Source organism: Rutidosis leptorrhynchoides, chromosome 1 (assembly GCF_046630445.1).
Source record: "Rutidosis leptorrhynchoides isolate AG116_Rl617_1_P2 chromosome 1, CSIRO_AGI_Rlap_v1, whole genome shotgun sequence".
Lineage (NCBI taxonomy): Eukaryota > Viridiplantae > Streptophyta > Magnoliopsida > Asterales > Asteraceae > Rutidosis > Rutidosis leptorrhynchoides.
In genome coordinates this window covers 365929873-366218230 of record NC_092333.1, presented here as the reverse complement: position 1 = coordinate 366218230, position 288358 = coordinate 365929873, and the positions used below count along the sequence as shown (strand labels likewise).

The following is a 288358-nucleotide window of genomic DNA, read 5'->3' as shown; positions in this document are numbered from 1 at the left end:
TATTTTGTCCAATGTTTTCTTCATTATGTCACTTGTTGGATTCTGATAGGTAAAAATCCCAATATGAAATTGAATGGAAATGGTTATTCTGCGGTGAACGGATACGTATATTGATGGTTGTAAATAGGATAGTAATTAATTGTTGAATCAGATTTGAAGAATGTACAGTGTAACTTATTAATGTGAAATCTAAATATTCCTCGGGTATTACCTACCCGTTAAAATATTTTCACCATTAACAGTTTGTACAAAAGAATTTTTAATTACAATCTTTATGAAAATATATATACATATATATTTTCTTCAGTCTATAATCATGGATTTAATGAGTTAATATGATATTAAATTCATCTGGTTTACGGCTTGAACTATAGTACATAATCTCTAAAACATTAGAGATTACATATTTGCCATGTCGAACAAGATAAATGAGGTAGAACGATGATTATACTCGAGGTATAGAATGAGATGTTGAGACATGGATTGTTGATGGTACTGGTGATGTTATTGATGGTACTGTTGGTGCCGGTGATGTTGCTGAAGCTGGTAAATTTTGCACCATATTCTCCAAATTGATTACTCGAGCGCGAAGTTCGCTAACTTCTTCTATTATTCCGGGATGATTATCGGTCGGAACGAGTGGATGAATAAGGTTTAGAATTGTGAATAGAATATAATCGTGTCGAACTACTCGGGAAATGAGGCTGAAAATGGTGTTTCGGATAGATTCTCCGGTAAGTGCTTCAGGTTCTTCTCCAAGAGGGCAATTTGGTTGGTGGAAAGGATCGCCATCTTCGCGTCTCCATTGATTAAGTCGACTACGAACCCATCAGATGAATTGGGGATGGATGATTGATTGATTCATTCTGGTGACACCGCTTTCGGAGCTTAGGTGAATATCCATGTCGGAATAGTTGTCGGAATAACTATCGGAATAGCTATCGAAATCTGAGGGACTCGAACTGGTTGAGGGATTCATCTCGTACGATCAGATGAAGTATTTTCGATAAGAAATAGATTATAGGATGTAGATTAGTACCCTGCAATACATAATTTACATATGCATATATAATACTAAAATCCCATAAGTTACGGAGGAATCTACGGAAGCTGTCAGGCAAAGGTAATAATAGCAGATACGCTAAGATATGAATTTATCTATACACTGTCTATGCAATAGAGGCAGTAAGACGTGTCTAGACTTTAAGCATGATAAGCAAATAATTTTAGACACTTAAATGATAAGCAAAACTTTTGACATGCAGACACGGTCGAAGTCCAGACTCACTAATGCATCTAAACAACTATCAGTTAGACACACTAATGCAAGACCTGGTTCGCTAAGACCACCGCTCTGATACCAACTGAAAGGACCCGTTCATATACATTATAAACGATTCACAATAGTTGATTTCATCGCGAGGTACTCGACCTCTATATGATACATTTTACAAACATGCATTCGTTTTTAAAGACAAACTTTCATTTCATCGAAAGTTGACAGGCATGCATACCATTTCATAATATCCAAACTATAAATGACTTAATAGTAATTTTGTTGAACTCAACGACTCGAATGCAACGTCTTTTGAAATATGTCATGAATGACTCCAAGTAATATCTCTAATATGAGCAAATGCACAGCGGAAGATTTCTTTAATACCTGAGAATAAACATGCTCTAAAGTGTCAACCAAAAGGTTGGTGAGTTCATTAGTTTATCATAAACATTTATTTCCATCATTTTAATAGACCACAAGATTTTCATTTTCATTTCTCATAAATATACGTCCCATGAATAGAGACAAAAATAATCATTCATATGGTGAACACCTGGTAACCGACATTAACAAGATGCATATAAGAATATCCCCTATCATTCCGGGAAATCCTTCGGACATGATAAAAACGAATTCGAAGTACTAAAGCATCCGGTACTTTGGATGGGGTTCGTTAGGCCCAATAGATCTATCTTTAGGATTCGCGTCAATTAGTAGATCGATTTACTAATTCTTAGGTTACCAAGCAAAAGGGGCATATTCGGCTTCGATCATTCACCCATATAATGTAGTTTCAATTACTTGTGTCTATTTCGTAAAACATTTATAAAAATTGCGCATGTATTCTCAGCCCAAAAATATAAAGGGTAAAAAGGCAAATGAAACTCACCATACTGTATTTTGTAGTGAAAATACATATGACGTCATTGAACAAGTGTAGGGTTGGTCTCGGATTCACGAACCTATATTATTCATATATTTATTAAAACATATACTTCTAATCGAACAAATTCATATATTATATCTTAAATTATATATCTTATATATTTAATGTGTACATATTTAAAATAGTTAATATTTATATAGTTTAATGTTATATTAAAAATCAATAATTTTTTATATGTAAATATTTATATAAATAATCTTTATATATAAATATATATAATATTATGGTAGTTGGAATATATATACACTTATATAAAAATACTTATTTGTTATAATAATATTGTTAATGTAAAAGTAGTAATCATAACAATAACAATAATAATAATAATAATAATAATAATAATAATAATAATAATAATAATAATAATAATAATAATAATAATAATAATAATAATAATAATAATAATAATAATAATAATAATAATAATAATACTACTACTACTACTAATAATAATAATAATAATAATAATAATAATAATAATAATAATAATAATAATAATAATAATAATAATAGTAATAGTAATAGTAAAAAAAATAATATTAATAATAATGAAATAATAATATTAGTGATAATAATACTACTAATAATAATAATTATAAAAAAAATAATGGTTTTACTAATAATAATATTACTATCATTTATTTTAATAACTATAATGATATTAATGATAAGTAAAAAAATAAAAAATAAATAACTACCTCAAAGAAGTAATCCTTAAAAAAAATGCCCAAGTCCGGGTTTGAACCCGCGACATCTCGCTAACCCGATAACTCCCTTAACCATTTATTCTTTTGATCCATTATTAGCATATCATAATATCTTCATCATTATCTTAACTTAAACATCACCATACTTATTATCACCATCATCTCATCAAATACGTAGTCATCATCATCGTCTTTCATTATCATTATTATCATAGAATTATATCATCTTTATGATCATAATTCATGTATCCTTTTTTATTATCATCATAAAATCAATATCTATATAACCTAATCATTATCATATATCATATATCATATGTCATCATATGTAGCACCACCACAACCTCATAATGCTCACCATAACATAACCCGTTCATCATCATTTTCGTTATCACATTTATCGTCATCATTATTATTATCATTTATCATTTTAATTATCATCATCATAATCTTATCATAATCATCATCTAGCTTCATCGTGTACATCATCATTAACCATCGAATTCATCATCTCAATCTACTTTAATTAGTCATTCGATGATGGCCCAATATTAAAACCAAAACGCTGTGACCCAAAAACAATCCTCATGACCCAAGCAAGTTACTAAGTTCTCGGCCCAACATAACTTAAGCTGGATTGTGGCCCAATATAGGAAAATCAACCCTCAACGGTTCAACAGATAAGTTTTAAGGAAAAAAAATAAAAATAAAATAAAAGTGTCGGTGTTTGTCTTTGGTAACAGGAATAGATCAATCAAGTTGCTTCTATCCTTTATGTTCCTAGTTTCGATCACAGCTGGCACCACCCTAACAAAATAACATTGCACGTCACTTTATGAAGTCCACTATGGTCGACTAGCTATGCTAATTTGTTCCACAACTTTATTTGATAATGCGTATATACACATATATTTTACTTCCAAGTTGTTAAAACTTTAATAAAGTGTACATACCCCATCGTCATATGCTTCCGTACAGGAACCAGAAAATAGCAGCTAGTAGCTGCAGTAATACTAAGTGATAAGGTATGTGGGTTGTGGTTTATTCGACGGTAGCAGAAAGAAAGAAAAAAAATAAATAAAAGAAACATATTGAAGTAGCTGCATCGAGTTGCTTTAAGGGTTTGAATTTCGAAGATAGCAGTAGAAAGAAACAACAACTTAACAGCTGCTGTAGCAGTAATTGTTGTGGTGTTTTGAGGTTCGAATATAAACGGAAATAAAGGAAAAAAAAACACAACAGTAGGAATGGCTCACGATGAATTTGATTTGTCGAAGGTGATCTAGTGGTGTCGGTTTGAATGTGTTAAAGTGGCTAAGATGGTAGTAGTGGTGGATATGGCGTATGCTTTGTCGATGATTGTTTAAACAGAAAAGAAAAACGAGTATAGACATTGTGGTTATGGTGTTGTAGTGGTGGTGATTGGTGGCTAAAGAGGTGTTCAACCAATGGTGTTAATTTGGGTCTCGGTCAAAAGTAAATAGAAGACATAAGTAGCATACTAGTGATTGGTGACGTCAATGGTTAATTTTGGTTTCAAAACAGAAAAAGAAGAGGGAGGAAAGGAGAGGTGTGGTGATTGTAGGTTAGTTCACGATTAAACAAAATAGAGAGGAGAGAAGAGAGATGATAGCAAGGTTGTAGGTTGTGGCATTCGAAGGTGATTGAGGTTGTGAACAAGTAAACAAGAAACATAAATTTCACATGGTGGCGGCTATAGGTGAGGGTGGAGATCGAGCAAGAAAGAATGAAGGTGGTGGTTTGACTCTTGGTTATCGAGGGTGGTGTATGATCATGTATGTATATGAATATAGAAAAGATAGGTGGTTCGGAGGTGGTGAAATGGGTGGTGACATGATGGCGGTGTCAAGTGGTGATGATGAAGAAGGTGATTGATGGTGGTAGTTCTTGATGAAAATAAAAAGAAGAAGAAATGTGTCAAGTTGTTTTTCAACATATGCATAACACTAGTATAAATAAATATATTTAATCCGTATGATGTTGTGAAGATGTAAATGGTGGGGGTGTGAATGTACTAGTAAACAAAATTAGAAATAGAAAAGGAGATAGTGGGTTGTGAGATTGATGAGACAGAAAACAGAAACTATACCAAATCCTTTGTTGTGGGTCATCGAATTTTAAATAGAAAGAAGGAAACAATTTTTACAAAAGTGGGCGTACATGAGGGATTTGGACATAAAACATAATTTAACAAATGGTGAAAGAAAGGAACAAAAAGGAAACAGTAAATGCAAAGAAAACATCTCAAATTACATACAGTGAAGCCATCGATATATTTGGTTTATCCTACCGACAGTTTTATTATGATTATTATATTGGGGTCCGTTGAAAATCAGTGGCGGATAAAAGTCTTCGGAAAAATTCCAAATTTTTAAATTAACCATATTTATTCATTTTGGTCATTATGGTATAAAATTCGAGCATTAACTTGTTAAATAAAAATTACCTCAACTGTCCCTCTCATTTATGGGTGAAAAAATAAAAAGTGTTGAAATTTAATAGCTAGGTCCTAAATATAATTTTAGTAAGCCTAAAATTTATGGAACTTTTTTTCGTATCACCGTTTATTTTAAAATTACAATAGTTTGAATTTAACTTGCTTAATATCAATCGAAACATCAAATGAGTATTACAATTATTTAATATTTATTTTTAATATACTTTATTTATATATAGAGATATATTTTAAATAATAATTATTATTTTTACATAATTATTTTCTAACAATTACATCATAAATTATATTTCAAATCATATATATATATTTATTTAAATATATACATACCTATTTACAAATAGTTGTTCGTGAATCGTCGGAAATAGTCAAAAGGGTAATTTGAATATGTGAACATAGTTTCCAAAATTTTCGAGACTCAACATAACAGACTTTGCTTATCGTGTCAAAGATATTAAATCATATCAAGAGTTTGGTTTAAAATTAGTCGAAATTTTCCGGGTCTTCACATTTTCATAAGTATTCGAGTGTTTTTCGGGTATATGAGCCGGTTAATCGGGTATACGGGCCTCGTAATCAGCATTACAAGCCGGGTTATCGGGTTTACAGGCCTAGCGTATAGACTTGGGTCCTTTTTCATCAGGATGGATAATCGAGTTTGTGTCTAAAACCATAGCCAGACCTGGACCCTGAAAAAATTAACTCATACTCGGCCCTAGACCCATTCATCCAGCCCGAACCCGACCCAAAAATATAGGCTTTTGAGTTCCTTCATCGGAAACGAGTTTTTAACTTTTTTCATCCCTAGATATTTGCATGTGTCAACATCTTATATTGTACGACATAATATCATTACCGTATCTAACATTACCTAGCCTTGTATTTGACTATTGGCACTATTGGTGACAACGGTTTAGAGTTATGGTTGGGTAGGGTTGGGTTGGGTTGTAGGTGATTATAGATAGAAATAAAGATTGAAAAATGTGAGACTTAAGATATATATATATATACACAGTTACGGTTATCTCGGACTGCGTTCCGGAAAAAGTAGCCTACTTGAGTAAGAAGGGGCGGGCACTCTTGTCTTTCAACCCCACTATACTATTCATAGTTGTGGGGCATTGTGTACTTACAGCTTCTACGATAAGCAAGTGAATGGGGCCAGTGCGTGGCGAACGGAACGGTTCATCAAGCCATTTTTAGCCTTCACTCCCTAAAGAGGAATAGAGCTACTTTACAAATAGGGCTAATTACTTCGCACCTGACTGTGATAGCCCCCTCGATACCTTATTGGAGCTTTGTAACTAGTGGCCGGTTTCCCGTCGCTAGAGCCTTTTCCCAGTGCACGGAGCCCCAACGAGGAAGGCGTTAGTGGTTTATGGTCCATAATGCTAATCCCTCAACTCTGCCAAACTCGACCGACGCGGCTCCATACCCTGAACAAGGAAACGGGGACTTCAATCAAGGCATCAGCTAAAAAGAAGTCTCCTTTCCTATACCAGGGGAGGTGAGCAGAGTGAGAGGCGGCCCTCGTTAAGCGATAGGTGTATTTTCATGAATGGGTTTTGTGGTCCGCGATACCTATGTTATGTAGATGATATTATATTATGCTGATAATGTTCTGTTCTAAAGCTAGTATGCTGCTAGAGCTAGTGTTCTAAAGCTGGTATGCTGCTAGTGTCAAAAACGGATATGTGAGGGCTCATGTCTGTAGCCTGTTTTCTCGGCTTTCTTCTGCCGAACCGAACGAAGACAGCAGCATTCTACTGATTTGATTATCTTCGTCCCTTCCTTATAGTAGGAATTTCTCTCTCGAACCCGCAAACCGGAACCCGATAAAGGATAAAGCCATCTGTCCGGAGCATAGACGGTGTCCGGCCGGAAGCTGCAGTTGCTATCTTTGTTGTTGCTGTCTGTGCAGTTGTTGTTGTTGTTGTTGCTGCTGTCTTTGCAGTTGCTGTCTTTGTCTTTCTTGCTTGTTGCTGTTGGTATGAAGCAATGATTATAACATGCAGGGGTTGTCTTGTCTTCCTGTCTTACTGTCTTCCTGTCTTTGCTCGGGTTGTCTTGTCTTCCTGCCTTCCTGTCATACTGCCTTCCTGTCTTGTCCGGGTTTGTCTTCCTGTCTTGGCCGGCTTTGTCTTCCTGTCTTCCTGTCTTACTGCCTTTGTGTTCCTGTCTTAACTGGGTTTTGTTGTTGTCTTAATCCATGCTAGTTGCCCTTGTTTTTTTGTTATAAGCTTAGAAAAAAGGGCTTCAGGTATGTTATGACCTAAACACAATTTAATGATCCATGATACGAAAACCAAAATCAGAATGAGGAAGAAAAAGATATCGTGATGTAAGTCTATTATTCCTTGCATCATAGGTGTTGCTGCGTCTTGGGATCCTAATTGCCATGGTTCCGCTGCATCATAAGGAGCAATTGTGAGAAATAGCCATTCTAGAACAATCATTTGATCTGTTTCATTCTTTGACTGCTCTGCTCCCCCAAAAAATGGAGAGACTTGTTCTTGCTCTTCCAATTCAGGAAGACTGATTTGCTTGGTCCAACCAAAAAAGATATGGGATTTTTGGGCGTCAGACTTCCTGCCTTCATGTCTTACTGCCTTCTTGTCTTGTCCGGGTTTGTCTTCCTGTCTTGTCCGGGTTTGTCTTCCTGTCTTCCTGCCTTTGTGTTCCTGTCTTAGCTGGGTTTTGTTGCTGTCTTAATCCCTGCTAGTTGCCCTTGTTTTTTTGTTATAAACTTAGAAAAAAGGGCTTCAGGTATGTTATGACCTAAACACAATTTAACAGGGCTTATAGCTCGTATAATACATGTTTGACCGCGATCCACAAACTGACGCATGAGACGTAGCCTTCCTAGCCGCGTGCAGCCTACCCGCTGAAGACCGTAACGTAAGTAACTCAGTGCTCCATACGTGGGAAATGAAAGCAGAATTCGTTCGGATCCTCCCACATGTTCAATCTTTTTTTAGCGGTTTCCCCAGAGATCTTTATATTGTTCAGGTAACCGGCCATACAACCAAAAGGGCTTGTAACAAGTAACAATACACAGCCCAAGCTTTGGTTGGATCAATATTTTGGACTTCTTTCAGTAAGGTACATAGGCCCATTTCAGTAAGGAAAAATCAGATTAAATATAGTACATACTACATTTAAAAAAAATAAAAAAAAAATATACAATGTTATCTGCTGCGGTAGACAAAGAAAAAGATAGAAGGTTTTTCCAGTTCGGCTATCCAGGAGGGCAGTAATCCGACTCATACTCTAATGTACGCGGTCCAACAAGATTATCTATAACTATATACGGTAGACTATTTCAACTGAAATAAATTCAAGTTAGTGAAAATTACTCTGTACAATTTACTCACCAACACATAAAGATAGGATGCGTGCCTAAGTCTGGACCGACCTAACTGCTCGATTCATTCGAGTGGGAGGCCTCGGTACACAAACATATTTAGTTGCATAACAACGACCAACTTACAAGAATTGCATACATCATATGTACATCTTAACTTCAATCTAATTCAGTTGCTTTTGAAAATAACATTGGTGACGACCGTGGTTCGTTGTGGATTAGGTTGTTAACTGTACATTAACACGTATCGTTAAATCAAATGAACATTGGACTCGTTGTGTTGACATGAATAACAACCTATTAAATATACTAGTTAAAAGACCCGTGAATTCAAGGGTTTGGTTAAATCAAAGTTTTTAAACAATTATCAAAAAATTTGACGTTATTACATTAATTTATCCAATAACATATATGCAGTACACCTGACATAACATATCATTAGTGTAAACCAATAGAAAGATATCACTTTTCCAAAATGGATTTACATGTTCATATCAATGTAATACAAATCATTGTTATCACTTTTCCAAAAAAAAAAAAAAAATCACTTTTCCAAAAAAAAAAAAAAAAAAAAAAAATCATTGTTATCACTTTTCCAAAAAAAAAAAAAAAAAAAAAAAAAAAAAAAAAAAAAAAAAAAAAAAACCATACTTTCAATCTCTACTTATTTATACAACCTCACAGAAAATCAAGCTCAGATCAGCAGCAACCCTCTACTATTTTAGATATCAGAACCCATTTTGACACCCATCTAGCCCACTATTACCGCATGTAAACTATAGATTTAATTACAAATCACAAACATATTCAAACTCACTGTTATGAGTCTAAATTCATATACCCAAAATCAAAATCAAAATCAAATCCCCACCATTTGCCTTCCCAAAGTCTGCACATAACACAATCAAGGTAAGAAACCTTTTCACATGATTATTCAAGTTCCATAGAGACGAAGATACAAAGCAAATTTAAACATGTTTAAGTCTAGTTTATGTTTGAACGTATATGATTATAACACATGATGCTTTTGCATCTCACGAAGTGCCATTGTAGTCTACATGTTCACCATTCAATATAGCAATAACAATTTAACATTTACTTTTAAATCAACAACCAAAACAAAATCATTATCATGCTTTAAACTTCAATGAACATGTTAACTTATTAAAAACCAAACATGAGAAACAGATTACAATATTCATCTCATACAGTCTCTCATAGTATTCATTAAAATCACCATCTTCTTAAAACCTTGATCCCAAACTCTTACTTTTTCATTTCAAAATAAAAACTTAAACAATGAATTTATTCAAATGAATTTTAATGATGCAAAGTTCGAATAAAGATTTACCTTGTAAGAACCTAATAGGCTGAGAAATTTCTTTTTTATCATCATCTTTATCACCCCTTGAAAGTAAAAAATTTAACTACTGAAGTAAAATTGTTGATTTACGGATGGCTTCGAGAATATCTTTAAATTCATCGGTGTTATTGATGAAGGTTATCATGTCGGCGTGAGTGGATATGATCGAAATTCGATCTGAAGAAGAGTCCGGCTCCTCCTGATCTGGTTTGGATGGAGAATATGAGTTATCCAGAATGTCTTCATGTTGCTCTTCCTCGTCATCGTCGGTATAATGGTCGTCTGAAGATTCATCTGATGAACGGGATTCTTCAGTATTCTGGTTCTTCACTCCGACACTTGCAGGGTCAATTTTTATATCTTTAACCTCAACCTTATCAGTCTTCTTCTTGAAACATGAAACGAATGATTAAACTGTGATCTTCTGTCTCAAGCCTCATTAATTCTTCGTGACGTTCCAGGCTTCGAGAGGGTATTATCGCAGTTTATTTTACGTCTTCCATTTCCTCTTCCTCCTCAAGTTCTTCATCTTCCTCCACTTCTTCACTGGGATCCTCTTCTTTCATTTCTGGGTTGTCAGCAGACTGTGATTCGACACCCGTCTCGATATCATCGGCTGGTGGTGGAGACTCATCATCGGAAGTGATCCGTCTGGTGGAAATAGAAAACATCTCTGCATGTCCAAAAAGATCGGTAGGTCGGTCAATTTTGAAGGTAACGCTCTCCCCATGTGATCGTAAGATCAATGTTTGATTGTACACATCAATGACAGTCCTAGCCGTATTCATGAAAGTGTCTTCCCAACACTATTGGTGTGTGTAGGTCTTCCTTAATGTTCCATCACTACGAAATCCGTAGGATACAAGAATTTGTCGACATTCACCAAGACGTTCTCAACTATGCCCTTAAGATATCGAATTGTGTGATCGGCAAATTGGATTGTCATTTTAGTTGGTGACAAGTCTCCTAACTTTAATCTCTTGTAGAGAGAGTAGGGGATTGGGTTGATACTTGCTCCTAAATCTACAAGCGCATGAATGGTTCCAAATTGGTAGATTGAACACGGGAAAATGAATCGGCTCGTATCTCCTAGCTTTTGCGGTAGAGAGTTTCTGAGTAATGCCGAGCATTCTTCACTCAGTGGAATTTTGTTAGAATCTGGTATCCTTTCCTTTGTAGAGATAAGCCTTCAGATGTATCTCTTATGGTTGGGAACTTTGGACATGGTGTCCAGGAATCTTCCATCAAGTTTGAAGGAATCAAGCTTGGTTGGTTCCTCCTGTAGCCTTCCAGGGTAAGGTACACAAACCGGAGTTGTAGTAGACAGCTTCTAAGTATATGTCGATTTGTTCTTGAGCCTAGCTGACCTTCTCCGTGGTTCTTCCTCTGAGATTACAGAATCCATTTGCTTAGCTTCCTCTATGTGGGGATTTTTGGATAGTATTACTAGGTAACCTCCCTTGTGGTCGGGTTTCAAGGCGTTGTGATAACTGTTCGAGCTGCGTTTCTAGACTTTTGAGTAGAGCCAATTGGTTTGTCATTAGAATCTCTATCTAGTCTTGTTTAGATGCAGCTCTCTGATTTAGCTGTTGTCCTTGGATGAACTGAGTCGACTGATCATCAGTTCTGAGAGTAGGGTTGGTTACTTTCGTAATTTGGGTGGTTAGGGAATTTTCCTCAGCTGGTGGACCAGTGAGTGGAAGTGGTTGATCGTAGGTCAATTGAGATTGTTGGGGTGGATAAGGTGGGTAACGATAGCGAAAAGGCTGGTTGTTTCTTTGGAATTGGTTAACCCTAGGTTGTTGATTGAATCCGGGATTTAATTGGCGAGCTGGGTATTGAACGTAACAGACTAAACCGTCAGGGTTCTCGTACTCAACTTGATATTCTTCAGTGGGTTGCTGCGGTTGCGTCTTCAATTCTCCGAGTTGTTTGGCAAGAGATTTCATCTTGTCCGTGAGAGATTTGATGGCCTCCGTTTGATTATCAAGTACGGAGAGTGGTGCAGATGATGAAGTTGTTTCACCACTGTTCCAGTCATGATGATGCATTGTCATGTTCTCGAGCAACTCCCATGCTTCGTCTGCGATTTGGTTCATCAGATTTCCTTGAGCTGCGGCATCGATTGTCGTCCTATGATTTAGCGTAAGACCGTTGTAGAAGGTACAGATTTGGGCTGACCGTTCTAACTGGTGATTAAGGCATTTCTTCAGCAGGGTTTTGAATCGCTCCCATGCAGTGTAAAGAGATTCATCATAACTCTGTTTGAAGTTAATGATGTCATTCTTGAGTTTGGTTTGTATAAAAGGAGGAAAATATTTAGTTAGGAATTTAGTAGCCATCTCCGTCCATGACGTGATGGAATCTTTTTTCAATCCTTCAAACTATGCATGTGTATGATGAGTGAGAGAATAGGGGAACAAGTATAGCCGGACTATATCTTGTCCTATCCCTGGTTGTTTGTACGAGTTCGAAAGAGATATGAATTTATCAAGGTGAGAATTAGGATCGTCATTCGGTAGTCTACGAAATTGACAGCCATTTTGGATGAGTTGTATGATGTGATGCTTTAACTCGAACGAGTGTCTTTAGATCTCTGGAAATCTGATCGGTCCTCCTCGACCTTCAATCGAGGGTTTTGTGTTTTCTGCTAAAGTAACGCGTAACGTCATTCGATTTCTGATTCGTTCTTCCTTGCGTGCTTTAGAGATTATTGCGTCTGGACCATGTACGAAGAACAACTGCCCTGGTCTAGATCGGGTTTAGATCATACACTAGGTATGCCTTTTTTGTTTTCAAATTTTAAGCAGATAAGCTAAGTTCTTAATTTAGTCTAAAGCAATCTAAGGTTATTCTAATTAGTCTTAATCAAAAGTAGTCTAAGGTAATCTAATCTATAATTATAAGGTAATCTAATTATCCTAAGTTTAGATATGTTTTTGGTTCTTGCTACTGATTTCCTGGTATTTCGATAACAGAGCTTTGCACTAACTTATTCAACAAACCAAGTGGTCAGACCGACTACGGAGAGGCATGATCCTTTTGGTTCGAATATAATTGGAGAATGTTCGGAAAATAAAATTTAATCGATCTAAAAGATGAGGAAAAGCAATCGATGACCGCGTAGTTAACTGTAGCGAATAAGGCAGCGAATAGCAAATTGTTAAAAGTTCCCAAGAAATATTGATACTTTCTGATATGGCCGAGACGGACGGTTTTATTTATGCGGTGTTGTTAGGCCGCAATGCGTCAGAATCAACCACTAACAGGATGGTAATGGTTTTAAATTTATATTTAGCGGGGCCTAAATCTTACTACTCCTTATTATGAGTAAGGGAAGTATGACCTAGAGTTGTATTTTTGAGATATCAGTAGAATCGAACCTATATTTAAAGATTAAGATAATTCTAAGGTGCAGGAGTAGTGGTTTGTTACCTAATTTTTGGGTTTTCTAGTTTATAAGATAAAGTAAAGTAAATGCGATAAAATTTGTAATTCAGATAAGGTTAAAACAAGCGCATGCTATGATTTCGTCAGTTACTTTGCAGAGATTATGGAATGCTGGCTCATGAATAGGCAGTGACCTTGTATTCATTACACTAGTCCTAAACGCCCCTGTTGTAAGACACGTCACTAGGTAATGCGATAGGCTTGAAGATTCTGAATAGACAGCAACGTCCCTTACCCCCGACGCCCGTGCAGTCTGACTACAGGCATACACGTTCAGACGGCTCATCCAATTGAGCGACTCAGTTAGGTGACGTATTAACATTCCACAATGGTCTAAACTTTCTTAAGCATAATGAAATACAGGGTTTACCATATCCGAAAGACGTGATATGTTTTGATGCTTGCGTTAATGATTGGGTTTAAAAGATAGTTAGGCCCTTAAAAAGAGTTCAACCATAAAGAACACCATGGCCAAGTCAAGTTTGACTTCCAAGAACACGTTCGGTTATTCTAACGGTCCAATCCTTTATGTGTTCAAACAAATAGTTCCTTAATTAACCAAGAATCCCTCAAGCGGAGTGCAATGCTTGAGATCGCGTTATGGTGAAGTGTACTAATCAGCACTGACCGGGTTCCATGGCTTTACTTAGCAGAGGTACAACTTACAACAACCGATGTGCTTCAGCGTGCACGTACGAAGTTTATATACTTGGTGACTACACTAGAATGGTCTAGGACCGACAATGTACTAGGGGTCTAGTTAGATGTTTCACTACGAAAGAGTCCTCAGTCGGAATCCAAAGCTTGGTGGACTTACTACAACCGGTGTGCCTCAGTCAAACTTACGTTGTATCCGAGCTTCTCTTACTAAGGGGTAACACAGATAGCGTACTCTGAATCGAGGTTCGCGACTTCCCAATAACAGAGTCAATAACTACGTTCTATTAGTTGGAAAATCGATTGAGTTTAAAGCATAATCGGAAAGCATCTCGACAACATACACAAGCCATAATACTATTTCGGCATTATAACTGACTACATCTAAACATACACTAAAGATAACTACTAGCTTATCATGGTAACAATATCACAAGGCATAATAATGGAAAACATTATATATAAAGACAAAGGATAGAAGTACCAGTAGATTAAACGAGTTCCGAATATAAAAGTGACAACTTCAAACTCCAGACCGCTCCTAATACAATCTTCGGCGTTCTTCTTCGGGTACTAGGTTTCCCGCACGGAGTTGAAGACCTTGAAAGTATGACTAATATTGTACAAGAGAAAGAAAGAAGTGAATTGAAGTGTGTTGAAATGAATGACAAAGACCTTTTAAATAAGCTTGAATTTTGTCTGCAAACGACTGGCAGGCCATTTGGCAAGCCGTTTGCAGGGGCAGTTTGATCAGTCAGCCCATTTACCATGGCCGTTTGCCTTGGGCGTGTGGCAGGCCGTTTGCCATACTGGCAGGCCGTTTGGTAGCCCGTTTGGCAAGCCGTTTGGCTTGCTGAGTCGCTGGATCGTAACTTGATTTCTTGTCTTTCACCATTTTCGCTCTAGAATCTTCGTTTTAGCTCCGATTCCCTTAATTCTTTTTGCATCGTCTTCGTAATCACTTGTATTTCAATTTTAACCGACGAAGCGGGTATTTTGGCGTTAAAGTTTGGAACTTTATTGTTTTTGGAACTTAATACCGAGGTGAAAACGTGACTTTTTAGCCGATATCACTTTCCAACAATTAAGAAACAGTTTATCTTCTTCATAACCTTTAACAAAGAAAACAACAAACACGTTTTTAAAATATAGTAAGTAGATGAAAAAAACATTATATCATGAAAAGAATAACATATTATGAATCAAGAAAGAGAGAGATGTAACATAGTTTGTTAGTCACTAGCATAAGCATATTATGCACCATCGAATTGTCTGGAAACAAACTACATAAATGTCCTGTTATGATCTGTTACCTAATCCACACACTTTACTCATAGAGGTTACGTGTATTGCTCGAACGGCGAGTAGTCCCTAGTCAAGATCAAATGAGATGGGCATCAGTGCAAGCTGCAATGTATCTCTGAAAGGAGGAAATGTATATGAATGATGAAAAGAACTAAGACACCTGATTTATTATATGAATAATACTTTTACTTTTATGTTTGGTAAAAAATACATACCAATGGAAGACCCATCGACAATTGAATCATTAAATGAGATTAACCACCATGGTGCTACCTATAAGTAATGTAAACAAATAAAGAAACATAACATGTTAGTAATGTAAAGATATGAAAACATAGTCAATTCTTAATAATGTAAACATCAGTTATAATGTGAAGTCAACAAAAATAAAGTTTGACTGCTCATTTGAGCATTTCATCAAACACTTGATATTGATATTCATATAAAATCACATACATAAAAACTTGTCAAAAATAATACTGAATATGCTTGATGATTTTCAGTTTTAGGAACATTTAATGGGAATTTAACACACACAAACGACAACTTTTGAACATGAGATTCCAGAAAAGGCTCACCTGGCTTCCTAAAGATATTACATCTTGTACTCATATAGTAAAAGGTGAAGCAAGAGCAACTGACCATCCAAGTGCAAAATCATTAGCTCTTTCATCAACATCCTGCACACATGTATATATTTAAGAACTCGAAATTTTTTATCAAAAACATTAACAATAAATACTTAATATAGCATAAAAGGATTTAATATCAAAATGTTCTTAAAATTGAAAATACTCTCAAGTTTTCTGAAATAAGCTATTATAACCATCCTAACCACTGTAACATTCTATTGTTTAAATACCCATGACTAAAAGCAGAGTACTAATTCTGCAAATTTTATAAAATAAGAAACAAAAACCTGTAAATGATCATAGGCAAATTTTAACCAAGTTTTCGGACCCGTTAATTGGTTGAATCATAAAAGATGCGGAATCTGTAAAGGGTGAAAATTAGATTACCTTGTGATTGCTTTATGAAGATAGTGTCTACAAAATGAAACAAATGGTAATCCTTGAATGAGTTTATATACCTACTCATCCAAGATGATTGTATTAATTTGAAAAGCTATCTTCCAAAATCTCAATAGCCTAACCTTCAACTTCCATTAACTAGTTAGAAAACAACTACATGAATTATTAAACTGAGTATCAAACATAAAATTAAAAGCTTTTAGTAAGCATGTACACATGAAAGAAATGCAAATGCAGAATTGCACAAAGGAGCAACTCTTTTCAAATAAATATTCACCATTAACTAAAAGATAGTGAATAGAGGTCACAAAAATGATATTATAAATATTTTATTTAACTAAATTTCACACATATAATCAACGTACCAGAAGTAACAAATGGAATTAACTATCCATTTATAAATGCTTCAAGCTGAACAAAAGCCAAAAAATAGCAAGAAAAAGTGACTGCAAAAACAATACCAATCATGAGATAAGAGGTTGAATACATGTATAATCAAGAAATTTATAACATTCTATCTGCATCAAACAGCAAACCCTAATGAATGAATACAAAATTTGCATCACAGAGACGGAATATAAAATCTTTATAAAAAATCTAACAAATCAGCAACCAATTATAATCATAAACTAATAATAAATCTTAAAAACAAAAACCTTAAATTTGTAAAGCAGTTGTAATAGCCACAATGTAGAGATACCTCTTTTGCGTAGATAGATGAAGATTATGATTCAGACATTTTGAAATCTATAGAATATAAATAGAAATACGAGAACCCTAAACTGAACAGAGAGAAATTTTGAAAACAAATTGACGAAACTCAGAGAAAAAAAAAAAAAAAAGGTGAAGAGATTAATCAAGTAGCTAAGTTAGTAAATTACCTGTTACCTAATGAAACCCTAAACTGAATTAATTAATTAATCAAACTAACATAAAAAGAAGAATGATATTAGCAAAGACGGCAGATTAGAGATGATTGTGAAATACCGAGTTGAGAAGATCGAAAGGCAGATTAGAGATGATTGGGGAAGAGTCTGGATGAATCAATTGTGCCAAAACATGTATCAATATTGATATGATTAAATAAATGAAATAATCAGTGTAGAAACCTAGAAGCGTGCTCTGTAAGTTTGTGAGTCTCAAATAATTGGGCAGTATTCACGCGTGTGTTTTTTACTGATTATTGATTGATTGATTGATTACAAATGTATTTTTTTTGTTAAAAAATTAATATTTTTATGACATCATCTATATATTCTATTTTTTTTTATTTTCTTTTGTGAAGGAAAAAACTTATTTTTAATGTCATCATTTTAGAAATTTAATAGAATCTATAGATTTCTTGAATTTAACGCGATATATAATATTTGATGATAAATGATAAAAATATATAAGAATGAAAATGTATCTAATGATACCTAGACTTGTTAGAGCTATTCGGATATTAGGATCGAGCTTTATAGCGAATCTTGGATTTTCGGGTATCGATTTAGTCAAACCGATCAAGAATGATGGATTAGATCGATGCCTAGAGTACTTAATTCGACTTGTGTGGGTTTTGGGATGATTAGCAACTAAAGAAATCGGAAGGAAACATATTAGGGTGATAAACACTAACTTGTAAAGCTTAAGCTCCTTATATACTGCTTGCAGTGACAGTCAATCGACAGACTCTGTCTCGATTGTCTCACTCAATTAACTGATAGTCAACTTTCACCGACTTACTCTGTCAACCTACAGAGTCCTTCTGTCAATTGACAGTCAAGTTAGTTTAACTTCGAATCTTTCTTCAGTTGATATAACTAGGGACTTACAATGCACCAACAAACTCTCCCTAGGACCTAGTTCTATCAACATTCCTTCTTTACCCAAACTTATATTCCACCAAACTCTTTTGAGGATCAACATACTCCCCTTAGGATGTGGCGTTACCTTTAACTTCACTTAATTTTCCATTATACACCAATAAACTCCCTTGTATGGCACATATCTTGTCTCTTCATCTTTCTCGCTGTTATATTGCAATGATAATCACAAGTCGATACAATTATCAAGAAGTACAATTTGTTGAACCTTTAAGTAATATCTCTTTTGATACGAGGAGACTTATACTCAACAATCTTCGAAGTTCACCAGTCATCAGATTAACCATAACTTGTGACTGTTGTGACTTAGGTTCTTCAATCTCTTCAAATCCTTCATATACACAGCGAATTTAAGATTTGACTTTGTTGGCACATAAATAACTAGACGCTTCTGATTACCCCACGGTAATTTCTATTCTCTTCTTCAACCTCATAACATGCACATGGTAACATCACAAATTACAATGACATATATAACAATTAGTACGTTTGATAGGTCAGATCATAGTGAGATTTGAAGATGTGATTGATAGAATGAGACTCGGTTTAAAGAAGAATAGATTCGGTGTTAGAGAGTTTCAATAAATTTACATTCCACGGCTTCTTAAACTTAGTTACAATGCAATGGATATCTAATTAGGACTACTAAGGTTCCTTATATAGCCCTTTTCTAAGGAACCATCTAATAAGCTTGTTTCACATTAACACTATACACATTCCGGGGTCCTAACAATCTCCCCCTTAGTGTTAAATGTGAAAATTTCAATATAATCCTATTGTGTAACCTTGAGAGGTCCGAATGTAGCTTTCCATCTCGTACCCGTTGGATCAGAAAATTTAACTCGATTATCTGAAATCTTCTTTGAAGGTTTCCAGGCACCCCATGATTTTCTTGGATCTCCCTCATGTAATGGATATTCATCCATTTCTTTAAAATACCATCTCTTTCTTTGACCACGAAGAATCTCAAATTGTCTTGTTCGGATCCGGAGTTTTAGACGATCTCTGATGTGCTTAATGAATTCTCCAAGACCCATTTTTATGTCAATATCATCAAACTTGCTTTGATGAAACTTGAGATACTTCAGTGCAGCCTTGAGTGTTCCATCCGAATACTTGTTTAGCTCATTCGTTTTGATGAACACCTTTTCCTTTTGAAAATTAACAAACACAAACCCTTCGGGTTCAAATTGTATCTGAAAAATTCTCATGTCCTCCAGTACCTCTAGAGATTGATCCGGACATGTTATCCGAATCTTTTTCCTTTTAGCTTCGAGACTGATTTGAAAGTCCTCACATCTCATCAGTTCTATTGTCTCCATCATGTATCTCTTTACAGCTTCCAAAGCTTGAGTTTTTGCATAAGGTCGATTTGTGAGAATACTGAGGTGGTTGTAGATGTGAATGATGTCAAACATATCCATATTTTGAAAATATGCTTCTGTAAACTAGTATTCCTTCTCATCTTCTCGAATAACATGGAACTGACTGATAACATCTTTCTTCACACTGATTTCTACTCCTACTCAAGTAATATCCAACACTTCTGACAATCGATACTTACGTTGTAACCACAAATCATCTTCATTTCTGTTGATATGTTTCCTATACATAAAATGATACCAATTTCTTTCATCAGCCGGAAGTAATTGTGAACCAATATAGGTAAAACTTTCACTTCTTGGAGTTTCATTAATGCGGAAGATCTTATAAGCATTTTCCTCGATGAATGTGTTTCTTAACGTCATAAAATCATGTTCAACTTCCAATTGCAATCGATGATCCCGATTCTTGAAAAATAAGCCGTTGCTGTATTTAAACCAGGAATTCACTGTAGAACTTAATGTTGTTGCACCAGAAGTTGAACTCTCATTCACATTAGTTGGATTTGAACTTGACGACGTTGTAGTACTTTTTGATTGATCAATGGGATTTGTCAGATTTTCCCTTGGAGTATTATCGTCTTCAATATGATTAAAGATTTCATCCACGTTTGGATTTTCATATTAATCACCACCATCTTCATCAGTAGAATCCTCCTCATCATCACTTTCAATAACTGGTTCAGGATTCCCTTAATCAACAATCTTTACATCATTTGGTATAGCAGATAATGAAGACAGTGTACTAAGAATAACAAACCCATCATCATCAGTTTCTTCAAGATAGAAGTCACTTAAGTTCAAATCCTCATCAACTTGTCCGCCTTCAACCTCAGTATGAATAATCGGAATAATCAATTGCTCAAGCTCTACATTTTCAATCTCATCATCATGAGTAGAAACCATCTCTGATTCGGTATAAAAATTTGAGCTTGTGAAGTTGAAGCAGACCTCACACAACCACCCTGAGTAGAAATGTTCACCATAAGAAATTTTCCATCTACTCATATCTCCCCCTCATGGCTATTCCGAGGATTAGAATCGTCATGTTCATCATTGTGGTGAGGACTTAATGGAGAAGAACAGGAAGTAAGCGGATGTCTTATACGAGCACGAAACATAGCTTGGAGTGAAGTACGTCGAAGAACATAAATATTAACTTTAGAAAACATACGACCGAAGTATGCTTGATTTAAAGATTCATAATAATTTGGTGAACGTGGGGGTGATGGTGGAAAAGTAACATTTGGAACAGCAGCAGCAGCATCTGATGATGTCGGTGATGTCGGTGAAAGTGTTTGATTTGCCTTGAGGGCAGGTGAGGATAAGAGTGTGGTATTATTCTTGTATGTAGGTTGATACGTACTACTAGTCAGATTATCCCCTTCTGATGGAGGTCGGTTAACAACCAGAGTTGGAACCGGTGAAGACTCTTTCGGGTCGCTCGCCTCCATGATATATGTCCCATGGGACTCTGACAGAGTAGAAGAACTACCTGTCTTTAAAGTTCTCACGGGCTCATTAAGATACCCGACTCTCGAAGTCATCAATGTACTATGAGGTGGTACATCTCTTTCAGTTAAGGACTCATCACCCAGACCCTAAGTTTCAAGATCCGGATGAGAAGTGGTCTGAACCAAAGGATCAATTTCTTGAACTAAAGTAACATTCTGCTTGAAGTCTGATAAATTTCCAGAAGAAATGTCAGGTTGATTCGTTTCAATGGGATGCGGCAGATCTCCCTCATCAAGATAAGCCGGAGCTCCAGGCATTACTAGGATGAAGTATATCAAGAGGATTTTTGGCTGATATGCAGGATGCCTTTTCATGGTTTTTCGGCTCCCCTTCGGTCGTTATGGACTTCAATGATCGAGTTTCCTCAATCGATTGAGTCAACGCAGACTTTACTGCAGAGGAAGACATTACTTCCTTTTGAGATGCCGAAGCATCTTGGATGGTGGGATTTATTCTTAATCCTGTTTAGATGTGATAGGTCAAATCATTGTGAGATTAGAAGATGTGATGAGTTAGAGTGAGACTCGGTAAGTAGAACATATTCGGTATTAGAGAGAATCGGTAAAATTTACATTCCACAGCTTCTAGAACTCAGTTACAATACAATGGCTATCTAATTACGACTACATAGTTTCCTTATATAGCCCTCTTCTAAGGAACCTTCATTTAAGCATGTTTCACATTAACACTATACAATTTCGGGGTCCTAATAATCTCCCCCATAGTGTTGAATGTGAAATTTACAATATAATCCTATTTGAAACATCTAAAGGAACTTTGTTCCTCTGAAACGAATCTTTGATTTGAATCCTTTGAGTCCCTCATATCTTCTTATGTTTACTCTTGTTTTGAGACGACTCTTTAATCTTGTGATAATGTATTTGACTATCTCACTTCTTCTGTTGAGTAGCAATTGTTGATCAGTCTCCATCTCAAATATTTGAAAGCGTACATCAACGTTCCGTCTGAATATCTTTTGAAGTCTGAAACTCTGATGATGACCTTTGTGTAGTGAGAATTGACAAACACAAATCCATATGGACAGTCATTTACTTCAAGTAAGGACATATATCTTAGCTCTTCAATCACTTGATTTGGCAGTTTGATTCCGAGCTTTTTATGTCCAGATTCCAACCCCAACTGAAAGTCGTGAACAGACATCCATCTCATTGAGTCAAGAACAAATCTGTAGACTGCCTTCATCGCAGTAACATGATAAATTGTCGCAGATTCATTCAAGTGTATCAAGTAATTGTAGATGAAGATAATGTCATCCATCTTTAGACTATCAAAATCCGCTTCTGAGAACTGATAGTCCTCGTCATCCATTCTTGTCACATGAAACAATGGCATCTTCAGTCCATATTTGTTAATCATTGAAATCTTATTTATGCGTTTGATTTATGAATTCCGTTGTTCTTGAAGTTTTTCTTCATTCTTCAATTTAAATTTGTTGCGAACACTCAGATAAGCTTTGAGATATTTCGGTTTCTTATGATATTTCTATGCACCCAGAACACTCATTGATGTAGAAAGGACAAGATCAGAATCACCATAAATCTTGTAAGCTTGTTGTTCTATGAATGGTGATCGAAGAATTAGCTTCTCTTCATCCTCATCAAGTTTATAATCAGCATCACGTTCAAGAACAATCTCTGCAGTTTAAAATGGGACATTAAGATCAGGAGGAGTCGTAGTATCTTCTTTGCCATTTGAGAAAATCTCCTTCTCAAAATGTATTCGAAATTCATAGGTTGGAGATGTCATGTTGACAAATTGATGTTCATTAAATTCATTGGAGACACTAGACCGCCTCAAAATATTTTCAATATTATCAAAATTTCGATTGTCCTCTGGAGCTGACTTGTTCTCTATTTGTTCAGCTGAATCCATAATCATTAACATCCCCTGAGTCACCCTCTCTCTGAACTTCTGATTCATCTAGAAAACATTCACATTGAATCTCCTCAATTTCATCACTCTCAGAATCTGATATTTCAACGACATCGTGATCCCAATATTGACTAGACGAACCAGCTTTATAAGTTGATCTTTGAAAACCATTGGACCTATAACCACCATGTCTATTCTCCCCCTCATGGAGATTATCGGGGTCGAAATCGTCATGGTCAGGCATGTGAATTGGTCCAGGTGACTTACATGGAGATAATGGATATACTACTCTTGCTTGCTCAAGATAAATCATCATAGTCTCGCGAACTTCATCAAGATCAGTTCGTTTAGCAAACTCAGCAACATATAGCTCCTCCACCTCATTGTCAGAGAGATATTTGAATCCATATTTGTTTGAAATTCGAGAAGGTGACCCAGTTGGTGAAACAACTATTTAACCATGAGCAGCATCAGCATCAGTAGCAACTGTTGAAGGTGATGTCGGTGGAAGTGTTTGAGTTGTCGTGAGGGTAGGTAAGGATAAACATGCGGTATTATTCTTATATGTAGGGCTGTACGTACTACTAGTCAGATTCGTGATATCCCCTTCTGATGGAGGTTGTGCAACAACCGGAGTTGTCCGGCGAAGATTCTTTCGAATCACCCGCCTCCATGACTTTAGTCTCATGGGACTCTGACAAAGTAGCGAAACTACCCATCGGTTCAGCTCTCGCAGAGATATTACTATCTCCGACTCCTGAAATCATTGATATACCATGAGGTGGCACATCTCTTTCAGTTAAAGACTCATTCCGCAGACCCTGAGATTCAGAATCCGGAAAAGAAGTGGTTTGAACCAATGGATCAATTTCTTGAACCAAAGGAACAGTCTACTGGAAGTATGATAAATACCCCGAAGGATTGTCATGTTGACTCGTTTCCACAGGACGCACCAGATCTCCCTCATCAAGATAAGCCGGACCTACAGACCCTGTTGTACGTTGAGGCACGAGAGGATTTCCAGCCGATACGCAAGGTGCCTTTTTAAGATTTTTCGGCTCCCCTTCAGCCATTCTGGACTTCAATGATTGAGTTTCCTCAATTGATTGAGTCAACGCAGACTTTACTGTAGAGGAATACTTTACTTCCATAGATGCCGAAGCACCTTGCTTAGTAGGATTTATTATTAAGACATGTTTAGATTGGATGGGCTGACTGGTCTTTTTACCATCTGTGCTTTTAGCTCTCTTGCCTACCGAAGCTTGCGCTTCATTTAGTGTAGGGCTTATTGTTATTATTGGATGTGATACGGAGATGGGTGAAGGTGACCTAATAGGCTTTAGGTCTTGGTCAGTATCACCAATGGTTGGAGTAACTGTTCGGCGTACGATAGGAGTCGTAGTCCTAGATCTAGTTACTCGTTGGGTTGGCGGAGTCCGAATCATCTCATCGGGCATATACCGTGTTCTCTTAGGAGAATGTTCTGGAGATGATTCAGTTGCTGATGAATCGGTGTCACTGCTGTCCTCAGGTGTAGTTGATAGGGTAAGTTCAGTCCTAAGAGGACTAGGTTCCCTGATCCTCACGGGTTGAGCTTGTTGTGCTACCCTAGGGCGTTTGAGGTTTATCCTAAGTGGAGGATTAGCTGGCCCGGGTGGTTGTACTACAGGTTCCTCTACAACCTCTGGGGCTGGAACCACGGCTGGTTCAATTTGTTCTTGTTGTACCGGGTTCGGAAGAGGTATTCCTACAACCTCAAAATAAGAACGCATTCTAGCGTCTTGGGGTTCAGCTAGCCTCACTAACCAATCTGGAATTGGTTTAGTGAATCTATTGTCAGAAATCACTGGAGTATTCATCTTTAACTCCCCAAATCTCTTCATCTGTAATCCATGTGTACCTGGTACAAAAATATTTACATCTCTGCAAGAATTAATAGCATCATGGATAAAGATACAAAAAAACCTTTCACAAGGGATGTAGGAGCCCCTTGGCTTATCCACTTGTGATTGAACCAAATCCCACAAGAGTTCTGCATAATCCGGAGTTTCCACTCTTGTGAACGAGTAAAACAGCTTGAGCATTGGCACAGTTAAGCTGTCAGATCCACTCCTTATCATCAGCAAACATCTGTTGATGATCGAGAATATCACATACCACTGAGAGTGTAAATACTTCTTTTAAAACTTAGCTGGTGGAACATTGGTAGCTCCACTATAACCAAGCTGGAAGATTGAGCTCATCATCTGCTGAGTAGCAGGAAAAGTAGGAGCATTCTGTACAAGAGGAAGCTGAAAGATCCTCCTGAAGTCAGCTTTGGTGATACTCCTAAATCCTTGTACCCCTCTCAGCTCAAATTCAAATTTAGTTGGTTCTCCCTGTGGATTGGCAGCTGTAGATTGTGTCATACCCCGTCCAAAATCTTCCGAACGAATACAATAACATATGGTACCATCACGATGAACTGACTTCTATATGCCATGATCGACTCCATGTAATGTCTTTAAAATGAGCAAATGCACAGCAGAAGGTTTCTTTCGTACCCGAGAATAAACATGCTTTCAAGTTTCAAGTAAAAGGTTGGTGAGTTCATAGGTTTATCATAAAACAATAAAATTCATCATTTTGATAGACCACAAGATTTAAATCCTGCATGGTACAAATGGGCCCGAATCCTATACCCACCTGTAATGTACATGCGATATCTTTTAAATACAGTACCACTTTCTCGTGTACGCAACTATTTTTCATAAATCTTAGTAACCGTACACATATCTCGTGTACAAAATATCATACACATAACCTGTGTATAAAATCATTCTCTCGATATATAACATTCACTTCAATTGGTGGCAATTATCATGTCCACATAATTCAATGGTGGCAATTATCATGTCCACATAATTCAATGGTGGCAATTATCATGTCCACATAATTCAATGGTGGCAATTATCATGTCCACATAATTCAATAATAATCCGCAGAACTTCTGTCTGCATAATAATTCATTCGAGGAATGTTTTGCTTGTGTCTATCTCGTCAAACATTTATAAAAGCATTTCATGTATTCGCAGTTCAAAAATATATTTCAAAAGCATTTAATAAAGCAGTTGTAAAAACAGCGCATGTATTCTCAGTCCCAAAAATGTAAAGAGTAAAAGGGAATCAAATGAACTCACCTAATGTATTTTGTAGTAAAAATTCATAGAACGACATTGAACAAGTATAGGGTTGGCCTCGGATTCACGAACCTATATCATTTGTGTATATATTAATACATATCCTTGTAGTCGAACATATATATATATTATTATTATTATTGGTGATGTAATCTCTCTCTCTATATATATATATATATATATATATATATATATATATATATATATATATATATATATATATATATATATATATATATATATATATATATATATATATATATATATATATATATATATAGTATTAATAAGTCTCATTGTAAATATTTTCTTATATATATATATATATATATTTAGATATAGATAAGTTATGTGTATTAATATGTATTTATTTATAAAAATCTTTATTTTTATGCTAATAACTTTACTAACATCATTAAAACTCTTATTTTTATAATCGTATCTATTTTAATAATAATGATCTAGATAATACTGATAGCAATAATAATGATAGTTTTAGTAAAAATAATACTTTTAATAATAATGGTAATTTTAATAGCTTTAATAGAAATTTTCAGTACTCACATAGTATCACTAATATTAATGTTTAGTTGATAAGTCTTTTAATGGCACCTTGTTATGTTAATAATAATGATGATAATACTAATAATAATATATGTGTTAGTAATAATAATAATAATAATAATAATAATAATAATAATAATAATAATAATAATAATAATAATAATAATAATAATAATAATAATAATAATAATAATAATAATAATAATAATAATAATAATAATAATAATAATCAAATTATACCTTAGAAGCATTAAAAAAAAATAAACTGCCTGAGAGGGGACTTGAACTTGCGACCTCTAACTTAGACCAAACACACTTAACCATTGCTCCAAATCAATTTTTCCTGAATTATAACCCTTTCAAATCTTTATAACCCGTACATTCTGTTTCCTATTTCTCCTTCTCCTTCCCAAAACTTACAGCCCCTCATCATCATCTTGATTATCAAAGTAAACATTATCATACATCATTACATCATGAATCATTATCCTATTCATCATCATCGATATATATTACAGAATCATTATCATTGACATCATTTATATCAACATCATCTACATCATCACATTCCACATCATCACCGTCTTCGTTTCTTCATTTTCAATATACCCGTAAATGTTCGTAATCGTCATCAAATTATATCATACACCATCTCCTTCATGATCATCTATTGTCATCATCATCTTAGCAGCATTCCGTTCGTCCTCTTTATCTCATCACTTACGTTCTCGTTACACTAAACATCATCATCATAACCTAATCATCTACGTCGCTTATATATTGTGTAAGTGTGTGTTGTCATTGAATATAAATTTTTTTTTTTGATACATTGCACTCGTGGCCTATGTTGTCTCAAAGACTCAACAGTGGCTCGCTGCAAACCATTCTAGTTAGCCCAACAAACACATCCCATTAACAAAGTGGAGCATTTAAATCGAAGCCCATATGATCACTTGGCATACCAGTACCGAATATTTGTCCAGCTTGTTACCCATTTTTGGTGAATAAAATAAAATAAGTGGAATATAAATTGTCGGCCATAATGATCTAAAAAGAAGTTGCAATAACTGGTAATCACTGTCCCATCTTTATTGGGTTGTTATTATCATCTCAATCCCATTCTAATCATGTTATTATCCCAATCATATTCATCTTATTCTACCAACAACCTTCATCGTTATTTAAATAAAAGAAGAAACAGAAAAACGCTGCAGCAGTAGCAGTAAGTAGTCGTGATCCGTGGTGGTTGTTTGGACAAAACAGAAAAATACAGCAAGTTTTATCAACATGGTGAGACGGGTGGTGTGTTCATGGGTTCAGACAGAGAGAGAGAGAGAGAGTAATTGGTGGTTGCGATTTATTCATTGTGAGGTGAAGGTGTTTACGAAGAGAAACTGCAACAGTGATCGAGAAATTGTAGTTTGTTTTTGAGCAGAAAAATAGAAACAAAAACGAGTATCAGTCGACGGTTTTTAATGTGGTTTTGGTTTGTAGATTCCGAATAGAAACAGAAGGCTAGCAGGTTGTAGGTGTTTGTTTGTTTTGATTTGCGTCTGACCAAAAAGAGGATAATAGAAAGTAGATGTAACATGTTAATGAAGGTGAAGGTTCAATGGTTTTGGGTTTACGTTCAAGAATAAGAGAAGGAGAAAAGCATGAAAGTAATTTAATTGCCTGTGATTTAGTACATGATGTAATTAGTTTAGATTCATTCATAATTTGACGTGTGAAGTTGACCCGTAACAAACTAGAGACAGGAAGTACAAGTGGTTTCAATCAGAGAAGAAATTTGAGGAAGAAAATAAAAAGCAGATAATAATGAATCACAAATTTCGTACGATTTGTTTCCTAATAATTTATTTCCATCTTATTCTGATTTTGTTGGGTTCTATTTATTTAAATTCTTGATTGTACGATTGAATCAATTAGTTACAGTATGGAAAATGATGGAAAACAGATTTTGTAAGTTTCTTGATAATTGATTCTAATTCGTACTAGTTAATAGTATATGGACAATTTATTCACAGTAGGATGATGAAAACAAACTGATTACGTACCTAATAAATCTCCTGAATGTATATATTAATATATATATTTGTATATATACCTAAATCTGTTTAATCATAAATCTGTTTATAAATCTATATCCGTATATCTGTTTATTTATATACATATCTATATTTTTATTTATAAATCTGTATTTATATAACTGTATATATGCATTTATATATTTATCTGTAGTTATATATTTTAAATCTAATAATTATCAAGGTATTTAATGATAATAATATTATTAACATTTATATTAATAAAATACTAATATTAATAATAATAAATGATAATAATAATAATAATATCAATACTAAATATAATAGATCATGTAAAAATAAAAATAAATCTATAATTTTATTAGTAATCATATATACGTATGTAAATAATAATATCATAAATTATTTACATACTTATTTTCAAATTATTATATATGCAATTATGTTATATATAACAATTTCATTACTGAGCTATATATATATTAATTATATATATTTATACAAATAAGCTCAAAATATAACATTATACATTTAATGCTTTGCTAACGTTGATAAATTATATTCTAAATCATTTACCTTCGATATACTCTATATATATAAAGTAACAAATTTTAGTTATATTAAGTCATAATAATTAAATCACGTAATAGTTCCTTATTATATTTAATTTATTATATATAAAATTATTTACATAGATAATCAGCTATATATATATATATTTCTGTTTACAATTAAAAGTTCGTGAATCGTCGAGAGCAGTCGAAGGTCAATTGAATATATGAAACAGTTCAAAGTTTTTGAGACTCTACATTACAGACTTTGCTTATTGCGTCGGAATCATATAAAGATTAAAGTTTAAATTTGGTCAAAAATTTCCGGGTCATCACAGTACCTACCCGTTAAAGAAATTTCGTCCCGAAATTTGAGTGAGGTGGTCATGGCTAACAAAAAAAATGTTTTAATGACCAATATGAGTTGATAATTAGAGGTTTATCATCATTGAATAATAATGATAAAATAATTCGATTATTCTAAGGATACGAGTGAAGCTATCGCAACAGAGTGAATTGAAGAAAAATAAGATTTTTCTTAGCTTTTGACGTAACCAGGGTTGAATTTAGAAAATAAGGTGCGTCTTAACTTTTGACAGAGTCAGGGTTGAATTCCGGAATTCAAGGGATTAAAGAAAATCTTCGAAATCTAAAAGATTTGATTCTTCAGTGAATAAGGAAATTAAGATCTCTGTAATTAAATACGGTGATCTGCCTCGATTACTCTGTCTGATATTTCCACTATAAATTAAGCTCTTCCGTTCCATTATTCTCACCATTCCTATACTTTCTTTCTTAGTTCATACATCCAAAAGATTGTGAAAATGCTTAATCCAGTTGTAATCCTTGATATTTTTCTCATTAACATTTCTGTCATCCTTCTTTTCAATCTTCCATCAGAAGAATCTGTTTACTTATACTTCGTTCTTGGGGTGGTGGTTTTCATAATCCTTCCTTCCATCTGTCTTTCCATATTTATTGACATTCACGGTGAATGATCTCTCTATTTGCTGTGATTTCTACTCCTATTTATACTTTAAGCTCTATGTTTTTGTTTTCTCTTCCCGACCTTAAGTAAAGCGATCAAGACAACTCGGTTTGTAGGTATGAAGTTCGAAAGAACATAAATAATATTATAAGCAGAAAGTAAAGGTAATAGCACTATTTGATTTGTCAAATTATCAGAATCACTGAGAATGGAACTATCAAGAATATACTTTCTTGATATGTTCAGAGGTTAAGTAGAATGAAAGAGTTGTGTAACATGGCACATGATGACGTTATGATCTGTGAATCATCACGTTCCATTAGAAACTCAGCATGACCTAATGTAATATAATCACGTTGATCAAGTGTCATTATATTATACTAACTCATGCATCAGTTCCCAACATTACTTCAATAACATTCATATTTTAAGCTCGAAAGTTTACAGAATATAGAACTAACAGTTTCTATATGATGTAACACTGATAGCACTAATAGATTAATGATTCAGATAAGAATAGTTATGAAAATATTTTCAGAAATATGGAGGATATTTATATTGAAAGATACGATGATATCTTGGAATTTTTTAATCAAGTTGTGATGAAGAAATTCATTCATAATTCAAACTCGGATTTTAAAGAAATTTAGAAACTAAAGTAGTTTCCTTTATAATGTAATATAGATAGCGCGAAGAGATAAATAATTTCGGACCAGAATATTTATGAATATATCCTCAGAAATATCGAAGATATTTATGATGATATTTTGGAATTTCTAAGTTCGATGGTTGATGAAGAAAGATTTTCCGCAAGATTTTAACGTGACTTCGGAGCAAGATATTCTCTAAAGATTTCATCGGATCCAGAATTACCTGGTTTCTTTGAATATATGGTATGGTCCTTGTATTTGGCCTTGGTCTTCTTCATGGTTTGCTCAATCTGTTTTTTTCAGTACCAAATTTTCTATCGAGCGTTCCTAACACCCCCTTCTTTATCATCAAACTTTTGGCGGTTTAGACCATCTACGATTTTTCTGTTTCCTCTACATTTAAGGCTACCATACATGAATCATCGGTTATCAATCCGAGGTGGTTTCAAGAGAATTGTGTTTTTAGATGATTAAACGTTGATGGTAATATGGTGGAATATAAAAGGTTCCTTGGTAACAATAAAAGAGCATACATATAAATCACGGTGATAATAAGGTTGTTTCTAACGAAAAGTCGAAGTTGACTTGCTGAAGCTGTGACAAAATTGGCTAATTTGGAAAGGTATTGTAAAATTATTTTAGATAATAACGACGTCAAGGGGAACGAGCACATATATGTGTTAAACATTTACTCATGTTCTGAGTGTTTTCATGTGCATAACTATATGCATAAGTTCTTCCTTTCGTAGATGAAGTGCGGTTGGTTCATCCTCTGAATTATGAAAGGTTTGAACGCAGATTGTAATCGTCGAGATACAAATAAGATTTAAGATGAAATCAAGTGGCAAACTTGAAGAATTGTTTAGTTTCATATGTTATAATTAATATTTTAATTCATTTTAATTGTCCAATGTCGGTAGTCCTCAATTGATAGTCCACAGTTAGCAATATATAATATTCGAATTAATTAATACGTGTCGTGACCCGTATACGTCTCAGACTCAATCACAACTCAAACTATATATATTATTGTAGAATCAATCTCAACCCTGTATAGCTAACTCCCGCATTACTGCATATAGAGTGTCTATGGTTATTCCAAATAATATATATAGATGCGTCGATATGATATGTCAAAACCTTGTATACGTGTCCCGATATTTAAAGTGCGTAAAATAAATAACAGAAATTAAATGACGATAAATAAAGTGCGTAAAGTAAATAATGGAAATTAAATGACGATAAATAAAATTGCGATAATTAAATTGCAATAAATAAAATGTAATCAGTTAGCTAGGAACAGTTAGCTAGGATTTTGTTAGAGTGGATTCTTAGCAAAATTTCTCATAGTTAATTAGTCTGTTTCTAACAAATTTTATTTTATCAAATGTTTTCTTCATTATGCCACTTGTTGGATTCTGATAGGTCAAAATCCAAATTTAAAATTGAATGAAAATGGTTATTCTGTGGTGAACGGATACGGATACCGGTGGATGTAAGTAGGATAGTGAATAACTGTTGAATCAGATTCGAAGAATATACAGTGTAACTTATTAATGTGAAATTTAATTATTCCTCGGGTATTACCTACCCGTTAAAATATTTTCATCATTAATAGTTTGCACGAAAGAATTTTTAATTACAATCTTTATGAAAACATATATACACATATATTTTCTTCAGATGTAATACATATTTAATGAGTTAATATAATATTAATTCTCATTTATTTTACCGTTAGAACTAGAATACATAATCTCTAAAACATTAGAGATTACATAATCTTCAGGTCGAAAGAAGATAAATGATGTAGAACGTCATGTAGAATGATGATTATGCTCGAGGTACAGATTGTGATGTTGAAGCATGGATTGTTGATGGTACTGGTGCTGTTACTGATGGTACTGTTGGTGCCGGTGATGTTGCTGAAGCTGGTACATTTTGCACCATATTCTCCGAATTGATTATTCAAGCGCGAAGTTCGTTGACTTATTACTCCAGGATGATTGTCGGTCGGAACGAGCGGATGAATAAGGTTCAGAATTATGGATAGAATATAACTAGTGTTCGAACCCTCGCCTCGCGCCGGGGTTGGGTTTTCAATGTATTATATTGCGTTTAGTTTGTAAAATTTTTTCGTGGCTAAAGATGATATCGTTGAAGTGCAATTCGATTCGAACTAAAAGGTATAATCCGTGAAAGATTTAAATGTTATTTTAAATTAATAATATAAGTACATCTCCGCGTTTCACTATGGAATTGTCGACTTTTAAAAATTTAACGCAAAATTGACGTGTATGAAAAGTACCTCAAATATTTAGCGTTTTTTAAAAAGCGTCTGTTTTGCGTATAGTTAGTGATAGTGTGCTCCTAAAATTATTTCGAGTTTAACGATGGTGTCAGAAAAATTTAACTCGTTGCGAGCGAGAAGATATGGCCCGTTGAATATTTTGGTGGAGTTTATTTAAATTTTTTTATGAAAATGAGTATTTGACACTTTGGAGGGTCGATTTTAATATTTGAACAAACTATGGGGGCTTTTGTGAAAAAAAAAGGTGGAAAAAGGGAAAAAAGTGAAAGGACGAAAACGCCCCTGGTGACTATTAATCGTTTTTGTCTATTAGGTAGTATATAAAGTATGTGGTCGATTTATAATGAATGAGAAGTTTAATGGTTAAAGTATAAAATGTTAAAAGTTTGTGGTAAATTTATAAAAGCTATAAAGTTTATTATTATATATTGTGGGGCTAAAATGTAAATAAGTGAAAGATTGAGAGTGGTTTGTGAAACTCTTCAGGTTTACTATTCGGTGTGGCTATACCTTTTAGATATATAGATATAATCTTGTCGAGTTACCCTGGAAATGAGACTGAAAATGGTGTCTCGAACAGGTTCGCCGGTAAACGCTTCAGGTTCATTGTCAAGAGGTGAATTCGATTGGTGGAAGGGATTGCCTTCCGCGCGTCTCCATTAATTAAGTTGACTACGAACCCATCAGATGAATTGAGGATGGATGATTGGTTGATTCATTCTGGTGACACTGCTTTCGGAGCTTAGGTGAAACTCCATATTGGAATAGCTGTCAGAATCCGAGGAATTCGAATTGATTGAGGGATTCATCTCGTACGATCAGATGATGGATTTTCGATAAGAAATAGATTATAGGATATAGATTAGTACCCTGCATTACATAATTTACATATGCATGTATAATTCTAAAATCTCATAAGTTACGGAGGAATCTACGGAAGCTGTCAGACAAAGGTAACAGTAACAGATACGCTAAGATATGAATTTGTCTATACACTATTCATGCAATCAATGCAGTAAGATGTGTCCAGACTAAGAATGATAAGCAGGTAATTTCCTAAGGATGATAAGTAGATGATTTCCGACTATAAATGATAAGCAAAACTTTTGACATGCAGACACGGTCGAAGTCCAGACTCACTAATGCATCTTAACAACTATCAGTTAAACACACTAATGAAAGACCTGGTTCGCTAAGACCACCGCTCTGATACCACATGTCATACCCCGTCCAAAATCTTCCGAACGAATACAATAACATATGGTACCATCATGATGAACTGACTTCTATATGCCATGATCGACTCCATGTAATGTCTTTAAAATGAGCAAATGCACAACGGAAGGTTTCTTTCGTACCTGAGAATAAACAAGCTTTCAAGTGTCAACCAAAAGGTTGGTGAGTTCATAGGTTTATCATAAAACAATAAAATTTATCATTTTGATAGACCACAAGATTTAAATCCTGCATGGTACAAATGGGCCCGAATCCTATACCCACCTGTAATGTACATGCGATATCTTTTAAATACAGTACCACTTTCTATTGTACGCAACCATTTTTCATAAATCTTAGTAACCGTACACATATCTCGTGTACAAAATATCATACACATAACCTGTGTATAAAATCATTCTCTCGATATATAACATTCACTTCAATTAGTGGCAATTATCATGTCCACGTAATTCAATGGTGGAAATTATCATGTCCACGTAATTCAATAGTGGCAATTATCATGTCCACATAATACAGTGGTGGCAATTATCATGTCCACATAATTCAATAATAATCCGCAGAACTTCTGTCTGCATAATAATTCATTCGAGGAATGTTTTGCTTGTGTCTATCTCGTCAAATATTTATAAAAGCATTTCATGTATTCGCAGTTCAAAAATATATTTCAAAAGCATTTAATAAAGCAGTTGTAAAAACAGCGCATTTATTCTCAGTCCCAAAAATGTAAAGAGTAAAAGGGAATCAAATGAACTCACCTAATGTATTTTGTAGTAAAAATACATAGAACGGCATTGAACAGGTATAGGGTTGGCCTCAGATTCACGAACCTATATCATATGTGTATATATTAATACATATCCTTGTAATCGAACATATATATATATATATATATATATATATATATATATATATATATATATATATATATATATATATATATATATATATATATATATATATATATATATATATATATATATATATATATATATATATATATATATATATATATATATATATATTATTGGTGATGTAATCTCTATATATATATATATATATAGTGTATTAATAAGTCTCATTCTATATATTTTCTTTTATATATATATATATTTAGATATAGATAAGTTATGTGTATTAATATGTATTTATTTATAAAAATATTTATTTTTATGCTAATAACTTTACTAACATCATTAAAACTCTTATTTCTATAATCGTATCTATTTTAATAATAATGATCTAGATAATACTGATAGCAATAATAATGATAGTTTTAGTAAAAATAATACTTTTAATAATAATGGTAATTTTAATGGCTTTAATAGAAATTTTCAGTACTCACATAGTATCACTAATATTAATGTTTAGTTGATAAGTCTTTTAATGGTACCTTGTTATGTTAATAATAATGATGATAATACTAATAATAATATATGTGTTAGTAATAATAATAATAATAATTATTATTATTAATATTATAATTTAGTACTAATACCATTATTAGTGATAATAATAATAGTTGTTAACTAAGTTAATTATTATAACAATTGTATTAATAACAATAAATAATAATAATAATAATAATAATAATAATAATAATAATAATAATAATAATAATAATAATAATAATAATAATAATAATAATAATAATAATAATAATAATAATAATCAAATTATACCTTAGAAGCATTAAAAAAAAAATAAAATGCCTGAGAGGGGACTTGAACTTGCGACCTCTAACTTAGACCAAACACACTTAACCATTGCTCTAAATCAATTTTTCCTGAATTATAACCCTTTCAAATCTTTATAACCCGTACATTCTGTTTCCTATTTCTCCTTCTCCTTCCCAAAACTTACAGCCCCTCGTCATCATCTTGATTATCAAAGTAAACATTATCATACATCATTACATCATGAATCATTATCCTATTCATCATCATCGATATATATTACAGAATCATCATCATTGACATCATTTATATCAACATCATCTACATCATCACATTCCACATCATCATCGTCTTCGTTTCTTCATTTTCAATATACCCGTCAACGTTCGTAATCATCATCAAATTATATCATACACCATCGCCTTCATGATCATCTATTGTCATCATCATCTTAGCAGCATTCCGTTCGTCCTCTTCATCTCATCACTTACGTTCTCGTTACACTAAACATCATCATCATAACCTAATCATCTACGTCGCTTATATATTGTGTAAGTGTGTGTTGTCGTTGAATATAAATTTTTTTTTTTGATACATTGCACTCGTGGCCTATGTTGTCTCAAAGACTCAACAGTGGCTCGCTGCAAACCAGTCTAGTTAGCCCAACAAACACAGCCCATTAACAAAGTGGAGCATTTAAATCGAAGCCCATATGATCACTTGGCATACCAGTACCGAATATTTGTCCAGCTTGTTACCCATTTTTGGTGAATAAAATAAAATAAGTGGAATATAAATTGTCGGTCATAATGATCTAAAAAGAAGTTGTAATAACCGGTAATCACGGTCCCATCTTTATTGGGTTGTTATTATCATCTCAATCCCATTCTAATCATGTTATTATCCCAATCATATTCATCTTATTCTACCAACAACCTTCATCGTTATTTAAATAAAAGAAGAAACAGAAAAATGCTGCAGCAGTAGCAGTAAGTAGTCGTGATCCGTGGTAGTTGTTTGGACAAAACAGAAAAATACAGCAAGTTTTATCAACATGGTGAGACGGGTGGTGTGTTCATGGGTTCGGACAGAGAGAGAGAGAGAGAGAGAGAGAGTAATTGGTGGTTGCAGTTTATTCATTGTGAGGTGAAGGTGTTTACGAAGAGAAACTGCAACAGTGATCGAGAAATTGTAGTTTGTTTTTGAGCAGAAAAATAGAAGCAAAAACGAGTATCAGTTGACGGTTTTTAATGTGGTTTTGGTTTGTGGTTTCCGAACAGAAACAGAAGGCTAGCAGGTTGTAGGTGTTTGTTTATTTTGATTTGTGTCTGACCAAAAAGAGGATAATAGAAAGTAGATGTAACAGGTTAATGAAGGTGAAGGTTCAATGGTTTTGGGTTTACGTTCAAGAATAAGAAAAGGAGAAAAGCATGAAAGTAATTTAATTGCCTGTGATTTAGTACACGATGTAATTAGTTTAGATTCGTTCATAATTTGACGTGTGAAGTTGACCCGTAACAAACTAGAGACAGGAAGTACATGTGGTTTCAATCAGAGAAGAAATTTGAGGAAGAAAATAAAAAGCAGATAATAATGAATCACAAATTTCGTACGATTTATTTCCTAATAATTTATTTTCATCTTATTCTGCTTTTGTTGGGTTCTATTTGTTTAAATTCTTGATTGTACGATTGAATCAATTAGTTACAGTATGGAAAATGATGGAAAACAGATTTTGTAAGTTTCTTGATAATTGATTCTAATTCGTACTAGTTTAATAGTATATGGACAATTTATTCACAGTAGGATGATGAAAACAAACTGATTACGTACCTAATAAATCTCCTGAATGTATATATTAATATATATATTTGTATATATACCTAAATCTGTTTAATCATAAATCTGTTTATAAATCTATATCCGTATATCTGTTTATTTATATACATATCTATATTTTTATTTATAAATCTGTATTTATATAACTGTATATATGCATTTATATATTTATCTGTAGTTATATATTTTAAATCTAATAATTATCAAGGTATTTAATGATAATAATATTATTAACATTTATATTAATAAAATACTAATATTAATAATAATAAATGATAATAATAATAATAATATCAATACTAAATATAATAGATCATGTAAAAATAAAAATAAATCTATAATTTTATTAGTAATCATATATACGTATGTAAATAATAATATCATAAATTATTTACATACTTATTTTCAAATTATTATATATGCAATTATGTTATATATAACAATTTCATTACTGAGCTATATATATATTAATTATATATATTTATACAAATAAGCTCAAAATATAACATTATACATTTAATGCTTTGCTAACGTTGATAAATTATATTCTAAATCATTTACCTTCGATATACTCTATATATATAAAGTAACAAATTTTAGTTATATTAAGTCATAATAATTAAATCACATAATAGTTCCTTATTATATTTAATTTATTATATATAAAATTATTTACATAGATAATCAGCTATATATATATATTTCTGTTTACAATTAAAAGTTCATGAATCGTTGAGAGCAGTCGAAGGTCAATTGAATATATGAAACAGTTCAAAGTTTTTGAGACTCTACATTACAGACTTTGCTTATTGCGTTGGAATCATATAAAGATTAAAGTTTAAATTTGGTCGAAAATTTCCGGGTCATCACAGATTGTGTAGCCTCCACAAACCTTATTGTTCTATTAAGAAGCTCCAAGTCTGTGACTGGCACACTAACTGTTGAACTTAGAGCAGGCCATAAAGTATGCCTCTCTAGAATAGCAGTCCAGTAATTGCAAGGGATGTTGGTTTCAGAATTGATGAAGTGATTGTTCGCCATTTAGCTGTATAAATAAGAAATAGAGGACCACAACATGTTATCATAAAGCACATATCTCTATTCTTATTTCCTTTGAAAACCTTTGTATTTTTCAGATTTTATAATTTTTATGGTTTTTCTAAGTTATAAAAATCATTTATTCCAAATATGAACCAACATTTGACAAACATGATATTCATACGATATTATTCATAATACACCCTATCATGTAATATCAAATATATACCATAAGGAATCAGAACAACACTTTGTCAATTATTTAACACAGTCCAAGCAGATTTCGGTATTCATGAAAAATTTAGATTCGGTAACCAAATAAGCTTGAGTTTTCAATTCAAAGACTTAGAATAAACATGTTAAGTGTTTTTAATCAAAAATCAAATTATTTTAAAGTACCAAATAGCAGACTCGGTATCAAGCCAAGAACAGATTCGGTAAACTTCAAAATTCACAGATAATCACTCAATCATGCATATTCAGTCTCATAACATGCAAAATCATAAACATAATTGATATGCCACTAACGGACGGTTTTATTTGTACGGTGTTGTTAGGTCGCAGGATGTCCGATACGGTAGCACACAGTGTCTTCGTTTATTTATATTTTGCGGGGCCTAAATTTACTTTTACTTTCTAAGGTGTAGAAGGTGTAAGTTAACCTTATGTCATTTTTTTATGCTGATTAATGAATTGAAGATCAAGTGGATAATTGTTGTTTAGTTAAATTACCTGGATAAAAGATAGTAGTTGATTTTAGCTAAAGGTGCTAAATGCAAAAAAGTAAATAAAGTGAAAGGATATCCGGAGTATGCAGATCAGGGAAATGTTGACCAAGATATCAGTATTGGGTTAGGGAAAGGTAATTATGCTTATGTTAAGACTATGCTTGGAATGATGTAGATCTGGTTGGATGAGCCAATTACACAGACCTACTTGTCTCTGAACTCTCGGAGTTCTCTTTGAGCAGTGAGAAGTATGTCACTTGGTCGTATAACTGAAGTGTAACAATACCTCAGAGGTTATCCTCAGTAGAGAACTAGGTTTATTAGTGAGTTAAGCTCTAATCCTAACCCTCGTTATCAGTTTAGGTAACTGAATAACAACCTGCCGTGTTAATTGAACACTGATCACAAACGGAAGGGATCCGTCGGTTTAAGTTGGCAAAACCTTAAATGAAAACTAACAACCATTCCATCATACTAATGAGATCACAACAATTCAAATATTATACAGCATTACAGTTAATATACTGATAGTAAAGCAAATAGAAACCTAATGAATACCTAAACAGTTGATATGACTAAGACCTAGGAAAACAATCAAACAAGAACATGCAATAGGCTTGGGTCATACAGTAAAGGAACTAACTAGATCTTAACAGCTCCTAAGAGGTATCAATAGGCATACTAGGTCATTCATGTCTCAATTCCTAAGTTCCGTATCCTAAAAGTGCATTAGATGCCTCTCGGGAACTCCGGCCATACCGAGTTCATAGAATCTTCAGATACAATATAACTAGGGGTCTTAATCCTATGAAGTAGCTAATTTCATATAGGTGGACAAGTCCTGATCACAACCTAGGTTGGTGATGTGCGTAGAGGTGTAAATAAAATAGTTATAATTTTTACAAGAAAATACTATTAAATATGATACAATTTTACACAAGATATTAATTTATTTATAGAATGGATATACCCAAACCTTGCTACAACACTTATAGGAAGTGTACCTAATCGTACAGTAGTGTAGTTTTTAGTAAGTCCGGTTCGTTCCATAGGGAAAATTAAACAAGCTTAACGCTATATTAGTTTTAATCTTATAAAAATACAAATATATATATAAGTAATATTATTATTATAAAAAGGGAGTTTTTACCATTTAATGACCGGTTTGTCGATTTTAAAACTTTAGTCGCAGTTAAAACCTAATGTAAAATATATAAATATAACTTAATTTTAAGCGTAAAGTAAATAACGATAATTAAATTGCGATAAAATAAAATTGCGATAATTAAAGAGTACGATAATTAAAAGTGCAATTAAATACAATGACAATAAATAAAAGTGCGATAATTAAAAGTGCAATTAAATATGAAATAAAAGAATTATGCTTATTTAAACTTCCGTAATCATGATGTTCGACGTGTTGATTTTTAGTTTATTCCCATGGGTTAATTGTCCTTTGTCTTGGATTATTTAATATGTCCATCTGGTTTTTGTCCATAACAGTCCATCAGTCATAAATATAAAGTGTGAGTGTCCTCATCAAATTATCCTTATATCCGAAGTCAAATATTCTAACTAATTGGGGACTTAAACTGTAACAAGGTCTTAATACTTTGTTTAATAATTACACCAGGATATCGACTACGTGTAACCCAAGGTTTTAATACTTTGTTAACAATTACGCCAAGTGTCATTGTACATAATTTCACCCCTATTTTAATAAATCTATTAACTATTAATCCATTCCCGTGTCCGGTTAAATGAACGATTATTCGTACATATAAATATCCCGCCCATCGTGTCCGATCGAGTGTATATGGTTATTTATAGGTACGTCCAATTGTAAATATTTATATTAAAATTAACAAACTATCATTTAGTTAAACAAATATAAAGCCCATTAATAGCCCATCGTCTAATTTCCACAAGTGTCGTTCTTTTGTCCAAACCCCAATTATGGTACAAAGCCCAATTACCTAATTTTAAATATTTTAGCCCAACATCATGATTACTTCATCTTAAATAAGCATAATAATAACTTAGCTACGAGACATTAATTTAAAAATAACAATAACCATAACTTACAGTGATTAAAAATAGCGTAGCGTTACACGGATAGAATTTCGACTTACACCCTTACAACATTTGCTTACATACCCTTATTATTGGAATTTAAAATTAAAATTAAAATTAAAATTAAAATATAATATATATATATTTACGTATATAGATAGAGCGATGGATGGATATCTATATTTATTTTGTTCGACAAACTGCCTTTTTATAGCAATGTGGCCTGGATTTCAGGGCCATGCGATCGCATGGCTTTTGTGCCTCCAGGCCATGCGATCGCATGGTGGTAGGTAACAGCTCACAATTCTTTGTTTTCTTGTTTGTCGACGTTTTAATAAATAAATATAATATATAAATAATTATAAGAATTATTTAAATATTATATTATATTTATATTCATAGTTGACTTGTAATTTTTAGTCCGTTGCGTCGAGCGTTGAGAGTTGACTCTGGTCCCGGTTCCGAATTTTCAAACATCCTTGCGTACAATTTAATATCTTGTACTTTGCGTTTCGCGTCTTGTACTTTTGTAATTTTAAGACGTTTCTTATCAATAATTGGAACCACTTTGATTGTACTTTGTACTTTTGAGTTTTTTTGGTCGTTTGCGTCTTTAATTTGTCGAATCTGTCTTTTGTCTTCACCTTTTATTATTTAAACGAATATCACTTGTAAATAGAATAATTGCAACTAAAAGCTTGTCTTTCTTGAGGGATAATGCTATAAAATATATGTTCGTTTTTAGCATTATCAAATATTCCCACACTTGAGCGTTGCTTGTCCTCAAGCAATATAATCTTGAAATACAAATACTAGAATCACTTCTTTATTCTTCACACTTTGTACATCAGTGATTTCTATAAGGCGGTATAAACAATGATAGTAACGATGTGGTTTACAGTCCCACATGACTATAAAAATTTAGATCTTTAAGGAAATTGGATCTTTATGAAAACATTTGATCTTTTGAAATTTAAATCTAGCTTTCATCCTAGATAAGTTTTCCGGAATAACCATTCACCGGTATTTGCAAATTATTTTTGTGGGTTTGGTGGGTTTCAGATTTGAAAATTTTAGCTCAAAACTTGTGGTTTTGTGTCACCCATTTGCTAACCTTGTATTGGAAAAGCAACACGTCCAGTATACTTGCTCCGTATATTACCTTTAAGTAAACTACCGTCCGGTTGTAAAGGAAAGCGTTGAACAAGCAACTTTTAAGGCAATGTCCCCTGACATGCTTTTAATTATGGTCTATAACGTGTCGGATGCAATTACTATCCTTGGTAGGAGCAATAGTAAAGCTCACCCTTATAATTTTTCGGTCTGGCACAAGGTCCTGTCTTTGACCATATTATGCAACCACCGTTCTTACGGTTGATACCCGATTTGGTTCAGGTGACCTAATGAACTCCAGGTGAATTCCTAGGATTTTACATTCAATGGTAATGAACGCATTGAAAATGGATTTTCAGAAAACAAATCGGTTTGTATTTTGATCAAAATATTTTCTCGTTCAAGCTCGAGTTTAGATATCATCGAATTTCATGAGTTTGAATTCTCAATCTTTTAGGTCAATCTCAAGGATTGAGTAATATCAGTCTTAAAAGCTGATTTTTGATCTTTAAGGAGATTATCCTTTCCGGGGATCTGATTCATTAGTCTTATCCAGCTAATTTGCACGGCGTCCTCCCCATTTTACAAGACAGATCCTCTCATGGTTAGGATAAGTCTGACCACTTGGCGACGCTGTTTGATGCTGAGGTCCGTGGATTTCCTGCTGATTTTAGAGATGACTTTTCTAAATTTTTCGTCAACCTACAGCTGGTCTGGACGACAACTTCATGACCTAAATCAAGAAGCGCGTTTCTTTTTCGGAAGACTTTACTTCCTTTTAATGATGGAATTGATTCATCGTGTAGCTCCATCTTTCTTTCAAATATATTACAGTAAATCAGGTAAAACTAATTAGATTAGTCCAAAGCAAAAGTATCTTCAGTTATTTGTTACAAAAATATGTGACATATGTTTTAAATAACTTGGTAAATTTTCTCACACTTGGCTTTTATTTTCCTTTTTATTGTCCTCTATTCCATTTTAAATGAATTCTAATATTTTGGTTTGTTTCTCAATTTATGTCCTTTCCGAGGTAACAATAATTTCGGTGTTAACACCTAGTTTTATCGTTCATAAATATGTATAAACATGATTTTGAGTTCATTTAATTGAAAATTTTGAAAAATTTTACTAGAATTGGGTAGTCAGTATATAAGACTAGGGCTATTCTTTATTATCAGAGAGCACTAGATTCTAATACAACTACTGTGTTACTAGTATTTCTAATGGTAATCACGTGTATAAGTCAAAAATTTTAAAAATCCGAAAGAATTTAACCCCTTCCCACACTTAAGATCTTGCAATGCCCTCATTTGCAAGAAATCAGTAACAATTTAAATTATTTCTGGTGTTTAGCGTAGAAAAATAATTAAATTTTACCAAATTTTCCAAACATATTGGCATTTGTTTGCTGAATGATAAATGGTGCACATCATTTATTCATTCCGTCTTGTTGTTACATCACATTTGTTTTTCGTTTTGTCGTCAAAAGTACTAGCTTTTGCTGAACTTAATGCCAGTCTTTGAAAATGCGCTGTTTTACCCTGTTTTGTACAATTGACAATATACATACTTACAAATATAAACAAGCATGGCAATTTGAAATGGGACTTAAAATCCCACTTTCAAATCCAATATGAAACATTAGTACAACAAATAAAAATATTAAACATTACAATAAAAGTATCATAATATAATGTGTTTAAACATAAATAAACAGAAATAATAAAAATTAAAAGTCATAAAAATTACCAACAGGAACTAAATCAATCTGGATAAGGGTTCCAGTTCATGTCGTCGTCCGGGTTCCATGGTTGGTGATAGGTGTACTGGTATGCCTGGTTAGGGTCGTAGAGAGTGAATGGCGGTCTCATCTCGGGCTGGTGTAGAGGATAGTAAGCGGGTCGGGTCGGAGTGTAGTGATCCTGAGGTGACAGCTGGCTCATAATCTGATGCTGATGATAGTCCCATCTATCATGCTGTCGTTGCCTGGAATGTTCGTAATCATTCCGGGCTTGCCACTGCTCCATCCGACGAAATCTCTCCGCGTTTGTCATATCTACCTCATCTATATGCTGGTAGACATCAGTCATAGCCTCCCGAATGACATCCCTAATGTCATCCGCTTCCTCCATCTCCTCGTCTGATCCTCTCTCTACCTGCGGATGACTACCTTCATAGGGTATTGCCTGGTTGCGTCTACTCTTCAATACCTTAGCACCCGCATAAACTCTCAATCCTAAAAGCTCAACCTGTTCCCTACATTCCAAAAGTGGACCCCCTTGGTCCTTATCTACACCTAAATACTCTCCAATGAGAGTAACAAAAATACCTCCTCCAATTATCCCCTCTTCCTGTATTCCTTCAACCATCTTAGATAAATAAAAATCAACACAGTAAGGGATATTGACAAAGCCTCTTGGGTGTCGAATACACTTTAGTTAAAATAAATCATGTAAGGTCAATTTTTCCTTGTTGTGACCTCTCTGTGTAATCGAGTTAGCCAAAAATCTATGAATTATACGAAGCTCACCTCTGTTAATATGTAAGTAGGTATGTGTTCCTCCCCGCCCAAAAACATTATAATCAGACATACGCCTCCAGACGGCGTTCGCATCAAAATTCCTATCTACCCTTTCACCACGATAAATTAAATTCATACAATCGGGTAGTAGTAATTCAGCGGGCGTATATATCTGCAAAGCCCTGGCCATGTCCAGCATGGACATCCTGTACATCCTACGACCAAGTATAAACCTAAGAAAACTTCTATCATCTAATCTATCTACATCTACATTTAACGCTATAGTACTCATCAGCTCAACACACCATTCCTTATATACAGGTCTACGAATGGTGAATAAACGTTCCCAATCAGTAAAAGAAGAACTGCCATACCTTTGAATCAGATGCTCCCTAACACGGTCAGCTAGTTGGACCCTTTCCAAAGGATTCCAATCAATTACCCTAGGCACCTCTACATCTTTCGTTATTAATTTGAATTTATTACTTTGATATGCCGGGTAATCTCTCCAGCTTCTATCGAATCTCAGATTAGGATGCAATGTATGTTCAGGAATCGTTGGGTATTCTAATGGCTGATGCATCAGAATTACTATGAATTCATTAGCAAACTGTAGCGGATCATAATAAGGTACATGTTGATCAAGCTGATGTTGTTGTTCCTGTTGTGGTTCTTGTTCGGGTTCTGGCTCGTATTGCGGTTCATATTCTGGTTCAGGTTCTTGTTGTGGTTGTTTAGATGATGATGAAGCACCAGCAGTATCGGTTTTCTGCAAAACACATTAAACACAAAATTTGTTCATCCAAATATGCATTAGTGTTAGTAAAATAATAATTTAAATTAACCACAATAACATGTTCAATCAAAATTAAACTTATACATATTTTCACATTTTTTTTTTAATTCTACACTTTTTTAAATAAGCACATATGAAAATGTATACAAAGTTCATAAGCATTTTACTTAAATAACATGTTAAAACAACCTTTACTAGCAATTAAACAAGTCTCAAATGGCAATTATATCAAATTATTCCAGTTCATGAATTTTAGGCTTAAAAAGTCCACTTTAATCTCCAAAAATCATGTTTAGGATCAATGTTTGGATCATTTAACTACCTAAACATGTTACACTACTTAATTTAGCAACAATTCATGACAAAAATTGGCCATAACCTGTTTATATCAAAAAGCCCCAAATTGCTCAAAAACACAAACCCCAGATTTCTAAAAATTTTGAAGTTTTTGGCTTTAAATCATGTTAAATAGCATCAATCTTGGTTATACATGCATAAAATACTAACAATTTAACACTAATTACACTAGAAATTAACAAAATTGTATTAGGTAAAATATTGGTAATTATCACAAAAACTAGGAAATTTTAGAGTTTAGGGGTGTAATTTTTTAACTTTTTATTGAAGAATTCGAACCTAGGCATGATTAGAGCAAGAAATTTGACGAATTATGGTGAAATTTGGTGATTTTTGGTGAGGATTTGAGTGTGTTTTCGTATATGTTGTGTGTGTGTTTGTGTAGTGCATCAGACTGCTCGCTGGTTACTTGTATCTGGCCTGTTTTCCAGCTCCATGCGATCGCATGGAGTTGAAGTTCAAAACCCATGCGATCGCATGGGTGTCCGAGTACAGTACTTTTTGGGTTTTTTTTTATTTTTTTTATAAAAACCTTATAATTTCTAAAACATAAATTAATAATATTTTTAAAATTTGTCTCTTTTTAGCAGTGAGGGTGTTTTGGATCATTGTCCTAGTCCGTCCCTCGACAAAATTTTAAAATTTGCCAATTCAAAGCTAAGTTTTAAAAGCAAAGATTTTTGGATTTTTTAAATGTTTTTGGCATACTTTAATTCAATAAGGCTAAAAATAATGATAATAAAAGTTCTCGTCCCTCCCTTGGGTAGAGCAATTTCGGTTCAACGACCTAGTCTTCAACTCACGACGAATTTTAAAAATCAAATTTTTAACTTATCGAAATAAAGTAAATTTTGGTTTTTAAATTCACACCAAACTTAAATTTAAGATGCATAAAATTAAAAATTCATATTAAAAATTCACACCAAACTTAAATTATATTTTTGTTTTTATACATACAAACTTATATTAAAAATATTAATTTTTCAAATATTTACAAACTTAAATATATATTTTTTTAAAAAGGTTTAAAATATCAATTTAATATTAATTTTAAAAACAAAGTAAAAATAAAAATAAAAATCATTTTGGTCTTTTATCCCACTTTAATCAATCAAATAATATCAAAAACATACGCCTCTCTTTTCGGTAAAGTAATTTCGGTTTCATAACCTAGTTTAACTCATGACGAATTTTTGAAATATTTTGGGTTGATTGATTAAAGATATTTATACCTTAAGAATAAACGGTAAATTTCGCAGTGATGTAGTAAATTTTTGTATGATATCAATAATTTCGGTCGCAAAACTAATTTTATTGAGTACCAATTTAATACTTTATAGCGAATTATCAAAAGGTTAAAAATAGAAATAAAAATAAAAACTGAAAACTATACAAACTTACCTGTGAAATAGAATTCTTAGTGACCTGCTTTAGCCCACTCATAAGATAGTCGGACTAATTGGTTTTCCATAGCTACATATGTGACAACCCGGAAATTTCCAACCAAATTTAAACTTTAATCTTTATATGTTTCCGACACGATAAGCAATATTTGTTAAGTTAAATTTCAAGAATTTTAAACTATGTTCATACATTCATTCAACCTCGACCAAGTTCCAACGATTCACGAACCATTAAATGAATATGATTATATATGTATATGTGTATATATATTATAACTTGAAACGTAAACAAAATATTAGATTAAATACTTTATATGATTGTATCTGTTTCAAAATGTTTATCAATGGAATTAGAAGATAAGATCAAATGATTGAATTATCAGATATATTGAATTATGATTACAAAAGGCCCACGTTGATTTGAGAAATCTTTCCATTTTAACAATATTCGGAAAATGGTAAAGTGATTTATAAATAAGAACAAATTGTCAATCATTGAGAACTAGACAAAGGATAGTGGAAGATTGATCTCATAAAGACTCGATTGATCTATTTAGTTTCAAACGTACAAAAACATTTTCAGTTTAAAAAGAACTTTATTATTAAAACGTATATAACTTTTATAAATATCTAGAACCACTTTTGACAACTCATTACTTAACTAGTATGATAAAGATAACGATATTTATATTTTATTTTATTAAATATATATAACGATTTCAATTAATATTATATATATTTATACGCGTATTATACGTACATAGTTTTATACTTTTACTATACTTAAACTTTACCTTTACTTTACTTTTACTTTACTTTAACTTTAATAATTCACTTTAATAATTCATACTTTAATAATTCACTTTAATAATTCACACTTTAATAATTCACTTTAATAATTTATACTTTAATAATTCACACTTTAATAATTCACTTTAATAATTCATACTTTAATAATTCAAAAATCTATTATAAATAGAATTCAATATGTTTCATTATTTCATAGAAACTTGAAAATATTTTTCTATAAACTCTCTCAATCGATTTACATACATACATATATATACATATATATATATATATATATATATATATATATATATATATATATATATATATATATATATATATATATATATATATATATATATATACTCCGTAATATTTCAAGATATTATTAGTATACATAAAATATTACGACAGAGTGCTGTCCGAGTGATTTCAAAATTGTGTTTTCGAGTAGGATAGGATTAAGGAAATTATGGGTTATAGCTATGGAGGTGATTGAGTATGGTTCATGGGTATGCTCGTGAGGTCAACATAGTGTTTATCATTTCCGTTACGTCTACGTACCTTTCCTGCAATATTGAATCTCAATATTGATACGTGAGTACTCATAATTTAACTTTTACATACTAATAGTGTATCCCTGACTAGTGCTCGAGTATTTAGGATTATGCATGCTTGTACTTTTGATATTGCCCTTAGACAGGTTAGCTTGAATCTTGAATTAGTTACACTTGCGGTTGAGATAAGGTATAAGATATGCATGTCCTTGGAAAGCTAGCGAAAAATTAAGAACTTTTCCTTTAGATATCGAATGGTTTCGATGAATGGATTAGAAGTTATAATCAATTGAATTTTCGATATTTTTATTAAAAATGATTATTATTATCGTCGTTTTTATCGTCGTTCTAGTTTTATCTTATTATTATCATTATTATTATCTTTATCAATAAAAGGGATTTATCATTAAAAATTGTTATTTTTTTTATTATTACTATCGTTATTATCGTTAAAGTTATAATTAGTATTATTATTATTATCCAATTATTATTATTATTAGTATTATTATTATTATTATCATTATTAATATATATATCATTATTTAAAAATGGTTATTGTTATTGTTATTATTATTATTACTATATTATCATTAAGATAATTATTAGTATTATCGTTAATAATGTTATAGTAACTATCATTATTAATATTAGTGTAATTAAAACAAATATTTGTAACACCTAATTATTTTGATTACTATTATTATCATTATTATGAACACGATATAAAAGACGATTAAAAGCTATTAAACGAAACGATTAGGAAATAATGAGTAAGAGTATCATGATGAAATTAAAATATTATAAGATATTGATTTAGATAAAATTATCGTTCTTATTATTTTTATCATTACTATTATTATTAAAAGTATCATTAGTATTAAAACTATCATTTTAACAAAAATTATCATTTTAATAGAAATGTCATTGTTACTATAAAATATCATTATTATTATTATTTTAAATAGAATTATTATTTTAAAGATAATAATAAAAATTATCGTAAATATTAAAGTTATCATAATTAGAATTATCGTTTTATCATAATGTCATTTTAGTAATTATAAATATTGATATTTTTATAATAATAATTATTATTACAAAATAATACAACTTTTACTTACTATCATTATAGATATTATTTTATCAAATAAATATGTGATACAAACATATTTTACTACGTGTAATAACTTACTTTATTAATACCTATCATATTATCTTTATGATATTAAATGAACCCTATAAATTTTATTACTTAATATATATAAAAGTATATTTTATTATATAAATTTAATATAAAATTTTATTTATTAATAAATAAATTATATTATTTACTCTAATAAATCTTTTAAAAATATTTAAAAATTTAAAACGACGATATTTAAACTATATATTAATCATGTATAGATTTTTAGAAATTATTTTGAGTCAAATTTACTTTTGTTGACTTTTGTTGACTTTTGCATATTAGTCTCGAGCATTAGGATTGTGGTACACTATGACTTGACCTAATTTGTTAGACAAATATTGACCAACACATAAATATATATAATTAATTTAGGTTCGTGAATCCGAGGCCAACCTTGCACTTGTTCAATGACGTTATATGTATTTTTACTACGAAATACAGTATGGTGAGTTTCATTTGCCTTTTTACCCTTTATATTTTTGGGACTGAGAATACATGCGCTTTTATAAATGTTTGACGAAATAGACACAAGTAATTGAAACTACATTCTATGGTTGAATTATCGAAATCAAATATGCCCCTTTTTATTAAAGTCTGGTAATCTAAGAATTAGGAAACAGACACCCTAATTGACGCGAATCCTAAAGATAGATCTATTGGGCCTAATAAACCCCATCCAAAGTACCGGATGCTTTAGTACTTCGAAATTTATATCATGCCCGAAGGAGGATCCTGGAATGATAGGGGATATTCTTATATGTATCTAGTTAATGTCGGTTACCAGGTGTTCACCATATGAATGATTATTTTTGTCTCTATGCATGGGATGTATATTTATGAGAACTGGAAATGAAATTCTTTTGGTCTATTAAAATGATGGAAATAAATGATTATAATAAACTAATGAACTCACCAACCTTTTGGTTGACACTTTAAAGCATGTTTATTCTCAGGTGTTAAAGAAATCTTCCGCTGTGCATTTGCTCATTTTAAAGATATTACTTGGAGTCTTTCATAGCATATTTCGAAGAACGTTGCATTCGAGTCATTGAGTTCATTAAAGATTATTATTAAATCAATTTATAGTTGGATAGTGGATATTATGAAATGATATGCATACCTGTCAATTTTTGATGTAAAGAAAGTTTGTCTTTTAAAAACGAATGTAATGTTTGTAAAATGTATCATATAGAGGTCAAATACCTCGCAATGTAATCAACTATTGTGAATCGTTTATAATGTATATGAACGGGTCCTTTCAACATAGGCGTAACCTTGAGCATTTAATGTTTTTTCTTCGAAACATATGAACGGTCCATCTCTGCATAAAGTAACAAATTCAGTATTGGAATATGTCTGGTTCGTCGAGCATTTTCCTTCATGTGACCATTTTCCGCATTTGTGACATCTTTCAAGGTGTCGTGCTCTTCTTTTCGCTGCGGATTTTAATTTTTCTTTACCAAACTGTAACTTATTATTTTCGTTTCTGGATTCTTTTCTTACTCCGTCCAATTTACCTCTGATTAATGATACTATTTCACTTGGAAGGGTGTCATTATTACGTTTAGTGATTAAAGCGTGTAGCATTAGACCATGGTTTAGTTCACAGGAAGTCTTCATCTCGTAAAACCTAAAAAATAAAAATTCAGAATGGGGGGAGAAGACTAGTTCTTTAGGGTCTGCTAGGGAAAGACCATTCGGGTTCCATTCTCGGAAACTACATGAAAACAGAACATCTAACTCTAACAAAAATACATATTATCCTTTAAAGACTTGATTCTCCCCACACTTAGTTAGCTGTGGTGTCGAAATTGTGATTAACTTCGTTGTCAACTTCCATTGGACTATCTATGTAATGTTTAACTCTGTGACCATTAACCTTAAATTCAATTCCATTTGAATATATTAATTCTACTGTTCCGTACGGGAAAACTCTTTTGACTATGAATGGTCCAGACCATCTTGATTTCAATTTTCCAGGAAATAGCTTGAATCGTGAATTGAAAAGAAGAACTCTGTCTCCTTCCTTAAATTCTTTTGAACTTCTGATTCTTTTATCATGCCATTTCTTCGTTCTTTCCTTATAGATTAACGAATTTTCGTATGCTTCACGTCTTAATTCTTCTAATTCGTTTAGTTGACTTAATCGTAAACGTCCAGCTTCATGTAAATCAAGATTACATGTCTTCAAAGCCCAAAATGCTTTGTGTTCAATTTCTACTGGAAGATGACATGCTTTTCCGTAAACGAGTCTAAAAGGTGTGGTACCAATTGGAGTTTTGTAGGCTGTTCTAAAAGCCCAGAGTGCATCCTCCAATTTAATGGACCATTCCTTCGAATTTGATCCTACGGTTTTTTCTAGAATACGTTTTAAAGCTCGGTTGGTATTTTTAACTTGTCCACTTGTTTGTGGATGATAAGCGGTGGAGATTTTATGAGTTACTCCATATCTTTTAAGAACTTTCTCAAGTTGATTATTACAAAAATGAGTACCCCGATCACTTATAAAAGCTTTCGGTGTTCCAAACCTTGCAAAAAGACGTTTTAAAAAATTGACTACAACTCGTGCATCGTTAGTTGGGAGAGCTTGTGCTTCCGCCCATTTAGATACATAATCAATGGCCACGAGAATGTAGAGATTATTATGAGATTTTGGAAATGGACCCATAAAGTCAATACCCCAAATATCAAAGACTTCACATACTTGAATGACATTTTATGGCATTTCATCACGTTGACTTATTTTTCCGGCCCTTGGACAACCATCACAGGATTTGCAAAGAAGGTGTGCATCTTTAAAAATTGTAGGCCAATAGAATCCAGCATCGTAAACTTTTCTTGCTGTGAGTTGGGGCCCATAATGCCCTCTTGTTGGTCCTGTGTGACAATGGTTTAATATTTTACTAGCTTCATATCCGAATACACATCGGCGTATTACTCCATCGGGACAACTTTTAAACAAATGTGGATCTTCCCAGAAATAGTGTTTTATATTACTAAAGAATTTCTTTCGTTTTTGGTACGACAACCCCTTTTCAAGGAATCCACATACTAAGTAGTTTGCATAGTCTGCAAACCATGGAATTTCATTATAATCTATCTTCAATAGATATTCATCAGGAAAGTTGTCTTGTATGGCCGATTCATTTAGAACTTCTAATTCGGGATTTTCAAGACGAGAAAGATGATCAGCGACGAGATTTTCTGCTCCCTTTTTGTCTCGGATTTCAATATCGAACTCTTATAAGAGTAAGATCCAACGGATTAATCGTGGTTTGGCATCTTGTTTCGAAAATAGGTATCTAAGAGCAGAATGGTCGGTATAGACCACCGTTTTAGCTAGAACGAGATATGATCGAAATTTGTCAAAAGCAAAGACAATAGCAAGGAGTTCTTTTTTCAGTAGTTGTATAATTCGTTTGTGCTCCTTGTAACGTCTTACTAGCATAATAAATAGGTTGAAATCGTTTTTCAATCCTATGTCCTAAAACGGCTCCCATTGCAAAATCACTTGCATCGCACATAAGTTCAAATGGTAGATTCCAATTTGGAGTTATCATGATCGGCGCATTAGTGAGTTTTTCTTTAAGAATATTAAAAAATTTGATGCATTCATCTGAAAAGATGAATGGAGCATCCTTTTCTAGGAGTTTATTCACAGGAGTGGCAATTTTAGAAAAATCTTTTATGAAACGTCGGTAAAAACCGGCATGCCCTAGAAAACTCCTAACTCCTCTAACATTGGTGGGATGCGGAAGTTTATCAATTACATCTACTTTAGCTCTATCCACTTCAATTCCTTCCTTTGAGATTTTATGTCCAAGAACGATGCCTTCTTTAACCATGAAATGGCATTTCTCCCAATTAAGTACTAGATTTGATTGTTCGCATCTAATAAGCATTCATTCAAGATTAACTAGACATGTTTCAAAAGTATCACCGAAGACTGAAAAGTCATCCATGAAAACTTCCATGCATTCTTCTATCATGTCGTGAAAAATCGCCATCATGCACCTTTGAAAGGTTGCAGGGGCATTGCAAAGTCCAAATGGCATGCGTTTGTAAGCAAAAGTACCATAAGGGCACGTGAATGTGGTTTTCTCTTGGTCCTCGGGTGCTATTGGTATTTGAAAATATCCGGAAAAACCATCAAGAAAACAATAGTAACTATTTCCGGCTAATCTTTCCAACATTTGATCAATGAAAGGTAAGGGAAAGTGATCTTTTCTGGTGGCGTCATTTAATTTTCTATAATCAATACAAACACGCCATCCTGTTACAGTCCTAGTAGGAATAAGCTCATTTTTCTCATTTGTGATGACAGTCATGCCACCCTTCTTAGGTACGCATTGAACTGGGCTTACCCGTGGACTATCAGAGATTGGATAAATTAAATCTGCATCAAGCAGTTTAATAATTTCTTTCTTAACAACATCTTGCATATTAGGATTTAGTCTTCGTTGGCGTTGCACATACATTTTATGACCTTCTTCCATAAGGATTTTATGTGTGCAATACGAAGGAATTATTCCTTTAATATCATGAATTTTCCATGCAATAGCTGGTTTATGAGCTTTTAACACAGAAATGAGTTGAGATTTTTCATTTTCAGTAAGAGAAGACGATATTATTACAGGTAATTCAGATTCACCATGTAAATAAGCATATTCCAAATGGTTTGGAAGTGGCTTTAACTCTAATGTCGGTAGTTCTTCTATCGATGATTTATATCGATATCTGTCTTCCTCTTTTAGCATTTGAATTTCTTCTGTTATTGGTTCATATCCATTAGCCATAAGTGTAGCTAATATTTCAGTTTCATCAATTGGTTCAGTACTTTCTCCTAAAGAACATTCTCCTGTTCCTTGTAATTCTGGAAATTCTTCTAACAATTCTGCATGTGATTCTATAGTTTGAATATAATAACATGTATCATCTGCAGATTACGGTTGTTGCATTGCTCTATCAACTGAAAAGGTAACACTCTCGTCCTCTATACTTAGGGTCAGTTTCTTACCAAACACGTCTATTATTGCTTTGGCCGTATTTAAGAATGGTCTTCCTAATATGAGAGGTACTCGAGAATCTTCTTCCATGTCCAGAATAACAAAATCTACTGGAAATACTAAAGTACCAACTTTAACTAGCATGTTTTCCATTATCCCTCTAGGATATTTTACTGATCGATCGGCTAGTTGTATGCTTATTTGTGTTGGTTTCAATTCTCCAAAGTCTAGTTTAACGTATAGTGAATACGGCATTAAATTTATACTAGCACCTAAGTCTGCCAATGCTTCTATTGAACTAAGACTACCTAGAAAACATGGAATTGTGAAACTTCCTGGATCAGATAGTTTTTCTGGTATCTTATTCAACAGTACTGCAGAACAATTAGCATTCATAGTAATAGCCGAGAGTTCTTACATTTTCTTTCTATTTGTGATTAGATCTTTCAGAAATTTAGCATATCTAGGCATTCTTGAAATCACATCAATGAAAGGAAGATTGACATTTATCTGTTTAAACATATCCAAGAATTTGGATTGCTCAGCTTCAAGTCTCTCTTTTCTCATTTTACTCGGGTAAGGAAGTGGTGGTTGGTATGGTTTAACATAAGGTTTAGCCTTAACTGTGTTATCTTCATTAATCTTTTCAACTACCGGTTCTTTTTCCTTATCTTGATCAGATTGTGGTTCTTGTGGAGTAGGAATAGCTTCATCAGAAATTACAGGTATTTCAGGTGGTTTAAGTGTAATACCACTTCTTGTGGTAATGGCTTTAGCTGTTTCATTCCGAGGGTTAGCATTTGTATCACTAGGTAGACTTCCTGGTTTTCTTTCACCTATTAACCTTGCTAGGTTACTTACTTCTTATTCCCGATTTTGAATAGAAGCTTGTTGATTTCTAAATGCTTGAGCATTTTGTTCATTGGTTTGTTTCTGAGATGTGAAAAACTGCGTTTGAGAATCAACTAGCTTCGACATCATGTCTTCTAAATTTGGCTTTTTATCATCGGTTTGTGGTGGTTTGTTTTGAAAAATAGGTCTTTGCTGGTTGTAAGTATTGTTAGATACTTGTTGATTGCTAGGACCTTGTTGGTTGTTGTATGGAACAAATCGGTTATAGTTCTGGTTTTAATTGTAGATCGGTCTTGGCGGTTGATAATTATTCTGATAATTATTTCCAGGCCTTTGGTTTATGTGTGGCGGTTGATAATTATTCTGATAATTATTTCCAGGCCTTTGGTTTATGTATGAAACATTCTCCCTTTGTTCCATTGTTAATTCAATACTGAGACAATCTTTTGTCAAATGTGGTCCTCCACACTGCTCACAACTAATTCGTATTGAGTGGATATCTTTAGTCATCTTTTCCATTCATCTCTCGACAACATCTATCTTTGCGGAAATGGAATCTAAATCATGGCTAGAATCGGCTCTAGCTGCTTTAGACGATCTAACGATATCTTTTTCTTGGTGCCACTCATGTGAGTGGGAAGCAGTGTTATCAATAATTTTGTAAGCGTCAGTTGCGGTTTTCTTCATAATTGAACCACCAGCTGCTATATCGATGTCTTTTCTTGTAGTGATGTCGCATCCTTGGTAGAATATTTGTACTATTTGACAGGTGTCTAAAGCATGTTGCGGACATCCTCTTAATAACTTTCCAAATCTTGTCCACGCCTCATAAAGAGTTTCATTTGGCTTTTGTGTGAATGTAACAATTTCCCCTTGAAGTCTCACGGCTTTAGATGTCGGAAAGAATTGTTTAAGAAATTTTTCAACTAAAACGTCCCATGTATCAATCGCCCCTTCAGGTAATGATTCTAACCAATCTTTGGCTTCTCCCTTTAAAGTCCAGGGAAATAACATGAGATATATCTGTTCATCCTCAACTTCTCGAATTTTAAATAGTGTGCAGATCCTATTAAAGGTACGAAGATGTTCATTTGGATCTTCCTTCGGCGCACCACTAAATTGGCATTGATTAGTTACCATATGTAGGATTTGTCCCTTGATTTCATAATCTGGCACATTAATGTCAGGTTGAGTAATTGCGTGACCTTGGCCAGTGTGTTTAGCTCGCATTCGGTCTTCCATACTTAGAGGTTCCAGATTCTCCATAATTGAATTTGTGGAATCTGAATCACTATAGGATTCTGATTTAATGGTTGGTTCCTCAACAATCTCTGTTTGAATGATTGGTGGTTCCGGAGGAAAGATTAATGGTTCAGGATCTATGAATTGTCCCTGAATATTCTCCGAATTCTCAATTGTGAGGTCGGGTTCAAAGAATGGATTATCAGAAACTTGAATTGGAGTACTTGGTTGACGGGATGACGATTCTAAAGAAAAATCAACGGCGACAATATTTGCTAGATGTCTTTATCTGGTTACAGGTGGTGAACGTACAAAAGGTGGTGAACGTTTTGCTCGGTGCATTCACTGAATATCCTATTAGTTATAAAAATAAAAAATTATATAAGTTATCAAATTAATAGACTTTTCTAATTTTGCCCACGTTTCGAATAGCCAAAAGATGCAGCAGAGGGGCAGGATTCGTTTGGTCTCAATATAATTGAGTACTGTTTGTCTCCAATAACCCAGTCCACGTACAAATCCAACTATTACTACGAACCAGAAAATTTTGATGTCTATCAATTTAACCACTTAAAAATAATTTTTCGTTAAATTTTAAAGAAATTTAGAAAAAAATAGAAAATAAATCTAAGTCCTAAAAACTAGATCGGCGAGAAATAAGAAAGAAAAAGAGCGCGTCGAAAAACGTCGAAAAATAAAAGGCGTCGAAAAATAAAAATTAAGAAAGTAGCGCGTCGAAACTTAAAAAGTCTAAAAACTAAGAATTAAAAGTTGCGTCTAAAAAATATTAAAACTTAAAAAGAATACTATATCCCAAATGGCAATAACTTAAAAAGGTACTAAAATATATAAAACGGCGTCGCAAAATTCTAAAGCACTTAAATCTTAGTCTAAAGAAAAAGCACTTAAGGGATTTTAAGGCAAATCTTAAAAATCTAGAAATAAAATTAACTATGGCAAAAACTATATCTTAAAACTAAATACGAGCGATTACGCTAAAACGAATAAGAAGATACAAAAATATAAAACAATTAATTTTATAATTTATTAAAACTAAATAAACTAAATAAAAAAAATTAATTAAAAACTAAACTAAATTAATTAAATAAACAACCCTAATTAGGGTTATAATAATAATAATTATAATATACTCCGTAATTAATGCTATTTAGGGTTTACTGTGGCGTGTCAGACAGCTTCATGCGATCGCATGAAGTTTTGCCTTCGGGCTCATGCGATCGCATGAGCTATGGTTTTGGGCCACGGTTTGGGCTGCTACAGTACCAGGCCGAAGGATTTTTTTTTTCTGTTTTTCTGTTTTATATTAATACAAAATATTTAAATAAAATTTATATTTTTACAAACTAAAAATAAAAATAAAGAAACTTTATAAAACTTAAATATTTAACAAACTCTTTAAAAATATATAATTTTTGTTTTTCTTTTTATATTTTCGTATATTTAAAACGTATTTTTACAAAATAAAAACTTAATAAAACTTTTAATAATTTTTTTATTTTTTTATATATATATAGCGTTGCGCTTCCGGCGTTTAAGCAAGAATGTCCCCGGCAGCGGCGCCAAAAATACTTGATGTGCGTAGAGGTGTAAATAAAATAGTTATAATTTTTACAAGAAAATACTATTAAATATGATACAATTTTATACAAGATATTTATTTATTTATAGAATGGATATACCTAAACCTTGCTACAACACTTATAGGCAGTGTACCTAATCGTATAGTAGTGTAGTTTTAGTAAGTCCGGTTCGTTCCACAGGGAAAATTAAACAAGCTTAACACTTTATTAGTTTTAATCTTATAAAAATACAAATATATATATAAGTAATATTATTATTATAAAAAGGGAGTTTTTACCGTTTAATGACCGGTTTGTCGATTTTAAAACTTTAGTCGCAGTTAAAACCTAATGTAAAATATATAAATATAACTTAATTTTAAGCGTAAAGTAAATAACGATAATGAAATTGCGATAAAATAAAATTGCGATAATTAAAGAGTACGATAATTAAAAGTGCAATTAAATACAATGACAATAAATAAAAGTGCGATAATTAAAAGTGCAATTAAATATGAAATAAAAGAATTATGCTTATTTAAACTTCCGTAATCATGATGTTCGACGTGTTGATTTTTAGTTTATTCCCATGGGTTAATTGTCCTTTTTCCTGGATTATTTAATATGTCCGTCTGGTTTTTGTCCATAACAGTCCATCAGTCATAAATATAAAGTGCGAGTGTCCTCGTCAAATTATCCTTATATCCGAAGTCAAATATTCCAACTAATTGGGGACTTAAACTGTAACAAGGTCTTAATACTTTGTTTAATAATTACACCAGGATATCGACTACGTGTAACCCAAGGTTTTAATACTTTGTTAACAATTACGCCAAGTGTCCTTGTACATAATTTCACCCCTGTTTTAATAAATCTATTAACTATTAATCCATTCCCGTGTCCGGTTAAATGAACGATTATTCGTACATATAAATATCCCGCCCATCGTGTCCGATCGAGTGTATATGGTTATTTATAGGTACGTTCAATTGTAAATCTTTATATTAAAATTAACAAACTATCATTTAGTTAAACAAATATAAAGCCCATTAATAGCCCATAGTCTAATTTCCACAAGTGTCGTTCTTTTGTCCAAACCCCAAATATGGTACAAAGCCCAATTACCCAATTTTAAATATTTTAGCCCAACATCATGATTACTTCGTCTTAAATAAGCATAATAATAACTTAGCTACGAGACATTAATTTAAAAATAACAATAAACATAACTTACAGTGATTAAAAATAGCGTAGCGTTACACGGACAGAATTTCGACTTACACCCTTACAACATTCGATAACATACCCTTATTATTGGAATTTAAAATTAAAATTAAAATTAAAATTAAAATATAATATATATATATATATATTTACGTATATAGATAGAGAGATGGATGGATATCTATATTTATTTCGTTCGACAAACTGCCTTTTTATAGCAATGTGGCCTGGATTTCAGGGCCATACGATCGCATGGCTTTTGTGCCTCTCGGCCATGCGATCGCATGGTGGTAGGTAACAGCTCACAATTCTTTGTTTTCTTGTTTGTCGACGTTTTAATAAATAAATATAATATATAAATAATTATAAGAATTATTTAAATATTATATTATATTTATGTGCATAGTTGACTTGTAATTTTTAGTCCGTTGCGTCGAGCATTGAGAGTTGACTCTGGTCCCGGTTCCGGATTTTCGAACGTCCTTGCGTACAATTTAATATCTTGTACTTTGCGTTTCGCGTCTTGTACTTTTGTAATTTTAAGACATTTCTTATCAATAATTGGAACCACTTTGATTGTACTTTGTACTTTTGAGCTTTTTTGGTCGTTTGCGTCTTCAATTTGTCGAATCTGTCTTTTGTCTTCACCTTTTATTATTTAAACGAATATCACTTGTAAATAGAACAATTGAAACTAAAAGCTTGTCTTTCTTGAGGGATAATGCTATGAAATATATGTTCGTTTTTAGCATTATCAGTTGGTCAATCCTTAAGATGCTAGCATACAAATCTATCAGACTTCCTAGTTCAGTATTATAACAGTAATCGTACTAAATTAACATAATTACGCTAACTCAAACTTCTATCATGGCAACAGACAGATTAATTAAGCTATCATGGCAATATCGGAACGCATTATTAAACATAAAAAGTAAGAACACATGTTTAATACAAAAGACAAGCGTTTCGGATAAAAACCTGAAAAGGCCAGAAAAATCTGCCCGAGATTGCAAGGACTCGCCGGGATATCCTCCGGAAAATAAAAGCTAAGCTAACTACTACTAAAAACTAACTAAAAGATTGAAAATATGAAATGAATTGCAAATTGAGTGTGTGTTGGAATGGACGGAGAGAGCCCTTTAAATAGACCTCATTTTTGCCTACAAACGGCTGGCAAGCCGTATGGCAGGCCATATTTGGCAAGCCGTTTGCAAGTCAAGCCGTTTCTTGGGGCCGTTTGCTGGACCGTTTGGCAGGCCGTTTGCCATACTGGCAAGCCGTTTAGCAAGCCGTATGGCAGGCCGTTATTGGTGCCTGGTCAGTCTTGATTCACTGGATCGTAACTTGATTTCTTGTCTTTCACCGTTTTCGCTCTAGAATCTTCGTTTTAGCTCCGTTTTACTTGATTCTTTTTGCATCACCTTCGTAATTACTTAATCTACAAAATCAACCGAAAACGCAATAATTTTGCCGACAAAGTTTTAATCTTTATTGTTTTAGGGCTTAATAATGGGGATAAAAATGTGACTTTTTGCTCGATATCAAATACCCCACACTTGGCTTTGCTTGTCCTCAAGCAAAAAGCGGGAATATAAGGATCTTTCTAATAGATTCTCCCTTGCCCCACCCGTAGATCTTTTTATTATGCCTTCATCAGAAGTCGGCACATCTTTTGAAAGTATTAGAAAGAGTTTTGAGCTTCGATGATTTAGTCACTAGATTTCAATTGCGTCCATAGTGGAAAAGGCGTACTTTCCAACTCTCAGATGTAGAGTATACATGATCAGGCTCCTCACTAGCGGATCACTCATATCACTCAAGTGTTTAGGGTATCCTATTCTAATTGTATTGTCGCTCAGAAGCCAGTCGTGTAACAGTTCTCATCATAGGCTTGGTAAAGCATCGATATCTCCATCGGTTAAGTAAGGATGGCACTGATCTTCTTCCTAAGCATTCTTTCAAGAGGAAGACGGGTTATAGGGTTTGTTTGGAAATTTATGGTTCGGTGAAAGGTATCCAGATCTTTTGATTTTTTTGAGAGAATTAATAGACTTTGATTCTTCAGAGTATCCATTTTGGATAGAGAACGGCTTAGAATTCCGTAAAAGTTTTCTTCGGAAGAGGCGAATTTTGCTAAGACTTTGTCTAGAATTTTCTTTTGCTCTTCCAACTTTCTTCTTCAGGGCATCTTCTCGGGTTTCTTTTTGCCTTTATTAAAGACTTTGCTCTTTCAAAATCATTTTTTTTCGGCGTACCCTTTCTTCATAACTTTTGTCTTTCGTTCCTAGTGCCCAGAGAGGAAGTGATAATCCACTGAAAATAGGTCTTTGACCTATCAAAAACAATCAGGGGTTCGGAATCTTTCAACTAGTGCTTTTGAAGCGAAATTTGATCGATCTATCTCTTTATTAATCTCTGGATCTTTTGATGAATGGAAAGGGAAATGAATGTTGTATTTTGGGAGTGAATTTGGGGTGAATATTTCTGATTCATCAACTCTTTATGTGAGTTGGTCGGTTTAAATTGCGTGGAGTGGAAACGGAAACGGATGGCTTTTTGTCTTCTCTATTCAGAATGATTTCGGAAGGAGTATCGCACCTGCAGCACGTATGGCGCTCACTAACCATTGGTCTTGAAACGTATGTCTGAACCAAGTTCTAACTTGAACCGTACACCGGCACTCTCATCAATTGAAATAACAAAGTACTGTAGATTTGATGGGTCATACAGATACTTTGGGTCCAAGATTCCTTACCTTTTGGGAGTAGGGGTCGTGTTTGATCATGCGTAGCCTTTTACATATTTTCTTAAAAGAAATCTTTTGACACAAAACATAAGTTTCAGCTTAATCATTCTGTTCTAATAAATGTTCCGAAAACCGATTTCTAGCAATTTTATTAGATCTTTTGGGCAAAATCAAGGTAAGAATTTTTCAAAATTACCCAATATCCATTGCTTAATCACCTTTGGACAAAAGAATTTTTCAAAGCTTGGTGTTTTATGGTTACTTGACTATTAAAACTTCGACCTTTAAAAACCTTACCCATTACCCCACACTTAGAAGAACATTATCCCTAATGTTCTCTAGAAAGAATATCTTGATACTATATAAATTAAGGACATTGACTTCTAAAATTCTAAGTTAGTTGCGGGAGTTACCCCACACTTAGAGATTTTAGTGCATTATAATCGAATTTGAGGAAGGATTACTTCCCTATGGTCGTGTTACTTTCCTAGTGATGAGCCTTCCTACGGTCAATCTCCTAGGGACCAGTCTCTTTTGATAATATTTCTGCATGAAGAACAAAAAGGAGAAAGGCAGCATTTTCACTATATATAACTTTTTAGTACAATGCTTCAAAAAGATAAAACTAAAAGATAAAATAAAGATAAAGTAGTCTATGGGATACTATCCTGGTCAATGTGCTGAGTCGGCTCTGCGAAGTATCCAAAGATCTCATCATCATCCTCTAGTGTCGGCAAGTACTCGAGAGGTTACCCTATATCCAACTCAGGGCCTAGTAGTGAATCCAGGCATAAGTCTGACGGTAACTCCAGGTGGGATAAGCTTGGGAAAGGCTCCTCGTCAGGTATGCTCCCAGTGATCTCAAATGCCTAGGCCGTTGGTGGCTTAACAGAAATGGGAATAGTGACTAGGTGACAATCCTCAGGTAACTCAGTGACTGGAACTGGCTCTGTGACTAGAGCAGGCAGCCTGATGGGAGTAGGAGTAGCATGTGCAGGAATGGCAGCTGAGGCAACTGAGTGAACTGAGGCCGGTGTGGAACGCCTGGGCGTAGCTTGTCATGTCAGCTGAACACGGCGTGCTAGTCTAAATGAAGATGGGCCCAGAGTACTGCGCGACATCCCCTAGCACTGGAGGTATGCTCTCAGAGCTCTGTAGAGTCTCTGCTGATCTCTGAGTAGTGCCCATGCAACATCAGGGTCACTCAAAGTGGCTCTGTAATGTATCACCATATGTGGCTCATGCGTATCTGGCAACTGTGTGTGCTCGGCTAGTTTCTTGGCTAAACGTCTAGATCGTCGAACGGGAGGAGTTGGCGGTGCTGTGCTGATATCCTCCTCAACGCTCTCCAATATCAACCGCCTTGGGCCTAATTGCCCTGTTGATGGCTTGTTCTGATCAACACTGCTTTCGGATGAGTAAACTCTAGGAGTTCTCCTCCTGCTAACTGGAATGTAAGCTGAAGCTCCTGAACTTGGCATTTTGCCTGAACACATTCAACAAACTTGTGAGTACTAAGCGCAAGTATGGCGCTTAGTTGTTAGTACACAGAGATAATATCTTAAGACTGAAAATAATTGAAATAAAAATAATAATAAGTAAAAAGGATAAGCAAGGGGTGCCTCCCAAGAGCGCTTTGTTTATCAAGTCATTACAGCTCTACTTTTCTTTGTCAGATCTTCAGAATGGATTAAAGGAGAAGAGATGATCCTCCTTATCGTGGTATTCTAGATAGGCTTTCAACCAGTGGCCATTGACTTTGAAGTTACCAGTAGGTCCTTCCAATTCCACGGCTCCATGTGGAAAAGCATGTACAACTTTGTATGGGCCACTCCATCTTGATCTAAATTTTCCTGCGAACTTCTTGAATCGAGAATTGAAGAGAAGAACTTTATCTCCAGGGGCGAACTTTGTAGGGATCAATTTTGCATCATGCCTAAGCTTTGTTCGTTCCTTGTAGATGTATGATGTTTCATATGAATGGTCTCTCAATTCAGCGAGTTCGTTCATTTGCATTTTCCTATGTCTTCTAGTAACTGAGGGATTGAGGTTGTGGGTCATCAGCGTCCAGAGAGCTTTATATTCAAGTTCCAGTGGAAGGTGACAAGCTTTTCCATAGATCATGCGGTAGGGTGTAGTTCCTAGAGGATTCTTGTAAGCAGTCTGGAATGCCCACAGAGCATCATCTAGTTTCTTGGCCCGTTTATTTCCATGATGGCCGACAGTTCATTCTAAGATTCTTTTAAGTGCTCTGTTTGTGACCTCTGCTTGTCCGTTGGTCTGCGGATGATAGGCAGTGGACATTTTGTGGGTAACTCTGTAGTGTTGCATCACCTTCATAAATTGAGTATTACAGAAGTGTGTGCCTCTATCACTTATTATAGCACGGGGAGCTCCAAATCTCCAGAAGAGTCTCTTCAGGAAGTTGGTGACGACTTTGGCATCATTAGTCAGAAATGCTTGGGCTTCGACCCATCTGTAGACGTAATCTACTGCTACGAGGACATATTCTTTCCCGTTAGACTTTGGGAATGGGCCCATGAAGTCTAATCCCCATATATTGAAGATCTCGCAAGCTTGGATATTAGTCCGAGGCATCTCATTCTTCATAGAGATAATACCTTGCCTTTGGCATGCGTCGCAATGCTTTACAAGCTCTTGCGCATCTAGGAATATAGACGGCCAATAGAATCCTGATTCGTAGACTTTTCTCGCAGTTAAGTTTGCTCCATGATGACCTCCAGTTGGTCCATGGTGACATTGGTGAAGAATCCCTAATGTTTGCTTTTCATCTACGCACCTCCTGATTATCTGATCAGGGCAAATTCTAAACAGGTAAGGATCTTCCCAGTAGTAATACTTGGCATCCCTGAAGAACTTCCTTCTTCGGGAGGTACTCATCCCCTTTTGTACAACTCCGGAAACTAACTAGTTAGCCATGTCGGCATACCAAGGAGTGTCAGTAAACTGTGATCCTATGTGAGTTTGTCCTAAACTCATAAGCTGTTCTTTTGGAAATTTATCTCTAATATCTTGTTCTGCAAGTTTTTCCATCGTTGGGTTCTCCAAACAAATAAGATGATCTGCTACGACGTTCTCTACTCCTTTCTTATCTTTAATCTCGATATCGAATTCTTGAAGGAGTAAGATCCACCGTAGGAGTCTTGGTTTCGCGTCTTGCTTAGTGAATACATATTTAAGGGCTGAATGATCTGTATAGACTTTAGTTTTGGACAGGATGAGATAGGAACGGAATTTGTCGAAGGCGAATACTACGGCTAGCAGTTCCTTCTCTGTGGTAGTGTAATTCTCTTGAGCTCCGGTTATGGTTTTGCTTGCGTAATAGATTGGATGAAAGTGTTTATCTACCCGTTGTCCTAGCACAGATCCAACTGCGAAATCACTCACATCACACATGATTTCAAAGGGTAGACTCCAATCAGGAGCTATCATGATGGGCGTATATATATATATATATATATATATATATATATATATATATATATAGTTGAATGCTTTTCGACATTCTTCATCGAAGACAAACGGGACTTCCTTTCCTAGGAGATGAGTGAGAGGTCGTGTGACCTTTGAAAAATCCTTAATGAAACGTCGGTAGAAACCGGCGTGTCCTAGGAAACTCCTTACCGCTCTTACTGTGGTAGGTTCTGAAAGTTTAGTAATGGTCTCAATCTTAGCCTTATCAACTTCTATTCCTGCTTTTGAAATCTTATGTCCTAAAACTATCCCTTCTTTTACCATGAAGTGACATTTTTCCCAATTCAGAACTAAATTTGACTCTTCACACCGGGTGAGCATCTTGTCAAGGTTTGAAAGGCACGAATCAAAGGTACTACCAAAGACTATGAAGTCGTCCATGTAGACTTCCATACAACGTTTAATCATGTCGTGGAATATTGCTACCATGCATCACTGGAATGTAGCTGGTGCATTGCATAACCCAAAGGGCATATGTCGATACGCAAATGTTCTATAAGGACATGTAAAGGTGTCTAGGAAACAGTAGTATTCATTTCCTGATAGAGGTTCCAACATTTGATCGATGAAAGGTAATGGAAAATGATCCTTCCAGGTTGCATCATTTAGTTTACGATAATCTATGCAAATCCTCCAACCGGTGACTTCCCGATTTGGAATAAGCTCATTATTCTCATTTTGAATTACGGTTGTCCCTCCCTTTTTGGGTACCACTTGAACAGGACTAACCCATGGTGAATCGGAGATGGGATAGATCAGACCGGCGTCCAGAAGTTTGATTACTTCTTTCTTGATGACTTCTTGAATCATAGGGTTGACCCTTCTTTGCCTCTGAACTGAAGGTTTGAAATCGTCTTCCATGAGGATCTTGTGGGTGCAATAGTTGGGGCTGATCCCTTTGATGTCGGAGATCTTCCAAGCAATTGCCTTCTTATGTGATTTCAAAAATTGAATCAATTTCGCCTTCTCTTATGATGTGAGGTCTTTCGATATGATCACAGGGAATTGCGATTCTCCTTCTAAGAATGCATACTCCAGATTGTCGGGTAACTTCTTCAATTCCAATTCCGGAGGTTCCTTAATAGATGGCTTCATCCTAGCTATCTCCTTTCAGTCTAACGAGTTGTACTTCTCTTGGAATTCTAATTCTTCAGTAACGGTCACTGATGCTATCTGTTCTTCATTTCTGGAAATCGTCCTTCTTAATGCTTCCTCTTCAGAAATGTCTTCCTTAGTTTCGAAGGTAGGTTCAGGAAACTCCTTACAGTCCTCTTTTGACTGGGGTTTCTGATATACCGGAATGAAATATGTTTCTTCATTCGATCTTCTCCTTAATAGAGGTAAAGGAATGCCTTGTCCCAGTGGTGCTATTTGAATAGTATTGCCAAGAAAGTTACTTTCAGAGAGGGGAGATATGTGTTGACTAAGGTCTATAGCTGAATGGTTGTCGAGATTTCCTTTAGGAGGTGTAAAGAACAGATCCTTAGAAATTTGATCTTGACTGCATATAGCCATAGTCTCTTCCAGGTATTCGTTGACGAGTTCTTGAAAAGAATCAGAGAGATTCACATCTTCTTCCTTAGGATGGTTCATGAGGCGATCAACATTGAATGCGATTTCTTCTCCTCCAACCCTTAATTTCAGTGATTTCTCGTGAACATCAATTATGGCCTTGGCAGTATTTAGGAATGGTCTGCCAAGAATGAGTGAGACCTTCGTGTCTCCCTCAATGTCCATAATGACAAAATCAACGGGAAATGCGAACTTATCCACTCTAACTAGGAGATCCTCAGCTATTCCTCGAGGAATCTTAACTGATCTGTCCGCGAGTTGGATAGTCATTCTGGTGGGCATTAAGTCATTTAATCCTAGCTTCTTGAATAATGAATAGGGCATTAGGTTTACACTGGCTCCTAAGTCTGCTAACGCATTACTAATTTGGACATCTTGCAGGTAGCAAGGTACCGTAAATCTTCCTGTATCACCTAACTTAGGGGGAATTCCATGTTGTGACACTAACGAGCATTCTTCACTTAAGGGCAAGCTAACTATCTCTCTTAATCTCTCTTTATTTGAAAGCAGTTCTTTGAAAAATTTAGCGCAGTTTGGTATCTCTACTAAAGCATCTACTAATCGTATATTCAAATGCAAATTCTTAATAATATCCCAATACTTAGCGAATTGCGCTTCTTGTTTTTCCTTCCTAAGCCTACCTGGGAAAGGTATGAGGGCGCGCGGAATAATCTCCGGGGCCTTAGGAGAGATAGGTTCCGGTGGATTGACGACTGGGTCAATTGACGCAGGTTCCTTATTGGAAAAATCTTGTATGGGTATATTAACAGTTGTTTCCTTCCCTCCTCTAGTAATTACTAGGGCATCAAACTTACTACACTCTATATCAACTTTGTTGGTTAAACGTTTAAGCGTAAGCTGAAAATTAGTGATTAATTCTTCAAAAGTCTTTATCAAAGTGTCGAACTTATTTTGGCATTCTATGACTTGAAGGTTTATCATGTATTGCTTTTTCATAAATTCAACTAAAATTTCCTTAGAGTAGAGAGTAGGTTTGTGCAACGGAAAGATTATATTATGATCCGAGCTATTTTGCTGTTTGTGTGCCCATCGAGGGTAAGGATACCTTAGATTGGTTCTAGTAGCATCGGAGTTTCTAGGAATTGGTAAACTTTGAAGAGTGAGGGTAAGATCTTGTAAACTGGTTTCCAGCATTTTTATCGTATGAGCGAAGACGTCATCCTTCTTAGCAGCTTCATTGTTCCAATCTTCCTGCTGTGCAGCTATTGTGTCCAAGAGATTCCATGCTTCGTCTGCTGTTCGGGACATGAAATTGCCTTGCGAGGCCATGTCTAGGAGAGACTTATCATCCTTGGTCAAACCATTATAAAGCGTAGATTATGTCTGCCCAACTTAACAAATGATTCGGACATCTTTTAAGCATCATCTTTATTCTATTCCATGCTAGACACAATGACTCATTTTCTTTTTGAGAAAAGTTTGTGATGTCATTTCTTAAACAGGTTTGCAGGGAGGGTGGATAAAATTTGTTTAGAAATTTAGTGGCTAAATCCTCCCATGTATGGATTGAATTCGGGTTAAGTTCGTCAAACCATGCTGAAGCGTGTGCAGAAAGTGAATTTTGAAAAAGATGAAGTTTTAAAATGTTTTTCTCGTTTTCTTCCTTCTTAAAAGAGTCAACCAGACTGATAAATTTGTTTACATGAAAGTTTGGATCGTCAGTCGGTAATCGTTGAAATTTACAGATCATACTGACTAGTTTAATCATGTGTGAACTGATTTCAGGAATTCCTTCGGTTCCTAAGGTGATTGGTCCTCCTCTTTCCACTAAGCATGACTTATGCATAGAAGCAATGGTATCCTGTTGTGCCATTTTTTAGATTTTCTGTTTAAAAAGACTTAAAAATAACTTTTAGAAAATATTAATTTACTAAAAGGATCGATAATTTAATAAAAACAATTATTCTTGAAATTCGGTCGCTAACCAGATCGGATATCTTAACTGATAGGACTTCTTACAGATTACTTGTATCGAGGTGGCCAGGCCGACTACGGAGAGGCAAGATCCTTTTGGTTCCAATATAATTGGAGACTGTTCGGAAAATCCAACAACCAAGTCCGTGTATAATTGTCTTTCTTAGACACCACCAAACAATACTTTGTCAGTTTAAAATCTTTCTCGATAAAAATATTCGATCCCCGGCAGTGCGCCAAGAGAGATCACTGATATGCCACTAACGGACGATTTTATTTGTGCGGTGTCGTTAGGTCACAGGATGTTCGATTCGGTAGCACACAGTTTCTTCATTTATTTATATTTTGCGGGGCCTAAATTTACTTTTTACTTTCTAAGGTGTAGAAGGTGTAAGTTAACCTAGTGTCATTTTTTTATGCTGATTAACGAATTGAAGATCAAGTGGATAATTGTCGTTTAGTTAAATTACCTTGATAAAAGATAGTAGTTGATTTTAGCTAAATGTCCTAAATGCAGAAAAGTAAATAAAGTGGAAGGATATTCGGAGTATGCAGATCAGGGAAATGTTGACCAAGATATCAGTATTGGGTTAGGGAAAGGTAATTATGCTTATGTTAAGACTATGCTTGGAATGATGTAAATATGGTTAGATGAGCCAATTACACAGACCTACTTGTCTCTAAACTCTCGGAGTTCTCTTTGAGCATTGAGAAGTATGTCACTTTGTCATATAACTGAAGTGTAACAATACCTCGGAGGTTATCCTCAGTAGAGTACTAGGTTTATTAGTGAGTTAAACTCTAATCCTAACCCTCGTTATCAGTTTAGGTAACTGAATAACAACGTGCCGTGTTGATTGAACACTGATCACAAACAGAAGGGATCCGTCAGTTTAGGTTGGAAAAACCATAAATGAAAACTAACAACCATTCCATCATACTAATGAGATCACAACAATTCAAACATTATACAACATTACAGTTAATATACTGATAGTAAAGCAGATAGAAACCTAATGAATACCTAAACAGTTGATATGACTAAGACCTAGGGCAACAATCAAACAAGGACATGCAATAGGCTTGGGTAATACAGTAAAGGCACTAACTAGATCTTAACAGATCCTAAGAGGTCTCTTCGGAATAGTCAATAGGCATACTAGGTCATTCATGTCTCAATTCCTAAGTTTCGTGTCCTAAAAGTGCATTAGATGCCTCTCGGGAACTCCGGCCATACCGAGTTCATAGAATCTTCAGATACAGTATAACTAGGGGTCTTAATCCGATGAAGTAGCTAATTTCATATAGGTGGACAAGTCCTGATCACAACCTAGGTTGGTCATGAAGGTATTTCATATGCTCGAGAGACGTACTTAATTAATGTGGCCAATATGTTATGATCCAAGTCGGGTCATACCCAATAACAAGCCGTCAACACTTTTATGTATTTGTTTTAATGAGTGGATCTTTAAAATAAATACTTGACACTTAGACTTTAGAAATTGGTTTTCTAAAGATAAAATGCAAGAAATAATTATTTGGATAATTATAAGTGCAAGTTTAATTATTTATATGATTAAACTTACATGTGTGTTATAATTTTATATAGTGGTTTATAAAATTATATTTATATGTGCAAGTAACATATTTAACTTTATAAGTGGTTTATAAAGATAAAAATATGTGCATGTATTTAAATTAACTAGCAAGTACATGTAACATGTAAAACTAGCATGTTTTATATAAATGGAGAAAAGCAAAAAAAAAAAATATATAAATGATGATGGGGGTGGTGGTTTTAGGACTCCAAGAAAGCCACCCCATGCTTGCTTTTGTGTTTAATACACTCCACCTACATGCATGTACCTTGCACACTCTCACACACACACATTGACTTGCATTTTGAATTAGCAAAAAATTCTCTCCCACCTCCATTTTTTTTTGGCCGAAATTTTGACAAGGAAGAAGAGGTTCTTCAAGCTTGATTTTGCTAGTTGTTTAGTGTCTAAATCCTAACCATCTAAAAGGGTGTTGATTTAAAAGGCTTGTGGGTATACAAAGCTTGAGACTTCAAGTTAGAAGTTGCTTGTTCATCATCTTCATCATCTTCATCTTCATCACTTTATAACCTCCTATCTTGGAGTAGGTACATCCCTAATCTAGCTCTTTTATATTTGTAAGCATATTTTCTAGACTTGATATAATTTTTGGATTCATGTTTAAAAGGTTAAACTTTATATTAACTTTGTTTATAAAATGCTTCCGCTTAATGTTGAAATCGGTTTTGACATGCACATACTTGAAACTTGTTAATATGATGAATTCCAACAATGGTATCTAGAGCCTAGGTCATAGAAATATCCTTCTTGTATTTGGCTTGAAAACCCATTTAGATTACAATCTAGTAACATGCATGAAACTAGAATGTAAAAATTATTGGGTTTTGGGTGGGATCCATGTTGGCCGAAATTTTGGGGTTCCAAAATGGGTTTGGAACTTCAAGTTTGGTCAAGTTTTGTTGTTAGTTGTTGTTCACAATCAAGCCTTGGCCTTGTGGTTGCATGTGTGTATGATTTGGTTGATTTATTCATTCATTTGGTTTGTAATAATCTTGTAATTTGACAATGTAATTTATTTTATTTTGGTATGTAAAATAGATTAGGTTGTAATTTCCTTTTCCTAAAAAAATGTATTAGGTTATATATTTTTTGTAAAAAGAAAGGAAGATTCAAGATGATGAATGAAGAACACAAGATGGATGCAAGAGCTAGTGGGAGATTTGTAAATCTCTTACTTTGTGTTTAACCCTTTACCGGTAACACTTGTTTTCGGCTAAACAAGTGTTCACCACTTTGACTTGATTGTGAACATTGTTGTTATGCATGCTTGTATGATTATTGTGTTTGTATGCTTGGTTGATACAAGAAAAATCACATGGAAACAACTTGCAAAATGACATTATAATTGGTTATATTAAAAACAACAAAAGGACACTAATAAATGGTTATTAAGGACATGATGATAAAGTATATAAAATGGTTTATATCAAGTAATTGGTTTTACTATTAAGACATGAAAATTGGTTTTTTCATAATGAACTATACACCAAATGCATGTTGGTGTATGTCAAATGTTTTCTTAAACTAGAATTTATGAAAACTTAAAATCCCTTAACTAAAACAAGGTAAACAAGTTAAACGCCATCCTTTTGTGGAACACTTGAACATAGTAGGAAACTCATAATGGAATAAAGGTCACCTAACCGTTATGAGCTAACTAATATGGTTAAGGTAAAATTCGCATGCTTGTGGGATAAAGGTCACCTAACCACTTGTATGTTAATTTTACATGTTTACACAGGTAGGACGACTTGATTTGGGAATCATGAACTTAGGGTCACCGAAGCATGATGAACAAATAGGCGTTGATGAGATAAATATGCCATGCAAAAGGATTGCATGATCCCATAATTTAGAAGTTGCAAATGGATTGCAATTGTCATATAAATGACTACCTAGCTAAATCAAATAACGGGATAAGGGTCACCTAACCGAAATTTGATTTACCGTTGAATTCTAATATTTAATAAGACAATTAATTATAAAAGGGTATTGTTCATTAAATTTAAAATCGATACTTAAATAAACTTTGTTAATTTTGTAGATGGCCGCCAATAACAACAACATGCAAAATGCACCACTTAACCTAAACAACCTATCATTAAGGTCTCTCCTCGAGAAAGACAAACTCAACCATACGAACTTTATGGATTGGTTCCGTAATCTTAGGATTGTCCTCAAACTTGAGGATAAAGCGTATGTGTTAGAGGACCCTATTCCCGATCAACCGGACGAGGAAGATTTAGAGGGCATGGCTTATTATGACAAGTATTGCGGCGATTCGGTGCAAGTCGCTTGCCTAATGCTTGGGACTATGATACCCGAACTCCAAAAGGATTTCGAGCATCATAGTGCATATGACATGATTACGCAATTGAAGGAGATGTTCCTTCAACAAGCACGTGTCGAGCGCTTCGAAACGGTTCGAGCGCTACATGCATGTCGTATGGACGACACCCAATCCGTTTCCTCTTATGTCCTCAAAATGAAAAGCCTTATTGATCGCGTAAACCGTCTTAATCTCAACATATCCAATGAGCTAGCCACCGATCTTATCCTAAACTCCTTGTCAAAGAGGTTTGACCAATTTGTAATTAATTACAATATGAATGGGATGGATAAGACCATTGGTGAACTTCATGGCATGTTAAGGACGGCCGAAACTAGCATGGGTAAAAGGGCTTCACCCGTGCTAATGATCAATGATGGTGGGTCCAAAGGTAATAACACCTCTAAGCCTAAGGCGGCTAAGAGGAAAGGACCCGCTCATCAAGGCAAGGGAAAGGGGAAGATGGTTACCCCAACCAAAAACAAGAATAAGAAGCAAAAGGTTGCCGGACAAGCAAACCCCAAGGAAGACCCATGTTTCGGTTGAGGTGAGATGGGTCACTGGAAACGAAACTGCCCGGTCTACCTTAAGGAGTTGAAGGAAAAGAGGGATGCGGGGCAATCCTCAGGTAATATATATATATGGTATATATAGAGCTTAGTATTACTTCTTCTAATACATGGGTATTAGACACTGGATGTGGAACTCACATTTGCAATTCATTGCAGGGGTTCAAAAGAAGTAGCAAGAAAATGAGAACATCAAGTCTCTACATGGGTAATGGAGCCAAAGTGCAAGTGAAGGCTCAAGGAGACTTTGTGTTAAAACTTCCAAGTGGTTTGGAACTTATTTTGAATGATGTTTTGTATGCACCCGATTTATGTCGAAACATTATTTCCGTTTCCCGTTTGAAACAATGTGGTTTTAATCTTAATTTTGTTAATGATGATATCCACGTTTATTTAGATAATGTATTCTATTTTAAGGCTACGCCTTCAAATGGAATTTATGAATTGGTTCATGATGACACATCATCTGGTAGCTCAATATACCATACAAGCACCAAGAAACTCAAAAGGGATTTGAGTGATTCCTACTTATGGCATTGTCGCCTTGGTCACATAAACAAGAACCGAATGCATATACTTCAAAAGAATGGACTTTTAAAATCAAATGAGATGGACTCGTTTGATGTTTGTGAATCTTGTTTACAAGGCAAAATGACTAAAGCACCTTTCAAAGGGACCTATGAAAAGGCTAAAGACTTATTGGGATTAATACATTCGGATGTGTGTGGACCCTTTAAACCCATGACTAGGAATGGTGAAAGATACTTTGTTATTTTCATTGATGACTTCAGTCGTTTCGAATATGTCTACTTGTTAAGACATAAGGATGAAACTTTTGAAGCATTCAAAGAATATCAAAACGAAGTACAAAATTAACTCAATAAGACAATTAAGGTACTTCGTACCGATAGAGGAGGTGAATACCTAAGCAATGCTTTCCAAGATCATCTTAGGAGTTGTGGGATTATCTCACAACTTACTCCACCCGGAACACCCCAACTTAATGGAGTTTCCGAAAGGAGGAACCGAACCCTAATGGATATGGTTCGATCTATGATGGCAAGAAGCTCGTTACCTCTATCATTTTGAGGTTATTGTCTAAGCTCTGCGGCTCGTATTTTAAATATGGCCCCAACCAAGAAAGTGGAACGAACTCCTCACGAGATGTGATTTGGTAAACCTCCTTCTCTTTCATACTTGAAAGTATGGGGATGTGAAGCTTATCCAAAGCGCTATAATGCTAATAAGTTTCATGCTCGATCCACAAAGTGTATCTTCATAGGATATCCCAAGGATGATATGGGATACTATTTCTACGATCCGACCGAGCAAAATGTATTTGTTGCTCGAAAGGCGGAATTCCTTGAAGCTAAGTTCCTAATGGAAGGAAATAGTGAAAGGAAGATAGATTTTGAAGAGGTTCAAGATCAAATAGATGATACACAATTGGTTAACACTAGCACTCAACATGAAAATGTTGAGAATGATCAAGTGGTTGATCAAAGTATACAAGACATTCGAAGATCTAGTAGGATTAGTAATCCTCCTGAGAGATATGGTTTTCTCGTGGATGGTTGCTATATGGTTGATTTGGATGAACCCACTAACTACAAAGATGCTTTATCAAGGATTGATAAAGACAAATGGCAGGAAGCTATGAATGCCGAGATGCAATCCATGTATGAAAACCAAGTTTGGGAACTTGTTGTGCAACCTCCTAGCTCTAAGCTAGTTGATTGCAAATGGCTTTTCAAGAAGAAAACCGACATACATGGAAACTTGGATACATACAAAGCTAGACTTATAGCAAAAGGTTTCACTCAAACTCAAGGGGTTGACTATGATGAAACTTTCTCGCCTGTGGCGATGCTAAAGTCTATCAGGATATTATTTGCCATTGCTGCTCATTATGACTATGAAATATGTCAAATGGATGTAAAAACCGCTTTCCTAAATGGATATCTTGAGGAAGATGTCTATATGGTACAGCCCGAAGGTTTTGTTGATCCGAAACATCCTAAAAAGGTATGCAAGTTAAAGAAATCAATCTACGGATTGAAACAAGCATCTAGAATGTGGAATCATCATTTTAATGAGGAGGCAAAGAAATTTGGCTTCATTAAAAATGGTGATGAAGCTTGTGTATACAAGAAAGCTAGTGGGAGCTCTGTTATGTTCCTTGTGCTATATGTGGATGATATATTATTATTTGGGAATGACATTACCACATTGCAAGAAGTCAAAACTTGGCTAAAGAGTTGCTTCTCCATTAAGGATCTTGGAGAAGAACAATACATATTGGGGATAGGGATCTATAGGAATAGATCCAAGAAATTGATAGGTTTAAGTCAAAGTACATACATTGATAAAGTCTTGAAAAGGTTCAAGATGTAAAACTCTAAGAAAGGTTTGGTACCTATTCAAAGAGGAACCGTTCTCAGTTCATCTCAATGTCCTACCACAAAAGATGAACAAGAGAGGATGAAAAATGTCCCATACGCATATGCTATTGGGTCAATCATGTATGCAATGATATGTACTAGACCGGATGTGTCATGCGCTCTAAGCTTGACAAGCAGATACCAGAATAACCCAGGAAACAGTCATTGGGTTGCTGTTAAAAGTATATTGAAATACCTTAGGAGAACTAAGGATATGTTTCTAATATATGGGTCTGGTGAGGAGGAACTAGCTGTAAAAGGTTACGTGGACGCGAGTTTCCAAACTGATCGAGATGACTCTCGATCACAATCTGGTTATGTCTTCATGTTAAATGGAGGTGCGGTCTCTTGGAAGAGTTCAAAACAGGATGTTGTTGCGTTATCCACTACAGAGTCGGAATACATTGCCGCATCATTGGAAGCTCAGGAAGCTGCATGGATGAAGAAATTCATCGACGACTTAGGAGTGGTCCCTTCCATTCAGGACCCTCTTGAGATCTTTTGTGACAACGAGGGTGCGATTGCTCAAATCAAGGAACCTCGTGCTCATTAAAAGACTCGTCACATTGAGCGGAGATTCAACTACATCAGGGATGAGGTTGAAAAGGGAAAGATATGTATTCACAAAGTTCACACAGATCATAATGTTGCGGATCCACTCACGAAGCTTTTACATGGGCCAAAACATGAGGGGCATGTTTGTGCATTAGGGCTTCGATATTCTAGTGATTGGAAATGATCTATTTTATGTATTGTATCGGAACGAATTAGTTCAAACTCATTAATATAATTATGGTATTATTTTAATTTTGAGTCATGTTCCAATTTTGCATATTTTATCCATGAATAAATAATTATTCTAAATTCCGTAGTTGATCACATTTGTAGGAACAAGTGTGAGGTCTAAACTATTATGAACTTGGATTGGTTAACATTCAAATGGTGAATGTGGGGCAAGGTTGCAACCAAGGTTCATAGATATTTGTGAGACACAAATATTGGAAGACCCGCTCTCAAGATTTACTGTATGGAGCCTTTGTGGTTGATCACATGTAATCTTGAGTAAAGGAGAATATCATTGTATCCTCTGACCTGAGATACATATTGGGTTCAGATATACACCGAATATTGTGCCTTGATTCTTTCCTACGCTATTCTGAAAATGGTGGCTCATAAGGGAGGCTTCAGGTATGGTACGAAGTGTAGTGTCTAGGACGTATGTAGTCAAGATGGAATTTGTCCCTCTTATTCGTTGAGAGTCAGATGTCTAAGGCCTGATAAAGTTAAATCTATAAGAGAGTGATCACTCCATGTCTCTTAGATTTAACATGACATCTAGGACAAAAGGATATATTGAAAGATTCACCTAAATCATATTCGAGATGGGAACTCGAAAGGGATGATGTTATTGAATGGCACTAAGTCATAACACATTGGGGGTGATGGACGGTCGTTAGGTGGTATCCGTCACTTGCATTAATTCCTTATGTTTCTCGTGCAAGTGGGAGATTGAAGGTATTTCATATGCCCGAGAGACGTAATTAATTAATGTAGCCAATATGTTATGATCCAAGTCGGGTCATACCCAATAACAAGCCGTCAACATTTTTATGTATTTTTTTTAATGAGTGGATCTTTAAAATAAATACTTGACACTTAGACTTTAGAAATTGGTTTTCTAAAGATAAAATGCAAGAAATAATTATTTGGATAATTATAAGTGCAAGTTTAATTATTTATATGATTAAACTTACATGTGTGTTATAATTTTATATAGTGGTTTATAAAATTATATTTATATGTGCAAGTAACATATTTAACTTTATAAGTGGTTTATAAAGATAAAAATATGTGCATGTATTTAAATTAACTAGCAAGTACATGTAACATGTAAAACTAGCATGTTTTATATAAATGGAGAAAAGCAAAAAAAAAAAAAAAATATAAATGATGATGGGGGTGGCGGTTTTGGGACTCCAAGAAAGCCACCCCATGCTTGATTTTGTGTTTAATACACTCCACCTACATGCATGTACCTTGCACACTCTCACACACACACACACATTGACTTGCATTTTGAATTAGCAAAAAATTCTCTCCCACCTCCATTTTTTTTGGCCGAAATTTTGACAAGGAAGAAGAGGTTCTTCAAGCTTGATTTTGCTAGTTGTTTAGTGTCTAAATCCTAACCATCTAAAAGGGTGTTGATTTAAAAGGCTTGTGGGTATACAAAGCTTGAGACTTCAAGTTAGAAGTTGCTTGTTCATCATCTTCATCATCTTCATCTTCATCACTTTATAACCTCCTATCTTGGAGTAGGTACATCCCTAATCTAGCTCTTTTATATTTGTAAGCATATTTTCTAGACTTGATATAATTTTGGGATTCATGTTTAAAAGGTTAAACTTTATAATAACTTTGTTTATAAAATGCTTCCGCTTAATGTTGAAATCAGTTTTGACATGCACATACTTGAAACTTGTTAATATGATGAATTCCAACAGGTCAATCCTTAAGATGCTAGCATACAAATCTATCAGACTTCCTAGTTCAGTATTATAACAGTAATCGTACTAAATTAACATAATTATGCTAACCCAAACTTCTATCATGGCAACATACAGATTAATTAAGCTATCATGGCAATATCGAAACACATTATTAAACATAAAAAGTAAGAACACATGTTTAATACAAAAGACAAGCGTTTCGGATAAAAACATGAAAAGGCCCGAAAAATCTGCACGAGATCGCTGGGACTCGCCGGGATATCCTCCGAAAAATAAAAGCTAAGCTAACTACTACTAAAAACTAACTAAAAGATTTAAAATATGAAATGAATTGAAAATTGAGTGTGTGTTAGAATGGATGGAGAGAGCCCTTTAAATAGACCTCATTTTTGCCTGCAAACGGCTGGCAAGCCGTATTTGGTAAGCCATTTGCAAAGCAAGCCGATTCTTGGGGCCGTTTGCTGGACTGTTTGGCAGGCCGTTTGCCATACTGGCAAGCCGTTTGGCAAGCCGTATGGCAGGCCGTTTTTGGTGCCTGGTCAGTCTTGATTCACTAGATCGTAACTTGATTTCTTGTCTTTCACCGTTTTCGCTCTAGAATCTTCGTTTTAGCTCCGTTTTACTTGATTCTTTTTGCATCGCCTTCGTAATTACTTAATCTACAAAATCAACAGAAAAAACGATAATTTTTCCGACAAAGTTTTAATTTTTATTGTTTTAGGGCTTAATAATGGGGATAAAAATGTGACTTTTTGCCCGATATCAATAATCAATTAACACCTCAATTAATACAGGAAAACATGTTAATCAATTGAACAGACTCGGTACTGTAGTAAGAACACATTTGGTATGTACAGAATCCATCAAACAATCAATTAAACATGTAATCAAACTCGGTCAATTTATAGATCAATCAATTTAACTCAGATTAGACAAGATTTCATGTTAATTATCCTAATCAATTGAGTTTAATCTAAGATTAAAGACATTCGACCTAGATTCAGTATAATCAACACTTTTTCAAAAATTGAGTGTCATAATCCTGTTGTTTGTGATATTTTCTGGTTTATAAATATTCATTTATCTCAGATCTACAAGATATTCATCTTAAACTTGATTAATACAAAGAAATACCAAAGATTTGAAGATAGAGAAGGATGAACTTGGTAGATTAGGCAGATTCGGTATGTTTAATCAGACTTGGTATGTAATTAAGAAAAGTGAGAGAGAAAGTTTGACTTTGACCCTCCTTTTATAGATACCGAAGATGTTCAATTAAAGGGCTTTACCGAATGGCCCTATTATACCGAATGCAGTCCATTTTTAAATGTTAATCAATTTGACTTCAAATTTTGACAAATCTTTAACAAGATTTTTCAAGTTTATCATATGTTTAATGAAAAACATTTCTGAGACTCTTTTGAAAGTTTTAGAACTTTTCGAATCTGCACAGTTGGTTGTCAGATTCGGTATAATGCTAAAAATAGCATTTATTCAGTAAAAATCAAATCTTTTTGGATTTTAACTTTTCCAATTTTTAAGAATTTTCTAAAAACAAGATTTGTACTTTAGAAAAGTTTGAATTATATACAAAGTACAAATCTTTAATGATACCAATTGTTAAAACGGGTTGCATACTGAGATGTATACAAGCCTTAGTGAATTATTTCAGATTTAAAGCAAAGAGTTTATGAATTCACTTTTGAAAAATCAATTTTCTTTTCATTTTCTCCCTTTCTTCCCCTCAAAATGTGATATACAGTAAAGTTTATCACCATTTTGACCTTTCGCAAGAAAATTTAATAACTCTCCCTTGAAATATGATATCAATCAGTTACCTCTCCCTTTCGTAACCATTGAAAAATAAACCCAGGAAATTATCAGAAATCTAAAGGCTCCCCCTTGAAAATTAATATCTAAAGCATAAGGTATCCGTTGCTCCCCCTAGAAAAGTATTACTCCCCCTAAACACATGATCCCAGGTATAAGGCCCAAAACAGCTAAGGAAAGTTAAGCACTATACTCTACCATGCCAATTTCTTTTATCAAGAACTTTAGCCTAAGTTCATCTAAGGTTTTAGTGAACATGTCAGCTAATTGCACTTTGGTAGGCACAAAGCATAACTCAACATCTCCTTTTTTAACATGGTCCTTAATGAAATGATAACGAATATCTATGTGTTTAGTCTTAGAATGCGGAACCGGGTTGCTAGTTATGGCGATTGCACTATGTGAATCACAGTATATCGGGGTCTTAGTTATCGTAAAGCCATAATCTAGGAGTTGAGTTTGTATCCACAAAACTTATGAACAACAATGAGCTGCAGCAACATACTCAGACTCAGTAGTTGATAGAGAAACACAGTTTTGTTTCTTGGATGACCAACCAACTAACCTAATCCCCAACATCTGAATTGATCCAGATGTGCTTTTTTTATCAACATGGCAGCCGCCATGATCCGCATCAGTATAAGCATTGAGATTGAAATCAGATCCATGTGGATACCAGATTCCAAGATTAGGAGTACGTTTTAGGTATTGAAAAATCCTAACCACCGCTTTGGAGTGAGATTTCTTAGGGTTTGACTGAAAGCGGGCACGAACAGCAGCAAGTGTAATGTCTGGTCTACTTGCAGTCAGATACATTAAAGAGCTAACCATGCTTCGGTAAAGCGTAACATCAAAGGGTTCCCCATTAGCATCAGCATCCAATAATGTCCTCATTGGGGTTGTCATTGGTTTTAAAGCAGTCATTTTAAAACATTTTAGCATATCATTGATATATTTTGTTTGACTGATAAAAATCTCGTTTGGTAATTTTTTTACTTGTAACCCTGAGAAGAAATTAAGATGGTCAAGCATGCTCATTTCGAATTTGTTGGCCATAAGGTCACCAAATTCTTTGCATAGGGCAGGGGACGTGGAACCAAAAATAATATCATCAATGTAATTTTGAACCAAGAGAATGTGATCGTGGTTTTTACGGATGAAGAGCGTTGTATCAATCGTTCCACAAGAGAAGCCATTATCCAGCAAGTACTTTGTTAAGGTCTCATACCATGCACACGATGCTTGCTTCAGACCATACAAAGCTTTCTCCAAGTAGTAGACGTGGTTTGGATGAATATGATCGACAAAGCCTTCTGGTTGATCAACATAAACCTCCTCTTAAAGATGACCATTCAGAAAAACAGTTTTGACATCCATTTGAAACACCATGAACTTCATATGAGAAGCAAATGTAAGGAAAAGACGAATAGCCTCAATCCTAACAACCAGAGCAAACGTTTCGTCATAATCAATACCCTCTTGTTGTCGGTATCGCTTGGCTACAAGACGTGCCTTGTTTCTAACCACAATTCCATCAGAATCCTTCTTGTTCTTGAAAATCCACTTAACCCCTATTGGTCGTTGACCCGTTGGTCTTGGAACTAATCGCCATACTTTCAAACAATCAAATTGATTGATCTCCTCTTGCATTGCTACCACCCAGTTCGAATCTAGTAAAGCTTGAGCAACCGTTGTTGGTTCAATCTTACTAAGAAAGGTAGTATATAAACACATATTCCGAGAAGCCCTTCGAGTTGAAATTGGAGCAGATGCATCACCAATGATAAGATCAATTGGATGACTTTTAATCCATCAGTTGTGATGTGGAAGAGGTTGTACATCAGTGGTATCCATTGAAACATCAACCGTTGTTAATGTTAAGCCTTGATCCACTTGTGCTGATGTAACACTTTCTAATGGATTCATTTGAGTATCTGGAGAAACAACTGGAGTTGTATCAACAGATAATTCTTGAATTGGTTCAAGATTATCAGTAGTAAGAGGTGGGAGGGAGGATGAAGCATCAACAGGTGAATCAATTGGTGTTGAATCTTCATCAAAGAGAATTGGTTGAGTTTCCACAGTAGTGGATTGTGATGGTGTAACTGGTACTGCTTGAACATTTGAATTTTGCGGAGGAGCATAAAGACTATCAAACAAGATATTCAGTTCCTCTCTTTTAATCGTCGGAACACCCTTCTTCAAGAAAACTGAATTGTGCGCGGAAGAAGTAGTAGCCAGGTTAGGACCGGGTTTTGAACCAAGTTGTTCAAAAGCCATTCCCGAAAATTCATCGAACTTGACATTAATGCTTTCCTTGATCGTCTTTGTTCATTTGTGATAGACACAATAAGCAACTTTGTTTGAAGAATAACTGAGAAATATGGCCTGATCGCCATGAGGATCAAACTTTCCGAGGTTGTCAAAATCGTTAAGCACAAAGCATATATAACCAAACACACGGAAATATTTGATATTCGGGCGTCTACCATATAATAACTTATAAGGAGTCTTGTCAAAACGTTTATTAATGATACAACGATTTTGGGTATAACATGCAGTTGAAATGGCCTCCCCCCACATTTTTGGAGGTAGTTTGGAGTTGGCAAGCATCGTTTGAGCTGCCTCGCTGTAACAACCCGACTTTTTCCGTTTACTATCGTTACTTGTCCGTTAAATATTTAACGGTGATTATTTAGACTTTGTGTATTTAATAGAATTAAATGCATACTTGATCCTAGTGGATTACTTGAATTAATATGGTTATATTAATTGATGAACTTGTTTCGGATAACGAAATACCTAGAAAACGACACGATTAAGATAATCGCCTAGAAAGCTTTTAAGTTTACGGAACTCAGTTAAACGATAAAATAATTATTTTTAATAATTATTAACTTCAATAAAAACATATTTAATTCATTATATATTTAATTAATTAAACTTGGTGGGATGCGTTTTAACGACCGGTTAACGTTCCGGGAACCCGGTATGGTTAACGGCAACTAGAAACGAACTACACTTAGCGTACTAGTAAGCCAAAGCATAATGTAATTTAATTTTAATAATTATATTATATAATTATTATGATTTAAAAGAACTTTTAATTTATTAAGAATTTATATAGAATAAAAATGCGAGAAATTAACGTTTATCGATCCGGTTCGCGTTTTCGGTTAACGATACTCGATGGAATGCAGAATGATTGAACTAGTTTAAAAAATAAAGCCCAAGGACCTAATTTCCAGCCCCTTGGCCGAAATCCACAAGAAGGGGGCCTCATTTGGTTTATTTTGGGCTATTACTTCTCCTAGTGTCCATTTAACCTTAATTAGGGCCCAAAAGCTAACCCTTAAAACCCCTAATTAGGGAAATACAATAATTTATCCTCTATTAACCCTAACCCACGAACTTTACAGCCACATATCATCATCTTCATCATCGATCATCATCCATATCATAACTCCATTCAATTTTGATTATTTGCTCTTGCGTTCTACACGAAAGTGATAGTTCTTGTCATTTTCTACGTGCTTGTATAAGTTAATTCATCTCTAGTAAGGTATAATCACTAACCCTAATATTTTTAGATCTTATTTTATTCAATTACATAGTGTAATCAAGTCTAGTGCTCAATTAAATGCGTCTAGAGTTGTCGTTTATCGTTTAATTGCTCGATTGTGGTTGTTTGCATGAAAAACGAATTTGTATCTTATTGATCTGATAAAATTGACTTATGAACTGATCTTTTATGATTATATAGATGGATAGAGGTCGAAAAACTATTGAGTTTGGACTTTGATTTTGCTTGATTTCGTTATCGTATGCTCAAGTTATAGTTAATCGAAGTTTTGTTAGGGTTTCACATGTAATCCGAATTTTCTGAGTTGTGTACTTTATGATTTGGCTAATTAAAAGTGTACTAATGTAATACTTGTGAAAAACCATGCACGTTAGACTTAAGATTTACGTAAAACGCTTTTGTAATGCTTCCGTTATGTCAAAACGAAGATTCGTGTTGTTAAGTGAGCTGAATTTGTTTTTAAAGTTAAACAAAAATTTCTAGAGTGAACTAGAAGTTGATTGAGGCTTTGATATTCTGGAATATGTTAATTTATACGTTACTTGATGTATTTCATTTGTGTTCTAACTTCTGAAAATGTGTTTAGCCATGAGATATAGGCTTGGTTAAATGACATGTCTGTTTGTTGAATGAAACTGGAAGGTCTGTAAAGATTGATTAAACTGTATGAATTGGCTTAAGGGATGTCTTTGATTATTTTACCACTAAGATTCTGGAATGTTTTGAGATAATTCCAATTGTCCGTTTATCAAAATCTAGTTTTTATATTTTCTGAGAAATATTTCAATACTGATGCTCGTGCAGAAACTGATTTAGAATACCGTAATTAGACCCCTTCTAATTTCTGACTTTTAATTATCGTATGAGGCTTTGGCCTGACTTTTTGGAATCTATTTTAAGTATAGATGTGATCTGGAGTTGGTCATAATTTTATGATTTATGTGCTATGAGCTATAGTTGAATCTTTCTACGATGTACGTATTTCGAAGGCATGCTTTAAACGGCGAATATGTAATTTGCTTAACTATGAGTTGCAAAGTGATACTTGACCTAGGTTTGAAATGTTGACCATGTTTGCATGACCTACTGAGATGTTTGACTTTAGTTGACCACTTTGATCGAGTTGACTTTGGTTGACTTTTGTTGAATTGCTTGGATTAGTTGACTTTTACTTGTTTGTTGAGTCAGTCTGAGCACTAGGACTTTGCGTACACTATGGGTTGACATAGTATGACTTATATATGTATACTTAAGATGACCTATTTGATTAGGTTACATTGTTGGTCGAGATTGTTCGACTACAGTACGATTTGCTAAGATATTTCAGTGCTTTTACTAAGGTGAGTCTACAGTCCCTTTTTCTTTAACATTTTTGGGATGAGATACATGCTGCTTTGAAACTATTTCTTAAACTGTTTTTACAACTATATTACATATTAGGCACGAGTAACTTACCAAGAATATACATATGACTTCAGATCAAAAATCCCTTAGCTTGATTATATTAGTTACTTTGTAAGCTCGACTTATAAGGACGATACCGTTAGGTTTGACAAACCTCACCTCAACATAACTGGTGCTTATTTTGTTGTTACTCATACACTTGATCGGTGTCGTGCCATGATAGGGTAAACTAAAGATGTTGGCTCGGCCTACGCAAAGGTTAAAGCTTTATAATTAAGTGCTCATGATAAGTGTATATTATTACGAAGCTTTTCAGAAATCTCGTGGCCTAACTTACGAAGAATGTTACTTAAACATGATGTTTACAAACTTGAAACTAGACATGGTAATGTCTACAAACAGATGAAACAAAAAGAACTTTTGATGTCACTCACAGTTGAAACTTGACATCTTACAAACAGTTTATTACTTAGCATTTGCTATACGCAAACTTTTGAGATTAAACCTTAGCGGTTTATTCAGATAAACGATTTTCAGTAATGATTTTCGACAAATGATTTATGGAAACTGTTTAATGAAACATACGAGAACTATTTACTCAAACCTGTAGATTCACTCAACTTTATGTTGATCCGTTTTGCATGTTTTATCTCAGTTATTAGTTGCTTCCGCTGTAGAACATTGCTGTTATGTAGAAGTCAAGCCAAGCATTGGGACCAAAGTTAATACGCCGTTAGTGGATTCTGATGGGGTATTACATTTGGTATCAGAACTTTGGCTATAGGGAACTAGGATACATTAGTATGTTTAACTGTAGGGCGCATTAGTGGGTCTAGTCTATAGCCGTGTCCTTAGAATGAATGTTAAACGCCATGCTTGCACTGTTTGCTCTACTATGCTACCCGTAGGGCTACATATTATATATCACATGCATATACACATCTATAACCATAATGATATGGACTTGGACTAGATATATGATATCACGAATCACATACGTACACACGACACTTAAGAGAATTAAGTTAACTACGCTATCTTGAACTTATGGAGTAATGTCGAATGGATATGTGAGATAGCATAATGTAATGACCAGGATTACATTACGGTAACTCATATAGAAGTTTCAACATCGCAAAATAAGGAATTGGGAGCGAGTCAAGTAGGTTACTAGGATAAACACCGTTTAGAACATGAACCGTATAATATTAAATAGGTGTAGAAGATTACACTGTGCGAATTAATTGCTATTATAACCTATAAGAAGTGTGTAATCACGTCACAACTCGTCACTACTTAACACTGTTTATCACCACTGAACACTACTTGACACTAAGAAGACACTGCTTGGAACATACTCATCATCTCATACCACTACTTATCATTGCTTACTACTACACAACACCGCCTCTCACTGCTAGTCTCGACCGATCACCTACTTCTCACTACTTGTAATCGCTTGTTACTACATGATGCCACCCATTGCTACTTACCATTACTAAATACTACTCATCACTACTAGCACCTCCATGGTTTACTACTAGCTACTATGCATCACGACTCATTTCTGGTATATCTTTAAAGGATGAATTCTTTGTAACAGCCTGTGAAATCCGTAGTAGATATTGTCTACTTATCATCCGACTTTCCTATCATTCAGCCACCCTCGGCTTCACGATTTTGCTTTCCAATACGAGTCTACCAGAAGAGGTATTCACACCTTCCCTCATAAAGGGTATTTCGTTCTTCTCCCCCAATGATGTAGATAAGTCTGATAACTCACCCTGCTTTCAACATCAACTTCAATAAAGTTTGTCACGAATTCGTTCCTACTTAACAATCATAATATTTATATACCCTCAAGAGCTTGGTCGCTAAAGAATTCTGTCACAACATTTAGAATCTAGTATCTGCCTTAGACAATGTAAACTCTATGGAACTATCAACTGGGAAGAAAAAGCATAAAGATTGATGTCATTTTGGTTTAAGGAGGTCCTGCTTTAAGAAGTTTGATCGTTCACTCCCATCGTAAACGTCTCTCACCCAAAACTCACCCCAAACTTTAATCTACGATTGCTCCTAATCCTTTGCAAATTTTAAACTAAGACCCATACCATTGAGCTGATAACAACCTTCTATACCGAACAGTACTCTTTCCGATGACTGGCGAGCCATTACAATAGAAATCTACTTGAGTGATGTTTGGTGTTAAATCATTTTACTTGGACCACCATATTTCTTTTATTTGACCTTGTGATTGGAATGTACTGGTTATTTGACGACACAACCGAGGCTATTGCGACCAGAAGGCCATTCGAATTCCTTTTACTGAAGACGAATCAATGATGGTGTACAGAGATAAGATCAGTATTCCGTTGCATTACATTAATTGCTCGAAGGTCCAGATGTACATGAGATAAGGATGTCTCGCAATTCTGGCACATATGAGCAAAGTTGAATCAGTAGTTAAGAGCCCGAAGATGTCCCAACCATTAGAAATTTTCCTTAAGGTCCTCCCGAGAGAATTACCATGTCTTCCACCGCATAGAGACGTAGAATTTCAGATTGACTTAATGCTGGGAGCGACGCCTGTAGCACGTGCACCGAATAGACTTGCACCTTCAGAATTGCAAGAGCCATCTAGTCAGTTACGAGAGCTTTTAGACAAAGGATTCATTCGACCGAGCTCTTCACCATGTACAGAACATGTGCTCTTTGTTAGGAAGAAGGATAGATCTATGAAACCCTGTATCAAGAATTGATATCCGTTACCGAGGATTGATGATTTGTTTGATGAATTTCAAGGATCAGCATGTTACTCTAAGATCGATCTAAGGTCAAGTTATCATCAGATGAGAGTAAAAGAGACAGATATACCGAAGACAATGTTTAGAACATGCTACAGACATCATGGATTTACCGTAATGCCATTTGGATTGACGAACGCACCGGCAGTGTTCATGAATTTCATGAACCGTGTGTGTAAGTCATATCTGGACAAGTTTGTTATTGTGTTTATTGATGATATTCTGGTATGTCCTAAAAACGAGGAAGAACATGAACAACATCTCCGTTTAATACTAGAGATGCTCAAGAAAGAGCAGATGTAAGCGAAGTTTTTGAAGTGTGACTTTTGGTTACAAGAAGTTCAATTTTTAAGTCATATCGTAGGTGTCAATGGTATTCACGTTGATACTGTGAAGATAGAAACGATCAAGAAGTGGGAGACTCCTAATTCGCCAACGCATGTTCGAAAATTCTTATGTCTTGCCGGTTATTATAGAAGATTCATTGAGGGATTTTCTACTATCGCCCGACCGTTAACAGCATTGACTCACAAGGCTAAGAAGTATGAATGGACTGAGCTGCATGAGTCCGTATTTCAGTTGTTAAAATAGAAATTAACTACTGCCCCGATTTTTTCGTTGCCAGAAGGAACCGAGGACTTCGTGATTTATTGTGATGCTTCACGACAGGGTGTTGGTTGCGTGTTGATGCAACGGAAGAAAGTGATTGCTTACGAATCACGACAACTAAAGATACACGGACAGAAATATATGACTCATGATTTGGAACTTGGTGCTGTGGTCTTAGCACTGAAGTTGTGGAGACATTACTTGTATGGTACTAAGTTTATTGTTTTCACGGATCACAAGAGTTTGCAGCATATCTTTGACCAGAAACAGCTTAATATGAGGCAGAGACGTTGGATAGAGCTATAGAATGACTACGACTGTGATATTTGCTATCATCCTAGCAAGGCTAATGTAGTGGCAGATGCCTTGAGTAGGAAGGAAAAGGTTAAGCCTATTCGAGTTAGAGCATTGAATATGACTGTTCGAAGGAACCTTACTTCTCAGATACACGATGCACAGCTAGAGGCATTGAAAGAAGAGAACATTGCTACCGAGTCACTTCGAAGAATCGATAAGAAGTTTATTACTAGAGAAGATGGAACCCGATATTTCATCGACATAATTTGGGTACTGAAGTGGTAAATTAAGGGAACTAGTGCTAGATGAGGCACACAAGACAAGGTATTCTATTCACCTTGGATCCGACAAGATGTACCAAGATCTTAAGGCACTGTACTAGTGGCCTAACATGAAAGCTGACATCGCTACTGTAGTGACCCGAACTTTTCCATGTTTATATATATTAATTGAGATTGATATTTACATGATTAAATGTTTCCAACATGTTAAGCAATCAAACTTGTTAAGACTTGATTAATTGAAATAGGTTTCATATAGACAATTGACCACCCAAGTTGACCGGTGATTCACGGACGTTAAAACTTGTAAAAACTATATGATGACATATATATGGTTATATATATAGTTAACATGATATTATGATAAGTAAACATATCATTAATTATATTAACAATGAACTACATATGTAAAAACAAGACTACTAACTTAATGATTTTGAAACGAGACATATATGTAACGATTATCGTTGTAACGACATTTAATGTATATATATCATATTAAGAGATATTCGTACATCATAATATCATGATAATATAATAATTTAAAATCTCTTTTGATATTATAAACATTGGGTTAACAACATTTAACAAGATCGTTAACCTAAAGGTTTCAAAACAACATTTACATGTAACGACTAACGATGACTTAACGACTCAGTTAAAATGTATATACATGTAGTGTTTTAATATGTATTCATACACTTTTGAAAGACTTCAAGACACTTATCAAAATACTTCTACTTAACAAAAATGCTTACAATTACATCCTCGTTCAGTTTCATCAACAATTCTACTCGTATGCACCCGTATTCGTACTCGTACAATACACAGCTTTTAGATGTATGTACTATTGGTATATACACTCCAATGATCAGCTCTTAGCAGCCCATTTGAGTCACCTAAAACATGTGGGAACCATCATTTGGAAACTAGCATGAAATATCTCATAAAATTACAAAAATATGAGTAATCATTCATGACTTATTTACATGAAAACAAAATAACATATCCTTTATATCTAATCCATACACCAACGACCAAAAACACCTACAAACACTTTCATTCTTCAATTTTCTTCATCTAATTGATCTCTCTCAAGTTCTTTCTTCAAGTTCTAAGTGTTCTTCATAAATTCCAAAAGTTCTAGTTTCATAAAATCAAGAATACTTTCAAGTTTGCTAGCTCACTTCCAATCTTGTAAGGTGATCATCCAACCTCAAGAAATCTTTATTTCTTACAGTAGGTTATCATTCTAATACAAGGTAATAATCATATTCAAACTTTGGTTCAATTTCTATAACTATAACAATCTTATTTTAAGTGATGATCTTACTTGAACTTGTTTTCGTGTCATGATTCTGCTTCAAGAACTTCGAGCCATCCAAGGATCCATTGAAGCTAGATCCATTTTTTTCTTTTCCAGTAGGTTTATCCAAGGAACTTAAGGTAGTAATGATGTTCATAACATCATTCGATTCATACATATAAAGCTATCTTATTCGAAGGTTTAAACTTGTAATCACTAGAACATAGTTTAGTTAATTCTAAACTTGTTCGCAAACAAAAGTTAATCCTTCTAAATTGACTTTTAAAATAAACTAAACACATGTTCTATATCTATATGATATGCTAACTTAATGATTTAAAACCTGGAAACACGAAAAACACCGTAAAACCGGATTTACGCCGTCGTAGTAACACCGCGGGCTGTTTTGGGTTAGTTAATTAAAAACTATGATAAACTTTGATTTAAAAGTTGTTATTCTGAGAAAATGATTTTTATTATGAACATGAAACTATATCCAAAAATTATGGTTAAACTCAAAGTGGAAGTATGTTTTCTAAAATGGTCATCTAGACGTCGTTCTTTCGACTGAAATGACTACCTTTACAAAAACGACTTGTAACTTATTTTTCCGACTATAAACCTATACTTTTTCTGTTTAGATTCATAAAATAGGGTTCAATATGAAACCATAGCAATTTGATTCACTCAAAACGGATTTAAAATGAAGAAGTTATGGGTAAAACAAGATTGGATAATTTTTCTCATTTTAGCTACGTGAAAATTGGTAACAAATCTATTCCAACCATAACTTAATCAACTTGTATTGTATATTATGTAATCTTGAGATACCATAGACACGTATACAATGTTTCGACCTATCATGTCGACACATCTATATATATTTCAGAACAACCATAGACACTCTATATGTGAATGTTGGAGTTAGCTATACAGGGTTGAGGTTGATTCCAAAATATATATAGTTTGAGTTGTGATCAATACTGAGATACGTATACACTGGGTCGTGGATTGATTCAAGATAATATTTATCGATTTATTTCTGTACATCTAACTGTGGACAACTAGTTGTAGGTTACTAACGAGGACAGCTGACTTAATAAACTTAAAACATCAAAATATATTAAAAGTGTTGTAAATATATTTTGAACATACTTTGATATATATGTATATATTGTTATAGGTTCGTGAATCAACCAGTGGCCAAGTCTTACTTCCCGACGAAGTAAAAATCTGTGAAAGTGAGTTATAGTCCCACTTTTAAAATCTAATATTTTTGGGATGAGAATACATGCAGGTTTTATAAATGATTTACAAAATAGACACAAGTACGTGAAACTACATTCTATGGTTGAATTATCGAAATCGAATATGCCCCTTTTTATTAAGTCTGGTAATCTAAGAATTAGGGAACAGACACCCTAATTGACGCGAATCCTAAAGATAGATCTATTGGGCTTAACAAACCCCATCCAAAGTACCGGATGCTTTAGTACTTCGAAATTTATATCATATCCGAAGGGTGTCCCGGAATGATGGGGATATTCTTATATATGCATCTTGTTAATGTCGGTTACCAGGTGTTCACCATATGAATGATTTTTATCTCTATGTATGGGATGTGTATTGAAATATGAAATCTTGTGGTCTATTATTATGATTTGATATATATAGGTTAAACCTATAACTCACCAACATTTTTGTTGACGTTTTAAGCATGTTTATTCTTAGGTGATTATTAAGAGCTTCCGCTTTCGCATACTTAAATAAGGACGAGATTTGGAGTCCATGCTTGTATGATATTGTGTAAAAACTGCATTCAAGAAACTTATTTTGTTGTAACATATTTGTATTGTAAACCATTATGTAATGGTCGTGTGTAAACAGGATATTTTAGATTATCATTATTTGATAATCTACGTAAAGCTTTTTAAACCTTTATTGATGAAATAAAGGTTATGGTTTGTTTTAAAATGAATGCAGTCTTTGAAAAACGTCTCATATAGAGGTCAAAACCTCGCAACGAAATCAATTAATATGGAACGTTTTTAATCAATAAGAACGGGACATTTCAGCTACCTATGTCGGAAAGTGCTTGACTTGCGCTAAGGTCAAGGTTGAGCATCAGAAACCGTCAGGATTGCTGACACAGCTAGAGATTCCCCAATGGAAGTGGGAAAATATTACTATGGATTTTATCACTAAGTTATCCAGGACTGTGGGAGGATATGATACGATTTGGGTTATCATTGATTGTCTCACAAAGTCTGCTCATTTTCTACCAATTAAGAAAAAGGATAAGATGGAGAAGTTGGCACAGATCTATATAAAGGAAGTGGTTTCTTGACATGGAGTGCCAATAACCATTATTTTCGACAGAGACAACAGATTTACCTCTAGATTCTGGTAAGCATTGCAAGATGCAATGGGAACCCATTTAGACATGAGTACAGCATATCACCCGCAAACTGATGGTCAAAGCGAGAGAACCATCCAAATGTTAGAAGACATGTTGAGAGTATGTGTTATTGATTTTGGAATTGGATGGGATAGACATCCACCGTTAGCGGAATTTTCCTATGACAATAGTTATCAAACGAACATAAAAGCTGCACCTTTCGAGATGCTGTAAGGGAAAAAGTGTATTACGTTTTAGAAATGAGGTAAGTTGAGTCCAAGGTACATTGGACCCTTTGAGATCACTGAACAGATTAGACCAATAAGCTACAGATTGAATCTACCTTAGGAACCCAGCAAAATTCATGCCACGTTTCATGTGTCGATCTTGAAGAAGAGCTTGACCGACGAGAATCTAATAATTCTTTTGGAAAAGATACAAGTTGATAGTAGACTTCATTTCGTAGAGGAACATATTGAAATTACAGACCGTAAGGTCAAACGTATGAAGCAGAGCAACATACCGATTGTAAAAGATCGGAGGAACGCCCGTAGAGAACCATAATTTACGTGGGAGCGTGAAGACCAGATGAGACTAAAGTATCCGCAACTGTTTCCCGAGGAGACGACTACAGCGGACGTGCACTAAAATTTCGAAACGAAATTTTTCATAACAGGTGGGTAATGTAACTACCCGACTTTTTCCGTTTACTATCGTTACTTGTCCGTTAAATATTTAACGGTGATTATTTAGACTTTGTGTATTTAATAGAATTAAATGCATACTTGATCCTAGTGGATTACTTGAATTAATATGGTTATATTAATTGATGAACTTGTTTCGGATAACGAAATACCTAGAAAACGACATGATTAAGATAATCTCCTAGAAAGCTTTTAAGTTTACGAAACTCAGTTAAACGATAAAATAATTATTTTTAATAATTATTAACTTTAAGAAAAACATATTTAATTCATTATATATCTAATGAATTAAACTTGGTGGGATGCATTTTAACGACCGGTTAACGTTCCGGGAACCCGGTACGGTTAACGGCAACTAGAAACGAACCACACTTAGTGTACTAGTAAGCCAAAGCATAATTTAATTTAATTTTAATAATTATATTATATAATTATTATGATTTAAAAGAACTTTCAATTTATTAAGAATTTATATAGAATAAAAATGCGAGAAATTAACGTTTATCGATCCGGTTCGCGTTTTCGGTTAACGACACTCAAGGAATGCAGAATGATTGAACTAGTTTAAAAAATAAAGCCCAAGGACCTAATTTCCAGCCCCTTGGCCGAAATCCACAAGAAGGGGGCCTCATTTGGTTTATTTTGGGCTATTACTTCTCCTAGTGTCCATTTAACCTTAATTAGGGCCCAAAAGCTAACCCTTAAAACCCCTAATTAGGGAAATACAATAATTTATCCTCTATTAACCCTAACCCACGAACTTTACAGCCACATATCATCATCTTCATCATCGATCATCATCCATATCATAACTCCATTCAATTTTGATTATTTGCTCTTGCGTTCTACACGAAAGAGATCGTTCTTGTCGTTTTCTACGTGCTTGTATAAGTTAATTGATCTCTAGTAAGGTATAATCACTAACCATAATATTTTTAGATCTTATTTTATTCAATTACATAGTGTAATCAAGTCTAGTGCTCAATTAAATGCGTCTAGAGTTGTCGTTTATCGTTTAATTGCTCGATTGTGGTTGTTTGCATGAAAAACGAATTTGTATCTTATTGATCTGATAAAATTGACTTATGAACTGATATTGTATGATTATATAGATGGATAGAAGTCAAAAAACTATTGAGTTTGGACTTTGATTTTGCTTGATTTCGTTATCGTATGCTCAAGTTATGGTTAATCGAAGTTTCGTTAGGGTTTCACATGTAATCCGAATTTTCTGAGTTGTGTGCTTTATGAGTTGGCTATCGAAAAGTATACTACTTTAATCCTTGTGAAAAACCATGCATGTTAGACTTAAGATTTACGTAAAACACATTTGTAATTCTTCCGTTATGTCAAAACGAAGATTCGTGTTGTTAAGTGAGCCAAATTTGTTTTTAAAGTTAAACAAAAAATTCTAGAGTGAACTAGAAGTTGATTGAGGCTTTGATCTTCTATAATATGTTATTTTATATGTTACTTGATGTATTTCATTTGTATGCTAACTTTTGAAAACGTGTTTTGCCATGAGATATAGGCTTGGTCAAATGACATGTCTGTTTGTTGAATGAAACTAGAAGGTCTGTAAAATTGATTAAACTATATGAATTGGCTAAGGAGATGTCTTTTATTATTTTACCACTAAGATTTTGGAATGTTTTGAGATGAGTCCAATTGGCCGTTCGTCAAAATCTATTTTCTATATTTTCTGAGAAATATTTCAAAACTGATGCGCGTGCTGAAACTGATTTAGTATACCGTAACTAGACCCCTTCTGATTTCTGACTTTTAATTATCATATGAGGCTTTGGCTGGACTTTTTGGAATCGATTTTAAGTATAGATGTGAACTGGAGTTGGTCATAATTTTATGATTTATGTGCTATGAGCTATAGTTGAATTTTTCTACGATGTAAGTATTTCGAAGGCATGCTTTAAACGGCGAATGTGTAATTTGCTTAACTATGAGTTGTAAATTGATACTTGACCTAGGTTTGACATGTTGACCATGTTTTCATGACCTACTGAGATGTTTGACTTTAGTTGACCACTTTGACTGAGTTGACTTTTGAGTTGACTTTGGTTGTCTTTTGTTGACTTGCTTTGATTAGTTGACTTTTACTTGTTTGTTGAGTCAGTCTGAGCACTAGGACTTTGCGTACACTATGGGTTGACATAGTATGACCTATATATGTATACTTAAGATGACCTATTTGATTAGGTTGCGTTGTTGGCCGAGATTGTTCGACTACAGTACGATTTGCTAAGATATTTCAGTGCTTTTACTAAGGTGAGTCTACAGTCCCTTTTTCTTTAACATTTTTGGGATGAGATACATGCTGCTTTTGAAACTATTTCTTAAACCATTTTTACAACTATATTACATATTAGGCACGAGTAACTTACCAAGAATATACATATGTGTTCAGATCAAAAATCCCTTAGCTTGATTATATTAGTTACTTTGTAAGCTCGACTTATAAGGACGGTACCGTTAGGTTTGACAAACCTCACCTCAACATAACTGGTGCTTATTTTGTTGTTACTCGTACACTTGATCGGTGTAGCACCATGATAGGGTAAACTAAAGTCGTTGGCTCGGCCTATGCAAAGGTTAAAGTTTTATAATCAAGTGCTCATCAGGGGCGGAGCTAGTAGGGGGGCGTAGGGGTGCTTCGCCTCCCCCAACTGCAGTCGTATATTTGACATCGAATCTGTATTTTAATGGATAATTTTTAAGTTGTAGACTATTAAATATAAGTTAGGGTTTATGGTTACTAACTTGCAGGTGGATTTTAGATGAATTGGGGGAGGGGACGATTTTTATGAGTTTCCTAATTTCTACCCCTCAGCTTATGTTTAACATTTCATTTTAGTCCTTTATAAATGATATTGTGTCAATTAATATATTTAAGTAAATATAATTTCTTGTGAAAGTCAACAATATTTTCAACATCTCAATATAGTTGTAAACTTCCATTTTTTAGTAATCAATCTATGTAAGTGTTTTGGTAGAGAATAATATATTTTTAATGGTTAGTAGTACAATTATATACCGTAATAGTGTAAATATGTACAAAAATATAAGTGTACAACTTGAGATGAAAATAATAATATGAAAAATCATGTATTCGAGTCCGAGTGTTAGCTATTACAAATGATTGTAAACTTGTATATGTTGTTCTTGGTATGTAAACTTGTATATAAGTGTTTCTAGGGTAAAACTTAGTTTGAAACTTGAAAGTAACTTGAATAAAAATATACTGTATATGTTGTTATTGATATGTAAACTCGTACATACGGAATCGAGTGTTTCTAGTGTTATTGTAATTAAACGTAAAAATTAAGCCACCCTTAATGCTAATTCCTGGCTCCGCCATTGGTGCTCATGATAAGTGTATATTATTACGAAGCTTTTAAGAAATCTCGTTGTTGGGATTTAACAAGTTCATATATCTTAAAACCTTTTAAGAATCATAATAAACGGAAGCGTGTAATAACCAATTCAAATTTGTTATCTTTAAACCAATTAAAGTTAAATCCCTTCTTGGATCAAGTTGTGAATATTATGCTTACAAATTAACAAGAAAAGATAGAGTTTTATACCTCCTTAAAACTAAGTTTAAGGGCTGTCCAAAATGGTAGTAGAATGATGAACAAAAGTGTAGAACTTCAAGCTTTTGATCCTCCAACACCACCCCTAAGTTAGCTAGACTTGGTAGCCTCAACACCCTTGTTAATCTAGCTTGAAACCCACTTCTTTGTGCTGAAAATTTCGGCCAGCAGCAACAATAAAAGATGATGATGAATGCTAGCTTCTAATGGTGAAACCTCAAGGGATTATACCCCAAACTTATAACCAACACCTTGTAAATTGGTTAGGATTTTGTTACACTAGAAAATGAGCTTCCAATAAACTCAAAGTCACCTCTCTATTGCTTGAAGAATTCGGCCAGAATTAAAACAAGGAAGAAAGAGAGCTTATTTTTTTTTTTTTTTTTTTTTTTTTTTTTTTTTTGGTCAAGGAACAAGTACATTAGGCTTTGTGCATTTTGAAACTTACAAAAGTAGCATGGGTGGACCTCTTGGTCCTCACAAAAACCGTCCCCCATGGGGATGTTTATAAAATTAGCCTTTTAAATTTTATAAAACAAGTTCCACCATGTATATGTTACTTGTTCCAATTTAATTACCATTTTATAAAACCTTTTATAAAATGTATCATAACACAACTATTAATCTTACAAATGATTAATACCATATCATATAAATTATCCAAATAATTTATCTCAAGTAATAATATTTTAGAAAACCGATTTTCTAAAGTCCAAGTGTCGCGTATTTATTTAACGACCCAATCGTTAAGATTAAATACATTTAAGGTGTTGGTAAGTTTGTTATTGGGTATGACCCGACTTGGATCATAACATGCTAGCCACGTTAATTTAATATGTCTCTCGGGCATACGAAATACCTTCAATCTCCCACTTGCACGAGAAACATAAGAAATTAATGCAAGTGATGGATACAGCCTAACACACCGTCCATCACCCCTAATATGTTATGACTTTGTGCCATTCAATAACATCATCCCTTTCGAGTTCCCATCTCGAATATGATTAGGTGAATCTTTCATTATATCCTTTCGTCCAAGATGTCATGTCCAATCCAAGAGATATAGAGTGATCACTCTCTTATAGATTTAACTTTATCAGGCCTTAGACATCTGACTCTCAACGAATAAGAGGGACAAATTCCATCTTGACTACATACGTCCTAGACACTACACTTCATACCATACCTGAAGCCTCCCTTATGAGCTACCATTTTCAGAATAGCGAAGGAAAGAATCAAGGCACAATATTTGGTGAATATCTGAACCCTATATGTATCTCAGGTCAGAGGATACAATGATATTCTCCTTTACTCAAGATTACATGTGATCAACCACAAAGGCTCCATACAGTAATTCTTGAGAGCGGGTCTTCCAATATTTGTTTCCCACAAATATCTATGAACCTTGGTTGCAACCTTGCCCCACATTCAACCTATGAATGTATACCAATCCGAGTTCATAATAGTCTAAACCTCACACTTGTTCCCACAAATGTGATCGACTACGGAAATTTAGAGTAATTGCTTATTCATGGATGAAATATGCAAAATAGGAACATAACTCAAATAAATTAACACCATAGTTATATTAATGAGTTTGAATAATTTCGTTCCAGTACAATACTTAAAACAGATCATGACCAATCACTAGAATATCGAAGCCCTAATGCACAAACATGTCCTGCATGTTTTGATCCATGTAAGAGCTTCGTGAGAGGATCCGATATATTAAGATCTGTGTGAACTTTGCGAATACATATCTTTCCCTTTTCAACTTCATCCCTTATGTAGTTGAATCTCCGCTCAATGTGACGGGTCTTTTGATGAGCACGAGGTTCCTTGATTTGAGCAATCGCACCCTCGTTGTCACAAAAGATCTCAAGAGGGTCCTGAATGGAAGGGACTACTCCTAAGTCGTCGATGAATTTCTTCATCCATGCAGCTTACTGAGCTGCTAATGATGCGGCGATGTACTCCGACTCTGTAGTGGATAGAGCAACAACATCCTGTTTTGAACTCTTCCAAGAGACCGCACCTCCATTTAATGTGAAGACATAACCGGATTGTGATCGAGAATCATCACGATCAGTTTGGAAAATCGCATCCACGTAACCTTTTACAGCGAGTTCCTCCTCACCAGACTCATATATCAGAAACATATCCTTAGTCCTCCTAAGGTATTTCAATATACTTTTAACAGCAATCCAATGACTGTTTCCTGGGTTATTCTGGTATCTACTTGTCAGGCTAAGAGCGCATGACACATCCGGTCTAGTGCATATCATTGCATACATGATTGACCCAATGGCAGAAGCATATGGGACTTTCTTCATTCTCTCCTGTTCATCTTTCGTGGTGGGGCACTGAGATGAACTGAGAAGTGTTCCCTTTTGAATAGGTACCAAACCTTTCTTAGAGTTCTCCATCTTGAACCTTTTCAAGATCTTTTCAATGTATGCACTTTGATTTAAACCTATCAGTTTCTTGGATCTATCCCTGTAGATCCCAATCCCCAAAACGTATTGTGCTTCTCCAAGATCCTTAATGGAGAAGCATTTGCTTAACCAAGTTTTAACACCTTGCATTGCCGGAATATCATTTCCAAATAACAATATATCATCTACATATAGCACAAGGAACATGATAGTGCTCCCACTAGCTTTCTTGTATACACAAGCTTCATCACTATTTTTAATGAAGCCAAATTTCTTGGCCTCCTCATTAAAACAATGATTCCACATTCTAGATGCTTGTTTCAATCCGTAGATTGACTTCTTTAACTTGCATACCTTTTTAGGATATTTCGGATCAACAAAACCCTCAGGCTGAACCATATAGACATCTTCCTCAAGATGTCCATTTAGGAAAGCGGTCTTGACATCCATTTGCCATATTTCATAATCATAATGAGCAGCAATGGCAAGTAATATCCTAATAGACTTTAGCATTGCCACAGGCGAAAAAGTTTCATCATAGTCAACCCCTTGAGTTTGAGTGAAACCTTTTGCTACAAGTCTAGCTTTATATGTATCCAAGTTTCCATGTATGTCGGTTTTCATTTTGAAAAGCCATTTACAATCAACTAGCCTTGAGCCAGCAGGTTGTGTAACAAGTTCCCAAACTTGGTTGTCATACATGGATTGCATCTCAGCGTTCATGGCTTCCTGCCATTTATCTTTATCAATCCTTGATAAAGCATCTTGGTAGTTTATTGGTTCATCCAAATCAACCACATAGCAACCATCCATGAGAAACCCATATCTCTCAGGAGGATTACTAATCCTACCAGATCTGCGAACGTCTTGTGTATTTTGATCATCCATTTGATCATTCTCAACATTTTCATGTTGAGTGCTAGTGTCAACCAATTGTGTATCATCTACTTGATCTTGAACCTCCTCAAGATCTATCTTCCTTTCACTATTTCCTTCCATTAGGAACTTAGTTTCAAGGAATTCCGCCTTCCGAGCAACAAATACATTCTGCTCGGATGGATCATAGAAATAATATCCCATATCATTCTTGGGATATCCTATGAAGATACACTTCTTGGATCGAGCATTCAACTTATTAGGGACGTAACGCTTAGGGTAAGCTTCACATCCCCATACCTTTAAGTATGATAGAGATGGAGGTTTTCCAAACCACATCTCATGAGGTGTTCGTTCCACTTTCTTAGTTGGGGCCATATTTAAAATACGAGCCGCGGAGCATAGACAATAACCCCAAAATGATAGAGGTAACGAGCTTCTAGCCATCATAGATCGAACCATATCCATTAGGGTTCGGTTCCTCCTTTCGGACACTCCATTAAGTTGGGGTGTTCCTGGTGGAGTAAGTTGTGAGATAATCCCACAACTCCTAAGATGATCTTGGAAAGCATCGCTTAGGTATTCACCTCCTCTATCGGTACGAAGTACCTTGATTGTCTTATTGAGTTGATTTTGTACTTCGTTTTGATATTCTTTGAATGCTTCAAAAGTTTCATCCTTATGTCTTAACAAGTAGACATATCCGAAACGACTAAAGTCATCAATGAAAGTAACAAAGTATCTTTCACCATTCCTAGTCATGGGCTTAAAGGGTCCACACACATCCGAATGTATTAATCCCAATAAATCTTTAGCCCTTTCATAGGTCCCTTTGAAAGGTGCTTTAGTCATCTTGCCTTGTAAACAAGATTCACATACATCAAACGAATCCATTTCATTTGATTTCAAAAGTCCATTCTTTTGAAGTGTATGCATACGATTCTTGTTTATGTGACCAAGGCGACAATGCCATAAGTAGGAATCACTCAAATCCCTTTTGAGTTTCTTGGTGCTAGTATGGTATATTGAGCTACTAGATGATGTGTCATCATGAACCAATTCATAAATTCCATTTGAAGGCGAAGCCTTGAAATAGAATACCTTATCTAAATAAATATGGATATCATCATTAACAAAATTAAGATTAAAACCACATTGTTTCAAACGGGAAATTGAAATAATGTTTTGACATAAGTCGGGTGCATACAAAACATTGTTCAAAATAAGTTCCAAACCACTTGGAAGTTTCAATACAAAGTCTCCTTGAGCCTTTACTTGCACCTTGGCTCCATTTCCCATAAAGAGACTTGATGTTCCCGCTTGTTTGTTACTTCGTTTGAACCCCTGCAAAGAATTGCAAATATGAGTTCCACATCCCGTGTCTAATACCTATGTATTAGAAGAAGTAATATTAAGCTCAATATATACCATATATATATTACCTGAGGTTTGCCCTGCATCCCTCTTGTCCTTCAACTCCTTAAGATAGACCGGGCAATTTCGTTTCCAGTGACCCATTTCACCGCAACCGAAACACGGGTCTTCTTTGGGGTTTGCCTTCTCGGCTACCTTTTGCTTCTTAGCCTTGTTGATGGTTGGGGTAACCATCTTCCCTTTCCCTTTGCCTTGATAGGCGGGTCCTTTTCTCTTAGCCACCTTTGGCTTAGAGGTCTTACCTTTGAATCCACCTTGATCGATTGCTAACACGGGTAAAGCCCTTTTACCCATGCTAGTTTCTGCCGTTCTAAGCATACCGTGAAGCTTACCTATGCTCTTATCCATCCCATTCATATTGTAATTAATTACAAATTGATCAAACCTTTTTGATAGGGAGTTAAGGATAAGATCGGTGGCTAACTCATTTGATATGTTTAGGTTAAGACGGTTAGCACGATCAATAAGGCTCTTCATTTTGAGGACATAAGAGGAGACGGATTGGGTGTCATCCATATGACATGCATGTAGCGCTCGAACCGTTTCGAAGCGCTCGACACGTGCTTGTTGAAGGAACATCTCCTTCAATTGCGTTATCATGTCATATGCACTATGATGTTCGAAATCCTTTTGGAGTTCGGGTATCATAGTCCCAAGCATTAGGCAACCAACTTGCACCGAATCGGCACAATATTTGTCATAGTAAGCCATGCCCTCTACATCTCCTTCGTCCGGTTGGTCGGGAATAGGGTCTTCCAACACATACGCTTTATCCTCAAGTTTGAGGACAATTCTAAGATTACGGAACCAATCCATAAAGTTCGTATGGTTGAGTTTGTCTTTCTCGAGGAGAGACCTTAATGATAGGTTGTTCATGTTAATAGGTGCGTTAGGAATGTTGTTGTTGTTATTTGCGGCCATCTACAAAATTAACAAAGTTCATTTAAGTATCGATTTTAAATTTAATAAACAATACCCTTTAAATCCAATTGAATTATTAAATTCTAGAATCCAACGATAAACCAAATTTCGGTTAGGTGACCTTTATCCCGCAATTTGATTTAGCTAGGTAGTCAATAAATGACAATTGCAATCCATTTGCAACTTCTAGAGTATGGGATCATGCAATCCTTTTGCATGGCATATTTATCCCATCAACGCCTATTTGTTCCTCATGCTTCGGTGACCCTAAGTTCATGATTCCCAAATCAAGTCGTCCTACTTGTATAGACTTGTAAATTTAACATACAAGTGGTTAGGTGACCTTTATCCCACAAGCATGCGAAATTTACCTTAATCATATTAGTTTGCTCATAACGGTTAGGTGACCTTTATCCCATCATGAGTTCCCTAATACTTTTAAGTGTCAAACAATAGGGTGGCGTTAAACTTGTTTACCTTGTTTGTAAAAGGGATTTAAGTTTTCATTAATTCTAGTTTGAGAAAACTTTTATGCCATACACCAACATGCATTTAGTGTATGGTACTTATGAAAAACCAATTTCATGTCTTGTAATTGAGCCAATTACTTGATATAAACCATTTTATATGCGTTATTCTTTTCTTGTTCTTAACAACCATTTATTAAGGTTTTTGGTTGCTATTTTAATTTAACCATTTAAATTGCCATTTTGCATGTACTTAGTACGTCTAATTTAACCAATTAAATTGTCGTTTTGTTTGTTGTTATCTTGTGATTAATTGTATCAACCAAACATACAAAACAATAATCATACAAACAACCACACATGCAAAATAATTGTGTTCACAATCTAGCCATTTTGGTGAGCATTTGTTTAGCCGAAAACAAATGCCACCGGTTAAGGGGTTTTAACACAAAGTAAGAGATTTCTAATCTCCCACTTAACCTTGCATCCAATTGCTCCTTGTGTTCTTCAAGTCTTCATGATCTTGTATCTTCATTTTTACAAAATATGTATCCTAATACATTTTATCTAGAAAATGAAATTACAACCTATTCTATTTTACATACCAAATATAAAATGAATTACATAACAAATGAATGAATTATTACAAACCAATTGAATAATTATTACATGCCATTTGAATGAATAATAATACATACCAAATGAATCATAAATCAACCAAACACACATGCATGCAACACAAGGTCAAGGCTAGGATTGTGAACATTAACATGCAACCAAAATTGACCAAAATGGCAAGTTCCAAACCCCTTTTGGAACCTCCAAAATTCGGCCATCTCCTCAAACCCACCCAAACCCGAAAATTTTTGTATTCCATTTTCATGCATGTACTTGGAATGCAAATATAGTGGGTTTAAAGACAACAATTCGAAGCATATTTCAACAACTTCGGCTCTAGATACCATTGTTGAGATTTAACAAGTTCATATATCTTAAAACCTTTTAAGAATCATAATAAACGGAAGCGTGTAATAACCAATTCAAATTTGTTATCTTTAAACCAATTAAAGTTAAATCCCTTCTTGGATCAAGTTGTGAATATTATGCTTACAAATTAACAAGAAAAGATAGAGTTTTATACCTCCTTAAAACTAAGTTTAAGGGCTGTCCAAAATGGTAGTAGAATGATGAACAAAAGTGTAGAACTTCAAGCTTTTGATCCTCCAACACCACCCCTAAGTTAGCTAGACTTGGTAGCCTCAACACCCTTGTTAATCTAGCTTGAAACCCACTTCTTTGTGCTGAAAATTTCGGCCAGCAGCAACAATAAAAGATGATGATGAATGCTAGCTTCTAATGGTGAAACCTCAAGGGATTATACCCCAAACTTATAACCAACACCTTGTAAATTGGTTAGGATTTTGTTACACTAGAAAATGAGCTTCCAATAAACTCAAAGTCACCTCTCTATTGCTTGAAGAATTCGGCCAGAACTAAAACAAGGAAGAAAGAGAGCTTATTTTTTTTTTTTTTTTTTTTTGGTCAAGGAACAAGTACATTAGGCTTTGTGCATTTTGAAACTTACAAAAGTAGCATGGGTGGACCTCTTGGTCCTCACAAAAACCGTCCCCCATGGGGATGTTTATAAAATTAGTCTTTTAAATTTTATAAAACAAGTTCCACCATGTATATGTTACTTGTTCCAATTTAATTACCATTTTATAAAACCTTTTATAAAATGTATCATAACACAACTATTAATCTTACAAATGATTAATACCATATCATATAAATTATCCAAATAATTTATCTCAAGTAATAATATTTTAGAAAACCGATTTTCTAAAGTCCAAGTGTCGCGTATTTATTTAACGACCCAATCGTTAAGATTAAATACATTTAAGGTGTTGGTAAGTTTGTTATTGGGTATGACCCGACTTGGATCATAACATGCTAGCCACGTTAATTTAATATGTCTCTCGGGCATACGAAATACCTTCACTCGTGGCCTAACTTACGAAGAATGTTACTTAAACATGATGTTTACAAACTTGAAACTAGACATCGTAATGTCTACAAACAGATGAAACAAAAAGAACTTTTGATGTCACTCACAGTTGAAACTTGATATCTTACAAGCAGTTTATTACTTAGCATTTGCTATACGCAAACTTTTGAGATTAAACCTTAGCGGTTTATTCAGATAAATGATTTTCAGTAATGATTTTCGACAAATGATTTATGGAAACTGTTTAATGAAACATACGAGAACTATTTACTCAAACCTGTAGATTCACTCAACTTTATGTTGATCCGTTTTGCATGTTTTATCTCAGGTATTAGTTGCTTCCACTGTAGAACATTGCTGTTATGTAGAAGTCAAGCCAAGCATTGGGACCAGAGTTAATACGCCGTTAGTGGATTCTGATGGGGTATTACACTCACACAACGTACGATTACGTCATTTAACTTCTCCATTCTGTTAAGGGGTTCGTGCAGCAGAGAACTAATGTTCAATGCCTTGGTCTTTCAAATAACTATCCAGCAGGTCATTTTTAAATTCCATCCCATTATCAGTTCGAATGCTCTTAACATGTTTGTTAAAAGAGCGTTGGGTCTTTTTGATGAACTCAATGATAATGGCGGGGGTTTCAGATTTGATCCTTAAAAGAAAAATCCATGTAAATCGTGTATGGTCATCTACAATGACAAGCACATGTTTTCGGCCACCGAGGTTAGAAATTCGCATGGGTCCACATAAGTCCATATGCAATAATTACAAAAATTATGAAGTACTGGGGTTTTACTTAAGCAGATGATTAGTTCGTTTCAGTTTACGCATCGCACATGACGGATACACATGATGCTTACCATATTGAAAGCTAGGAATACCATCAACTAAGTCTTTAGAGAGCAGTCGATTAATACCCTTGTAATTCAGGTGTGACATCTGGTGATGCCATAACCATTAATTTTCTTTTGTCGAACGGGTAGCCAAACACATGTTTCCATGTGATGGTGCATCATTGAGGTCAATAGTATATAGTGAAGCACAACGTTTACCAACAAGGAGATCATTTCCATCGGTGGATTGCACCGAGTATTGACGACGTTCAAATAGAACTTTGAGATCTCTATCGCAGAATTGGCTGACAATAAATAAACTGCACCCCAAACCCTCAACATATGAGACCTGTTTGATCATTATGTCATTTTTCACATCTCCATATCCCGTTATCGCTGCAATCTCATCATTTTCAAATGTAACCGTTCCTAGGAATTTGTCAACGAAATTGACAAGAAAGGATTTATCGATCATCATGTGTCCAGAGCAACCGGAAACGATATACCAAACACAGACGTCAAAATCCTATAAACATTAATTTCCTAGAGTTTAGGTACCCAAAGTTTCTTGGGTTCTCTACGGTTAGTACCATCAACAAACTTTGGATCAACAATGAGATAATCACGTACAACATCATGCAATTTAGACAATAAAGCATCATTTAAAATCACATTACATGAAGCATCATACGCAATATCAAGTTTTACATCATTATCAGAAGTCTTAACACACAGCTTATTCCATGTAGATGTTTTGTTCACAGAAGAAAATTGAAATACATGTGATGACTTCCTAGGTCGACTAGCAAATTTCTTTGGTTTGTGTGCTACTTTCTTAGTCGTTGACTTAGGAACCCATACAGACTTGTAATTCAAGTTTGAATTATAACCTGTGACACGGAAAATACCTCTGTTAGTTAGACGTCCAAACTTTCTAGTTGACACATGAGATGATTGATTTTGCAAAATTTCTAATTTGATTTTATGTTCCTTTGCATCATACTCATTCAAATCAGGTTTAGGACTTGTGTGTTGTTTAGACTTGACTGATTTCTTTAAAAGACTCTCCTATGATTTATTTGACGTTGAAATCATAGGAATCTTTTCAGTTGATACAGAACCATCTTGAGAATGAACTTTCTTGACAACAAATTGTGTTGAAGGCATAACTTTTGAAACACGGTTACCAAATTGAGAACGTAGAGTGTAACATCCCATTTTCCCATACGTATCGAAAGGTACATACTTAATCATTTGTACGTTTATAACTCGTTAGCTTACGTGTAAATGTATGAATATATATATGTATGTGTATACTTGATATTGTGTGCATAAGCAAGTCTATATATGAGTTTTTATTAGCGTTAAGTCTTGTGAAGCTTAGATACGATGTTTAGACGTATATCGGAAGCATGAACGAATTGTAAGTCGTGTAAAATGATTTTTGGCTTAAGTGTTGTCGAAGTGTTCAGGCAAAGACAAATGTCGCGCCGCGACAATCTGGGCCGCGACGCGACATATAGAGCAAACCAGGATCAGAAAGGGACTTAAAAAGGGTCGATTTTCCTTTGTTACGTCGCGCCGCGACGAATTGGCCGCGCCGCGGCAGTCCTGCTGGACAGAATCCGGTTCTAGCTCAAATTAAATGACTTTAAGGGGCAAATTGGTAATTTGGCGTATAAATCCGATGGGAGCATTAAATCCCAACCACTCATCCATTTCATTTAATTTCTTTTATCTTTTCTTTCATTTTCTCTCCCAAAAACTCAACACCCATTTAGATTGAAAGTGAGATTTGAGAGTGAAGGATTGAGGGTTGATCTTTAGAGCAAGAATTAAAGTTGTTCCTTGTGTCTCTAGCTACACGTTGATAGTCTCGGTAAGTTCTAACTCTAAGTTTTGAGTTTTAATTGGTTCTAAGCTGGGGTTTTGCTAATGAAGGTCTTGTATGACCCATTTGAGGGTTTGATGGGTGGGTTTTGGGTTTGATTGGTGAAAGTAAACCCAAATGGCCATAACCTAGGGTTTGGTCTTATGATTTGGGGTTATAAATGTTAAATGGCGTTTTTAGTCACTAACACACTTGTTAAAGTTGAAAGAGATGTTAATTGGGTCATGTTTGACAAGTCTGGTAGTGAAAGTGTTAAATGGATCCAAAATGGGCTAGTTGACCTAGTTTGGGCGAAATGGGTATAAATTACCCTAAGTTGGTGTTAGTTGAAGTTAGTAGACTTTAATTCACTAGCTTTAAGTGACTAAAGTTGAGTCTTGGCCATTTAAGGGCGGTTGTGGTGTGTTTGAGCCATTTAATGCGAATTGGGTCATTAAATGCTCAAGTAGGTGTAATGTGGTTAATTCCACTAGTTGTGTAATTGAATGTGTTCTTAATGTATTAGGTACTTTGCTTTGAAGCTCGGAAGTGCATAATCACCACCGAAGTGCTAAGGTGAGTGGGATAATTATGTGCGTGCATATATGATGTATTTATTTGCATAGGATGAGTTGTGAAGTGTCGAGGTGTTAAGACACCACTTCTCATGTAATGGGTAAAGCATCGAGGTGTTAAGATGCCACTCGGGGTGAAGCATCGAGGTGTTAAGATGCCACCGAGGGGTGAAGTGTCGAGGTGTTAAGACACCACTCCGTAGAATAAATGGGTGAGGCATCGAGGTGTTAAGATGCCACTCAGGGTGAAGTATCGAAGTGTTAAGATGCCACCCGTGGGGTTAGTGTACGAGGTGTTAAGTGCACTAATGGTTGTTATAAACTCCGACGGTCCTTAAACACCGTTCCCTCGTTCGATTGGTTAACCATGGTTGTGCGCGGATAGTAGCATATTATATTGTTTAAATTATATGCTATTGTTATGCTAGCTTATATTGTTGGAAGTTTAGTATTATACTTGCGATGGTATGATTAATTATATTGCTATCATGTATGCGGAAATGTGTAAGTGATTGCAAGTAAGTAGGTTGTATATGTAAACATATAATTATTGCACTCACTAAGCATTAGCTTACCCCTCTCGTTGTTCATATTTTTAGATGCAGGTGCGGATAAAGGCAAGGGGGTTGTTGGGCATTAGGTGTCCTTTGATGATGTTATGTTGAAGCTTTTGGAAGTTGGCCTACGTTTTGGGTAGTTTAGTCCCAAACCATACTCAAGGGGTCATTTGGATTATAAACTATCAATTGTAGTTGGTCAAACTTGTATCACATTCGTTAATGGCCTTTGTGCCTCTTTGTAAACATTAAACTTGTGGTATGTTTTAACGAAACGTGTGGAATGGGTTACATATTTAATTGGCGCGTAAATGTGTATTATTCAAAAAAAAAAAAAAATTATCGTATGGAATACGGGTTGGGTTGTTTCAAGTGGTATAAGAGCATGGTCTAAGTGATTTAGGCGACTTGAGATAGGTGCCTAGACTTAGAATTTATTGTGCATGCGCTTTTATGCGGGACTTGTAGGACTTCGGGTCTAATCAGGATTTGTTAGTACTTTGGTTATGTGAACTAACCTCGTGTTAATTGAATTGTGTTGTGTTTAGCAATCATCAAGCGAGATGGACGTTGTACTAGCACGTTAATACGACGTGCTCGCGTAACAATGATTAGCTACCATTGTTACGAGTGCAAATCGTGTCAAACAAGTAATGTACGACGATTGTTGAGTAAGATGGAGTAGTGTGGGGTATACGTATATGCATACGTGTTATGTCCTTTGTTTCGTTCGTTGTTTAATCTTTTTCATTTTATCGAATGAAGATGAGAAATGGACACGACACCGAAAATGGGGCACTAGTGAGGACCCCGAATTCACGGCCAAGGTTGAGGCCATCTTTAAACGTCAAAGGGTGGAATATCTTGAGGAGATTAAGAAGATGTTTTTAGACTCGATTGACGAGCAATTAGTCAATGTAGTCAAAGAGCAAGTCAAGGCCGTTCTTCATGACGATAATATGGGAAGATGCGACTTTTTCTTTAAGAATTTCAAAGATGCTCAACCACCTATTTTTGAGGGCGAAAGAGACCCGTTAAAAAGTGCCCAGTGGATCTCCGATATGGAGGGGGCCTTTCGAACTTGTGAATGCCCGATTGATAAAAAGATAAGGTATGGTTGTAGCATGCTAAGAGGTGATGCAAAGCTATGGTGGGATGCAAAAATCCAAGTTTATGGCGAGGAACAATGCATGGATTTTACTTGGGATGAGTTCAAAACGGGGTTCTTCCAAGAGTACCGAACTTCGGCCGATCTTACTAGGCTTAAAGACGAGTTGCGTTCCTTGAGGCAAGGGTCGATGGATTTGAATACTCTTAAATCCGTTTACTTGTCAAAAACTCAATTTTGCCCGGAGTATGTCGGGATGATAAGATGTTGAAGGAAGACTTTTACCGAATCTTGAATGACAATTATCAACAAAAGATTAGTGTGAACGTGGTAAAGAGTTTTGATGAGTTGTTTGATATGGCCAAAGGGTTTGAGTCGCTCATCTTGAGAAAGAATGGCTTTACCTTCAGCAAAAAGAAGTTTGAAGCTATTAGCCATTCGAACTTTTCTAACAAGAAGCACAAAAAGGGCTCCGAGAGTGTTGGTGGTGTTAAGAAGGGTGCTTCCGGTGATTTTACTTATGCTTGCTACAATTGTGGGCAAAGGGGGCACATGGCTCGTGAGTGCCCAAACCAATCATCTACAACCAAGCTCACTTGTTTTAATTGCGGTAAGGAAGGGCATAAGAAGCCGGAGTGTCCCGACTTGCGGGGTGATCATGTTAGGAGGTTAGAGAAGGCGGCGGGCACGACTAATGGTCGAAATTATTTGATGACCAATGATGAGGCCAAGCATTCCAATGAAGTTGTCTCAGGTACTTTCATGGTTAACTCTAATCCGGCAAAGATATTATTTGATAGTGGTGCTAATTTGTCTTTTGTGTGGCCCCGATTTGTGTCTAAGATTAACAAACCGCTAGCTAAGTTAAGTCATCCGGTAGAAGTTGAAATAGCGGATGGTAAGACGGTGCTAGGGGTTGATGTGTGTAGGGATTGTAGTGTTGTGTTTGGTACCGAAACGTTTAAAATCGATCTCATTCCGATGACTTTGGGTGAGTTTGATATTGTTGTTGGTATGGATTGGCTCGATTGTTATAGAGCCGATATTGCATGCCATGATAAGTTCATTCGTGTCCAGACCCCAAGTGGGGGAGAGTTGATTATTCATGGTGATAAACGAAGGAGACTCGTACCATTATGCACTTATACACGGGCACGACGTTTTCTCAAGAGTGGTGGTGTGTGTTATCTTGCTCATGTAGTTGATACTCGTGACGAGCCACCACCTATTAGTGAAATTCCGGTGGTTAATGAATTTGAAGACGTTTTTCCGGATGAGTTACCGGGTGTTCCTGCAGAAAGACAAGTAGAATTTCGCATTGAGTTGGTTCCGGGAGCTACTCCCATTGCTAAAACTCCTTATCATTTAGCGCCGACGGAAATGCAAGAGTTGTTAAATCAAACCCAAGAGTTGCTTGAAAAGGGTTTCATTCGACCGAGCTCCTCGCCATGGGGTGCTCCGGTCTTGTTTGTGAAAAAGAAAGATGGAAGTATGCGGATGTGCATCGATTATCGGGAGTTGAACAAAGTGACGATCAAGAATCGCTATCCATTACCTAGGATTGACGATTTGTTTGACCAACTCCAAGGTGCAACGTATTTTTCTAAGATTGACTTACGGTCCGGCTATCATCAAGTGCGGGTCCGTTAGGAAGATATAGAGAAAACGGCTTTTCGAACGCGTTACGGGCATTATGAGTTTGTAGTTATGCCTTTTGGTCTTACGAATGCACCGGCGGCATTCATGGATCTTATGAAGCGGGTGTGCCAACCTATGTTGGACAAGTCGGTAATTGTGTTCATGGACGACATACTTGTTTATTCTAAGAGTATGAAGGAACATGAGCACCATTTGCGTGAAGTGTTGAAGACATTGCGGAAGGAAAAGTTGTACGCAAAATTCTCCAAATGTGAATTTTGGCTAAGGGAAGTTCAATTCCTTGGCCATATTGTGAATTAAGAAGGAATTCAAGTAGACCCGGGGAAGATAGAAACGGTGAAGAGTTGGGGACAACCGACTACGCCTACGGAAATCCGAAGCTTTCTCGGATTGGCCGGTTATTAATGTCGGTTCATCCAAGACTTTTCTAAGATTGCTTCTCCTTTGACTAAATTGACGAGGAAGAACGTAAGATTCAATTGGGAGAACGAGCAAGAAATCGCTTTTCAATTGTTAAAAGAGAAATTGTGTCAAGCTCCGGTGTTAGTGTTGTCGGATGGGGTAGAAGACATGACGGTTTATTGTGATGCTTCTTTAAATGGGCTCGGGTGTGTTTTGATGCAAAGAGGTAAAGTCATCGCTTACGCCTCTCGACAATTAAAGGAACACGAAAAGAGATACCCGACTCACGATCTTGAATTGGCGGCGGTGGTTCATGCGTTGAAAATTTGTCGCCACTACTTGTATGGTGTCAAGTGTACGATTTATTCGGACCATAAGAGTTTGAAACATCTCTTTACTCAACGAGATTTGAATTATCGTCAACGTAGGTGGATGGATGTGGTAAAGGATTATGATTGTGAGATACTTTACCATCCGGGAAAGGCGAACGTGGTCGCGGATGCGTTGAGTCGAAAGAGTCAACATCCGACGATACGAGTAGGATCGTTACGCATGATTATTACTAACGATTTCCTAGTAAAGCTTGGTGAGATTCAAATAGAAGCGTATGTTCACAACAAGCATGAAGAACGGATTGTGGGGCAAACGGAGTTCATTACTATGGGCTCGCGTGGTTTGTTATCATTTCAAGGAAGAGTGTGGGTACCTAAGATGGGTGGTAACCGACAAGTGCTACTAGATGAAGCACATAAGTCAAAATATTCCATTCATCCGGGTGCAACAAAGATGCACTATGACTTGAAGAAAGATTATTGGTGGCCCGGTATGAAACGTGATGTGGTTAAGTATGTTGAACAATGCGTCATGTGTTTGCAAGTTAAAGCCGAACACCAAAAGCCGTACGGTAAGTTACAACCCTTGGAAGTCCCGAAATGGAAATGGGAGCACATTACCATGGACTTCATTATTAACTTACCGAAGACGGCGAGAACCCAATATGATACGATTTGGGTGATAGTTGATCGATTAATGAAAAGTTCTTTGTTTCTTCCCATTCGGGAAACGATATCATCGGAGACTTTATCCAAGTTGTTTATCAAGGAGGTGATATCGAGACATGGGGTTCCTATATCTATTGTTTCGGATCGAGATACTCGTTTTACGTCCCGGTTTTGGAACAAGTTTCATGAAGATATGGGTACTCAATTGAAAATGAGCACGGCGTATCATCCTCAAACGGACGGTCAAACCGAGCGTACGAACCAAAGGTTGGAGGATATGTTAAGGGCATGTATTATTGATTTTGGTGGAAGTTGGGATGAGCACTTACCTTTGGTGGAATTCTCATACAACAATAGTTACCATACTAGTATTGGAATGCCACCTTATGAGATGCTCTATGGGCGTAAGTGTCGAACTCCCATTTGTTAGGGAGAAGTGGGTCAACGAGAAATCGGAAGTTCCGATTTGGTTTTGGAGATGAATAGTAAAATTGAGATGATTCGGACTCGACTTAAACCGGCGCAAGATCGACAAAAGTCTTATGCCAATAAAGGTAGGAGAACGATTGAGTTTCAAGAAGGTGACATGGTGATGCTTAAGGTTTCTCCATGGAAGGGTGTTATCCGGTTTCGGAAACGAGGAAAGTTTGCTCCTCGGTTTATTGGTCCTTTCAAGGTTTTGGTACGTGTTGGTGAGGTTTCTTATCGACTAGAGTTACCCGAAGAACTTGCGGGAATTCATAACACATTTCATGTTTCCCATATTCGTAAGTGTCTTACGGATGACTCGACTTGGGTGCCTTTAGATGAGATTACGTTAAATAACAAACTAGAGTATGCGGAAGAACCGGTTGCGATCCTTGATGAGAAGGTTAAGATGTTGCGAAACAAGGAAATTAGAACTTTCAAGGTGCAATGGCTACATTGAAAGGGGTCCGAGTTTACGTGGGAATCCGAAGAGTTTGTTTTGGTTTATCTTCCGGCTTGTCATGTGGCTTGGATCGCGAGGACGCGCTCCGATTCAAGTGGGGGAGAGTTGTAACATCCCGTTTTTCCCGTACGTATCGAAAGGTACATACTTAATCATTTGTACGTTTATAACTCGTTTGCTTACGCGTAAATGTATGAATATATATGTATGTGTATACTTGATATTGTGTGCATAAGCAAGTCTATATATGAGTTTTGGTTAGCGTTAAGTCTTGTGAAGCTTAGATACTATGTTTAGACGTATATCGGAAGCATGAATGAATTGTAAGTCGTGTAAAATGATTTTTGGCTTAAGTGTTGTTGAAGTGTTCAGGCAAAGGCAAATGTCGCGCCGCGACAATCTGGGCCGCGATGCGACATATAGAGCAAACCAGGATCAGAAAGGGACTTAAGAAGGGTCGATTTTCCTTTGTTACATCGCGCCGCGACGAATTGGCCGCGCTGCGGCAGTCCTGCTGGACAGAATTCGGTTCTAGCTCAAATTAAATGACTTTAAGGGGTAAATTGGTAATTTGGCATATAAATCTGATGGGAGCATTAAATCCCAACCACTCATCCATTTCATTTAATTTCTTTTATCTTTTCTTTCATTTTCTCTCCCAAAAACTCAACACCCATTTTGATTGAAAGTGAGATTTGAGAGTGAAGGATTGAGGGTTGATCTTTAGAGCAAGATTAAAGTTGTTCCTTATGTCTCTAGCTACACGTTGATAGTGTCGGTAAGTTCTAACTCTAAGTTTTGAGTTTTAATTGGTTCTAATCTAGGGTTTTGCTAATGAAGGTCTTGTATGACTCATTTGAGGGTTTGATGGGTGGGTTTTGGGTTTGATTGGTGAAAGTAAACCCAAATGGCCATAACCTAGGGTTTGGTCTTATGATTCGGGGTTATAAATGTTAAATGGCATTTTTAGTCACTAACACACTTGTTAAAGTTGAAAGAGATGTTAATTGGGTCATGTTTGACAAGTTTGGTAGTGAAAGTGTTAAATGGATCCAAAATGGGCTAGTTGACCTAGTTTGGGCGAAATAGGTATAAATTACCCTAAGTTGGTGTTAGTTGAAGTTAGTAGACTTTAATTCACTAGCTTTAAGTGACTAAAGTCGAATCTTGGCCATTTAAGGGCGGTTGTGGTGTGTTTGAGTCATTTAATGCGAATTGGGTCATTAAATGCTCAAGTAGGTGTAATGTGGTTAATTCCACTAGTTGTGTAATTGAATGTGTACTTAATGTATTAGGTACTTTGCTTTGAAGCTTGGAAGTGCATAATCACCACCGAAGTGCTAAGGTGAGTGGGATAATTATGTGCGTGCATATATGATGTATTTATTTATGTAGGATGAGTTGTGAAGTGTTGAGGTGTTAAGACACCACATCTCATGTAATGGGTGAAGCATCGAGGTGTTAAGATGCCACTCGGGGTGAAGCATCGAGGTGTTAAGATGCCACCGAGGGGTGAAGTGTCAAGGTGTTAAGACACCACTCGTAGAATAAATGGGTGAGACATCGAGGATTTAAGATGCCACTCGGGGTAAAGTATCGAAGTGTTAAGATGCCACCCGTGGGGTTAGTGTACGAGGTGTTAAGTGCACTAATGGTTGTTATGAACTCCGACGGTCCTTAAACACCGTTCCCTCGTTCGATTGGTTAACCATGGTTGTGCGCGGATAGTAGCATATTATATTGTTTAAATTATATGCTATTGTTATGCTAGCTTATGTTGTTGGAAGTTTAGTATTATACTTGCGATGGTATGATTAATTATATTGCTAGCATGTATGCGGAAATGTGTAAGTGATTGCAAGTAAGTAGGTTGTATATGTAAACATATAATTATTGCACTCACTAAGCGTTAGCTTACCCCTCTCGTTGTTCATATTTTTAGATGCAGGTGCGGATAAAGGCAAGGGGGTTGTTGGGCATTAGGTGTCCCTTGATGATGTTATGTTGAAGCTTTTGGAAGTTGGCCTACGTTTTGGGTAGTTTAGTCCCAAACCATGCTCAAGGGGTCGTTTGGATTATAAACTATCAATTGTAGTTGGTCAAACTTGTATCACATTCGTTAATGGCCTTTGTGCCTCTTTGTAAACATTAAACTTGTGGTATGTTTTAACGAAACGTGTGGAATGGGTTACATATTTAATTGGCGCGTAAATGTGTATTATTCAAAAAAAAAAAAAAATTTATCGTATGGAATACGGGTTGGGTTGTTTCATAGAGGATTTTTAAGAATAGTAATGGGTTTTGCATCCTTAGATGTTGTTGACCCTTTCCCCTTCTTAGTAATCCCACCAACACATTCAGACACATTGGTTTCAATAGTAGATGGTTGCTTAAGTGTGTTAGCCTGTTTCAGTTGAATTATCTTTTGTTTTAAGCTTTTAATCTCAAGACATAATTCCTCAGCATAAACTATCACTTCTCCTTCCTTAAAAGCATAAGTACATTCTTTCTTAGGAAGTGGAGGCAATTTATCACATAAAGCAAGCATTTGTTCTAATGATTTACACTTAAGTTGCAATTCAACATTCTCCTTTTCAAGTATATCTACTATATGACTCAAATTACGTACAGCAGGTATGTTTGCATAAAATTCATTCAAAGGATCAATTGTTGCATTAAAATCTATCAAAGGTTCAACTGTTGCATTAAAGTCTGTCAAAGGTTCAACAGTTGGTTCATCTTGAGGTTCTATCTTTTCATCTAAAGAATTTTGACCTAGGGATTCTGTCTCAAAGAAGACAGTTAGTTCATGTGCTAGGTCTTCATAGAAAACATCATCAGAAATAGAATATGTAGGCAAGGCCAGTAGAATTGGTTTCACATCAAAAGTTGGTTCATCAAACACTTCATCTACGGTAATAATGCTAGAACTAGATTTGTTAAACACTTCATTCTCAAGCATTAAAATGTATTTCTCTAGCATGATTGTAGGAATATAAACCAGTCTACGCTTAGGCACATAATTATCACGTTGCATATTCTTTTCAGTTTCAACAAGTTCCTTCAAGAAATCAGGATTTGATTTACCCATTTTAGCATTGACTTTCTCATACATTAAGCTAATTTGATGATATTTTCTAGATTTGCGATTAACAATAATATCATCAAAATCAGCATCAGATGCATGCACAAAGTGAGAAGGTAAACCAGCTTGAAAGTAATCAGAATGATATAATCCTGGAATCTTTTTGGAAGCATCATCTAAAATCTTAGGATCTCCATAACCCAACCCCCACTTTTCACCATGAATCATTTTCGGTCTATTCATAAAAATTGTGTGTTTTGAAAGTTCCATATCAATGATAGCTTTAGATTGCTCTGTTCGATAGAGTTTTTCCTCATATCGAGCAAGTTGAGCTTTCATTTGAAGAGACTCTTTTGACAATGAAGAAATTTAAGTGTTCTTCTCAATTATGGTGTCTTCCAATTGAATAATTTTCTTGTTTAGCTTTGAAAGTGTGGGTTCATGTTGGTTTTTCAAATCAGAAAGATCTTTTTCTAAGAATTGAACTTTTTCTGCAAGTCGTTCTGATTTTAGACGATAATCAGTCCTTTCGACTTTAATCGGATGAATTGTCTTTTTAAGATCTTCCAACTCAGTTTCCGTAGAGCCGAGTTGGACTTTTAATCTATTCATCTCCGATTGTGTTTTGGATGATGAAGGTTTGGTCTAATTTAGTTTGATTTTATCTTTCAAAACCTTATTTTCAGATTTTAAACCTTTAACTTCTTTTGACATTGAGACCAAGTTCTTCATCAGGTCATTTTGCATTTTTATAAAATTAGTTGAGATTTCAGTTGATTGTACCTCATTATCATCAGATGCTGAGTCAGACTTCTCCATTGCTTCCTTTGCTTTGATGAGCTTAGTCACCTTGCAAACATTTGCATGTTCCACCTCTAAATCTGAATCATCAGTCCAGTTAAACCAAGTATCATCAACCGGTTTCAGCTCTCCTCCAGTTTCCACAATCTTTGCCATCACCATTTTCTTCTTGTAGTAAGCTGCATCCTTTTTCTTAGGCATCTTGCACTCACGAGAGTAATGACCAGATTTGCCACAATTGAAACAGATTGAATCAACCTTCTTGGAATCATTAACACGTTGATTCTTTGGTTGATCTGGTTTCTTGTAGTAGGAGGAAGAAGATGAGTTCTTGCGTTGATTGCTTGATTTGCCTATGAAATTGTGTTTGTTCAAGGCTTTGGTGAACATGGCTGCCATCTTGACTAATTCAAGGTGAGAATCATCAACATCAGAAAGATTCAACTCTTCAGAATCAGTTGATTCTTCAATAAGCAATTTCTTGGATAAGCTTTTGGAAGTAGAAAAAGATTTGCTCTTCTTTTTGGCAATGAGAGCAAGATGATCACTTAGAGACGACTCTTTCCTTCCCTCTTGAAGTTTAGACACCTCTGGTTGATAATGCATAAGAACTCCAACAAGCTCATGAATAGTCATCTTGTCAATCTATTTGGTAGATCGCACAATGGTTCCATAAGGAAGCCAATCAGCATTGAGCTTTTTGAGTAACTTCATGTTTACTTCAGCATTCACTTTTATAATCTTGCATCTTTTCAACTCATTGAGAAAACCATTGAAACAACGATAAGTATTCTTGAGTTGTTTGTTGGGTTCCTGCTTGAAATCTTCATAAAATCCAAGAGCCTTATTGTAACGACCCGGAAATTTCCGACCAAATTTAAACTTTAATCTTTATATTATTCCGACACGATAAGAAAAGTTTGTTAAGTTAAATCTCAAGAATTTTAAACTGTGTTCATACCTTCATTATAACCTCGACCAAATTTCGACGATTCACGAACCGTTATATATAAATAGATATGTATATATATATATATATATATATATATATATATATATATATATATATATATATATATATATATATATATTATAACTTGAGAATATTAATAAAGTATTAAACGTATAAAACTTTACACGAACGTATTTGTTTCAATATGATTTTCGACGAAATTAAAAAAAAATATATTAAATGATTGAATTATCAGAAACATTGAATTATGATTACAAGTCTCTGTTGAGAGGTCCACTATGATTTGAGAAAATCTATTCCTCTTAACGATATTCAGAATAATTTGTAAAGCTATTTATAAATAAAAACAAAAAGTGTCATTTACGAAAGTTAGACAAAAGTTAGTGGAGAATTGGTTTCCATAATATTCTATTAATCTATTTTCAAACGTACAAAGACGTTTTCAGTTTAAAAAGAACTTTATTATTAAAACGTATATAACTTTTATAAATATCTAGAATCACTTTTGACAACTCATTACTTAACCAGTATAATAAATATAACGATATTTATATTTTATTTCATTAAATATATATAACGATTTAAATTAATATTATATATATTTATACGCGTATTATACATACATAGTTTTTATACTTTTACTATACTTTAACTTTACCTTTACTTACTTTTACTTTACTTTAACTTTAATAATTCACTTTAATAATTCATACTTTAATAATTCACTTTAATAATTCATACTTTAATAATTCACTTTAATAATTCATACTTTAATAATTCACTTTAATAATTCATACTTTAATAATTCACTTTAATAATTCAAAAATCTATTATAAATAGAATTCAATAGGTTTCATTATTTCATAGAAACTTGAAAATATATTTCTCTAAACTCTCTCAATCGATTTATATATATATATATATATATATATATATATATATATATATATATATATATATATATATATATATATATATATATATATTTGCTCTGTATTATTTCAAGATATTATTAGTATACATAAAATATTACGACGGAGTGCTGTCCGAGTGATTTCAAAATAGTTTTTTTTTTAATGAGTCGAAGCTAAGGAAATTATGGGTTATAGCTATGGAGGTGATGGGTATGGTTCATGGGTATGCTCGTGAGGTTAATATAGTGTTTTGTCATCTCCGTTGCGTCTACGTACTTTCCTGCAATATTGAATCTCAATATTGATACGTCGTAAATCCGAGGCCAACCTTGCACTTGTTAAATGACGTTATATGTATTTTTACTACGAAATACAGTATTGTGAGTTTCATTTGCTCCCTTTTTATATATATTTTTGGGCTGAGAATACATGCGCTGATTTATAAATGTTTTACGAAATAGGCACAAGTACTAAAACTAATTCTATGTGGGTTTAAACCAGAAATATACCCTTAGCTTGGTAACATTAAACTACTTGTCTATGTACGGTAGGCGCGAATCCTAAAGATAGATCTATTGGGTCTGACAAACCCCATCCTGACTATGGGATGCTTTAGTACTTCGAGGTTATTTTAAACACACCTGATTTGGTGTACTTCAGAGGGTAAAACATTAACGTTAAAGCTTGTTACCGGGTGCCTACAACTTATAGAATACTTTTATACACTTGCTAGTGTACGGATATTTATAGAAACTGAAATCTTGTGGTCTATTACTATTACGGAAATGATGGATTATGATAAACTAATGAACTCACCAACCTTTTGGTTGACACTTTAAAGCATGTTTATTCTCAGGTATTAAAGAATTCTTCCGCTGTACATTAGCTCATTTTAAGGATATTACTTGGAGTCATTCAAGACATACTTTGAAAGACGTTGCATTCGAGTCGTTGAGTTCATCAAGATTAATATTAAGTCAATTATAGTTGGATGTAATATGAAATGGTATGCATGCCGTCAATTTTTGATGTAAAGAAAGTTTGTCTTTTAAAAACGAATGCAATGTTTGTAAAACGTATCATATAGAGGTCAAATACCTCGCGATGTAATCAACTATTGTGAATCGTTATAATGTATATGAACGGGTCCTTTCAGTTGGTATCAGAGCGGTGGTCTTAGCGAACCAGGTCTGCATTAGTGTGTCTAACTGATAGTCGTTAGGATGCATTAGTGAGTCTGGACTTCGACCGTGTCTGCATGTTAAAAGTTTTGCTCATCATTTTTGTCGGAAATTACCTGCTTATCATTCTTAGTCTAGACACATCTTATTGCATTGATTGCATGAATAGTGTATAGACAAAATTCATATCTTAGCGTATCTGCTAATTCATATCTTAGCGTATTTGTTACTATAAACTTTGCCTGACATATTCCGTAAATTCCTCCGTAATCTACGAAACCTTTTGCTCTATATAATTAGAATACCACCCGATAGCTGGAAAATCATTTCATATCGAAAAATTCTTTATTCAATCGTACGAAATGGAATTCGTCATTAGTTCAAGTCCCTCGGATTCCGAAATGGAATCCCACTCAAGTTCCGAAAGCAGTGTGACCGGAATGGATCAACCAATTAGTCATCATTTATTCTGGATGAATTGGGGATGGGTTCGTAGCCTCCTTAATCATTGGAGACAAGAAGACGGTGATCCCTTCCATCCACCACATTGCCCTCTTGGCGAAGAACCTGAAGCACTTACCGGCGAACCTATCCGAAATACCATTTTCTCTCTTATTTCTAGAGAATCTCGTCACGATTACATAATACACCAAATTCTAGATTTTATTTATCCGCTCGTCCGAACCGACAATCACCTCGGTGTAATAGAAGAAGTCAACGAGCTTCGCGCTCGGGTAGTGGCTTTGGAGAATATGGTGCAAAGGTTACAAACACCAGCAGCAGTACCAGCAGCATACACAGTACCACCATCAGCAACACCAACAGTACCATCACCACCACCAACAACAACATCCACATCCCACACCGCAACATCACAATCTGTATCTCAAACATCAACGTCATACGCGCTGTAAATATCCAGGAATATCAACAACAACAAACGATGAAGTATTAATTCATAAACTTCATTGAAGAGATATCTCTGCGGCAGTTATGTAATCTCTAAAATCTTAGAGATTATTTAATTCTGACCGTAAATCGGATGAGTGAACGGAGATGGTAGAGTAGAAACTTTGATCGAAAATGGTGTACGATTTACAAGCTAGAATTGTTTTGCCAACAGCATCAACAGGACCGTAGCATCATCAACACAGTCAGTGCCGTCAGTATCGTCAGAATCAACAGCACCTGTAACATCACAAACTCTGTCAGTTCATGAATCATTGTGGACATCATTACGAATCAACAACAAATATATTGTATCAACGAGTTATGAAGTATTAACTCATTTCCAATCGAAAGATTTATATGTATATTTTATATGTATAAATTTTTAAACCATAATAAATCTTCCCGTACTAAGCTATTATGTGTGAATCTTAACTACTCAGTTAATTCATATTACAAATATGCAATGATGTATGTCCTTCGTCCGCAACTTAACCATCGTTAATTACAATCTCTGTCTCAATTCAATAAAAATCCAATTCATAATAAATCAAGTGTATTATTCGATTATATGTTTGATTTTACACTTTCATCATCGATGTACTCGAAACTTTTCAAATAACATCATTCGTACCTTGCGAAGTTCACAAGAATTTCACGAAAACCAACAAATAACAAAGTAATGATTCATAATTTCAATATTATTGAAGAAATACTTATGCAATTTATAAAGTTTTAGGGATTACTCAATTCTAGTTCCAACCATAAAACAAATGAGTTTAATTTAATATTAACTCATTCAATCTATATTACATCTAAAGAAAATATACACATATATTTTCATAAAGACTGTAATAAACTTCTTTTGTACAAAATATTAATTGTGAAATATTTTTTTTAACGGGTAGGTAATACCCGAGAGATATATAAATTCACAATTAATATATTACATTTTTCGAAACTGATTCAGCAATCATCAACTATACTCCCTACTTTCACAACAATATCCATTCTTTCATATAAATCAAAACAATCATACTCATTCAAATTCAATTACATATTCTGATTTTGAAATCGCATAATTCAATTCAAAATATAACCAGTATCATCACTCTTAGATTCCTATATCTTTCAAAGCTATACTTTGACTTCAAAACTGTGTTAGAACATCATATGTATTAACGATTACAATATGTGCTCAAACCCTTCGAAATTCCTGAAGACACTTCAACTAAGGAACAATCGAGATGATGATCCAACCACATGTTACCCACAGTTATACACCTGAAAAACTCTCAAAACCCAAGTCATAGTTCGACACGTATCCATGTTAGACCCTTTGGCATTTACTAGCTAAAATAACTTTTCAATTCCGTTTCAAAATAGACAGTTTTGTCACAGCTCCAGCAAGTCAACTTTGACTTCTCAATCAAAACAGTCTTATTATAACCTCGATAGATACGTTGCCCTTTCGACAACGTTACCGGGGAATCATTTATATTCACCACGTTAGCAATAAACTTACCAACAACTTCACTGATCTTTGAATTTCCAAAAAAAAAAAAAATCATTATAATTATCGAAACCCTATCATATACTCATTCGTACCTTATAACAAGAATTGCAATACCAATTATTGAGAATCAGCAATCAGTATTTTGAAATCTCGCAGCATGTCTACATCAATAATTACATATACACACAACGTCTACCTCCAAGACTTACATTCTTTGAATGAGAAATTTCTGAAAAACACCCTAAACTGCGAACCAGTTCTCGAAATTTTGAAAAATGCTGATGAAGCAGCAAAAAAATTGTAAACGACCTTAACAGTAAAAAGTTGGATGATAAAGGATAGTATATTGGCAAAGCTCGGAAAAAGAGAAGCTTTGGAACTGGAAAACGGATTGAGCCAAGTATGAAGGAGGCTGTGGATAAATCACATAGGCTGAACCTGCCTTCAAAGAATCCAAATAATTCAGTACTTGCTGAAGTCATTAACGAATACCTTGCTCCTGACTCTAAACCCCTACGGACAATATCCTTCATCATCCTCTGATATTAGACATTCTAAGATATCATTGTATCTTTCATTATAAATATCATCCATACTTCTGAAGATATTTTTATAATTATTCTTATCTGAAATCATTTACCTCTTCGCGCTATCTGTATTATATCATAAAAGAAACTATTTTAGTTTCTAAATTCTGAAACATTCGAGTTTAAAATAGGAATATTCTTGAAGAAGTGTTGGGAGCTGAAGCATGAGTTAGTATAATATAATGACACTTGATCAACGTGATTATATTACAGTAATTCATGCTGAGTTTCTAAATGGAACATGATGATTCACAGATCATAACGTCATCATGTGCTTTGTTACATGACTCTTGTATTCTCTTTGATCTCTAAATATCAAGAAAATATTTCTTGATGATTCGGCCTTTTCCGAGGTATTCTGGTAATTTGACAAGTCAAGATCGTGCCATTACAATTTCCTTCCTAGAACATTAACAATGTTCATTCCGAAATTTATATCTGCGAATTCTGGACCATTACAAGCGGTGCTTAATCACAAGAAGAAGAAACGAAAGGACAAAGCTTCGAACTAGAAATGGGAGTATAAATCATAGCAAATAGAAGAGAGCATTAACTGTGGATGACAATGATTATAGAAGAAGCAAGGACTTTGAAATATAAGGGAAGATATAAAACCCAACAACAACCCAGAAATCACAAACCGTATATATCAATGCATATAGCAATATAAAGACACGGGAGAACTAAAAACACTATAAAACCAAGAGTATAGTAGAAGTAAATAGATTCTTCCGGACGCAGATGAAAAATATGAGCGACAGATATGAAAGTGAGGAGTATATCAAGAATCAGTACTGGATGAAGCATATTGACAAATACTTTAAAATATGAGTTGAGAAGGTGTGAGTTGTAAGAAAACAAATGAGGTGGATTTATAGTGAAATATCCGACAGAGAAATCAAAATGGATTATCGCATTAATTCGAAGAGGATCATAATTTCCTTAATCGCCGAATAATCAAATCCAATATAGATTACAAAGATTTTCTTTTCGGAGATCAATGGTGATGACGTCAAAAGATACGACGAATCACTATTATCTTATTTCATTCATTTACGATAACTTCACTCACACGCTTCGAGTAATCGAATTATTTTATCCATTCTTCTTGAACATGATAAAACTCTATAATCGTTATAATAACATTCTCATTGTTAGTCATGACGACCTCTATCAAATTTCGGGGACGAAATTTCTTTAACGGGTAGGTACTGTAACGACCCGGAAATTTCCGACCAAATTTAAACTTTAATCTTTATATTATTCCGACACGATAAGCAAAGTTTGTTAAGTTAAATCTCAAGAATTTTAAACTGTGTTCATACCTTCATTATAACCTCGACCAAATTTCGACGATTCACGAACCGTTATATATAAATAGATATGTATATATATATATATATATATATATATATATATATATATATATATATATATATATATATATATATATATATATATATATATATATATATATATATATATATATATATATATATATATATATATATATATTATAACTTGAGAATATTATTAAAGTATTAAACGTATAATACTTTACACGAATGTATTTGTTTCAATACGATTTTCGACGAAATTAAAAAAAAATATATTAAATGATTGAATTATCAAAAACATTGAATTATGATTACAAGTCTCTGTTGAGAGGTCCACTATGATTTGAGAAAATCTATTCCTCTTAACGATATTCAGAATAATTTGTAAAGCTATTTATAAATAAAAACAAAAAGTCTCATTTACTAAAGTTAGACAAAAGTTAGTGGAGAATTGGTTTCCATAATATTCTATTAATCTATTTTCAAACGTACAAAGACGTTTTCAGTTTAAAAAGAACTTTATTATTAAAACGTATATAACTTTTATAAATATCTAGAATCACTTTTGATAACTCATTACTTAACCAGTATAATAAATATAACGATATTTATATTTTATTTCATTAAATATATATAACGATTTAAATTAATATTATATATATTTATACGCGTATTATACATACATAGTTTTTATACTTTTACTATACTTTAACTTTACCTTTACTTACTTTTACTTTACTTTAACTTTAATAATTCACTTTAATAATTCATACTTTAATAATTCACTTTAATAATTCATACTTTAATAATTCACTTTAATAATTCATACTTTAATAATTCATACTTTAATAATTCACTTTAATAATTCATACTTTAATAATTCATACTTTAATAATTCACTTTAATAACTCAAAAATCTATTATAAACAGAATTCAATAGGTTTCATTATTTCATAGAAACTTGAAAATATATTTCTCTAAACTCTCTCAATCGATTTATATATATATATATATATATATATATATATATATATATATATATATATATATATATATATATATATATATATATATATATATATATATATATTTGCTCTGTATTATTTCAAGATATTATTAGTATACATAAAATATTACGACGGAGTGCTGTCCGAGTGATTTCAAAATAGTTTTTTTTGAATGAGTCGAAGCTAAGGAAATTATGGGTTATAACTATGGAGGTGATGGGTATGGTTCATGGGTATACTCGTGAGGTCAATCTAGTGTTTTGTCATCTCCGTTGCGTCTACGTACTTTCCTGTAATATTGAATCTCAATATTGATACGTCGTAAATCCGAGGCCAACCTTGCACTTGTTAAATGACGTTATATGTATTTTTACTACGAAATACAGTATTGTGAGTTTCATTTGCTCCCTTTTTATATATATTTTTGGGCTGAGAATACATGCGCTGATTTATAAATGTTTTACGAAATAGGCACAAGTACTAAAACTAATTCTATGTGGGTTTAAACCAGAAATATACCCTTAGCTTGGTAACATTAAACTACTTGTCTATGTACGGTAGGCGCGAATCCTAAAGATAGATCTATTGGGTCTGACAAACCCCATCCTGACTATGGGATGCTTTAGTACTTCGAGGTTATTTTAAACACACCTGATTTGGTGTACTTCAGAGGGTAAAACATTAATGTTAAAGCTTGTTACCGGGTGCCTACAACTTATAGAATACTTTTATACACTTGCTAGTGTACGGATATTTATAGAAACTAAAATCTTGTGGTCTATTACTATTACGGAAATGATGGATTATGATAAACTAATGAACTCACCAACCTTTTGGTTGACACTTTAAAGCATGTTTATTCTCAGGTATTAAAGAATTCTTCCGCTGTGCATTAGCTCATTTTAAGGATATTACTTGGAGTCATTCAAGACATACTTTGAAAGACGTTGCATTCGAGTCGTTGAGTTCATCAAGATTAATATTAAGTCAATTATAGTTGGATGTAATATGAAATGGTATGCATGCCGTCAATTTTTGATGTAAAGAAAGTTTGTCTTTTAAAAACGAATGCAATGTTTGTAAAACGTATCATATAGAGGTCAAATACCTCGCTATGTAATCAACTATTGTGAATCGTTATAATGTATATGAACGGGTCCTTTCACTTATTTAGTTTAGTAACATCTGACATGTCATAACCTTCTTGCTGTCGTTTGATCTCATCCCATATGTCTTTTGCTGTGGTGTTGCTATCAACATTTTCAAACAACCCAAACGAGATGGCTTGCATAATAATGTTCTTTGCCTCTATGTCACCCTGAGCTCTCTCACGTCTATCACCAGAAAGTTCATAGACTGGAATTGGCATACCAGTATCCGGATGATACTCTACAACTGGACCATCTCTCAGAGAAGCCCATATGTACTTTGCTTTCTCACCCTTGTAGTCTATGTACTGAGTGATACGGTGGAGCCACTGAGTGTACTTGCCATCAAACAACACTAGAGGTCGGGAATCTGATCCAATGATCAAAGTATCTTGGGTAGACATCTTGAAATTGAGGTAGATTCGGTAAAGATTCAGTATTACACAAATCTAGGATGAAGGTTCACAAAAATCTAACAAAAAATGTTAGTTTCTTTATCTGGTTCGGTACTGTAGCAGACTCAATAAGTGGTTCGGTACTGTAGCCGATTCGGTAAATATTCGGTAAACCAGATTCTATATCAGAAACTGATCAGTAACACAAGTAACACACCCAGATTCAGTATATATTCGGTAACCACAAGATTTGAAGCCTTAGAACACCTAAAACTAATGTATTAAGTGATACCGAGACTCTGGTTCGGTATTTGACTCGGTAGTCAAATTCTGTAAGCTTTTGAATGCAAACACAATCCAATTCCTTTGAAATAGATTCAGTAACCTTGTTGCACAAGGAAACAAGTTAGTAACACATAGAATATCAAATATACTGAATGTATAGGATACCGAATGTCAACTGTAGCAGTTGACAAACCGAGTCTAAGTATAGAATCTTAGAAATTTAATCGAATCCTTTCTCAAACCACACCTATTAGCTGCGTATGATCAAACTGAATGTGATAGAATCACTAACACACCAGAATCTGCAACAGTTAACACGAATTATCAACTTTGAAGCAGACTCGGTATGGCAGTTACGATACCAAGTGTTGATCAAATCTTCAAAACTTGAAGAATTGATGAAATTGAACCATCAAAAACTTGATTAATCACCTCACGAACACAACTGAAACCACAAACCTTTACTAAAATACATAATCAAGCTGGGATTGATCAATACCGAGAGTTTTAGTCACGAACTCTAAAAATCAACTTGATTCTTCATAATTGTTGTTAAAAAGCTACAATGATGATCGAAACTCTTTCTAATCAACCTAATACACATTCGCTAAAATTATAACAAGAATCTGAATGTCAGATAATCAAATTCGATGATACCGAGTCTGATTCAATCTAACCGAGAACGTACAGATTCTATAATCTTCAATCTCTGAATCGATATAGTGATATAGAATCGCTCCCTGGAAGCTCTAATACCAAATGATAGGTCAAATCATGGTGAGATTAGAAGATGTGATGAGTTAGAGTGAGACTCGATAAGTGAAGAACAGATTCGATATTAGAGAGAATTGGTAAAATTTACATTCCACAGCTTCTAGAACTTAGTTACAATAAAATGGCTATCTAATTAGGACTACATAGGTTCCTAATATAGCCCTCTTCTAAGGAACCTTCATTTAAGCATGTTTCACATTAACACTATACAATTTTGGGGTCCTAACAAGATGAGATGGCCTGATTGGTCTTTTTACCATTCATGCATTTAGATCTCTTGTCTACCGAAGCTTGAGGTTCATTTAATGTAGGGTTTACTTTTATTATTGGATGTGATACAGAGATGGGTGAAGGTGACCTAGTTGGCTCTAAGTCTTGATCCGTATCACCAATAGGTTCAGTAACTATTGGGCAAAATATAGGAGTCGAAGTCCTAGATCTAGTTACGCGTTGTGTAGGCGAAGTCTGAATCTTCTCATCAGGAATCTATCGTGTCCTCTTCTTTTGTTGTTCGGGTGATGATTCAGTTGATGATGAATCGGTGTCACTCCCCTCAGGTGTAGTTGATATGGTAGTTGCATCCCTAAGTGGACTAGGCTCTCTGATCCTCACGGGTTGAGCTTGTCGGATAACCCTAGGGCATTTTAGGTTTACCCTACGTGAGGTTTCAGCTGGTCCGGGTTGGACTATAGGTTCCTCTACAACTTATGGGGCTGGAACCACAGCTGGTTCAACTGGTTCTTGTTGTGCTGGGTTCAGAAGAGGTATCCCTACTGCCTCAAAATATACATGCATTCTAGCGTATAAGTAATTTGCTAACCTCTCCAACCAATCTGGTATTGGTGCACTGAATTCATTATCAGATAGCACCAAAGTATTCATCTTTACCTCCGCAAATCGCACCATCCGCATACCCTGAGTATTTAGAACATGGATATTGGCATTCTTACAAGATGTTAGTGCATCATGTATAAAGATAAGAAAAATCTTTCACAAGGAACGTATGAATTCCTTGTTTTATCCACTTGTGCCTGAACTAGATCCTATAGAAGTTCAGCATAGTCTGAATTTTCTACTCTGGTGAATGAGTAGAACAGTTTCAGCATTGGGATTGTCAAGCTGTCAGATCTACTGCGTGTCATTAGAAGACACCTGTTTATGATCGAGAAGATTACATACCACCTGAAATGTAAATACTTTCTTTTGAAATTTGGCAGGTGTGACAGAAGTAACTCCACTATATCCCAGCTGAAAGATTAAGTTCATCATGTTTTGGGTAGAAGGAAATGCTGGAGGATTTTTCATAAGAGGAAGTTGAAATATCCTCCTGAAGTCAACCTTGGTGATCCTCCTTAAACCATTTGCCCCTCTTAGTTCAAACTCAAATCTAGCAGGTTCTCCTTGAGGATTAGCAGCAGTGGGTTGTGTAGCCTCAACAAACTTGATTGTTCTATTTAAAAGCCTCAAATATGTCTCTGGTACACTGACTGTATTACTTAAAGCACCCTATAATTGATGCCTTTCCAGAATAGCTAGCCAGTAATTACTGGGTATGTTGGTCTCAGTGTTTACAAAGTAATTGTTCGCCATTTAACTGTTTGATAAGAATAGAAGACCACAATATGTTAACATTAAGTACATATCTCTATTCCTATTTCCTTTGAAGTCCTTTGTATTTTTTAATTTATAATTTTTATAGATTTTATAAATTATAAAAATCATTTATAAGTATTTGACAATCATGATATCCAAATCAAGCATTTAAACAATTCAAATATCATCATGATTAATCAAATAAGAAAACCAAAAATCTAACAACACTTAGTCATTTTTCAAACAATAAGCAGATTCGGTAACTAAGAAATTTCTCAGAATTGGTTACCAAATATACTTTTCTTTTCACATTTATGAACTAGATCAAGCATGAAAGATTTTCCAAAAACAAAGCAAAAGTTTAATGCATGAAGTTTTAAACTACCAAATACCAGATTCGGTATCAAGAACATGTAACACATTCGGTAACCTCAAACTTCACATATGATATGCTTAACATGCATTTCTAGTCATATATAACTTATGTTCATAACCAGAATCAAACTTAAGCACAAAACAATTAGATAAGCATGAAACATGTTAGAACAGATTCGGTAACTGTAGCTCGAACACCTTCATTATATACTGAATCCATTAAACACTAATTAATCATGCAATCTAAGTCGTTTCTATGGTAGATCAAATTATCATACATCAAATAGTCTTTATATAACATCAATCAACCAAATAAATTTGTTTTAATTGAAGATTTAAAGTTTTAAAATCCAGATTCAGTTTTTCAGAGATTTTGTCAATTAAATATCTAATTCATGTAATTAGTGATCTTTTCTGGTTTATCTACATGTATTCAACTCAGATATATACTTTGTAATATATAAACTTGATTAAAAGAGTGAGCTACCAAAAATTTGAAGAAAAGAGAGACGGTTTCGGTAGATTAGGCACATATTCGGTATAATTTGCAGACTTGGTATTTGCTTTTGAAAACGTAAGAGTTTTGGCTTTGACTCTACTATTTATACACACCGAATCTGGGTCAAACATGAGCTTTACCGAATTGATACCAAATGGGCCTTAAATACCGGATATCAGTTCATTAAGATTTTTTTATTCATTTTGACTTCAATCTTTGAAAAATCAAGACCAATAGCATCACAAGTTTACTGTTTTTCTATCAAACATTAAGATTGAGTGAATATTGAACATTTTTGAGACTTAACGAATCTGCACTGTTTTGGTTGTCAGATTTGGTATTATGGTAAAAATAGCATTTATTTATGAAAAATTCAAATCTTTTTGGATTTTAAGCATTTCAAATTTTTATGAATTTTCAAAAGTCAAGATTTGTACTTATAAAGTTTTGAATTATGAACAAAGCACAAATCTTCAGTGATACCAATTGTTAAAACCGGTTGCATACTGAGATGTATACAAGCCAAAGTGAATTTTATCAAATAAAGTATAAATCTTTATGAATTCAATTTTGAAAATCAATTTTCTTCTTCATTTTCTCCCTTTTTTTCCCTCAAAATGTGATATACAGTAAGGTATATCACCATTTTGATCATTCCATAAGAGAATTTAATAACTCTCCCATGAAACAAGATATCAATCAGTTACCTCCCCCCATTGTAACTATTAAAATATATGCACATGGAATTAACATGAAAGAAAAAGCTCCCCTAGAAAGATAGTATCTAAAGCATTCAGTTCAGTTGCTCCCTTTAGAAAGAAAATATTCCCCCTAAACACAAGATCCCAGGAATAAGTACCAATAAAACTAAGGAAATTAAGCACTATACTCCACCATGCCTATTTGTTGAATCAAGAACTTTAGCCTAACTTCATCTAAAGGTTTAGTTAACATGTCTGCTAATTGCACTTTTGTAGGCACGAAGTATAATTCTACATCGCCCTTTTCTATATGGTCCTTGATAAAATGATAACGAATATATATGTATTTAGTCTTAGAATGCTGGATCGGGTTTCTAGTAATTACAATTGCACTTTGTGAATCACAGTATATCGGGGTCTTAGTGATCTTAAAGCCATAGTCTAATAGTTGAGTTTGCATTCACAAAACTTAAGAACAACAGTGAGTTGCAACAATATTCTCATACTTAGCTGTTGACAATGAAACACGGTTTTGTTTCTTGGATGACCAACCAACTAACCAATTCCTCAACATCTGAATTGATCCAGATGTGCTCTTTCTATCAACAAGGCAACCGCCATGATCCGCATCCGTATAAGCAGTGAGATTGAAATCAGATCCATGAGGATACCAGATTCCAAGGTTAGGTGTACCTTTTAGGTACTGAAAAATTCTAACCACCGCTTTGGAGTGTGATTTATTAGGGTTGGACTGAAAGTTAACCATGCAGTCAAGTACATTCAAGAGCTAACCATGCTTCGATAAAGAGTTATATCAAAGGGTTCCCCATTTTTATCAGCATTTAACAAAGTCCTCATTGGGGTTGACATTGTTCTCAAACAAGTCATTTTGAAATGTTTTAGCATGTCGTTAATGTATTTTGTTTAACTGATAAAAATGCTATTTGGTAATTGTTTGACTTGTAACCCCAAGAAGAAATTGAGATGGTCAAGCATGCTCATTTCGAATTTGTTGGCCATAAGGTCACCTAAATCATTGCATAAGGCTGGGGATGTGGAACCAAAAATAATATCATCAACGTAAATTTGAACCAAGAGAATGTGACCATGGTTTTTACGGATGAAGAGAGTTGTATCAATTTTTCCACGAGAGAAGCCGTTTTCCAGCAAATACTTTATCAAGGTCTCGTACCATGCACACGGTGCTTGCTTTAGACCATTCAAAGCTTTTTCCAAGTAGTAGACGTGGTTTGGATGAATAGGATTGATTGATCAACATACACTTCCTCTTGAAGAGTACCATTCAGAAAAGTGGTTTTGATATCCATTTGAAACACCGTGAACTTCATATGAGAAGCATAAGCAAGAAAAAGACGAATAGCCTCAATCCTTGCAACCGGAGCAAATGTCTCATCGTAATCAATACCCTCTAGTTGTCGATATCCCTTGCCCACAAGACGTGTCTTATTTCTAACCACAACCCCATCAGAATCTTCCTTGTTCTTAAATATCTACTTAACCCCGATTGGTCGTTGACCCGCTAGTTTTAGAACTGATCGCCATACTTTCAAACGTTCAAATTGACTTATCTCTTATTGTATTGTTATCACCCAGTCTAGATCAAGTAAAGCTTGAGTAATCGAAGTTGGTTCAATCTTACTAAGAAAGGCAGTATATAAACACATATTCCGAGTAGTCCTTCGAGTTGAAACTGGAGCAATAGCATCACCAATAATAAGATGAATCGGATGACTTTTAGTCCATCGATTGGTATGTGGAAAAGGTCCTACATGAGTGGTATCCATTGAAACATTAACCTTTGTTGACGTTGAGCCATGATCCTCTTATTCAGATGTAACATTGTCTAATGGGTCTGTTTGAGTTTCTGGAGAAACAACTGGAATATAATCGAGTGATGTATTTTGAACCGGATCAAGAGCATCATCACGAGGTGGAAGGGAGGATGAAGAAGCAACAGGTGAATAAGTTAGTGTTGTATCTTCATCATAGAGACTTGGTTGTGTCTCCACAGTAATTGATTGTGTTGGTGTTTCCGGTACGCCATGAAATTCTGAGTTCCGTTGAGGAGAGTAAAGAGTATCAAACAAGATATCGAGTTTCTCTGTAGTCACCGTAGGAACACCCTTCTTCAAGAAAATTGAGTTACCTGCGGAAGAAGTAGTAGCCAGGTTAGGATCGGGTTTTGAACTGAGTTGTTCAAAAGCCATTCCTGATAAACTCATCAAAATGAACATTAATACTTTCCTTGATTGTCTTTGTTCTTTTGTGATAAACACGATAAGCAACTTTGTTCGACGAGTAATCGAGAAATATGATCTGATCACCATGGGCATCATACTTTTCATGGTTGTCAAAGTCGTTAAGAACATAGCATATACAACCAAATACACAGAAATATTTAATATTCGGTCGTCTACCATATAGCAACTCATAAGGAGTTTTATCAAAATGACCGACGTGCTGCCTAACCGTCTTTGAGCATTAACAAAAGGTAGACGTGTATACTTAACTCGTCCTTTATGTTTATGATACATCAATTTTGGGTATAGCAAGCAGTTGAAATGGCCTCCCCCACATTTTTGGAGGTAGTTTGGAGTAGGCAAGCATCGTTCGAGCTGCCTCGCACAACGTACAATTACGTCGTTCGACTACTCCATTCTGTTGGGGGTTCTTGTAGTAGAGAACTGATGTTCAATGCCTTGGTCTTTCAAATAACTATCAAGCAGGTCATTCTCAAATTCAGTCCCATTATCAATTCTGATGCTCTTAACATGTTTTTTAAAAGAGCGTTGAGTTTTCATGATGAACTCAATGATAATGGAGGGGGTTTCAGATTTGATCTGCAAAAGAAAAATCCATGTAAGTCAAGTATAGTCGTCAACAATAACAAGCACATGTTTCCGGCCACCGAGGCTAGAAACCTTCATGGGTCCACATAAGTCCATATGCAATAATTGCAAAGAAGCTGAAGTACTTGGGACTTTCTTAAGAAGATGATTAGTCCGTTTAAGTTTACCCATTGCACATGATGGACACACATGATGCTTATCCTATTGAAAGCTAGGAATACCATCAACCAAGTCTTTAGAGACTAGTCGATTGATTCCTTATAATTCAGGTGTGACATCCGGTGATGCCATAACCATGAATTTTCTTTTGTTAAATGTGTAACCAAACACAAGTTACCATGTGTTGGGGCATCATTGAGGTCAATAGTGTATAGTGAAGCACAACGTTTACCAACAAGGAGATCATTTCCATCGGTGGATTACACCGAGCATTGACGACGTTCGAATATAACTTTGAGATCTCCATCGTAAAATTGGATGACACTAAACAGACTACAACCCAGACCTTCAACATATGAGACCCGTTTGATTGTTATGCCATTTTTCACACAATCTCCATAAATCTCATCATTTCCAAACGGTTTTGTTCCTAGGAATTTGTCAACGAAATTGACAAGCAAGGATTTATCGCCCGTCATGTGTCGAGAACAACCGGAGTCGATGTACCAAACACAAACGTCGAAACCCAGTAAACGTTAATTTTCCTAGAGTTTAGGTACCTAAAGTTGCTTGGGTCCTCTACGGTTAGTACTAGCAACAAACTTTGGATCACAAATATATGTAACACGTAATGCATCATGCAATTTAGATGTTAAAGCATCATTCAAAAGCACATTACATGTAGCATCATAAGCAATCTCAAGTTTTACATGATCATCAGTAGTCTTAACACACAATTTATTCCAAGTAGATGTTTTGTTCACAGAAGGAGAATGAAATACATGTGATGATTTCCTAGGTCGACTAGTAGATTTCTTGGTTTTGGTTGCTACACTCTTAGTCTTTGAATTAGGAACCCAAACAGACTTGTAATTCAAATTTGGATTATAACCCGTGACACGAAAAACACCTTTGTTATTTAGACGTCCAAACTTTTCAGTTGACATGGGAGATGATTGACTTTACAAAATTTTGCATTTTGATTTTACGCTCCGTTATATCATACTCACTCAAAGTAGGTTTTGGACTCATGTGTTGTTTTGAAGACTTCACTGGTTTCTTTATAAGACTTTCCTTTGTATGTTTTGACATTAACATCATAGGAAGTTCTTCAGTAGAATAATAACAAACTGGATAATGAACCTTCTTAACAATAAATTGCTTTGAAGGTGCAACAGTTGAAACACTTTTCTCAAGTTGAGAACGTAGAGGATTTTTCAGAATGGTAATGGGTTTAGAAGCATTAGATTGTGTTTTCCCCTTAACCTTCTTATCAATCCCACGAGCACACTCATAAACTTTTTTTCACACAAGTAGAATTCATTTGTGGTGTGTGCGCCTTTGAAGAATCATGCTTATGTGTTAGCCTGCTTTAGTAGAACTATCCTACGATTTAAACTTTGAATCTCAAGACTCAAATCATCAGCAGAAACTACAACTTCACCTTCCCTAAAAGTATAAGTACATTCATTCCTAGGAAGTGGTGGAAGTTTATCACACATCTTAAGCATTTGTTTCAAAGATTGACATCTAAGTTGCAATTCAACATTTTCTCTTTCAAGTTTGTCAACTAGATGATTCAAATCTATCTTTTCAGGCATCATGTCATCTGGTTCAACCTTAGGTTCAACTTTTGGTTCTACCTTAGGTTCTACCTTTTCATCTAAAGTCTTGTGACCTAGTGATTTTGACATAGCAAGTTTCAACTTTTTTTCTATTTTGTCTATTTTAGTTGCAAACTTGTTGGTTAAGTCATTTAATTCATGTGCTAGGTCTTCAACGATTTTAACTTTAGAATCAGAACATGCATTTAAGGCTGGTAGAGTTGGTTTTTCTTCAATAGCAGGTCTCACACTAGAACTAGGGTTGCCAAAAACTTCATTTTCTACCATCAAGATGTATTTCTATAGCATGAGTGTAGGAATATAAACCAATCTACGTGAAGGCACATAATCAGCATATTGCATATTCTGTTCATGTTCGACTAGCTCATGTAAGAAACTATGATGTGATTTACCCATTTTAGCATTAGTCTTTTCATATATCAAGTTGATTTGATAATATTTCTTAGATGAACGATTAGCAATAACATTATCAAAATTAGCTTTGGATGAATGCACAAAATGAGATGGTAAACCAGCTTGAAAATAATCAGAATGATATAATCCAGGAATCTTTTTGGAAATATCATCCAACGTCTTAGAATCTTCAAACCCAACCGCCCACTGATCACCATGAATTGTTTTCGGTCTATTCATAAAGATTGTTTGCTTTGAAAGTTCCATAATAATGATAGCTTTTGATTGCTCTGTTCGATAGAGTTTTTCCTTATATCTCGCAAGTTGAGCTTTCATTTGAAGAGAATCTTTAGTGAATAGTGAAATTTTAGATTTCTTGTTTAAGAATTGGACTTTCTCCGCAAGACGTTCGAATTTCAAATGATAATCCGTTCTTTCAATCTTAATTGGAAGTATTGAATTTGTAAGTTCTTCCAAATTAGTGTCCATGGAGCTGAGTTTGGTTCTCAATCGATTCACTTTCGATTGTGAATTGGATGATGAAGAGGATATAGTCTCATGTAATTTGATTTTTTTTCTTTCAAAACTTTGTTTTCGGAGTTTAAGCCTTTTATCTCTTTTGACATTGAGACTAAATTCTTCATCATGTCATTTTGCATTTTCATAAAATCAGTTGGGATTTCAGTAAATTGTACCTCATCATCATTAGATGTTGAGTCAGAGTTCTCCATTACTTCCTTTGCTTTGATTAGCTTGGTCACCTTTGCAAGCATTAACATGTTCCACCTCGAATTCTGAATCATCCTTCTAATTAAACCCAGTATCATCAACCGGTCTCATATCTCCCCCGGTTTCCATAACCTTTGCCATCAACATTTTCTTCTTGTAGTAAGTTATATCCTTCTTCTTAGGCATTTTACACTTACGGGAGAAATGACCAGCTTTGACACAATTATAGTAAATTGAATCATCCTTCTTGGAATCATCAGCATGTTGATTTTTTTAAGGAATCAAGTTTCGTATAGTAGGAGAAAGAAGATGAATTCTTGTGTTGGTTGCTTGATTTGCCTTTAAACTTGTACTTGTTCAAAGCTTTGGTGAACATAGCAGCCACCTTGACTAATTCAAGGTGAGAATCATCAACATCCTAAAGGTTGAGCCCTTCAGAATCAGTTGATTCTTCAACAAGCACTTTCTTAGATAAGCTTTTAGAAGTAGTGTAAGATTTTCTCTTCTTCTTAGCAATAAGAGCAAGTTGATCACCTGGAGAAGACTCTTTTCTTTCCTCTTGAAGTTTAGATACGGCTGGCTGATAATGCATAAGGACTCCAACGAGCTCATGAATATTCAACTTATCAATCTCTTTGGTAAATCGAATGATGGTTCCATAAGGAAGCAAATCAGAATTGAAATTTTTGAGAAACTTCAAGTTGATCTCAGCATTCACTTTAGTAATCTTGCACCTTTTCAATTCATTCAAAACACCATTGAAACGTCAGTAGATATCCTTGAGTAGTTCTTCAGGTTCCTGCTTGAACTCTTCATAAAATCCTAGAGACATATTAAGTTTAGTAACATCAGACATGTCATAACCTTCTTGTTGTCGTTTGTTCTCATCCCATTTATCTTTTGCAGTGGTGTAGGTATCAACACTTTCAAACAACTCATACGGGATCGCTTGCATGATGATATTTTTAGGTTCAATATCACCCCGAGCTCTCTCACGTTTCTCTCCAGAAATTTCATAGTCTAGAATCGGCATACCATTTTCTGGATGGAATTCAGTAACTGTCCCTTCTTTCAAAGAAGCCCATTTGTACTTTACCTTCTTACCCTTGTAGTCTATGTACTGAGTGATACGAAGAAGCCAATGGTTGTACTTGCCATCAAACAACACTGGAGGTCTAGAATCTGATCCGATAATCAATGTATCTTGAGTAGACATATTAACAATATCTGAGGTAGATTCGGTATCTGGTTCAGTACTGTAGTAGATTTGGTATCTGGTTCGGTACAGTAGCAGATTCGGTATATCAGATACAATATCAAAAACTGATAAGGATGACAAGTATCGCACACAGATTTGGTAAATACAGAATTTGAAGCCTTAGAACACTTAAACCCCAAAATATCAAGTATATCTGAGTTTCCGTATAGGTTTCGGTTTCGGTTTCGGTATCTGACTCGAGAATTTGTAAAGATCACAAACAGATGAATCTAATCCAATGCTTAACACTTTGAATCAGATTCGGTAACCTTACTGCACAAGGAAACAAGTTAGTAACAAGTAAAATAACAATGAAACTGAATGTGTTGATACGGAAAGTCAACTATAGTAGTTGACAAACCAAGTCTTAGTGTGAAACTTAGAAAATTGATGAATAACTACTTGAACCACTTGAATTAACTGCGTTTGATCAAACCGAATGTGACTAAATCACAAACACTCCACAATTTGCAGCACCTTAAGTGAATTCAAGAGATGAAGTAGACTCGGTATGGCAGTTGAGATACCAAATGAGGATCAAATCACCAAAAATTGATGAAATTAAACCATCAAATAGCTGTCAAATCACCTTACGAACTTAACTGAATCCACTAATTTTAATTTGAACATAGAAACAAGCTTGAATTGATCAAAATCGAGAGTTTTCGCCACGAACTCTATAATTTAGCTTGAATCTCCATAATTGTTGCTGTAAAGCTATAATGATGATCGAAACACTTTCTAATACACCTAATAAACCTTCGCTGAGCTTTTCACACAGATCTGAATGTCAGATTATCAAATTCGATGAACCCGAATGTGATTCAATCTAACTGAATGTGTTTAGATCATGTAAACTTCAATATCTGGATCTATATAGTGATGTAGTATCATTCCCTGGAAGCTCTGATACCAAATGATAGGTCAGATCATAGTAAGAATTGAAGATGTGATTGATAGAATGAGACTCGGTTTAAAGAAGAACAGATTCGGTATTAGAGTTTCGGTAAATTTACATTCCACAGCTTCTTAAACTCATTTACAATGCAATGACTATCTAATTAGGACTACTAAGGTTCCTTATATAGCCCTCTTCTAAGGAACCATCTAATAAGCTTGTTTCACATTAACATTATACACATTCTTGGGTCCTAACAACGTTAGACATAATCAATCTCTCTTTTCTTTACAACATAAACATTATAACCACCGAGACAATTAATCGAGCAACTTTATTCATTTCTCTCATGTACACCATTCTTTCACATGATTAGAACTTCAGAATCCCCAACTTTAACTACTTATTTCAATTACCATGGCTCGTACGTATATCAACGTTGATAAAATGTTGGTCATATAAAACATTTATCTCAAACACACACAGATTTGATCATTTTGACTCAAGATTTTTCACAATCATTTATAACAAATCACATTGTTTAAATATTCAAAAACTTTCGGATTTTCAAATAGAAAAACAAAATTTAAAACGCATTCAACATCAATAAGCAAAAACGCAATTAGCTTTTCAAAAACACTTAGCTTCAGTCTAATACGTCATTTTGTTCCGTATGAGTAACTAGAAAATGAATAAGACATAAAATATTTTTGTATTTTATAATGTTTATGCTAAAACACACCAAAAATATTTTTGTAATTTTCAATTAAATAATATTCAGATAAAAATTTAAACCTGCGGTAAGGTAAACATGCAATAATGTAAAATATAGAAAACAGAAACATGCAAGCTTTAAACATGCATAATATAAACATTCCAGATTTTCACATGCAGTCATATTATCTAGCAACTACTAATAATGCAAAACATACTCATACATGCATGAATTAAATTACATCATAATGAAATCAAACATACGAAACTTCACATATTTTTGCGAGAAGTTGATTTTAATCTGGAAGCAGTACTCACCCTTAATGGCAATATATAATAGTTCATTTTCTTTAAACATTAAGTTTGATATCAATCATTATTAAGCTTTCACTGACTTTCCTCTTAGACATATTGATGATCACGTTGGAATTAATTACTTTAACTTATTGCTATGTTAGTTCTGATCATAGTCTCATTCCTCATTTGAGTTCGCACGATGTATCGGATAATTAATTCAGTACAAGAATTTGTACCTTTCCGTTATCACATTGGTGTACTTCCATTTTAATTGAATTGGAAGGTTCTCACAGTATTTTGAATAACCCTGTCAACCTTTGGCTTCTACCTTAAACTTATACCTTTTAATCCAGTTGGCTCGGCAGATCTCAAAGAATATTGGATTATCTGAATGGGGGCATTACTTTCCGTGGGTATGTCAAATTGAAATGAAATACCAGATGACCAATCGCTATTATTTCCATTCATTTTTTGTTAAAGTTATTGGCGGAAACCAAATTTTAAAGACTAAGCTTTCTTTGGAGCGATTCATCAGAATATCTCGTAGAAAGCAGTCCTCACTATCAAGGTCTTAATGGGCACAATCTCATACCATAAAAAATAAGTGAAACGTCTAGCTAAGAAATAATGTTATCGACATAATGATTTGAGTTCTCAGGTTGAGATAACTTCTTCCATCATTGATAACGTACATGAACATACTTCTTTTTTTATTTTTATTTTTTGAAATACCTCTCATCTTAGACATAGATAGATTCCCGATGCTTCAATCAGTTCTTGATCATTAATTTCTGATGCACCAACCTTTTATTCACTTTCTGAAGTTTTATATTTTTTTTTTCAATTTTTGATTTTGTTCATTACCTCATATTGCAATGATGCACCTCAGTCTCAGACATTAAGTAGAATCTCGAGTTGACTAGTCTTTAAACTTTGGTGTTGACCTAATCTCTTCAGTTTTGATGTTGCGTAATCAAATCATTCATTATCTGTGATACAGGGTTGCACTTTTTAACCCTTTCATAGGAAAGACATTCCCCTTGAGATAAACCAATTTTTATTTAGTGGTTAGTTACGATTCAAGCATTAAGGGTCAATAGAAATTGTTGTGCACACGCCAACGAGAAAATCCTGAGCTCAATATCAATCTTTTGAAAATCTCATCAGAATAATGAAACTGAATGGTGGAGCAATTTTGATTCTTTTTTGGGGATATCCAACACAAACTTTCTTTAATGATTATAAGTCATAGTAGGGGAGACCTCAACCGACAGTCGATTTTCTCAACAATTATTTCTAGATACATTCTCCGTGATAATTAGGTGACTATCAACTGCTTTATACCTTTTCACGAATTCCTTTTCAAGATATTTAAATGATTGTGAATGCGATCATCTCATTCTAGAATTTGCTCAGTAAAGTCTATCAATACATCATTAACTAATCTTTACTACTTACTTTAGACGCGGGACAATACAGTCATTTCCCGCAAATATGTCAATTTCTCAATATTATTTTAATTTTTTTCTTCCATTTTTTGTATTTTAATTTTATCATTTTTTTTTTTGTATTTTCCGATGTTGCCATTTTCTCCCCTAAATTACTAAAACTGGAAATCTTTTTGATTTTTTGAATTTTATCTTTACATAAACATAAGAAAATATGCAATAGAGATAATAAAACTAGCATGCAAATAAGGAATAAACTAACTATCATGCAAACATAAAGAAATATGTAGAAACAAAGAATATCATGCAGATGCATATATTTACAAAAGGTAAACACATAAAAATGAAATGGTTACTCATTTGACGTTTCGTTTCTATCACGATATCAAACTGATTTTTTGACGCCAATGACATTATTAAACGGGATCTATACTGCACTATGTAGATGCCAATAACATACGTATCATTCCGGGTTTCGTACAAAGTATACGTAAGCCATTTTATACTGGGCAGTTATGTGCTAGACCGCCCTATTGTCGACAATTCAGGTACTTTCAACAAGGTTATAAAACATGGTGACCTGCACATACTGAAACAAAATTAGTTCAAAATGGGAACTCGGGCCCAATTGGCAGTGGGTTTCCCGTCGACACTAAAAACTTGTAGAACCACCCATTTTCATGTGGATCCTGATGGTGTCACATTCACATCACTATCACTTGTATTACTACCTCCCTCAGGCTTAGCTTTCCAAACATGATGCTTGGATGGTGACTGTTTATGATAAACAATTGTTGAATCAATGTTAGGAGGTGTGTAAATCCTAGCGGTTGGAGTTTAAGCACGATTCTTGGCAGGATAGGTTGAATGATCCTTTAAAAATCTATTGTTCCTCCATTTAGACCTAGAGGAATTTTCACTAAACGATTAGTTCAGGTTAGCCTTCCTATGTGGTGTAAGTAAACCCTTCGGATAACTTCAAGCAACATGTCCTGGTTCACTGCATCCAAAACATGTCCTACGATCCACAAACTTGGCATAAAAATGAGCTACTTTCCCTTTAAACCTACATCGTTGACTCACAATCCGTATATGTGGTGGTATATACCTACTTCTAATATTCAGAATCTTTAAGTTCACATAAGGGATAGTCTTATACTCTAGTTCCCATTCATTAGGAAAAGTAATGGGTTTCGACACAAAACTATAATCACATTTAGCCTGTGATTTCCTCGGAGATCTACACTTAGAAGACGAACTTTCAGGAGGACTAAGATAGTCTTCATCCTCATGGTTAGGACCATGTATGAACTTAATCGTTTTATTCGATGAACCATTTCCTTTGGAATTACTATCTCCCTCAGACTTCTTAAGTAAAGAACTTCGGTTGGTATTCTTCCTAAAACTAGTTGTTGGATTTTCAAGAAAGTAATGGGTTTGGGTTTGGGTTTGGGCTTGGACTTAAGAATCTTAGGAACTTGTTTCATACCAGACCCATGAATATCATTCTCATCCTCAGAATTTGTTTTACAATCCTTTACAACAACCTCAACCTTAGTGGAAGATTCATATTTATCTACCTTTTCCGTTTGATCATTTGGGTTCACGACATTTTAAGACTTAAAGGAATTTGGATTCAAGATATCATTAAGCATGAGTTCTGAAGGTGTACTAATATACTCATGTTTAAATGGTGGGGGGTCCTGATGGTAACCTAAACTCTTAAGTTTCTCATTGTTAATGGACAGAAAGTAGTCATTTATAAAGGCAGACCTTCAGTAACTCTCTAATTTGGCCTTTTCAGATTCATACCCAATCCTAATTGATTATTTTTCCATTTTAAGATCTCAATGGTGTCTAAATGTGCTACAATACGTGCCTTCTTGTCTAACAATGTGGCTTGTAGATCATTAACTTAAATTTACAAAGTTTTAAATGTTTCTTTCAAAGATTTTTCATTCTTCTTAATAACAAGATTATTTTTATAAAGAGTTTTAATCTCATTATAAGTCTCTTTTAGATCATTAAGTTCGATTTCAAGACAAATATAGTTCTAACAAACATATACACATTCATCATTACGTACCTAAGAACCAGTGGACATATCTACCATAAACACGTAGAGAGTTTTATGATGTGAGTCCTAAGAATTCGACTCTGATTCAGACTCCGAGCTTGTGCCATCTGACATGATTTATACATTTTCTAGTTTTTCAACCATAACCCATGCATCACAATAACCATCCGAAGATTCATTCTCAGACGATTTACTAACAAACTCTACCCTTCTATTAGACTCGGATTCATATCCAACGTTTATCTCGGGATCATGAACATGACTTAGGCTTGTCTGTCTAATCCGATAATGCCATTCCTTATATATTAGGTTTATTATCAACTCATTCAAAATGCATCTCCCTAATGAGTTATTCTTCCTCAGAATCTCAACGTATGAATCACACCTTTCTGGTAGGGCATCAACAAGACATTGCACTATCTTTTGTTGTTCAAGATATATATCATGATTTTCTTGTTCGGGCAGAAGGTGAAGAAAACGTGCAATTAAAACGTGAAGAGTCAAGCATGTCAAACTCAACTCTTATAGTATTTCCATTTTTCTCCGTTGTGTCTCACCTTTTAGTGAATAAACCCTATGAAATCCTTAAACTCTGACAAAAGGCTTGCAAAAAACTAAAAAAAATGGCCATGAATTGACTTTCGGAGTAAAACTCTGACTTTCTGAGTTTTAACATCGGTCGTAAGTTAGAGATTGTCGATCGACAGTCAAGGTCAATCAGTTTTAAGTCTTAGTAAAACTGTCAAATGGTTAAACAATTTCACTCTCGGTCGAGTGTCTGTTTGTCGGTCGTATGATTCAAGTCAATCAGTTGATTGTCTAAAGTGTGTCGATTGAATGACTTATGCATGTCAGTGGAATGACTGAGGTTTGTCGATCAGGTGTACCCCAATACTCTAAATAAGAGACAGTCGGTTGAGTGAGTGATTGTCGATCAAGAGAACATGACTGTCGATCGACTGAAGTTCTTCTGTTGACAGCCATAGAAAATTAGGGTTTCTTGATCTAAACGGGAGGGATGACTCAAAAAACGATTTAGACAACGAAAATTTACATCTAGGTGCATTTTTAGATTCCTAACACATCTAAATTTTTTAGTTATTACAAAAACACACTAGATTTATCAAATCGATTCGGACTTTGACCTATACTTTTTCAACTTTAAAACTCAAATTTCGCAACCATTACGAAAAAAGTGGGATCTAAAAATTGCCGTGACTTTGTATAATATTAAAGAAGCTTTTTCAATAATCAATTTCAAGATTAAGCCCACGAAAATGAATATTGCAATTTTAGCAAAAACATTATGAACACTCAAAAATTAAAAATTTTAACAACTCAAACACGAATTCGCTAGAAGAACTTTCGATCCTACAATCATAAGCTCCGATACCACTTTATTGGAGCTATTCGAATATTGGGATCGAATTTTCTAGCGTATCATTGAATTTTGGGTATCTATTTAGTCAAACCGATCAAGAGTGATGGATTAGATCAATGTATAGAGTCGTTAATTCGACTTGTGTGGGTTTTGGATGAATATGGACTAGATAAATTGGCAGGAAACCTATTAGGGTGATTAACACTAACTTGTAAAGCTTAAGCTCCTTATATACTGCCTGTAGTGATAGTCAATCGACAAACTCTGTGTGTTGATCTATTGTCTTAAGCGACTGATAGTAAACTTCCATTTACTTACTCTGTCAACCGACAGAGTCCTTCTGTCAATTGGCCGTCAAGTTAGTTTATGAGGAATTATGAATGCATTAATGAAGTCTTCAGTTAGTCAAGCTTTACAATATTCTTAATTAAAATTTAATATCATATCATGGGAATTGATATATCCACCATCCAAATTACTTCTTCCACCATAAACTGTACATTAATATGTTGAACTGTATAAGTAAATAATACATCTGTTTGGTGGAAGAAGTAATTTGAATAGTGGATATATCACTTTCTATCATTATATGATACAAATTAAAATAATACTATGATATTATATATTAATAATTATATTAATTAAAAATAATGAAGTAATCATTAATTAAACTTAAATTTGAAATAGAAATAAAATACGCACATTTAAATTAAAAATGACACGGAGCAACATTACAAAGGTGTACATGTATCTTAGTGAGTTAAACATCCTTTCTAACAAAGCTATCATTTTAAATGTTCGTTGAGTTAAACATCCTTCACATTTTGAAGGATATTTGGTGTGGTGAAACAACCCGTTAGAGATGATATAACAGACTTTATTACCTTAAATCTAATCCAGATTGTTAACCAATGATGGTTTTTATGATTGATCTTGGCATTGGTGTGACATCCTGAATCAAGCATAGTGCGCGTTGCACACTATGTTTGCTCGCCGCGCAAGCGACCAGATGTTTTGGGGCAATTTTGGAAAATTTTAACTTTAAGGGGTTAAGTGTAATTTTGGCTACAAACGTGTTTTAGCTTATGGGTCTGGAAAATTTGGCTCAGTTTCCACTAACACCATCTAACTTAGTAAGAGAAACATCTTGCATTGATATTAGCTAAAAAGTCACATTTTCACCCCGGTATTGAGGCTCAAAAATAATAAAGTTCCAAGCTTTATCGCCAAAATACTCACTTTGTCGGTTAAAAGTGAAGATCAAGTAATTACAAAGACGGTGCAAAAAAATCAAGAGAATCAGAGCTAAAACGAAGATTCTAGAGCAAAAACAGTGAAAGATAAGTTACGATCCCGAAAACCAAGTTACAATCCTGGGAACAAGCAAAATGATCCAATCAAACAACAAGATCAGGGGTAAGAACCGACCTGCCAAGCTGGCCTACCGCCTGCCTGCGGCTTGGCACCGGCTACCAGAAACGCGCACTAAAAATGGGCTTCCTTGGCACCGGCCTCTGGCACCGGCCCTTGACACCGGCCTGCCACGCCGGCCTGCCAGCTGGCCCCAGCCAAAAATCCACTATTTAAAGGGGCCATTTGTCATCAATTTTTCACACACTTCAATTCACTTCTTTCTCTCTCTTTCTACAATAATTAGTCATGCTTTAAAGGTCTTCGACTTCATGCGGGAAATTTAGTACCCGAAAAAGAACGCCAAAGATTGTACTAGGAGCGGTCTGGAGTTTGAAGTTGTCACTTTTGTATTTTCGGAACTCGATTAATCTACTGGTATTTCTATCCTTTGTCTTTACATAATGTCTTCCATTATTATGATTTATGATATTGTTACCATGATTAGCTAGTAGTTATCTTTAGTGTATGCTATGATGTAGTTAGTTATAATGCCAAAGTAATGTTATGGTTTGTGTATGTTGTTGAGATGCTTTTCGATTATGCTTCAAACTCAATCGCTTTTCCAACTAATAGAACTTAGTTATTGGCTCTGTTATTGGGAAGTCGCGAGCCTCACTCAGAGTACACTATCTGCGTTACCCCTTGGTAAGAGAAGTCTTTAGGATACAACGCAAGTTTGACTGAGGCACACCGGTTGTAGTAAGTCCACCGAGCTTTGGATTCCGACTGAGGACTCTTTCGTAGTGAAACATCTAAGTAGGCCCATAGTACATTGTCGGTCCTAGACCATGTTGGTGTAGTCACCAAGCATATAAACTTCGTACGTGCATGCTGAAGCACAACGGTTATTGTAAGCTGTACCTCTGCTAAGTAAGGCCATGAAACCCGGTGAGTGCTGATTAGTACACTTTACCATAACGCGGTCTCAAGCATTGCAACCCGCTCGAGGGATTCTTAGTTAATTAATGAACTGTTTGTTTAAACACATAAAGGATTGTAGCGTTAGGATAACCGAACATGTTCATGGAAGTCACAACGACTTGGCCATGGTGTTCTTTATGGTTAAACTCTTTTTATAGGCCTAACTATCTTTTAAGAGGAATATTCAAATGAAACCAACTTTTAAGTTGATATCTAAGGGACCAATCAGAGTGCGACACGTGGCGCGATAATCACATGTGATTGAAAAAAATTAAAAAAAATTTTCGAAATATATTTTTTTGGTAATTTTTTCAATCACAGGTGATTGGATTTGACATGCAGTAAATCACATTTGATTCTGCATGTCAAATTCAATCACATGTGATTGAAATATTTTTTTTAGTAAAGTGACGAATTTCAGTAAATTTGTGCTAAAACTTTAAACACCAAGTTTTTGATCAAAATTTGATAAAATCACCGAACTAATGTCTGAAATTTTTAAGATACGATCACGAAACGCTAACAAACTTGATCAAATCACCGAATTAAAGTCTGTTTCCGATTGAAATTTTGTTTTGAAAAAAAATATTTCAATTTTTTTTAGTCACATGTGAATAGATTTGACATACAGAATCACATGTGATTGTGTTTTACAATCACATGTGGTTAGGTTTTACAATCACATGTGATTGGATATGAAAAGCTAAATTTAAAAAAAGAATTAATATTTTAAAAAAAAATAAAAATTTAAAAAAAATTTCAAAAAAAAATATTTTCAAAAAGAATTTTAATTTTTTTTCAATCACATGTGATTGTCACACCACATGTCGTACTCCGATTGGTTCGTTGGATTTCAAGAAAATTATTGGATTTAAGAGATTATGTTAGGACCCCGAAGTATGTATAATGTTAATATGAAACATGCCTAAATGAAGGTTCCTTAGAAGAGGGCTATATAAGGAACCTATGTAGTCATAATTAGATAGTCATTGTATTGTAAACTAGTTTAAGAAGCTGTGGAATGTAAAGTTATCGATTCTCTCTAATACCGAATATGTTCTTACCTTATCGAGTCTCACTCAATCTTATCATTTCTTCATTTCTCACTATAATCGGACCTATCATTTGGTATCAAAGCTTCCAGGGAGTGATATTATATTGATAATGCTAAAAACGAACATATATTTCATAGCATTATTCCTCAAGAAAGACAAGCTTTTAGTTGCAATTGTTCTATTTAAAAGTGATATTCGTTTAAATAATAAAAGGTGAAGACAAAAGACAGATTCGACGAATTGAAGACGCAAACGACCAAAAAGCTCAAAAGTACACAATACAATCAAAGAGGTTCCAATTATTGATAAGAAACGTCTCGAAATTACAAGAGTACAAGATTCAAAACGCAAAGTACAAAATATAAAATTGTACGCAAGGACGTTTGAAAATCCGGAATCGGGACATGAGTCAACTCTCAACGCTCGACGCAACGGACTAAAAATTACAAGTCAACTATGCACATAAATATAATATAATATTTAAATAATTCTTATAATTATTTATATATTATATAATATATTATAAACCGTCGGCAAGAAAGGCTCCAAACTTGTGTGAGCTGTAAAAGCAAACTCCGCGAGTTGCGGAGTTTGCAGTGCAAAAACTACACGAGTCGCAGAGCCCCTAATTTTGAAACTGCCTATAAAGCTCGCGCATTCTGATCGTAAAAATCATCCAATATATCCATCCTCTCTATATCTATACGTAAATATTTATATTTATATTTTAATTTTAATTTTAATCCTAATAATAAGGGTATGTTAGTGAATATTGTAAGGGTGTAAGTCGAAATTCTGTCCGTGTAACGCTACGCTATTTTTAATCATTGTAAGTTATGTTCAACCTTTTTATATTAATGTCTCGTAGCTAAGTTATTATTATGCTTATTTAATCCGAAGTAATCATGATGTTGGGCTAATTACTAAAATTGGGTAATTGGGCTTTGTACCATAATTGGGGTTTGGACAAAAAGAACGACACTTGTGGAAATTAGACTATGGGCTATTAATGGGCTTTATATTTGTTTAACTAAATGATAGTTTGTTAATGTTAATATAAAGATTTACAATTGGGCATCCCTATAAATTACCATATATACTCGATCGGACACGATGGGCGGGGTATTTATGTGTACGAATAATCGTTCATTTAACCGGACACGGGAATGGATTAATAGCCACTAGAATAATTAAAACAGGGGTGAAATTATGTACAAGGACACTTGGTATAATTGATAACAAAATATTAAAACCTTGGGTTACACTCAGTCGACATCCTGGTGTAATTATTAAACAAAGTATTAAAATCTTGTTACAGTTTAAGTCCCCAATTAGTTGGAATATTTAACTTCGGGTATAAGGATAATTTGATGAGAACACTCGCACTTTATATTTATGACTGATGGACTGTTATGGACAAAAACCAGACGGACATATTAAATAATCCAGGACAAAGGACAATTAACCCATGTGCATAAAACTAAAATCAACACGTCAAACATCATGATTACGGAAGTTTAAATAAGCATAATTCTTTTATTTCATATTTAATTTCCTTTATTTTATATTTAATTGCACTTCTAATTATCGCATTTTTATTGTTATTGTATTTAATTGCACTTTTAATTATCGTACTTTTTAATTATCGCAAGTTTATTTTATCGCACTTTTATTATTCGCAATTTCATTATCGTTATTTACGTTACGCTTTAATTTAAGTCTTGTATTTATTTTTAATATTTTACATTTGGTTTTAACTGCGACTAAAGTTTTAAAATCGACAAACCGGTCATTAAACGGTAAAAACCCCCCTTTATAATAATAATATTACTTATATATATATTTGTATTTTTATAAAAGTAAACTAATATAGCGTTAAGCTTTGTTTAAAGATTTTCCCTGTGGAACGAACCGGACTTACTAAAAACTACACTACTGTACGATTAGGTACACTGCCTATAAGTGTTGTAGCAAGGTTTAAGTATATCCATTCTCTAAATAAATAAATATCTTGTGTAAAATTGTATCGTATTTAATAGTATTTTCCTGCTAAAATATAATAGCTATTTTATATACACCTCTGCTAAAACATCAAGTATTTTTGGCGCCGCTGCCGGGGAATCGCTTAAAAGCCGGAAGCGCAACGCTAATATAAAAAAAAATATATTTTTAGTTTACTTTTATTAAAATTCGTTTTTATAAAAATACGTTTTAAATATTCGAAAATATAAAAAGAAAAACAAAAATATAAGTATTTTTAAGATTTTGTTAAATATTTAAGTTTTATAAAGTTTCTTTATTTTTATATAAGTTTTATTTAAGTATTTTGTTTTCATTTAAAACATATAAAAAAAACCGAAAAAAAATTTAATATATATAAATCTATTTTTAAGATATTTTTAAAATTATAAAGTAGTTCTATTTTTATTTTAGTTTTTAAATATAAGTTTTTATTATATAAATATTTAGATTTTAAAACAGAAAATATAAAAAAAAAAAAACACGTCGAATTAAAAACTGTACCTGAGTTGAATTCTGGAACCCCGCGACTCGCGGGGTTTGCTGCTTGGAATACCGCAACTCGCGGAGACACTCTGACACCGACAGAACCCTAATTTAGCATTTATTACGGGTAATTATTAATTATTATTATTATTAACCCTAGTTAATTATTATTATTATAATTAGTTTTACTTTTTATTTAATTTATATTTTAGTTAAATTAGTTTAATTAAATTGTAAAATTAATAGTTTTATTAAATAAATAATATAAAAATAATATTTTTATAAAAATTTGTAACTTTTTATAACTTTTTGTATATTTTTATATTTTGTCCCTTTTTAATCGTTTTAGCGTAATATTTGTATTTTTAGCTCATATTTAGTTTTAAACTTAGTTTTTGCCATAGTTATTTTTACTTCTAGATTTTTAGGCTTTGCCGTAGAATTCCTTAAGTGCTTTTTCTTTAGACTAAGATTTAGGTGCTTTAGAATTTTGCGACGCCTTTTTAAGTTTTAGTTTATTTTTAAGTTATTTCCATTTGGGATATAGTTTTTCCTGTAAGCTTTAATATTTTTCGACGACTTTTTCCTATGTATCAATTATCATTCCAATTAGTAATGTCAATTTGAGATTATAATTTTAAGTTAGTTGTAGTAATAAGGTTAGGTTAGTCAAGTGTTTTTTAAGTTTTATAAGTTTCTTTTATTTTTCCGTCACCTTTTATTTTTCAACCATTTTTCTTTTTCGACCTTTTTCGACGAACTCTTTTTCTTTCTTATTTCTCGCTATTCTAGTTTTAGGACATAGATTTTTATTCTACTTCTTATCTAATTTTCTAAAAATTACGAAAATTTATTTTAAGTGGTTAAATTGATAGACATCAAAATTTTCTGGTTCGTAGTAATAGTTGGATTTGTACGTGGACCGAGTTATTGGAGCCAAACAATCCTCAATTATATTGAGACCAAACGAATCCTGCCCCTCTGCTGCATCTTTTGACTATTCGAAACGTGGGCAAAATCAGAAAAGTCTATTGATTGGATAACTTATTATAATTTTTCTTTCCTTTTAAAAACTAATAGGATATTCAGTGAATGCACCGAGCAAGACGTTCACCACCTTTTGTACGTTCACCACCTGTAACTAGATCAAGACATTTAGCAAATATTACCGCCATTGATTTTTCTTTAGAATCGTCATCCAGTGGACCAAGTACTCCAGTTCAAATTTCCGATAATCCATTTTTTGAACCCGACCTCACAATTGAGAATCCGGAGAATATTCAGGAATGATTCGTAGATCCTGAACCACTAAACTTTCCTCTGGAACCACCAATCATTCAAACAGAGATTGTTGAGGAACGAACCATTAAATCAGAATCCTCTAGTGATTCCGATTCAACAAATTCAATTATGGAGAATCTGGAACCTTTAAGTATGAAAGACCGAATGAGAGCTAAACGCACTGGCCAAGGTCACGCAATTACTCATCCAGACATTAATGCGCCAGATTACGAAATCAAAGGACAAATTCTACACATGGTGACTAATCAATGCCAATTTAGTGGTGCGCCGAAGGAAGATCCAAATGAACATCTACGTACCTTTAATAGGATCTGCACACTATTTAAAATCCGAGAAGTTGAGGATGAACAGATATATCTCATGTTATTTCCCTGGACTTTAAAGGGAGAAGCCAAAGATTGGTTGGAATCGTTACCTGAAGGGGCAATTGATACATGGGATGTTTTAGTTGAAAAATTTCTTAAACAATTCTTTCCTGCATCTAAAGCCGTAAGACTTCAAGCAGAAATTGTTACGTTCACACAGAAGCCAAATGAAACTCTATATGAGGCGTGGACTAGATTTGGAAAGTTATTAAGAGGATGTCCGCAACATGGTTTAGACACCTGTCAAATAGTACAAATATTCTACCAAGGATGCGACATCACTACAAGGAAAGACATAGATATAGCAGCTGGTGGTTCTATTATGAAGAAAACCGAAACTGATGCTTACAAAATTATTGATAACACTGCTTCCCACTCACATGAGTGGCACCAAGAAAAAGATATCGTTAGATCATCTAAAGCAGCTAGAGCCGATTCTAGCCATGACTTAGATTCCATTTCCGCAAAGATAGATGCTGTCGAGAGACGAATGGAAAAGATGACTAAAGATATTCACTCAATACGAATTAGTTGTGAGCAGTGTGGAGGACCACATTTGACAAAAGATTGTCTCAGTATTGAATTAACAATGGAACAAAGAGAGAATATTTCATACATAAACCAAAGGCCTGGAAATAATTATCAGAATAATTATCAACCGCCAAGACCGATTTACAATCAAAACCAGAATTATAACAGAAATATTCCATACAACAACCAACAAGGTCCTAGCAATCAACAAGTATCCAATAATAATTACAATCAGCAAAGACCTAATTTTCAAAACAAACCACCACAACAAACCGATGATAAAAAGCCGAATTTAGAAGATATGATGACGAAGCTAGTTGAAACTCAAACGCAGTTTTTCACATCTCAGAAACAAACTAATGAACAAAATGCTCAAGCATTTAGAAATCAACAAGCTTCTATTCAAAATCTGGAACAAGAAGTAAGTAACCTAGCAAGGTTAATAGGTGAAAGAAAACCGGGAAGTCTACCTAGTGATACAAATGCTAACCCCTGGAATGAAACAGCTAAAGCCATTACCACAAGAAGTGGTACAACACTTAAACCACCTGAAATACCTGTAACTTCTGATGAAGCTATTCCTACTCCACAAGAACCACAACCTGATCAAGATAAGGAAAAAGAACCGGTAGTTGAAAAGGTTAATGAAGATAACCCAGCTAAGGATAAACCTTATGTTAAACCATACCAACCACCACTTCCTTACCCGAGTAAAATGAAGAAAGAGAAACTTGAAGCCGAGCAATCCAAATTCTTGGATATGTTTAAACAGATAAATGTAAATCTTCCTTTCATTGATGTGATTTCAGGAATGCCTAGATATGCTAAATTCTTGAAAGATCTAATCTCAAATAGAAAGAAAATGGAAGAACTCTCGGCTGTTACCATGAATGCTAATTGTTCAGCAGTGCTGTTGAATAAGATACCAGAAAAACTATCTGATCCAGGAAGTTTCACAATTCCATGTTTTCTGGGTAGTCTTAGTTCAATAGAAGCATTAGCAGATTTAGGTGCTAGTATAAATTTAATGCCGTATTCACTATACGCTAAACTAGACCTTGGAGAATTGAAACCAACTAGAATAAGCATACAACTAGCCGATAGATCAATAAAATATCCTAGAGGGATAATGGAGAACATGCTAGTTAAAGTTGGTACTTTAGTATTTCCAGTAGATTTTGTTGTTTTGGACATGGAAGAAGATTCTCAAGTTCCTCTCATATTAGGAAGACCATTCTTAAACACGGCTAAAGCAATGATAGACGTGTTCGGTAAGAAATTGACCCTAAGTATAGAGGATGAGAGTGTTACCTTTTTAGTTGATAGAGCAATGCAACAACCACAATCTGCAGATGATATATGTTATTATATTCAAACTATAGATGCACATGCAGAATTATTAGAAGAATTTCCAGAATTACAAGGACCAGGAGAATGTTCTTTAGGAGAAGGTAATGAACCAATTGATGAAGCTGAAATGTTAGCTACACTTATAGCTAATGGATATGAACCAACAACAGAAGAAATTCAAATGCTAAAAGAAGAAGACAGATATCGATACAAATCATCGATAGAAGAACCTTCGAAATTAGAGTTAAAGCCACTTCCAAACCATTTGGAATATGCTTATTTACATGGTGAATCTGAATTACCTGTAATAATATCGTCTTCTCTTACTGAAAATGAGAAATCATAACTCATTTCTGTGTTGAAAGCCCATAAACCAGCCATTGCATGGAAGATTCATGATATTAAAGGAATAAGTCCTTCGTATTGCACACATAAAATCCATATGGAAGAAGGTCATAAAACGTATGTGCAACGCCAACGAAGACTAAATCCTAATATGCAAGATGTAGTTAAGAAAGAGATTATTAAACTGCTAGATGCAGGTTTGATATATCCAATCTCTGATAGTCGATGGGTAAGCCCAGTTCAATGCGTGCCTAAGAAGGGTGGCATGACTGTCATTACAAATGAAAAAAATGAGCTTATTCCTACTAGAACTGTAACAGGATGGCGTGTATGTATTGATTATAGAAAATTAAATGACGCCACCAGAAAAGATCACTTTCCCTTACCTTTCATTGATTAAATGTTGGAAAGATTAGCCGGAAATAGTTACTATTGTTTTCTAGATGGATTTTCCAGATATTTTCAAATTCCAATAGCACCCGAGGATCAAGAGAAAACCACATTCACGTGCCCTTATGGTACTTTTGCTTACAAACGCATGCCATTTGGACTTTGCAACGCCCCTGCAACCTTTCAAAGGTGTATGATGGCGATTTTTCATGACATGATAGAAGAATGCATGGAAGTTTTCATGGATGACTTTTCAGTCTTCGGTGATACATTTGAATCATGTCTAGTTAATCTAGAACGAATGCTTATTAGATGCGAACAATCAAATCTAGTACTTAATTGGGAGAAATGCCATTTCATGGTTAAAGAAGGCATCGTTCTTGGACATAAAATTTCAAAAGAAGGAATTGAAGTGGATAGAGCTAAAGTAGATGTAATTGCTAAACTTCCACATCCCACCAATGTTAGAGGAGTTAGGAGTTTTCTAGGGCATGCCAGTTTTTACCGACGTTTCATAAAAGATTTTTCTAAAATTGCCACTCCTATGAATAAACTCCTAGAAAAGGATGCTCCATTCATCTTTTCAGATGAATGTATCAAATACAAAAGTATTTAACTTCGGGTATAAGGATAATTTGACGAGGACACTCGCACTTTATATTTATGACTGATGGACTGTTATGGACATAAACCAGACGGACATATTAAATAATCCAGGACAAAGGACAATTAACCCATGGGCATAAAACTAAAATCAACACGTCAAACATCATGATTAAGGAAGTTTAAATAAGCATAATTCTTTTATTTCATATTTAATTTCCTTTATTTTATAATTAATTGCACTTCTAATTATCGCACTTTTATTATTCGCAATTTCATTATCGTTATTTACGTTACGCTTTAATTTAAGTCTTGTATTTATTTTTAATATTTTACATTTGGTTTTAACTGCGACTAAAGTTTTAAAATCGATAAACCGGTCATTAAACGGTAAAAACCCCCCTTTATAATAATAATATTACTTATATATATATTTGTATTTTTATAAAAGTAAACTAATATAGCGTTAAGCTTTGTTTAAAGATTTTCCCTGTGGAACGAACCGGACTTACTAAAAACTACACTACTGTACGATTAGGTACACTGCCTATAAGTGTTGTAGCAAGGTTTAAGTATGTCCATTCTCTAAATAAATAAATATCTTGTGTAAAATTGTATCGTATTTAATAGTATTTTCCTACTAAAATATAATAGCTATTTTATATACACCTCTGCTAAAACATCATATATCACTATATCAATCCAGAGATTGAAGATTACAGAATCTGATTACATTCGATTAGATTGAATCATTCAGTATCGTCGAATTTGATAATCTAACGTTTAGATTCTTGTGATAAGTTCAACGAAGGTTTGTTAGGTGTATTAGAAAGAGTTTTGATCATCATTACAGCTTTTTAACAACAATTATGGAGAATCAAGTTGATTTTTAGAGTTCGTGGCTAAAACTCTCGTTATTGATCAATTCAAGCTTGATTATGTGTTTAAGTGAAGATCAGAGGATTCGGTAGTGTTTGTGAGGTGTTTACTCACATATTTGACGGTTCAATTTCATCAATTCTTCAATTATTGAAGATTTGATCTACATTCGGTATCATAACTACCATACCGAGTCTGATTCAAAGGTGAAAATTCATCTTAAGTGTTGCAGTTTGTGGTGTGTTAGTGGTTCTATCACATTCAGTTTGATAATACGTAGCTAATTGGTGTTGTTTAAACAAGGATTCGATTGATTTTCTAAGTTTTACACTTAGACTCGGTTTGTAAACTGCTATAGTTGACATTCGGTATATTTCACATTCGGTTTCATTGATATTTTACTTGATACTAACTTGTTTCCTTGTGCAGCAAGCATACCGAATCTAATTCAAGGTGTTTTACATTGAATTTGGTTCATTTGTTAAGTGAAAGTGATACAGAATCTGGTTACCGAACCAGATACCGAAACCGATTCTGATACTGAATCTCAAATATACTTGTTATATTGTGAGGTTTAAGTGTTCTAAGGCTTCAAAGTTTGTGGTTACCGAATCTTTACCAAATCTGTGTGAAAGACTTGTTATTTTATCAGTTTCTGATACAGAATCTGATATACCGAATCTGCTACAGTACCGAACCAGATATCGAGTCTGCTACAGTACTGAATCTAACATTTTGTTAGATTTTTCTTAACTTGAATCTCAAATTTTGTGATTTACCGAATCTATACCGAATCTACCTCAGATTTCAATATGTCTACTCAAGATACATCGATCATCGGATCAGATTCCAGACCTCCAGTGTTGTTTGATGGCAAGTACAACCAGTGGCATTATCGTATCACTCAGTACATAGACTGCAAGGGTGAAAAGACAAAGTACATTTGGGCTTCTTTGAGAGATGATCCAGTTGTTAAGTACCATCCATATACTGGTATGCCAATTCCAGTCTATGAACGTTTTGGTGAGTTTTTTTCGATGCTGTTGAAAAAAATGAGGACAAGTCAACACCAGAGGATAATCATAATTTTGATAATATCGAGGACATTTTGACGGGGACGAGTGTTGTAAATAAATTTAATGAACATCAGTTTATCAGCATTACATATCTGACCGAGGAATTTGGGATACATTTTGAGAAGGAGAATCTCTCAAATGGCAAAGTAGATACTACGACACCTCCTGATCTTGATGTTCCTTTCCAAATATCAAAAATTATCCTTGATCTTGATGCTGATTATCAACTTAGTGATGAAGAGGAGAAACTAATTCTTCGTTCACGGTTCATTGAACAACAAGCTTACAAGATCTATGGTAATTCTGATCTCTTCCTTGCAGCTTCAATGTGTGTTCTTAGTGCATGGAAATATCATAAAAGACCAGAATACCTTAAAGCTTATATGAAGGTTCGAAACAAGTTCAACTTGAAGAATGAAGAGAAACTTCAAGAACAACGAAATTCAGAGATCAAAAGCATAAACAAGATCTTGATGATCAACAAGGATGGAGTGAAGATGCCACTGTTCTACGTGACTAGAATGGATGATGAAGACTATCAATTCTGAGAGGCGGATTTTGATAATCTAAAAATGGACGACATTATCTTCATCTACAACTAATTGATTGACCTGAATGAATCTGCAACAATTTATCATGCTACAGCAATGAAGGCGGTCTACAGGTTTATTCTTGATTCAATGAGATGGATGTCCGTTCACGACTTTCAGATGGGGTTAGAGTCTTGACACAAAAAGGTTGGAATCAAACAACCTAATCAAATAATTGATGGATTGCGATACATGTCCTTACTTGAAGTAAGTAACTGTCCATATGGGTTCGTATTTATCAACTCTCACTATACAAAGGTCATCTTCAGAGTTTCATACTTCAGAAGATACTTAGACGGAACGTTGATGTATGCTTTCAAATACTTAAGGTGGAGACTGATCAACAAATGCTATTCAACAGAAGACAATGAGATTGTTAAATACATTCCCACAAGATTGAAGAGTCACCTCAAAACAAGAGTGAATATAAGAAGATATGAGAGACTCAGAGGATTCAAATCAAAAGTTCATTTTAGAGTAACAAAGTCCCTTTAGATGATTTTCAATATGATTACATTGTAATTTTCACATTTAACACTAAGGGGGAGATTGTTAGGACCCCGAAGTATGTATAGTGTTAATGTGAAACATGCCTAAATGAAAGTTCTTTAGAAGAGGGCTATATAAGGAACCTAAGTAGTCCTAATTAGATAGTCATTACATTGTAAACTAATTTAAGAAGCTGTGGAATGTAAAGTTATCGATTCTCTCTAATACCGAATATGTTCTTACCTTACCGAGTCTCATTCAATCTTATCATTTCTTCAATTCTCACTATGATCTGACCTATCCATATTACTCAACGATGATAAAATTTTATTTATGAACTAATATTTATCATGAAAACATTCTTATTGTTATCCACGACGACCTCGATCAAATTTCGGGGATGGAAATTCTTTAACGGGTAGGTACTGTGACAACCCGGAAATTTTCGACCAAATTTAAACTTTAATCTTTATATGTTTCCGACATGATAAGCAAAGTCTGTAATGTTGAAACTCAAGAATTTTAAAGTATGTTCATACATTCATTTAACCTCGACCAAATTCCAACAATTTACGAACCATTATATAATTGGATATGAATATGTATATATATGTATATGTATATATTATAACTTGAGAATATTAACAAAGTATTAAACATATAATACTTTATATGAACGTATTTGTTTCAATATGTTTATCGATAAAATTAGAAGATAATATCAAATGATTAATTTATCAGATACATTGTATGATTACGAGTCTCTGTTGAGAGATCCACTTTAATTTAGGAAACCTTTCTTTTTAACGGTATTCGGAATAAATGGTAAAGTAATTTACATGTAAGGACAAATGTGTCAATTAACGATAACTGGACAAAGGATAGTAGAGATTCCTGCTTAACTTTCAATGCAATAATTGCCTCGTGTCTTTTGATTAGATAATTATTTAGGTTTCATAATATTTTTCTAAATGATTTATGATATAGATAAAACCTTTTAAAGAATGAATTTGAATATATACATAAGTCGGAATGTTATTTATTAAAACTAATAAATAACTTGCGATGTGTGTATATGATTTCAAATTAGTTAAGTAAATGATAGTAACATTGGTTATTTGATTCAATTGATATTTAGATATGTTTTTAAATAAATACTAACACATAAATGAATAATATCAGATTAAGTTTTAAAATGTAAATGTTACGTGTTATAATATTTTTCTAAACGACTTTAAAACAAACTTTAAAATATAAATTGTTTTGAAAAATTTAATATTATATTATTAATTTTTCAATTACATACAATATGTACAAATATGTATGTATGTATGTATATATATATATATATATATATATATATATATATATATATATATATTACAAAGTGATAAATATAATATTAAGTTAGTCATAAAACGTTTGTTTTAAAATATATATTGATAACCAACGAGACGTTGATTTATAGAAGAAAATGACCAAAACGCTCAAAAGATTAAGTTACACTTTGAATGGGTTAGTTTTTCATTAATTTAAGTCTAATTATTAATAAAGGTACACGTCGCGTAACGTATAGTGCGAGTTTTCTAACCGTACGAAACTTCGTTTGAAAAACCGGAACCAGGACATTAGTCGAGTGACAACGTCCAAGACAATGGAACTAATTTTACACGTTAACTATATACGTAAATATAATATATAATATAATATTTATACAATTATATAAATTAAATATATTATATATATATATATATAATATTATAAAGTGTCGGTAACCTTGATCGAGTGCAACATGAGCTGGAAAAGGACCCCATGCGATCGCATGGGAATCCCTCTACCAAGCCATGCGATCGCATGGCACATGGATTCAGCAAAAGTCTATAAAACGCGTCAGGTTCGGTTCATTCAACACACACATATCAATCTATATCTCTCTGAATTTATTTATATTATTAATATTATTATTATTATTATTATTTTTATTATTATTATTAATCATATGATTTTTATTAGTAGTATTAGGAGTAACTATTAATAGTATCATACATAAAATACTACGACTAGGTTCTGCTCGCATGTTTTCAAAACGAGACTTTGAGAGGGATAGAGCTAAGGAAATTATGGGTTATTGCTTTGGAGGTTATGGGTATGATTCGGCGATATGCTCTTGAGGTCAATTTAGTGTTTATCATCTCCGTTGCGTCTACGTACCTTTCCTACAATATTAAATCACAATATTGATACGTGAGCACTCATAACATAACTTTTATATATTATTAGTGTATCCCTGACTAGTGCTCGAGTATATAGGATTGTGCATGCTTGTATGTTTAATTTCGTCGTTAAATAATTTACGTTAGATCATGAATTTAATACATATGCTACTAGGATAAGGTATATGATATGCATGTCATTGGGAAGCTGACGAAAAATCAATAACTTTTCATTTAGATACCGAATGGTTTCGATGAACAGATTAGAAGTTATAGCAACTGAATTTTCGTATTATTGTTAAAAATGATTATTATTACTATCGTCGTTATTAATATTATTATATAATAATAATAATAATAATAATAATTATTATTTTTATTATTAATATTATCATTATTATTACTATAATTATTAGTATTATCATTAATATTATTATAATACTTATTAGTATCATTATCATTAAAACTAATATTAGTATCATCAAATTATCATGATTGCTATTATTATCATTATTATTGAATGCGATATAAAAGAGTACTAAAAGCTTTTAAACGAATCGATTAAGAAATAATGAGTATAAGTATCATGATGAAATAAAAATATTGTTATCATTATTATTATTATTATTAAAAGTAATGTTAATATTAAAACTATCATTTTTATTAAAATTATCATTTCTTAATAGAAATATCATTGTTATTATAAAATATCATTATTATCATTTTATTGTAATCATTAGTAAATATAAATATGGTTATTATTAGTAGAATAATAATAATTATTATTATTACAAAATAATACAACTTTTACTTATTATTATTATTATAAATTTTATTTTATAATATGTGATACAAAGATATTTTTTTACCACACGTAATATAATTAAATTAATATTACATACCACTATATTTTTATGATATTAAGTGAACTTTATAAAAGATATATAAAAGTATAACTTTATCATATATAAATTTAAAATATAAATTTTTATTAACAAATGAATTTTATTACTTACTTTAATAAAATATGATAGATATATTTAAATATATAAAACGACTATATCTATGTTATATAATTTTTGGAAGTTATTTTGAATTAGATGACTTTTGTTGACTTTTGCATATCAGTCTCGAGCATTAGAATTGTGATACACTATGACTTGACCTAAATTGTTAGACAGCTATTGACCAACATATAAATATATATATAATTAATATAGGTTCGTGAATCCGAAGCCAACTTTGCACTTGTTCAATGCCATCATATGCATAATTACTACGAAATACAGTATTGTGAGTTCATTTGATTCCCTTTTACTCTTTACATTTTTGAGACTGAGAATACATGCGCTGTTTTTATAACTGTTTTATTAAATTCTTTTGAGATATATTTTTAAACTGAGAATACATGAACTGCTTTTATAAATGTTTGACGAAATAGACACAAGTATTCAAAACTACATTCTATGATAGAATTATTTGGATTCAGAGGTTTGATTACTATAAAGATTGTATTATCGACCATCGGTGAGAAATTTTTGCATTGCACGATGCATTAGCTACCGAAATGGTTCGACTTATTAGCAACTATCGGTGAGAAATTTTTGCATTGCACGATGCATTAGCTACCGTTTTAGCTACCTTCGGTGAGAAATTTTTGCATTGCACGATGCATTAGCTACCGAAATGGTTCGATTTAGTAGTTACTATCGGTGAGAAATTTTTGCATTGCACAATGCATTAGCTACCATTTTAGCTACCCTCGGTGAGAAATTTTTGCATTTCACGATGCATTAGCTACCGTTGATGAGATTATTTGGCTTTAGCTACCCTCGGTGAGAAATTTTTGCATTGCACGATGCATTAGCTACCGATTGTTTAGCATTAGTTACCCTCGGTGAGAAATTATTTTATTGCCCGATGCATTAGCTACCGTTAGTGAGATTCAGGTGTTCTTCATATGAATGATTTTACAGCAGTGAGTAGACCTGCACAGATTGTTTTCTAAATATGAGTATCTTGTGGTCTATTATATAATTGAAAATGATTGATTATGATAAATTGATGAACTCACCAACCTTTTGGTTGACACTTTAAAGCATGTTTATTTTCAGGTATTAACGAAATCTTCCACAGTGCATATGCTCATTTTAAAGACATTACTTGGAGTCATTCATGGCATATTTCAAAAGACATTGCATTCGAGTCGTTGAGTTCAACAAGATTATTATTAAGTCATTGATAGTTAATATAATATGAAATGGTATGCATGCCTGTTAACTTTCAATGAAATAAAAGTTTGTCTTTTAAAAACGAGTGCAATATTTGTAAAATATATCATTTAGAGGTCAAATATCTCACGATGTAATCAACTATTGTGAATCGTTTATAATGAATATGAACGGGTCCTTTCAAATTGGTATCAGAGCGGTGGTTATCATTTCTTATCGGAAATCATCTACTTACCATTCTTAGGAAATTACCTGTTTATCATTCTTAGTCTAGACACATCTTACTGCATTGATTGCATGAATAGTGTAAAGACAAAATTCATATCTTAGCGTATCTGCTAATTCATATCTTAGCATATCTGTTACTGTAAACTTTTCCTGACATATTCCGTAAATTCCTCCGTAATCTACGAAATCTTTGGCGCTTTATATATAGAAATTCTATGTAATTAGAATACCATCCGATAGCCAGAAATCATTTCATATCGAAAAATCCTTTATTCAATCGTACGAAATGGAACTCTCCACTAGTTCAAGTTCCTCGGATTTCGATATGGAGTTTCACTCGAGCTCTGAAAGTAGTGTGACCGGAATGAATCAACCAATTAGCCATCATCTATTCTGGATGAATTGGGGATGGGTTCGTAGTTTACTTAATCATTGGAGACAAGAAGAAGGCAATCCCTTCCATCCACCACATTACCCTCTTGGCTAAGAACCTGAAGCACTTACCGGCGAACCAATCCGAAACACCATTTTCTCCCTCATTTCCAGAGTATCTCGTCATGACAATATACTATCTCAAATTTTAGATCTTATCCATTGATAATGCTAAAAATGAACATATATTTCATAACATTATTCCTCAAGAAAGACAAGTTTTTAGTTGCAATTGTTCTATTTACAAGTGATATTCGTTTAAATAATAAAAGGTGAAGACAAAAGATAGATTCGACGAATTGAAGACGCAAACGACCAAAAAGTTCAAAAGTACAAAATACAATCAATGAGGTTCCAATTATTGATAAGAAACGTCTCAAAATTACAAGAGTACAAGATTCAAAACGCAAAGTACAAGATATTAAATTATTCGCAAGGACGTTCGAAAATCCAGAACCGGGACCAGAGTCAACTCTCAACGCTCGACGCAACAGACTAAAAATTACAAGTCAACTATGCACATAAATATAGTATAATATTTAAATAATTACTAAAATTATTTATATATTATATTTATTTATATAATCGTCGGCAAACAAAGAGCCAAAGTTGAGTGAGCTGTAAAATGGAACTCCGCGACTTGCGGAGTTCGAAGACCAAATGGGCCGCGACTCGCGGAGCCCCCAATTTTGAAACAGCCTATAAAAGCAACGCAGTTCGTCGAGTAAAAATATATCTAAAATCTCTCTTTCTCTATATGTAAACGTAATATATATATATATATATATATATATATATATATATATATATATATATATATATATATTTTAATTTTAATTTTAATTTTAAATATAATTCTAATAATAAGGGTATGTTAGCGAATATTGTAAGGGTGTAAGTCGAAATTCTGTCCGTGTAACGCTACGCTATTTTTAATCATTGTAAGTTATGTTCAACCTTTTTACATTAATGTCTCGTAGCTAAGTTATTATTATGCTTATTTAAAACGAAGTAATCATGATGTTGGGCTAATTACTAAAATTGGGTAATTGGGCTTTGTACCATAATTGGGGTTTGGACAAAAGAACGACACTTGTGGAAATTAGACTATGGGCTATTAATGGGCTTTATATTTGTTTAACTAAATGATAGTTTGTTAATTTTAATATAAAGATTTACAATTGGACGTCCCTATAAATAACCATATACACTCAATCGGACACGATGGGCGGGGTATTTATATGTACGAATAATCGTTCATTTAACCGGACACGGGAATGGATTAATAGCCACTAGAATTATTAAAACAGGGGTGAAATTATGTACAAGGACACTTGGCATAATTGTTAACAAAGTATTAAAATCTTGGGTTACACTCAGTCGACATCCTGGTGTAATTATTAAACAAAGTATTAAAATTTTATTACAGTTTAAGTCCCCAATTAGTTGGAATATTTGACTTCGGGTATAAGGATAATTTGACGAGGACACTCGCACTTTATATTTATGACTGATGGACTGTTATGGACAAAAACCAGACGGACATATTAAATAATCCAGGACAAAGGACAATTAACCCATGGGCATAAAACTAAAATCAACACGTCAAACATCATGATTACGGAAGTTTAAATAAGCATAATTATTTTATTTCATATTTAATTTCCTTTATTTTATATTTAATTGCACTTCTAATTATCGCACTTTTATTTATTGTTATTGTATTTAATTGCACTTTTTTTATCGTACTTTTTAATTATCGCAAGTTTATTATCCTTATTTACTTTACGCTTTAAATTAAGTCTTTTATTTATTTAATATTTTACATTTTGTTTTAACTGCAACTAAAGTTTTTAAAATCGACAAACCGGTCATTAAACGGTAAAAACCCCCCTTAATAATAATAATATTACTTATATATATATTCGTATTTTTATAAATTAAACTAATATAGCGTTAAGCTTTGTGAAAAAAGATTTTCCCTGTGGAACGAACCGGACTTACTAAAAACTACACTACTGTACGATTAGGTACACTGCCTATAAGTGTTGTAGCAAGGTTTAAGTATATCCATTCTCTAAATAAATAAATATCTTGTGTAAAATTGTATCGTATTTAATAGTATTTCCTAGTAAAATTTAATAGTATTTTATACCCCTTAGCTTTGACCATCAAGTATTTTTGGCGCCGCTGCCGGGGAACAATCTAGCTTAAAAGCCGGAAGCGCAACACTAATTATAAAAAAAAAGATTTTTATTTTTAGTTTACTTTTATAAAAATACGTTTTTGTAAAAATACGTTTTAATATATTCGAAAATATAAAAAGAAAACAAAAATATAATATTTTTAAGAGTTTGTTAAATATTTAAGTTTTATAAAGTTTCTTTATTTTTATTTTATAAAAACATAAGTTTTATTTAAATATTTTGTTTTTATTTAAAACATAAAATCAAAAACCGAAAAAAAATTTATATATAAATCTAGTTTTAAGATTTTTATTTATAAAATTGTAACATATTTTTATTTCTATTCTAGTTTTTAAAATATAAGTTTTATTTAAATTATATAAATATTTTAATTAAATTAAAAACAGAAAAATAAAAAAATATATATAAATAAAATTACGTTGAACCTGTCAAACGAAGCAACCTAATCTGAATTTTCGAACCCCGCGACTTGCGGCGTTTGTAGCCACGAGGCACCGCGACTCGCGGAGCCGTCTGACACGGGCCACACAGAAGCCCTAATTCGCATTAATTACGGATAATTATTAATTATAATTAATTTTAAACTCTAATTAGGTTTAGATTTTAATATTATTTAGTTTTACTTTTTATTTAATTTGTATTTTTGTTTATTTAGATTATTTAAATTACAAAATTAATAGTTTTATAAAATAAATAATATAAAAATAATATTTTTATAAAAATTGAACTTTTTACAACTTTTAGTATATTTTTATATTTTGTCCCTTTTTAATTGTTTTAGCGTAATTTTTGTATTTTTCGCTCGTTTTTTGTTTTAAACTTAGCTTTTGCCATAGTTATTTTAATTCTAGATTTTTAGGCTTTGCCGTAAAATCCCTTAAGTGCTTTTTCTTTAGACTAAGATTTAGGTGCTTTAGAATTTTGCGACGCCTTTTTAAGTTTTAGTACCTTTTTAAGTTATTGCCATTTGAGATACAGTTTTACTTGTAAGCTTTAATATTTTTTGACGCCTTTTACCTATGTATCAATTATCATTCCAATTAGTAATCTCAATTTGCGATTATAATTTTAAGTTAGTAATAGCAATAAGGTTGGGTTAGTCGAGTGTTTTTAAGTTTTATAAGTCACTTTTTTTTCTTTCTTATTTTTCGACGCCTTTTATTTTTCAACCCTTCTCTTTTTCGATCTTTTTCGACGCGCTCTTTTTCTTTCTTATTTCTCGCTATTCTAGTTTTAGGACATAGATTTTTATTCTACTTCTTATCTAAATTTCTTAAAATTACGAAAATTTATTTTAAGTGGTGAAATTGATAGACATCAAAATTTTCTGGTTCGTAGTAATAGTTGAATTTGTACGTGGACCGGGTTATTGGAGCCAAACAGTCCTCAATTATATTGAGACCAAACGAATCCTGCCCCTCTGCTGCATCTTTTGGCTATTCGAAACGTGGGCAAAATCAGAAAAGTCTATTAATTGGATAACTTATATAATTTTTCTTTCCTTTTTAAAAACTAATAGGATATTCAGTGAATGCATCGAGCAAGACGTTCACCACCTTTTGTACGTTCACCACCTGTAACTAGATCAAGACATTTAGCAAATATTACCGCCGTTGATTTTTCTTTAGAATCGTCATCGAGTCGACCAAGTACTCTAATTCAAATTTCCGATAATCCATTTTTTGAACCCGACCTCACAATTGAGAATCCGGAGAATAATCAGGGACGATTCATAGATCATGAACCATTAAATTTTCCTCCGGAACCACCAATCATTCAAACAGAGATTGTTGAGGAACGAACCATTAAATCAGAATCCTCTAGTGATTCAGATTCAACAAATTCAATTATGGAGAATCTAGAACCTTTAAGTATGGAAGACCGAATGAGAGCTAAACGTACTGGCCAAGGTCACGCAATTATTCATCCAGACATTAATGCGCCAGATTATGAAATCAAAGGACAAATTCTACATATGGTGACTAATCAATGCCAATTTAGTGGTGCGCCGAAGGAAGATCCAAATGAACATCTTCGTACCTTTAATAGGATCTGCACTCTATTTAAAATAAGAGAAGTTGAGGATGAATAGATATATCTCATGTTATTTCCCTGGACTTTAAAGGGAGAAGCCAAAGATTGTTTGGAATCGTTACCTGAAGGGGCGATCGATACATGGGACGTTTTAGTTGAAAAATTTCTTAAACAATTCTTTCCGGCATCTAAAGCCGTAAGACTTCAAGGAGAAATTGTTACGTTCACACAGAAACCAAACGAAACTCTATATGAGGCGTGGACAAGATTTGGAAAGTTATTAAGAGGATGTCCGCAACATGGTTTAGATACCTGTCAAATAGTACAAATATTCTACCAAGGATGCGACATCACTACAAGGAAAGACATCGATATAGCAGCTGGTGGTTCCATTATGAAGAAAACAGAAACTGATGCTTACAAAATTATTGATAACACTGCTTCCCACTCACATGAGTGGCACCAAGAAAAAGATATCGTTAGATCATCTAAAGCAGCTAGAGCCGATTCTAGCCATGACTTAGATTCCATTTCCGCAAAGATAGATGCTGTCGAGAGACGAATGGAAAAGAAGACTAAAGATATCCACTCAATACGAATTAGTTGTGAGCAGTGTGGAGGACCACATTTGACAAAAGATTGTCTTAGTATTGAATTAACAATGGAACAAAGAGAGAATATTTCATACATAAACCAAAGGCCTGGAAATAATTATCAGAATAATTATCAACCGCCAAGACCGATTTACAATCAAAATCAGAATTATAACCGAAATATTCCATACAACAACCAACAAGGTCCTAGCAATCAACAAGTATCCAATAATACTTACAACCAGCAAAGACCTAATTTTCAAAACAAACCACCACAACCCGATGATAAAAAGCCGAATTTAGAAGATATGAGGACAAAGCTAGTTGAAACTCAAACGCAGTTTTTCACATCTCAAAAACAAACTAATGAACAAAATGCTCAAGCATTTAGAAATCAACAAGCTTCTATTCAAAATCTGGAACAAGAAGTAAGTAACCTAGCAAGGTTAATAGGTGAAAGAAAACCGGGAAGTTTACCTAGTGATATAAATGCAAGCCCCCGGAATGAAACAGCTAAAGCCATTACCACAAGAAGTGGTACAACACTTAAACCACCTGAAATACCTGTAACTTCTGATGAAGCTATTCCTACTCCTCAAGAACCACAACCTGAACAAGATAAGGAAAAATAACCGGTAGTTGAAAAGGTTAATGAAGATAACACAGTTAAGGCTAAACCTTATGTTAAACCATACCAACCACTACTTCCTTACCCGAGTAAAATGAAGAAAGAGAAACTTGAAGCCGAGCAATCCAAATTCTTGAATATGTTTAAACAGATAAATGTAAATCTTCCTTTCATTGATGTGATTTCAGGAATCCCTAGATATGCTAAATTCTTGAAAGATCTGATCACGAATAGAAAGAAAATGGAAGAACTCTCGGCTGTTACTATGAACGCTAATTGTTTAGCAGTGCTGTTGAATAAGATACCAGAAAAACTATCTGATCCAGAAAGTTTCACAATTCCATGTTTTCTGGGTAGTCTTAGTTCAATAGAAGCATTGGCAGACTTAGGTGCTAGTATAAATTTAATACCCTATTCATTATACGCTAAACTAGACCTTGGAGAATTGAAACCAACAAGAATAAGCATACAACTAGTCGATAGATCAATAAAATATCCTAGAGGGATAATGGAGAACATGCTAGTTAAAGTTGGTACTTTAGTATTTCCAGTAGATTTTGTTGTTCTAGACATGGAAGAAGATTCTCAAGTTCCTCTCATATTAGGAAGACCATTCTTAAACACGGCTAAAGCAATGATAGACGTGTTTGGTAAGAAACTGACCCTAAGTATAGAGGATGAGAGTGTTACCTTTTCAGTTGATAGAGAAATGCAACAACCGCAATCTGCAGATGATACATGTTATTATATTCAAACTATAGATTCACATGCAGAATTGTTAGAAGAATTTCCAGAATTACAAGGAACAGGAGAATGTTCTTTAGGAGAAGGTAATGAACCAATTGATGAAGCTGAAATGTTAGCTACACTAATAGCTAATGGATATGAACCAACAACAGAAGAAATTCAAATGCTAAAAGAAGAAGACAGATATCGATATAAATCATCAATAGAAGAACCACCGACATTAGAGTTAAAGCCACTTCCAAACCATTTGGAATACGCTTATTTACATGGTGAATCTGAATTACCTGTAATAATATCGTCTTCTCTTACTGAAAATGAGAAATCACAACTCATTTCTGTGTTGAAAGCTCATAAACCAGCCATTGCATGGAAGATTCATGATATTAAAGGAATAAGTCCTTCGTATTGCACACATAAAATCCTTATGGAAGAAGGTCATAAAACGTATGTGCAACGGCAACGAATACTAAATCCGAATATGCAAGATGTAGTTAAAAAATAAATTATTAAACTACTAGACGCAGGTTTAATTTATTCAATTTCTGATAGCCCATGGGTAAGCCCAGTTCAATGCGTGCCTAAGAAGGGTGGCATGACTGTCATTACAAATGAAAAAAATGAGCTTATTCCTACTAGGACTGTAATAGGATGGCGTGTATGTATTGATTATAGAAAATTAAATGACGCCACCAGAAAAGATCACTTTCCCTTACCTTTCATTGATCAAATGTTGGAAAGATTAGCCGAAAATAGTTACTATTGCTTTCTTGATGGATTTTCCGGATATTTTCAAATTCCAATAGCACCCGAAGATCAAGAGAAAACCACGTTCATGTGCCCTTATGGTACTTTTGCTTACAAACGCATGCCATTTGGACTTTGCAACGCCCCTGCAACCTTTCAAAGGTGTATGATGGCAATTTTTCACGACATGATAGAAGAATGCATGGAAGTTTTCATGGATGACTTTTCAGTCTTCGGTGATACATTTGAATCATGTCTAGCTAATCTTGAACGATTGCTGATTAGATGCGAACAATCAAATCTAGTACTTAATTGGGAGAAATGCCATTTCATGGTTAAAGAAGGCATCGTTCTTGGACATAAAATTTCAAAAGAAGGAATTGAAGTGGATAGAGCTAAAGTAGATGTAATTGCTAAACTTCCACATCCCACCAATGTTAGAGGAGTTAGGAGTTTTCTAGGGCATGCCGGTTTTTACCGACGTTTCATAAAAGATTTTTCTAAAATTGCCACTCCTATGAATAAACTCCTAGAAAAGGATGCTCCATTCATCTTTTCAGATGAATGTATCAAATCTTTTAATATTCTTAAAGAGAAACTTACTAATGCGCCGATCATGATAACACCAAATTGGAATCTACCGTTTGAACTTATGTGCGATGCAAGTGATTTTGCAATGGGAGCCGTTTTAGGACAAAGGATTGAAAAACGATTTCAACCTATATATTATGCTAGTAAGACGTTACAAGGAGCACAAAAAAATTATACAACTACTGAAAAAGAACTCCTTGCTATTGTCTTTTCTTTTGACAAATTTCGTTCATATCTCGTTCTAGCAAAAACGGTGGTCTATACCGACCATTCTGCTCTTAGATACCTATTTTCGAAACAAGATGCCAAACCAAGATTAATCCGTTGGATCTTACTCTTACAAGAGTTTGATATTGAAATCCGAGATAAAAGAGGAGCAGAAAATCTCGCCGCTGATCATTTTTCTCGTCTTGAAAATCCCGAATTAGAAGTTCTAAAGGAATCGGCCATACAAGATAACTTTCTTGATGAATATCTATTGAAGATAGATTATAATGAAATTCCATGGTTGTAACGTCCTCCCAATAGGGTCTGGAAGGAACGTCACTAATATCAAAACATACCAACATATTATAATAAACGAGAACAATACTAAATGATGAATTTAACTTTAATGAGTACGCAGCGGAAAATGAAATATCGTTACAATGACAGGAATAACAATATCGTAAATGTTCACATGCAGAAGTAATAAATGCGATATCTCTTGATCCTATGTCCAAGTAGCATCACATAAGCTGTAAGTATAAGAGCTTGAATCAAACAGTACCTGAGACAAAACATGCTAAAGTGTCAACCAAAAAGGTTGAGTGAAGTTCATCGGTTTAACAAAAAGTTTGTTGTTGTTTTAGACCACAAGATTTAGTTTGTAAAGTTGATATCCCGCAGGATCAAAAAGTTATGCCAATGCGTGATATTTAGACTAAACGTTCAAGTTTTTGCCCCATGACAAGTTGTGTCCGTCCTTGTTGGTTTAATTTCATTATTAAGTAATACAATGACTTGGTCAAATGTATCGGGGACGTTACTCCCGATAGGCCTACCCCCAATAATTAAGCATGCCGCAGCAATTAAAAATATCACTGTAGGGACTTAGTCGAACATAGCCGGTTATAGCATAGTTTAACAGTTTGGTACTTGTGTCTAACGTGTAAAAAGTAAAAACAGCATGTGTCTCACCCCAAGTAAAAGTAAGTAAGTTTGCTAGCAATAAAGAGGGGCTATGAATTCACCTTAGTAAGTAGAGAGAGAGAGTTATTCCTCGGAATAAAGAGTTGAACGAGTGAGCAGAAAAGTCAACCTATTGACATTTAAGAGTAGTTAAGTGTTTTGCCCATGTTTAAGTTTAAGTATGTGTTTGTTTTACTAAGTTTCTATTCCTAGTAAGTTACTATTTTTATAAAGTTTCCATTTTTAGAAAGTTTCTTATTTTACTAAGTTTCTATGACTAGAGAGTTTCTACTTTTATCAGTGTTTTCCATTTTAGGATACTTGCCGTATTAGATAAGCTTCCAATCACCCCTTTCCCTTCGAATGGCTAATTTAGATCTAGGGGCTTGAGCCATAGGACTCTTTAAATAGGAAATCCAAACCCTCTGCCTAGAATCTCATAGAAACCATTCGTCAAGAAAGTTCGAAGATCTATACATCTCTAATACATATCCCAAAATGGTTTTATGTTACAATATAAGTAGTAGGTTATAGGTGCTAGTAATAGTAATAGTGTATACATGTTATTTATTTTATTTTTAATTGCATATAATTTATAACATTATTTACATGTTTCGGTAAAAATAATAACCGAAGTAAAAAGTAAAAAGTAAAAAGTAAAAAAAATAAAAAGTAAGAAAAGAATACTTACTAGTAGTAATTCTTCAAAGAGAGAATGAGAGAAATTTTGGTGTGAGTTTGAATGAGAAATGAGGGGTATTTATACTTGAAAAAATTAGGTAAAAAGAATAAAATAATTAAAAGAAAAAGAAATATTTAATTCTTAATGGGATTTTAAAATTAAAAAGTATTAAATATTAGGTCATGGGATAATGCACAAAATAAAATAATAAAAGTAGTTTTTCCATTAAAATTTTTAATTAAAAAGTAATTTATTTATTTATTTATTTATTTTTTATTTATTTTAAGGATTTTTTTTATGTAAATAAACAAATTTATTTAATGTTTTTCCAAGAATATTTGTCAATAATATTTTATTTTTATTTTTTTTTATTTTTGTTTTATTTAATTAATAAATACAAATTTTGCATAAAAATAATAAATAATTCTGTATTTTGTATTTTTAATAATAATTATGATTTTAATTATTAAACTATAGTTTTAGTAAGTTTGTAAATATTATTACATTTATACATAATTGGATTTATTATATAGTTAAATATATAATACATTAACTAAATAATAAAAGTGATACAAAGTTTATATACTTAGTTAAATTATGTCAAATTATATAAATTAATAATATATTATTTATTTAAGCGTACATTGTTGACTAAAAATTACTATTCGGTCAATATTTAATTGTATATAACAACCCTTAATACATATAGTCAGACATATAACCCTAGGGTTAATTCAGTAATTTAGAAGTCGAAAAGTGAGGGTTGTTACCGTACCTCCCCGTTAATAAAAACTTCGTCCCGAAGTTTTAGGTAGACTTCTCGGATGCATCAGCGGTTGAGAAGAGATGGGGATATTTCTGTTTCATTTGGTCTTCACGTTCCCAGGTATGTTCGTGGCCTTGCGTGTTTTCCAAAGGATAGAATATTGTTTTGTTTCAAGCGTTTGAGTCATACAAACGATAATCTCTATAGGTTCTTCTACGAAGTGCATTTTATCATTAATGCAGAGATCATTCAAAATGATGATGTTATGCAAGTCATTTCAGTAAATTGGATACATGAAATGTGTTATGAATAATATTGAGCTCATTTAAAACCTTGAGCGTTTATGCTGCAATATTAGGCAGACAAAACAGAGAGGAGTTCATGAAAATCATAGTCATGAAATTTGATAGAGATCGTCATTCTTTATAACAAGAATGATGAATTAGAGTTTTATCGACATTAAATAATATGGATAAAGTAATTCGATTATAGAAAGAGTATAAACGAAGCTATCGTAAAAGAGTAAATGAGAAAATTAAATGTTTGCCTTAACTTTTGACGTAGTTACGATTGATTTCCGGATTTCAAGGAATTAAAGAAATCTTCGAAATCTTTATAAGATTTGATTTTCCGGTAATTACAGAAATTAGGATTTTCTTTAATTAAAGGCGGTGAATTGCCTCGATTGCTGTGTCTGGAATTTTTGCTATAAATTAGCTTCTTCCGTTTCATTATCTTCACCACTTATATACTTTCTTTCTCAATTCATACTTCCAAAAGTTTTGTTAATATGCTCAATCCAGTTCTTGTCTTTGACATTATATTGGTTATCGCCACAATCATCCTTCTTTTCCAACTCCCACCAGAGGAGTCTGTTTACTTCTACTATGCTCTAGAATTTATTGTGTTTTTAGTTCTCTTGTGTCTTTATATTGCTATACGCATTGATGTACACGGTTTGTAATTTCAGTGTTGTTATCGGGATTTATATTTTCCCTTATATGTCGAAGCTTCATGCTTTTGTAAAGCAAGTAACGGTCCAGAATTCGTAGGTATGAAGTTTCGAATGATCATGATATTCAAAGCATAAGGAAAGATAATAGCACGATTTGATTTGTCATATTACCAGAATATCCGGAAAAGGCCGAATATCAAGAAAAATATTTTCTTGATATGTTTAGAGTTTAAATAGATAAGAGTCGTGTAACATGGTAAATGATGATTATAAAGTCTATGAATTATCATCTTCCATTAAAAATTTAGCACTTACTGTAATATAATCACGTTGGCCTGACGTCATTATATTATACTAACTCATGCTTCAATTCCCAACACTACTTCAAATCATTCATAATTTAAACTTGAACTTTACAGAATATAGAAACTAAAACAGTTACCTTTATGATGTGATAAAGATATCGCAAAGAGATAATTAATTGCTGACAAGAATCGTTATAAAGATATCTTCAGAAATATAGAGGATATTTATAACGAAAGATACAGTGATATCTCAGAATTTCTAAGTCCCAATGACGAGGAAAATTCTTTTGTTTCCTCTGCATTTAATGCTACCATATCTGAATCATTGGTTATCAATCCGAGATGGTTTCAAGAAATTTTATTTTTTTAGATGATTAAACGCTGATTGTAATCGTCAACGGATCTAATGGTTAACGAATAGGCGTTGTTGATGATAATTTCGGTGGTTTGATGTGATAATTCATCATAGAATACGAATAAATATAATTCATGAATGTAGTGATCTTTAGGAAGATAACACCTGCTAAAGCTTTACTTGAATTCTGGTATGTTAATTTCAGAATGTGTAATTAAATTTGTATGAAAATGATTGTGTATCACAGTGAAGGCAGTGAGTATAATTAATGATTTATGAATTGAAATTGAAGAATGTACAGTGTATTTATGTGAGATGTAAATATTTCTCGGGTATTACCTACCCGTTAAAATATTTTCACAATTAACAGTTTTTACAATCTTTATGAAGATATACGTTCATATATGTATTCTTCAGATATAATCATGGATTTAATGAGTTAATATATATTAAACTCATTTGATTTGCGGTTTGGAACGAGAGTAAATAATCTCCAAAATCTTAGAGATTTCATAATTGTTGCGAAATATTTCGCTAATGAAGTTATGAATCAATACATTCATCGTTATACTTGATTTATTATGAAATGGAGTTTATTGTGCTGAAGCAGTGATTAACAATTGTTAAGTCATTAGCGAAGGGTGTACATCATAGCATATTAGTGATATGAATTAACCAAGTAGTACATACTAGTTGAGATTCTCACGTAATTGCTTAGTACGACAAGATTTATTATTGTTCCAAATCATATATATATAAGGTATACATATATAATTCTTCACGAAGAATGAGTCAATACATCTTAACCTTTTATTGCTAATATTCCTTGGTATCTATGGGGCGTATCATGTTGATGTTTGAGGTCCTGAGTGTGTTGTTGAGGCGGGGGATGCGAATGTTGTTGTTGATGAAGCTGATGCTGTTAGTGGTGATGTTGATGGTACTGGTGGTGATGCTGGTTATGCTGCTGGTGCTGCTGCTGGTGTCCGTAGGTTTCGCACCAGATTTTCCAGAGCCACTACTCGAGCGCGAAGCTCGTTGACTTCTTCTATTATTCCAGGATGATTGGCGATTGGAACAAGGGGGTGAATAAGATCTAGAATCTTCGATATTATATATTCGTGACGGGATACCCTGGAAAGAAGAGAGAAAATGGTGTTTCGGATTGGTTCACCGGTAAGTGCTTCAGGTTCTTTGCCAAGAGGTGAATTAGGTTGGTGGAAGGGATCACCTTCTTCTTGTCTCCATTGATTGAGTCGGCTACGAACCCATCCCCAATTCATCCAGAATAGATGATGGCTGATTGGTTCGTTTGTTCCGGTTACGCTGTCGTGGGAGCTTGAAGAGTTTGAGAAATTCATATTATATGTTTGGAATAGGGTTTGATATGAAATGGGTATTGAATACCGAATGATATATTCGTCTCCTTGAATACGTATTTATAGCCAAAAGATTTCCGTAATTTACGGAGGAAATTTAGGATAAGTGGTAGACAAAGTTTATAGACATGATAATATATGATAAGATATGATGTGTCATCCATTTATGTAATAATGGTGGTATGACGTGTTGAGATTTGTAACCAGATATTGATTAAAGAATTTCAATTCGTATACTGTGATAACCCAATAATATTTTCCGGTTCGCAAACTGATGCATAAAGGCATAAGATACGTGAGTGTTTGAAGTAGTAGTAGGAGCTTGTGGACGAACCGTTATCTTCAATAACATATAGAAGTTTGATAAACTTGATAGGTCATAAGTTTGAAAAAAAAAATTAAGTGGAATAAAGATGAATATGATATAAACGAAACACTTTATTTTATTAAGAACAAGGCTTTAAACAAGCCTTCTTATTACACGATTCGGGGATAGAAATAGTTTAAGGCCTAGCCTTTGCATAGATAGAAAATAACTAGGAAATATTAAGATTGAAGTAGTCTTCATATTTCTTCTTCTCGTCCTCAACCTCCTTCATAAACTTCTCAAACTTGTCGTTCTTCTCCTTTTGTTCCTCATAAAGATACTCGATGTTATCATAAAGATTGGAAACATCATTGTTGATTACATGGTACTTGTGGTCCCTTATAGAAAGTTGATTATTCACGCGGTTTTCCTCCATCTTCAATCTAAGGTCAACATCTTCTCTTAGGTAGGAGAGAGATTGCTTCCCCCATCGGGTATTTCTATCACCTTCATACTTCACCAACTTTATCTATTTCTTTAGTTCAGCATTTTCCTCCATGAGCTTCTTGATCGCTAGGTCTTTTTCCTTCATTTGAAAATCGATCCTTGCAATATGGCGAATTAGGCCATCGGTAGTTTTTCGCAGATTCATGAGCTCATACTTGGCATCAACTTCATCGTAGAAAGGAGATCGAGATCTTTTCTTTGACGGCCCAGTTTCTTCAAGACATTTCCTCTTGTCTTTATTCCTCGGGGTTGGATAGTATTCAGGAGACCCATGTAACTTTAGAGTAGTATTTGGGCTATAATTTGGTGAGGGAGGACCACCAAAGCCATAAGGTGGAATTTGGACTGGTCTTTCTGTGGAAGACCTTTCAGTATCTTTTTCGGTTGGCTTGAAAAGATTCATTTTGGTAGTTTGATGATAATTAGACATCCTAACATTAGGAAGGAGATTTTGATCAGTTTTAGAATAGGATTGTAAGACATATGTTTTAAGATTACAAGGCAATCCTAAGTGCTTTAAAGTCTAAGGCAGGAAAGGTTATAGTTTCCTAGATTGCTAAGGCACCCTAGCTAACAAGTAAGGCACACATAAAAATGCAATCCTGGTTCTCTATAACAGCCTGGTTATGCTCTGATACCAATCTGTAACGTCCTCCCAATAGGGTCTGGAAGGAACGTCACTAATATCAAAACATACCAACATATTATAATAAACGAGAACAATACTAAATGATGAATTTAACTTTAATGAGTACGCAGCGGAAAATGAATTATCGTTACAATGACAGGAATAACAATATCGTAAATGTTCACATGCAGAAGTAATAAATGCGATATCTCTTGATCCTATGTCCAAGTAGCATCACATAAGCAGTAAGTATAAGAGCTTGAATCAAACAGTACCTGAGACAAAACATGCTAAAGTGTCAACCAAAAAGGTTGAGTGAAGTTCATCGGTTTAACAAAAAGTTTGTCGTTGTTTTAGACCACAAGATTTAGTTTGTAAAGTTGATATCCCGCAGGATCAAAAAGTTATGCCAATGCGTGATATTTAGACTAAACGTTCAAGTTTTTGCCCCATGACAAGTTGTGTCTGTCCTTGTCGGTTTAATTTCATTATTAAGTAATACAATGACTTGGTCAAATGTATCGGGGACGTTACTCCCGATAGGCCTACCCCCAATAATTAAGCATGCCGCAACAATTAAAAATATCATTGTAGGGACTTAGTCGGACATAGCCGGGTATAGCATAGTTTAACAGTTTGGTACTTGTGTCTAACGTGTAAAAAGTAAAAACAGCATGTGTCTCACCCCAAGTAAAAGTAAGTAAGTTTGCTAGCAATAAAGAGGGGCTATGAATTCACCTTAGTAAGTAGAGAGAGAGTTATTCCTCGAAATAAAGAGTTGAACGAGTGAGCAGAAAAGTCAACCTATTGACATTTAAGAGTAGTTAAGTGTTTTGCCCATGTTTAAGTTTAAGTATGTGTTTGTTTTACTATGTTTCTATTCCTAGTAAGTTACTATTTTTATAAAGTTTCCATTTTTAGAAAGTTTCTTATTTTACTAAGTTTCTATGACTAGAGAGTTTCTACTTTTATCAGTGTTTTCCATTTTAGGATACTTGCCGTATTAGATAAGCTTCCAATCACCCCTTTCCCTTCGAATGGCTAATTTAGATCTAGGGGCTTGAGCCATAGGACTCTTTAAATAGGAAATCCAAACCCTCTGCCTAGAATCTCATAGAAACCATTCGTCAAGAAAGTTCGAAGATCTATACATCTCTAATACATATCCCAAAATTGTTTTATGTTACAATATAAGTAGTAGGTTATAGGTGCTAGTAATAGTAATAGTGTATACATGTTATTTATTTTATTTTTAATTGCATATAATTTATAACATTATTTACATGTTTCGGTAAAAATAATAACCGAAGTAAAAAGTAAAAAGTAAAAAGTAAAAAAAATAAAAAGTAAGAAAAGAATACTTACTAGTAGTAATTCTTCAAAGAGAGAATGAGAGAAATTTTGGTGTGAGTTTGAATAAGAAATGAGGGGTATTTATACTTGAAAAAATTAGGTAAAAAGAATAAAATAATTAAAAGAAAAAGAAATATTTAATTCTTAATGGGATTTTAAAATTAAAAAGTATTAAATGTTAGGTCATGGGATAATGCACAAAATAAAATAATAAAAGTAGTTTTTCTATTAAAATTTTTAATTAAAAAGTAATTTATTTATTTATATATTTTTTATTTATTTTAAGGATTTTTTTATGTAAATAAACAAATTTATTTAATGTTTTTCCAAGAATATTTGTCAATAATATTTTATTTTTATTTTTTTTATTTTTGTTTTATTTAATTAATAAATACAAATTTTGCATAAAAATAATAAATAATTCGGTATTTTGTATTTTTAATAATAATTATGATTTTAATTATTAAACTATAGTTTTAGTAAGTTTGTAAATATTATTACATTTATATATAATTGGATTTATTATATAGTTAAATATATAATACATTAACTAAATAATAAAAGTGAAACAATGTTTATATACTTAGTTAAATTATGTCAAATTATATAAATTAATAATATATTATTTATTTAAGCGTACATTATTGACTAAAAATTACTATTCGGTCAATATTTAATTGTATATAACAACCCTTAATACATATAGTCAGACATATAACCCTAGGGTTAATTCAGTAATTTAGAAGTCGAAAAGTGAGGGTTTTTACAATGGTTTGCAGAATATGCAAACTATTTAGTATGTGGATTCCTTGAAAAAGGATTATCGTACCAAAAATGAAAGAAATTCTTCAGTGATATAAAACACTATTTCTGGGAAGATCCACATCTATTTAAAAGTTGTCCAGATGGAATAATACGCCGATGTGTATTCGGAGATGAAGCTAGTAAAATTTTAAGCCATTGTCACACATGACCAACAGGAGGGCATTATGGGCCTCAACTAACAGCAAGAAAAGTTTATGATGCTGGATTCTATTGGCCTACAATTTACAAAGACGCACACCTTCTTTGCAAATCCTGTGATGCTTGTCAAAGGGCTGAAAAAATAAGTCAACGTGATGAAATGCCATAAAATGTCATTCAAGTATGCGAAGTATTTGACATTTGGGGTATTGACTTTATGGGTCCATTTCCAAAATCTCATAATAATCTCTATATTCTCGTAGCCATTGATTATGTATCTAAATGGGCGGAAGCACAAGCTCTCCCAACTAACGATGCACGAGTTGTAGTCAACTTTTTAAAACGTCTTTTTGCAAGGTTTGGAACACTGAAAGCTTTAATAAGTGATCGGGGAACTCATTTCTGTAACAATCAACTTGAGAAAGTTCTCAAAAGATATGGAGTAACTCATAAAATCTCCACCGCATATCATCCACAAACAAGTGGACAAGTTGAAAATACCAACCGAGCTTTAAAACGTATTCTAGAAAAAACCGTAGGATCAAATCCGAAGGAATGGTCCATTAAATTGGAGGATGCACTCTGGGCTTTTAGAACAGCCTACAAAACTCCAATTGGAACCACACCTTTTAAACTCGTCTACGGAAAAGTATGTCATCTTCCAGTAGAAATTGAACACAAAGCATTTTGGGCTTTGAAAACATGTAATCTTGATTTACATGAAGCTGGACGTCTACGATTAAGTCAACTAAACGAATTAGAAGAATTAAGACATGAAGCATACGAAAATTCGTTAATCTATAAAGAAAGAACGAAGAAATGGCATGATAAAAGAATAAGAAGTTCAAAAGAATTCAAAGAAGGAGACAGAGTTCTTCTTTTCAATTCACGATTCAAGCTATTTCCTGGAAAATTGTAATCAAGATGGTCTGGACCATTCATAGTCAAAAGAGTTTTCCCATACAGAACGATAGAATTAATAAATTCAAATGGAATTGAATTTAAGATTAATGGTCACAGAGTTAAACAGTACATAGATAGTCCAATGGAAGTTGACAATGAAGTTAATCACAATTTCGATACCACAGCTAACTAAGTGTGGGGAGAATCAAGTCTTTAAAGGATAATATGTATTTTTGTTAGAGTTATATTTTCTGTTTTCGTGTAGTTCTCGAAAATGGAACCCGAATGGTCTTTCCCTAGCAGACCCTAAAGAACTAGTCTTCTCCCCCCATTCTGAATTTTTATTTTTTTTAGGTTTTTACAAAATGAAGACTTCCTGTGAACTAAACCATGGTCTAATGCTACACGCTTTGATCACTAAACGTAATAATGACACTTCCGAGTGAAATAGTATCAGTAATCAGAGAAAGATTGGACGGAGTAAGAAAAGAATCCAGATGCGAAGATAATAAGTTACAATTTGGTAAAGGAAAATCAAAATTCGCAGCGAAAAGAAGAGCACGACACCTAGAAAGATGTCACAAATGCGGAAAATGGTCACATGGAGGTAAATGTTCAAATAATCAAACCTATTCAAACACCGAATTTGTTACTTTATGCAGAGACGGACCGTTCATATGTTTAGAAGAAAAAACACTGAATGCTCGAGGTTACGCCTATGTAGCCATGGAAAACCAATTAAACCGACTATCTTATGAATGGGATAGATCATATAACTAAGAATACTATCTCACAGGTAAGTCTGTACAGTTTTTATTTTTTTATTTTTATTTTTAACCTTTTGATAATAAACGCTAATTTGTTCGCTATAAAGTATTAAATTGGTATTGAATAAAATTAGGTTTGGCGACCGAAATTATTGATATCATACAAAAATTTATTACATCACTGCGAAATTTAACGTTTATTCTAAAGGTATAAATATCTTTCATCAATCAACCCAAAATATTTCAAAAATTCGTCATGAGTTAAATTAGGTCATGGAACCAAAATTACTTTACCGAAAAGAGGGGCGCATATTTTTGATAATATTTGATTGTTTAAAGTGGGATAAAAGACCAAAAAGATTTTTAATTTTATTTTTATCATATTTTTAAAATTTTTATTAAATTAATATTGTTCACTTTGTAAAATCAATATATTTAAGTTTGTCAATATTTAAAAAATTAATATTTTTAATATAAGTTTGTATGAAAATAAAAATATAATATAAGTTTGGTGAGAATTTATAATATGAATTTTTAAATTAAGTTTGGTGTGAATTTTTAAAATATGAATTTTTAATTTTATGCATTTTAAATTTAAGTTTGTGTGAATTTAAAAACATAAATTTACTTTATGTCGCTAAGTTAAAAATATGATTTTTAAAATTCGTCGTAAGTTGAAGACTAGGTCTTTGAACCAAAATTGCTTTACCCGAGGGAGGGACGAGAACTTTTATTATCATTATTTTTAATCTTATTGAATTAAAGTATGCCAAAAACATTAAAAAATACCCAAAAATCTAAGCTTTTAAAACAATCGCTTGAAAAAGACAAATTTTGAAATTTTGTCGAGGGACGGACTAGGACATCGTTCCGAAACGACCTCGTCCTAAATAACAAGGGAAACAAAATTTTAAAATTAATTACTAAATTGTTTTAATTAGTATAAGATGTTTAAAAAAAAAAAAAATTCACCGCGACTCGCGGAGTTTGAAGTGAAAAACCACCGTGACTCGCGGAGCTTGCGAAATTCAGAAAAAAAAATAAAAATGCTGGAAACAGATCAGTTGCACACTACCACTCACAAAATACTGCGAAAAACACCCAAAAACACACACGAAATTCGCAAATTTTTACCATTTTTCATCAAATCTTTCACAAAATCATGTTGAGAAAGATGCTATCAAGGAATTACTCAAGAAAAACGGTAAATTTCTACACCTAAACACCATTTAATCCGAAAATTAGTGTTCTTGAGCAATTTTATACCCAATTCGATTTTGATGCTTTTTAGTGTAATTATGCTTAAATTGTTTATGTATTATGCTTGTATAACCTAGATTGATGCTATTTAACATGATTAGAAGCTTTAAACTTCAAATTTTGAGTAATCTAGGGTTTGTGTTCTTGAGCAATTTGGGGCTTTTTGATATAAACAGGTTATGGCCGATTTTTGTCATGAATTGTTGATAAATTGAGTAGTGTAACATGTTTAGGTAGGTAAATGATCCAAACTTTGAGCCTAACATGATTTTGAGAATTAAAGTGGACTTTTTCAAGTCTAAAATTCATGAACTTGATTTTTGAGAGATAATGCCATTTGAAACTTGTTTAATTGCTAGTAATGATTATTTTGACATGTTATTTGAGTTGAATGCTTATGAACTTGGCGAACATTTTCGTATATGCTTATTTGAAAAAGTGTAGATTTGATAAAAATATGAAAATGAGCATAAGTTTGATATAAATTGGACATGTCATTGTAATTATTTTGATTGATGATTTTGCTGACACTAATGCATATTTGGATGCACAAAAATTGTGTTTGATGTGTTTTGCAGACTGAAAGGGGTGAATCTTAATCCCAAGCTCGCAATGCTCCTCCTGAGAATGTGGAACAACAGGATGTTGATAGCTATTATAAACAAGATATACCTCATCCAGTCATGACATTTTCAGATATGAACTTGGAAGATTTGCACCCGAACTTGAGATTTGACAGACGTTGGATAGATTATCCAAAATACCAAAGGGGTTTGTATACTCTTCATTCTAAAGCTGTTGAAGTACCTAGGGTAATAGAATGGGCACCGTTAGAAGCTGTAGAATTAGCCGGGCCAATTAGGGAATTACTTACACAGAGGTATGGTAATTCTTCTTTTAACGATTGGGTACGTTTATTCAACATGCGTAGACCTGTATATAAAGTATGGTGTGAAGAATTATTGTGTAGTATAGAAATAAATGATCGGGTAGTTAGTTTAACCGATCGATCTTTTATTAGATTTTTGTTAGGAGGTTCGATGCGCCACATGTCTTTACTAGATATGGCTCAGGCTTTACGTATATATACGCCTGAGGAGTTAACATCTGCCGATTGTAGAGGGTTGATACTAAATGGTAGAAAGATAGACGAAAATTTTGATACGCATGGTGTATGGAGTCAAATGACTAGCCATCACCGATTTAAAGGGGGAAATTACTCTTATTTGGATATAGATATAGCAGAGTTAAGAGTAATTCATAGGTTTTTAGCCAATTCGATTACACAACGAGGTAAGAACAAGGAAAAGGTAAATGAACAGGATTTGTTTTACCACATGTGTATTCGAGACCCACAAAGCGCTGTAAGTATACCTTATTGTGTGGGTTATTATTTATCAGCTATGGTTAGGGGGATGAGACCGCATAGCATAATAGGAGGTGGTATATTTATTACTTTGATTGCTGAATATCTCGGTGTGGATATAAGTCGGGGGGGATTATTAGTCGAAGAACCAGAACCTCGCGATACAATAGGTTTAAATGTATACCATGGTGCGAAGGTTTTGAAGAGGCGAAATAACGCCGCAGTACAATACCATGGTAGACATCCACAGGTTGAGAGAAACCAAAAGCCAGGTAATGTGGGAGGAGGAAATGAAATGACAGAAATGCAAAGGTTTATAGCTTCACAAGAGTATGAAAATGCTAGACATCGAGCATTTGAAGATTGGAAAGTTCATCAAAACTAAATCATAGCTCATTGCCAACATGTAGGTAGAAACTATATTCCTACTCCATCGCCCGTATTTCCTCCCTGGTCTATAGAGATCCAACCACCGTATTCTACGTATAACCCAGCCGAAGCATTTTATAACACATATGGTTATGCATGGAACCCCTACTGGTAGCAGTATCATCCCTAGTCTACTTAGTTTTATTTATTTTATTATTTGTAATGTTGATACATTTAATACTTATGTTAATATTGTAATAGTTTTTATAATTTTCTAATTTTTTTTTTTAGATTTTAATAATGTTTGAATGTGGGGTAATATACCAAACTTCAAAAATATGTATATATGTTTGCAGTTTATCTTATGTACACAACAGGGTAAAACAACGCATTTTCAAAGACTGGCATTAAGTTCAGCAAAAGCAACTAATTTTGACGACAAGATGCAAAATAAATGTGATATAACAACAAGACGGAATGAACAAATGATATGCACCATTTATCATTCAGCAAACAAACGCCAATATGTTTGGAAACTTTGGTAAAATTTAATCATTTTCACACAAATCACCCTCAATAATTTAAATTGTTACTGATTTCTTGCAAATGAGGGCATTGCAAGATCTTAAGTGTGGGAAGGGGTTAAATTCTTTCGGATTTTAAAATTTTTACTTTATACACTTGGTTACCATTAGAAATACTAGTAAAGTAGTAGTTGTATTAGAATCTAGTGCTCTCTGATAATAAAGAACAGCCATAGTCTTATATACTGACTGCCCAATTCTAGTAAAATTTTTTAAAATTTTTAATTAAATGAACTCAAAATCATGTTTATACATATTTATGAACGATAAAACTAGGTTTTAACACCGAAATTATTGTTACCTCAGAAAGGACATAAATTGAGAAACAAACCAAAATGTTAAAATTCATTTAAAATGGAATAGAGGACAATAAAAAGGAAAATAAAAGCCAAGTGTGGGAAAATTTACCAAGATATTTTAAACATTTTTCACATATTTCTGTAACAAATAACTGAAAATACTTTTGCTTTGGACTAAACTAAACTGTTTTACTTGATGAAAGAAAAGAAGAGATGGATCTACACGATGAATCAATTTCATCATTAAAAGGAAGTAAAGTCTTCCGAAAAAGAAACGCGCTTCTTGATTTTGGTCAGGAAGTTGTCGTCCAGACCAGCTGTAGGTTGACGAAAAATCTAGAAAAGTCATCACTAAAATCAGCAGGAAATCCACGGACCTCAGCATAAAATAGGGTCACCAAGTGGTCAGATTTATCCTAACCATGAGAAGGATTTATCTCGTAAAATGGGGGGCACCGTGCAAATTAGCTGGATAAGACTAATAAATCAGATCCCCAGAAAGGATAATCTCCTTAAAAGATCAAAAATTAGCTTTTAAGCCTGATATTACTCAATCCTAGAGATTGACCTTAAAGATTGAGAATTACAAACTCATGGAATTCAATGATATCTAAACTCGAGCTTGAACGAGAAAATATTTTGATCAAAATTACAAACCGATTTGTTTTCTGAAAACCCATTTTCAATGCGTTCATTACCATTGAACGTAAATTCACCTGAAATTCATTAGGTCACCCGAACCAAATCGGGTGTCAACCGTAAGAACGGTGGTTGCATAGCATGGTCAAAGACAGGACCTTGTGCCAGACCGAAAAATCATAAGGGTGAGCTTTACTATTGCTCCTACCAAAGATAGTAATTGCGTCCGACACGTTATAGACCATAATTAAAAGCATGTCAGGAAACATTGCCTTAACAGTTGCTTGTTCAACGCTTTCCTTTACAACCGGACGGTAGTTTATCGAAAGGTAATATTCGGAGCAAGTATACTGGATGTGTTGCTTTCCCAATACAAGGTTAGCAAGTGGGTGACACAAAACCACAAGTTTTGAGCTAAAGTTTTCAAATCTGAAACCCACCAAACCCACAAAAATAATTTGCAAACACCGGTGAAGGGTTATTCCGGAAAACTTATCTAGGGTAAAAACTAGATTTAATTTTCAAAAGATCAAATGTTTTCATAAAGATCCAATTTCTTAAAGGATCTAAATTGTTATAGTCATGTGGGACTGTAAACCACATCGTTACTACCATTGTTTATACCGCCGTAAAGAAATCACTAATGTACAAAGTGTGAAGAATAAAGATGTGATTCTAGTATTTCAAGACTATATTTCTTGAGGACAAGCAACGCTCAAGTGTGGGAATATTTAATAATGCTAAAAACGAACATATATTTTATAGCATTATTCCTCAAGAAAGACAAGCTTTTAGTTGCAATTGTTCTATTTACAAGTGATATTCGTTTAAATAATAAAAGGTGAAGACAAAAGATAGATTCGACGAATTGAAGACGCAAACGACCAAAAAGCTTAAAAGTACAAAATACAATCAATGAGGTTCCAATTATTGATAAGAAACGTCTCAAAATTACAAGAGTACAAGATTCAAAACGCAAAGTACACGATATTAAATTATTCGCAAGGACGTTCGAAAATCCGGAACCGGGACCAGAGTCAACTCTCAACGCTCGACGCAACGGACTAAAAATTACAAGTCAACTATGCACATAAATATAATATAATATTTAAATAATTACTAAAATTATTTATATATTATATTTATTTATATAATCGTCGGCAAACAAAGAGCCAAAGTTGAGTGAGCTGTAAAATGGAACTCCGCGACTTGCGGAGTTCGAAGACCAAATGGGCCGCGACTCACGGAGCCCCCAATTTTGAAACAGCCTATAAAAGCAACGCAGTTCGACGAGTAAAAATATCTCTAAAATCTCTCTTTCTCTATATGTAAATGTAATATATATATATATATATATATATATATATATATATATATATATATATATATATATATATATATATATATATATATATATATATATATATATATATATATATTTATTTTTAATTTTAATTTTAATTATAATTCTAATAATAAGGGTATGTTAGCGAATATTGTAAGGGTGTAAGTCGAAATTCTGTCCGTGTAACGCTACGCTATTTTTAATCATTGTAAGTTATGTTCAACCTTTTTACATTAATGTCTCATAGCTAAGTTATTATTATGCTTATTTAAAACGAAGTAATCATGATGTTGGGATAATTACTAAAATTGGGTAATTGGGCTTTGTACCATAATTGGGGTTTGGACAAAAGAACGACACTTGTGGAAATTAGACTATGGGCTATTAATGGGCTTTATATTTGTTTAACTAAATGATAGTTTGTTAATTTTAATATAAAGATTTACAATTGGACGTCCTTATAAATAACCATATACACTCAATCGGACACGATGGGCGGGGTATTTATATGTACGAATAATCGTTCATTTAACCGGACACGGGAATGGATTAATAGCCACTAGAATTATTAAAACAGGGGTGAAATTATGTACAAGGACACTTGGCATAATTATTAACAAAGTATTAAAACCTTGGGTTACACTCAGTCGACATCCTGGTGTAATTATTAAACAAAGTATTAAAATCTTGTTACAGTTTAAGTCCCCAATTAGTTGGAATATTTGACTTCGGGTATAAGGATAATTTGACGAGGACACTCGCACTTTATATTTATGACTGATGGACTGTTATGGACAAAAACCAGACGGACATATTAAATAATCCAGGACAAAGGACAATTAACCCATGGGCATAAAACTAAAATCAACACATCAAACATCATGATTATGGAAGTTTAAATAAGCATAATTATTTTATTTCATATTTAATTTCCTTTATTTTATATTTAATTGCACTTCTAATTATCGCACTTTTATTTATTGTTATTGTATTTAATTGCACTTTTAATTATCGTACTTTTTAATTATCGCAAGTTTATTATCGTTATTTACTTTAAACTTTAAATTAAGTCTTTTATTTATTTAATATTTTACATTTTGTTTTAACTGCAACTAAAGTTTTTAAAATCGACAAACCGGTCATTAAACGGTAAAAACCCCCCTTAATAATAATAATATTACTTATATATATATATATATATATATATATATATATATATATATATATATATATATATATATATATATATATATATTCGTATTTTTATAAATTAAACTAATATAGCGTTAAGCTTTGTGAAAAAAGATTCCCTGTGGAACGAACCGGACTTACTAAAAACTACACTACTGTACGATTAGGTACACTGCCTATAAGTGTTTTAGCAAGGTTTAAGTATATCCATTCTCTAAATAAATAAATATCTTGTGTAAAATTGTATCGTATTTAATAGTATTTCCTAGTAAAATTTAATAGTATTTTATACCCCTTAGCTTTGACCATCATCCATCCGCTCGTCCGAACCGACAATCAACCCGGTGTAATAGAAGAAGTTAACGAGCTTTGCACCCGGGTAGTGGCTTTGGAAAATATGGTGCAAAGGTTACAAGCACCAGCAGCACTACCGGCAGCAACAGTATCACCATCAGCAACACCAACAGTACCATCATCACCACCACCAACAACATCCGCATCCCACACCTCAACATCACAATCTGTATCTCGAACATCATCGACATATGCACCATAGATACCAAGGAGCACCAACAATAACTGATGAAGTATTAATCTATAACTTCATTGGAGAAACATTATGCGGCGATTATGTAATCTCCAAAGTCTTAGAGATTATCTATTCTAGCCTTAACCATAAATTAAATGTGTGGGCCGAAATGGTAGAAGGAAGAGTAGAAACTCTGACAAAGAGTGGTGCAAGATTTACAAGCTAGACTTGTTTTACCAATAGCATCAACAGTACCGTCAATATCACCAGCACCGTCAGTACCGTCAGCATCATCAGCACTAGCAGCACCTATAACATCATAAGCTCCACCAGTTCAAGAATCACCGTGGACATCATCACTAATCAACAACGTGTATATTGTATTAACTCATTCCCTCTGAAGAAATTATATGTATATTATATATATATATATATATATATATATATATATATATATATATATATATATATATATATATATATATATATATATATATATATATATATGAATTTTGAGATCAAAATAAATCTTTTCGTACTAAGCTATTATGTATGAATTGAAAAAGGGTAGATACTACTCGGTTAAATTCATATTACTAATATGCTATAATGTACATCTTTCCAGTAATGACTTAATCATCGTTAACCACAATCTCTGCTTCAACTCAATGAATTCCGTTTCATAATAAACTAAGTGTATTATCAATTACATGTTTGATTTTACACTTTCGATATACTCGAAACTTTCTAAGAAACATCATCATATCTTGCGAAGTTCACAAGAATTCCACGAACATCAACATCCTTCACTCAAGAATATCAATTAGTATCGATAGTGAAGTACTAATTACATTAGTAAAACACTCCGAGAAAATTATGTAATCTTTAATGTTTTAGAGATTATTTATTTTCAATTCTAGCTAAAAATCAAATGAGTTTAATATTATATTAACTCAATAAATATATATTACATCTGAAGAAAATATACATACATATTTTCATAGAGGCTGTAATAAAACTCATTACTTATGAAATTTTTTTTAACGGGTAGGTAATACCCGAGATATATATAAATTCACAATTAATATGTTACATTCTTTGATTCTGATTTAACAAATCATCAACTATACTCACTACTTTCACAACAATAAACATTCTTTCATAAAAATCAAAACAACCATTCTCATCCAAATTTGATTACGTATTCTGATTTTGACAAATCAAAATCCAAGTCAAGATTTAACAGAAGACATCACTCTTAGATTCTTACATCTTTCAAAGCTATACTTTGACTTCAAAACCGTGCTAGAACATCATTTCTATTCATAGAACCCAGAAAAATATTTGTATCATTCAAAATCCTAGAACATCATATGTATATATGTGTTCAAACCTCTCGAAATTCCTGAAGACACTTCAAATAATGAACAATTGAGATGATGATCCAACCACATGTTAACCACAGTCATGCACCTAAAAAACACTCAAAACCAAAGTTATAGTTTAACACGTATCCGTGTCAGATCCTTTGGCATTTATTAGCTAAATAAATTTTCAATCTCTTTTCAAAATAGACAGTTTTGTCACAGCTTCAGCAAATCACCTTCAATTGTTCATTCGAATAAACCTTGTTATAACGATTACCCCTTCATCATTGTTACCGGGGAACCGTTTATTTTCCACCGCATTAGCAATAAACTTACCAACAACTTCACTGATCTTTGACTTTCCGAAAAATCATTATATTTATCGAAACCCCATCATTTACTCATCCGCATCTTGTAACAAGAATTTTTATGCCAATTACTAGGAATCAGCAATCAGTATTTTGAAATCTCGCAGCATGTCTACGCCAACAGTTATATGAGTACATATAACATCTACCTCCTAACCTTACATACTTCGAATGTGAAGTTTCTGAAAAACACCACAAACTACGAACTAGTGCTCGAAACTTTGAAAAATGTTGATGAAGCAGCAAAAACTGTGAAATGACCTTAACAGCCAAAAGTTTGATGATAAAGAATAGTGTGTTGGCAAAGCTCAGAAAAAGAGAAGATTTGGTACTGAGAAACCAATTGAACAGACCATGAAGGAAGCTGTGGACAAATCACAAAGACTAAATCTTCCTACAAAGAATCCAAATGATTCAGTGTCTACTAAAGTCATTAACGAATACCTTGCTCCTGACTCTAAACCTTTACGGAAAAATCTTCATCATCATCCATCGACGTTAGAAATTCTATGATATCATCGTATCTTTTGTTATAAATATCCTCGATATTTCTGAAAATATCTTCATAACTATTATTATCTGAAATCAATAATTTCTTCGCGCTATCAGTAAGGAAACTATTTAGTTTCTATATTTTGAAAACCTTTGAGTTTAAAATATGAATATTTTTGAAGAAGTGTTGGGAACTGAAGCATGAGTTAGTATAATATAATGACACTTGATCAACGTGATTATATTACGGTAAGTCATTCTGAGTTTCTAATAAAACATGATGATACACAGACTATAACGTCGTCATGTGCCATGTTACACGACTCTTATATTCTATCTAACCTATAAATATATCAAGAACTTATTTTCTTTATAGTCCTATTTTTTTTCCCTTGAATTCTGGTAATTTGACAAGCCAGATTGTGCTATTACCATTTCTTTCTTAGAACATTACTGATGTTCATTCCGAAATTCATATCTACGAATTCTGGACCATTATTCACTTGACTTAAAGTCGGGAAGAGAAAACAAAAGAATGAAGCTCCGAAATAGAAGTTGGAGTATAAATCGTAGTAAATAGGAGAGAGCATTAACTGTGGATGTCGATAATTATAGAAAGACAGAAACATGGACTTCAAAAAATAAGGAAAGATATAAAGCCCGATAGCAACATATAAATTACAAACCGTGTATATCAACACGTATTGCAACGTAAAGACATGGGAGAATTAAAAACGCTATAACCCCAAGGTAATAGTAAAAGTAAATAAAATCCTCCGGTGGTAAATGAAAAAGAAGAATGACAGATATGAAAGTTAGGAGTATATCAAGAAGCAGAACTGGATGAAGCATATTGACGAATGCGTTAAAGTATGAGTTGAGGGAGGAAGAATAGAAGAAATGAGCTGTGGGAATACAGAAACGAAGAGGGTGGATATATAGTAAAATATTCGACAGGGCAATCAAAATAGATTCTTGCATTTAATCAAAGCGGATCCTAATTTTCTTAATTACCGAAGAACCAAATCTTATTACAAGATTTCCTCTAAATCCCTTGAATTCCGGAAATCAACCGTGACTATGTCACCGGTTAAATCTAACCTACATTTACTCATTTCACTCTTTTGTGATAACTTCACTCATATTCTTCACATAAATGGATTATTTTATCCATATTACTCAACGATGATAAAATTCTATTTATCAACTCATATTTGTCATGAAAACATTCTTATTGTTATCCATGACGACCTCGATCAAATTTTGGGGACGAAATTTCTTTAACGGGTAGGTACTGTGACAACCCGAAAATTTCCGACCAAATTTATACTTTAATCATTATATGTTTTCGATATGATAAGCAAAGTCTGTAATGTTGAATCTCAAGAATTTTGAACTATGTTCATACATTCATTTAACCTCGACCAAATTCCAACGATTCACGAACCATTATATAATTGAATATGAATGTGTATATATATATGTATATGTATATATTATAACTTGAGAATATTAACAAAGTATTAAACGTATAATACTTTACATGAACGTATTTGTTTCAATATGTTTATCGATGGAAGTAGAAGATAATATCAAATGATTGATTTATCAGATACATTGTATGATTACGAGTCTCTGTTGAGAGATCCACTTTGATTTAGGAAACCTTTCATTTTAACGGTATTCGGAATAAATGGTAAAGTAATTTACATGTAAGGACAAATGTGTCAATTAAAGATAACTGGACAAAGGATATTAGAGATTCCTGCTTAACTTTCAATGCAATAATTGCCTCGTGTCTTTTGATAAGATAATTATTTAGTTTTCATAATATTTTTCTAAACGATTTATGATATAGATAAAACCTTTTAAATAATGAATTTGAATATATACATAAATCGGAATGTTATTTATTAAAACTAATAAATAACTTGCGATGTGTGTATATGATTTCAAATTAGTTAAGTAAATGATAGTAACATTGGTTATTTGATTCAATTGATATTTCGATATGTTTTTAAATAAATACTAACACATAAATGATTAATATCAGATTACGTTTTAAAATGTAAACGTTACGTGTTATAATATTTTTCTAAACGATTTTAAAACAAACTTTAAAATATAAATTGTTTTGAAAAATTTAATATTATATTATTAATATTTCAATTACATACAATATGTACAAATATATATATATATATATATATATATATATATATATATATATATATATATATATATATATATATATATATATATATATATATATATATATATATATATATATATTAAGTTAGTCATAAAACGTTTGATTTAAAATATATATTGATAACCAACGAGACGTTGATTTATAGAAGCAAATGACCAAAACGCTCAAAAGATTAAGTTACACTTTGAATGGGTTAGTTTTTCATTAATTTAAGTCTAATTATTAATAAAGGTACACGTCGCGTAACATATAGTGCGAGTTTTCTAAGCGTACGAAACTTCATTTGAAAAACCGGAACCAGGACATTAGTCGAGTGACAACGTCCAAGACAATGGAACTAATTTTACACGTTAACTATATTCGTAAATATAATATAATATTTATATAATTATATAAATTAAATATATTATATATATAATATTATAAAGTGCCGGCAGCCTTGATCGAGTGCAACATGAGCTGGAAAAGGACCCCATGCGATCGCATGGGAATCCCTCTACCAAGCCATGCGATCGCATGGCACATGGATTCAGTAAAAGTCTATAAAACGCGTCAGGTTCGGTTCATTCAACACACACACATATCAATCTATATCTCTCTGTATTTATTTATATTATTAATATTATTATTATTATTTTTATTATTATTATTAATCATATGATTATTATTAGTAGTATTAGGAGTAACTATTAATAGTATCATACATAAAATACTACGACGAGGTTCTGCTCGCATGTTTTCAAAACGAGATTTTGAGAGGGATAAAGCTAAGAAAATTATGGGTTATTGCTTTGGAGGTTATGGGAATGATTCGGCGATATGCTCGTGAGGTCAATTTAGTGTTTATCATTGCCTTTGTGTCTACGTACCTTTCCAGCAATATTGAATCACAATATTGATACCTGAGCACTCATAACTTAACTTTTATATATTATTAGTGTGTCCCTGACTAGTGCTCGAGTATATAGGATTGTGCATGCTTGTATGTTTAATTTCGTCGTTAAATAACTTACGTTAGATCATGAATTTAATACATATGCTACTAGGATAAGGTATATGATATGCATTGTGATGACCCGGGAATTTCCGACCAAATTTAAACTTGAATCTTATTTAATTTCGATACGATAAGCAAAGTTTATTAAACCGAGTCTCAAAATGGTTGAACTATTTTTCATGAATGCATTTGACCTTGACTATTCCCGACGATTCACGAACATGATTTATATGGATTGATATAATATTATTATTATTAATATTATTTTTATTATTAATATAGGTATTATTAGGTATTATCGTTATTAACAATATTATGGTATACATTTTATAGTAGTTATTATTATTACCATTAGTAATACTATTATTACTATTATATTTGAAATACTATTATATTAAAGGGTATTATTATTGTATTTACATTTATTAATAAGATTAATTATAATCTATAAGTATATGTATTGTAAGAATAATTACAATTATAATTTAGTTATAATTTAAATGTCATTAGTTATTATTATTATAAAGAATTTCATTGTTTACATTGTTATTAATAATTATCATTATAAATAACATTATAAGAACTATCATTTATATTGTTATTACTAATATTATCATTGATATGATTATGAATTTAGTTATTAATATAATTATTATTATCATTAGTATTATTTTGATATTATTATTAATGATATAATAACTTGAAATATATAATCTATTATATTTAGTAATGATATTATTATTATTATTTTATTATTATTATTATTAATAATAGGAATTATTATTAAAATCAATATTAATAATATTATTATCATTAATACATTGAAAGTTATTAATATAAATTAGACTTAAGTTATATATAATTACAGATATATATATATATATATATATATATATATATATATACATATAATTATATATATAAATACATTACATATATAAAATACTGATTTATATATAATCAGATATAGATATATATAAATATATACACGAATATATACATACAGGAAACTGAAAGATACGTATCCTGTTTCATCTCACCATCACACCTTCTCTAATTTGTTTCCTAACTATAATCTATTCAACAATCGATTCTCATCCATATATATACGCCAAAATCCATTTAAAGTTACATTCAGCTTTTATTTTTTTATTTAATCGAATAACTTTATGTCATTTGTGATTGAGATTCATGTACTAGCTGTCTGAATATTGTTATACGTTACAATCACTTGTCAATCCAAAACAATTATGATTAGTTACTAATACGTCACTCATCAATTACACTTTATAACAACTCTGCTGTTACCTCTTAATTTTATTCCTACTACAACTGCTCGATGCTTGTGTTTATATGGAACCAAGACCAAATCAAACCATCACCATACCAACAACCTTCGATTGCTACTGCTCTCACACATTAATTGCTACATCCTTTTCAGTTTTTCTGATTACTGGATAATTCGATGATCACCAACACACGATGACCACCAATACACCTCAAGCTTTTGATTCTGCTACCATTCGTGAATCCATTTAAAACATCATCATCATAGTCATCTTCGCTGTTTCCATATTTGACTTAGAACATCAGGTTATTACTTTATTGCTATTCGATACTCACTAAAACAAACATATATACATCCATTTATAAATATATTAATCACTCTTGTATGCAAAGAGTACCATACTATTGCTATTATCTTCCCATGTTGATCATAACCGAAATCTAAACCACCATTGATTCTATTACAAGTAGTCTAAACCGAAATTACAAAACCCATTTGATTACTTACCGTTATTTGAACTTGCTCATATTTTTTTTTCTTCCTGTAATCTGATCGACCCAAAAACCCACCTCACCACCTCCTGCAGCCGTTACTAATATTTCTGTTTTGAACCAAGAAGACCACCACCACTGTATTATTTTCTTATGCAGTAACACTTTCTGTTTCTATAAATAATGAAGATGAGGATGATGCTCGTAATTAATTTAGATAATGATGATATAATAATGATGAATGCATGTTCCTTTGGCCGACAATCTATAACCCCATTTGCTGCAAAAAAAAAATCAATTGATTACAAGAATTATTGTTGGACAAACGTTAATGGTGGACCAGTTCTTTCAATATTACAGTTGCCAAATTCTATCAATGACATACTAGTCAAAACCGAACCCCACATTTCAACTTCTTGTTCGAATTTAAAACTTGATAGTGGGAAACTTTAATTTAATGTGGGGACATGATGATAATATTAAAGATGATAATGATGGAATCAAGGTTGATGACAGCAAATGATGGTGAGATCGTGGCAAGGGTGATATCATGAAGGACATTAGATAATAACTAACTGCTTCATTTGTCTTCTTTTAATTTGTTCCGGTCGAGCTTCTTGAGAGAACCAGGTCAAGCCAATTACCTTGTGATTTAATTGTTGGATTGAAACTTGATTCAAATTTTTTTGGTCCACGCAGTTCAACCTTCTGTTGGGCCATGGCCTGTTTAGACCTTCTGTTGGGCCGAGAGTCTTTTACAGTTTTTGTCGGGCCGCTGTTTATATGTGGTCATCAAGACCCAACAATATTTTTTTGTGTATTATGATGATAAGATTATAAAGATAAATTTTGGTTATGATAAAATGAGTTGTTAATGGCGAGATTAGGATCATAAGGTAATGAACGCATGATAGTAATTAAACGTGTATGGTGTATGATGAAATTGAGTTTCGTTAATGAAGTTTATGAGCAAGACGTATAAACCGTGAGTAAACATGAATGATGACGATGTTAGATAGAATTAAGATGATTAAAATGATGAGGTAGTGATTCGAAGTTGATGTGGTAAAAAGGTGACGATGATGAGGTCGTTTTTGATGATAATAGTGATTAGGATGATGGGAGAAAATTCTTATCGAACTAGATTAAATGAAGTCATAACGATTCGTATTGTTAAACGAATAAACGGGTGAGAAGCTACCAGAAAGATGCTAATGGTTCAATCGTTTAGGCGCGGGGTTTTGAAACGAGAGGTCGCGGGTCGAGCCCGGTCTTGGGCAATTCTTTTTAGAATGACTCTTTATAGGGTATACACTTCGTTTTTATCATTATTATTATTATTATTATTATTATTATTATTAATATTATTATTATTATTATTATTATTATTATTATTATTATTATTATTATTATTATTATCTAAGAAATATTAGATACAAAAATATATTTGCTACATAATATATTAGTATTACATAAAAATTATAGAATAAACGTATTAACACGAAATATATAAATATTTACATATAATAAATTATTGATTTTCAACATTTTATTAATCACGTAGTTATATATAAAACTATCTAAATATTTATTATTTTAAATGAATATGCAAACTAAGTATACAAGATATATAATTTGAGATATAATATATAAATTGTTCGACTACAATTATGTGTGTTAATATATACATAAATGATATAGGTTCGTGAATCCGAGGTCAACCCTACACTTGTTAAATGACGTCATATGTATTTTTGCTACAAAATACAGTATGGTGAGTTCATTTGCTCCCTTTTACTCTTTACATTTTTGGGACTGAGAATACGTGCGCTACTTTTACAACTACTTTATTAAATGCTTTTGAATTATATTTTGAACTGCGAATACTTGAAATGCTTTTATAAATGTTGACGAGATAGACACAAGCAAAACATTCCTCGAATGAATTATTATGCAGACGGAAGTTCTGCGGATTATTATTGAATTATGTGGACATGATAATTGCCACCTTTGAATTATGTGGACATGATAATTGCCACCAATGAATTATGTGGACATGATAATTGCCACCATTGAATTATGTGGACATGATAATTGCCACCAATTGACATGAATGTTATGTATCGAGAGAATGATTTTATACACATGATATGTGTATGATATTTTGTACATGAGATATGTGTACGGTTACAAAGATTTGTTAAAATGGTTTCGTACACGAGAAAGGTGTACTGTATTTAAAAGATATCGCATGTACATTACAGGTGGGTATAGGATTCGGGCCCATTTGTATCATGCAGGATTTAAATATTGTGGTCTATCAAAATGATGAATTTTATTATTTTATGATAAACTTATGAACTCACCAACCTTTTGGTTGACACTTGAAAGCATGTTTATTCTCAGGTATGAAAGAAACATTCCGCTGTGCATTTGCTCATTTTAAAGACAGTATTTGGAGTCGATCATTGCAATGAACCAGTTGTTGGTGACTTCGTCCAGATGGATTAGGACGGGTCCTTTCAGTTGGTATCAGAGCGGTGGTCTTAGCGAACTAGGTCTTACATTAGTGTGTCTAACTGATAGTTGTTTAGATGCATTAGTGAGTCTGGACTTCGACCCGTGTCTGCATGTCAAAAGTTTTGGTTATCATTTCTAGTCGAAAATCATCTGCTTATTATCCTTAGGAAATTACCTGCTTATCATTCCTAGTCTAGACACATCTTACTGCATTGATTGCATGAATAGTGTATAGACAAAATTCATATCTTAGCATATCTGTTATTATTACCTTTGCCTGACAGCTTCCGTAGATTCCTCCGTAACTTATGGGATTTTAGTATTATATATACATATGTAAATTATGTATTGCAGGGTACTAATCTACATCCTATAATCTAATTCTTATCGAAAATCCTTCATCTGATCGTACGAGATGAATCCCTCAACCAGTTCGAGTCCCTCAGATTTCGATAGCTATTCCGGTAGTTATTCCGACAGCTATTCCGATATGGATTTTCACTCGAGCTCCGAAAGCAGTGTGACCAGAATGGATCAACCAATCAGCCATCCTCAATTCATCTGATGGGTTTGTAGTCGACTTAAACAATGGAGACGCGAAGAAGGCAATCCTTTCCACCAACCGAATTCACCTCTTGGTGAAGAACCTGAAGCACTTACCGGCGAACCAGTCCGAAACACCATTTTCACCCTCATTTTCCGAATATCTCACCACGATTATATTCTATCTAAAATTCTAAACCTTATTCATCTGCTTGTTCTGACAGACAATCATCCCGGAGTAATACAAGAATTCAACGAACTTCGCGCTCGAGTAATCAATTTAGAGAATATGGTGCAAAACGTACCAGCTTCAGCAACATCACCGACATCAACAGTACCGCCAACAACACAAGTTTCAACAATCCATGCCTCAACATCTCATTCTATACCCCGAGTAAAATCATCATTCTACGTATCGTTGTACATCTATTATCTTCGTTCTTCACGACGATTATGTAATCTCTAAAGTTTTAGAGATTATTCATCCTAGTTCCAACCGAAAATCATACGAGTTTAATATCATATTAACTCATTAAATCCATGATTACATCTGAAGAAAATATATATGTATATATGTTTTCATAAAGATTGTAATTAAAAGTTCTTTTGTACAAAATTTTAATGGTGAAAATATTTTAACGGGTAGGTAATACCCGAGGAATATTTAAATTTCACATTAATAAGTCACACTGTACATTATTCGAATCTGATTCAACAGTCATTTACTATCCTACTTACATTCACCGATATACGAATCTGTTCACCACAAAATAACCATTTTCATTCAATTTCATATTTGGATTTTGACTTCTCAGAATCCAACAAGTGGCATAATGAAGAAAACATTGGACAATTAAAATGAATTAAAATATTAATTATAACATATGAAACTAAACAATTCTTCAAGTCTGCCACTTGATTTAATCCTAAACCTCATTTGTATCTTGACGATTCTAATATACGTTCGAACTTTTCATGATTCTTGAAAACACCTCAATCGAGAGGATGAACCAACCGCACTTCATCTACGGAAGAAAAGATTGATACATATAGTTATGCACCTAAGAACTCTCAGAAATTGAGTAAACATTTAACACATAGCTGTGTTAATTCTTTTAGTGTTGTTATTACCCAAAATAACTTTGCAATCCTTTTCCAAATTAGCCAATTTTGTCACAGCTCTAACAAGTCAACTTCAACTTTTCACTCGAATTAGCTTATTATAACCCTGATATATAAGTTGTCTTTCGTCATCGATACCGAGAAACCGTTTATATCACACCACATTAGCAGTAAATTTACCAACAACTCCGTTAATCTTTGATTTTTCCGAAAATTATTATATTCATTGAAACCCTATCATATGCTCATTCGTATCTTGTAACAAGTATTGCCATACCAAATACCGGGAATCATCAATCAGTATTTTGAATCTCGCAACAATTCTACAACAATAGTTATATGTATATATATATATATATATATATATATATATATATATATATATATATATATATATATATATATATATATATATATATATATATATATATATGTATATATATATATAACAGGTATCTCTTAAAATCTTGATCTTCAATTCTGAAATTTTGAACAACACCCAGTTTACAAATCAGTTCTCTGAATGTTAGGAGGTACTGATGAAACAACTAAAACTGTAAACGACTTTTAAAAAAAAAAGTCGAAAGTTTAATGATAAAGAATATAGTATTGGAAACACCCAATAGAAAATTTAGTACTGAAAAGCGGATTATGCGAAACTATGAAGGAAGCCGTGGTTAAATCACAAAGAATAAGTTTGACTTCAAAGAATCCAAATGACTCAATGCCTGCTGAAGTCTTTAGCGAATATCTTGCTCCTTACTCTAAACCCTTACGGACAATAGTCTCCATCATCCTCTGAACTTAGATATTCAAAGATGTTATCGTATCTTTCGTTATAAATATCCTCGATATTTCTGAATATATTTTCATAACTATTCTTATCTGAAATCATTAATCTCGTCGTGCTATCAGTGTTACATCATATAGAAACTGTTAGTTTCTATATTCTGTAAACTTTCGAGCTTAAAATAAGAATGTTATTGAAGTAATGTTGGGAACTGAAGCATGAGTTAGTATAATATAATGACACTTGATCAACGTGATTATATTACAGTAAGTCATGCTGAGTTTCTAATGGAACGTAATGATTCACAGACTATAATGTCATCATGTGCCATTTACACGACTCTTATATTCTACCTAATAAAAAAAAATCGAGAATATAGCTTCCTGATAGTTCTATCTTTCCTGGATATTCTGGTAATTTGACAAATCAAATCGTGCTAATACGTTCCTATCTAGTTAGAACATTATAGTCATTCGAAACTCTATACCTACGAATTCTGGACCGTTACTAGCTTAACTAGAGGTCGGGAGGATTATAAAAAGGCAAAGAACTCCAAAATATAAGAGAAAATATAAATCCCAATAACAACACGGAAGTTACAAACCGTGGATATTAATACGAATAGCAATATAAAGACACGGTATAATTAAGAATAGTATCACCCCAAGGCAATAGTAGAAGTAAACAGATTTTTCTAGTGGACGATTTAAAAGAAGGACGACAGAAATGATAATTGAGAAAATATTAAGGATTAGAACTGGATTAAACATTATCATAATCTTTTGGATGAATGAACTAATAAAGAAAGTATAGGAATGGTGAGAATAATGGAACGGAAGAGTTTAATTTATAATGGAAATACCAGACAGTAAATCGAGACAGATGATCGCATATAATTATAGAAATCCTAATTTCCCTAAATCTCGAAGAATCAGATCTTATAGATTTCCAAAGATTTACATTTAAATCCCTCGAATTCCGGAATTCAACCAAGACAACGTCAAAAGTTAAAACGAAACTTCATTTATTCATTTCACACTTTTGTGATAGTTTCATTCGTGCTCTTCGAATAATCGAATTATTTTATTTGTGTTATTTAATAATGATAAAACTCTATATATCAGCTCATATTCGTCAGGGAAACATATTTATTGTTAGCCATGACGACCTCACTCAAATTTCGGGACGAAATTTCTTTAACGGGTAGGTACTGTGATGACCCGGGAATTTCTGACCAAATTTAAACTTGAATCTTATTTAATTTCGATACGATAAGCAAAGTTTATTAAACCGAGTCTCAAAATGGTTGAACTATTTTTCATGAATGCATTTGACCTTGACTATTCCCGACGATTCACGAACATAATTTATATAGATTGATATAATATTATTATTATTAATATTATTTTTATTATTAATATAGGTATTATTAGGTATTATCGTTATTAACAATATTATGGTATACATTTTATAGTAGTTATTATTATTACCATTAGTAATACTATTATTACTATTATATTTGAAATACTATTATATTAAAGGGTATTATTATTGTATTTACATTTATTAATAAGATTAATTATAATCTATAAGTATATGTATTGTAAGAATAATTACAAGTATAATTTAGTTATAATTTAAATGTCATTAGTTATTATTATTATAAAGAATTTCATTGTTTACATTGTTATTAATAATTATCATTATAAATAACATTATAAGAACTATCATTTATATTGTTATTACTAATATTATCATTGATATGATTATGAATTTAGTTATTAATATAATTATTATTATCATTAGTATTATTTTGATATTATTATTAATGATATAATAACTTGAAATATATAATCTATTATATTTAGTAATGATATTATTATTATTATTTTATTATTATTATTAATAATAGGAATTATTATTAAAATCAATATTAATAATATTATTATCATTAATACATTGAAAGTTATTAATATAAATTAGACTTAAGTTATATATAATTACAGATATATATATATATATATATATATATATACATATAATTATATATATAAATACATTACATATATAAAATACTGATTTATATATAATCAGATATAGATATATATAAATATATACACGAATATATACATACAGGAAACTGAAAGAGTACGTATCCTGTTTCATCTCACCATCACACCTTCTCTAATTTGTTTCCTAACTATAATCTATTCAACAATCGATTCTCATCCATATATATACGCCAAAATCCATTTAAAGTTACATTCAGCTTTTATTATTTTATTTAATCGAATAACTTTATGTCATTTGTGATTGAGATTCATGTACTAGCTGTCTGAATATTGTTATACATTACAATCACTTGTCAATCCAAAACAATTGTGATTAGTTACTAATACGTCACTCATCAATTACACTTTATAACAACTCTGCTGTTACCTCTTAATTTTATTCCTACTACAACTGCTCGATGCTTGTGTTTATATGGAACCAAGACCAAATCAAACTGTAATGACCCGTAATTTTCTGACCAAATTATACTTATGAGATTAATATTTACATAAATTAAACCATACCAACATGATAAGCAATCCAAATTGTTGAGACTTGTGTTTTTGAAAAGAGTTTTACACAACGTTTGACCGTCCAATATGACCGATGATATCACGAACTATATAACATACGATAATTATACGTTTATGTATATATATGTATTTATATATATTTAACATGATCTAAGGATGGTTTAACATATCATTGTGTACTAATGACAATGAGTTATAAGTATATTTTGAAACTACTAACTTAAGTTTTCAAAACGATAACTATACGTAACATTCTTTAATATATATACTTATAATCTATAATGCTTATACATGTATCGTATATATAATGTATTTAATCACTTTTTAAGGACTTAAATAGATAAAAAAATATAAGTATATTCACAAAAGATAGCTATATTTGAATTCTCGTTCCATTTCCTCAAGATTTCTATACGTATATCTATGGTATATGTACCCGTATCATACCCAGCTTCTATACGTATTTACTATTGGTATATACACATCAAATCAACATCCTAATCAACATTATTACTGCCCTAGATATGAGGTAACTAGGATTTGTCAAGTAGTATGAATTATTAGTAAGAAAACAAAATTAGGAATCCTTTTCTTTCTTTATAAACTAAAAACGTTTTTATAAATGAACACCATTTCTTCACTCCATTTTCTCATACCTACACCCTCATTTCTCTCTCAAAATACTCCTAACTTCATACTTGATCATCTCCAAGCATTTTCCCCATCATTTAGCTTCAATTACAAGCCTTAAACACCATAAGAAAACTCTTTCAAGAACATATCAAAATAACCACCCATTTGAAGAAGTTTACTTTCAACCTTTTGATCTAACTCCATCACTCTTTGATTCCAAGATTATTTCTTATCTTTTGCAGTAACTTTGTCCAAGTAACTTGAGGTAGTAACCTTGTTCATAATCTTATTCAATTCATATTCATATAGCTATCTTATTTTGTGGTATAAAATTTTAACAACAAGAACATAGTTTGAATGATTTCAAACTTGTTCGCAAACTAAATAGATCCTTCTAACTTGACTTTTAAAATACTTCAAGACCTGTAATATATCATAACGATATGCTAACCTAACAAGATATAACTTGGTTTTATAAAGAACATCTTAAAAACTGAATCTACGTCGTCGGAGTGCAACCGGGGGCTGTTTTGGGTTGGATAATTAAAAACCATCTTGAACTTTGAATTGGAAGTTAATGTTCTGGAAAAATAATATTTCTTATGAATATGTTAACACATAAAAATTTCATGGTTTAACTCAAAGTGTAAGTATTTTTAGAAAAATGATCATTAAATGTTGTTTTTATGATGGAAAATGATCACTTTCATAAGTTTCACCAAAGTTTGACCTATAACCTATGATTTCGAATACAAACTAAGGTATTTTCAGTTCATATTCTTAAAATTTGACTCGACCCAAGGAAGTGGCAAGTTGAACCAACAAAAACGGAGTTGTAATGAAGAAACTACGACTAAAACAAGATTCGGTATCCGAAGCTAGTTTAGCTACGAAAATATTTGGAGAAAAAGTAAATTAATCATATCTTTTCTAATTAATATGATATTTTATATATAATTACTTATGATTTGATTTTATATATTTCAGGACCACCCGTAAACAACACGAGAAGATTAATCATAAGACCTCATGATTGTACGCAACACGTCATTTGACAACACGGTACTTTATGTACGCAACACGTCATTTGACAACATGGTACCATGGGTCGAGATTAATTCTGATCAATACGAATACGATGGGGTCTTTATTTATTTTATTTAAGCAACTAATTGTGGACCACTAACATCGGACTGCTAACTACGGACTAAGAAAATATTAAAAGTATTAAAAGTATATATATATATGTAACGATTACTTAAAAAGAAAATATGTTGATATATTATATATATGGTTAGGTTCGTGATATCTATCGGAGACCAAGTCGAATTAAATACCTTCAAGGCAAAAGTGAGTTTCATTTGCTCCCTTTTTAATTGCTTTTGCAATATATATTTTTGGGCTGAGAATACATGCGCTGCTTTTATAAATGTTTACAAAATAGACACAAGTACTTAAAAATATATTCTACGTTGAGTTGTACCACTGGCATATTTCCCTGTAGCTTGGTAATTACTATTTACATGTGGTATTGTAAACGCGAATCCTGTTGATAGATCTATCGGGCCTGACAACCCCAACCGGACTGGACGACCAGTATTCAACGGTTGCACAGTACTTCGTTTTGGTGACTACACTTGGTACAGTGTAGTGAGATTTCATAATAAAGGGAATATGCGACGTTGATTAAATGTTAAGTATGGTTACCAAGTGCTCAACCACTTAGAATGCTTTACATACACTTGCGAGTGTATTATGTTTATGATTATGAAATCTTCTGGTCTATTAACATATTGAAATGATTGTCATGATAAACATATGAACTCACCAACCTTTTGGTTGACACTTTAAAGCATGTTTATTCTCAGGTACGAATTAAGTCTTCCGCTGTGCATTTGCTCAATATAAGGGCATTACTTGGAGCCGATCATCGCAATGGGACCAAATGTTGATGACTTCGTCCAGGTGGATTAGGACGGGTCCTTTCAGTTGGTATGAGAGCTGGTTTAATGCCGTTTATTAGCGGGTTAATCGTAGAGGGGGTTCTCATAGTGTTACCTGTGATGAAGCATTGGCTCTTACTCCTCGCGGTCCCTATTAGGGTTGGCTGTACTGCCGAGAGGCTGGCCGTAAAATCAGTGTCTGAGGTACGCTCAGTGGTCACAGGCGATTAGCTGAGAAGGCACTGAGTGGGATGCGTCCCCAACTTTCAGTTGGTATCAGAGCGGTGGTCGTAGCGAACCAGGTCTTGCATTAGTGTGTCTAACTAGTAGTTGTTAGGATGCATTAATGAGTCTGGACTTCGACCATGTCTACATGTCAAAAGTTTTGCTTATCATTTCTAGTCGAAAATCATCTGCTTATCATCCTTAGGAAATTACCTGCTTATCATTCATAAGTCTAGACACGTTTTACTGCATTTACTGCATTGATAGTGTATAGACGAATTCTTATCTTAGCATATCTGTTATTGCGAACTTTGACTGATATCTTTTCAAAGATTCTCCGTAATTTACGGGATTTTGGTATTATATATACATATGTAAATTATGTATTGAAGAGTACCAAATCTAACTCCTATAATCTATTCCATACCAAAAATTCATTTTCCCCATTATACAAGATGGATTCCGCATCTAGTTCGAATTCTTCAGATTCCGACAGTTATGCCGATATGGATTTCCATTCGGGCTTCGAAAGCAGCGTCACCGGAATGGATCAACCAATTTCCCATCATCTATTCTGGATGAATTGGGGATGGGTTCGTAATATACTAAATCACTGGAGACAAGAAGAAGGTGATCCATTCCATCCACCAAATTGCCCTCTTGGCGATGAACCTGAAGCACTTACCGGCGAACCTATTCGAAACACCATTTTCTCTCTCATTTCTAGAGTATCTCGTCACGATTATATACTATCCCATATTACAAATCTTGTTCATTCGCTCGCTCCAACCGCCAATCATCCCGGTGTACTAGCAGAAGTTAACGAACTTCGCGCTCGCGTGACGGCTTTGGAGAACATGGTGCGAAGGTTGCAAACACCAGCAGCAGCACCAGCAGCATAATCAGCACCACCATCAATAACATCAATAATACCATCATCACCACTAACAAACAACATCCGCATCACACGTCTCGACATCATAATCTGTCCCACAAACATCAATATCATACGCACCATAGATATCAAGGAGTACCAACAATAATGAACGATGAAGTATTGATCCATAACTTCATTGATATTCTGCAAAGAATATGTGGTTTCAAAAAGTTTTAGAGATTTCTTATTCTAGCTCAAACCGAAAAGCAAATGAGATTAATATCATATTAACTCATTAAATTCATGATTTCATCTGAAGAAAATATATATGTATATATATTTTCATAAAGATTGTAATTAAAAGTTCTTTTGTACAAAATATTAATGGTGAAATTTTTTTTTAACGGGTAGGTAATTCCCGAGGAATAATTAGATTTCATCTTAATAAGTTACATTGTACATTCGTCGAAGCTGATTCAACAGTCATTTACTATCCTATTTACAACCACCGATATACGTATCCATTCACCGCAGAATAACCATTTTCATTCAATTTCATATTTAGATTTTGACTTCCCAGAATCTAACAAGTGGCATATGAAGAAAACATATGACAAAATAAAATCTGTTAGAAACAAACAAATTAACTATGAAAAATTTTGTTAAGAATCCACGCTAACTGTTCCAGCTAACTGTTCCTAGCTAACTGATTACATTTTATTTATCGCAGTTTATTTATCGCAATTTAATTATCGCACTTTTATTTATCGTCATTTAATTTTTGTAATTATTTTACGCACTTTAAATATCGGGACACGTATACAATGTTTTGACATATCATATCGACGCATCTATATATATTATTTGGAATCACCATAGACACTCTATATGCAGTAATGATCGAGTTCTCTATACAGGGTTGAGGTAGATTCTACAATAATATATATAGTTTGAGTTGTGATCGAGTCTGAGACGTATACAGGTCACGACACGTATTAATTAATTCGTATATTATATATTAAACTATATATGAATTATTGGACTGTTACTGTGGACTATCGACTGTGGACTAATGACATTGGACAATTAAAATGAATTAAAATATTGATTATAACATATGAAACTAAACATTTCTTCAAGATTGCCACTTGATTTCATCTTAAACCTCATTGTATCTCGACGATTACAATCAGCGTTCAAATCTATCATGATTCTTAAAAACACCTCAATCGAGAGGATAAACCAACCGCACTTCATCTACGGAAGAAAAGATTGATGCATATAGTTATGCACCTGAAAAACCCTCGGAAACTGAGTAAACGTATCTGTTCTAGTTCCTTTGACATTGTTATTACCGAAGATCGTTTTGCAATCCCTTTCCAAAGTAGCTAATTTTGTCACAGCTCCAGCAAGTCAACTTCGACTTTTCATCCGAAACAACTTTATTGTAATCGCGATATATATGCGTACTCTTTATTGTTACTGGGGAACCTTTTATATTCCACAATATTATCATCAGCGATTAATCATTCTAAAAACACAATTCTCCTGAAACTACCTCGGTTTGATAACCGATGACCCAGATCAGTTAACTTTGAAAATGCTGATGAAGCAGCATGTTGTAGATGATCTTAATGGCCAAAAGTTTGATGATAAAGAAAGGAGTGTTAGGAACGCTCGATAGAAAATTTAGTACCGAAAAGCGGATTATGCGAAACTATGAAGAAAGCCGTGGACAAATCACAAAGAATAAGTTTGCCTTCAAAGAATACAAATGATTCTGTGCCTGCTGAAATCGTTAGCAAACATCTTATTTCTCATTCTAAACCTTCACAGACAAATCTTCTTCATCATCCATTGATATTAGAAATTCTAAGATATTCTCGTATGTTCTATTATAAATATCCTCCATATTTCTGGCGATATTTTCACAACTATTCTTATCTGAGATTATTTATCTCTCCGTAATATCTGCAACATAAAAGAAACTATGTTAGTTTCTAAATTCTGAAACCTTCGAGTTTAAAATATGAATGTTTTGAAGTAGTGTTGGGAACTGAAGCATGGATTAGTATAATATAATGACACTTGATCAACGTCATTATATTACAGTAAGTCATGCTGAGTTTCTAATGAAGCATGATGATTCACAGTACCGTCATCATGTGCCATTTACACGACTCTTACATTATATCTAATCTCTAAACATATCAAGAGAATATTTTTCTGGATGACTCGATCTTCTCCAGGGTATTCTGGTAATTTAACAAATCAAAATCGTTCTATTACCATTTTCTTCTTAGAGCATTAGCTATGTTCATTCTGAATTTCATATCTACGAATTCCGGACCATTACTCGCTTGACTCGAAGTCGGGAAGAGAAAACGAAAGCATGAAGCTCCGAATAATAATGAAGAATATAAACTCCGATAATAACCCCGAAATTACAAACCGTATATATCGATGCAGATAGCAGTATAGAGACACGGGAGAATTAGAAACACAAGAGTATAGTAGAAGTAAATAGATTCTTCTGGTGGTAGATGAAAAAGAAAAATGACAGATATAAAATTTAGGAGTATATCAAGAATTAGGACTGGATGGAGCATATTGATGAATGCTTTAAAGTAAGAATCAAGGGAGAAAGAATAGAAGGTGTGAGTCGTGGAAAATAAGGAAACGAATGGGTGAATTTATAGTGAAATATCCGACAGTGCAATCGAAACAGATTATTGCATATAATCAAAGAAGATCCTGATTTCCTTAATCACCAAAGAACCAAATCTTATTACGTAAGATTCTCTTTAAATCCCTTAAATCCCGGAAATCAATCATAACTACGTCATCGGTTAAGACGAATATATTTTACTCATCTCACTCTTTTACGATAGTCTCATTTATATTCTTCGCATAATCGAATCGTTTTATCTACATTACTCAATGATGATAAAACTCCATTATCACCTTATATTTGTCATGAAAACCTTCTTATTGTTATCCATAACAACCTCTATCAAATTTCGGGGACGAAATTTCTTTAACGGTTAGGTACTGTAATGACCCGGAATTTTCCGACCAAATTATACTTATGAGATTAATATTTACATAAATTAAACCATACCAACATGATAAGCAATCCAGATTGTTGAGACTTGTGTTTTTGAAAAGAGTTTTACACAACGTTTGACCGTCCAATATGACCGATGATATCACGAACTATATAACATACGATAATTATACGTTTATGTATATATATGTATTTATATATATTTAACATGATCTAAGGATGGTTTAACATATCATTGTGTACTAATGACAATGAGTTATAAGTATATTTTGAAACTACTAACTTAAGTTTTCAAAACGATAACTATACGTAACATTCTTTGATATATATACTTATAATCTATAATGCTTATACATGTATCGTATATATAATGTATTTAATCACTTTTTAAGGACTTAAATAGATAAAACAATATAAGTATATTCACAAAAGATAGCTATATTTGAATTCTCGTTCCATTTCCTCAAGATTTCTATACGTATATCTAGGGTATATGTACCCGTATCATACCCAGCGTCTATACGTATTTACTATTGGTATATACACATCAAATCAACATCCTAATCAACATTATTACTGCCCTAGATATGAGGTAACTAGGATTTGTCAAGTAGTATGAATTATTAGTAAGAAAACAAAATTAGGAATCCTTTTCTTTCTTTATAAACTAAAAACGTTTTTATAAATGAACACCATTTCTTCACTCCATTTTCTCATACCTACACCCTCATTTCTCTCTCAAAATACTCCTAACTTCATACTTGATCATCTCCAAGCATTTTCCCCATCATTTAGCTTCAATTACAAGCCTTAAACACCATAAGAAAACTCTTTCAAGAACATATCAAAATAACCACCCATTTGAAGAAGTTTACTTTCAACCTTTTGATCTAACTCCATCACTCTTTGATTCCAAGATTATTTCTTATCTTTTGCAGTAACTTTGTCCAAGTAACTTGAGGTAGTAACCTTGTTCATAATCTTATTCAATTCATATTCATATAGCTATCTTATTTTGTGGTATAAAATTTTAACAACAAGAACATAGTTTGAATGATTTCAAACTTGTTCGCAAACTAAATAGATCCTTCTAACTTGACTTTTAAAATACTTCAAGACCTGTAATATATCATAACGATATGCTAACCTAACAAGATATAACTTGGTTTTATAAAGAACATCTTAAAAACTGAATCTACGTCGTCGGAGTGCAACCGGGGGCTGTTTTGGGTTGGATAATTAAAAACCATCTTGAACTTTGAATTGGAAGTTCATGTTCTGGAAAAATAATATTTCTTATGAATATGTTAACACATAAAAATTTCATGGTTTAACTCAAAGTGTAAGTATTTTTAGAAAAATGATCATTAAATGTTGTTTTTATGATGGAAAATGATCACTTTCATAAGTTTCACCAAAGTTTGACCTATAACCTATGATTTCGAATACAAACTAAGGTATTTTCAGTTCATATTCTTAAAATTTGACTCGATCCAAGGAAGTGGCAAGTTGAACCAACAAAAACGGAGTTGTAATGAAGAAACTACGACTAAAACAAGATTCGGTATCCGAAGCTAGTTTAGCTACGAAAATATTTGGAGAAAAAGTAAATTAATCATATCTTTTCTAATTAATATGATATTTTATATATAATTACTTATGATTTGATTTTATATATTTCAGGACCACCCGTAAACAACACGAGAAGATTAATCATAAGACCTCATGATTGTACGCAACACGTCATTTGACAACACGGTACTTTATGTACGCAACACGTCATTTGACAACATGGTACCATGGGTCGAGATTAATTCTGATCAATACGAATACGATGGGGTCTTTATTTATTTTATTTAAGCAACTAATTGTGGACCACTAACATCGGACTGCTAACTACGGACTAAGAAAATATTAAAAGTATTAAAAGTATATATATATATGTAACGATTACTTAAAAAGAAAATATGTTGATATATTATATATATGGTTAGGTTCGTGATATCTATCGGAGACCAAGTCGAATTAAATACCTTCAAGGCAAAAGTGAGTTTCATTTGCTCCCTTTTTAATTGCTTTTGCAATATATATTTTTGGGCTGAGAATACATGCGCTGCTTTTATAAATGTTTACAAAATAGACACAAGTACTTAAAAATATATTCTACGTTGAGTTGTACCACTGGCATATTTCCCTGTAGCTTGGTAATTACTATTTACATGTGGTATTGTAAACGCGAATCCTGTTGATAGATCTATCGGGCCTGACAACCCCAACCGGACTGGACGACCAGTATTCAACGGTTGCACAGTACTTCGTTTTGGTGACTACACTTGGTACAGTGTAGTGAGATTTCATAATAAAGGGAATATGCGACGTTGATTAAATGTTAAGTATGGTTACCAAGTGCTCAACCACTTAGAATGCTTTACATACACTTGCGAGTGTATTATGTTTATGATTATGAAATCTTCTGGTCTATTAACATATTGAAATGATTGTCATGATAAACATATGAACTCACCAACCTTTTGGTTGACACTTTAAAGCATGTTTATTCTCAGGTACGAATTAAGTCTTCCGCTGTGCATTTGCTCAATATAAGGGCATTACTTGGAGCCGATCATCGCAATGGGACCAAATGTTGATGACTTCGTCCAGGTGGATTAGGACGGATCCTTTCACAAACCATCACCATACCAACAACCTTCGATTGCTACTGCTCTCACACATTAATTGCTACATCCTCTTCAGTTTTTCTGATTACTGGATAATTCGATGATCACCAACACACGATGACCACCAATACACCTCAAGCTTTTGATTCTGCTACCATTCGTGAATCCATTTAAAACATCATCATCATAGTCATCTTTGCTGTTTCCATATTCGACTTAGAACATCAGGTTATTACTTTATTGCTATTCGATACTCACTAAAACAAACATATATACATCCATTTATAAATATATTAATCACTCTTGTATGCAAAGAGTACCATACTATTGCTATTATCTTCCCATGTTGATCATAACCGAAATCTAAACCACCATTGATTCTATTACAAATAAGCTAAACCGAAATTACAAAACCCATTTGATTACTTAGCGTTATTTGAACTTGCTCATATTTTTTTTTCTTCCTATAATATGATCGACCCAAAAACCCACCTCACCACCTCCTGCAGCCGTTACTAATATTTCTGTTTTGAACCAAGAAGACCACCACCACTGTATTATTTTCTTATGCAGTATCACTTTCTGTTTCTATAAATAATGAAGATGAGGATGATGCTCGTAATTAATTTAGATAATGATGATATAATAATGATGAATGCATGTTCTTTTGGCCGACAATCTATAACCCCATTTGCTGCTAAAAAAAAAATCAATTGATTACAAGAATTATTGTTGGACAAACGTTAATGGTGGACCAGTTCTTTCAATATTACAGTTGCCAAATTCTATCAATGACATACTAGTCAAAACCGAACCCCACATTTCAACTTCTTGTTCGAATTTAAAACTTGATAGTGGGAAACTTTAATTTAATGTGGGGACATGATGATAATATTAAAGATGATAATGATGGAATCAAGGTTGATAACAGCAAATGATGGTGAGATCGTGGCAAGGGTGATATCATGAAGGACATTACATAATAACTAACTGCTTCATTTGTCTTCTTTTAATTTGTTCCGGTCGAGCTTCTTGAGAGAACCAGGTCAAGCCGATTACCTTGTGATTTAATTGTTGGACTGAAACTTGATTCAAATTTTTTTGGGCCACGCAGTTCAACCTTCTGTTGGGCCATGGCCTGTTTAGACCTTCTGTTGGGCCGAGTGTCTTTTACAGTTTTTGTCGGGCCGCTGTTTATATGTGGTCATCAAGACCCAACAATATTTTTTGGGTATTTTGATGATAAGATTATAAAGATAAATTTTGGTTATGATAAAATGAGTTGTTAATGGCGAGATTAGGATCATAAGGTAATGAACGCATGATAGTAATTAAACGTGTATGGTGTATGATGAAATTGAGTTTCGTTAATGAAGTTTATGAGGAAGACGTATAAACCGTGAGTAAACATGAATGATGACGATGTTAGATAGAATTAAGATGATTAAAATGATGAGGTAGTGATTCGAAGTTGATGTGGTAAAAAGGTGACGATGATGAGGTCGTTTTTGATGGTGATAGTGATTAGGGTGATGGGAGAAAATTCTTATCGAACTAGATTAAATGAAGTCATAACGATTCGTATTGTTAAACGACTAAACGGGTGAAAAGCTACCAGAAAGATGCTAATGGTTCAATCGTTTAGGCGCGGGGTTTTGAAACGAGAGGTCGCGGGTCGAGCCCGGTCTTGGGCAATTCTTTTTAGAATGACTCTTTATAGGGTATACACTTCGTTTTTATCATTTTTATTATTATTATTATTATTATTATTATTATTATTATTATTATTATTATTATTATTATTATTATTATTATTATTATTATTATTATTATTATTATTATTATTATTATTATTATTATTATTATCTAAGAAATATTAGATACAAAAATATATTTGCTACATAATATATTAGTATTACATAAAAATTATAGAATAAACGTATTAACACGAAATATATAAATATTTACATATAATAAATTATTGATTTTCAACATTTTATTAATCACGTAGTTATATATAAAACTATCTAAATATTTATTATTTTAAATGAATATGCAAACTAAGTATACAAGATATATAATTTGAGATATAATATATAAATTGTTCGACTACAATTATGTGTGTTAATATATACATAAATGATATAGGTTCGTGAATCCGAGGTCAACCCTACACTTGTTAAATGACGTCATATGTATTTTTGCTACAAAATACAGTATGGTGAGTTCATTTGCTCCCTTTTACTCTTTACATTTTTGGGACTGAGAATACGTGCGCTACTTTTACAACTACTTTATTAAATGCTTTTGAATTATATTTTGAACTGCGAATACTTGAAATGCTTTTATAAATGTTGACGAGATAGACACAAGCAAAACATTCCTCGAATGAATTATTATGCAGACAAAAGTTCTGCGAATTATTATTGAATTATGTGGACATGATAATTGCCACCTTTGAATTATGTGGACATGATAATTGCCACCAATGAATTATGTGGACAAGATAATTGCCACCATTGAATTATGTGGACATGATAATTGTCACCAATTGACATAAATGTTATGTATCGAGAGAATGATTTTATACACAGGATATGTGTATGATATTTTGTACATGAGATATGTGTACGGTTACAAAGATTTGTTAAAATGGTTTCGTACACGAGAAAGGTGTACTGTATTTAAAAGATATCGGATGTACATTACAGGTGGGTATAGGATTCGGGCCCATTTGTATAATGCAGGATTTAAATATTGTGGTCTATCAAAATGATGAATTTTATTATTTTATGATAAACTTACGAACTCACCAACCTTTTGGTTGACACTTGAAAGCATGTTTATTCTCAGGTATGAAAAAAACATTCCACTGTGCATTTGCTCATTTTAAAGACAGTATTTGGAGTCGATCATCGCAATGAACCAGTTGTTGGTGACTTCGTCCAGATGGATTAGGACGGGTCCTTTCATGCATGTCATTGGAAAGCTGACGAAAAATTAATAACTTTTCATTTAGATACCGAATGGTTTCGATGAACAGATTAGAAGTTATAGTCAACTGAATTTTAGTATTATTGTTAAAAATGATTATTATTACTATCGTCGTTATTAATATTATTATCTAATTATTATTATTATTATTATTATTAATATTATTATTATTATTATTATTATTATTATTATTATTATTATAAATATTATCATTATTATTACTATAATTATTAGTATTATCATTAATATTATTATAATACTTATTAGTATCATTATCATTAAAACTAATATTAGTATCATCTAATTATTATGATTGCTATTATTATCATTATTATTGAATGTGATATAAAAGAGTACTAAAAGCTATTAAACGAATCGATTAAGAAATAATGAGTATAAGTATCATGATGAAATAAAAATATTGTAAGTTATTGATTTAGATAAAAATATCGTTTTCATTATTTTTATCATTATTATTATTATTAAAAGTAATGTTAATATTAAAACTATTATTTTTATTAAAATTATCATTTCTTAATAGAAATATCATTATTATTATAAAATATCATTATTATCATTTTATTGTAATCATTAGTAAATATAAATATGGTTATTATTAGTAGAATAATAATAATTATTATTATTACAAAATAATACAACTTTTACTTATTATTATTATTATTATAAATTTTAATTTATCAAATAAATATGTGATACAAAGATATTTTTTTACCACACGTAATATAATTACATTAATATTACATACCATTATATTTTTATGATATTAAGTGAAATTTATAAATTTTATTAATTAAGATATATAAAAGTATATTTTTATCATATATAAATTTAAAATATAAATTTTTATTAACAAATGACTTTTATTAATTACTTTAATAAAATATGATAGATATATTTAAATATATATAACGATTATATCTATGTTATATAATTTTTGGAAGTTATTTTGAATTAGATGAGTTTTGTTGACTTTTGCATATCAGTCTCGAGCATTAGGATTGTGATACACTATGACTTGACCTAAATTGTTAGACAGATATTGACCAACATATAAATATATATAATTAATATAGGTTCGTGAATCCGAGGCCAACTTTGCACTTGTTCAATGCCATCATATGCATAATTACTACGAAATACAGTATTGTGAGTTCATTTGATTCCCTTTTACTCTTTACATTTTTGGGACTGAGAATACATGCGCTGTTTTTATAACTGTTTTATTAAATGTTTTGAAATCTATTTTTGAACTGAGAATACATGAACTGCTTTTATAAATGTTTGACGAAATAGACACAAGTATTCAAAACTACATTCTATGATAGAATTATTTGGATTCAGAGGTTCGATTACTATAAAGATTGTATTATCGACCATCGATGAGAAATTTTTGCATATGCATTAGCTACCGTTTTAGCTACCTTCGGTGAGAAATTTTTGCATTGCACGATGCATTTGCTACCGAAATGGTTCGATTTATTAGTTACTATCGGTGAGAAATTTTTGCATTTCACGATGCATTAGCTAACGTTTTAGCTATCCTCGGTGAGAAATTTTTGCATTGCATGATGTATTAGCTACCGTTGATGAGATTATTTGGCATTAGCTACCCTCGGTGAGAAATTTTTGCATTGTACGATGCATTAGCTACCGATTGTTTAGCATTAGTTACCCTCGGTGAGAAATTTTTGCATTTCACGATGCATTAACTACCGTTGGTGAGATTCCGGTGTTCTTCATATGAATGATTTTACAGTAGTGAGTAGACCTGCACAGATTATTTTTTAAATATGAGTATCGTGTGGTCTATTATATAATTGAAAATGATTGATTATGATAAACTGATGAACTCACCAACCTTTTGGTTGACACTTTAAAGCATGTTTATTCTCAGGTATTAACGAAATCTCCCGCTGTGCATTTGCTCATTTTAAAGACATTACTTGGAGTCATTCATGGCATATTTCAAAAGACGTTGCATTCGAGTCGCTGAGTTCAACAAGATTATTATTAAGTCATTGATAGTTGATATAATATGAAATGATATGCATGCCTGTTAACTTTCAATGAAATGAAAGTTTGTCTTTTAAAAACGAGTGCAATGTTTTTAAAATGTATCATTTAGAGGTAAAATATCTCTCGATGTAATCAACTATTGTGAATCGTTTATAATGAATATGAACGGGTCCTTTCAAATTGGATGAGCCATTTGAACGTGTATGCATTTAGTCATACTGCACGGGCGTCAGGGATATGGGACATTGCTGTCTATTCAGAATCTTTAAGCCTAACGCATTACCCAGTGACATGTGTTATAACAAGGGCAGTAGGACCAGTGTAGTGAATACAAGGTCACAACCTGTTCATGAGCCAGCATTCCATAATCTCGGCAAAGTAACTAACGAAATCATAGTATACACTTGCTTTAACCTTATCTGAATTACAAATATTATCGCATTTACTTTACTTTATCTTATAAGCTAGAAAAACCAAAATTAGATAATATACAAGTACTCTCTCACTTTAGGATTATCTTAAGTTAGGATTATCTTAAGTTATAAATATATGTTCGATTTAGGCATACCTTGTACTTCTTGTAACCTAACGACACCGCATAAATAAAACCGTCCGTTTCGGTCATATCAAGAGGGTAAACAAGTTTTTACACCGCTGCCGGGGACTTGGTATCAGACAATACTGCTTCTATCAAACCTACTTGCAAGCATTTAGTGGTGTCTAAGAAAGACAATTATACACGGACTTGGTTGTTGGATTTTTCGAACAGTCACCAATTGTATTGGGACCAAAAGGATCCTGCCTTTCCGTAGTCGATCTGGCCACTGGGTTTGTTGAATAGTTTGTGTGAAGCTCTATTATCGAAATATCAGGAAATCAGTAGCAAGAACCAAAAACATATTAAACTTAGGATAATTACCTTAGATTACCTGAGATTACCTTAGACTACTTTAGTTTACCTTAGAAGAAGATCACTTTAGTTTACTTTAGACTAAAATAGGAACTTAGAATATCTACCTAAAATTAAAAATAAGAGGGCATACTCAGTGTATGACCCACACCCGATCTAGATCAAGGCCGTTGTTATTCGTACCTGATTCAGACGCAATAATCTGTAAAGCATGCAAGGAAGAACGAATCAGAAACTGAATGGCATTACGCATTACTCTAGCAGAAAACACCAAACCCTTGATTGAAGGTCGAGGAGGACCAATTAGATTCCCAAAAATCCAAGGACATTCGTTCGAATTAAAGCATCACATTATATAGCTCATCCAAAATGGGTGTCAATTCATGGTCTACCAAATGACGATCCTATTTCTCACCTTGATAAATTCATATCTCTTTTGAACTCTTAAAAATAGCTAGGGATAGGACAAGATATAGTCCGACTATACTTGTTCACTCATCATGCATAAACATGGTTTGAAGGATTGGAAAAAGATTCCACCATGTCATGGACGGAGATGGCTACTAAATTCCTAACCAAATATTTTCCTCCTTCGAAACAAACTAAGCTTAAGAATGACATCATTAACTTTAAATAAAGTTATGATGAATCTATTTACATCGCATGGGAGCGATTCAAAACCCTGCTGAATAAATACACTAATCACCAGCTAGAACGTTTAGCCCAAATCTGCACCTTCTACAACGGTCTTACGGTAAATCATAGGATGATGATCGACGCAACAGGTCAAGGAAATCTGATGAACCAAACCGCAGAGGAAGCATGGGAGTTTCTCGAAAACATGACAATGCATCATCATGACTAGAACAGTGGTGAAACAACTTCATAATATGCTCCACTCTCCGCACTTAATAATCAAACGGAGGCCATAAAATCACTCACGGACAAGATGGAGTCTCTTGCCAAATAACTTGAAGAATTGAAGACACAATCGCAGCAGGTTAACCAGGCTCAGTCATGTGTCAACTGTACCAACCCGCAACCCACTGAAGAATATCAAGTGAAGTACGAGAATCCTGATGGTTCAGTCTATTTAGTTCAGTACCCTGCTCGTCAATCAAATCTCGAATTCAATCAACAACCTAGGGTTAACCAATTTCAAAGAAATAACCAACCTTTTCGCTATCGTTACCCACCTTATCCACCCAAACAACCTCAATTGACCTACGATCAACCACTTCCTCTCACTAGACCACCAACTAAGGAAAATTATCCAACCACCCAAATCACAAAAGTAACCAACTCTGCTCTCAGGACTGGAGATCAGTTGACTCTGTTAATTCAAGGGAAACAACAGCTAAATCAGAGAACCGCGTCTAGAGAAGACAAAACAGAGATACTCATGTGATATGGCCAAAACGGACGGGTTTATTTGTGCGGTGTCGTTAGGTCGCAACACATCAGAATTAGCTACCAAAAGAGAGTAATGATTTTATTATTTATATTTAGCCGGGGTTTCCTAGCTATAACTCACCTACTTGTATTCCTTTTAATGAGTAAGTGGTAAATATAACTCAGGTTAGTATTTTTGTATGTTTGCTCAGTAACGTGGGATAAAAGTGCCTATATAGTTAACCCTAGCGACAAGTGGTGATAGGTTAAGATTAACTACTAATACTATAATATAACTATAAAGATAAAGATAGATAGGTATGAAGAATAGAATCCTGATGGGGAATTATCACAAGAGTTTAACTTCCTAGAATAAACACTAAACCTCAATTAACTTGGCTATCAACCTAATTAATTTATCACTAAGAGTTTAGGCCTTGAAGATTTTGGCTAAGACGGATACCCCTACTTCCAACGTTAACCTTAGAGGGTTTAAATGACCTTATGGATAGAATCCTAGGTACATGAACAAAGTAGTATATCCCCAAAAGAATGTCTCAGTTTTTCTTAATCCTAGTTAGTCTAACTAATGTAATACTCCACCACTTAATACTAAGCTATGCCTTAACATTAACAAATGTGCAATCTTAGGTATCTAAGGTACTGCTAATTGGATTAGAAGTCTCTCATTTGCGATGACTTACTCAACCCCGGATCATCTTACAACATCTCAAGAACGTTGCTTCTGATGCGAATCATGCTTCTAAGCAAGCCAGTATTCACTGAACTATATATTTCCTACTCTAATCACAACCTAAATGGGCAGCTCTTCTTTGATGAATAAACGGTTATTCGTACGTTGGTACTATATCCCTATTGTGACGTTAAGCACACATAACTACTTACCTTGTATTCTAGGTTTGATCAGGTCCTTATACTAGGTTATAGCCACGTGAATAAGCGGAAAGGGTGATCCGGAAATTAAACCTCTAAACCGTCAAGGTTTCAGCATAACAATAGCATATGTTTCAGATAAATTATTCAACATATAATAAATTTTTTAACAGATAGATAGGCATGCAAGATGAAAGCAACTTAAAATAACATGATAACTTTATTAAATTAAAGAAATCATTAATCGTTTACAGACGATATGTGGACCATTACAAGTGCTGACATCCTCTAGACCGCTCCTATTACAATCTTCGGCGTTCGCCTTCGGGTACTTAATTTCCCGCTCGGAGGTGAGAAGGCGTTGAAAGCTCTACTGAGAGAAAGTGTATTATAGTGAGAGAGTGAGGAGAGGTATGTTGAAATTAGATGACAAAAACCCTTTAAATAGAAGTGAAAATGGTCTGCAAACGGCTGGCAGGCCGTATGGCAAGCCGTATGGCAGGCCATTTGGCAGGCCGTTTGGCAGGCCATTTGGTGACGCCATTTTCCAGGCTAGCCCGTTTACCACGCTCGTTTTATCTGGGCATATAGCAGGCCATTTGCCATACTGGCAAGCCGTTTGGCAGCCCATTTGGCAAGCTGTTTGGCATGCTGATTTGCTGAATCGTAACTTGATTTCTTGTCTCTCACCGTTTTCGCTCTAGAATCTTCATTTTAGCTCCAATTCTCTTGATTCTTTTTACATCATCTTCATAATTACTTTATCTACAAATTTAATCGAAAAAGCGATTATTTTGCCGGTAAAGTTTTGAACTTTATGCTTTTAGGAATCAATATCGGGGGTAAAAACGTGACTTTTTAGACGATATCAAATATCCCACACTTAGACTTTGCTTGTACTCAAGCAAACTTTCGAGTTTTCAACACTATTTTTATTGGTAGTGATCAAGTGGTCTTTGTTCCGCAAGACGCAGGAGCGAAAACTCAGTTTTATTCTTTTCGTTATTCCCAAACCCTTTCCCACAAGCATGAGAGGAGGTTACATAACTGAGGCTATCTCACTCGGGTTAATCAATTCACTAAGGTGTTTTGGGTGTCCTATAGTTCTAAGAAATGAAATCACTCTTAGCCAGTAATTCTCACATTCTTCGTCATAGGCTTGATCAAGACTCAAATCTCCATCACTTATTTGAGAGAATTTTCTTGTATCGTGAAGAGATGATGATTTGGAGATTTTTGGGGTGTGAAGGGTTTGATAGATCGGAGTTCTTTTAAAAGATCAATTTTTGGTGATCTTTTTAGCTTTTTGTTATGAATTTCAAGATGAGCATCCTTCTTTTGACTGCTAGGAGTTCTTTTCTCGAATCTTTTCTAGTTCCGCTCCTTTTTTCAGAACCTTTATTCATCAATATTTTTTTAGCAAGCTTCTTTTGCTTTTCTCTTCGAGGTCTCCTTTTGTTGGCGGTCTCCTTGATAATTGGCTTGGATGCTCGCATTTTCTAATGCGGTTTTATAGAGCATTTCCCGGAAGGAATGATTTTGTCGGGATTTATTTCTTTATTTATGAAGCGAATAGAATGGATAAGTAGTGGTGGATGGATTTATTGGTGATTTGAGTGAAGATGGCAATGAAGATGTATAATGGGGGTGTTTTTGTCTTCACGAATAGCCGAGGTCTAACTTAGTAGTTCTCGTCAAAATGTGTGATTCCGAAATGTAGATCAAGAGCAAGTTCTGATTCCGAGATGTTAACATCGGCGCGTTCAACAGAAGTATAGTGAAACACTAAAAATGAGTGCTTATAAAACCTTATTTGGGGGTGCCTCACAACAATTATAATGGGTTAAATTGCGCCTTTCGTTATGCAATGCTGTTTTGGAAAATTTGGTTTGATTTTCGCAAAACGTTTTTCACCTTATTTTACTCTTTTGTCTATTTTGTAGCAAAAATTTTTTGATCTTTTATAAAATTTATAATCCTTAGTGTTTTATAGTTCAAATAGTTTTAAATTTTGTGAAAAATTTAGTTTAAAACACTTGAGGATTTTTACAAGAACCATTATGTGCAATATTTGCTATCTCACACTTTAAAATAATATTGTCCTCAATGTTAAGGATACGGTATATCCCACACTTAGGTTTTGAAAGAGGCATTTTTGTTATTAAAAGTTTATTTTGATAGGGTTGCCAATCCCACACTTAATGTTTAAAGTGGTATAGTAATTTGCGTATATTCTATTGAAAAAGTGGTGAAGACATAGTACTCCCCTATGGTTGCAAGGTGTGCAATTGGATGGTTTTCTAATTATGCTTTATTCTATTCTCGTGCTGGCGTCATCCTCGTTAAGTGCGTCCTTGCTCCAAGTCGTGCTTCTATCTTGTATGATCTCGATCGTCGGTTGCTTGTGATGTTTTATTCATGCAGTTTTATTATAATTATCATACAAACTTAAAAACACAAAAGTAGTTATGCCCGAGATCGGGCGTACAGACATAGTTTAATAATGTAATACTGCATCAAAAGATCATCAGTAATCATAAAAATAGTTCAGAGAAAAGTTATGGCTGAGCTGGATGGTAGGGAAGAGAGTAATATACATTCGTGCATGGGCTTGTCGGGTTCCTCAAAGCAGACTATCCCTCATCAGTCATCTCCTCATTGGTAGTGAATTGTTGTGCCAATTCTGTCGTGTTCATCCCCGAGGATATCCTGAACTAGACCTCATCTGATCGTGCGATCAGTCCCGTGAGTGATGAGGTGCTCGTGTGAATCATAGGACCTGTACGTCAACCCTGCCCTTCCTACAGATCTCTACCCCAATTTGGGTCCATACCCATACCTTCTATACCCTGTGTGACATCCTCAGTTGTATACCGGTTCGCAGCCTGATCCCATGCGGAAACCTGAGCATCAGTGGTTGTGTCTCTGTGAGTGCTGACGAGTGTAGTTTCAAAAAGGCTGGTAACAAAATCCGTGACCACTATGCTCTATTCCCTTGGAGGAGATGGGATGACTGTGTGATGTGTGTAATGATGCTAAGGTGGAGATGGGGGTTGTGAATACTGATGTGTTGGTCCTGCACCTCTAGGGTCTCTGTGGGCGAACATCACTGGATACTCATGAGGATATAGCGGGACATTAAGATGTCTGCCTGCATGATGTGTGAAGTGATCCAGATTTTGAAAGATCGCATGCTGAGCAAACCAACTCTCATGTTCTGGCAGATCCCCCATATGATAATGATACGGTGGAAAGCACAACTGATCCCTCTCTCCTACTGATGAGTGTCGGCGGGTGTCAGTGGGCCTACCCTGTGTGGTGGGATCATCCTCATCCCGTGGTTCCTGTGAACCTCGCTGTCTCAGACCATCCCTAGTCCTCGTATCATGCCTAAATCCCTTAACTCTTACCCTGGCACTGTTCGGCCTTCTGAGTCTGGGATTGCTAGATTAGCTGCAACTATCAACTGCTCATCCTCAATCCGAATGTACTGCTAAGTGTGCAGTAATTTGTACACTATCTCTTCAGACTCAGCGGCTATCAAATACCCAAATCTCTCAATACTACCTAAAACATGCATCTTGCGAAAGAGTTTGGTGACAACGGCTCCCGAAACTGGCACAACTATTCTCGAGGCATTTATTTCATTGGTAAATGCTTGAGCTAGAAAGTGTGCGGCTTGCATATTTTGGTTATTGATCATGGCATGCATTAGGCTCATATCATTAATGGTGACGGCACCGCCATGTTGGGGTTTTGGGTGAAGGGTTTTGGCGATGAGGTGGTGAAGAATGCGGTGAACGGGAGTAGTGAATTTGAAGCCTTTTTACTTGACCTCCAGGCTTCATTATCGGAGGTGTAGTCTCGCCAAAAAGCTTGATAATCGATTTGGTTCAGGGTGGTATATCCCCTTTTAAACACTGACCGGTTAACGTGTGTTCTCTTGTACAGTTCTAGATGAGTTGCGAACTGCGCAAGAGTCAGGTGATACATTTGATTCGGATGGCGGAAATGGATGCACTGATGACTGTTGTATTCTTCCGGGTCAACATTTGCCTTAAATCTCCATGTTGCTATGAATTTTGCATATGGCTCCTGGTACACCCATTCATGAATTTCAAACAGCTTTTGCCACGCGCAGTTTATTTTCTCGTGTGCTGTAAAACTCGAAAGCTGTCTCAGCTCATTGGCCCAACCACATTACTCCGTTATTTTCTAGTTTATGTATTTGTTGGCACCCTTTTTTCTGTTTATCCAATTTCTCATGAACGGTTCGTTATCCGCCGAATTGTCTTGCCCGAGGAGGGAATGGGGCAACTCATACTCATCTGGTAGATAATTAGCCATTTGCGAAAGTCAAATATTGTAGGTTATGTTCCAAAATAATAAGACTTATAATAACATTTTAGAAATGAAAAAATGCGCTTATTTTTCGAAAAAGTTTCGAAATGAGGGCTTTAAAAATGGCATTTTCCAATTCCTTGTTATGGTCAATTATAGCCAAAATTGCCGCAAACAATATCTAATATTACTATAAACTTATTTCCAAGCAAAATTTAAAGTGCACCCGTGAATGCAACAAATAATACTAAAAATAATAATAATAGTGAGTTAGTCGTAATAAGCAACTTTGATTAAAGTAGGATGATTTTAAGCATACAATGATTCTAATGACCATTTTTAATTATCTTAAATATTTTTAATCCTCAAACTTTACCTATAACATCCTTAAGTCAAGGTTTAAGATTGTTTTTACCGAAAAATTTTCATTTTGCTCAAAATGTACAAAATAAGAAAAGAGAAAGACTAGGCTCAATTTTCAGTTGCAAGTCAATGATATCTTCATTTAGGCTAATGTTCAAGCAATCCTAAGTTTTAAAAACGTTTTAACTATAGGAATAACCCTAAGCCTAATTTAGTGTAGTTTTACCAAAACTTTAATTTTCAATCAAACAAGACTAAATTGTTCCAAAACTATTTTCTAAGCACTCTAGATGAATCACTAAGCCTAAATGAGCTAGCAAAACATCAAGTTTTCAAAAATTTCACCAATTCCTGGCCTAAGACCTAAACCAACGAATCAAAAGCTAAAAGTGAACCAAAATGCTTCAATCGTACCTAAAAACTAACACATATCAATCACATTATCTAACTAAGCATATATGAATTCAAAATTGGGTATAAAACACAATTTTTCTCAAAAGTCAAAAATTTGACTCCGAGTAAAAACTCGATTTTTAACCGTGAAAGAGTACCTTTTATGCAAAATTGACGATGTAAACATTTTAGGAGGCACGATAGATGTGGATTAGAGCTTTGAATCGTGAAAATTGGTCAAGATTTGAGGTTGGTGGTGGTGGTGTCTAGCCGTCGGTTGAAGAAGGAGAGGAAGGAGGAGAAGAAAAAGAAAAAGGATAGGAAAGAAGGAGAGGTGGAAAGAAAAGTAAAAAAGAAAATTGGGCCCGTGTGGCTCAGGGCTTATTTCCCCGACCCGACTCGCGAATTCTTATATTTTTAAAAGTTTAAAATTTTCATTAGATTAATAAAAGATAAATGAAATTTTTTTTCAGATCTTAATCCGGTTAGTAAAATTTAAAAGAAAAAGACAAATGGACGGAGTAAAATTAAAAAAAAAAGTTATTTTATTAAAAACACAAATTACGTAGGTTCCACAACTAAGTTCCAGAAATGACGCGGAAAGGAAGATAAATTTAAAGCTTCTTTGACCATCCAGAGTAAATCAGCGGAGTGTACTGAAAATATTTCAAAGTCACTTAGCAGTTTACGCTCACGTTTTTGTAAATCTCCGATGTCGTCCATAAGTTTAACCAAAGCCCTTTTAACTTTTTTAATGTTTGAAATTCCATCCCTAGGTCCAGTATCTCGATAATTAAGTTCGAACAGAAGTTTTGACACTGTGTCTTGGAATAAAAGATCTTTCGCGCAGTCAAGATCACCGAGAGTAAATTTAAAATTTTCAGATATTTCCCGAATGATCTTTCTTTACGGAGTTGTAAATGGAAATTTTGACATAGTGAGGATTTGCACGATTTCAGAATATATTTCCGTTCTTTTTGCAAAGAAATTCTGATGTATTCTTTCCTCGGTTGAATTTGGAAAAAATTCAATTAATCTTTTGATGAGAAACGAGGCTGGATCAAAGTAAAAGAAATCTCGATCTGCAAATTTTGAAATAGGGTTAGGTTTTTTGCTTTCAATCCAAAATTCTAATTCAGAAATCATTGCGGCGACATAACGGTTGATATGAATTTGAGAAAATTCCTTATCACTGATGTGAGGTAGAAAACTAACGAATGACTCTAAATCGAATTTGAAATCAATTTCTGCATCCCGATACTTGACAAAAATATCATCCCCACATACTTTTAACAGTTTGTGAAGAGAACGAACTTGAGAACGTAGCTCTTTTAACAAATTGATTTGAAATGTTAAGAACGTAAAGTCTGAGGAATAGAGGTGCCTAATGAATTCTCTATAGATGTCTAACCTTCTGCTAGGATTTAACAGATTTCCAGTAATCGGAGCTTTTGACTTATCAATGTGTTGTTTCTCTTTGGGATTAAATTTGAACAAGTTTACGTAATTGAAAATAGTTGGGTATTCTTCCCATATTTCATCTTCCATAATCATGAGTTCGTTAAGAATGAGCCTCCCTTTTGGATCATGAAGAGGGTCAAATCTTGGTTCATTTGAGTAAAACTTATTTAAAGGCAATGAAATCTATAAGTCGGATGAAGTTATCCGGCTTCTCGGACTACAAGGATCAAGAACTAATTCTTGATGAGATTCATCAGGGTCTAGATTTGTTTTGGTTTTATAAAGAAAAACTTCTCTGGTTTCCGAAGTTGTGGGAGAGAAACTGCCTTTCGCACTTTCTTCGTAATCGGTTAAGTTTGAATCTACAGAAATTAATACATTTATTAATATTTTGTTTTTATAGTTTAAAATGGATTTACTATAATGGCGACTTTAAATCCTATACCGACAAACTCCCTGTTTGTTAAGCATGTGTGTTTCTTATCAATTTATATTTGAAACAAGTGGCCAGGCCGACAACGGAGAGGAAGGATCCTTTTGGTTCCAATATAATTGAAGACTGTTTGGAAAATCCAACAACCAAGTCCGTGTGTAATTGTCTTTCTTAGACACCACTCAAGGATCTCAGATATCTTGACAGAATCAACGGTTACCTTAACAGACAGAAAATAAGTCCCCGGCAGCGGTGCCAAAAACTTTTACTTACTTATGATATGGCCAAAATGGACGGTTTTATTTGTACGGTGTCGTTAGGTCGCAACTCGTCAGAATTAGCTACCAAAAGAGAGTAATGGTTTTATTATTTATATTTAGCTTGGTTTCTTAGCTATAACTCACATACTTGTCTTCCTTTTAACGAGTAATTGGTAAATATAACTCAGGTTCGTATTTTTGTATGTTTTCTCAGTAACGTGGGATAAAAGTGCCTATATAGTTAACCCTAGCGACAAGTGGTGATAGGTTAAGATTAACTACTAATACTATAATATAACTATAAAGATAGAGATAGATAGGTATGAAGAATAGAATCCTGATGGGGAATTATCACAAGAGTTTAACTTCCTAGAATAAACCCTAAACTTCAATCACCATTGGTGTATAAAACAACCAATAGATCAAATATCATGGTCCTTACGACCCCACCATTGGTGTATAAAACAACCGACAGATCACACAACCTAAAGGCTGGCCGAAAACACACGCGCCTTAGTAAATCCGAACTACACGCGACTCACTACCTTTAATTATCTTGTGGTATTCGGATCATTCACAAATATAAACACCAAAATCCGAACTACACTTGCACTATATAAACACCTAGTTTCTCATTCACAAATCACACCAAAATCCTCTCTCAAAAACAATCTCTCCCTCTCCCTCTCTTGTGGTATTCGGATCTTCAAGCTTGTTCTTCGTGTTCTTCAAGAATCTTCAAGGAGTTCTTCAAGATTTTCAAGGCTTTGATCTTCCATCTTCATCGTGTTCATCTTTTCTTTGTTAATTATCTTGAATCTTCAAAGGTATAACATAAACCCTAAACTATTTACATAAACTTTGATCTTTGATAATTCATATTCATATTATAAACTTGTTATTCATAAGTATATACATAAACACACCTAGATTTATATATACATATATACATGTAAAAAAAATATTATATATATATATATATATATATATATATATATATATATATATATATACACATATATATACGAATTATATATACATATACATATTAAAACCTTAAACCCTAATTACACCTAAACTATAATTCTTAAACCCTAATTAATTAAACTCTAAACATTTATGAAACCCTAGGACATTAATTACTAAACCCTAGTTATTAATTACTACTTTAATTAACTAACCCTAATTAATGAAACCCTAATACTACTTATACTAGTACTTAACATGTATACACTATTACTATTACTAGCACCTATAACCTACTAATTATATTGTAGCACAAAAACATTTTGGGATATGTATTAGAGATGTATAGATCTTCGAACTTTCTTGACGAATGGTTTCTACGAGATTCTAGGCAGAGGGTTTGGATTTCCGATTTAAAGGGTCCTATGGCTCAAGCCCCTAGATCTAAATTAGCCATTCGAAGGGAAAGGGGTGATTGGAAGCTTATCTAATACGGCAAGTATCCTAAAATGGAAACACTCATAAAAGTAGAAACTCTCTAGTCATAGAAACTTAGTAAAATAAGAAACTTTCTAAAAATAGAAACTTTATAAAAATAGTAACTTACTAGGAATAGAAACTTAGTAAAACAAACTATACTTAAACACATACTTAAACTTAAACATGGGCAAAACACTTAACTACTCTTAAATGTCAATAGGTTGACTTTCCTGCTCACTCGTTCAACTCTCTATTCCGAGGAATAACTCTCTCTACTTACTAAGGTGAATTCATAGCCCCACTCTTTATTGCTAGCAAACTTATTTAACTTATTTGGGGTGAGACACATGCTGCTTTTACTATTTACAATTTAGACACAAGTACCAACTGCTAAAACTATGCTATACCCGGCTACGTCCGACTAAGTCCCTACAGTGATATTTTTAAGTGCTGCGGCATGCTTATTTATTGGGGGTAGGCCTATCGGGAGTAACGTCCCCGATACATTTGACTCAGTCTTTGTATTACTTGATAATGAAATTTAAACCGACAAGGACAGACACAACTTGTCATGGGGCAAACTTGAACGTTTAGTCTAAATATCACGCACTGGCATAACTTTTGGATCTGCGAGATCTACTTTTTGATCCTGCGGGAGATCAACTTTACAACTAAATCTTGTGGTCTAAAAACAACGATAACTACTTTTGTTAAACCTATGAACTTCACTCAACCTTTTTGGTTGACACTTTAGCATGTTTTGTCTCAGGTGCTGTTTGATTCAAGCTTTCTTATCTACTACTTATGTGATGCTACTTGGACTTAGGATCAAGAGATATCGCATTTATTACTTCTGCATATGAACAATTACTTTATCATTATTTCCATTATTGTAACGACATTTCATTTTCCGCTGCGTACTCAATAAAGTTAAATTTTCTCATTTAGTATTGTCCTCGTATTATAATATGTTGGTTTATTTGATATTAGTAACGTTTCTTCCAGACCCTATTGGGAGGACGTTACAGATTGGTATCAGAGCATAACCAGGCTGTTATAGAGAACCAGGATTGCAATTTTATGTGTGCCTTACTTGCTAGCTAGGGTGCCTTAGCAATCTAGGAAACTATAACCTTTCCTGCCTTACACTTAAAGCACTTAGGATTGCCTTATAATCTTAACAATCATGCTTTACCAAACTTGACTTAAAGATTCTAATCAAAATCTCTTTCCTAATGTAGGACTACAACTTTTCTTGACCATAGTGCCTTTAATTGTTGCCTTTAACTGTTAAATGCTACACTATACTTTATAAACTTTACTTATCTTAGAATGACGAGCTAATCTAAGAACTCTGCTCACTTTCCTGAGTACTATCCAATTACACCACCGCATCTAAATGCGACACAATGATTTCAGAAATTCTTGACATTCATAAGTCATCTATCATGGTTATGTGTATTACATATGTATTACATGAAATATTATCCATGATTTTGAAACTCTTATAATTGTTACTACTCACACACAAACGTATATAACTCCCTGTTATATCACGTACCTATATGCCTTATGCCTTTATGCATCGGTTTATGAATCGAAAAATGTCATTGGGTTATCACAGTATACGAATTGAAAGTCTTTAATCAAAAGATTATTAGATTACATACTTATCACTTTATGATCTCGACACGTCATACTGCCATTATTAAAGTATAGACACATCATATCTTATTATATCTTATCGTATCTATCCCAATAGATTTTGTCTAACACTTTTCCTAAATTCCCACCGTAAATTACGGAAATCTTTTTGCTATATACACGTATTCGAGGAGACGAATATATCATCCAGTATTCAACACTAATCTCATATCAAAAACCCTAATTCCAAACACATAATATGGATTCCTCGAACTCTTCGAGCTCTAATGGCAGCGTAACCGGAATGAACCAACCAATTAGCCATCATCTATTTTGGATGAATTGGGGATGGGTTCGTAGTAAACTTAATCAATGGAGACAAGAAGAAGGTGATCCCTTCCACCAACCGAATTCACCTCTTGGTGAAGAACCTGAAGCACTTACTGGCGAACCCGTTCGGAACACTATTTTTACCCTCATTTCCAGGATATCCAGTCACGAATATATAATATCTAAAATTTTAGATCTTATTCATCCACTTGTCCGAACCGCCAATCATCCCGGAATAATAGAAGAAGTCAACGAGCTTCGCGCTCGAGTAGTGGCTCTGGAGAATATGGTGTGAAACCTACAAACACCAGCAGCAGCACCAGCAGCATAACCAGTACCACCAGTACCATCGGCATCACCACCAACATCACCAGCTTCACCAACGAAAACATCCGCATTCCACGCCTCAACATCACACTCAGTACCTCAAACATCAACATCATACGCCCCATAGATACCAAGGAATATTAGTAATAATGAGTAAAGATGTATTGACTCATTCTTCCTGAAGAATTACATATGTATACTTTATATATATGGATTGGAACAATAATAAATCTTTTCATACTAAGCTATTACGTGTGAATCTTAACTAGTATGTACTACTTGATTAATTCATATCATTAATATGCTATGATGTACATCCTTCGTTAATGACTTAACAATCGTTAATCACTGCTTCAACACAATAAACTCCATTTCATAATAAACTAAGTGTATTACTCAAATACATGATTGATTGTATACTTTCATTTTCGATGTACTCGTAACTTTCTAGAAAACATCATTCGTGCCTTATGAATTTCACAAGAATTCCACGAGCACCAACATCATATACTGAGGTATATCAATATCAATGAACGATGAAGTATTGATTCATAACTTCATTAGCGAAATATTTCGCGACAATTATGAAATCTCTAAGGTTTTGGAGATTATTTATTCTCGTTTCAACCGCAAATCAAATGAGTTTAATATTATATTAACTCATTAAATCTATATTATATCTGAAGAATACATATATGAACGTATATCTTCTCTTTTGTACAAACTGTTAATTGTGAAAATATTTTAATGGGTAGGTAATACCCGAGAAATATTTATATCTCACATTAATATGTTACATTGTACATTCTTCAAATTCTGATTCAATAATCAGTAACTATACTACTTACATCCACATATGTATCCGCGCACCAAAGAACAACCATTTTCATTCAAATCAAATTACATATTCTGAATTTGACATATCAGAATTCAAGTAAAGCTATAGCAGATGTTATCTTCCTAAAGATCACTACATTCATGAATTATATTCATTCGTATTCTATGATGAATTATCACATCAAACCACCAAAATTATCATTCATTACTTTTGAAATCAACAACGCCTATTCGTCAACCATTAGATCCATTGACGATTACAATCAGTGTTTAATCATCTAAAAATAAAATTTCTTGAAACCATCTCAGGTTGTCAATCAATGATTCAGATTCGTTAACCTTGAGAATGCTGACGAAGCAGAAAATGCTATAGATGTTCTTAAGGGCTAACAGTTTGATAATAAAGAATGGTACGTTGGAAAAGCCCAAAAGAAAATTTGGAACTGAAAAACGGATTGAGCTAACCATGGAGGAGACCAAGGACAAACACAAGGGCCAAACCCTATATTCAAAGAATCCAGGAAATTCTGAATCCGGTGAAATCTTTAGAGAATATCTTGCTCCAAAGTCATGTTAAAAGCTTGCGGAAAATTTTTCTTCATCAACTTTCGAACTTAGAAATTCCAAAATATCATCATAAATATCCTCTATATTTCGGAAGATATCTTCATAATGATTCATGTCCGCAATTAAGTATCTCTTTGCGATATCTTTATAAAGGAAACTGTTTTAGTTTCTATATTCTGTAAAATTCGAGTTTAAATTATAAATGCTTTGAAGAAGTGATTGGGAATTGAAGCATGAGTTAATATAATATAATGACGTCAGGCCAACGTGATTATATTACAGTAAGTCATGCTAAGTTTTTAATGGAAGATGATGATTCATAGATTTTATAATCATCATTTGCCATGTTACACGACTCTTACATTCTATTTAACCTCTAAACATATCAAGAAAATATTTTTCTTGATGATTCGGTCTTTTTCAGATATTCTGGTAATATGACAAATCAAATCGTGCTATTACCTTTCCTTTCTAATTTATATATTATGATCATTCAAAACTTCATACCTATGAATTATGGACCATTACTCGCTTGACTTGAAGTCGGGAATAAGAAACAAAAACATAAAGCTCCAACATATAAGGGAAAATATAAAGCCCGATAACGACTCCGAAATTACAAACCGTGTATATCAATGCGTATAGCAATATAAAGACACGGGATAATTAAAAACACTATAACCCCAAGAGTATAGAAGAAGTAAACAGATTCCTCTGGCGGTAAAAGAAAAAGAAGAATGACTGCATAGATGGTCAATATAATAACCAGGATCAGAACTGGATTTAGCATTTTCTTAATCTTTTGGAAGTTTGAATTGAGAAAGAAAGTATAGAAGTGGTGAAGATAATGAAACGGAAGAAGCTAATTTATAGCAAAATTCCAAACACATCAATCGAGGCAAATCACCGCATTTAATCAAACAAATCTCAAAATTTCGTAAATACCGGAGAATCAAATCTTATAGATTACGAAGATTTCCTTTAATTCCTTGAATTCCGGAAATCAATCGTGACTACGTCAAAAGTTAAGGCGAACATTTAATTTTCTCATTTCACTCTTTTATGATAGCTTCATTTATACTCTTCCTATAAACGAATCGTTTTATCCATATTATTCAATAGTGATAAAACTTTATTTTTCAACTTATATTCATCATTAAAATATTCTTGTTGTAAACAATGAAGATCTCTATCAAATTTCATGACTGTGATTTTCACGAACTCCTCTTTGTTTGTCTGCCCTAATATTGTGGCATAAAATGCTCAAGGTTTTAAATGAGCTCAGTACTATTCATAACACATTTCATGTATCCAATTTACTGAAATGACTTGTATAACATCATCATTTTGAATGATATTCGCATTAATGATAAAATGCACTTCGTTGAATAACCTATAGAAATCATGGAAGGAGAGGTCAAACAAACGCGTAAAAGCAATATACCTATCGTTAAAGTCCGTTGGAATTCGCGTAGAGGCCCCGAATATACCTGGGAACGCAAAGACCATATGAAACGGAAATATCCCCATCTCTTCTCAACTGCTGATGCAAACGAGGAAACTACCTAAAAACTTCGGGACGAAGTTTTCAATAACGGGGAGGTACTATAACGACCCTCATTTTTTCCATTCTATATTTTTCCAATATTAAAAGCCCAAACAATATAATTAAAACTTAATGATTAAACTTTAATCAACAATTGTTAAGTGTTAAGAGTTAGAAAACATATTAATTAACTTTGTACAAAAATTGACAAGTTAATAAAAGATGAAAATAATAAACTGTTAGTCGACACTCACTGCTAATTAAAATTTATGCATTTATGTAATATTATAACTAATAACCTATAAGTAATAAATAAAAAGTGACATTTATATAAATAATAAAACAATTGGGAACTAAATATATACAAGTCATGAATTAGTAAAAAGAAAATAATACTTATCATGTAGTAAATGTAAAAATAATAATAATAATAATAGTAATAATAATGAGACTAAAAAAATCTTACATCCTTATGTTGACTAAAAATAAAGTGTAAACTAGTACATCCTTATGTTGACTAATTATAAACTAGTACCACCTATTGTTGACTAAAAATTATAAAACAAAATAAAATCATTAATTAGAACATCCTTATGTTGACTAACACTCTAATACTTGCACTTTATAAACACCTAGTTTCTCATTCACAAATCACACCAAAATCCTCCCTCAAAAACAATCTCTCCCTCTCCCTCTCTTGTGGTATTCGGATCTTCAAGCTTGTTCTTCGTGTTCTTCAAGAATCTTCAAGGAGTTCTTCAAGATTTTCAAGGCTTTGATCTTCCATCTTCATCGTGTTCATCTTTTCTTTGTTAATTATCTTGAATCTTCAAAGGTATAACATAAACCCTAAACTATTTACATAAACTTTGATCTTTGATAATTCATATTCATATTATAAACTTGTTATTCATAAGTATATACATAAACACACCTAGATTTATATATACATATATACATGTAAAAAATATATATATATATATATATATATATATATATATATATATATATATATATATATATATATATATATATATACATATATATACGAATTATATATACATATACATATTAAAACCTTAAACCCTAATTACACCTAAACTATAATTCTTAAACCCTAATTAATTAAACTCTAAACATTTATGAAACCCTAGGACATTAATTACTAAACCCTAGTTATTAATTACTACTTTAATTAACTAACCCTAATTAATGAAACCCTAATACTACTTATACTAGTACTTAACATGTATACACTATTACTATTACTAGCACCTATAACCTACTAATTATATTGTAGCACAAAAACATTTTGGGATATGTATTAGAGATGTATAGATCTTCGAACTTTCTTGACGAATGGTTTCTACGAGATTCTAGGCAGAGGGTTTGGATTTCCGATTTAAAGGGTCCTATGGCTCAAGCCCCTAGATCTAAATTAGCCATTCGAAGGGAAAGGGGTGATTGGAAGCTTATCTAATACGGCAAGTATCCTAAAATGGAAACACTCATAAAAGTAGAAACTCTCTAGTCATAGAAACTTAGTAAAATAAGAAACTTTCTAAAAATAGAAACTTTATAAAAATAGTAACTTACTAGGAATAGAAACTTAGTAAAACAAACTATACTTAAACACATACTTAAACTTAAACATGGGCAAAACAGTTAACTACTCTTAAATGTCAATAGGTTGACTTTCCTGCTCACTCGTTCAACTCTCTATTCCGAGGAATAACTCTCTCTACTTACTAAGGTGAATTCATAGCCCCACTCTTTATTGCTAGCAAACTTATTTAACTTATTTGGGGTGAGACACATGCTGCTTTTACTATTTACAATTTAGACACAAGTACCAACTGCTAAAACTATGCTATACCCGGCTACGTCCGACTAAGTCCCTACAGTGATATTTTTAAGTGCTGCGGCATGCTTATTTATTGGGGGTAGGCCTATCGGGAGTAACGTCCCCGATACATTTGACTCAGTCTTTGTATTACTTGATAATGAAATTTAAACCGACAAGGACAGACACAACTTGTCATGGGGCAAACTTGAACGTTTAGTCTAAATATCACGCACTGGCATAACTTTTGGATCTGCGAGATCTACTTTTTGATCCTGCGGGAGATCAACTTTACAACTAAATCTTGTAGTCTAAAAACAACGATAACTACTTTTGTTAAACCTATGAACTTCACTCAACCTTTTTGGTTGACACTTTAGCATGTTTTGTCTCAGGTGCTGTTTGATTCAAGCTTTCTTATCTACTACTTATGTGATGCTACTTGGACTTAGGATCAAGAGATATCGCATTTATTACTTCTGCATATGAACAATTACTTTATCATTATTTCCATTATTGTAACGACATTTCATTTTCCGCAGCGTACTCAATAAAGTTAAATTTTCTCATTTAGTATTGTTCTCGTATTATAATATGTTGGTTTATTTGATATTAGTAACGTTTCTTCCAGACCCTATTGGGAGGACGTTACAGAAACCACACGCAATCCACTACCATGATGAAGTCAGTGGACCCGAAGATCATGCTTCAGCAATCTCAACACCGGATGAAGTCAGCGGACCCCGTCAACGGTCATGCTTCACCGATATAACACCTCGCTCATGATGAAGTCAGCGGACCCCGAAGGTCATGCTCCACCAATCGCATACTCCCATGATAAAGTCAGCGGACCGTAAAGGTCATGCTTCATCAATCACCAATACCATGATGAAGTCAGCGGACTCCGAAAGTCATGCTTCATCAATCAACGCCCTTTTGGCCTCGAACGATGAGTAGCGTAACATCGCGCTCTGCTACGCAATAGTGAATTCTAATGGATACCACTAACCATTCACACACTCGAGCAAGAACCACCTATATCAAACATAGGCACAAAACAATAATTCTCTAGAAGAGAATCCGACACACACCTCCCTTAACCGAAGGATTCCACCTTGCTTGCCATACCCGTCCATTATCTCTCAACGAGATTTACCACATTACCACCTTGATGATAATTCAAATCCAAAATCATAGGTACAATTTTACCGAAATTGTACTCCACCACAAATCGACCAAATCTAGGTCCCGACACAAATTTCGGATCTACCATAAGCATTGTCCGAAATCTCACACTAAAACCTCCTCGTGCGGGAGTGTAACTCCCCCACTTGGAATTACGTTCCATAACCGCATCTCGTACACCCGTACAATGCTACTAAAGGTAGACTTTACCAACAATTGGGTTCACACGACCCATTACTACATCTCGCTCCAATCTTCGGCACACGAAGGATTTCAACCAATCCTTAACACTTCGAACGAAAAGTGTACCGCAAATTACACAGCTCTACTCTCGCAATCATCCAATTGCTATAGCTTGTCAAACTTCACCCAGTCACTCATGTAACTAAGGGTTTCACTTCGGTACCCTAAGTACAATGTAACCGCAACATAATCGGAGTCGAACACCACGTTAGTAGGTATAAAAGAGGCACCTAATGTCGTGTTACATAGACTCCTTTACCAACTTACATCGAGATCAACACTCGATTTCTCGGGCTTCATCCCACACGTCGAACCTCATGGTTCATCGACCTCCACCCAAAAGCGAACACGCGCTTAACAATTGAACACCAAAACCTATTTCCATGGCTTGGTAGAAACATTTCCAAATACTAAGGAATGCTTAGTTGCACCAAGTCTTATGCCCTTCGCCCATTAATCAAAACATCACCATAAGGTACTTCCATTAGGAACGTCACCCATAACAACAATATGCACAACACAAGGCATTTTACAAACTCAAATTCAAATGGCACTTAATAAATAATCAAAGGACATATTTATTAAAATGAAAAGTACCTTAACGTCTCCTTGCCGCACCCGTCCCCGATAACTTGGGACATTCAGACTTACGATGTCCTTCTTCTTGGCAATTGAAACACGCCATACCATCACCCTTTGGTACCGAACATTCCCAAGACTTGTGATCCCTCATGCCACAATTGTAACATCTAGATGCACTAGAATCCGGTATACCCGTCCGAGTACCACCCGTGCTCACACTCGGACCCTTAGTCCTCTTACTCGGAGCACCATACGAAACAACCCTTCTCTTGCTCAAAGGTTCACCCTTCTTTGATCGTGAATATGACTCGAAACCTCTAGCCACGGTGAATAATTCCGCAAACGATTTCGCGTGACCCCGGCTAATCTTATTCTTCAAGTCATCATTCAAGGTTCGATAGAAATCTTGCATCAAAAAATTATCATTCCCCAAATACTCCGGGCAAAAACGAGCCTTCGCCATAAAGGTCGTCTTGAGAGTATTCAAATCCATAGAACCATGTTGCAAATTTCGCAACTCATTGCGCATTTCCGACAAATCGGCTGAAGTCCGGATCTCCTCGAAGAATTCCTTCTTAAACCCGTCCCACGATAACGCCATAAACGGTTCACCACCGACAAGATCAATCTTACCATCCAACCAATCCTTTGCCCTACCCCGCAACAAACTAGTAGTGAGTCTCGTCTTCTTCTCAGGAGGGCATTCAACAGTACGAAAACACCCTTCGACATCCGAGATCCAAGTTGTGCTTACCAAAGGATCCAGTTTTCCGTCATACATCGGGGGTTTAGTCCTCATGAAGCTCTTAAGACCACGCTCCATTTCACTACTACCCCGAAATTCGGAATACTTCCTATCCATTTCTTCTCGAAACACACTCATTTACTCCGCAACGGCGGCCGCAACTCTTGTGTTAAACTCTAGATCGTTCGTCTCGATCCCGTTTCCCGTCGCCATTCTAAGGAATGCAAAAGCGATTATATCACGAACGTATAAAGCACACACACAATCGCTGCATCTTGCTAAACACTCATCCCATCTTGTTCAACACTCGTCGTACATCATTCGTTAGACACGAATTGCACCCGTAATAAGGTTTGCAAGTCCTTATTACGCACACACGCCGTATCCACTTGTTAGTACAACGACCGTCTCACTCGATGATATAAACAAACACAAACAAAATTCTATGCGATATAAACACACGCGAGAATTATCATCACAACACAATAATATATTAATAATATCCACATATTAATATAAACGTTAGTCCTCCTACAAACAAGGCACTAACTATAACCCATTCCGACCCGTACTCCTACAAGTCCCGCAACAAATTAAGCACACACAAAAGTCTAAGTCTAGGCACCTATCTCAAGTCACCTAAATCCCTTAGACCATGCTCTGATACCACTTGTAACAACCCAACCCGTATTAAAACTGGCCCATAAATTTTTTTTCCTTTTAATACGCTTTAAATAACACTTTAGGTCTCAATTGTGTTTCCATAAACATCTTTAATACAATAGAAGGTTTAATAAATCTTAAAACATTTAATACATTAGTTAATTGTCCAAACGGACATACACGACCCGACTAGTTTAGTTTCCAACAAAACCGAGCATGGTGATTTGGGACTACGCTACCCAAATCCTAATCGAGTACAAAAGCAAGATCTTCTAAGTAACCTAGCCAAGATCTCTAATCCCCAAGCTTACCCGAGCCGCCAAGCATGCGATCCTATAAAAATAGCAACAACGAGAGGGTAAGCTAACGCTTAGTGAATGAGAATATACTACATACATATATATGTATAAAATGGACACGTCAAACAATATCAAATACCGCATACCGAAGCATCCAAGTATAAGGCAACTACACTAAGCATACCGTACGATCTCTAAGCAACAAGCTAAAGATATCAACAAGTATAAGTTCACCAACGACGATGTGAACAACGCCAATAAGCTACACCCGGAGGGTTAGCTACAACACAACATTACATTAATATATATAACAATATATAACGAATAAGGTTAACCCCTTAACCCATTACCGAATACCAAACGCCACAATGAAGATTGGCCGAACTACACGAGCCTTAGTAATCCGAACCTACACGAGATTACTATCTTCACAACATCGAGGTTGGCTGAACTACACGAGCCTTAGTAATCCGAAACCACACGAGATTACTACCTCAATAAGATGACCGAACTACACGAGTCATCGTGAATCCGAACTACACGCGATTCACTTCTCAACAATATCAACCCTTCGCCATTGGGGTTATAACATCCAAATCACAACCACGTGTGATAACATACACACAAGCGTGTACCTCGCCAAAGGTGGCCAACCAAAATGCACAAACGTGCCAATTGGACCTAAATGCAAGTCCATCAAATCCACCTATATGTGAAGTGAGCTCTATAACCGAGAACCACTTCACCCGACCCGCACCCATCCTACACATACATATGCACATAGGATATTAACAATCACCTTGTCGCCTCGATGAATGCTTCCAAGTAATCCGTAACTCGTCAATGGAAAGTACCTAATCCATTATCACAAATTCAACAACACACTTAGATTGGATTTACAAACCAACCCAATTTGACACTTAGTGCAAATTCGACCCAATTGCACCTCCAAGTACAAACCGAGACCAAACTAACCAATAATCACTAACACAAGTGATAATGGTCCAAATATGCCAATTAAACCCTAACACAAGTGTTAAACACTTATCGTTTTCAAAATCGCCCATAAACCCTAATTTTGACCCATAAGGTCAAAATCTCACCATTTACAAGTTTTGACACCAAAACATGTTTAACTCGATTTTATACTTCAACTTAATCCATTTTAAGTTTACAAACCTCATCGAATCGACATTCGGGTCATAATCCTCAACAAGCCCTAATTTTGACTCTAGTCAAAATTAGTCAACCACGAAAATCCGAAAAGTCTCCAAAACACCAATAATCACTAATGCTAGTGATTGTACACCATTTACAAGTCTTAAACATGGTTAAATCATTAATCAACCCAAAACCTGCCTTTAACAACAATAAACCCGAATATTGGTGTTAATCTCCAATTAACAACTAAATGGGTTTCACCTATGAATCATACAATCAAAAGCCCCAAATTCGAATGATAAACACGAAAATAAAATTCGGAGTTAGAGCTTACCACTAGTATCACCGTGTAGCCTAGAACGAGGAGAACACACTTGTCAACTACGCCAAAGATCAAATCCCGCTTCTTCCTTTCCAAAAATCCCTTTGAAATCAAATGGGTGTTTGAGTTTTGAGAGAAAAATGAAAAGAAAAGGAAAATGAAATTAGGAAAATGAATGAGTGGATGAGGTTAAAGCCTCAAATCTGGCTCAAACATGAAAAGACCAAAATGCCCTTGCTTCTCATGTAATATTACAAAAATTCGGCACCAATTTGCCCAGAATGCCGCGCCGTGGCCTTAAATGTCGCGCCGCGACATTTGACTAAGTCTGGGATCATTTTATAACTAACTTCTGATCTGGATTATTTCGAAACGCCACACCGCGGCTCCATTTGTCGCGCCGCGACACTTTGCTTTCCCTGATTCATTTTTCTCGCGTACTAACTTCAACATGCGAGTACGCCTTGAACCATCCGTAAACTAGTCGTACATACCCAATTCACCTATAAATCATATACGGGGAAAAACGGGGTGTTACATAACTAAAGCAATACTCCACCACTTAATACTAAGCTATGCCTTAACATTAACAGATGTGCAATCTTAGGTATTCTAAGGTACTACTAATTGGATTAGAAGTCTCTCCTTTGTGATCAATTACTCAACCCCTAATCATCTTATAACATCTCAAGAACGTTTCTTCTGACGCTAATCATGCTTCTAAGCAAGCAAGTGTTCACTGAACTCTATATTGCCTACTCTAATCACAACCTAAATGGGAAGCTCTTCTTTGATGAATAAATGGTTATTCGTATATAGGTACTATATCCCTATTGTGACGTTAAGCACACATAACTACTTACCTTGTATCCTAGGGTTTATCAAGTCCTAATACTAGGTTATAGCCACGTGAATAAGCGGAAAGGGTGATACGTAAATTAAACCTCTAAACCGTCAAGGTTTCAGCATAACAATAGCATAAGTTTCAAATAAATTATTCAACACATAATAAACATTCGTAACTGATAGATAGGCATGCAAGAAGAAAGCAACTTAAAATAACAAGATAATTTTATTAAATTAAGGAAAGCGTTCACCGTTTACAGACGAGATCTGGACCATTACAAGTGCTGACATCCTCTAGACCGCTCCTATTACGATCTTCGGTGTTCGCCTCTGGATACTTAATTTCCCGCTCAGAGGTGAGAAGGCCTTGAAAGCTCTTGTGACAGAAAGTGTATTGTAGTGAGAGAGTGAGGAGAGGTGTGTTGAAACTTGATGACTAAAGCCCTTTAAATAGAAGTGAAAATGGTCTGCAAACAGCTGGCAGACCGTTTGGCAAACTGTTTGGCAAGCCGTTTGGTGAGGCCGTTTGCCAGGCCAGCCTGTTTACCATGCCCGTTTGATCTGGGCTTATGGTAGGCCCTTTGCCATACTAGCTAGCCGTTTGGCAGCCCGTTTGGCTTGTTAATTTGCTGGATCGTAACTTGATTTCTAGTCTTTCACCGTTTTCGCTCTAGAATCTTCGTTTTAGCTTCGATTCTCTTGATTCTTTTTGCATCGTCTTCGTATTTACTTTATCTACAAATTTAACCGAAAAAGCAATTATTTTGCCGACAAAGTTTTGAACTTTATGCTTTTGGGACTCAATATCGGGGGTAAAAACGTGACTTTTTAGCTGATATCATCATGCGAAATCAATTGGCTCTACTCAAACATCTAGAAACGCAGCTCGGACAGTTATCACAACACCTTGAAACCCGACCACAAGGAAGATTACTTAGTAACACTATCCAAAATCCCCACATAGAGGAAGCTAGGCAAATGGATTCCATAATCCCAAAAGAAGAACAACATTGGAGGTCAGCTAGGCTCACGAACAAATCAACATATTCTCAGAAGCTGCCCACTCAAACTCCAGTTCGTGTAGCTTATCCCGGAAGGCTGCTGGAAGAACCATCTAAGCTTGATACCCACAAACTTGATGGAAGATTCCTGGACACCATGTCCAAAGTTCTCAACCAGAAGAGATACATACGAAGGCTTCTCTCTACAAAGTAAAGGATACTAGATTCCAACAAAATTCCACTGAGTGAAGAATGCTTGGCATTTCTCATAAACTCTCTACCGAAGAAACTAAGGGATACGGGCCGATTCATTTTTTCATGTTCAATCTACCAATCTGGAACCATTCATGCACTAGCAGATTTAGGAGCAAGTATCAACCTCATTCCCTATTCTCTCTACAATATATTAAAGCTAGGAGACTTGACACCAACCAAAATGAAAATCCAACTTGTCGATCACACAATTCGATATCCTAAGGGTATAGTTGGGAACGTCTTGGTGAAAGCCGAAAAATTCTTATATTCCACAGATTTCGTAGTGATGGATATTAAAGGAGACCTACATATGCCGATAGTATTAGGAAGACCTTTCATGAACACGGCTAGGATTGTCATTGATGTGTGACGACCCGAAAATTTCCGACCAAATTTAAACTTGATCTTTATATGATTTCGACACGATAAGCAAAGTCTGCAATGTTGAGTCTCAAAAATTTTGAACTATTTTTTGTACATTTGACTTCGACCTTTTCCAACGATTCACAAACAATAAATTGTAAATAGATATGTGTGTGTATATATATATATATATATATATATATATATATATATATATATATATATATATATATATATATATATATATGTATATATATATATATATATATAAATGGTAATTGAAAATATAATTTGAAATATTATATGTTATTGCCAAAATGAAAATCCAACTTGTCGATCACACAATTCGATATCCTAAGGGTATAGTTGGGAACGTCTTGGTGAAAGCCGAAAAATTCTTATATTCCACAGATTTCGTAGTGATGGATATTAAAGGAGACCTACATATGCCGATAGTATTAGGAAGACCTTTCATGAACACGGCTAGGATTGTCATTGATGTGTGATGACCCGAAAATTTCCGACCAAATTTAAACTTGATCTTTATATGATTTCGACACGATAAGCAAAGTCTGTAATGTTGAATCTCAAAAATTTTGAACTATTTTTCGTACATTTGACTTCGACCATTTCCAACGATTCACAAACAATAAATTGTAAATAGATATGTGTGTGTGTGTATATATATATATATATATATATATGGTAATTGAAAATATAATTTGAAATATTATATGTTATTGCTATTATAATTTAATTATGTAAAATAAAATAAAAATAGGATATTATAATAATTATTATTTAAAATATATCTATATATATAAATCAAGTATATTAAAAATAAATATTAAATGATTGTAATACTCATTTTATGTCCCGATTGATATTAAGTAAGTTAAATTCGAACTTATGTGATTTAAAAATAAACGGTGATTAAAAAATGAGTTATATAATTTATAGGCTTATTCAATAAGTATTTAGGAACTATTTTTTAAATTTTAAATATTTTTTTATTTTTATCTGAGATCGGGCGTGGGCAGTGAGTTATAGTCCCATTTTTTAAAATCTAATATTTCTGGGATGAGAATACATGTAGTTTTATAAATGTTTTACGAAATAGACACAAGTAATCGAAACTACATTCTATGGTTAGATTATCTAAATCGAATATGCCCCTTTTAGCTTGGTAGCCTAAGAATTGGGGAACAGTACCCCTAATTGACGCGAATCCTAAAGATAGATCTATGGGCCTAACAAACCCCATCCGAGGTACGGATGCTTTAGTACTTCGATTTATTATTATACAGATGAGAGGATTCTGATTTAGGGATATTCTATATGCATCTTGTTAATGTCGATTATCAGGTGTTCAATCCATATGAATGATTTTTGTCTCTATGCATGGGACGTATATTTATGAGAAATGGAAATGAAAATCTTGTGGTCTATTAAAATAATAGAAATGATTGTTTATGATAAACTAATGAACTCACCAACCTTTTGGTTAACACTTTAAAGCATGTTTATTCTCAGGTATGAAAGAAATCTTCCGCTGTGCATTTTCTCATTTTAGAGATATTACTTGGAGTCATTCATGACATATTTCAAAAGACGTTGCATTCGAGTCGTTGAATTCATCAAGATTATTATTAAGTCAATTATAGTTGGATATATTATGAAATGGTATGCATGCTGAAACGACTCGTCCATATTACTATAAACGCAGTACGTTATTCATTGGTCCCATAGCGAGGTATTTGACCTCTATATGATACATTTTAGAAAATATTGCATTCGTTTCATAAAAAAGACACACCCTTATTATACATAATGCATGTTTTAAACAAGTGGGAGATTATTTAAGAAATAATCCCCATAATACATTAGTTTCCAAATACTACACACGTGACATAACAGTCAAATATAATACATGAAAAAGGTTTTATTGAATGCAACGCTTCATTTAAACAAAAGCATGAGACTCCATGCACAGCTTGCTCAGATAATGCAACAGCGGAAGACTTTCTTAAGGACCTGAGAATAAATATGCTTAAACAGTCAACACAAAGGTTGGTGAGATATATAGGTTTAAAGCTAGCATCGATATAAATATAGACCACAAGATTTCATAGTTATAAATATTTCAATAAAGATATTCTATAAGTTGTTGAGCGCTTCGGTAACCATACTTAACCATAAATGTATCATATTCCCTTTATTATGAAATCTCCCTACACTGTACCAAGTGTAGTAAAAATGAAGTACTATGCAACCGTTTACGATACTAGAGCGACTAGCCTGGTTGGGGTTGTCAAACCCGATAGATCTATTAATAGGATTCCCGCTTACATGTTCTTACAACATGTAAATATTAGTTACCAAGCTATTAGGGAAGATATGCAATGTGGTACAACTCAACGTAGAATATATTTTAAGTACTTGCGTCCATGGCGTAAAACATAAAATGCATGTATTCTCATCCCAAAATATTTTTAGAGTTTAAAAATGGGACTATATACTCACGGTAGTAAAAGTATATTAATAATAAGTTTTCAGCTTATTAAAAATATGGCTGTCGTCCTTGGATTCACGAACCTATAACAATAATAATGATTCAGATAATAATACAACATGTGAATAAAATAAAACAAGTTCATAGAATACTTATATATAAATTTTTTTTAACATTTTTATGTTAGTAGTCCAAAATAGTCTGAAATGTCCAACAGTCCAAAAATCGGTATATATATAATCTTAGAATTATCCCACGACGTATTGTATACGTATTGTCTTTGCATCAACCCAGAGACGTATTGTATATGTATTGTCTTACAATTTATCAAAACGTATTGTATACTTATTTTCTTAGGATTTATCAAAACGTATTGTATACTTATTGTCTTAGGATTTATCAAAACGTATTGTATACTTATTGTCATGGAATGTACCAAGATTATTATATATATATATACAATCTCGGAATTAACTAAGATTATAATATTTTATTATACTAATGATAACATGTCCAAATATATATAGGAAAAGTTAGTAAGGATGTGGTTAATATAGTTTTTACAATATAAATTTCGTCCATACAACGTTAATTTTAGCAGATTTTGTTTTGCTCGCCAAATATTCATTACAACTCCGTTTAAAGTGAATCAAATTACTATGGTTTCATAATGAACTGTAGTATTTAGAACTAAACTGAAAAATTAGTGGTTATAGTCAGAATTATAGGTTACAAGTCATATTTGAAAGAGGTAGTCATTTCTGTCGAAAAACGACATCTTGATGACCATTTTGAAAAACATACTTCCACTTTGAGTTTAACCATGATTTTTGGATATAGTTTCATGTTCATAAGAAATATCATTTTCTCAGAAGAACAACTTTTAAATCAAAGTTTATCATAGTTTTTAATTATCGAACCCAAAACAGCCCCCGGATACTACGACGGTGTATGTCCAGTTTTACGGTGTTCTTCGTGTTTACCGGTTTTAAATCATTAAGTTAGCATATAATATAGATATAGAACATGTGTTTAGTAGATTTTAAAAGTTTTGTTAGAAGGATTAACTTTGTTTGCGAACAAGTTTAGAATTAACTAAACGATGTTCAAGTGATTACAAGTTTAAATCTTCGAATAAGATAGTTATATATATATATGAATCGAATGATGTTATGAACATCATTACTACCTCAAGTATAGTAGGTAAACTTACTAGAAATGATGAGAAAATAACTTAAGCTTCAAAGGATCTTTGATGGCTTGGAAGTTCTTGAAGCAGAATCAAGACACGAAAACAAGTTCAAGTTAGATTACTACTTGATTTAAGGTAGTTATGTTTATAGGAATTAAACCAAAGCTTGGATATGATTATTAACTTTATTAAGAATGAAAAGTTTCTGAGATTATATGGATGTTCTTGATCTTTGATGAGTTGTCGGATTGGATTAAAAAGATTGGAAGTAATCTTGCAACTTCTTGATTCTAGGTTGTTTTTATGATGATTAAAGCTTGTAATTGAAGCTAAATGATGGGGAAAATACTTGGAGATGATCAAGTATGAAGTTAGGAGTATTTTTAGAGAGAATTGGGAGTGTAAGTATGAGAAAATGGAATGAAGAAATGGTGTGTATGCATAAAAATGTTTTTAGTTTATAAAGAAAGAAAAGATTCCTAATTTTGTTTTCTTGCTAAATAATTCATGCTACTTGACAAATGGTTGGTTCCACATGTTTCTTAATCATTTAAGGCTGCTAAGGAGCAGATTTTTATTGGTATATACCAATAGTAAATACATATAGAAGCTGGGTATAATATGATTGCAAATACCGAGCGAATACGAGTAGAATTCTTGATGAAAACAAATGGGAATACAATTGTGATTATTTTTGTTAAGTAAGAGTGTTTTGATGTATGTATTAAAGTCCTTAAAATGTGTAGTAATATATCTTAATACACTATATATATATATATATATATATATATATATATATATATATATATATATATATATATATATATATATATATATATATATATATATATATATATATATATATATATATATATATACATTTTAACTGAGTCGTTAAATCATCGTTAGTCGTTACATGTAAGTGTTGTTTCGAAACCATTAAGTTAACGACCTTGTTAAATGTAATTAATCCCATTGTTATTATATCTAATGGGATGTTAAATTGTTATATTAGCATGATAACATAGTGTGTTAATATATCTTAATACGATATATAAATATTAAGACGTTATTACAACGATAATCGTTACGTATATATATATCGTTTCGAAATCCTTAAGTTAGTAGTCTCATTTTATGTATATAGTTCATTGTTAATATACTTAATGAGATACTTAATTATCATTTCATCATGTTATATATATATATATATATATATATATATATATATATATATATATATATATATATATATATATATATATATATATATATATATATATATATAAGTTCATATATATATATATATATATATATATATTATCATGTTATTTACAAATTATAACGTTCGTGAATCATCGGACAAGTTGGGTGGTCAGACGTTTACATAAAAGTCGTTTCAATTAATCAAGTCTTAAAAAGTTTGATTACTTAATTTGTTGGAAACATTTAATCATGTAGGTATTAATATTGTTCAATATATAATCATGGAAATATTCGGGTCATGACAGTACCTACCCGTTAAAGAAATTTCGTCTCGAAATTTGAAGTAATACCTATTCAATGGGTGGTGTTTGTAAACAGCTGTGGATATTTCTGTTTCATCTGGTCCCCTCTTTCCCAAGTGAACTCAGGACCTCTTCAAGCATTCCAATGAACCCCAACTATAGGTATGTTACTTTGCTTGAGCCGTTTGACTTCACGATCTATGATTTCGACATGCTCTTCTATAAAATGTAGTTTCTCATCGATTTGGATTTCTTCAAGAGGAACAGTGAGGTCTTCTTTTGCAAGGCATTTCCTTAGGTTCGGGACGTGAAAGGTATTGTGTACTCCAGCAATTTGTTGTGGTAGCTTAAGTCGATAAGCCACCGATCCAATACGTTTGATGATCTTGAATGGTCCTATGTATCTTGGGTTCAATTTACCCCTCTTACCAAAGCGTATCACACCTTTCCATGATGACACCTTTAACATAACCATGTCATCAACCTGAAATTCTAATGGCTTCCTTCGAACATTAGCATAGCTCTTTTGACGACTTTGGGTGGTCTTCAATCTCTCCTTGATTTGCACAATCTTTTTAGTAGTCTCCTGTATGATCTCGGGACCAGTCAGTTGTCCGTCACCTACTTTGTTCCAACAGATAGGGGATCTACACTTTCTTCTATAAAGTACTTCGAATGGTGCAACATTAATACTCGTATGATAACTGTTGTTATACGATAATTCTGCCAATGGTAAATATTTATCCCATCCATTTTCGAAATCGATCACACATGCTCTAAGCATGTCTTCAAGAGTCTGAATGGTCCTTTCACTTTGCCCATCAGTTTGAGGATGATATGCAGTGCTCATATCCAGACGAGTGAAAGGACCCGTCCTAATCCATCTGGACGAATACATTATATTTGGTTACATTGTGAGGTACTTGACCTCTATATGATATATTTTACAAACATTGCATTCAGTTTTAAAAGACAAACTTTCATTACATCGAAAGTTGACGGCATCCATACCATTTCATAATATATCCAACTATAAATGACTTAATAATATTCTTGAAGAACTCAACGACTCGAATGCAATGTCTTTTGAAATATGCCATGAATGACTCCAAGTAATATCTTTAAAATGAGCAAATGCACAGCGGAAGATTTCTTTCATACCTGAGAATAAACATGCTTTAAAGTGTCAACCAAAAGCTTGGTGAGTTTATTAGTTTAACATAAATAATCATTTCCATCATTTTAATAGACCACAAGATTTTCATTTTCATTTCTCATAAATATATGTCCCATGCATAGAGACAAAAATATCATTCATATGGTGAACACCTGGTAACCGACATTAACAAGATGCATATAAGAATATCCCCTATCATTCCGGGAATTCCATCGGACATGATAAAAAACGAATTCGAAGTACTAAAGCATCCGGTACTTTGGATGGGGTTCGTTAGGCCCAATAGATCTATCTTTAGGATTCGCGTCAATTAGTAGATCGGTTTACTAATTCTTAGGCTACCAAGCAAAAGGGGCATATTCGGCTTCGATCATTCACCCATATAATGTAGTTTCAATTACTTGTGTCTATTTCGTAAAACATTTATAAAACTGCATGTATTCTCAGTCCCAAAAATATATATTGCAAAAGCATTTAAAAAGGGAGTAATGAAACTCACAATACGATATTTTGTAGTGAAAATATGCATATGATGGAACTGAACAATGCAGGGTTGACCTCGGATTCACGAACCTATATCATATGTATATATATTAAAACACATACTCGTAAACGGACAGTTTCATATATTATATCTATATATATATATTATATATTTAATTTTGTATATATATTTGAAAATGATTATTATTTGTATAGTTATATATACATATATATATATTTTTAAAATACTTATTTGGTTATATATATGATTATTTATATAAAGATTGTTAATATAATTAATTCATACTTATATGTAATATTACTATAAGTATATTTTTGTATCAATAATAGTAACAATGGTTGTACTTGATTATAATGATAATAATAATAATAATAATACTGATAACAATATTAATTATAGTAATAATAATAATAGTGATAAAAATAATAATAATGTCTCTAAAAATAATACTAATAATGATAATGATAATAATAATAATCCTAATAGTAATAAAAATGACAATTTTACTAAAAATGTTATTTTTTAATAATATTGATATTAATAATTTTGATAAAAATAATACTTTTACTAAAATGATACTTTTCATAAAAATGCTAAAAATGATAGTTTTAGAAATAATGATGTTTATAATAATAATGATAATAATCGTAACAATATTGGTTTTAATCATAATGATATTACTAATAATAATACACGAATACTTATGATAATAATAATAATAAAAATTGTATTTATGTTAATAATAATCATAATATTAATGTTAACAATACTTAGCATAATAATAATAATAATAATAATAATAATAATAATAATAATAATAATAATAATAATAATAATAATAATAATAATAATAATAATAATAATAATAATAATAATAATAATAATAATATTGATAAGAAAACTACCTCACAAGAAGTAGCCCTTTAAATAACAAGAATGCCCAAGTCCGGGTTTGAACCTGCGACGTCCCGCTAACCCGATAACATCCTTAACCGTATTTATTATTATCGTTATTTTAGATATCCTTAACGAATCATAATCATCATCAATGTGATCATAATAATAATGGAACCCCTTCATCATCATACGCGATCTTTTAATCATTTTAATCAACACAATTCGTATATCACCATCATCATCTCTTTCATAACCATCATCCTAATTATCTTTATTGTTATCATCACTTTAATATCAATCTAAACTTAATTATCATATAACAATTCAATCCTAGTTTCAATCATCTCATGATCATCTTCATTAATAGACTACTCGGCCCAGCAACAAGTGGATCTCGGCCTAATTATAAGAACTGAATCGGCAGCCCACTTAAGCACTCAATTCACGGCCCATTTGAAAACTGAATTCGTGGCCCAACCAAGGATAAGGCTCTGCCCAACTTTAAATAGGTTCATGGTTTTAAAAAAAAATCAAGGTGGCCCAATATCCATTTATAACCGATTTCATGGATGTGTCTGTAAATGTGGGTATATGATATCAAATAAAAAAAATCCCTTCACGCTTATTTTCTTGTCCCACCATGATCATAAAAAAATATCTCTGCCTTCTTTATAAGACAAGTGGTAACTTAAAAAGCTTTATTGTATTGGATTATGTCGACAACCCCATAATCAAATAATAAATCATTCACAACTGTTTGGGTGGTTTTAATGGTTAAACAAAAACAAGTTGTAGCAGTTTGAGATATTTTTAGGAGGTTATAACTCGGCCAATAGAGGTTTAAAATGAATGGTGGTGATCGGTTTTTAAGTAACCCAAAGGTGGTGAAGTTTTAAGTTTAAAGGTTAAAATATTGGTGGTTGTTCATGGTGGTCTTGATGGGGAATGTTTATGGTGGTCGTATTAGTGATGAGGGTGATGGATGATGATAGTTATACGTGTTTGATAAGGAAAAAAGGAAACGGTTAAGGAGGCTGTAACATAAGTGTTGTAGCTACAATCATAGAAGGAAAACAGGAAAACATTAAGTAGATTTGTTGGTTTAATGAAGTGGTGATCGAACCCATTCGTCCGATAATAAAGGAGACGGTTTAGGTGTATAAGGGTCTTGTTGAACAAAGCCTTCCACCATGATGATGGTGTTGGTTAACCGTAGCAGAAAAAAAAAATTCGAATAGTTTATAAAAAAAAGTGTTCGTGGTAGTTTGTGGGTGGTCTGTGGTGTTTAATTTGAAGGTGAGGGTAGTGGTAAGATTCACGGGGATGGTTTGGGTCTAGTTCTTGTCAACTTAATAGAAGAACTGCAATAAACAACATTAGTTAAGGTGGTGTCGGTTTTAAAGATGAAGGAGGTTATAATTGTTGGGTTCGTTTGACATAAACGTTCAAACGAAGGAGAGAAAAAATATAGATGATGGTTTGAGGTGGGTTCGATGATCATGGTAGTTGTGGGGTTTCAACGAAGAGATGGTTGGCGGTTCAAGATGGAGGAAGATTAAGGGTGATGGAGATGGTGCTTGTCAAGATGGAGATGTGAATAAATGTGTATGATATGTACCTGTAGATATATGGAAGAAAGGGTGGTGGTAAAGTGTGTGTGTTCTCGGATGGTGGTGGTGGTGGTTGTTTTATGGCGAAAAGAGACAATGATATGATGAGTTTAATGACTGCTGTTGTGGATTTTTGTTTGAGGTTGAACCAAAAACATAAACAGATGTAGCAACACAAGGTGGTGGTGCGATGTGAACCGCAGCCAAAAAATATATATATAGTTTCTATCATCGCCGTTTCATACCTTTCTTTGTATGCCTGCTTAGAAGCTTTCTTACGTGAGGAGCCGTTGGTACCTAAAGACATGTGGTAAGCTTCTGTCTTGCTTTCCTACGATGTTTGTTTTAGAAGTGAAAACAGAGAGAAAAGAGATGAAGGATGTTTGTGTCGATGGTGATGAACGCGAGGGTGTTCATGGTGATGAGATGGTGGTCTTCTCGGCATTTCAAATAGAAACACAAAATAAATTTAGAGAGTGGGTTTGTGTTGATGTTTAAATGGTGATGGATTGAACAAAATAGGGGCACAGGAAGTTTGGATATGTTTGTGCATGTATATCATAAATATAAATATGATTGAAAAGTTACAAACACAGTAACTTAATCCACTCACAAGTTATATATATTAATTAAGGAAAAACTATAAAACGTGCACATTCACAAACAGTTTAGCTGCCAACAGTTTTGTGGAGATTATTTGGTATTCCGTTGTTTATCAGTAGCGGATAAAAGTACACGAAAAAATCCCAAATTTTTAGATTAACTACATTTATTTATTTTGGTCACTATGGTATAAAATTCGATCATTAATTTGTTAAATAAAAATTACATCAACTGTCCCTCTCATTTATGGGTAAAATATAAAAAGTGTTAAAATTAAATAATTAGATCTTAAATACATTTTTAGTAAGCCTAAAATTTGTAGATCTCATTTTAGGATCACCGTTTATTTTAAAATCATATAGTTTGAGTTTAACTTGCTTAATATCAATCGGAACATCAAGCGAGTATTACAATCATTTAATATTTATATTTTTTTATACCTTATTTATATATAGATATATTTTAAATAATTATTATTATAATATCCTATTTTTATTTTATTAATTTTTTAGTAACAACATCATATAATACTTCAAATTATATTTTGAATTATTATTTATATATACATACACATATATCTTTTTATAATTAATTGTTCGTTAATCGTCGAGAGCAGTCGAAGGTCAATTGAATATATGAACATCGTTTCAAAATTTTCTAAACTCAACAATAGAGATTAAGTTTAAATTTAGTCGGAAATTCCCGGGTCGTTACAGTACCTACCCGTTAAAGAAATTTCGTCCCAAAATTTAAGTGAGGTGGTCATGGCTAATAATAAAAATGTTTTCATGACGAATATGAGTTGATAAGTAGAGTTTTATTATCATTGAGTAATATGGATAAAACAATTCGATTATTCGAAGAGTACGAGTGAAGCTATCTTAACCGGTGACGCAGTCACGGTTGATTTTCGAAATTCAAGGGGTTTAGAGGAAATCTTCGAAATCTAAAAGATTTGATTCTTCAGCGAATAAGGAAATTAAGATCTCTATAATCAAATATGATGATCTGCCTCGATTACTCTGTCTGATATTTTCATTATAAATTAAACTTTTTCCGTTCCATTATTTTCACCATTCCTATACTTTCTTTCTTAGTTCATACATCCAAAAGATTGTAAAAATGCTTAATTAAGTTATAATCCTTGATATTTTCCTAATTATCATTTCTGTCATCCTTCTTTTCAATCCTCCATCAGAAAAATCTGTTTACTTCTACTATTATCTTGAGGTGATACTATTCTTAATTCTACCGTGTCTTTATATTGCTATTCGTATTAATATCCACGGTTTGTAATTTCGGCGTTGTTGTTTGGCTTTATATTTTCTCTTATATTTTGGAGCTCTTTTCCTTTTTATTCTCTTCTCGACCTCTAGTAAAGCGAGTAACGGTCCAGAATTCGTAAGTATGAAGTTTTGAATGAACTTAATGTTCTAAACAAGAAAGAACGTAATCGCAAGATTTGATTTGTCAAATTACCTGAATCACTGAGAATAGAACTTTCAAGAATGTACTTTCTTGATATGTTCAGAAGTTAAGCAGAATGAAAGAGTTATGTAACATGGCACATGATGACGTTATGGTCTGTGAATCATCACGTTCCATTAGAAACTCAGCATGACTTACTGTAATATAATCACGTTGATCAAGTGTCAGTATATTATACTAACTCATGTTTCAGTTCCCAACACTACTTCAAAAACATTCATATTTTAAATTCGAATTTTTCAGAATTTAGAAACTAAAACAGTTTCCTTACTGATGTAACACTGATATCGCAAAAAAAATAAATGATTTCATATAAGAATAGTTATGAAAATATCTTCAGAAATATGGAGGATATTTATAATGAAAGATACGATGATATCTTAGAATTTCTAATATCGATGGATGATAAAGAAGATTGTCCGTAAGGGTTTAGAGTCAGAAGCAAGATATTCGCTAAAAACTTCAGCAGGCATTGAATCATTTGGATTCTTTGAAGGCATGTTTAGTCTTTGTGATTTGTGTACGGCTTCCTTCATAGTTTCGCATAATCCGCTTTTCGGTACTAAATTTTCTATTGAGCGTTTCCCACAATCCGTTCTTTATCATCATACTTTCGACGGTTAAGGTCGTTTACAGTTTTTGTTGCTTCCTTCAACTTTTTTTCCCGAAGTTCGGAGTATTGATTCGTAGACTGGGTGCTTTTCAGGAATTTCAGAATTGAAGATCATATTTCTAGAAGATAGATGTTATATGTATACATATAACTGTTGATGTGGAAACGCTGTGTGCTTCTAAATACTGATTTGCTGATTCCCGATAATTGGTATGGCAATTCTCGTTACAAGATGCGGATGAATATATGATCGGGTTTTAATGAATATAATGATTTTCGGAAAGTCAAAAATCAATGAAGTTGCTGGTAAGTTTCTGTTAATGTGATGAGATATAATCGGTTTCCCTGTACAATGACGAAAGGTAGGCTTATATATCAAAGTTATAGTAAGTTTAATCCGAATGAAAGTCGAAGTTGATTTGCTGAAGCTGTGACAAAATTTGCTACTTTAGAAAGGGAATGCAAAGTTATTTCGGTAATAACAACGCCAAAGGAGCTATCACAGATACGTGTTGAACGTTTACTCGGGTTCCGAGTGTTTTCAGATGCATAACTATATGCATCAATCTTTTCTTCCGTAGATGAAGTGCGGTTGGTTCATCCTCTCGGTTGAGATGTTTTCAAGAATCATGAAAGGTTTGAACGCATATTGTAATCGTCAAGATACAAATGAGGTTCAAGATGAAATCAAGTGGCAAACTTGAAGAATTGTTTAGTTTCATATGTTATAATCAATATTTTAATTCATTTTAATTGTCCAATGTTGGTAGTCCACGGTCAATAGTCCACAGTTAACAGTCCAATAATTCATATATAGTTTAATATATAATATTCGAATTGATAAATAATTATCGTGACCCGTGTACATGTCTCAGACTCGATCACAACTCAAAGTATATATATTATTTGAGAATCAACCTCAACCCTGTATAGTTAACTCTATCATTACTGCATATAGAGTGTCTATGGTTATTCCAAATAATATATATAGATGCATCGATATGATATGTCAAAACCTTGTATACGTGTCCCGATATTTAAAATACGTAAATAGCAGTATTTAAATGACAATAAATAAAGTGCATAAAATAAATAACAGAAATTAAATGACGATAAATAAAATTGCAAGAATTAAAATTGCGATAAATAAAATATAATACGGAATTAACAGTTAGCTAGGAACAGTTAGCTAGGATTTCGTTAGCGTGGTTTCTTAACAAATTTTCTCATAGTTAATTTGTTTGTTTCTAACAAATTTTATTTTGTCCAATGTTTTCTTCATTATGCCACTTGTTGGATTCTGAAAGGTCAAAATCCAAATATGAAATTGAATGAAAATGATTATTCTGTGGTGAATGGATTCTTATATCTGTGGATGTAAGTAGGATAGTAAATGACCGTTGAATCAGATTCAAAGAATGTACAGTGTAACTTATTAATGTGAAATCTAAATATTCCTCGAGTATTACCTACCCGTTAAAATATTTTCACCATTAATATTTAGTACAAAAGAACTTTTAATTACAATCTTTATGAAAATATATATACATATATATTTTCTTCGGATGTAATCATGGATTTAATGAGTTAATATGATATTTAACTCATTTGATTTACCGTTAGAACATGAATATATATAATCTCTAAAACATTAGAGATTACATAATCACCATGTCGAACGAAGATAAATGATATAGAACGATTCGTAGAACGATGATTATTCTCGAGGTACCGAATGAGATGTTGAAACTTGGGTTGCTGGTTGTACCGGTGTTGATGTTGGTGGTACTGTTGGTGTCGGTGATGTTGCTGAAGCTGATACATTTTGCACCATATTTTCTAAGGCTACAACTCGGGCACGAAGCTCGTTGACTTCTTCTATTACACCGGGATGATTGTCGGTTCGGACGAGCGGATGAATGAGGTTTAGAATCTGAGATAGTATATGATCGTGATGAGATACTCTGGAAATGAGAGATAAAATGGTGTCTCGAACAGGTTCACCGGTAAGCGCTTCAGGTTCATTGTCAAGAGTGCAGGTTGGTGGGTGGAAAGGATAGCCTTCCTCTCGTCTCCATCTGTTAAGTCGACTACCAACCCACCAGATGAATTAGGGATGGTTGATTGGTTGATTCATTCTGGTGACACCTCTTTCGGAGCTTAGGTGAATATCTATGTCGGAATAGCTGTCGGAATAACTATCGAAATAGCTATCGAAATTTGAGGGACTCGAACTGGTTAAGGGATTCATCTCGTACAATCAGATGAAGGATTTTCGATAAGAAATAGATTATAGGATGTAGATTAGTACCCTGCAATACATAATTTACATATGCATATATAATACTAAAATCCCATAAGTTACGGAGGAATCTACGGAAGCTGTCAGGCAAAGGTAACAATAACAGATACGCTAAGATATGAATTTATCTATACACTGTCTATGCAATAGAGGCAGTAAGACGTGTCTAGACTTTAAGGATGATAAGCAAATAATTTTTTGACACTAAATGATAAGCAACACTTTTGACATGTAGACACGGTCGAAGTCCAGACACACTAATACATCTAAACAACTATCAGTTAGACACACTAATGCAAGACCTGGTTCGCTAAGACCACCGCTCTGATACCAACTGAAAGGACTCGTCCTAATCCATCTGGACGAATACATTACATTTGGTTACATCGCGAGGTACTTGACCTCTATATGATACATTTTACAAACATTGCATTCGTTTTTAAAAGATAAACTTTCATTACATCGAAAGTTGACAACATGCATACCATTTCATAATATATCCAACTATAAATGACTTAATAATATTCTTGATGAACTCAACGACTCGAATGCAACGTCTTTTGAAATATGCCATGAATGACTCCAAGTAATATCTTTAAAATGAGCAAATGCACAGCGGAAGATTTCTTTCATACCTGAGAATAAACATGCTTTAAAGTGTCAACTAAAAGGTTGATGAGTTCATTAGTTTAACATAAATAATCATTTCCATCATTTTAATAGACCACAAGATTATCATTTTCATTTCTCATAAATATACTTCCCATGCATAGAGACAAAAAAATCATTCATATGGTGAACACCTTGTAACCGACATTAATAAGATGCATATAAGAATATCCCCTATCATTCCGGGAAATCCATCGGACATGATAAAAAACGAATTCGAAGTACTAAAGCATCCGGTACTTTGGATGGGGTTCGTTAGGCCCAATAGATCTATCTTTAGGATTCGCGTCAATTAGTAGATCGGTTTACTAATTCTTAGGCTACCAAGCAAAAGGGGCATATTCGGCTTCGATCATTCACCCATATAATTTAGTTTCAATTACTTGTGTCTATTTCGTAAAACATTTATAAAACTGCATGTATTCTCAGTCCCAAAAATATATATTGCAAAAGCATTTAAAAAGGGAGTAATGAAACTCACAATACGATATTTTGTAGTAAAAATATGCATACGAAGGAACTGAACAATGCAGGGTTGACCACGGATTCACGAACCTATATCATATGTATATATGTTAAAACACATACTCGTAAACGAACAATTTCATATATTATATCTATATATATTATATATTTAATTTTGTATATATATTTAAAAATGATTATTATTTGTATAGTTTTATATATATATATATATATATATATATATATATATATATATATATATATATATATATATATATATATATATATATATATATATATATATATATATTTAAAATACTTATTTGGTTATATATATGATTATTTATATAAAGATTGTTAATATAATTAATTCATACTTATATGTAATATTACTATAAGTATATTTGTGTATAAATAATAGTAACAAAGGTTATACTTGATTATAATGATAATAATAATAATAATAATACTGATAACAATATTAATTATAGTAATAATAATAATAGTGATAAAAATAATAATAATAATGTCTCTAAATATAATACTAATAATGATAATGATAATAATAATAATCCTAATAGTAATAAAAATGACAATTTTACTAAAAATGTTATTTTTTAATAATATTGACATTAATAATTTTGATAAAAATAATACTTATACTAAAATGATACTTTTCATAAAAATGCTAAAAATGATAGTTTTAGAAATAATGATGTTTATAATAATAATGATAATAATCATAACAATATTGGTTTTACTCATAATGATATTAATAATAATAATAATACACTAATACTTATGATGATAATAATAAAAATTGTATTTATGTTAATAATAATCATAATATTAATGTTAACAATACTTAGCATAATAATAATAATAATAATAATAATAATAATAATAATAATAATAATAATAATAATAATAATAATAATAATAATAATAATAATAATAATAATAATAATAATAATAATAATAATAATAATAATAATATTGATAAGAAAACTACCTCACAAGAAGTAGCCCTTAAAATAACAAGAATGCCCAAGTTCGGGTTTGAACCCGCGACGTCCCGCTAACCCGATAACATCCTTAACCGTATTTATTATTATCGTTATTTTAGATATCCTCAACGAATCATAATCATCATCAATGTGATCATAATAATAATGGAACCCGTTCATCATCATACGCGATCTTCTAATCATTTTAATCAACACAATTCGTATATCACCATCATCATCTCATTCATAACCATCATCCTAATTATCTTTATTGTTATCATCACTTTAATATCAATCTAAACTTAATTATCATATAACAATTCAATCCTAGTTTCAATCATCTCATGATCATCTTCATTAACAGACTCCTCGGCCCAACAACAAGTGGATCTCGGCCTAATTATAAGAACTAAATCGACAGCCCACTTAAGCACTCAATTCACGGCCCATTTGAAAACTGAATTCGTGGCCCAACCAAGGATAAGGCTCGGCCTAACTTTAAATAGGTTCACGGTTTTAAAAAAAAAATCAAGGTGGCCCAATATCCATTTATAACCGATTTCATGAATGTGTCTGTAAATGTGGGTATATGATATCAAATAAAAAAAATCCCTTCACGCGTTATTTTCTTGCCCCACCATGATCATAAAAAAATATCTCTGCCTTCTTTATAAGACAAGTGATAACTTAAAAAGCTTTATTGTATTGGATTATGTCGACAACCCCATAATCAAATAATAAATCGTTCACAACTGTTTGGGTGGTTTTAATGGTTAAACAAAAACAAGTTGCAGCAGTTTGAGATATTTTTAGGAGGTTATAACTCTGCTAATAGAGGTTTAAAACGAATGGTGGTGATCGGTTTTTAATTAACCCGAAGGTGGTGAAGTTTGAAGTTTAAAGGTGACAATATTGGTGGTTGTTCATGGTGGTCTTGATGGGGAATGTTTATGGTGGTCGTGTTAGTGATGAGGGTGATGGATGATGATGGTTATACGTGTTTGATAAGGAAAACAGGAAACAGTTGAGCAGGCTGTAACATAAGTGTTGTAGCTACAATCATCGAAGAAAACAGGAAAACATTAAGTGGGTTTGTTGGTTTAATGAAGTGGTGATCGAACCCATTCGTCCGATAACAAAGGAGACGGTTTAGGTGTATGAGGGTCTTGTTGAATAAAGCCTTCCACCATGATGATGGTGTTGGTTAACCGTAGCAGAAATTTTTTTCCGAATAGTTTATAAAAAAAGTGTTCGTGGTAGTTTGTGGGTGGTCTGTGGTGTTTGATTCAAAGGTGAGGGTGGTGGTAAGATTCACGGGGATGGTTTGGGTCTAGTTCTTGTCAACTTAATAGAAGAACTGCAATAAACAACATTAGTTAAGGTGTTGTCGATTTTAAATATGAAGGAGGTTATAGTTGTTGGGTTCGTTTGACATAAACATTCAAACAAAGGAGAGAAAAAATATAGATGATGGTTTGAGGTGGGTTCGATGATCATGGTAGTTGTGGGGTTTCAACGAAGAGATGGTTGGCGGTTCAAGATGGAGGAAGATGAAGGGTGACGGAGATGGTGCTTGTCAAGTAGGAGATGTGAATAAATGTGTATCATATGTACCTGTAGATATATGGAAGAAAGGGTGGTGGTAAATTGTGTATGTTCTCGGATGATGGTGGTGGTGGTTGTTTTATGGCGAAAAGAGACAATGATATGATGAGTTTAATGACTGCTGTTTTGGATTTTCATTTGAGGTTGAACCGAAAACATAAACAGATGTAGCAACACAAGGTGGTGGTGTGATGTGAACCGCAACCAAAAAATATATATATAGTTTCTATCATCGCCGTTTCATACCTTTCTTTTTATGCTTGCTTAGAAGCTTTCTTACGTGAGGAGCCTTTGGTACCCGAAGACATGTGGTAAGCTTCTGTCTTGCTTTCCTACGATGTTTGTTTTAGAAGTGAAAACAGAGAGAAAAGAGATGAAGGATATTTGTGTCGATGGTGATGAACGCGAGGGTGTTCATGGTGATGAGATGGTGGTCTTCTCGGCATTTCAAACAGAAACACAAAACAAATTTAGAGAGTGGGTTTGTGTTGATGTTTAAATGGTGATGGATTGAACAAAATAGGGGCACATGAAGTTTGGATATGTTTGTGCATGTATATCATAAATATAAATATGATTGAAAAGTTACAAACATAGTAACTTAATCCACTCACAAGTTTTATATATTAATTAATGAAAGACTATAAAACGTGCACATTCACAAACAGTTCAGCTGCCGACAGTTTTGTGGGGATTATTTGGTACTCCGTTGTTTATCAGTAGCGGATAAAAGTATACGGAAAAATCCCAAATTTTTAGATTAACTACATTTATTTATTTTGGTCACTATGGTATAAAATTCGATCATTAATTTGTTAAATAAAAATTACATCAACTGTCCCTCTCATTTATGGGTAAAATATAAAAAGTGTTAAAATTAAATAATTAGATCTTAAATACATTTTTAGTAAGCCTAAAATTTATAGATCTCATTTTAGGATCACCGTTTATTTTAAAATCATATAAGTTTGAGTTTAACTTGCTTAATATCAATCGAAACATCAAGCGAATATTACAATAATTTAATATTTATATTTTTTATACCTTAATTTATATATATAGATATATTTTAAATAATAATTATTATAATATCCTATTTTTATTTTATTAATTTTTTAATAACAACATCATATAATACTTCAAATTATATTTTCAATTATTATTTATATATACATACACATATATCTTTTTACAATTAATTGTTCGTGAATCGTCGAGAGCAGTCGAATGTCAATTGAATATATGAACATCATTTCAAAATTTTCTAGACTCAACAATACATACTTTGCTTATCGTATCGAAATCATATAAAGATTAAGTTTAAATTTAGTCAAAAATTCCCGGGTCGTCAGAACGAGTCCCTAGAGCTTCATGTAGTGATTGCCAAAACCTTGACGTAAACCGACTGTCGCGATCGGATATAATGGAGATAGGTACTCCATGTCTTGAAACAACTTCCTTCATGTATAATCGTACCAATTTCTCCATCTAATCCATTTCCTTCATAGGTAGGAAATGTGCAAATTTGGTGAGACGATCGACAATTACCCAAATGGTGTCATAACCCCATGCAGTCTTTGGTAGCTTCGTGATGAAATCCATGGTGATACATTCCCATTTCCATTCTGGGATTTCTAGTTGTTGAAGTAAACCTAACGGTTTCTGATGTTCTGCTTTGACTTTGGAGCAAGTCAAACATTCTCCAATGTATGTTGCAATATCAGCTTTCAAATTTAGCCACCAAAAATGTGCCTTAAGATCTTGATACATCTTTCCAGCTCCGGGATGTATCGAGTATCTCGTCTTATGTGCCTCATCCAAAACAAATTTTCTTAACCCTTTAAACTTCGGTACCCAAATACGTCCATTAAAATACCGGGTTCCATCTTCTTGTATCTCAAGTTGCTTGACTAAATCCTTGAGCATCTCATTTCCAAAGTTTTCTTCAGTAAGAGCTCCTCGTTGAGCCTCCTTTATTTGTGTAGTCAGGTTTGTATGAATCTTCATATTCATTGCCCGTACTCGAATCGGCTCTCTTTCCTTCCTGCTTAAAGCATCTGCTACTACATTTGCTTTCCCGGGATGATAGCGAATTTCACAATCATAGTCGTTTATCAGCTCGACCCACCTACGTTGCCTCATGTTAAGTTGTTTTTGGTTGAAGATATGTTGAAGGCTTTTATGGTTGGTATACACGGTACATTTAACCCCGTACAAGTAGTGTCTCCAAATCTTTAATGCAAACACCACTGCTCCAAATTCTAGATCATGAGTCGTATAATTTTGTTCATGAATCTTTAGTTGTCCGGATGCATATGCAATAACCTTCTTTCGTTGCATGAGGACACAACCAAAACCTTGTCGCGAAGCGTCACAATAAATTACAAAATCATCGTTTCCTTCAGGTAACGATAGAATAGGCGATGTAGTCAACTTCTTCTTCAATAATTGAAATGTGGCTTCCTGCTCAGAAGTCCATTCGTACATCTTCCCTTTATGTGTTAATGCTGTCAATGGTTTGGCTATCCGGGAAAAATCTTGAATAAACATTTTGTAATAGCCAGCAAGACCCAAAAATTGACGTATTTGCGTCGGAGTCTTTGGGGTTTCCCATTTTTCCATGGCTTCAACCTTCGCAGGATCGACCTGAATTCCTTGACTGCTCACGATGTGACCAAGGAATTGTACTTCCTTTAACCAAAAGGCGCACTAAGAAAACTTTGCGTATAACTATTCTTTCTTCAACAGTTCTAGCACCAACCTTAAATGTTGCTCATGTTCTTGTTCATTTTTGGAATAAATAAGAATATCATCAATAAAGACGATAACAAACTTATCCAAATACGGACTGCATACCCGATTCATGAGGTCTATGAATACAGCTGGTGCGTTTGTCAGCTCGAACGGCATGACTAAAAATTCATAATGACCGTAGCGTGTCCAAAATGCGGTTTTCGGAATATCTTCTTTGACACACAACTGATGATATCCCGATCTTAGATCGATTTTGGAGTAAACACGTGATCCTTGTAGCTAATCAAACAAGTCATCAATTCTTGGTAATGGGTACCAATTCTTGATAGTTAACTTGTTTAATTTGCGGTAATCTATACACATTTGGAAGGATCCATCTTTCTTCTTGACGAATAAAATTGGAGCTCTCCACGGTGAAGTACTCGGTCGAATGAATCCACGGTCTAGTAATTCTTGTAACTGGCTTTGTAACTCTTTCATCTCAGACGATGTAAGTCTGTATGGAGCACGAGCCACTGGTGCAGCTCCTGGTACTAGATCTATTTGAAATTCTATAGATCTAAATGGAGGTAATCCCGACAACTCTTCCGGAAAGACTTCAGGAAAATCTCTTGCCACAGGCACGTTGTTGATGCTCTTCTTTTTTTCCTTCGTTTCGACTTTATTAACATGTGCTAGGATAGCATAGCACCCTTTCTTCCAACACTTGTGGACTTTCAAGCAGCTAATGAGTTTTAGCTTTGAGTTACCCTTCTCTCCATATATCATTACTGCCATTTTATCCTTACGAGGAATGCGAATTGCCTTCTTGGAACACACAACTTCAGCTCCTATTTTGGACATCCAGTCCATGCCGACTATTACATCAAAACTTCCTAATTCTACGGGTATCAAATCAATTTTAAATGTTTCTCCGGCTAACTTTATTTTACAATCACGGAAAATTTTATCGACTTTAATTAGTTTACCATTAGCTAACTCAATCATGTACTTAGCATCTAGAGGTAATGATGAACAATTCAATTTAGCGTAAAAGTCTCTACACATGTAACTTCTATCGGCACCAGTATCAAATATAATAGATGCTGATAAGTCATTAATGGTAAACGTACCCGTAACAAGCTTTGAGTCTTCACATGCCTTTCTAGCATTAATAACAAATGCTCTTCCCCATGCAGGTCTGTTATTCTGCTCTGGATTCGGGCACTGGCTCTTAATATGACCCTGTTTCCCACACCCGTAACAAGTAACAGTAGCCAGGGCAGTTATATTTGCATTGGTGGTAGGAGTCTTGGTGCCATTTGTATTTGTAACAGGAACCCAACAATCTTCAACAAGATGACCCCTTCGATTACATTTGTTACACACCACATTGCAAAAACGAATGTGATGTTTGTGGTATCTGTTACATAAAGGATTACGCCCTTTGTAACCCAAGCTTGAACCACTACCCGCACCTTGCGTGGTTTCCTGTTTCTTGAGAGATTGTTGCTGGTGACCTCGATCACGGTTTCCATCCCACTTTCTTTTGTTATCCGATACCTTGGCATCGGTATTTGATGTGTTCTTATCCAGGATGATCTGATCCATTAGCTTGTTTGCCATGGTGATAGCTTCATGAATTGTCTTGGGTTTGGATACTGTAACATTGGCCTTGATGTTCTTTGGCAGACCATCTTTGGACAATTCAATCTTTCGCTCTTCCGTTGGTACCAATTCAGGACATAACAGGGCTAATTCCATGAATCGCCTATTATAGTTGGTAAGTTCCGTTCCGACAACTTTCAAATTTCGTAACTCGGATTCCATCTTCCTAACCTCGTTCCTTGGGCAGTATTCGTTGATTAGCATATTTTTCGTTTCCTCCCAAGTAGTATCATATGCTTCATCGCCCCCTACAGCTTTTACATAGTTTTTCCACCATGTAAGTGCACCATCCTGTAATGTGCATGAAGCATACTTTATCCGATCCCCTTCCACACATCCACTGATTTTAAATACGGACTCCAGTTTTTCGAACCATCGGGTTAAACTGACTGGTCCTTCTGTTCCACTGAATGATGAAGGTTTGCAACCTTGAAATGCTTTATATAAGCATCCAACATGAGGGTTTGTGTTGTTTGCTGCTGCTCTTACCGCTTCGATCCAAAGCATTCGGTCGTTTACGTGTTGGTTGATAAGATCCTCAATTTCTTGTTCCGTCCTTCGATTTAATTGAGCCATGTTTCTTCAATAAACATATAAGATAATTAATCACATAGAGTATTATAGATGTAGCAAGTAATTAATGGTACATCGTGGCATATTAATAATATGAACCAATTATTATAAAAGCATTTTCTTCTTATTAGCATTTTATAATTGTAGCTCGGGTAGTACCTACCCGTTAAAGTTCATTCTTAATAGCTAGTACACAAATTAACTACTACAATCATGATAATATTCTATCATGAAAAACTTAATGCATTAATACTTCACGCTTATTCTTTTGGTACAATATTTTACAATAATTCAATACCACTATTTACATAAAACATATGTAAGATGAAATATAGCACATGATATATTATTATATAAGGCGTGAAGTCGAATAGCTGCAAAAATAGATTAGAAATGACGAGGCTTCCTTGGGAATTCAAAGAAATCTGGGAAATCATAGAATTTTCGCTTCCCTACTGTCAAAGTGCGTATTTCAGCGGTAAGTCTAGGTTTTGGTTGGGGTTCAGTAGATGACATTTATGTAGTATTGGTAAGACATCATTGACTAGGTGTGGTAGTATCGGGAGCACTTGGTACAATAATTATTTTAATAGTTTATGCTTTTGGAATTTCTGGGTTGTCGATTATAGGCTCCTCTTCTTGTTCCTCTGGGAATTGTGAGTCTTCCAAAAATGCATTTGACTCCAGGTCATCATCGTCATCAGTTATATAGATGATTGATACACCTTCCTTCGGGTTATCGTCGTTATCAGATAAGTCGATGATTGGTACTTTTGCTGGAGATTCAACTTCGGAGTCGCTGAATGTGATAACGAGATTGGTGCTAAAAGTAGACATCTATCACACATTAACTACCACATTAGTAATATACTACATAATATTTACATGTTATAATATTTAATTTCTGACCAAAAATGATAAGTAATGGTTTTCAAAAACAAGTTCGGTTAAAGTCCACACTCACTAATGCATCCTAACAAATATCGGTCAGACACACTAATGCAATTTAAGGTTCGCTAAGACCTCTGCTCTGATGCCAACTAAAACGACTCTTCCATATTACTATAAATGCGGTACATTATTCATTGGTCCCATAGCGAGGTATTTGACCTCTATATGATACATTTTAGAAAATATTGCATTCGTTTCATAAAAAGACACACCCTTTGTGATGCCCCGTACAAAATTAACGTGTATGGATCATCAACAACAGGATCATTACAAGGTCAAACACTATATGCTGTTTGAAAACCAGTTTTGCATTCATGAAAAGATAGCGTTTTACAAAAGATCACGTGCTTCCTATGAATTAAAGCATTAACATAAGTATGTGACCCAAAGGTCATTACAAAACCATTATTTGAAAATAACGTAAGTTACGAATGCAAAATAAAAGCTCCATGATTGAGACATCTCTATGTAATGCAGCGGAAGTCTAACACAGCAAGTCTAATACACCAACACAGCAAGTCTAACAGCGGAAGCAACAACGTCTAAGCACCTGAGAAATACATGCTTAAAAAGTCAACACGAATATTGGTGAGCTATAGTTTGTTGTAATCAGTAATGTAATATAGGCCACGAGATTTCAGTGCTTCAACCAGCAGTTCAAAACAGTAATTTAAATTAGTAAGATAAAGTATATGTTCAATCGTGGGCACTTGGTAACTAACTTAACGTAAATATCACCCCCTGAAAGTACAGTTGGTGAGTGCGTATGTTTACGAAGTATTAAACACTCATTAAATGCTAGCGCGACTAGCCTGAGTGGGGATGTCAAACCCTATGGATCCATATCTAAGATTCGCGTTCACCGGTTCAAAGACCAATGACTAAACGTTACCGAGATAAGGGGAAAGTTTATGATGTTGTATAACCCACACATATATAAAGTTTAAGTACTCATGCCTAGTATGTAAAACGTAAAATATGCATGTATTCTCAGTTCCTAAAATAGTTAAAGTAAAAAGGGATGCTATAACTTACAGTAAAAAGTAGTTAAGTTGATACGAGATAAGTTTGCAAGTAGTTGGTTCGAAAGGTCCTCAACCTAAGTTAAAAGTTACTAAGTCAGTAAATCGTTCCCAAAGGTTTAAAAGTATGTAAATTAGGTCTTAAGTATCATCATCATTCATCATAAGTCAAAAAGGGTAAAGTAAGTTTCATTCAAGAATAGAGACCGAAGCAAAGGCTGATTTTATCAGCTGCTACGACCTCTACATAAATCGAAAAGACACGTAATCAGTGGCTGTGGATCTGTATATGAGTCCAATAGCTGCTAACCAATTTCCAGAACCAAACTCATCTTTGTTTGACCATGGCAATGGTTTAAGTGCGAGTAGGTCAGAAATTTCAGCACAACGTTAAAAGGGTGTAGTGACTTTCGGAAGGCTATAAATCCTAAATCGTAAATCGGATTAAGACGAGTCTTAAATGAAAAGTCATCAAATCGAACCCATATATCTAGAAATTAACTTTTCTAGTAGCCTAGGTTAATGATCATTTCCAGAAAACAGTAAGAAAGGTGTTCCGGTGGGTTCTTGGTGCTTGATGCTCATAACGGTTCTCATCCTTGATGCTTGTAGCTTCAAGTGTATAACTCGTTGATGTGTTTGCGTCATCTTAACCAAGGTTTGACCATCATAACACTAGTGTATGTCTAAGATATGTAGCACAACTCATTTAAATGTTGTAAGTAGTTTGATGAACCAAAGTTACATCAAGATCTTAGATCCGACACATACATGAGTTCTAATAGTAATATAAAGCTATAAACTTGAAAGTAAACTAAATAATCAAGATCTTAAGTTGTAGAACTTAGATCTTGGTTAGATCTTAAAGATCCTAGACTAGAAAGTCTAGATCTAGTGTTCTTAAGTTAGATCCTAAGTTATAGAACTTGGATCTTCACTTTAATGAAACCATAAGTTATGAAACTTAGATTTTCATCTTGTAAAAAGTATTTATACTTACAAGCTTTTGTTTACAACAAAATAAGAAGACCATAAGCTATAGAAACATAGATCTATCATACGTATATGAAGTTATAACTAGAAAGTTATACTTCCATGTTCTTGAACTTACAAAGTTAACTTTAGTTTCAAGAAATATGAGATCAAGATTAACTAGTAATACTTGACCAATAAACATAGATCACGAATTTAAAGTGCATAAAATGAAGAAATAAACTAATCTACAAGTATTAAGTTCATGTTTGTTTCATACTTAAGAAGATTCAAATCAAAGTTTGGACCTTAGGATTTAAGTCTACAAACACGAACACAAGTATGATTATAAAGCTTATGAACTTTTAGATCTTTAAAACATTTAAGTGTAGAACCATAAACTAACAAGTTTAGATTCTTGTTCTTGGTTCTTCATCAAACAAAAGGTGGAAGTAACCAAGATTACATGAAGATACAAGCTAGATAACTTGATCTTTAACAACAACAAACAACAAGTAACTAAACAAGTAATGTGATGATGATGTTGGCGGTTTTAATGGAAGAAAAAGAAAGGAAATAAAGTTTTGTTACTTATAAGTTTTGAGAGAAAAATATGAGAGAAAGAAAGTGCAAGTAATGAAGTGTGTGTAAATGAAATGATACTTGCAAATAAGTAACAAAGTAAAAGAAATTGAACTCCCTCCCTTGTAGAACATGGTGGACGGTTTTGGTTCACAAAAGAGGGAAGGCAAAAGCCAACTTTCTCGCATGGGGTGAAGGTGTAAGCTTAGAATGGTAATAAAGTTAAATGTATGTGAAAGAGTTCTAGCATGCTTGTAAGATTTTATCTCCAACTTAAGTTAATTAATCCATGTTTATCATTAATAAAAGACTAGCTTAAAAGTGGGCTTACTAGTCCATTAAGGAAGTAGGGTGGGCTTCCAAGTCCATGTCCATTAATAAAGGCCCAAATACAAGCATGTATGCAACAATTAAATAAATAAAGCCCAAGTAATTAACTACTAACATTAGTTAATTAAAAATGATTAATAATAATTAATCATGAATGTAAATAATATTCAAAATATTATTCATGAAAAGTACGTGTGTCACAAAGACGAGTCGGGCCATGAAAAGTCACATACGGTAACAAGTAAAATGTATAAAAATACATTTAATAAAGCGCAAGTATTAATAATAAATATTAATAATATAGTTGGAAAATCCAGGGTCGTTACACCCTTATTATACATAATGCATGTTTTAAACAAGTGGGCAATTATTTAAGAAATAATCCCCATAATACATCGATTTCCAAATACTATACACGTGGCATAACATTCGAATATAATACATCACAAAGGTTTTATTGAATGCAATACTTCATTTAAACAAAAGCATGAGACTCCATGCACAACTTGCTCAGATAATGCAATAGCGGAAGACTTTCTTAAGGACCTGAGAATAAACATGCGTAAACAGTCAACACAAAGGTTGGTGAGATATATAGGTTTAAAGCTAGCATCGATATAAATATAGACCACAAGATTTCATAGTTATAAATATTTCAATAAAGATATTCTATAAGTTGTTGAGCGCTTCGGTAACCATACTTAACCATAAATGTAGCATATTCCCTTTATTATGAAATCTCCCTACACTGTACCAAGTGTAGTAAAAATAAAGTACTATGCAACCGTTTACGATACTAGAACGACTAGACCGGTTGGGGTTGTCAAACCCGATAGATCTATCAATAGGATTCGCACTTACATGTTCTTACAACATGTAAATATTAGTTACCAAGCTATTAGGGAAGATATGCAATGTGATACAACTCAACGTAGAATATATTTTAAGTACTTGCGTCCATGGCGTAAAACATAAAATGCATGTATTTTCATCTCAAAATATTTTTAGAGTTTAAAAATGGGACTATATACTCACGGTAGTAAAAGTATATTAATAATAAGTTTTCAGCTTATTAAAAATATGACCGTCGTCCTTGGATTCACGAACCTATAACAATAATAATGATTCAGATAATAATACGACATATGAATAAAATAAAACAAGTTCATAGAATACTTATATATAAAATTTTTTAACATTTTTATGTTAGTAGTCCTTTGTTAGTAGTCCAAAATAATCTGAAATGTCCAACATTCCAATAATCGGTATATATAATCTTAGAATTACCCCACGACGTATTGTATACGTATTGTCTTTGCATCAACCCAGAGATGTATTGTATACGTATTGTCTTAGAATTTATCAAAACGTATTGTATACTTATTGTCTTAGGATTTATCAAAACGTATTGTATACTTATTGTCATGGAATATACCAAGATTATTATAAATATATACAATCTCGGAATTAACTAAGATTATAATATTTTATTATACTAATGATAACATGTCCAAATATATATAGGAAAAGTTAGCAAGAATATGGTTAATATAGTTTATACAATATAAATTTTGTCCATACAACGTTAATTTTAGCAGATTTTGTTTTGCTTGCCAAATATTCATTACAACTCCGTTTAAAGTGAATAAAATTGCTATGGTTTCATAATGAACTGTAGTATTTAGAACTAAACTGAAAAATTAGTGGTTTATAGTCGGAGTTACAGGTTACAAGTCATATTTGAAAGAGGTAGTCATTTTCGTCGAAAAATGACATCTTGATGACCATTTTGAAAAACATACTTCCACTTTGAGTTTAATCATGATTTTTGGATATAGTTTCATGTTCATAAGAAATATCATTTTCTCATAAGAACAACTTTTAAATCAAAGTTTATCATAGTTTTTAATTATCCAACCCAAAACAGCCCCCGGTTTTACTACGACGGCGTATGTCCGGTTTTACGGTGTTCTTCATGTTTACAGGTTTTAAATCATTAAGTTAGCATATCATATATATATATAGAACATGTGTTTAGTAGATTTTAAAAGTTATGTTAGAAGGATTAACTTTGTTTGCGAACAAGTTTAGAATTAACTAAACTATGTTCTAGTGATTACAAGTTTAAATCTTCGAATAAGATAGTTATATATATATGAATCGAATGATGTTATGAACATCATTACTACCTCAAGTATAGTAGGTAAACCTACTAGAAATGATGAGAAAATAAATTGAGCTTCAAAGGATCTTTGATGGCTTGGAAGTTCTTGAAGCAGAATCAAGACACGAAAACAAGTTCAAGTTAGATTACTACTTGATTTAAGGTAGTTATGTTTATAGGAATTAAAACAAAGCTTGGATATGATTATTAACTTGATTAAGAATGAAAAGTTACTGATATTTTATGAAAGTTCTTAATCTTTGATGAGTTGTTGGATTGGATTAAAAAGATCGGAAGTAATCTTGCAACTTCTTGATTCTAGGTTGTTTTTATGATGATTAAAACTTGTAATTGAAGCTAAATGATAGGGAAAATACTTGGAGATGATCAAGTATGAAGTTAGGAGTATTTTGAGAGAGAATTGGGAGTGTAAGTATGAGAAAATGAAATGAAGAAATGGTGTGTATGCATAAAAACGTTTTTAGTTTATAAAGAAAGAAAAGATTCCTAATTTTTTTTTCTTGCTAAATAATTCATGCTACTTGACAAATGGTTGGTTCCACATATTCCTTAATCATTTAAGGCTGCTAAGGAGTAGATTTGTATTGGTATATACCAATAGTAAATACATCTAGAAGCTGGGTATAATACGAGTGCAAATACCGAGCGAATACGAGTAGAATTCTTGATGTAAACAAATGGGAATACAATTGTGATTATTTTTGTTAAGTAAGATTGTTTTGATATATGTATTGAAGTCCTTAAAATGTGTATTAATACATCTTAATACACTATATATATATATATATATATACATTTTAACTGAGTCGTTAAATCATCGTTAGTCATTACATGTAAGTGTTGTTTCGAAACCTTTAAGTTAACGACCTTGTTAAATGTAATTAATCCCATTGTTATTATATCTAATGGGATGTTAAATTATTATATTATCATGATAACATAGTGTGTTAATATATCTTAATACGATATGTAAATATTAAGACGTTATTACAACGATAATCATTACGTATATATATCGTTTCGAAATCCTTAAGTTAGTAGTCTCATTTTATGTATATAGTTCATTGTTAATATACTTAACGAGATACTTAATTATCATTTCATCATGTTATATATATATATATATATATATATATATATATATATATATATATATATATATATATATATATATATATATATATATATATATATAAGTTCATATATATATTATCATGTTATTTACAAGTTATAACGTTCGTGAATCATCGGACAAGTTGGGTGGTCACACGTTTACATAAAATTCGTCTTAATTAATCAAGTCTTAAAAAGTTTGATTGCTTAATATGTTGGAAACATTTAATCATGTAGATATTAATATTGTTCAATATATAATCATGGAAAAATCCGGGTCATGTCACATGCCGTCAACTTTCGATGTAAAGAAAGTTTCTCTTTTAAAAACGAATGCAATGTTTGTAAAATGTATCATATAGAGGTCAAGTACCTCGTGATGTAACAAAATGTGAGGACTTCGTCCAGCTGGATTAGGATGGGTCTCTACAGGTGGTATCAGAACGGTGGTCTTAGCGAACCAGGTCTTGCATTAGTGTGTCTAACTAGTAGTTGTTAGGATGCATTAATGAGTCTGGACTTCGACCTAGTAGTTGTTAGGATACATTAATAAGTCTGGACTTGATCCTGGTCTGCATGTCAAAAGTTTTGCATATCATTCCTTGTCAAAAAAATATCTACTATCATTTTCAGTCTCGACACGTCTCATTGCAATTATTGCATAGATGGTGTACAGACAAATTCACATCTCATCACATTAGACCTTGTCTGACAAGATTCCTTAATTCCCTCCGTAATCTATGGGATCTTCTATACTATATATAGGTATTAGGTATTCTATCTAATTAGAATATCATCCGATATCCAAAAATCATTTCATATCAAAAATCCTTTATCTAACCGTACAAGATGAATTCTGCAACCACTTCAAGTTCCTCGGATTCGAAAGCTATTCCGATATGGATTACCATTTAAGCTCCGAAAGCAGTGTAACCGGGATGGATCAACCAATCAGCCATCATCAATTCTGGAAGAATTGAGGATGAGTTCGTAGTCGACTTAATCAATGAAAACGAGAAGAAGGCGATCCTTTCCATCAATCGAATTCACCTCTTGGCGAAGAATCTGAAGCACTTACCGGTGAACCTGTTCGAAACAACATTTCCACCCTCATTTCCAGGATATCTCGCAACAATTACGTAATATCTACTATTCTAAACCTTATTCATCCACTCATTCCAACCGCCAATCATACCAGAGTAATAGAAGAAGTCAACGAACTTCGCGCTTGAGTAGAGACTTTGTGAATTATAGTGCAAAAATTACCAGCTTCAACAACATCACAGACAGCACCACCAGCACCAGCACCAACAGCACCAGTACCACCAACAACACAAGCCTCAACAATCTGCATCACAAGCCTCAACCCCACAATCTGTACCTCAAGTAGAATCTTGTTCTACATGATGTTCTACACCATTTATCTTCGTTCTACATATTCGTTCTACATCGAATATATTCGTTCTATGAATCATTCTACATCAAAGATTCTTGCGTACAAACTGTTAATGGTAAAAATATTTTAACGGGTAGGTAATACCCGAGGAATATTTAGATTTTACATTAACATGTTATACTGTACATTCTTCAAATCCGATTCAGCAGTCATTGAACTATCCTACCTACATCCACATATATATTCGTTCACCGAAGAACAACTATTTTCATTCAAATTCGATTTCATATTCGGATTTTGACCGATCATAATCCCATTCAAGGTTTGACAAGTGGCATAATGAAGAAAATAATGAACCAAATAAAATTGATTAGTAACCAATTAATTAACTACGTAAATTTTTTTCACCATCTTCTGATATTAAATAAATTTAAATTCTAAGATTATATATTGGACTGTTGGACTACCAACATTGGACTGCTAACATTGGACAATTAAAAAGTATTAAAAGAGTAGGAAATATTAATTATAATACATTTTGATTTAAAATATCATTAATAAGTTACATCTACTACAGTTAAATATTTTCTCAAATTTGCCACTTGATTTCATCTTAAACATCCTCTGCATCTTGACGATTACCATCAACGTTTAATCATCTAAAAACACAATTCTCTTAAAACCATCTCGGATTGATAACCGTTGATTCAGATATGGTAGCATTAAATGCAGAGGAAACAGCAAAATTGTAGATTGTCTAAACGGTCAAAAGTTGATAATAAAGAATGGAATGTTGGGAACGCTCAATAGAAAGTTTGGAACTGAAAAATGGATTGAGCAAACCATGAAGGAGACCAAGGACAAATACAAGGACCATAACCTGTATTCCAAGAATCCAGATAATTCTGTATCCGATGAAATCCTTAGAAAATATCTTGCTCCGAAGTCATGTTAAAATCTTGCGGAATATCTTTCTTCATCAACCTTCGAACTTTGAAATTCTAAAATATCATCATAAATATCTTCGATATTTCTGAGGATATTTTCATAAATATTCTCGTCCGAAATTATATACCTCTTCGCGCTCTCTGTATTACATCATATTGAAAACTGTTTTAGTTTTCAATATTCTGTAAAATCTAAGTATAAATTATGAATGGATTCTGGAGAAATGTTAAGAAGTTGAGCATGAGTTAGTATAATATAATGACACTTGGTCAACGTGATTATATTATATTAAGTCATGCTGGAAGTTCTAATGAAAGATGATGATTCACAGATCATAACGTCATCATGTTCCATGTTACACGACTCGTTCAATCTGTTCAATCTCCGAACATATCAAGAAAATATATTCTTGATAGTCTATCCTCAGTGAATCTGCTAATTTGATAAATCAAATCATGAGAATACGTTCCTTCGTGCTTAGAATATTATAATCATTCAAAACTCTATATCTACGAATTCTGGACCATTATTCGCTTGACTTAAAGTCGAAAAGAGAAAACGAGAGCATGGAGCTCCAAAATATAAGAGAAAATATAAAGCCCAACAACAACACCAAAATCACAAGCCGTGAATATCAATGTGTATAGCAACATAAATACACGGAAGACTGAAAAACATTATAACCCCATGGTAATAGTAGAAGTTAACAGAATCCTTCGGTGGAAGTTGGAAAAGGAGAATGATTGATGCGACAGTCAGGATAAGGACATGGACCAGAACTTGGTTAAGCATTGTTACAATATTTAGAAGTATGGATTAAGGAAGAAAGTATAGGAATGGTGAGAATAATGAAACGGTAGTGGTTATTTTATAGTGAAAATATCGGATAGAGCAATCGAGGCAGATCATCGCATTTAATTAAAGAGATCCTAATTTCCTCATTTACCGAAGAATCATATCTTATATATTTCGAAGATTTTCTTTAATCCCTTGAATTCCGGAATTCAACCATGACTACATCAAAAGTAAGACGAATCTTTATCCCCCACATGCACTCTTTTGTGACAGCTTCCCTCGTACGTTTCATATAATCGAGTCGTTTTATCTATATTAATCAATAATGATAAAACTTTATTTATCAACTCATATGCATCATGAAAACATTTTTATTGTTAGCCATGACGACCTCGATCAAATTTCGAGACAAAATTTCTTTAACGAGTAGGTACTGTGACGAACCGGAAACTTCCGACCAAATTTAAACTTGACCTTTATATGATTTCGACACGATAAGCAAAGTCTGTAATGTTGAGTCTCAAAAATTTTGAACTATTTTTCGTACATTTGACTTCGACCATTTCTAACGATTCACGAACAATAAATTGTAAATGGATATGTTTGTATATATATATATATATATATATATATATATATATATATATATATATATATATATATATAAATGGTAATTGAAAATATAATTTGAAATATTATATGTTATTGCTATTAAAATTTAATTATGTAAAATAAAATAAAAATAGGATATTATAATATTTAATATTTAAAATATATCTATATATATAAATAAAGTATATTAAAAATAAATATTAAATGATTGTAATACTCATTTGATGTCCCGATTGATATTAAGTAAGTTAAATTCGAACTTATGTGATTTAAAAATAAACGGTGATTTGAAAATGAGTTATATAATTTATAGGCTTATTCAATAAGTATTTAGGAACTATTTGTTAAGTTTTAATTTTTTTTTTATATTTTATCTGAGATCGGGCGTGGGCAGTGAGTTATAGTCCCATTTTTTAAAATCTAATATTTCTGGGATGAGAATACATGCAGTTTTATAAATGTTTTACGAAATAGACACAAATAATTGAAACTACATTCTATGGTTGGATTATCTAAATCGAATATTGTGACGTCTCGGGAATTTTCAACCAAGTTTAAACTTAATATTTATATAATTTCGACACAATGAGCAAAGCCTATAATGTTGAGTAACAAAGTTTGTAAACTAATTTTCATGAATGCTTTCGGCCTTTGATTATTTCCCCGACGATTCACGAACAATTTGTCTATAAATATATATGTAATTAAATATATATATATATATATATATATATATATATATATATATATATATATATATATATATATATATATATATATATATATATATATATGTAAGTGTATATAGTAATTTGAATTTATAAAATATAATTTAAACATTAAAATATGTAAAATAAGTTATAAAATAATTATGAAGTAATTTAAAAGGAATCCATATATAAATATGTATAATTTCTATGTATAATTATTTTTATACAACATATATAAAATCTAAAAATGATAATGAATCCATAAAAACTATTACATAATAGGTTATATGATTAATAGATATCACACAACTTATAACATATAATACAAGTTAAATTATAGTTTTTATATTATTACTTTCATTAGTATTATTAAAATAAAAATTAATAATAATATTTATATCAGTATTATTAATATTAGTATCTTAAAATAAGTTAATACAATTAATCTGATATCATCAGTAATATCAATATTTTGATGATTAGTAGTGGAATCATGATTTTGGTTATTATTATGATTATTATTACTACTAAAAAAATATTATTATTATTATTTTTTTTAAAAATTATCATTTTAATTATTTTTATTACTTCTATCAGTATTCTTATTATTACTAAAATTATCTTAGGATTTTAGACATCAATATTATTATTATTTCTAATTATTATTATTAGCTTTTTTTTGTATTATTAATAAAATTATCAATATATATTTATTAGTTAATATTAGTAATATTAATTAAATATGTATCATAAAAGTCATAAAAATGGTACAAGTTTGTTACCCATCCCAATCTACTTTTCTTTTAATTTGGTTGCATCCTCCGAATTTTTTGATTCTGTCTACTAATCTCTATTACCAATCAAACGATCCATTACAGTATTGAGAAACACATTCAACCTCTATTATCAAATATCATTATTTTTTTTCTCTCGCTGCACAACCATAACTATGTTCTTGAACTTTTTGGTCATATTTTGATTTCGAATGAATTTCCAAAATGTAATAATGCAGTCTTGTTAGGAATCGTCTATCTAAACTATCTGTAAGTTTTCAATCTTTAATTCTTTCTATCAATTTCTAATTTGAGAGTCAAAGTTTTGGTTTTCAAAGTTAACTAAGTGTTCTTGAATCAAATTCGAGTTTGTTTTGATATCTCCAGTTAATTTGATGATCCATAAAGTTTATAGGAATGATTTGCAACACAATTCATGTTGTAATCATAACATATAACACTCTTAATCTAAAAATCAATTTTTGAGTTCTTGAGTTCTTCACAGTGATATACACTAACGAGAATTCGAAACAAATTTCAAAAACTAGAAATGTAGAGTTGTTAGGAATCATTTACTTAAACTTCTTGTAAAATCTCAAGTTCCAATTCTTAATAACGAAATCGAATTTGCGAGTCAAAGTTATTTTGTCAAAAGTCAAAAAAGTGTTCATCGCGAAATTCGTAATCGTGTTGAAGTTTCCAGTTAAATTGATGAGTTAGATAGATTTTAGGAATGATTTGAAACATGTTTCATGTTGTAAAGATTGTCCAAAATGAACTCAAAATTGAAAACAAAATTTTTTTTTCTTGGCTACAAGCAGTAGGATTTTTTTTGTTTTTTTTTCTCATTTTTTTTATATCATGAACACATTTTTTTTTGTTTCATGTTGTTTACAAGTCATAAATGAAAACCCGTTCGATTGTTGTTGAGTTTTTGCCCCCGTTTGATTTTAAACTTGGTGAAGAAGATGATGAACATGGCTAAATGAAATACTAGATATATAGTTTGGGTTGCCTTATAAATCAGATAAACAAGACAGAGGGAATGGTTAAGTGTGTTTGCGGGTGAACGGGAGGTCTCTAGTTCAAACCCGGTTCATGACATATTTTTTTAGAAAGGCTTTGGAAGGTAGATTTCATTACAAAAATTATTATTATTATTAGTATTGTGATTATTATTATTATGGTTATTTTTAGAACACTTATTATTACTAATACAAGTATTATTATAAAGACTATAATTTATTATTATAATTATGATTATGATTATTATTATTATTATGAGAATGATACAAATTATTATTATTTTCATTAATATTAGTACTTGTAAAATTTTATAATTGTTAGTGTTATTATTATCATCCACATAGGTATTATTATTAGTATTATCATCATTATTATTAATATTATAAAGTATCATTAATAGACTTATCATTTAAACATTAATATTAGTGATATTGTATAATTACTGAAAATTTCTATTAAAACTATTAAAAATTATCATTATTATTATTAGTATTATTTTTTACTAAAACTATCATTATTATTGATATCAGTATTATCTATGTCATTATTATTAAAATAATTACGATTATGAAAAATAAAAGTTTTAAAGACGTTATTAAAATTATAAACATAAAAATAAAGATTTTATATATAAATATATATTTAATACACATAACTTAACTATACTAATATATCTATATATATAATGAAAATATATATAATGAACCTATTAGTCTACTCTATATATAAATTACATCACTAATAATAATATAAATAAATATATTTATTCGATTACAAGTATATGTCTTAATAGATATATGAATGATATAGGTTCGTGAATCCGAGGCCAACCCTACATTGTTCAATGTCGTTTTATGTATTTTTACTACAAAATACATTATTGTGAGTTTCATTAATCCCTTTTTAAATGCTTTTGCAATATATATTTTTGGGACTGAGAATACATGCGCTGCTTTTATAACTGTTTTATGAAATAGACACAAGTAATTGAAACTACATTATATGGTTGAATGATCGAAATCGAATATGCCCCTTTTTATTAAGTTTGGTAATCTAAGAATTAGGGAACAGACACCCTAATTGACGCGAACTCTAAAGATAGATCTATCGGGCCCAACAAGCACCATCCAAAGTACCGGATGCTTTAGTACTTCGAAATTTATATCATGTCCGAAGGAGGATCTCGGAATGATGGGGATATTCTTAAATGCATATTGTGAATATCGGTTACTAGGTGTTCAATCTATATGAATGATACTTTTGTCTCTATGCATGGGACGTATGTTTATGAGAAATGGAAATATGAAATCTTGTGGTCTATTAAAAATTATGAAATGATTATTTATGTTAAACTAATGAACTCACCAACCTTTTGGTTGACACTTTAAAGCATGTTTATTCTCAGGTATGAAAGAGATCTTCCGCTATGCATTTGCTCATTTTAAAGATATTACTTGGAGTCATTCATAGCATATTTCAAAAGATGTTGCATTCGAGTCATTGAATTCATCAAGATTATTATTAAGTCGTTGATAGTCTGATATATTATGAAATGTGATGCGTGCTTGTCAACTTTCGATGTTTTTCTTTCAAAAACGAATGCAATGTTTGTAAAATGTATCATATAGAGGTCAAGTACCTCGCGATGTAATCAACTGTTGTGAATCGTTTATAATCGATATGGACTTCGTCCGGATGGATTAGGACGGGTCATGAAAGTTGGTATCAGAGCGGTGGTCTTAGCAAACCAGGTCTGCATTAGTGTGTCTAACTGATAAGTCACTAGGATGCATCAGTGAGTCTGGACTTCGACCGTGTCTGCATGTCAAAAGTTTTGCTTATCGTTTTTGTCGGAAATCATCTGCTTATCATCCTTAGGAAATTACCTGCTCATTATTCTTAGTCTAGACACATTTTACTGCATTGACTGCATGAATAGTGTATAGACAAAATTCATATCTTAGCGTATCTGAGAATTCATATCTTAGCGTATCTGTTATTGTTACCTTTACCTAACAGCTTCCGTAGATTCCTCCGTAACTTATGGGATTTTAGTATTATATATGCATATGTAAATTATGTATTGCAGGGTACTAATCTACATCCTATAATATATTTCTTATAGAAAATACTTCATCTGATCGTACGAGATGAATCCCTCAACCAGTTCGAGTCCCTCAGATTTCGATAGCTATTCCGATAGTTATTCCGACAGCTATTCCGATATGGATTTCCACTCGAGCTCCGAAAGCAGTGTAACTGGAATGAATCAACCAATTAGCCATTATCTATTCTGGATGAATTGAAGATGGGTTCATAGTCGACTTAATCAATGGAGACGAGAAGAAGGTGATCCTTTTCGTCAACCGAATTCACCTCTTGACAATGAACCTGAAGCACTTACCGGCGAACCTATCCGAATCACCATTTTCAGCCTCATTTCCAGAGTATCTAGCCACGATTATATTCTATCTAAAATTCTAAACCTTATTCATCCGCTCGTTCCGATCGACAATCATCCGGAATAATAGAAGAAGTCAACGAACTTCGCGCTCGTGTAATTAATTTGGAAATTATGGTGCAAAACGTACCAGCTTCAGCAACATCACCGGCACCAGTAGTACCATCAATAACAGGATCAGTACCATCAACAACCCATGACTCAATATCACTATCTGTACTTCGAGTATGATCATCGTTCTACGTATTGTTCTATATCAATTATCTTCGTTCTTCACAGCGATTATCTAATCTTTAAAGTTTTAGGGATTATTCATTCTAGTTCTAACGAAAAATCAAATGAGATTAATATCATATTAGATCATTAAATTCATGATTACATCTGAAGAAAATATATATGTATATATGTTTTCATAAAGATTGTAATTAAAAATTCTTTTGTACAAACTGTTAATGGTGAAAATATTTTAACGGGTAGGTAATACCCGAGAAATATTTAGATTTCACATTAATAAGTTACATTGTACGTTCTTCGAATCTGATTCAACAGTCATTTA

General features: G+C 33.4%; 1 long non-coding RNA gene across 3 annotated transcripts; it reads right to left on the bottom strand.

The window, feature by feature from the left end:
• Nucleotides 1–15413: 15413 nt before the first annotated feature.
• On the bottom strand, nt 15414–17678 carry LOC139870949 (uncharacterized). Of its 3 annotated transcripts, XR_011766624.1 has the most exons (6): nt 17566–17678; nt 16944–17024; nt 16567–16716; nt 16126–16227; nt 15763–15820; nt 15414–15662 (listed from the first exon to the last, which is right to left on the bottom strand). It is a non-coding gene; the product is annotated as an uncharacterized lncRNA (long non-coding RNA). The 3 variants fall into 3 exon arrangements; XR_011766622.1 differs by having other exon boundaries at nt 16126–16716; XR_011766623.1 differs by lacking the exon at nt 16567–16716.
• Between the last annotated feature and the right edge of the window lie 270680 nt (nt 17679–288358).